Below are 288,358 nucleotides of genomic sequence, written 5' to 3'. Positions count from 1 at the left end.
CTTCCAAAGGTTGCCAGTCTGAGCTCTTTTCCAATGGTGTGCCTTTAGTTAATGCATCTTTCAGGTTTTTCTCAAGGTATACTAGGTCCAATTCAGTTGGCCCTTGGATGTATGGCTGGCCATTTTTCATAAGTTTACCTTCTAATCAATGCTGGGATGGAAGTGTCACATCATCATGAGTGACATGTGACTTCACCAATGGATTCTTTGCCCATGAATGAGCATTCAGCCACATCAAAACCCAGGTTGATAAACTATGTCAGCTCAGCAGGAAGCTGAACACTAAATGAGCTCGTGAAGATTTATCTCATCCTTGTAGTTGCTACATCACTTTTAAATTTCAAATCATACATTTTCAGCGTTACCTGTAGCGCTCGTCATTGATACCCGATAGCCAGGACTGAGTAGCCCTCTTCAAGTGTGACTTGCATGAAGGGGACAAACATGATGAAAGGGGCTGCAGGGATGTGAATTAAGCTCCATCTCCAAAGTCACACAATTCCTTCTGCCGATTCTATCACTGTTTTGGGTCAGTACATCTGAAGCAGGGAGCCTGCTTGTGCGTGGAGGGTCACTGCACGATTTGGAACCCATTATCCAGATTTCTAAATCATGCATAGAGCAGGCTCCCCACTTCAGAAGTTATGCTCCCACATGTTGACAGCAAGGATGGGAGGAGTCGGTTGACTTTGGGGACAGGGCTTTGTCACCATGCTTCCATCCTTCACAGGAGTTAATGCCTGAAGTGTATGTTTTGCACTGCTGCACGACTCCATAATTTAATTTTGGGTGCAGAGCTCACTGTCATGGGAGCATCAGCATTTATTAGACAGCAAACAAGCAGATGATAGCCCTTATGATCTCCAGTAGTTTGCCAACAGAACCTAGAAGCAGAAAGAGGATGGAAAACAAGCACAGATATATGAAATAGCAACATTTGCATAATTTCTATAGGCTATAAAATTCAGCATTTCAGTACAGAGAGGCCCTGAGTCCTGTTCTTAAATGTAGTATGTGCTCAGGTTTCTTATGTACTTAGCACTGCTGATAAAGGTAGGTGGATTGACGGAAAACCTATCCAAGGAGGTATAATATACCTATAAGAGATGAAATATGCTTCCTTGTCTTCTCAATGATAAAAAATTGGTCTTACAAGTAAAAACAAAATGTAGTTTAGTGGCCTGATTGATCCTTGGATTCTGCACTGACACTTCCAACAATAGAAAGAACTATTTGTTCTTTCCGTTACCTTTTTCTTACTTGACTGTATATCCTGTAAATATTTCTCCTTCCAGAGAATCTTCAGGGACAAAAGAGTTTGGTCACTTATCCTTCTGAACTGAGTTTGGGCAGGTGTTCTAAATATTAAATGCTTTAGATCCTGTTAGGAATCCTTTAAACAACGGATGAGAAATCTGTGGCCCTCGAGATGCTATTGGACTCCAGTTCCCATCAATTCCATCCAGCATGGCCAATGGTCAGGGAGGATGGGAGTTGTAGTTCAACCATATCCGGAGGGCCACAGGATCCCCATCCCTGTCTTGTTCTGTCTTGTGACAAGATTTCCGGGGAATTCTAAAGTCAATGGAGGACGTGCAAAAAGAAGGAAATACAGGACAAAATCAATAATTCCCCCAAATGGTGTTAGTGAAGAGTTAAATCCAAATTTCATTTGGCTTCTGTTCCAAGGCTAAAATGCTCAAGCAGATTTAGAACACTGTTTGTTTAAAGATCTATGGCTTTACCATTCACACTCTAATATAAACTCCAGATAAAAGTTGTTCAGTGGCAGGATGCTTAAGATGACTCGGTGCTAAGCAAATTATTCCCTTTAAATTAGAAAGGTAACAGAACATCACCTCCGTTAACAGAGAGCAGTCACCTCATCAAGGCAAATACATAGCATGTGACTGCAAGATTGCAGATCTGCAGGGTAGGTTTAAAATGAAAGAGAATCTCTTGTTCATTGCTAATGTCTCTTATTCCTCCCAGTTTACCCATGTAATTAAAAATTAAAAATAAATTTCTGCCAGGAGCAAAAGGCAGCAACAGTTTTTAGCTCAAAACAGGTTTATTTTCAAACCTCTGCTACAGAACCCTTCATTCAGTTTACATCCACATATATATATTTCTTGCTGGCAAATATTAGTGAACAGTGAAACCTTTCCTTGAGGCTGTAGCCTTTGTCTCACAGATGTAGATGGCAACTCTCTTCAAGTGATTTCATAGAATCATGGAATCACAGAATAGTAGAGCTGGAAGGGGCCTATAAGGCCATCAAGTCCAACCCCCTGCTCAATGCAGGAATCCAAATCAAAGCATTCCCGACAGATGGCTGTCCAGCTGACTCTTGAATGCCTCCAGGGTCGGAGAGCCCACTCCCTCTCTAGGTAATTGATTCCATTGTCGTATGGCTCTAACAGTTAGGAAGTTTTTCCTGATGTCCAGTCGAAATCTGGCTTCCTGCAACTTGAGCCCATTATTCCGTGTCCTGCAGTCTGGGATGATTGAGAAGAGATGCCGGCCCTCCTCTATGTGACAACCTATCATGTACTTGAAGAGTGCTATCCTATCTCCCCTCAGCTTTCTCTTCTCCAGGCTAAACATGCCCAGTTCTTTCAGTCTCTCCTCATAGGGTTTTGTTTCCAGTCCCCTGAATTTCAACAGAACAGGAGAAGTTACAGTTCAGCCTAGCTGCAGAATTGCAGTGCATTGCGTGTGGGCTTCCATTGACTCTGTTGGGTTTGCAGTCCGGTCAGCTTTCTGTCCTATTGCATCCTCCTAAGGCAGGGATGCAGAACCTTTTTCAGTCCAAGGGTCAATTCCCTGATGGCCGACCTTCCTCATCTCTTGTGTACGCATTTGACTGCTGACTGGACAGCAGCAGGTTTTTAGACTAGGGATGAGTGGATTTTGTCAATGTTGATTTTCCAATTTCTCATTTTTCCCCCATCTAAATTCCATTCTCCACATTTCCACATCAGTCTGCAATTTAGAAAAAAAGTCCTCATGCAAATTTATCAGTGAATTTCTCCCAATATACACATTTGTATGCAGTTTTGCCTCTTAGGTACATTTTTGCAAAGCAATTTTCCCTAAAAGAATGCATGTTATGTTCACTAATATACAGGGGTGTAGTCATCCAGGGTCTCAGGGAGTCATAGACCTCTTACTGTTTTTGGAGCAGGATCTCAGCAGGGTCCCTATGTTTCCAGCATCCTACGAGCCAATCAATATCCCTAGGAGCCAATCAGCATGAAAGGGGAGTGTGTTAGTCACTGAGAAGAGTCTTCTAACATGTTTCCTTGGCTTTCTGATTGGAGCCAATCAGAGTGAAAGGAGATGAGTCAGCCACTGAGAAGACTGTTCTCAGCAGCTAACACTCTCTCCTTTCTTGCTGATTGGCTCCTAGGGATATTTGTTGTTGTGGGAGAAGGTTTAAAAAGGATCTCATTCTTATTCATTTTCATTGGTGATCACTCGTGGCCAAGTAAGATTGTCTTCCAAGATAAGGTCTTTAACAGTGGGTCCGTAAGTGACTGTGGAGGCCAATTCTGGATCCACACAGCCTCCCACAGTGAGGACATAGGTTTCCAGATGGAAGATGGTCGCGATGAGGATTTGTCTGACATGCCTGCCGCTTAGCTCGTTTGTCCCATTCACCCTGTATTCGTGCTTCTTCAAAGTCCACAGCACCTTTGATAATAGCCGAGCTCCATTTGGGACATTCATAAGCCAAGACTTCCCAGTTGTCAATGTTCATGTTACATTTTTTTAGATTCACTTTAAGAACATCTTTAAACCTCTTTTGCTGTCCACCAATGTTCCATTTTCCATCCTTAAGTTAGGAGTAAAGTAGCTGCTTTGGAAGACGTTGATCAGGCATTCGAATAACAAGTTGATGTTGAACCTCTTAACCCAGCAGTAAAAAGGGGGGGCATGGCTGTGACTAACATGAAGGAACCCTGCATTTCTGAATTTGCCACTATACTGTTGCTGATATATGCACATTTTGCCCTAGTATATGCATGTTTCTACACATTACTTGGCTGAAGTGTGAATTTTTAAGGATGGCTGTGTTTCAGTTCACAAATTGTTTCAGAAAGTGCAAATTAGGTAGGTTCACCTTTAAATGTGAACTCAATCAAATTTCACCCCATCCCTAGAACTTCAGACCAATGCAACTACCATAGTTACTTTTATCTCATTCTGCCCTTCCTTTCTACATGGTATTCAAAGTGGCCTACAACAATAAAAATAATACAGTAAATTCATAGTAACAATTAAAATAACAGAATAACAAATTATAACCAAATCTCGAAACACAAAAACAGACTAAACCTGTAATGCTCACCACGTAAGTCCACTGAATCTAATGGGGCTTCCTTAGGATTGTTCTGTAAAACAGTAGGAGCAGAAGGGAAATCCTGATCAACAGCACCATAGGAGTCTTAACATCCTGCTAGAATTGAGCTACCTTTGCTCCTTGTTAAAAAGAAAAAAAAGGTCATCAATGTGTGGCTGTTATCTGGGGTTGGTGAGGAGGATCACATTGCCCTCAAATAATCCTCACGTCCTTAAACTGGTTGTGAACCTCTGGGCCTGATTCAGGGTGTTGCTGTTAATACAGAAAGCCTTAATGTCTTGGGACCCATGTATCTGAGAGAACACTTTCTCCATTACTGCCCGACCCATCTATTAAGATCTGTTGGAAATGCTCTGCTTGTTAGCTTCTGCCAGGCAGGTGAAAACTAAACAGGGCATTCTCAGTGGTTCCCATACCCTCAATTATAGAACTCCCAAACAATGTTTGGCCGTCCCCCATATAGGCCTCATTTAGGTGCAAGGTGAAAACCTGTTTGTTTACCCAGGCCTTTTGGAATGATGCCAGCGTCCTTGCTGATACTGCTACTTTGTATATGTTGCTGTTAACATAATTTTTTTGTTTCTTGTTGTGCTGTTTTGTTAGCTGCTGTGTGCTCCCACCGGGCGGAAGGGTGGGATATAAGCACGAGAAAATAAATACATCAATAAATAAAGGGCTTTCGAAGGATGATGGAAATTGTTTTCCAGCAACATCCAGGGGACCACACGTTTCCCATTGTGACTTCGCTTCTCATGAGGCCAGATTTTGCAGAAAAATCAAGATCTGTTCTTTGATCTTTGAAGGCATTCCGGCAGGATCAGCAGAACACAAATTGAGCTAGCATGCCTGGTGACATAGACTTTGCTTCGGTTTAGTGAAGGCAAGCATTCCTGAGCTTGCTTTAAGCATAGTCCCCTAAAGTGCTCCTGGCCTAATTTATCACTCTCATTTTGAGAGGGGCCATAAGCCACACATTTATCCTGGAGCCCGTCATTCAGCTAATGGCAGGTCTTATATCTCTTACAAGCTCCTAAACATCCCCAGGATTTAAAGGTTAAGACATGCACAGTTATGGCGTTTGCTAATTAAATGTTGTTTTATTAAGACGTGGTATTTAATGTAAATGTCTCTGTGTATGGGTTCTCATTATAATGTTTTTGCTTCCTCTGCACAATCACCTTGAGCCTTCTACTTTTTTTTATGCTATTCAAGTGAAGCATATGGTTGATAATTCCTCTTCCTCTCTCCTAACCCCAGCCTGATGCCAGCAATATAGAGTCTGAAATACATTTTCAATTAGGGAGATATCCTTGAAGCAGCATGCATTTCTCCACAGCTGTTTCTGCTCTGCAGCAGATCCGGGGCACTAAACACAAGATATGGTTCTTATAGCACTTACTAAGGCCCTGTCAATGATTTGCTTCTAAAGCCACCCAGTTCAGAGCAGCTCATGCTGCAGGATCAATCCTTCTGGTGACAAAAGCTGCTGGTAGGTGGTTCTAGAGAACAAGACTGCGCTATCCTAAGTATGTTTATTCAGCACAATGCCCTACTGTCTCCAATGGGACTTTGGTTACTCTGCTTAGGGGCACAGAGACAGAGAGAAAGAGACAACAGCTAAGGGTGCTGGGAGTTGTGAAATGTAAATATACTGCCTTCAAGTCGATTCCAACTTATGGCCAGAGCTTGGAAAAGTTACTTTTTTGAACTACTACTCCCATCAGCCCAATCCAGTGGCTACGCTGGCTGGGGCTGATGGGAGTTGTAGTTTAAAAAAGTAACTTTTCCAAGCTCTGCTTATGGCAACCTTATGAACAGGGTTTTCATGGTAAGCGGTATTCAGAGGGGGTTTACCATTGCCAAGTTCCTCTGAGGCTGAGAGGCAGTGACTGGCCCAAGGTCACCCAGTGAGCTTCATGGCTGTGTGGGGATTCGAACCCTGGTCTCCCAGGTCATAGTCCAACACCTTAATCAGATTATATTATTTATTTATTACTTATCAACTCAATCTCCATAGCCACCCATAGTGTAGGTTCTCTGGATGCCTCACAAAACAAATACAAACAAACAAAAAAGAAAACTGTAGCATGAGGCAATAAAAGCAATTAGAAACTAAATACACATTAAAAAAAAAAAGAAACTAAGAGGACCAGACCATAAGTTACTTAAAAGGCCTGGGTGAACCAAGAGGTCTTAATCTGGCACTAAAAAGACCACAAAATTGGTGCCAGGTGAACCTCAGTGGGACAGCTGTTAAGTTAACCAGCGTGCTGCTACTGAAAAGACCTTTACCTCGGAAAGGGATAGAAAATCAAATTGCCAACATTATGCTGTTATACAAATCTATGGTGCAACCACACCTGGAATACTGTATACAGTAGGGCCCCGCTTTACGGCGTTCCGTTTTCCGGCGTTCTGCTGATGCGGCAGCTTTCAATTAGTGGAAATTCCCCATTTTAAAGCCGATTTTGCGCTTTTGCGGCATTTTGTGGCATTTTCGCGTCATTTTCACGCGACGTGACCCATTATAGTCATTGGGTTCCGCTTTATGATGATTTCCACTTTACGGTGGGGGCCTGGGCCTTAACCTGCCGTATAAGCAGGGCCCTACTGTACTGTGCTGGTTGCCTCACCTCAAAAAGGATATGGTAGAGCAGGAAAAGGTTCAGAAAAGGGCAACCAAAATGATGAAGGGACTGGAGCAACTCCCTATTAGGAAACATCTGGTCCATTTAGTTTAGAGAAAAGGTGAGTAACAAGGGACATGACAGAGGTGTACAAAATTATTATTGCTCCTTATCACGTGGCCTTTAGGGCAACAGACTGGGGGGGTGCTTATAAGTCCCTCCCATGAATCTCCCTTCTTTATTGGCATTCTGCCCTCCCACCATTAAGCAGTGTGGGCTTAGCCATGTGCCATAACTGGGGCTGAGTAGGAATTTTTTGAGAGCACCCTGATTTTTGGATGCTCCTTTTTCCCCCCAGCCACACTGCTGTCAATTTGATTGGCTTATGGTGGTTTAGGACTTGATTTGGCTGTTTGGGTTGTTTGGCATTTAGTGTGGGCAGGTAATAGGCTGAGATAATGGCCAGCACCCTGAGGTACGTTGGGTGGAAGGCATTCAACTAACCATCCCTTATCATCAAGTGACTTGGGAGGGGCTGCTTGGTTTGATGCGGTAAAGGCCTGGCAGGTGCCACCTGCTGAATGCTGAACCACACACCTATGGTTCCCTTTGTGGGAAGATAGTTTGGCCTTCCTTCACGACAGCTTGGGTAGGAGGAGTCGCTCTGGGATGGTTTGGCCCTTGGCACCAAACAGGAAAGTTTCTGCCTGCAAGCATAGATTATGCCTGCCGACACTTCTGTTTGGTTTGGCACAAGTCTCCCTTGTGTTATATTTTAATAAATATAATATTCACTAAAAGGCAACCCCCCCTTGAGGTTTAAGAACATCCATATAGCCAACAGATATTTCTATCAAACTTTAAAATGAGGGAAATTGGGCTGCTATAGTGAATGCACCAGGGGAGCAGGAGACCTGACCTCCTCTCTGAGGTATTGTACTGCCCTACAAATTTCTCAAAATGCAAATGCAATCTGGGTTGGTCTTTCACAGTCCAATCCACTTCCTGTGTAGCTTGGAAGAATTTGGTAACATGCCTCCAAGCATATGATGAGTGGTGGCAACACCTGCTATCAGGACTACATCTCCTAATTACATTTTTGTATGTTTGTTGGTGTTCTTATTTTGCTTCTTTTCTGTATTACTACTGTTTCTACAGAGAATCTAACCTATAAAATTATATTTCACTCATTATTCATCCTAGAAATCTTTGTCATATTTATTTATATTAATTTCAAAGCCTTTTCATTGCTGAATGTCATATGATGGTGAAGACAGCCTTTTGAGTTTCAAACTGGAGGTTATGGTCCTTTTTTATTTTGGGTGCATGCTCTTGGAGGTCACTGATTCATAGGGTCACCATAAGTCATAATCAACTTGAAGGCACATAACAACAACAGTTGAATCTGAAACTGTCATTTGAAGTAAAATTAGACTGATTACAGTATGTTGCTACTTAAGCAATGACTCTAGCTGTTGGAAAAAACAAACTTGGCTTGCCCAAGATGGATGTTTTCAGCCTGCTATGCTTAAATCATCCCACTTAAGGAAGGGTGGGCATGGTCAATTAAAAACATAGAGCACACCTAGAAATTTTCTAGAATATATTTCACCTCCCATTGTTTTATCTTGTGCAAACTGAGACACTCCTCAAGTCCATTGTAGACTATTCTGCAGAATAGTCAGTGCCATTATTCCACAATTGCTTTGGAGGGTTTTTTTAGTGTAGATTATGCAAAGTGTTGCTGTACTTCACATATTCACAGAAACAAGAAACAAAAGAAAATGATTTACTATAGGAAACTTCACTGAAATTGCAAAGTAAATCAAACATATTTAAAGTTAGTATCTGAACTGTATCAACTGTCTTAATATTGTTGCTTCCTCCCTGCTAAAATAAGATCAGCACAGCACATGTCTTGTTTCTGTTATTTGAGCTGATTGCAGGTGTTGCCACCACTCACCATATGCTCAGAGGCACATGTTACCAAATTTTTCCAAGGTACACAGGAAGTGGATTGGACTGTGAAAGATCAACCCAAATGGTGTTTGCATTTTTTCAAATTTGTAGGGCAGTACAAAATTTCATAGAGGAGGTCAGGACTCTTGCTCCCCTGGTGCATTGGCTATAGTTGGCCAATTTCCCTGCTTTTTAAAGTTTGATAAAAAAAAATATCTGTGGGCTATAGGTACATTCTTAAACTGCAAGGTTTTTTTTTAACCTATTAGTGAATATCTCTGCTTTTTAATCTGGGAAGTAAGAAGTGGGATCCTGTGTAAGTTTGCTGAGAATGGACTGATCATTTGCATGCTTATTGAGTTAAATGGGATTTATTTAATTTTATTTATTAATTGATTTATATCCCACACTTCCTCCCAGTAGGAATTATGTGCAATCATGTTTAGTGCAATCATGCTTAGGATAGGTGAAACTGACTGAGGGGGAGGGGGAGAAGGAAGGGCAAGGGGAGGGGAGGAAGAGGGAGGGGAGGAGGAAAGGCATAGGGTAGGAGGGGTGTTTGCAGGAAGGGGAGGGAGAGGTGAGGTTTGATCATTTGCATGCTTTTTGAGTTCAGTGGGATTTACTCCCATGCAATCATACTTAGGATAGGTGAAACTGACCTGGGGGGAGGGACAGGGAGGGAGAAGGGGAGGAAGAGTAGGGGTAGGGAGCAAGGGGTAGGGGAGAGGGAGGACAAGGAGATTGGATGGGTAGGCACTGGGCAGAGGGAAAGCTCCTTTCCTTTCCAAAAGGAAAACATTGTGAACAGTATCATTCAGCTTTCCCCACAACTTTTTATTCTACAGCAGGCACATGGAGTCTCCCACCCAAATTTAACCAAAAGTTGTTACTGGCCACATCCACACCAGACCTTTATTTCACTTTAGACAGTCATGGCTTCCACCAAAGAATCCTGGAAAGTTTAGTTTGTGAAGGGTGCTGAGAGTTGCTAGGAGAGGCCCTATTCCTCTCACAGAGCTATAATCCCCAGAAGAGGGGCTGACTCTTAAGCCACTCTGGCCATTGGAGCTCTGGCAGGGGAATAGGAGTCTCCTAACAACTCTCAGCACCCTTCACAAAGTACACTTCCCAGGATTCCTTGGGGGAAGCCATGACTGTCTAAATGTCTGGCATGGGTGTGGGCCCCTGATTAGCCAATCCAAACAGCTGTGAGTCTGGCTTTTAGAACACTTACAGTTGGATCTTACTGAGCATGCCCGAGCTTATCATAGACTTCAATGTTAAATTTCTTAAATGAATTAAAAATCAGCCAGACTTTTTTTTTAACTTTTAAACTGTAGAAGATGAAGGCCAGAGTATGGGGCAAGGTCTCTTGCAGGAACTCTGTGAACATGACTGATTTTTAATTAATTTCAACATATTATGACCACTGACAGAAAAAAGTCCAACAGGGGTCTGATTTTTTTTCCTCTTGTGTTACACTTTGAACTCTCTGGGTGTTCTGTGTATCACCACAAAAATTTAGAGGCTTGTTAAGCAAGCGCTTCTGAGTTCAGAACATTTGTAAGGTTTTGTTTTGAAATGAGCTTATGGGATGCAGCAGAATGGCATGGGGGTATTTTCAATTTAACATTGCAGAATGCGAAAAATCCATGCTGGCTATAGTATACAGCCACTCTCGTGGTTGTATAATAAACCTTTAACCAATCCGTGTCTTGAGACTTCATTCTGGGTATGGGGCAAAATGGACAGAGAGAAGTCTTTCTCATAATAGTAGAACTCAGGGGCATCCAATGACAGTTAATGTAGGACAACTCAGGACAGGGGAAAGGAAGTACTTCTTCACACAGCACAGGGAATTCACTGTGAAAGCTATGGAATTTGCCCCCACAAGGTGTAGTGATGGCCACCAACTTGAATGGCTTTGGAAGAGGATTAGACAAAGATATCAAAGGCTACTAGCCATAATGGCTATGTTCTACCTCCGCTGTCAGAAGCAGTATGCCTTTGATCACCAAATGGTGGGTATCGCAGGTGGGGAGAGTGCTGTTGTGCTCAGGTTCTGCTTGCAGGCTTCCCTTGGCCATCTGATTGGCCACTAAGTAGAAGATGCTGAACTAGACGGATCTTTGACCTGACCCAGTAGGGTTCTTCTTATGTTCCTATATTCTTTGTTGTGTGGGGTGCTTGGAGCAGGGCTCCTGAAGAAGATCTTAAGGTTCAGGTGGGTACCTAAGGAGAAAGTGCCCTTTCAGATAGTTGGGTTCAGGGCTTTAAATATTAAAACCAGAACTTTATATTGGGCCTGGAAATCAAATGGAAGTCAGTGCAGCTGACAAACAACAGCTCATACAGACAATATTAAAAGGGCCCTGATCAAAAGCATCTGTACATAAGAATGGTTGTCCCAAACTTGTTAATTTATCAGGAACAATTTATACATCACCTTCTATCCTGTTAGATTTCAGGGCAGTGAACAACATAAAAAACACATTCAATACAACACAAAGATCAATGTAGCACAGAATGGAACAATGTATCTTGCATGTCGAAAAGAAATCCCACTTTGTAATGGGGACGGCACTCCCATCCCTGATGTCACCACTTTGGTGCACCACCAAAGGCAAAGCAAGCTGTGGAGGCCAATAGCTGGGATGCAGACCACTTGCTGTCACCTGAGAATTCCTCTAGTGACACCACTGCAGAGAGAGAGAGAGAGAGAGAGAGAGAGAGAGAGAGAGAGAGAGCAGGAAGGAGCTGATTGGCTGGATCCCAGAAAAAAAGTTTGATCTAATTAATCTGGAAGGATGGGATTTGTACAGTCCTCTGAATTGTCTGCAGGAGGATATAAATGAGAAGACGCTGAAGAAGGCAAGAGGCAAGTTCAGGATAGACAACCCGGACTCAAGACACTGCAATTTCCTTTTGGCAAGAGAGTCGAGTGACCCAAAAGGGATCTGTGAAGTAGGCCACCAAATACATTGACATCTTAATGGAGTGGAACAACCAACTGGGAGAGGACAGACCCACTGGGAAACTGCACTAATCCCCAAGATATTCATTCTGGGTTTGCCCCTAATATTTTTCTTAGTGACTGCATACAATTTAGGGGCTGAGGTAGGAGATAATTACGTCTGGGTTAGGGGATCACAGGTTTCTCTTTTCCTCATTAATATTTATACAACAAACAAGCAATAAACATCATAAACTCCAGTCCAACTTCCATTGTAAGTAGGAGCTATAAGCATTGATAAGAGCTGAGGATAAACTTGGAAAATCCAATAAGCCAGTCTTAGGATAAGTTGTTTTCTGGCATTAGAGGCATGTACTGCTTTCAAATGTCACATCTAACAAAGCAACAGTGCAAGTATCCTAGGCTTTCCATGTAGGTAGCCAATTTACAAAGGTTCTTGTTCAAATGAGTACACTGCCACTGTATTGAGGAGGTAATGAGAATAGTAGGGAAATGTGCCAATGCTTATGGCATGGGAAAAGAAGAAGGCTGAAACCAGAATATGATTTCTCAGTGTCCAAAGCAATTGCAAAAAATATCTATGATCTAACAGGGCTAGCTTTCCAGATGGTTTGGCTGTCCCCCATATTTACATTTGAGTGCAAACTAAAAACTTATTTATTTCACCAGACTTTTTGAATACAAATAGATTGGATCCTAACAATTCTTGTTTGTTGTCCACTTTGGTGGTTGTCCACACCAGTTTATTGCCACTGTGTTCTCTTTTAATTGATAGGGATTTAATTGATATTTTAACTATTTTACAGCATTTGCATTTTTTTGGTTGTTAGCTGCTCTGGACTGCTGCAGGAGAAAGGGTGAGATATAAGAAGGAACAATAAATAAATAAATATTACATAAATTTTGAATGGTGAACTCCAGGCAGTCTGGTCAATTATTTTATTTTAATATAGAGCATTTCAGTCTATTATGTGTAACTGCAATTTTGAAAACCACACCCCGAATTAAAGTGCAAACAATTTTATAACATTTTGCCTTTAGATTTGTACCCAAGCCTCCCTCGAAGGATCTCAAGGGATGGGGGAGCACAGCATTGTCTCATTTGTATTTTAAGCACCAATGCTCTTTATGTCAGTGACACTGAGAGATGATGTCTCGTACCAGCAGTGAGTGATATAGTTGAGTGAGCTTTCCCACATTAAAATCTTACATTCTGGCCACTCAGAATACTGATGCCCTGCAGTAACTTTGCAGCATCTGGCTTGGACCCAGTTTTTGCCTTCCGTGAACAGAAGGGTACCTTCTGCCCACAAAAGGCTTTTGATCCAGTTGAGAAACTCCACTAGCAAAATAGGCGTGGATGCAATTTTCACCAGTTTCCCCCCTCTCCCTGCAGTCTCCTGTGACCCCTCAAAATATAGTCTAGAGGGCTGGAGACCCTCTAGACCAGCATGGGAGGTGGTGTTGCAGGCTGCAAGGGGAAGGGAAAATCAGAGAAAATCGCCTTCCCCACTGTTCCACCAATGGGGAGCACTGTGAGGGGAACTCCAGAAGACTCTACCACCAGCAGGGGGAAGGATCCAATCCTCTGTGTTTGCTGGTGACAAACATTCTATCCACCTGTACGTCTACTTCTGAAGTGCCAGGAGGGGTTAAATTGTGAGGTCTTTATTAGGTTAATTGGGAAGGAATACAGCATCCCAGACTGCTATTCAGCCACAAAGATTTCTAGTCACTTGCCATGTAGTGCGGTATAAAAAAACAAATTTTCAGAATTCTGTTCAAATGAGTGTTACCTTACCACACACTGCTACATTCAATTTGCAGTGTTCCTCATTCATTAAGAATGTCAAAAATGAACTGTGAAGCCTGAAAGAAATCTGATTAATATTTGTAAATTGAGTGTATATAAGGGGTGGTTTATTTCAAGCCTCTAAGAACAAGCTTGTTTCCCTTAGGGACAAGATGCCATGCGCTGGAAATGTGGGGAGAAAAAGGAGCCAAATGGTTCTAAACACAGAAATGCTGCTCAAGGCTTTTTTTTTTTTTTTTACTGGGGGAAAACTCTGGCTTTGAAATGAACAGGAGCTTCATCAAGCAATGTGTAGCTTTTATCTATGGCATATTTTGTCATCCTTGGGATAGTATTTTACCAGTGATCGCTTATACATTTCTGTAAGATTGCAGCTATTTATAAGTTGGATGAATACACTAACATAGTTTAAGACAGGCATATCTGATTCATGATCAATGTTTCCCACACCCACCTATCACAGAAACACAAAAAAGAGATCAATACAATAGATGCAACAACTGTTTGCTGGAAACACTGTGTTGTATTCAACAAAGCCGTACTCACATCAGACCCATTAATGAACCAAAGTTAGTCATTTCTATTAACTTTAATGGGTCCACTCTGAGTAGAACTAGCATTGAATACCACCCACAGTATCTTAAAATGGATGCCATCAAAAATGACTAGAAGAGAGGGCCCTATGACAAGACAAGATGAAGTGGCTGCCCAAAGTAGAGTATTTGGGGTGCTATCACAGGTGGCATAGTGGGGGACGCATCATTAGACAGGTCCAACTCCCTGTTCTCCTATGTAAACCCCAATAAAATCAATGGGGGTGATTGAGCAAGAGGTTCGTAGATCATTTTAAGAGGGGCTCATGCAGAATGTTCTAATGGATTGTGCCCCGTGTTAATTAGTAGGAGGGGTTTCCATTTGGATTTTCTTCTACAGGCACGAAAACATTGAGGACATGCTCTGACGACTGCTTATTTATTTTTGTAAATTCCACCCAGAAGGAGGGAGGGAGTGATCAGAGCATGTCCTCAATGTTTTCGTGCCTGTAGAGAGGGGGAAGAAGGACTTTATAAAAGGTATATCCCAGGGGTAGCCAGCAGGGCTTCCTGTAGGTGTCGTTGGACTACAGCTCCCATCAGCCTCAGCTAGTATGGCCAATGGTCAGGAATAATGAGAGTTGTAGTGCAGCAACTTTTAGAGGATACCGCATGGCTACTCCTGGTATAACCATTTACTCACTACCATCCCCAAACCTAAAAATACTTTTTTCTGTTCTTCCATGAAGGAATCCAAAGGGGTTCTCTGTAGCAAACTGCTGGTCAGAAGCTGACAACATTAAGTCACTAGAATTATTACACTTTTAAACACAAAGAGCATAACTCCTAGCAAATCCTCAGCCATTTTTGAGTATTATTTTTGTGTACAGGAATAGGCAAAGGAATCGGTCTATGAATACTGCTGGCTTTCCATCAATAGCTCTCACTCAGTATGACGCTAACCGCTGCGGGCCAAAAGAAAATATGTTTGGTGATGCTCTCCCTAGTGGATGGTAGTGCATATAATAAAACCACCATACATAATTCAGGTCTAAAAAAATAGTAGATATAAAATTTCAAGTTCTGCAGAGAACAGGAAAGTTTCCTATTGGCTAGGTATCGGGTGTAGATGGGGAAGCAAAAAAAAAAAAAAAGAACAAGATTGCCACCTAGTGGCTAGACTATACATCCATTCTCTTTTCATTTCTAGGAGTTGCCTACCCTATCTTTGTGGTGTGCTGGCAGAGGCTGACTTTTCAGTGGCTCATAGGCAATGCTACACCATTGACATAGCCAAGGGTTGGGATTATGTTTGTGTCCTGTCATAATCCTTTATCATTCTGAAGGTTTTTTTGTAGTACTTTGAACTATACACTGAAAAACTTGAAAGAAGCCTCCCAAAAGCACAGCCAGCAATGGCCATAAGAAGTGTGTGTTAGTTTAGGCATGATTCTCATAGGTTGCTATTATGCAACATCCATTATGAGATACATGCTTACAGAGAACTGTGGGATGGAACAGCCCCCTCCCCCCAAAAATACTGAAATGATAGATGAATATCCAACACATGTGTTGGTGTTGCCATCTGCCAATATGTTGCATGTGTGCAAACTTTCCCTTGAGTAGTATGCCAGTGCTATTATGAAAATTGTCCCTAAGATGCATATTAAAACACTCTTGTGAATGCTAGATATAATGGCAATCAGCAACCCTCTCACGTGCGGCATCAACTATGAAAGCCACTACATCATGCAAATTCTTGAAATGATCTGGTCAAAAACTCACTTTCAAATTGGCAATGAACTTGGAGGCACTGGGCTTATATATATATGCAGGAGTCTTAGGGCTTCTGTTTAATTGCCCTGATGCAGCTGTGGGCAAGATATATATATACTCTGGGTGTGTGTAATTGTGATTAACAAAACAGAGGTTTTTATTGTAATACCAAAATGTTTCGGCTTCCACCTTCATCAGCTGCTAACATACAAATGCTGTTACCAAGGTGGCAGTTATAGAGTTTTGAGGATGGAATGCTCAGAGGGGCTTCATTTGCAGAAGCTAAGTAATGTACTGTCCTCCAGGTTCAGGCCATGTGGTGCCAATGTGTCCAGAGAGTATATCCAAAGGTTCTCCCTTTTAGTCAGTGCTGCTAGATCTGTTAGCATCTCTATAGCTATTAAAGAAAAGTCCAACAGGGTGTGACCCTCAATGTTGAAATGTTTTGCAACTGATTGCTCCACTTTTTTTGTTAAGATTGCCAATTTGTGGTTTCTGAAGCGTGTGCATAGGTCAGTTGTGGTTTTTCCTATGTATTGGATATGACATCCTGGTCTTTTGCATTTGATGACATAAATTATATTGCAGGACCTGCAGGTATAAAACACACACAGAGAGAGAGCAGTACGCTTCTGCATGTGTTTTCTTAGCTAGATGGCAGAGCACATATGCAAATGGTTGCTGCCTACAGGATTTCTTACTCCAATTCAGGATCCAGGGCTCTATGTACACAGACTTCATTTTAAAAGTCTGGAGCCAACTGAGCAGCTGTTCAAGAAGAAAGCAGAAGGAGCCTGGATTCCATCTTGCTCCTCTTTCTCATCAAACAGCATATAAATGCCATTTCTGCTTCTGCTTCTCTTTTTAATGCTAACATATTTTTAATCGTAATCTTTTTTAATGGTAATGTATGTGCAGACCTGACTGATCCATGTGCACCCCTTGAGCTCAGAGCTAAAGGGTCAGTATATGATGCAGTGCAGCTGATCTGTGATCATAATCCCCAAAAATGGGTTCTGGGAGGAATAAGCACGTGGAAGATCAACCAGTCAGATGACACAATTTTACTTTATGTCTGCTTTAACAAAGAATCATAGTGCTCCTTTTTTATTTACTGCTATTCTTGACATGAGACTAGTATATAACCTGGTTCCAAATGTAATCAAAGCCTATTGTTACATATTTCTACTTTTCCAAAGTTTACATCAAGACACTGTTCAAAAGCCTGTGGTTATCAAGAATCATCTTACAGAAAAGAGACGCTGATGAGAAACCAAGCTTTATGATGCAGCTGAAAATAAATACATATTAATGCTGGTATTTCTTCCACAACAACCATGCTGCCTTATGCTCTCTGCACAGATACACATAAATATTGCTGATTGACAAAAGGCTCCCAGAATATAAATCAAACACTTTTCCCCCATTTCCAATGATAATTGAGACAAACTTTGTCATGATATCCTGCTGCATATTTTTCTTCGCTTTTGATTCTGTCCTCACACCACCAGTAATAGGAGAAAAAAGTGGTGTGACTTTCACAGGTCTAATTGCCAGTCTCTGGAGAAAACAGTCCAGGAGAATTTTTAAACATTGTCACCATGCATTGTTTCAAGACCATTTCTCCAAAACTGAGCTGCAGAAGCTGCCCAATGCTGTTTTGTAGGTATAGTTGAAAGATCTTGTGCATTCATGATTCCTCCCACTATGCCAAGCAATGTCACAGTAAGAAAAATCAAATACAATGTGCGGATTACATTGAGTTATAACAAGCAATGCATAGCGCCCTTTATCCTCACAGTTCTGGGAAGGTGAGGAAGCAAAGTCAGGGTAACACAGGATGGAGGAGGGATTCGTTTTCAACAGTGGTGGTTCCAATCCAGTTAAGCTTTGCCCGTATCAGACTGCCTCTAGCATCAAGTGACTGCTTATGGCTGAGCTGCATTGTCATTAAAAACAAGAAGTAATTATATGCAAAATTCTACATAAAAATAACATCGATTACACATACCATATGTATAAAAGAGTGAAAGTACATGAGGTACTATATTTCTGCAGCATAATTTTAGGAAACCTGGAGTGTGTGGATGATATTCAATTAACTTTTTGCATTTGGGGAAAACTGTGATGTCCCTGTATATATATTACTGTAAATATGGTAAGTGCAGGTTTATTAGAGTATATGTGGTAAGTAGACTGAGTGAGAGGGGGGAGTACATGGGCTGGAATGCTGGAGAATGTTGTATTATGATTGGCTGAGCGTTTGAGTGTCTGAAGGTATAAATGAGAGGATAACAGTTGAGAAGGGAGGTGGAGAGAGTTCTGTTGGTGGGAGTTCTGAGGGAGGTTGAAGTTGGTTTTGTGGGTTGGATTGGATTAGGTGGGTAGTGAGGCAGGTTATTGACGGCTAGAAACATAAAGAGTAACGCATCTTATGAAACCACACGCTTGTTAACAATACCTTTAAGTAATCTTGTTATTCCCTGTGTATATAAATAAATATTTCTTGGTTTACCTAATACCTGATCCTTGGCTGGGTTTACAGAGACCAGAAGGGTGGGCAGGGCATATACCAAGGTTGGGAAACAGTATCAATGGTGGCAGCGGTGAAGAGATAGTGTAACACATGAGGTATCCAGATATTCTTTATATAGGTATTCTTTATATAGGCACAAAGATACAGTGGGGTTGTGGCCTGCAAGTGCACCCAGACACAAAGTAGCAATAAGCCAGGAGGAGACTAAGGCACAGTCTCAAGGCAATATTGTTTTACAGGGGGTGTCTGGTGGTGCTACCTAGCAGTGGGATCTTGAGAGATCTTTGCTAGAGCTGGTGAGAACCATTTAAAGACCAGGACCCTGAGGTGGGACCCTGACAAGGCGGTGACCACAGGCGGGATCCTAGCAGGTGGCACCTGAGGTGGGATCCTGACAGGAAGGGTCCAGACAGAAACACCAGAACAGATTTAGGGGGTGTGCAGGAGGAGGAGAGAGGGAGATCTTTGTGCTGACAGAACTTTAGCCATAGCATTACATTGAATACAACTCTATATGCCCATCATATGTATGATATTCTACGTATCCAACACGCCAGTTCTGCTAGGTCAAGCGGAACGGAACTTTCCCCTCCTCTTCCCTGTACTTCCCCTGGTGCACCCTCAAAATCAGCTCTGGAGGGTTGGAGGGTGCTCTGGAGAGATTGGGGGCATGCAGGGGAGGAGAGGAAATTGAATACAACCCATAATAATGCACATCATACTGCAAATGATGTGACAATTGTTTGTATTTTTAACAGAACGTTTTTGGGGTTTTTTAAAGAAAGCTTCTCATCAAGATCAAGGAGCAAAACAGGAGTTAAGAAAAATCCATGCAGGTAAACTCAACATCAATATTTTCAGAAAAATTCTAACCCTATTGATAAAGCCAACCTGTTTTGACAACCACATCACACCCTTCCATCAGAGTTGTTAAGATATTCAGAACCTGTGTAGTACATTCCATTTGTCTTTTTGACAGCCCTGAAATCTCCACTTACCCAATCATATGATGCTGTGCTGGGCAATATTACAATTGCATTCTAGATTAGGAAGTTCACAGCCAGGAATTTCATTATGAAAAAACATTAGACTCTCCATTAGACTCTTTCATTTTTTTAAAGAATGGTGACATAGCTAAGCCCTGTGTGTGTGTGAGAGAGAGAGGCAGACAGACAGAGACAGAGAGATCTTAAACACATGATTGCCCCATCAGTACAATGTAAGAAAAATTATACTGTCCAGGACATGTTTTACCACTTCATCTGTTATCTGTGCAGACCAGGAATGTGTATGTGTTTGAAAGAGAGTATGGAAAGGGATTCTTTCCTGCCCAGCATCCTAATACTCATATTGGCTCTACTATTTGCAGCTTTGCAGTTGAAGCTGATCAAAAAGGTCAGTTTACTGAGCACCTGACACATCACATCAGGGGTGAGGAACTTTTTTCAACCCAAGGATCACAATTCAATCTTGGGCAACCTACCACGGGCCTCATGCTGGTGGGTTGGCCAGAGGCAAAAAATGCATGTGATAGTTTTATACACACACACAAACACAGATTACACATCTCTCCATCCTCGATCCAGGCAAGCATGAAGCATGAACACAGTTCAAGACACATTCCAAGCAGGTAAAAGCATGCAAGGAGGGCACAGAGCAAAGCCTGTGAGGGATGTGGCCTGGGTATGAGCAAGGGCTGGTGAGACTCCCAGGGACAGATACAGAGGCCTGAAGGGCCCTATTCGGCCCTTGGGTCTGAGGTTTCTCACCACTGTTTTACAGCATGACAATGTTACATTTAACAAGAGGCAAACAGTTTGACCATTCTGTCTCAAAAGAACAAGAAATCACAAGATTTTGCATCAGATGTTTCTTTTTGTCTAGTGCTGGCATCTTTTGACATTTCAGTGATCTCAAACGTCTTTGATGATGAGCAGGGATTTGAGCCTATGACTCAATACTTACCTGAGATTATCAGCATCTTGAATTCAATGTGCCAGCCTTAATTTTTTAGTAAGCAGGTGTTTTGGACATGCCTAGGCCATTTGAAAATATGTGATGCCATTTTGTACATTGGCCCTTACTTACACTGAGAAATGGGGGAAAGGCTTTCAAAGTGGCTAGGCCAAACAGGATGGAGAAGAGAGATAAAATGTGTATGCCGTATGACCACATTATGGCAAATATGGGGTGGGAGAGAACCCATGGTATGAGAAAGCCAAGTGGAATCCCACCATCCAAAACATTTATTACACACACTTTGATGAATGTGCGAGTGGTTCTGTAGAGAAGGAAAGAAACTAGAGTTTAATTTTTCCACCCCTGCTAATGTCAAGCAGACTATACAATGGTCCTATCACCAAAATACATTAAATGTACATAATGTTTTGTATTCTAGAGAGAATGCCACACGGTGCTATTATTGTGAGTGGATGAGCAGAACTCTTTAAATGCAAAGAAAAAGGCTTGATGCAGCCATTGGGGCTTTAGTGGTTTCTAGGGGATTCTTCAAAAATCATTGAAGTCTCAGTGAAGATTTCCGAACAAGCCACAAGAGACCCAACAGACTGAGAAAGTATGATTTTATATATTAAATCTTTCTTTCCCCCTTTTTTTACCTACATAAGCCATGCCTGACATTTTATTCTTAACAAAAAGGTCAGCAGCTGTGAGAACTATTGGCTGACCTGGATTGGGAGTTTGAAGTGCAAGCTACTAACCTTATTGACAAAATTGGGGTGATGCTATAGTTACCTGTAAAGTTAGATCATATTCTTGCAGAATTACATATCCCGCATGTTATGTATATAACCTTAATATATCTTACTGGTCCACTTTACAATTGCTGTCTAGTGAGATTGAAGGACCTAGTTTTCTTGAAGTATTGAACAATTACTAGTCTGGAAAGTACATTTTGTGGAGTGTTTTTTTTTAACTACAAGCTGTGTAGATGTTCAGAAATAGAACCATCTTTCTCAGTCTCAATCCAATGGATGCCTGCAAAAGGTTCTCCAGCACCCAGAGGTGTCACTAGGCAGGTGCGGATTGCACCCGGGTAACACCATGAGAGGGGTGACACCCAGAGCCGCCGTGGGGACTCCCATCTGGCTGGTGCAGAACCCAGGAGTGTGCAAAACCCTCGCAAAGGTGCCTGAAGCCCAGACCGGAGAGGAAGCGAGGGATGTGTGAAGGGGAAGTGGTCCCAGGAGGAGGAGGACATCTGTTGGGAGGAGGCTCCCCCCCCGGCAGATGGCTGCCTGCCAGCTCCCTTGGCGCCCCGACGTGGCGGGCCAAAGGCAGGCTCCGGGTGAGTGGGTGGGCAAGCACCTCCCTGCGGTGGGCTGGGGCTGGGCAGGGCTCGGGGGAACGTCTTTGCCGGCCTGCCGCCAGCTCAGAGCTGCCAATCGGGGCGTCCCAGCAGCCAGTCGGTGCGGCCGTCAGGCCCCGCACTGGGTGACACCAACCCTAGTGATGCCACTGCCAGCACCATCACTTGAAACAATGCAAACTAATCAACATCCTATTCAAAGTAAAAGATAGGCAAGTCTGTGGTCTTTGTTGAGGTGACATGCACAGTATGAGCATTTCACTTCCCACTCACCTCCTTCCCTCCTTCCTCTTTATTTTCCGGTCAACGGATAAGTATGTATTAAGGGGGTAGAGCTTGCAGCAATGCCTGATCATGTTTACTCATGTGGAAAAATCTCTAAACCACTCAATATTAAAAAAAAATCGCATAAAATCAAAATAACCATGGCACAGTGAAAATGAGAAAACATGCAGGTTCCCAGAGTGAATATTGCTGCTGCAGCACTCCTCTACCAGTCCTGCTACTACTGAACATTACATCCAAACCTGGGCTCATGCCTTTTCTCCTGCAGACAAACCATAAGCAGTAAGCCAGTTTCCTATGGCTCGTGGTTTGTCTGGAATGAGAGAAAACATAAACCCAGGTTGGGACCTAACACTAAGCCTAACCATGACTTAGCCCCAGATAACACAGCAGCAGAATTGGGGGAGACACACTGCAATTCTGATCTTCACTTAGTAAAACCATGTTTGCTCATTTGTGCTAAACTGTTGCTTGGTTGAGGATTACAAGTGAACTGGGTCAGTTTCTGTGTGTTGCACGGTCATCGTGTGGCATATCTTCACCATGTTGTGAGTATCACAGTTCTGTTCCTTGACACTTGGCATTCTTTGTGTGTGTGATTGCAACATTACCCTGATGCAAAAAGGGGGGGGGGTCCTTTTAACATGGATTAGATTGCACTTATTGTCATCACTTCCCTATGGTGTCCCTGCCATGCCTTCTTTCTGCCCATGTCTGATTGCTGAAACCTTGTACAGTTTATTCACACATCTTACAGCTCACAGTATGGAAGTGATACAACAGCACAAATCTTTTAAGTCCTTCCAGATCTATGTTGTATAGACTTCTGATTTTGCCATGGAAATGAGTTCGGTCAATGCCCACTTTGTATTATATTTCCTTCTGAAGTCAGCGAGACTATACCATGAATTAATGTGTTAAACAATATAGAGAGACTTATTCTAAAACCATGTGTTCAGCCCAACACCTCTCTGATCTATATGCTTTTTAGTACTCTGCTTATATACATCCAGGATGATCTAAAGAGCAAAACTTTGCCCTATGGCAATCCAACATCTGTAATCTACAATGATACAAGTACAATCACTGCAGGATAGGCCATCAGTTAATTAATGTATTTCTTTCTGTCAACAGAGAACACACCTTAATTGTTCCAGTATGTTCTGAACCAACCCCAAGGTATGTAGTCACTGGATATCTTTTTCTGAACTTGAAAAATCAGACAAATTGCTTTAATGGGGAAAAGTGCACCATCGTGAGGAATGTTCAAAAAGACATTGACAGCAATCCCAAAAGATGAGATATGCAGTATAATATAATGTGCGAGGGGGGACAACATTGAACCTGGATTGTGCCTTGTCTCTTCAGCAGTGGAAATTGCTGCATCAGAAACACCAGACAAAGCTCACAATAATGCATGTGGTTCTCTGTGTGTGCATACCCCTTCTTTGGATCTCAGGCAAATATACCACAGGAAGGTTAATGCCACTGAAATCAGTTCACTTTCAAATGCTATGAGGCTGTATAGTCACTGATTAATACTTTCAGGTTTGTTGTTTTTCTGTATAGCTCCACAACATACATATTTCAATTTCCAGTTACATTAGGAGGGAGGGAGGCAAAGGGAGGATCTGGGTTGATGGTAATTATCTTTATTGTTTATGAATTCAATGCCCTTATTCTATCCTTAGGCTTCTTTGCCAGTTAGGAGAGAGGAAGTCAGATGCCTGTTTCACTTCACTCAAAGACTGTAGGAAAAAAGATGAATCGCTGGCACTAAAAAGAAAATCCATCAGTCTGCTTTATCCTCTCCAAGGTTTCCCTACCCTTATTCAGAATACGACAGCCTCAGGATCTGTCTAAGGACTAATAAATACTGTGCTAGTAGTAGCACGATCGAAAGAAAAGAAATAAGGGGAAACATTCTTCCTTCCTTGAAATGTGTGATAGCAAAAGGCAGGGAAGTCATTACCATGTCATCATTCTCTGTCATCATACATGCATAGATATATTGGAGCTTAAAATGAATACAGGGGCTGATTTCCCCAACATAACTGCTCAGTAAGTAGGCCTTCATCATATAATGGGTTTGGATCCAAATTAAGTTAGTTAGACTTCATTCCCATTGGAATTTTATGCAGAAAGTTAGTCATGACTAAGTTAAATCCCATTTATGTTGATTTGATTTAACTTGAATTAACTTACTCTGGATCCAGCCCAATGTCATTATAACATCAATAAGGTACATCATTGTAGTTGACAGAAAATAATATAATCTCACCATAACCAACTGAAACTGAGATGGTGATTTTCCCAAGACTATTCAGTAAGCTTATAACTGATCTGGGATTTGAATCTGTTAGCAGAAATGGCTGAATAAAGCAGACTGAATCAAGGAGGTAAAGAGAACTTGACAAACTTTACTGAGTCATAAAGAGGTAAGGTGAACAAAACAGATCAGGCCAGGCCTCTGGCACACACATACTAGCCTCTTTATATACAAGGAAACCCAGGCAGAAGGAATCGTCTGAGATTCCACCTGGTTGCTAAGAAGCAAACCACCACCATCACCACCTTATGAACCCACTTTTCAGTCAGAATTCCCAGGATGCAACCAGAATTGTTACTTAACTCTGCACTCTGAGTGGCCCCTGATGTTACACCCAATAAATGCTTTAAAAACCCTACATACAAATTAACCATTAGCTTACATAGAGATGTGATTCCTTGCCATCTCTATTCCAGCAGAATCCAGGTCTTTCAGGTACCACGTTCAAACACCGCGCACTTGATTACAGCACTCAAGTAATGATTTCCACTTAATTTGATCAGTAGTTAATTTTATCCACTCCCTGTTATTTGATCTCATCTCCAGGAAACAAATCATTTGCATCGATTTGTATTGTGTTTTCCCATCACCTCCTTCCCTGCTGTCCCCTTCACTTAGTGCCGGATAATTCAATTGAGATTGATTGAAGACTCCACTGAAAAGGAAAGAGTAATCATGCTGTTTATTTACACTATGCAAAAAGCATCACTGAATTGTGGGTCTTCAGTCCTTGGATACAGTGGCCCCTGATGATGAGATATTAGCGGTTATTTGAAGATTAACATTTACAGGGTCAACTGCATCATGCAACAAGAGCAGCAAATCAGAATGCTGCCATAGTGCAAGACAGCAAGGTTGTCTCTACTGAAGGGAACTGTGCTAGAATGAAGCTTGTCAGTTCCAAAGAAATGTCTTACCTTGCAAAGCTTATAGTTAAAGTATGGTCACTCTGCTGTGCACTGCTTTTAATTGCCCATGGACTTTTAAGTGTTCTTTCCCCCAAGACTTCCCTGATGGGCAAACCGACCAGTTAATATGACCAAACTTAAAGGAACTCAGAAAGTTCAGCATATGAATTCACAGTCAACTCCTGGAGGGAGAAAAAGGTCAAAGCTGCCAGATAACAGAGGAGGAAATAAGAAACCTATTTACACAACTGTTTCAGCAGAAGGGGGAGGGAAATGAAATGCCAGCCCAAGATGAATTCCATCGACACAGACTTATGCTGAGGTGCTTGTATGCATGGCACAACCGTGGGCTGAATTTAGCCTACATCAGCTGGAGGGTATGTCATCACAAAAACTCAGAAAGCCATACACATTTGTTCTGTGGTGGTCTGCCAAAAGATGCACTGATTTATGCTCATGTCAGCGGCATGCTGTCCTGTTCCCATCACTGTAACTCAGATTCCTGTCATGCCAGTGAGGTCACGGAGCTGTCCAGGGCCATGTGCTGAATCATCAACTGCAGTGCTAGGCAGTTCTCTAGCTGCCCCTCCTATTTCTTCCAGAAGTGTCAGCAGGGCCCTCAACCGGAGCACAGGTTGGATCCATCTTCTTGCTCTGAAGTAGAGATCAGGGAGTAGAACCCTTGCTCTGCCAGAGAGGCATTGTGCCTTTGGTACTGGGCTTCCTCTTGAACTCTCCAGCACCTCTGCTGTTGGGGAACCAAGGGGGGTAACCCTCAAGGTGTACCTGGTCTCATGAAACTGAAGCCCTCTGAGTGGTGATCTTTGGGGCTTGGTTACTGATTGTCTACTGGCCCCCCTTGTAGGTGCCAGGACTAACAGCAGGGTCTTCCTTCTCTAAGAAGGTCTCATTTAGGCCCAGGGTGGCCCTGGCAGGTGGGAGATGGGGCATGACCACCTGAACACATTCAGCTCAATTCAGGCTAGTGTGCAGCTTGAAGGCATTTCCACATGCTCTTTAAAAATAGCTAGCATCTGTTTTGTTATCCCCTTCATTTTCCCGGGGGGGGGGGGCAAAAGTTCTTTTAAACAGATCCAGGTAAGCAATGCAAATTAACACCAGCTGTGCTAATTAACATGCTTTTTAGTTACTTAACACCACAGCATAACACTGCAGATATACTTCAACACTACATAGACTTAACCCTACAGAGTAGATATTATACAACCTGAGTCAGCTACTGGGAGACCCTTATAGATGTTATCAGTAGCAGTTGCTGGGTCATCAACAGGTGCAAACCAGTCCCTCTGTAGCACCATCAATCCAGCTTAATGGTGTGATGCTGGAGAACGTTGATTGAATGTTGATCACTTCCCCTATCTTGGTAGCCATCTCTCTGTAAAAGCTGACATCGACGCTTACATTCAATATCGTCTGAACTCTGCGAGTGCTGCATTCTCCCAAATGAAGAGTAGAGTGTTTGAGGATCGGGATATTCGCAGGGAGACCAAAATGCTTATTTACAAAGCCATTGTACTGCCGACCTTACTGTACACCTGTGAAACATGGACCATTTATTAACACCACTCCCAACTTCTTGAAAGATTCTACCAACTCTGCCTCCAGAAAATTCTGCAAATTACTTGGGAAGACAGACGGACTAATGTTAGCGTTTTGGAAGAAGCAAAGACTACCAGTGTTGAAACAATGATCCTTCAACATCAACTTCGCTGGACCCGCCATGTTGTTCTAATGCCTGATCACCATCTTCCAAAGCAGCTACTTTACTCCCAGCTTAAGGATGGGAAACAGTATATTGGTGGACAGCAAAAGAGGTTTAAAGATGTTCTTAAAGTGAATCTAAAAAAATATGAGCATCGAGAACTGGGAAGTCTTGGCCCATGAACATCCCAAATGGAGGTCGGCTATTATCAAAGGTGCTATGGACTTCAAAGAAGCACAAATACAGGGCGAATGGGACAAATGAACTAAACGGAAGGCACACGAAACAAATCCTCACTGTGACCATCTTCCATCTGGCAACCTATGTCCTCACTGTGGGAGGCTGTGTGAATCCAGAATTGGCCTCCACAGTCACTTACAGACCCACTGTTAAAGACCTTATCTTGGAAGACAATCTTACTCGGCCACGAGTGATCGCCAATGATTACTTCTCCCAAATAATCCGGGGAACTGTTGTATGTAGTGCTGGGTATTATAGCTCTGTGAGTGGGTAAAATACAGTTCCCAGGATTATTTGGGGGAAGTTTTAAATGAGATTTAAATATATGGTGTGTATGCAGCCTTGGTTGGAAGTCTTGTATTGTAGTTCTGCTCTCAGTGTTCCTTCTTGAAGATAGCTTTGGTTTCAGTTGATTGGAGACCAAACATATTTTAACCATATAGCTGAGCAGGTTTAATAACATACATTCCCTATACCAATATTAACAGCATAAACATATATTTGTTCCTAATTTAAATTACTCATTTACATTTTTGTTAAAAATCACCTAATTAACAATTACTCATATTCACCAGAATATCCTGCTTTGTCTTCATGCATCCAGCAGTTTTATTGGGATGCAATCTGATTGACTTTGGCTTTGATATCCCAGAGGTTTGAAGGTTACAGTTGTTAGTTATTTGATATGAGACAGATGAAATATGGCAAGTGGACCAATTAAATTTATGTTCTGGAATGGAATTAACTGGAAGTTTTACCAGCAACAAGAGAGAAAAGGAAACATGACTTTTAGTACCATAACACTAGAGCTTGTCTATCCACATAAAGCAGAACAGCTTAATAAAGAGATTTTTATGGCTTAATAAAGTTAAGATCTTTCTTACAAGCCTGACTGCATGCAGCCTCACTTAACTGCTAAAGAAATATGACTCTGCAATTAGAACAGTTAATTTATGAGTAATTGTGAATAGAATCTGGCATTCTATGACCGTAGGGGGTTGTATCTAGTGCAGCATGGAGTATCCGGGCTTTGCAATAATTGAGGAATCATCGTTCCTTGCAGTGTGAACATGAATTATTGTTGTGTATTTGCCACTGCCACCACCAGTTCTGCTGCCTGAAATGACTATAATGATAGATTCCACATACAAAACCTGAGCCCCTGCGCATTCAAAGCATTTGAATGCAGTTGTGGCTGGTGCCCATTGGGATTGGTGGGGTGGCAAACAAGGAGCCCAAACAGTAGGTAGAGCCAGAGCCAATGACCAGCAGAGCCAACTCATTTTTGTTGTGTCCCCAATCTCTTCCATGCTGAGTTCTACAAGGGCAACACTGAGACTAAGGTGGGGGAGGAGGCAGATGACTGCTGGTTGTAAGTAGGACAGGCAGACAGGTGGAGGCTGGCTGAGGGAAGACAGATGTTGCCCTAAGGAAGAAGCTTCCACTGTCTGAACAGATGTGGCAAACGTGGAGGAAACATTCTGCCACCAAAATATGTATGCCCTAGGAAAGGGGGCAGGGAAGCCTTTTTGTGTCATTGGCTGCGTTTCCTTGGATGTAATCTGGGGGGGGATGCATGCTGGCAATGCATACAGCTAGGACAATTGACAGGTGGGACCACACCCAAAGGGAGGTGGAGGACCTATTTCTCTCCAACCACACACATACACTTTTACATCTGTTTTTTCCCCTCCTTGCCATGAACATTAAATTAGACTGCGGGCTGCATGAAATAGGTGGAGAGCCACAGGTTCCCCACTTCTGCCTCTGCAGAATTATTTCCTTTTAGAATGTTGCAAGGGCCAGAACTTAAAAATTTACCTGGAAGGTCTCTTCATAGACAGAGGCAGTATGCTTCCAAATACCAGTTGCTGGAAACCACAGTAGGGGAGAGTGCAGTCTCTCTTTTAAAAAATATCCTCTCATTAGTTACTACAGATATAAAATGTGCAGTCACAGCCTAAACTCAGAGGAGAGTGATGACCCACATGCAGAACAACCCACCTCTCCACTTTCTTTCCTCTCAAGTTCTGGGTGTTTCCCCAGTCAGCTTGCTTTCATTTCTCAAACAAAAAAGAAGGGGAGGTTGTGCGTTTTAAATTTTGGAGTTAAAACGAGGCCACAGAGCTACTCAGAAAGCTATGGATTCCCTGATTTGCCTCAACACACCTTGATCTGACTTGGGAACATGAGAGTCTGCCCCGAATCACCCTGATACACCTCATTATTTGGGGTACACTCACAGCTGATGTGCACGACCAGCACTCTGCATTGCATCCAAAAATGGCCCAGCAGCTAGTGAAGATGATGTTACAATAGAGTGTAATGCTCCCCAAAACTGGTGCTGGTGATAAATCTTAACGCAGGATTTTAAGCCAGAAGAACTCTCTGGATAGTCTTCAGCAGTGGAGGCTGGTGGCTCCAATGTCAGTGGGGCAATAAATCCAGGTTTTAGTCTGAATTTAGCTAAGCACCCTGGACATCTCCTGAAAGTTCAGACTAAAACCCAGAGCAGATTCACTGCCCCGCTGACATTGGAGCTACCAGCCTCCACTGGTCTTCAGAGACCTTCGTTACACACTACAGTAGTCAAGTCTGACCAAGCCTGGTTGACTGCAGCTAGATCTATAGTTTTAAGAAATGGGCACAGCTGGGCCACCAGCATAACTTGAGCAAAAGTGCTCCTGACCACAGCCACCACCTGGGTATCTTGGAAAAGAGCCATGTGCAGAGTATGAACTTGTTTTTCAAGGGCAATGCAACCTCCATCCCAAACAGACTGGAACTTTGCCACTGATTCTGTCATCTTCCCTGGCAAGAAATAAGTGCTGTGATGGAACCTTCCCAGCCTAAAGAGACCAAGTGATCTCTTTCTTTGGTGGGAGAGGAGGAGGAACGCCTGGAATGTTGAAACTGAGGGTGGCTTTGTATGTTACCCAAAAGCACTGCAAGAGGTAGAGCAGGTGAAGTGTGTGTTATTTTTGATTGTGCTTCTGGTGATAACATGCAAAGCAGGAATTTGCATGTCTTGCCCCAGGGGAGATGCTTGGCAGTCCCCACACCAGGAGCACACACACACCCTCCCTATGGATAAGGGATGCAGTAAAGCCAGTATAGTATTACTAACTATGAAACAGGCATTTTTTTTAAAAGTCACTGCATCTCCTGCTGGTTTTTATTATTTTCATCTTGTTGTTTGTTTTGTAAATGCATATTATTCACTCCGTGTGTACGTATATACATACACACGTGCACCCTCATATACATACATGCATACAATATAAATGAAGCCCTCTCTTTAAAGTATTTAAAGTACTCTAAGAGCTAAAAGAATTCACCTCAAATCTGCATTTCAAACAGGGCTACAGATATCCTTTAAAAGCCTCTCTTCTATTAAAGTAACAGTGCCAGCATAACCCTTTTTATACCATTTTAACACCGGAAATGAACAAATACATTTTAAAAACCCCATTAAAATTAGCCCATTGTATTTAAACACCACATTTACAAATCTTGTGTAATGCTAATCAGAATGGCAAGCAGCTACCAAATGGTGCCATGTCTGCCTGAGGTAAAATTTATTTTCATAGGAAGTATAACATTTTATATTCAAATGTGCCATCTGTTCAAGCCTTCTCTAACAAAACCAGATCTAAAGGATGGTGCTATTTCATCCTGTTCTTCGTTAGGTTTAATCCTTGCCACAAAATGAAAAGTTTTCATGTCTTTAAAGTCCAGTGTCTGGCCAGGCTGCACTATCTTCCAATCCAAAGCTGAAAGAAATAAAGTAGTTGTATTTGCCGGCATCAGCAAATGCCATCATTGGCACAGCAGTAGCCAAAGCCAAGATCAATAAAATGAAATGTTAAAAAGAACAAGAAACACAAGGCCACAAGTGTTCAGAACACATAAAAGGTAAAGTTCAAAAGTTGTCAGAGTATTCAGCAGAGTGCCTGTACTCTCAATTCCCCAAACTGTACCAAGGGTAACAATTTTAATATGATTTCATTAAAAGTTTTTTTTAAAAAAAGAATGGCCAAGTCTGTGTCATTTCTCCCAACATTGTTTTTCCACATAATCCTATGCCTATGTACTCAAACAAGTCCCATTTTATCCAATAGGGCTTACCGTAGGTAATTATGTATAATATTAGAGCCTTAAGGTAACAAGATATCCATTATATCTCTGTGGTTTTACAAAAATAATTGCTCATTAAAAAGATTGTGGGCAGTAGGGGGGGGGGAAGGCCCAGCCAAGGAGACAATTATACCTTTGGTCACCATGTCCCACACAGTAGTGTAGTGGCAAATCTAGAAGTGCAGGGTCCCTTCATGATAGTCACTCCACACCTCCTTCTAATGTTAGAGAATTCTTCTTCTCCTTGGGTTCTTTTGCTGGGGGGTCCCTTAAATAATAATCTCTGACGCAGGCTTGAAGCAAAAATGTAGGCCTTTATTAAAAAAAAAAAACAAGCATTTGCAAGGTCAGTCCCACCAGAACACACCCAAAAAGTATCCAAGAGGGACTGCAAAGAGACACAGTGTGCAAGCTCCTTTTATCAAGTACAATTTCAGCATGTGACAATCATTTAACCAATCCCCCAAATTCCTTTCTACGTAACATAACAGTTTCTTCCCTCTTGAAATATTTCCAACCAACCAGATAACTTTATTAAAATGAATACATGTATATTCATACCTCCCATCTCCCATTGTGTTCATTGATGTCAACCTGTCCCCTTTTTCAGATCTCACCATTCTACTGTCATATATTACTGATGATTTTGTATTATTTTGTACTATGCATTTCATTCCCATCATGGCTTTCTGATCAGCCAAGCTGGGAAGGAACATCCCCAGGACACAACGGTATCTCTAGGACATAATGGCATGTTCCTCTAGACAATACCATGATGCAGGGCCAATTTTGGTTCACATAGAGTGACTGGAAATTCCATGTGAGAATTCCTCTTACTACCTTGCTATAGAGAAAGATTAATTTTAATCACCATATTATAACCAAAAGCCACATAATATAAAGAATATAATACAAAGAATGATTAGGGAACACAGTGAAGGAAAAGGGGTAGATCTGAGCCAGCCACTTCTCCATAAAACACAGAGAAATGCAGAAAGGCAGCCCATCTCAAAATACCCCTTACCTCAAGAACACACTTAATGATTTTATGGAATACATCATGCCATTATAAAATCAGTTTCAAGCTAAAATTTCTACTTAGATTTTCCTTTATAAAGATTTCTTTTTAGCTGAAGCCTTTTGCTTTTAATAGGAGAGCTCAGAAACCCCGGTTTCCAAGATCAAATAGTAAAAGTATATTAATCTTAAACAATACTAAATTAATGATCTTCTGTCACACTTCTAGCCCTCCTTGGGCTGGAAGGGTGCTCAGGAATTTTGCAGAGAGGTAAGCTTGACCTCTCTGCTTTTCCCTACACACAGGCTTTTGCTTTTAATGCCTGCTGTATGTGAATAAGGGGAAAGAAATCCATTTTTCCTTAATCAATTTTCAGGGGCCCTAATTGCTTGGGGGCCAGGGTGCTTGGGGGTTTCCCCGTCACTAAGATTATGCAATAAAAATAAGCTTTCAGCCTCTGTGATTGATAAGTGAGTTGTTTGGATACCAGGAAGCCCCAGGGTCCTAAAGAGCTGCTGTTTCCCCTCTCCTAACACTTGTCTAGTGGTTCCTGACTCCTTGTATCTCCATTTGAGATCAGGTACTCCTTGTAACTTATTTTCTGCAGATTCTACTACATAGTAGTGGGTGGATGTTTAAAAAAATCTCATGGTATACATGTCTGCTCAGAAATAAGTCTCTTTGTGTTTAATGGGGCTTACTCCCAGGAAAGTGGGTACAGGATTATAGCCTAGACTTTTCTGTGAAGAAGGGGCAGAGACAGGTTCATGGTGAGAGGGCCCCTTGTACACACCAACCTAGGGGTAAATGCACGTGAATACAATTGGGATGTATGCATGCATCTAAACACATAATAACCAAGCCAGATTGATCAAAGCATGGAGGTGTAATAAGGGGGAGGGGGGAGAAAAAATAATGTCCCTTTATAACGAAGCATCACTTTGGTGAAAGGAAGCAAAATTTAATGCCCATGGTACAAGTACTAAGTCCCCCTTTGCAAGTTTGTTATATTTCCTCCTATATCTTCACAACAAGCTTGTGAGGTAGGTTAGGCTAAGGGATAGTGACTAACGCAAGGGCACCAACTGAGCTTCAAAAGAGCTTCATGGCTGAGTGGGATTTCCAATCCTTTTTGCTCAAAAATGGAAAAGAAAAAAACCCACTGTAGTTATTGGAGGTATTATTGGTATTAATAACCACAACGATGCTTGATTCTTAACAATTTAAATCATGAATTTATCCCAGCATGAGCATCTGAACAGAATTGCTCTAAAGCTTAAATCACTTTTGACTCCATCCATCTGAAATAAAATGCCTGGTCATTCACTGAGTGTAGCATTGCCCGCCTAAGATAAACAAGTGAAAGACCAACAGTAGCATAACTCCACCCTAGGGTTGCCAGGTTCATGGGCTGAGACTGATCCTGTATCTTTAGGAGAAGAGAAAGTCAGCCAAGTGCAGGTGTTCTTGCTACACTGTAATGGGAAAAACCACAAGGTGGAATTCTCCCTCCCCCCCTGCACAACTTTTAAAGATACAGAAGACCTCTTGGAGGCCGGGCCAGGCAACCAAGAGGTCTTCTGTATCTTTAAAAGTTGTGCAGGGAGAAGGGAGAAATCCACCTTGTGGTTTTTCCCATTACAGGGTTGCAAGAACACCTGCACTTGGCTGACTTTCTCTTCTCCTAAAGATACAGGATCAGTCTCAGCCCATGAACCTGGCAACCCTACTTCACCTCCTAACAGAAACATCCGGATTCACACCCAGCTAGACTGAACTTCTCACTCACACACACACTTCCCTCCCTTATTTTTTCTCTGTTTCCCTCCCTAACTCCTGGTTTGGGGCTGGGACAGAGCTACACATCTCCTGCCCCCCTTTTTACTGCTAGGTTGGGATCTGTGTTAACAAGAGAAAGAGTTAACTATGCTCTCTCTCTCTCTCTCTCTCTCTCTCTCTCTCTCTCACACACACACACACACACACACACATTTTGTGTATGTTTGCCCATACAGGGCAGATTTCATTGGTCTGCCACACCTGGTCTTACCAGGAGTGAGGTGCACTAAACTCAGTGGGACTTACTGCTGAGTATACATGTAAAAAGATTGCACTGCCAGTGATGTTAAGAATGTTTTAAAGGCTAAGAAGATATTGATTCATTTTTTAAAAGAATGTTGTTGAAACTCAAGAGCTGTGAACTGATGAATGAATGTTGCACTTCAACATGATAGGAATGATTGCTTCAAAAGAGTAAAGTACTAATCCAAGAAGGTTTCTAGTTACTGCTTTAGAGTGGAACCCCCTCTCTCCCCCCAAAAAGTTCAGTTGTATGGGATTTTATTTGCATTGTCAGAGTTTTCTGACATCTTCCTCCAGTTGTTACTGAGGACCACACTTATCTGGTAGAAAATGCAGTGGGACTTAATTCTGAGTAACCATGCGTAGGAATGAGCTATAAGGCTGCAATTCAATGGACATTTACTTTATTTATTTATTTATTTATTTTATTATTAAATTTGTTAGTCGCTCATCTGGCTGGTTGGCCAGCCACTCTGAGTGACGTACACAATAAAATAGAAACATAACAGTTAAAATTTTAAAAACAGTAAAAACTTAATCTGTCTTAAAAGCCTGCCCAAAAAGCCAGGTCTTCAGAGTCCGACGGAAGTTGATCATAGATGGGGCATGGCGTAAGTCATTTGGGACAGAGTTCCACAGGGTGGGGGCCATTACTGAAAAGGCCCTCTCTCTGGTCCTCACCAGCTTAGCTGTTTTAACCGGTGAGATCCAGAGAAGGTCCTCCGAGGTTGATCTTGTTGAGCGGCATCCTTGTCGACGCTGGAGGCGCTCCTTCAGATAAGCTGGGCCACAACCGTTCAGGGTTTTAAAGGTTAAAACCAACACCTTGAATTGGGTTCGGTAAACAACCGGTAACCAATGCAACTCCTTCAATACAGGAGTAATATGATCTCGACGGCGGCTGCCTGTAATCAGACGCGCCGCCACATTTTGTACCAGTTGTAACTTCCGGACCGTTTTCAAGGGTAACCCCACGTACAGTGCATTACAGTAGTCAAGGCGAGTGGTGATCAGGGCATGTACCACTGGTGGGAGCAGATGATTGGGAAGGTAGGGGCGTAGCCTCCGTATCAGATGGAGTTGATACAGAGCTGCCCGGCTCACAGCCGAAACCTGAGCTTCCATAGACAGCTGGGAGTCAAGAATGACCCCCAGGCTACGGACCTGGTCTTTCAGGGGTAATCGTACTCCATTAAGCACCAGGTCTATGTCCCCCAACCGTCCCTTGTCACCCACCAACAGCACCTTGGTTTAATCAGGATTTAGCTTCAGCTTATTCCTTCCCATCCAGCCACTCACCGACTCCAGACACTTGGACAGGGGTTCCACAGCCAGCCTTGGTGAAGATTTAAAGGAGAGATAGAGCTGCGTGTCATCCGCATACTGATGACACTGCAGCCCATGTCTCCTGATGATTGCTCCCAGCGGCTTTATATAGATGTTAGAAGCTTCCTGACTCCTAACAGAGCAGAGCAGAGGGAGCTGTCTCTGTTGGTCTACAGATGAGGACATATAAGCCAGCCAGCTTTCAGAGAGAGAGAGAACAGAGCGAGCGAACAAGGAGAGCAAACAGGAGTTTGACAAAGGAGCTGTAGCAAGGAAAGGAAAAAGGCCAAGGGGCTCTGAAGCTATGTGCTCTAAGCCGTGTACTCTGAAGGGCTTCATAGCAGCTAGATTGGAAGAGGTGTGGCCTGATAGCTATTGGCTGAAGGGCATGGCCTGAGAACTGCTGAGGGCAACAAGCAGCAGCTGTGTGTGCTGGGACTCTCATTCTGCTTCCTGACTCCTAACAGAGCAGAGCAGAGCAGAAGGAGCTGTCTCAGTCGGTCTGCAGGTGAGGACATATAAGCAAGCCAGATTTCAGAGAGCGAGCAAACAGGGAGAGCAAACAGGAGTTTGACAAAGGAGGTCAACAGGGGAGGTCAAGGGGGAGGTCCCTAAAACAACAACAACAAACAAATTACTAATTCTCCTTGTACAGCGCACCACATACCAGTGGGACTCTCAAGTTCACCCTGAAGTAGGACAGGACAAAGCACAGGCCACTTCAAAACAAGTAGTCAGAAAGAAACAAAAGGTAGAAGACAGTATGAATGGGAAGGATGCTCCAGTGGTTGTGACCTGCAAGGTATGTGCCATGTTTGTTTTCTTGCCTGAGAACAACATGGCATACACGTGCAACAAGTGCAAGCTCGTGGCACTGTTGGAAGAAAAAGTGAGATGCCTGGAATGGCGAGTGGCCACTCTGAGGACTATAAAAGAAGATGAAGACTTCTTAGACAGAACGCTGGAACAGTAGCAGTGAAGAGAAGTGGAGGTGGAAGAGCAAGAGCATGTTGGAGCAGAAGAGGAGACTGCTTTGGAAAGGAACAATGAAGTGGAGTAAACTCCGTGGGAAAGGGTGACAGTTAGGAGCAGAAGAGCTAGAACCTTCACCAGTGGAGCTATGGAACTGCTTTCAAACAGTCGAGGCTGAGACTGGAGGACAGCCTGTGGCGAAAGAATTACAGGAGACCTGGTGCGACAATGAGCAAGAAGCTGAAGCTCAGTCAAGCAGGGACAATGGAACCACACTCCACAAGAAGAGAAGAGTACTAGTAGTGGGAGACTCCCCACTGTGAAGGATCAAAACCCAAGTATGGCAAGAAGATCCATGGACTCGCCAGGTATGCTGTCTACCAGGAGGATGGATTAGAGATGTGACAGAAGGGTTGCCATCACTCATCAAGCCCACCGACAGGTATCCCTTTCCATGTGCGAACAAATGATACTGCCAAACAGAGCTATGAAGAAATCACATCAGCCAAGATGGCAGCAGAGGCTTCAGCCCCTTAAGGAAACCTCGGCCACCATCTTTATTGATGGCAAATCTGCATGCCACAAAAAACAACTGAAAGGTAGGTAAAGCGGGGGGATAGCGGGCGGATGGTGGTCCGCGGATGCTTCCACAGATTGTGGAAGGAGAGCGGAGGGCCCCCTGTAGCTCCAGGGACCCTCGGGCCAGTGCCCCACAGGCCCCCAAGAGCTCCAGGCCGCTAGGCTTCAACCTACTAAGCCTAATGGATAATCCGGCCCTGGCTCAGGGGGAGGAGCCAATTACCTATAACACTGGAATGACCTGCATACACAAGTACAAATCTATATCTGTTCAGGGTCTTTAACAACATAACTTGGGGCGGGGGAGTCAGAATCCTTTTTGCTGCTGCTGCTGTTGTTAAACAACTGGGAACTGGGAATCCTTGTTGATTACTGCAGATCCACCAGTAGATCTTGAACTACTTTCTGCTCAACCCTGTATTTTAAGAAGTTTCATTTTAGGCTGATTTAAATTGTCACCCCATTTTACCATGAAACCCATTTTGAGACCTTTTTGTTCAAAAGTGGTATATAAATATTTATTTATTTATTTATTTATTTATTATTTTATTTATATCCCATCCTTCCTCCGAACAGGAGCCCAGGGCAACAAACAAAAGCGCTAAAAACACATCAAAACATCATAAAAACAGACCTTAAAACACACCAAAACAAAACAACTTTTAAAACATTTTTTAAAAAGCTTTAAAAACATCTTTTAAAAATGGTTAAAAAACATATTGTTTAAAAATATATATTAAAAGCAATTCCAACACAGACACAGACTAAATCAACAAATGCACAAGGATTAGAAAGGCATTCTCAGATCATGACGCTGGAATAAGCATACTAATGGACAAGCACTGATACAAATTTTTCCCCTCTAGGTACACACCATTGTTTAAATGTCCCTCATAGTGCATCTAACTAGATTTACAGGTAGGGTTGCCAGGTTCAATCCCTGAGACTGATCCTGTATCTTTAGGAGAAAAGAAAGTCAGCCAAGTGCAGGTGTTCTTGCAACCCTGTAATGGGAAAAACCACAAGGTGGAATTCTCCCTCCTCCCTGCACAACTTTTAAAGATACAAAAAACCTCTTGGAGGCTGGGCTCGGCAACCAAAGAGGTCTTTTGTATCTTTAAAAGTTGTGCAGGAGGAAGGGAGAATTCCACCTTGTGGTTTTTTTCATTACAGGGTTGCAAGAACACCTGCACTTGGCTGACTTTCTTTTCTCCTAAAGATACAGGATCAGTCTCAGGGATTAAACCTGGCAACCCTATTTACAGGTGACACAAACATTCATTCACTTCCACAATCTACAGGCTATTAAAGTATAGGGATTGATTTGTGATGTCTATCTAGAACTGACACCTAAACATTCTTTGTGATGACTCACACAACCACATAGCTTGGTTTCAGCACTAGACAATGGCCATTTTTGATTTGCATAATTTAAATGAGTTGATATATTCAAGGAAAAATAAAGCATGATCCATACTTTCCTAGCTCAATGGATCCCTTGAAGTTCACCTTCCCTCCAGCCATTGGCCAGGCATATATACGGTAGGACCCCGCTTTACAGTGCTTTGCTTTACAGCGTTCCGCTAATACAGCGGTTGTCAATTGCAGAAAGGCCCCACTCCTATGGCACTTGTTCCGCTTTTATGGTGGGTTTTGCTCATCGTGCGCCATTTTTGCATCATTTTCACGCAACACGCACCATTATCTTCAATGCGTTCTGCTTTACAGCGGTTTTCGCTTTACAGCGGGGGTCCGGAACATAACCCACTGTATGAGTGGGGCCCTAATGTAGTGCTATTTTTGTAGTGCACCTCACTCTTCCTACATATGTCCTTATACCAGGAGACTAAGAGGCAAAGTTTCAGAAATGTAACTTCAAATGTTGTGGGTGGGAAAGAATTGACTGAGTTTTTGAAATCAACATATATCATCTCCACTGACTTGATGGTGTTTGTTCAGACAACAGACTGAAAGAAAATGAAAAGCATAATATTAAAACAAGAAAGATGACCTTAATTTTCAAAAGACACAAGAAAATATATCTTTCCAGGGGAAGAAAATGAGCATAACGTGGGAGAGGGGAAAATTTAATTAGAGTTCAACAAGGGGATGGGAAAGATATTTTCAATTTTATTCACAGTCACTGAATCTGAAGAGCCAAATGTTAGATTTACCTTATCTAAAGCATGGAAAGAACTGCCATGCTATAAAACGTTAGTGGAGATACTCATAATGCAGCTGGTGGTAGAAAATAACTAGAAGCACAGAACTGTGTAACCAAAGCTCAAGCTATACATGACATTAACCATGAAAAGGCTCAGTTCAGACATAATGGGAAACCCTGTTTTCCCATTATGGAAAGCACTGCAGTGAGCTTTAGGTTTGTACACTTCCTCCTTCTCTTCCTTCCTTCCTCTTTCACATGAAAGAGGAAGAAGTTTAAAGTTTTCGTTTGTGGTTTGGAAGAAATTGCTGCTTCCTACTACACCCAAATACAGAAAACTATGGTTTGTTCAAACCACAGGAGGTTAACAGAGTATGATCTGAAACTATGGTTTGTTGTAATTAATTGTGTTCTGAGGAAAAAAACAGTTTCTGATATTTGGACATAATGAGAAACTGGTTTGTTCAAAACTAAAAACTTTGTTTCAGATTTACCTTTGGACAGTGTTATTGGGGAAACAGTTGAAGCTTTTGTGACCTAAATGAAAGAACTTATAATTTAGTTTTTGTATTGTAGTAGTTTTATTTTATTGCTGTGTTATGACTTTAGCAGAGTACTAAAGAGCTTCCCTCTATGAGTGGGCAAGGTGGTAACTGATATAGGTGCCTTTTTCACCATTGATAGGGATGGCTGATGGGGGACTTGTCTGTCTCATTTTGTGGCCGTCTCTTTCTAGTCTTTTTGATATGGCAGCCATCTTGTGCTCTGCCATACACCCCATGGCAGCCATTTTGTTTCTGGCACCCAAAGCACTTTCTCAAAATTCCAAATGTGCCCAGTGGCACAAAAAAGTTGGCGACCCTGGTTTTAGTTTTTCTCGCCCTAATTGAGCAGAAGAGGCAGAAAATAACCCATTAAATACATACATTACACTAAAAAAGTATATACAAGTAGAAGACTTTACTAAACTTGAAAACAGGCACCTAAGCTAGAGGCACACATTCCCTGGCCTCTTTCCTTTCCTGTATCTCCTTTCCTGTAGACCTTCCTTTCCCCACTTTTATCTTTTTCATTTGTTGTGTTCTTAGTCCATGGATTATGTTTCCTTGGATTATGAAAAAGAATGTTGCATAATAAACTTGTTTTACTTATTTATCTCATTTATATCCCACCCTACTTCTAAGGAGCTCAGGGTGGCACAGGTGGTTCTCTCTCTCTCTCTCTCTCTCTCTCTCTCTCTCTCTCTCACACACACACACACACACACACACACACACACACACACACCTCTGTTTTATCTTCACAACAACTCTGTGAGGTAGGTAATGCTGAGTGTGTGACTTGCTGAAGATAACCCAGTGAACTTCATGGCTAAATGGGGATTTGAACCCAGGTCTCACCAGTTCTAGTTCAGCACTCTGGCCACTGACTATATTACATCACATCATACTATACTAGATATAGTGCACTATATCAGTAGAGTTTGAGATATTGCAAACGTGTATTTAACCTCATGACTGGATGTGGGATAGATAGGGTCTGGGGAATTGGATCAGAGGAGAGGTGGGTTGGGAATGGTTTCACCACACAAGCTGTCAGTGCTTTTCTGCTCCAAAACCCCTTCACTCTCCCTACATATCACTTTCTTAAAAAAAAAATGCTTATTGAGACTTTGTCTACATGTATGTGACACTTACTGTGTGAATGCAAGGAAGGTGCACTTTTACAAAAATAATTAAAGAACTACTGCAAGGACCCATGAGAAGCAGCGGAGGCAAAGGGGGCTGGGAGGAAGGGTTTAACCCATTCTCCCTGCCATGATTCTGAGGAAAATCAGCCCCCCGAAGTTGTGGTTTGCATTGGTAAGAAAGCCTCTATTGGCAGCAACAGAGCTTCAGGGAGGTCATTTTCCTTAGGACCACAGCAGCAGGGGAAAGGGTTAAACTGCCCCTCCCCACTGCACTCCAGTACCATTGTTGCTTCACACACACGCTGCTACATTCAACATTTTTTTAAAATCCTGCACACAGTTAATATCACACTTAGTTTGGCCCTCAGTCCCTGAAAGACAAATGAAGAGTGCTATTACCGGATGAATGAGCAAGGGCAGGGGGAAGAAAGGCAGAAATGTGATTAATCTTAACTTTAGAGTCAGTATGAGTGGAAAACAATATTGAAGGTGACAGGAAGTCAACAGCAGCATAAGGCTATCAACCCTACTCAGGTTCTACTGAGGAAGCAGTGCTAATTGCATGGAGGATAAGAATACTAGTCATGATGTCTATGTTCTACCTCCTCTGTTGGTGACAGTATGCCTCTGACTACCATTTTCTTGGAACCACAAGAAAGAGCACTTTTCCACTCAGGTTCTGCTTGCACGCTTCCCACAAGCCATTGTGGGAACAGGATGCTGAACTAGATAGGCCACTGGCCTGATCCAGCAGGGCTCTTCTAATATTCTCAGAAGAGTTGCTGTGGCAATGAAGAAAACTGTGACTTTAATAGAAACTTTTGCCACAGGATGGAGAGAGTCAATCTAATGTAGCAGGACAAAGGAAGGACTGACTCAGAGCTGACCCTAGCACTGCATGCCTGGATAGCTAGAAGAATAACAATGTGCCCATCACAGAGGTGTGAAAGGCTATCTGCTACCTTACCTTACTTCAAAGAGAAGCCACAGCTTCAAGTAGTCAGAACAGTCCAGGAAAAACTAGAGCTGCCAGTGGAAGTGGGAAATAAAATGTTATCTGGAGAGCTGACAAATGAACATTTGTATTTTAAAGACAACTATTATGGGATATGATCCATTATCCCACTTCCAAAGCTGAGCATTGCCTAGGGAAGAAGCAAGCTTGCTGGATCAATGCATGGATAGGACACAACAGAGAATACCTAGAACATCTCAGGGGAAAGGGTTCAACTGAGCCCTATGGAAATCCTCTCCTGCATGGATCCTGCCCATAGTATTTAAGCCAGCCTTCCCCTACCTCATGCTCTCCAGATGCTCCCATCAGCCCCAGCCAGCATAATTAATGTTCATGGATGATGGGAGTTGTAGCTCAGCAACCTCCGAAAGGGATTGGGTTTCGAAGGCTGATTTAAGCACTAAATTACTAGGGACCAACATATCTATGCTCTCTAACGTTAAAGCTACATTTTATTAATAGTCATGGGATGATGCCATATTAAACAGAAGGATGATTTGGCCTTGGGTGGGATGAAGTTGCTTAATCCATTCCCTTCTATCCATTTTTTCATTAAAAATTGCCACTCAGCTGATTTTTACGCTGCGGGGGTGGGCCGATATAGTTATACCTGTGTCTTTTCCCTTATGAATGAAAAAGAAACTGCAGGTATGTTGAGCATTAAAATGGCTGGAATGGAAAGGATTAAGCCTTGTTCCCAACTTCCATCTCACACACATAGAGGGACACCAGTCCTCTGCTCAAGTATGCAATCAAAGTGGGATGAAGCCACTAGGCTAGCTACCTGGGAGGTGGATCACTGTTGCTTACTGGGAGAGAGGGGTGAGTCAGGGAGGATATCAGCACAGTAAAAATGCACCAATGGGAGCACCAGATTGGTTCCATCAGGGTATTTGCACTGTGCCAGCCTCTTCACTGCCCCTCCCCCTCCCAGTAAGCAACAGCAAAACACCTGCCAGGAAGTTAGTGTAGCAGCTCCACCCCATCCAATGAGGCGGCACTTCTGCAGCCAAGTAAACACATCCATAATGACATACCATGTGTGATTTCAGCCCATGGCCCAACTTCTTACCATGAGAAATATTGGAGGAAGGCAATGATTCAATAAATCAGCCAAGTTAAATCCAGTACAATGTTATCTAATGCTTCATATGTATACTTTTAATCTGTTATCTGCCCTGACCCTCAGGATAAGCTAAACCAAGGCTACATCCACAGCATACATTTAAAGCAGTAACATACAAATTTAAACAGTCATGGCTTCCCACAAAGAATCATGAGAACTGTAATCTGTTAAGGGTGCTGAGAGTTGTTGTTGTTGTTATGTGCCTCCAAGTTGACTACGACTTATGGAGACCCTATGAATCAGCGACCTCCAAGAGCATCTGTCATGAACCACCCTGTTCAGATCCTGTAAGTTCAGGTCTGTGGCTTCCTTTATGGAATCAACCCATCTCTTGTTTGGCCTTCCTCTTTTTCCACTTCCTTCTGTTTTTCCAAGCATTATTATCTTTTCTAATGAATCATGTCTTCTCATTATGTGTCCAAAGTATGATAATCTCAGTTTCATCATTTTAGCTTCTAGTGATAGTTCTGGTTTAATTTGTTCTAACACCCAATTATTTGTCTTTTTTGCTGTCCATAGTGTCTGCAAAGCTCTTCTTCAACACCACATTTCAAATGAGTTGATTTTTCTCTTATCAGCTTTTCTTCCCTCATGGTGCTACAATTCCCAGAGTGGTTTAACAATCAATTCCTCTTCCCAGAGAACTCTAGGAATTGTAGCTATGTGACAGGAATAAGGGGATCTTCTAATAATTCTCAGCACCCTTAACAAACTAAAGTTCCCAGGTTCTTTGAGGGAAGTCATGATTGTTTAAAGTGATATAATAGTGCTTTAAACGTATGGTGTGAATGTGGCCTAGTAATCCCAACCAGGCTGGTACAATCTGTGACCCACCAAGCTGACCCACCAGTTTTCTATTGTGGCCTTTCAAATGCTTGTCAAACCTCTCTGTATGGAAGCAGCAAAAACGAGAGGTTTATTAAGCCCCCCGTGGGCTGCATTTAGCATGACCTAAACATAAAGAAATGGCAGTGCATAATGCTCCTAGCAATGGCTTGGCAATGTACTATGTGACACACCACATAGTATGCTTAGCATTTATTTAAAAGGTCATTTTAAGCCTTCCAAGTCAATCACAGCAAGTCAGTTGCATTAGTGAAAAACAAAATAGTTCTCTGCGAGTCATTTATCGTAAAGGATTCACCTTTTACCAGAGTTTCTGATCTAATTCCATGTTCTGCTATTTTATTAATTTCAGACAGACAAAACAGATTTATTTTATTTTGCTGCTCTGAGAAATAAAGCAATATGTTCGGAAGTTAAAGATGACAGAAATCAGCAGAAGAGTGTTTTTTTCCTCCTCTTTTTTGTTAGCCATAAATTAGTTAGCCTAGTGCAGAACAAAACATCCCTGCAGGCAAAACAGTGTCAACCCATTTCCTCAGCTATACATTCCTTTCATCTCTTGCAGCATCCCAATGATGATTCCATGCTGTGCAATCATACGACTGGCCCAATGATATTCATACCTCTGAGTGAAAAACATATCATCTTCTCAGCACAAGATAGTCTCGATAAAATGGAAGGGCAAATACTGTGAGACGGCGGACAGACATTTTAACCCAACTTGAGCAATCCAGGTGACTGGCTTTGGAAAAGGTGTGAAGTTTTCTGTTGCCCTTTAGGGCAGAAGGAAGAGAGTCGATACTCCTCAAGAAAGAGCGGGTTTTCCATTTGGAACACTCCCCTTAGGGCTGCTTTAAATGTTACACCAAAGAGCTGACAATAGATGTGTAAGAGGGCGACAAGGATGATAGCCGGTATGGAGAACAAGTCTTATGAGGAAAGGTTGAAGGAACTTGGCACGTTCAGTCTGGTGAAGAGAAGGCTGAGGGGTGACATGATTGCACTCTTTAAGTACCTGAAGGGCTGTCAGATTTGTTCTCTGCTGCCCCAGAGGGTAGGGCTAGGTCTAATGGTTTTAAGTTGCAGGAGCGTAGATTCAGATTGGACATTAGAAGGAACTTCTTGACAGTAAGGGCAGTTCGGCAATGGAACCGACTGCCTAGGGAGGTGGTGGGATCCCCTTCGCTGGATGTCTTCAAGCAGAGGCTGGACAGCTGTCTGCGGGAGATGCTCTAGCTGTGGATTTCCTGCTGTGAGCAGGGGGTTGGACTCGATGGCCTACAAGGCCCCTTCCAACTCTATGATTCTATGATTCTTACACAGACATCCAACTTGCCAACTAATCAGAAGGAGAGTGCACTCCTATTTATGCTTCCATTTCCCCTTCATTGCCAAGTTCCTATGCCCAGTTACATTTCAATTTTCCCTTAATTTCTAGGTCCCTAGGGTGGTCCTCTTATGCAGAACTTCCTGAGCAAAAATCCCCTTAAACTTTTAAACTTTCTTTGAACTTTTGACCCTTCTTCCTTGAGAGCCTTTAAAGCAAAAAAGCAACCATTTTACAACCCAAGTTTAAAAACCAAACACAAAACAGCTGAAAGTCATATTCCTACCTTTTATTGTGACATCACACTGTGTCTGTTCACCAGCAACCAATGATATTGAGTAGGAAACTACACATCATGGCATTGCAACATGGAGTTGTTCACCATGATGGAACAGAGTTTGTAACAATCTTAAAATAGAATGTAGAAGGTATTTTAAAGACTTTAGGTTGTATCCAACTAAGTCATATTCAGAGTAGATCCATTGAAATCAAAAGACTGAAGTTAATTGTGTCCATTGATTTGAATGGGTCTACTTTGAATACAACCTAGTTAGATATTGGGTTAGACTGTGCCTCGACACAGAATGATCTCTGGATATAGCAAGACAGCTGGAACAAAAAAGCAATGGCCGTTCTCCCTTTGAAAAATACCAGAAAAAGCTGTTATTGAAACCTTTCAGAACACAACTTTATAGTAAGGCAGAAAGAAAAGTAAATTAAAAATGTGGCAGCCTTAAGCAAAGCTAGAGATTAATTTTAGATAACATAGTTGTAGAATCAATAGAAGCCAAATGGGGTTATTTTACCTACTGTCTGGAGGACATTCCACCCCCACCCCCAGTAGACATAGTCTGGATGGCAGAGTCTTGCCTTTCTCAGTTCTAGGATTCACCTCTTGGGCAGCCAAATACAGTATTATCCAAAGCAGACAAAAAAGGAAAAGGAAAAAAAGAAAGAAACCCATGTTGGTTGATACTGGGATAGTGAGATAATTAATTTTACTAATTAATTTATTGATTTCATTGTCATTAATTAAATGAATTTGTTCATTAGGATGCCCAAGCACCTATGCTATTAAGAATGGAAACCAAGTAAATTGTAGCGTTCCATAATCAATTTAAAATTATCCCTCCCCTTCACAATTATATATAACTAGGATTCAAGCCACCCAAAGTTAAGCATGTTTTTATTTCAGTAGTACACTTATGCATATGCTTTGTTTACTTGTTTTTCATTAAAATCAATATATGTTCAAAATGGGTAGCGTTGGGTTGTGATGTGCCCGTGTGGATGTGTGGCTGGCTGGCTGGCTGGCTGTGATTTAGTAAGCCCCACTTTATGGTAAGAGTTCTGTTTCTAATGACTTAGACATTTGTACCTTCTGATTAATTAAGTAATATAATCAGTGTCAATGAGATAGTTAATTAAAATGTAAAATTAGCAGAAACAGACTGATGTAAAGATTCCATCCAAATGCTCAACAATGATTTTATTCAACTTAAGACTTTCAAATGGGTTGTTGTATAAGTCATAGACTGTCAGAGCTCCAGCATACAGACAGATCAACTATGATTTTGTCATGGAACGGCTGAACCAAATATTAACCTCTTTGTATAAACCATGCTGTTGTAAGCCTCCTCTTTCCTGTAATAACAATATTAGATGCCCACCAAAGGTGGCGACATTGAATCATGGTCAAGAGACTCAGCATCGGCTTTTTAAAAAATCTAAATTTAAAAAGTGAGTTTGGCTATTGCAGCAAATCACGGTGTTGGCATAGGCATTTTCCTAGTTTCCTTACCAAGAATACCTCGCTATGAAGAAGGATCGCTTTGGCCCTTTTTCTAAACCCAGGTGCCAAGGACATGCTAGCACTGTTGATGCTATTGCAGCAGTGAAGAATGTTTTTAAAAAGTAAGAGAGCAAGTGGGAGAGCAGGAGGAATGGGGAGCAGCAGGGGGCAAGAGGAGAATGGCTAAGCTGCCACCACAAAGAGGAAGATTGTGGTAGAGTCCAGCAAGAGGGTGCAGTGGGGGGCAGCATCAGCCAGAGCATGCTGAGGGACCCATGAAGTCTTGGTGCTGGCCCTGATGACAAAGCTTGTGATTTAGAGCTTGAAATTTTCAAATATGCAAATTGGGGAGATGTCAGACCAGAGTATTAGACCACTGGCTGCAGATATCACAATGGCCTGTTATTCTGTGTTGACATTGCATTTCCCTTACTGCTATTTCTAGGGTTTCTTTCCCAGGAAAAAGTGATTCCCAGGTCCCTAAAAATAAAAGGGGGTTAACACATGAGATGGGTTAGGTAAATCCTCCTATAGGCTATTAGTTTCCCATCCTCTCAGCTTTCCAATGGTACAATCGCTGGGGCATTAGACCGGGTGGCTCCAAAACGCCCTCTCCCCCGGAATAGAGCTCAGATGGCACCGTGGTTCACCCCACGGCTGCGAGTTCTGAAGCAGGAGGTGAGACGACTAGAGCGCCGGTGGTGGAAATTTTCTCTGAAGATGACCGAACACATGTTAGAGCGGCTGCAACAGCCTATCATTTGGCAATAAGGGCAACAAAGAAAGATTTTTTTGCTGCCTCTATTGCCTCTGCAGAGTGCTGTCCCAGGAGACTGTTCCAAGTGGTCCGAAGCCTGGTCGGTCCAGTTGCTCTGGAACCAATGGAACATGATAAGGTCTCCTGTGACGAGTTTGCTAAGCACTTTGTGGAGAAAATCGATCGTATTAAGAGTGCTATACCGTACACTGTGGACACAGTGAGTGAGCCAGAGGTGACCAATGGGGCTCCGGTGCTGTGGGATCGGTTCCAGCTTCTTCCATCCGATGAAGTGGACAAGATGCTTTCAACCTTAAAGCCAACCACCTGCTTACTCGATCCCTGCCCATCATGGCTCATTATGAGCTGTAAAGATAGACTGGGTGAGAGGATCAAGATGGTGGTAAATACATCACTTCAAGAGGGAGTAATGCCATCATCACTCAAGGAGGCAATAATAAAACCAATCTTAAAAAAGCCCTCCTTGGATCCTCAAGATTTGAACAACTTTCGCCCAGTCTCAAATTTACCATTCTTAGGCAAGGCGGTTGAACGGGTGGTGGCAAAACAGTTGCAGGCACACTTGGAGGAAGCGGATTATCTAGATCCATTTCAATCGGGCTTCAGGCCTGGACATGGGACTGAAACAGCCTTGGTCACCTTGGTGGATGATATAAGGAGGGCATGGGATAGGGGCGAATGCACCTTCCTTGTCCTCCTTGATTTCTCAGCGGCCTTTGATACCATTGACCACGCTATCCTCTTGGACCACCTAAAAGGGTTGGGTATAGGGGGCACTGTATGGCAGTGGTTCCATTCCTTCCTCCTTGGTAGGTACCAAAGAGTAGCATTGGAGGAGGAGGTTTCGGATCCTTGGCCTCTCACTTGTGGGGTGCCACAGGGTTCTATCCTCTCCCCGATGATGTTTAACATCTATATAAAGCCGCTGGGGGCAATCATCAGGAGTTTTGGGCTGCAGTGTCATCAGTATGCGGATGACACGCAGCTCTATCTCTCATTTAAATCTTCACCAAGGTTGGCTGTAGAAACCCTGCCCAAGTGTCTGGAGTCGGTGAGTGGCTGGATGGGAAGGAATAAGCTGAAGCTGAATCCGGATAAGACCGAGGTACTGTTTGTGGGAGACAAGGGAAGGTTGGGGGATGTGGACCTGGTGCTCAATGGGGTACGTTTGCCCCTGAAAGACCAGGTCTGCAGCCTGGGGGTCATTTTGGACTCCCAGCTGTCCATGTAGGCTCAAGTCTCAGCTGTGAGCCGGAGGGCGCTGTATCAACTCCATCTGATACGGAGGCTGCGCCCCTACCTTCCCAACCATCTGCTCCCAGCGGTGGTACATGCCTTGGTCACCTCTCGCCTAGACTACTGTAATGTGCTCTACGTGGGGTTACCCTTGACAACGGTCCGGAAGCTGCAGCTGGTACAGAATGCGGCAGCTCGTCTGATTAAGGGCAACCGCCGGCAAGATCACATCACTCCTGTGTTGGAGTTGCACTGGTTACCGGTTGTTTACCGAACCCAATTCAAGGTGTTGGTTTTGACCTTTAAAACCCTATACGGTTTTGGCCCAGTCTATCTGAAGGAGCGCCTCCAGCATCATCAGGGATGCCGCTCAACAAGATCAGCCTCAGAGGACCTTGTCTCGATCCCACCGGTAAAAACAGCGAGACTGGTGAGGACTAGAGAGAGGGCTTTCTCAATAGTGGCCCCCACCCTGTGGAACTCTCTCCCAAATGATCTCCGCCATGCCCCTTCTGAGATGACCTTCCGCCGGACTTTGAAGACCTGGCTCTTCAGGAAAGCTTTTAGGATGGATTAGGCTTTTATTGTTATGTTTTAAATTTTACTGCTTAATGTACTGTTTTTATCTTGTACGTCGCCCAGAGTGGCTGGCCAACCAGCCAGATGGGCGACTAATAAATTGAATAATAATAATAATACTTCTCCAGCCTGCTCCAATGAAGTGAGTTCAAGAGAAGTAGGTTGACAGACTCACTCATCTGCAGATTATCTGGAACATTATTATAGACTGAGGGACAAAATGATATAATCAACAATAACATCATTTTGAAATGCTTTAGAGCAGGTGTGGCTAACCTGTTGTTGCAAGTATTGCCGTCCGTTCCCCTTGGTAGGCTTTCTCTGATATACCACCAAGAACGAGAAGTCAGTCAGTCGAGGGTTCAACCCAAATTTATACTGCAGAATAGAGACACGCTCATGCGTAAAAGGAAGCTGCCTGCATGTTACTGAGCAGGCCTTCGTTTTATACCTTATCTCAGTAATGCTATGTGGCAATAAAAAGTTACAAAGCTCAAGCAGTTGAACACAGAAAACGAAACTTAAAGATGTGCCACCGTTTGGCTATCTGCCCATTACATCTGCATAAACAAGATGAACCAGAACTTCCAGCTAGTTTCCTTATCCTTATGTCAGTACATTGTAATCAGTTCCCTGAGGTCTTTTGACCTTCGATGTGGCTGTACTTTATTTCTGTTATAATCATAACACACTCTCTATTTTCTCAACACTGTGGCTCTCCAAATGTTGCTGGCTCCAATTCCCCATCAGCCTTACTCAGCATGGCCAACAGTTTGGGACAATGGGAATTGTAGTTCAGTAGCATTTGGAGGGCCAGAAGTTAGCCACCCCTGCCTTAGAATGTGCAGACAGCATACATGATCTGAGTACCTTATTTATTTATTGCATTTATATACCGCCTCATAGCCAAAGCTCTCTGGGTGGTTTACAAGAATTAAGAACATTAAAAACAAGTATACAAATTTAAACCATACCAAATTAAAATCCATAAAAATCGATAGGCAAGTTAAAACACATGCTGTCTTTACAGCCGGTATGTAACTTGCTGCTTAATCCTTACAACAGGCATGGGGGATCTTTTTCAGCTTGAAGGCCACATTCCCTTCTAGGCAACCTTCTGGAGACCACATGCCAGTCGTGAGCAGGGCCAGAAGCATAAGCTCGCAGAGCAAAGCAGGTTAATTTTACCTTTGTACAGTTGGTTTCCTTCTACACACACTCCTCTCTATCCTCCATTCAGGCCAGCCAGAAGCATTATCAGACTTCAAAGACATATTCTAGCAGGTATGAACACTCAAGGAGGATGCAAATCAGGGCCTGTGTGAGAGAGAGAGAGAGAGAGAGAGAGAGAGAGAGTGTATGTGGCCTGGGGCAGAACAGGGGTGGCCTGGGGAAAATTCTGAGGGCCAGATAGAGAGGTCTGGGAGGTCATCTTGAGCTCTGGGCCTGAGGTTCCCCATTACCGCTTTACAACAAGCAGTCGTTATTGTCCTCTGCGTGGCACAATGGGGGTTATCTGGAAGACTTCAGAAGTAAACAGAACTCACTGCAAGATTCATAGCAGTCTGGGAAAGATATTGAAGGAGAGCCCAGTCAAACCTAAATCCCCAAAAGGAATGTTATATGTCCCAAATAGAGAACATAGCACACTCCCTAGAAAGTAGCGTCTAGAGAGCTCAAGTAGATGTATGACAATATGCCTCAGTGTGCTTTTGAAAAAGTATAGCTCTGTGTATCCTTTTCTCAAACATGCAACTCAAAGTGAATGCATCAGGGGGAGGGGGAAAAGAGTCAGAATAGCGGGTGGTAAACAAGCCTCACTGAACATTTCTTCTATCTGAAAGTCACACATATTTACATAATCTTTTTTTCTCCCTCTATTAGGCTATTGAGTGGGTTGCAATCGTTTATTTCTCAAGTCAAATTACTTTTGAAGTGGGTGTAAGAAGCTTTTCCTAGGAGCAGACTTAAATCAAAATGCTGTTCAGTGCAGCGGAATCAACATTGCAGACAAGAGAAAAATCAGAGGCAAGCCACTCCAAACCACCCAGCAATGTTGTTTTTTTATAAAAATAAACAACCAGCAGATACATTCTTCAGGAGCAAAATGGTGCAGTGACAGTTTCCTTAACTTCACTTGTAGTGCGTCTGTTGTGTGTGTGTATATTCTCAGCAGCTTTCATGGTGCTGTGAAGCGTCTAATGGATCTAATTATTTGTATTATTTATTTAAAATTCCTGTTTGGCACCCTTCAATTCAAAATGTCCAGGGTGGTTTACAAGAATAAATAAAACCAGTTTAACAACACAGTATATCATGTATTTGCAGTGGCCCTGCAAAACATTCACGTCGCATCAATGTGTGAATGAGGCAGTGCTAACTACAGATGGGGGTAGGAATTCATTCAGTTTGCATTGCGACATAAATGTACCTAACTGGTACTTCCAAACCAATACGTGAACTGAAATACAGCTATCACCCTTCTTTGAATTTTGTAATGCAGTTCTCCAATCAAAACATGTGTACAAAACAAGGATATAGTGAGGTAAAGTGTGCAAAAATGTATGTATTAGCAAAAATGACATTAAAATCATTATATTAGGGGAAACTGTTTGCAAAATCGAATATATAAGGAGAAACACAAACAAAAATGTGTATGAATTTTCATGTGAACTTTCACAAACTGGTGCAGAAATGTGGCAACCTGAACATAAAACTGGGAGAAACTGAGAAACTGGAAGAAACTGAAATCGACAGATTCGTCCATCCCTTGTGCTGACTAGTTCCACCCCTGATGCCATGGATGCTGGCATGCCTGCCTCCTGATGTCCTTGCATACAGCACTAACATTTGCAGGGAAGAAGGCTTACTGTGCGCAGCTGTATGTGTGAAAGCATCCACATGGTAGGGGTTCCAGGTAATGTGGATGCCTTCTTGCTATATGATCAGATGCTTTCTATGGTAAATGTTTGAACTGTACACAAAGGCATCAGGGGCAGAGTAGAGCATGAGGCAGGGCAAGCCAACCACGGCATCAGTTTCCTTGTGACGCCCTTCCCTGGCTCTCCCTGTCAGGTTCCTACCTGATCGTGGCTACTGCCTTTCACTAGGCACCACCAGGGACTCCACCAGTCTGGACTGTCCTTTTTTATGGTTTCTCTCTCCGCTCTAGCACAGATCTCAATAGATCCCCCTGCTAGGCAGCACCACCAGTCACGTTCTACAACCAATGTTCCCAGAGACCTTGCCTGAGTCTCTCTATCCGGTTACATTAGTGACTGCGTGCCTATGCTGTTCCCAACCCCCTTGTATCAATGCAGATAACTCATAACTCGGGGTTGCTCTGGATACTTATAATGTTATCTTCTCCTCTTCACCGCTGCCACCATTTGTTACTGTTTCCCTTCAGCCTTGGTCATTACCTTACCCTCCCTTCTGGTCTGTGAAACCCCAGCCAAGGATCAGGCCTTCGGTAAACCAAAATAGTATTTATTAAATAACATTAATAACAAGATAACTTTGATAATGATCTACAAGCTTATGGTTTCATCTATACTGTGATATTTGACTTATTACTAATCCGAACTCCACCTCCCTCTTTCTCCACACTCTCCTGACATACACCAACTCACACCCACCTCCAGACTCCACCAAAACAACCCACTCACGTCCACCCAGATTCAACTGTCATCCTTCCATTTATACTCTCAGCCATCCAAACACTCAGCCAATCATCCAGCATTCTACTGCTCATTTACTCCCCCCTCCTCTTTCATTCCACTTACCACATATCTTCTATACAAACAGCACTTACCATATATACATTAATACAGGAACATCACATTCCTCCCCTTTTTTCATAGAATAGTAGAGTTGGAAGGGGCCTATAAGGCCATCACGTCCAACCCCCTGCTCAATGCAGGAATCCAAATCAAAGCATTCCCGACAGATGGCTGTCCAGCTGCCTCTTGAATGCCTTCAGTGTCGGAGAGCCCACTACCTCTCTAGGTAATTGATTGCATTGTTGTATGGCTCTAACAGTTAGGAAGTTTTTCCTGATGTCCAGTCGAAATCTGGCTTCCTGCTGCTTGAGCCCATTATTCCGTGTCCTGCACTCTGGGACGATCGATAAGAGATCCCGGCCCTCCTCTATGTGACAACCTTTCATGTACTTGAAGAGTGCTATCGTATCTCCCCTCAGTCTTCTCTTCTCCAGGCTAAACATGCCCAGTTCTTTCAGTCTCTCCTCATAGGGCTTTGTTTCCAGTCCCCTGATCATCTTTGTTGCCTTCCTCTGAACCCGTTCCAGTTTGTCTGCATCCTTCTTGAAGTGCGGAGACCAGAACTGGACGCAGTATTCAAGATGAGGCCTAACCAGTGCTGAATAGAGGGGAACTAGTACTTCACGCCATTTGAAAGCTATACTTCTGTTAATGCAGCCTAATATAGCATTTGCCTTTTTTGCAGCCACATCACTCTGTTGGCTCATATTCAGCTTGAGATCAACGACAATTCCAAGATCCTTCTCACATGTCGTATTGCTGAGCCAAGTATCCCCCATCTTATAACTGTGCATTTGGTTTCTTTTTCCTAAGTGTAGAACTTTGCATTTATCCCTGTTGAATTTCATTCTGTTGTTTTCAGCCCAATACTCCAGCTTAGCAAGGTCCCTTTGAATTTTAAATTCATACTCCTTAAATTTCAGCAGACATGAAGACAAAATCCACAGATTTTGCAGGATTAATATGGGAAAACAGGTTGTTTTAAAATTCCTTTGATGTTAAGCTCTCGTTTTGAGCCTGCTTGACATTTCATACAAAACATGACCTTAGCTTTTTGATGTCATAGATCTGTAGAGTAGTATGCATGAGGACAAAAACAAGAGCATCGTTTCCAACACAGCTGGGATCAGCCTTTATGAAAAATCCTTTGCTAAAGTCCCAGAATAAAAACCAACTTACAATATAATATATGCACAGCTTTCTGCCAGTGTATCTCCATGGTAGCTGAAATGCCCAAAGGGTGACTTGCAGATGAGTTGGGCATTACTATTCTCAAGAAAAACTGAAGATCATCCACTTAAATTGAGAGGCAGCAGCTTTAAGACAAACAAAAGGAAACACGTCTTCATGAGGCACAGAATTAACTCATAATGCTCAATGTCACAGTGTGATTTTCTATAAACAAAGCATTAGATATATACATAGACAATATCACCAACCCAGAGTTCCATGTGCAGTCTAATGCATATCAAGACTTTCTCCATACATAGGAGTCTCTCTCTCTCTCTTACTCTGCTTTTCAACATACGTTTCAAAGGGGCTTACAAAAAAATCAGAAAATAGAACATCAGAGTGACATCTATGATGTAAAAGACTCCTATTATAAAATCTTTTTAACCTGGTGACTGGAACTTAGCAGGGACAGTGCCTGCCTGGTTTCTAATAGGAACGAGTTCCATTGACTTGTACCAACTACACTGAAAGCATTACTCCTCACTGACAAGAATCATTCTTCTGGTCCATGGGGGACCACTAATAGCCCTCCCTCAGATGATCTCAGCAATCAGCTTGGAACATATGGGGTAAGACCATGTAGCAGATTGGAAGCCAGCTTAGTTCTTTTAACAGTGTGTCATTTGTGGGTGGTAGTCTGTTCCCATCACTGGTCTTAGCTGCAGCATTCTGCATTAGCTGAAGCTTCTGGACCACACCTAAAGGTAGCCCCAACTGGACGGTTCATTTCAGCAGAAGATGGTTCATATGCATTTCTTTTGCACCCATGCAGTAACTCTTCCTACAGAAATGAATGGAGTTGTCCATGCAACTGGCTGCAGTGCCCGCCTAACCTATTAGACTATTAAGGCTGCAATTCTATACAAGTTTACCTGGTAGAAGGTCCCACTGAACTCAATGGGGCTTACATCTGATTAGGCATGAATAGGACAACATTGTCAATAAGCTAGCCAGAACCATAATCTCCATTTTCAGACACTTGTGTATGTATCAGCAACATTAACATCTATGCAGCTGTTGGTTCATGTACTTTACAGCTCAAGAAATGTATTTAAGATTTGGGATACAATCTATGTTCATGTAAATGTCTATACTTGATGAATTATGTGATACTATTTAGGACATTTTTGTTCATATTACAGGCTGCTGGTATCTTATTCGGTAGCTAAGGCTACTGGAATATTTTAGTAAAAGAGTGATATTTACCGTATACGTTAGTTATAAAAGACATGTCAGGGGCTGTCCCTGATATCTATCGTAATTTACCCCAAAGAGCCCTCATCTATATGTAAAGTGATTAACAAAGTAAGAGCTTATGAGCTTTCTCCGTCTCTGTCCTTAGAAACCGTGCGTCCAGTATTTCGAGGCAGTCTGCCACCTCAAATGTCAACAATAAGTTAATGATAACTGGGAACGAAGCCGGAAGCTGCTAAGTTAGCACAGTTGATTTTTGTTGCATCACTGGAGAGATGGTTAGAATGATACCTCACCAGAACACACTAGGAGTTGTATCGTCTCAAAGCCATCTTCAAGGAAGGCAATTGCCAGATAACAGAGGGTAATAAATATACGAGGAACTCAATGCCATTCACCAGGTCTTCCAGACTGGTCAGAGGTATGCCAGCGCTTGCTGCTGGGGGCTGAGGGCTGACTCATGCATTGGGTGAGGCTGTATTCATTTCTTTCCTGAGCTTTTAAGATACTAGATTAGGGAATAACAGTCAAAAACATAAATAAGGCACTGACTGATAGCATCTGTATATTGCAATGTCATATGAATAATTCTGATATTGGCTAAGGCTCACTATATGCACTAATTGTAGGAATGTTTAAGAAATAAATATTACAAAGATAATCCGCTGTAGAACTCCCATGTCTTTTTCCTGATATTTCCCAAGTCCCAAGATGCATTGGGAGAGATTTCCTACCGTTAGCCTCCCTATCCAGACTATTGCTGTCAGCAGCCGTGCACACCTAGGTACGCACAATGGCAGACAAATAAGGAATCTGAATACCCATCGGGCAAAGGGGACAATGCGAGAACCCTCAATCCTACACATTCAGAGGAAAGAGGCTGTCTCAATGGTTTCAGACACTTCTCCTTATACTTTGACTTTTTGTTTTTTGTGCTTCTGTTTAGTAGTCACAGAAGAGGTACACAAACAGGAGTTCATCTATTTTTCAGAACACATGTGGCTTTAAAATAAAGAAAATAGATCAACAAGGATTGTTGTTATATTTCAGGGACTTCCAGTTCCAAAATCAACTTAATGCTGAGCGAAAACCACTTCTTCCCCACCCCCAAAAAAGACTGGTGCCCGATACAGAGACAGCAAATTGGGGCAGGGGTCATTCTGATGATTTTTTCCATGGGGGGAACAGGGAGCTTACTGGGGAAATGATGGTAGTGGAAGCATTTCTTCTTTTTGGACATAGTTTTAACAGTACCACAAGTGACAGCCATGCACCAGCCACCTTTTTTCTTCACAATCCCTCCCTGGAATGTTGCTATGTCCTGAGACATTCTGGAGGCATTGTGGAAGAGAGTGGCCCCTGCTGATGACCAATGTGGATTGCCATCTCCCCACCTCCCCAAACTACATTACCCAGGTGGAAAGTGTGGATCATTTTTCCCCCCTCACACAATGCCCTTAGAATTTTCATCCATCGTTTCTGGGGTGGAAATGGCAGCTCCTAGACTACCAAAACCAAAACTTAAAGTAAGCTAAAGAAGGAAAAAACACAACTGCTGCTGCTATTGCTTTCTCTGGAATGCCTACAGCCTTTGAAAACAATATAGATTTTCTTCCACCCTCTAGACAGATTTTTGTTTTCCATTTTTCCCCTTCATCCACCCCCAACCCCTCAATTCTTGCAAAAAAAGTTCCATTCATATATTTCACTCAGTGCTATCACACATCCTTTGTTAAAACTGTTTAGTATACGATTCATATAACCTGGCAAAGTTCCAGTACTTGACCATCTTAGATATCATTATAAAAGCACTCCACATTATATTCTGGTTTCTTTTATAAATAGCAGGTCAAAAATCAGTTTGGCCCATTTGTTTATTAATTGAGAAAACACAAGTGGAAGGAAACTGCAACCAAATGTTGCAGTGTACAGGGCCATCAAATTGTAGAGTTGGAAGAAACATCAAAGATGATCAGTCCAATCTTCTGCCAATGCAGGGAATCCACTATTACAGTATCCCCGATGGGTGGCAACCCATCTTCTGCTTAAAACCCTGTAACGAAGGACAGCCCACCACCTTTCTTAGATATTCATTCTGTTCCACTGTCAAACACCTGGTATCATCAGGAAGTTCTTCGTGATGTTTAGTAAAAATCCTTTTCCTTGTAATCTGAGTTCAGGTCCTATCCTCTGGAGCAACAGAAAGAAAATTTGCTCCATCATGTGACAACCCTCCAAATATTTGAAGATGGTTAACATATTGTCTCTCACACATCTATTCTCCCAATAAACATATTGGGCTTAAATGACATAAAACATACCCACCTTATTCAGCCTTTCTCCATAGGACTAGGTTTCCAGGTCCCTCACCGTCGTCGTCACGCTCATCTGGACATATTCCAGTTTGTCAATACCCTACTTTGAACTGCAGTGCCCAGATATGGTGAGGTCTGGCCAAAGCATAATAGAATGGTACTACTATTTCTCACAATCTGGAGACAACCTAGAATTGCATGATCCTTTTTAGCTACTGCATCACACTGCTGACTCATGTTTTGATTGTAGTCTACTAAAACTCCAAGCCAGACATCACTCATCTTGTGTTTGTGCAGCTGATCCTGCCTACATTAATGCAGAACTTTACATTTGTCACTGCTGAAGTTCATTTTGTTAGTTTTAGCTTAGTTTTCCATCCCATCAAGATAATCTTGAATCCTGTTTCTGCCTCCTATGGTGTTAGTTACCCCAACCAGTTTGGTGTCACCTGCAAATATGAGTTAGCATCTCCTCCACTCCTTCATTCAAATCATTTATAAAGATGTTAAACAACACTGGGCTCAGACTCTAACATAACGGCTGCATGAGCCTTGCAGTGTGATTGGGGCTCACAGAGAACAACTTTTTTTTGTTCCCATCCACCTGAAATCTTCCACCACCGTGCTATATAAGAGGTCTCAGGTTCTCGGCTGGTCTCTCTCTGTTTTCTGTTCCCCCATCCCATTCAGCTGATACTTTAAACATTGTGGCTCATCTTTCTTCAACCATATGCTGAATTGCTGGTCTCACTCCGTCTTCTGGGTTTTCCACCATGAAGTTCACTTGGCTGAGACAGAGACTTACCATACCATAACTCCTGGACTAAGACTATGAAGATAGGCAGCAACAACAATATCCCCACCTTCTATTTATTTAGCCACATTATATTACCTTCTTCATCTCATAGACTAAAGGCAGAAAATATTTGCAAAGTAAGAGAATATAAAAACCTTTGTGGAAGCCTCCACCACACCACCAGGGTTAGAAGATGTGTGTCTTCCTCGGCTGTGTGTCCATCTCCAGTTCATACAAAGCCTTATTTAATTAATTCATTAATTGCATCTATATCGCACCTTTCATCATAGAAACCAAGGCAGCATACATGTGCTTCTCCCATCCCAGCACAGACCAGGCTGAGACCTGTTTAGCTTCAGCAAGGTGGATGGCCTCACATGCCTTCAGACCATACCCCGGGCCTTATAACATGATATATTGGGAAATTGAAAGGCAGTTGCACAGTGTCTAGGATGACCGTGTATCAGTTGTCTGTTTGAAGAGATTTCCAGGCCAAGTATGGCTTAAAAATAAAGAACCATAAGAATGAAGAGCAGGGCCCTTGAAGTTACCATTAACATTTAGAGTTCCGGTGGAAGATGGCATCGCCTATGGACGTGCTTTCAAACACCCTCTGGTTACTGCCAAGTTTTGCCTTCAGCGGGTAAGCTTCACCTTTGTTTTAGGCAGCGAATTCAAACGATAAACAATCTACAGAGGCTGGAAATACCTCTGAAGGACAGTGGAGGAAATTTGCTGCCAGCTCATGTACGGAAAACAGATCTCAGAGAGACGCCAGAGCCTCTTCCCTTCCCCCACTGTGATAAGGAGCCAAGTACAGAGACAAGAAGAGCTGATATACCTCCCCCACTTGAACAAACGGGTTTTTGCTAACTAAATAGTAAACCGGCTGGTGCTGTAAGCTTGGAAGATTTACGAGCGGAGACAATCCTATCCCGGACGAAGCACCAAGGCAGGAATGTAGAGACTTTAACTCTAAATATAACACTGAGCTCCTAATGTCTAGCAGTTTGACTGTCTCCATTCTTGTACATTTCAAGATTTATAACTCTCTTGTTTGCCCTCTATTCTATTGCCACCGAGTTCTTACTCTTTCGCTACCTGACTGACCCGCTGAACTCATGGTGTTTACCAGGAAAAGATATAGAGAGTTGGGAATTACGCCCTGTACTACTGAGGCTCCTTTAAATGTGGGGGATTATCAGACTAAAATTACCCAGTTCTTTTCACTCCCCGAGGGAGACCTTGATACAGAGACAAAAAAGGCGCCGACAACTATACTATCTCCCCCAAATGTCAACTTAGACTGGTCCTTGGACCTTAATTACAATCTTGTTGACCTAAAGGAGGACCCTGCTTTGACGGATTTAGCCACGGAATTGGCAGCGGCTGGTTTTTCTACTCCCCGGCAACTCGGAAATGAGCTCAATTTGAAGGATCGCTTGGGCAGCCGACCTAATGAACTGACAACTTGCAGTGGACTCCAGCAGCCACTTACAGACCCTTCTGACCTCCCACCTAAACCCCCAAGCACCAAAATACCTCTCGAGGGATGGCTTCTCTCGCTATCGGAAGACCTTGTCTGTGTAAAATCTTTTCTTATGGAGTGCAACAGTCTCCTGACTACCCTGGTGGGATTTTTCCAAAAGCCCACTGGGGATGTGGCTGCCAGCTATAGTCAGCGTAATGCAGGCTCTCAAACCATGCCTAATCCATTCCCCAAAATGATGCCCACCAAAACTCAATCCAGTCATCTAACAACTAGCAAGACAGCGAGTAGCCGATGTGGAAATATTGCTAAGAAAAGTAAAAACGTTAAAAACTCTAAACCTCCTCGCTACAAGATGAGGTTCAACCGGTTGTTTCGGCTACTGGATGGGCCACAGGCACGGAGGCCTATCCTAAATCCCACCAAGAGAACCAGGCAGAGGGAAATCGCCAGCGCCCCTTCGCCATTTCTTCAGGATACAAGTACTTCCCCTACACCCTTTTCTTCACCGCAACCAGCCCAAGAGCCATTCCAAGTCATGACAGCGCAAGCCTCAGGAGCTCCACCCCCCGGTAAGAAGCCTCCCTCGCAGGGCCATAACACAGCTGCCAGGGGGCGGAAAGACAATACTTAGTCCTGGAACTTAGTCCTGAATCGGTGCAAGCTGGTATTGACAAACTATCCTCAGGGTTTGCGTCACAATTTAAGCGCAAACTCCATCTCCTAGACATTGTGAATCCAGTCCTCCTGAGTCAGCTTCGTTCGTCGGACATTGTCTCTGTCAAATATCTGTATTACAATGACAGAAATGCGTGGGCAGTGGTCACCTTTGGGGACCCGAGCTTTTCTAGCATGATCTATTCCTGCAGAGACCATCTTGTATCAAGCGGGATTACGGTTCATAGACTATTTGAGAGCACGATGCCTCCTTGGCCTTTAAGGTTTCCATACCCCCAGGAATGTGAGCAGGGCTTTGTGCCCTTTGTATTGCCTGTCCAGGCAGACGGGGCCACTGCCCCTGGGCTAGGGTCCCCTCCTCATTAACATTTAGACAGCAGACTGAGCAGGCACACAGGTCACCTGGTTACAGTCTTCTCCACTAGGTTTTATTTATTATTATTATTATTATTATATTTTATTATTTTATTTTATTTTATTTTTTAATTATTTTTATTAATAAGAATAAGAATAGCAGCAGCAGCAGCATTTGTATACTGCCCCATAGCCAAAGCTCTCTGGGCGGTTTAAAACAATTAAAAACAAATATACAAATATACAAATTTAAAACACTTAAAAAAAACAATTTAAAAACACAATGTTGAGATGTATTCTATGTCTACTTAAATCATAGTGTATTATTTCATAATTTGTACAGGGTTGCCATAAGTCAGAATCGACTTGAGGGCATATAAGAAAACCTATACCTATAATTAAGCATATGCACATTTTATGCAAATCTATGCCCACTTTTGTCCTCTTTTTGGTAATGCATTTCCTCTTATGGGGTGATGCACAAGTGGCCTCTCTACCACTATGTAGGTTGTGAGTGGCAAAAAGAATAACGAAAAGAGAGATGATGCCATTAGGCACAGACTGTGTTGTATGGTAAAAAAAAAATCAGAAGCTTACCTTAGTTGTAGTATTTATGACAACCATGTGTTGTATACAGCTAAGTCACACTCAGAGTAGACCCATTATAATCAATGTACTTAAGGCAGCAATATTCATTGATTTCTGTAGGCCTACTCCGAGCAGGATTCAACATGAACTGGCAAAAAGGAGAAGGTACTACACAACAAATGCTAAAAATGCAAAAAAAAGCGTGCAAATAGCCAAAATACAATGCAAATCACAGCAGACAGTAAATAACACTACAGATAATGCATTATTGCTCACTGCTTGTGGTTATTGTAACATTATCATAGTGTTTTATTCCATTGCTTTTGGCTTTGGTAGCGTATTTTACTTTTGTTGTGAACTGTACTGTATTTAGGCTACTTGTAACATTTGTCTGCATTGCATCATTGTGATTACAGTATTACACTGTTGCACACCACCCCAATCTCTGAGCGGTGAGAGATCTCCAAGGGTCCCTGCACTTGCCCAGGGTTTGGTTTCCTTGGAAAGAAGATCAGCGGAGACTGTGGTGTCTTTTAGGAAATATGGTGTTTATATACACACATTCCAACCTGAGCTTAAGATGGAGGGGTTTAAAGCATTAGCAGTCCAATAGGTCTTGCTGTTCCATTGGGCATACAGGAGGCATCCTAAAGCCATAGCAAAGGAAGCCAGCCTCTCTGCCTGTCTCCAGTTCCCAGCCTATCCTCAGACTCATCTAAAAAACACAAGCCTCTCTTTTGGCCCCAGGAGTTTCTTCCAGAGTTTCAATAACAATAGGATCTCCCAGGCCCATTCATCAGTTAATGGGCACTTGATAGACCCATTAGCCAACCTGGCCATTCTACTACACTAACAAAAGGGACTCATCTGACCAGCAGAGCAGGTTTCTCAGATGCAGAGCCCTCCTCCAGGTGCAGGGTTCCAAATCAGTGTCTGGAAGGAAACTCATAGAAATCATCTATCTCAGCCCCCAAACCCATAACACTACCCCCTTCCCTGACAAAGGTCTATCCCAGACCTGCAAACAAACAGCAGAATAACAACTTTTCCTATAAAGAAATAACAGATACGGGTTAATAAGACATTGAAATATACATCATCAAAAGCATAGTCCTAGCACAGTCACATTTCCACCCAACACAAGTACAAAAACAGTTCATTCCTTTACAGCAAGTTTTCAGTTAGTTACTCTCTTTTTAGGCTTCCTCTCCTTTCTTGGAGCTCCCAGTCACAGTTCTGTATCCAAACGGCATACCCAGTCCTCATACTTGGTAGTGGCCAAGATTGTGAGTTCCTGACATGTTTAAACCAGATTACAGCCTCAGTACTGGAGCTCCTTTGTCCTGCCTTGTGCCACTACAGCACAGCAGCCCTCAAAAACAACAACATTTTTCCTTTGCTCTCCCAAACAGTTGCACACACACAACATATAACAGGCATAGCATAGTAAATCTTAAACATTAAGACCTTACTGCAAAAACCTATCAGCATAATTCCTAAAAAATCATTAAACAGCTCATATCCCCACAAGCATGCAAAAAGCACAAATCAAAAGCATTTCAAAAGGTAAAGGTGTCCCCGCACTTGTAGTGTGAGTCGTTTCCGACTCTTAGGGTGACATCTTGCGATGTTTACTAGGCAGGCCGTATATATGGGGTGGGATTGCCAGTTCCTTCCCCAGCCTTTCTTTACCCCCCAGCATATGCCGGGTACTCATTTTACCGGCCACGGATGGATGGAAGGCTGAGTGGACCTCGACCCCTTTTACCGGAGATTCGACTTTCTCCTTCCGTTGGAATCGAACTCTGGCCGTGAGCAGAGCTCCGGCTGCGTTACCGCCACTTACCACTCTGCACCACGGAGGATCTTAGCATTTCAAAAGGCAATACTAAAAACATCTGGGAGAATTCCTGCAGCAAATCAGTACACAGTCCCATAAGCACAACCCCCAAACCCAACCTATGCAGTTGGCCATATGGCCCTTTGTCTTGGGGCTTCACGGAGTACCCAGTCCAAGTTGATCCCTCCTGCTGCCTGCAGGATCTTGGGACACATCTCCAGAGATACATTTGTTTTCTCATCAGCACACAGGAGACTGTAGCCATCTTCCTCCCACTCTCTGCCCTGGGAAAAGTCTTTAAGCCAGGCCACTTCATTTCCTGCCCCAAACTCCAAATCAAAGTCCTACCACAAGTCTTTATCTAGGGGCATCTTCTTCAGGACTAGCTGGCCTAGCCAACCCAGCTTGACAGAAAGAAATGTTCCTCTGTGCTCTCCCTTGCAACCTCCAGTCTAAATCATGGGCCCAAAAGCAGGCAGGCAACCCTCCCAGTGTCTCTTCCCCTCCAAACTCACAGGACCCTGGATATCTCTCACTACTAGAATTTGCTCAGAGACTGCACCCATCATAGGAGCTGGATCCCAACTTATAAGGCCATTATGGGGCACCCAAGGAGCAAAGTCACTTGGGGATTTTACCTCGCCTATCTCTCCTGGCACTGGGAGCTCTTCTTGGACTTGCAGTCCCACTTCAGGCTTCTCCTCCTGCACTTTTTCTTGCACAGCCATTTCTCCAGGCACTGGGGGTTTCTCTTGCACACACACCTCCAACTTTTCCTCCTACACTTTCACAGCTGGCACACACAGAGTGAAGAAATCTATCAACAGCTGCTCTTCTCCAGCCTGTAGCTCACCTTTCTCCAAGGCCCTTTCTTACCCCTGCACTATTTCTTCAACAGCAGGCTTACCTACAGCGGAGAAGTCTAAGAGCAGCATCTTTTCTCCAGCCTACTTTCTTCCAAAGCATCTTCCTTTTTATTTTCCAGATGAAGACCAAACAAGAGATGGATTGATTCCATAAAGGAAGCCACAGACCTGAATTTACAAGATTTATACTATTGGATGTCACTGATTCATAGGGTTGCCATAAGTCGTAATTGACTTGAAGGCACATAACAACAACAAATACTAGGTAGTGACTCCTTTTTTGTGGTAGTTGGATTCAACCCTTATATCAATTAATAGTGGGTATTCAGTTAACTTACAGTGATGTTTATGACCCAATTCAGGCTGCCAGAAAAGTGAATAGCTATTCTTCAGTAAATATTATCACTCTACCTAGTTTAATTAGTACAGAAATCTGTTGGCTAGTATCAAATAAGCAAGCACTCAGCTAATGTAACTTAAAATGAGTGTAATTTGCATTGATTTTTATCTACCATTAGGTAAAACCTGCACAATGCTGCTGTAATTACTGAATGGTCCCATAGTTCTTTCCTTCCTCCCCTGATGAAGTCTCTTCCAAAATGATGGATTTGTGGTAATCTGCTGTGCATTGCAGGTGTGGTCTTACCAAAGCTTACACATTTTTCTCTGATTAAAGTGAAGTTAGAGGTGTGATGGCAAGTGAATTAGAAACCTAATCCAAAAGCAAAGAAGATAATAGGAGCTTTTCATCTGACTTTCAAGGTTCATTAAAGTACAGTTTATCAATTGCAACAGTTCTCCTAATCACCTTATTCTCATTTGTTCCTAAGTAGCTCTATCAGTACTGATTGGTCAGTTTTCGGTGGAGAATTTCAGGTCCTTGAATGTTATCTTCTTCCTTAAGAAGCCAGTTTTTATAAGTTCTTAGGACTTCTTATCCTTGTTACATGAAACCCAAACTTTTTTTTTCTTCAAAGAAAAATCTGTTTCAATGATATTACATTGTGATCGGGAATGCCATCTGGAATATATTTCATTTTGTAAATACCATTGACAATATCTCCCTGACATCATTGATGATGATCAATACAATTCCATGCCTACTTGCAGGGATAGAGGGGTTTAAGCAGAGTTTCCAACTGCACAAATTCCCTGTCAGACACAGCATACTAAAAAAAAAAGTGAACAAAAAGTGCGGTTTGCTCCTTGCTTACACCCTGTATCAGTAGCAGTTTCACCATAGGAGTTAGTAGTTCATATCTACTACACAGCAATGATTAATGTATGAATCTGTCTTCGTTCAGTAACTAACAAGTGCAGAAAAAAAAGGTCTATTTTAAGGGTATTTGCAAGAATGCATCAAAGCATTACCTACCCAAAGATGAAGATGAAGAACAGGAGCTTCTGGCCAAAATGGAAGGCGTTTAATATAGTTTGGGCAGTTTGTTTTAAGTATAGAGACTGAGCACATTCTACCATTTTTTAACTTGTACACATGCTGTCCCTGGTATTTTCTGGCATTTAATTGCTTAATAAATACATATGCTTAAAGTATCTAATCCTCCCATTTTTTCAAACTGCACATTATCAGCATTCCAACTGCACAATTTTTTCTAACTCCACATGTTGTGTCCAACTGCACACTAAAAAAAACCCCTCTCGCCTACTTGATATTGTGACCTTAACACCAGCACTCTGCTCACAAACAGAAGACTCTCATGCAAGGTGATAATAGCTAGTCTTAAAGTAAAGGCTGGAGAAGCCCCGTCCCCTTCAGCTTTCCGCCTGAAACCCTATAGTGCAATTGCCAGTCAGTGTAGACCAAAGATAGTGACATGAATTAAAGTATATTTGCTGTATATTTTCCTCCTTCCTATGTATATTAATGCCTGAACACCTCTATGTACTTATATATTCATGCCATTTATTATTGATACTGCTATTGGAATATTTCTATATGCTTCTGCACTGCTGTGCATTTACTATAAATATTATTCTATCACTATATTCACATTTATAATTGTATCTTGAAAAAAATGCTCTGAAATGCTCTTAATATTGACAATGTCAGAAACACAGTGCTTGAGATAAAGTCAGGAATGTTTATAACTTTCTCCATCTTGTCTGTAAAACAAAGCACAGTGTTGGTTGCACTGATTTTTGTACTACAGAACCAGCTAGTTACCCAAGGCCACCAATGACAGAGTGGTCTATGTTATGATAACATGTAGAGGATGTGTGGGTATGAATGAATTTCTCTTTCAATGGTTTATGGCTGAAACTGGTGGCTTGGAGGCACTGAAAGTTATCAAGATGATGACCATTGGGGTGTCTGTAATACATCAAACATAAACAAAGGTAATTCTAATTCTAATGTAAGTCTGAGCACCCTAAAAGAGATCCCTTGATAGGCATCAAGCTGGTATGAGAAAGAGGAGATGCAGTCCTAACACAGATGTGCCAAGAGCCTGACATCACTACAAGTGCCAGGTGACTGACTGATGGATGAGATTCCGGGGCTCAGTGATGATATCAAAAGAACATCAACATTATCTGACTATAAAGACACCCAGTGTCACCAGAAGGTTGAGAAGTTTTCTGCCACAGCCTACCACCCAAGCCTCCTGTGAGCGCACTACCTGCCTCTCCAAGCCTCTTCTCCCTCACTACAGTAACTGTCTGCCCCTCAGTTACTTACGTGATTGTGTGTGAGTATGAAAGATCAGCATATTTAATTTTGCATTTTACCATTTCTGCAATGGGTGACTCACAAGAGCACCTCTGGTTGTGTCAACTGGACATTTTTCAATAAATGTTTTAAAACCTTTTATGTAAGTGTGGTCATAGAATCATAGAATAGTAGAGTTGGAAGGGGCCTACAAGGCCATCAAGTCCAACCCCCTGCTCAATGCAGAAATCCAAATCAAAGCATTCCTGACAGATGGCTGTCCAGCTGCCTCTTGGTCCCAACACTCTTTCTGCTTGTTCCCTCTATCTCCTGGCTTGATCACCTAGGAGAAGCTTTGGGTTCATTGGTAAGATCTAATTCCCTGACACTATGTGTCATGGTAGTCTTTGGGCTTCCAGATGTATAGCCCCAGCCAGTATGGCCAATAGTCAGGGATAATGAGTGCTGAGTCCAACAACATCTAGAGGCCCACAAGCCTACCCCTAGTGCAAACAATACTGAACTAAATTATTTGGTTTCAGGCGAGTCACTATATTCCTTTCTCCATCTTGCCTGTATTGAGCTTGGGTTTATTAGCCCCATAAACAATCCCCTGCTCTCTCATCTCTTTGTTTATTATGGTGCAAAAATGGATAGCACTGAGGAGATAAATTGAATGACTTGGTAATGACAATAGAAAGAATTTAACAAGAGCAACAATTTTGAAGTTGTTTTCTCTTTCAAATGCAGGGAAGTCAACTTCCTTTGGGGCAATGACATGTACATATGCAGACAAATCCACAGAAGTGTACTCAGCGGCATCACTAGCAGGAGTGCGGGGGGGTGCGGACCTCTGGCGCGCACCCTCCCAGGTGCATGGACAGGGTGGTGGTGTTGCGTGTGCGTACGCGTGTGTGCACACACACACTCACCACGCGCTCCAGGCTGGTGGTGGAAGGCCCATCCCACCTTCACCGCCAGCGAGCGGGTGCCTGCTGTCGGTCTCGCCCGCCCGCCTCCAAGGAGGAGTTGGCTGCGCCGACCTGGAGTGCTTCTCGGCTCCTTTGCCGGCCAACAGCGTGGGGCGGGGCGGCTCTGGGTGTCACCCCCCTCAGGGTGTCACCCGGGTGCAGTCCACACCCTCCACACCCCGGTAGTGACACCCCTGAGTGTGCTGCACTCCGCCTTACAAAACAGGTTCACAGATGCCGACTGGTGGGGAATCAGGCACCCATGAATGCACCCCCAGCTAGATGAAGAATCACATGAGAACACTGCTGTGGGAGCACCATTCCTGACCTCATTCAGAAGAGGGCTGCTGCAGGAATGTAGCCCAGTGTTCAAACTGTGAGGGGAAAGGCAAGAGATCCTTAATAAAATCCACACGCCCTGCCTTCCTCTAATTTTAAGTTCCCCTCCCCTAGGTTAAAAAAAACCTCCAGTAGCTAAGAATGTCAGCCCAAAAGATAAAGGTGCTGATAGGGCCAATGCTACCATTAGGCAGAATGACATGGCTACCTCAGGTGGTGGACAGCCAGACAGAAAAGTAAGGGAGCAGCAACAAAGTGTTTGATAAGAGAACTGAGTGTATTATATGGCCTGCCCTGCACAACCTAATGCTAGCCTGCTGCCTTCAGGTGTGGTAGAAGACACTGTCCTGTTGTCACTATTGCAGGAAGATTCAGTTGCCTTTCTAGTTGGCCTCTGTATTTGGGGTCTTGTCTCTAATCAGAGGCAGCAAAATTCTTGGGCTGACCATCATGCAATTCAAGCATCACAGCCCTGGGCAGCAATGGCACCAATTCTGCAGATGGAAGACCAGCCTTGCTTGCTGTCCTTACTCCCATGGAACATGTGATTGGGGCCAGAGCTTGGAAAAGTTACTTTTTTAAAACTACAACTCCCATCAGCCCAAGCCAGCATGGCCACTGGATTGGGCTGATGGGAGTTGTAGTTCAAAAAAAGTAACTTTTCCAAGCTCTGATTGGGGCTATCCACTATGATCTGAATGGATCCATGCACCAGCAGCACAGTGCTTTGTGAGTGTTCAGTTGCATCTGAGTCATTGTTCTTTGCACCTTTACCACACATGGCCTGAAGTAGACATATTTATTTTACTAGCCTCCTTCCTCAAGAGTAAAAAGCAGATTCCTGGGAATGAGCAACAAGTTGGAAAGGGAGGAAAGAGAAAATGTAGAGGGATAATAAGCAGAGAAAGGATGGTGCAAAGTGAGGGTGATAAAAAGATAAAACTGAAGTGTGCACTCAAGGTGGAAATGAGCTTAATAAGAGATTAAATTTGGATTTATGGAGGCTAATAAAGGAGGAAGTAAGATTGTTAATACAGGGTTATTAAAGTGCTTACATCCAACTGTAAGATTCTTAGCAAAGAAATAAGAAATCTCAACTCAAACTGTAGCATAGCTTGCAAAAGTTACTTTTTTGAACTACAACTCCCATCAGCCCTAGGCAACATGGCCACTGGATTAGGCTGATGGGAGCTGTAGTTCAAAAAAGTAACTTTTCCAAGCTCTGAACCTAACTGGCAGTTTGCTGGGAGATAACTATAAAAATGTATTAATACCAAGAGATTATAAATTGTTTTAGAAGGGGCAAGCAATCTAATGATCCCTTGGCAATTAAGACACAGTGAAAGGGCACTTTAAGAATGAACTAAGAGGGCCTGAACTGGCTGATTCCTCCTTGGGATTCTTCTGGAATTCAAGAAGAGTTGGCAGGCCAGCTTTGTGAAAGACAGAGGAGGATCTGGGACTCTCTAGCCAGCATTCTTTTCTGCTGCGTAGCTACAGATCAAGGGCCAGGTTTTGCCAAGCAAAAAGAGAGGGTGCGACAATCCATTTGACCATCCTGCCCATGGTCTCAGAGTTACTTAAATACGTGGATTTTGATAGTATGGCCCAAGTACTTCAGCTTGTCATATCAATCATACTGCAGACATTTATGATAATAGGGTCTTCAATTTCTGCCATTTCTAGCCTTCCCACTATAGAGTAGAACAGAACAGAAAAAATCCAGAAAAATTACTATCTTAGCTGCTCACTACTATAGGGATGAATTATCCTTATCATTTTAGGGAGGTTCACTTGAAGCTCCATTACAGGAGCTTCAAGGACACATGGAGGGTGGACACATGGAGGGAAAGCAGTGACTGACCTTCCAATCACCCCCCCCAAATTGCAATCTCCACTAGCCCCACCACTGGTACCAATGCCCCCCAGCTGACCACACACTCAGCACCAGTGTGAAGGGGGTCTACACACATACATATGTATACAAGTAGGCCCTTTCATACTGATGTCAGGCAGCCACCAGGAAGCATGGCCAGCATACTTGTTAGTGTGGAAGAGGACATGGCTACTGAGTATATTCCTGTCACCCTCACATGTTCATTCACTGAACACTCCTTTCTCATTTTTCAGGCTCATCGGTGGTCTCAGAGAAAGAAAGAAAGAAAGAAAGAAAGAAAGAAAGAAAGAAAGAAAGAAAGAAAGAAAGAAAGAAAGAAAGAAAGAAAGAAAGAAAGAAAGAAAGAAAGAAAACACTATCTTAGAATTCACAAAGCTTTCCTACCTGACATTTTTTACTATAGGTTATCAGGCAGGTCACTTTTTACAGATCTATTCCAGCTCTCTTTCTTTTTACTTTGAGTTGTAAGATAGAAAAAACTGGCCTTGTATTTACCTGTTAACAGTGACCTGATTATCTCTATATTTCAGTTCTAGGCTGCATTCCCCATGTTCTCCCTCTTACCCAGCTTAGCACAATTGGCTTCACATGTGACAGCAGGTGCCCAGTGCAACAGCCTCCATGTGGGGGATCTCCATGTGGATCAGGTCACAGAGAATCCCTTCCCACAATCTGTGTGATAACGGGCCACACTATGCGTAGCATGTCATGTGGAACAGCTACTGTGGATAGCAATTTCCAACCTTTATGCCACTGTTGTTTTAGGACTCCCGCTCCTAACGTTCTTATCCTCCTTCCTACTTAACCTCAAGGAAGTTTAAATGAACATATAACATTCATGGGGTATATTTTACACAATTGTACAGGGAATTGCATGATCTCTCTCCTCCCTTTCCGTCAAGATATGGACTTGGCCAGAAGAATGCTCATATGCTAATCCACATGGAGGTTCAATCTGTCGATGGCTGATAACCATGACAGCTGTGTGAAACCTCTACATTTGAGGCACTATGTCTCTATCAGTTGCTTGGAAGCAATAATAGGAGAGACATGTTGCCTTCATGCCCTGATTGTGAGCTTTCCATTAGTATCTGGTTAGCCACTGTGTAAAACTGCTGGAGTAGATGGACATTTAGTCTGATCCAGCAGGGCTCTTCTTATGTTCTTACATAAGCCACTTTCAATGTAGCTGCTACTTTACAGTGAAGAGGAAACATCAACCTTCTTGTCATAGTTCTTTATGTACAAGGGATTTTACTCCTTTTCTCTATAGGGCCTTTTCAGTTGTGGCTCCCCATTTATGGAATGGTTTCCCCAGTGAGGTCCACCTGACACCTTCACTGACATCTTTTCAGTGCCATGCTTGCTTCTACTGTAGGTCAGATATGGGAACTTGTGGCAGTCCAGATGCTGTTGGACTACAACTGCCATCATCCCTGACCTTTGGCAATGCTGGCTGAGGCTAATGGGAGTTGGAGTCCAACAACATCTGAAAGGTCACAGATGTTGCCCACTCTTGCAGTAGATACTGCCATGGGAAGTACTAATACTACTACAGGGTCACACATGTCTAATTTTAGGAGTTCAGGAGTAAGATGAGCCCTCCAGCAGGAAAAGTAGTCCCTGTCCAGTGTCACTGCACATTTCTCTGAAGCGGCACCCACAGATGGGGTAGACCCCATTCATTTGAACTGAAAGAACTGAGTCACATATGCATTCCTCTGCTTCAACAGATCAGGTACCATCACTTAAGTGAATTCTTATTGGTCCTGGTATTCCACACCTGTAAGCAATCTCTAAATCAAGAACTGTGTCTGTAACTGCCAATCAAGTCAATGTTTTGCACATAAATAAACACAAGAGACATTAAAAATAAGACCAGGTGTTCCCTAATGGTGCTTCATTTAAAGAACTGCTTTTGAAAGTCAGTTTTTGATGAAAGACAAATAAATACAAAAATAGAAACACATTCCCAGACTCAATAAAATCAAACTGGATCAAGCACTTAAAAGGACAGACAAATTAGAATCATTAAAGAAGAGCTGCTTATAAACGCAAACAGGCAATTTGCCACCTGCAAAAGCAACTACAAAGAATCTGGAAGACTGCAAAAGACTGCATTTGCTTGCAGTGATGTTCATGCATATATACTTCCTCAGTCTTAAAAAAAAGTGAATAGAATCCACATGCAGGAAATGTTTGGCTTAAAGCTAGGAAATATATGATGAATATCAGTTAAGGCCAGGATAAAATCTGAAACACACGTTTCCTATATCAATTTATTGAGGAGGCTTTAGAACAGATTTATAAAGGAAATGCACTCTGTTAAACCTGCTTGTATCCTTTGAGTGCATTTCTGATGCTCAAACTACATATGATTGGAACAAACTCATTCACTGAAACCTGAATCTGTCCCAATCACATATAAAGCAGGAGGTCTGATGGTTCCAGTTCGAGTGTGTAGGCAAGGAGAGCTGACCTGTCCCTGTGTGTACCATTTACTTCCTCATAGCCTCTCCCCAGCCACTTTTCTCTCAGCAGGGCTCTCTCCCAATACTGAAGTCCAGATGATGGGAAAGTGACATTAGAAGAGATGGTGAGTAGGTAAGCTGTAGGCAGAACTGAGCCTTGGGCCCTACCTTTCCTCTCTCCTCTCCTCCCTCCCTTTTTCTACTGCTGTTGTGTCTTGTTTGATTGTAAGTCTGAAAGCAGGGACTGTGTTAATCTTTTTTATTGATTTTTATTTACAAGCTGTTCTGGGCTCTTTTCCAGCTCAAGATCAGGGTATCAATGCTTTGAATTATTAATAATAATTATAATAATAGTTTGAGCCTGGGAAAGAACACTTAAGTGAAATGGAATGCATTACTTGCATAGGCAGTGAGAAATTCTACTGGGGGCAGGATAGACAAACATGCATTTGTGACATTACATTCCTCATGACAGTTATACTGAATAATTGTCTGTCATGCGAGGCATCAACGTTTTTTATGCAGTACCTTTTACATGACTAACCCTATATAGGGAAGGAACAGGATTGTGCCCACTGGCCCTCTGTCCTCACCACTGCCAGCTTTTGGATACTGGAGGTCCTATTTGGACAGGTTTCCTACACTTATATGTTTCAATGTGGATACACTCTCTGTGTGTGATCCATAGTGTAGGGAAATCAAGCGTATAGATCCTACACTCAGAGCCTACATGCTCTGACCAATTTGCTTAGGACTCTGTGCTGATAACTTGGGTGTTAGGTGTGGCAAGGAGGCACAGCTAGAGAACAGATTCCAATTCCTCACCACCAGCAACTAGGGATGGAAAGATCCATCAATTCCAGTTCTTTCCAGTTCTCATTTTTTCAAACTTAATTCAGTTCTTCACATTTCTGCAGTAATTTGCAGGGTTTTTTTGTTTTTTTTTAAATCTTCATGAAAATTTTCCAGCATTTTGGTGCCAATTTCTCCCACTAAACTCATTTTTGTAGGCAGTTTTGGCTAATGTACCCATTTTTGAAAGCAATTTCTCGTCAAATAATGAATTTTTGCATGTTATTTTCACTCATATTCATTTTTATGCACACTTTCCCCTAATATGTGCATTTCTGCAAACATTAGTTGGTTGGCGAACTGCATTGCAAAATTCAAGTAAGTGTGAATTTTGACAGATGGTGTGTTTAGGTTCTCATATTGTTTCAGAGATTGCAAATTTGACAAACATGACTTGAAATGCGAACTGAACCGAAATTTTTGCCCATCCTTATCACCAGCCGTTTGTGCTTTGTATGACAATCTCTCCACAGGTTTGTGTAAAAATCTTAGTAGAGATATCAAGATGTTTTATAATGCAATAGTGTATTGTAATATATAACTTGCACAAGATTGCTGGTGGATTGAGCAACAATCCCCCTCCTCCCAATAATCTCCTACTCCATTTACAGGCAGTGAACTGAACTGGCCATTTCAGTGATTTGTAAGGGAACAAAATTCTTAGAAGGTTTAGGGTGAGTTTACCAACTGTTTTTGACCTGCCATCATAGCCAGCAGTGCCAAAACAACCTGGCAATTGCCTTTTTTTAATCCAGAGTGCTCTGGAACATAGCATCGTTCTTGGAGGGGGGAATTGCAGTCACCAGTGGACATCGTGTGGAAGGGTGCTCCACACACACCCAGTGGTAGCCACCACAGACAGTAGTGTGTGTGGCCAAGTGCTGTAGTATAGAATGTTTCTGCTTTTATCATGAGCAATGGAACTAAACAGAGACGCTCAGGGTTGCAGAAGGAAACCCTTTGGGAAAAGGACAGGAAGCCTTGGGCAGGGTCTCAAGGAGGCACCACCCTTGTTTTGGAGCTTGCTGAAGGCAGGCTTATAAGAGCAGAGGAAAAGGACATACCAGAGATTCCCCCCCCCCCTCTAACCAGGAACATGATGGAAACTTAACTGACAAAATGTAAAGAAATGATGCAGGGATGCATGGATCAAGATCTGTGGACTTCCACAAAAATTATTGGCTGTATTACTAATGGGCAAATTGAGTCTGAGATGGGTGAAGCTCGTTTACCTCACTAGAATGGTCCCAAACCAGTAATGTACAAAATGCCTGTGACCTTGGCAGTTGACATAGACTTGATCATAACAATGTTTTGTAAAAGTGACACTGCAGATCTGTATCCTTTAACCAGATTGTGTTGTCGTTTTTTATACTCCACTGGAAGCTCAGTTCTGAAACTGCTTATTTTAATATATATCTCATAAATCAAAGGCTCATATTCAATGAAAGCAACAGAACGCAAAAGGGGGGAAAGCTTTATACGTTATCATAGATATAAATTTTGAATGATAAAAGTGATTTGCCACCAAGCCTTTAATCAAAGGTGTCTTCATACTAGCAAAGGCATAATTTGATTTTGATTTCAATACACGGTACTCCAGTGGCAGGTACCTGACATGTTACAATCCAGATTTGATCTCTGAGGCAATTAAGAGGATATTGTTTTATGAGAGAAATGGGAATTGTTCTCTACTCCATGAGAAATGAGACAGACAAAACACCAACAGGTAGTTTAATGAAGAAACAACTTTTATTAGGATTCAGAATCAATGAATATTTTTTTCAGTGCAAATTCAATTTCTCCAATGAACATATTACTTTTTTCTGCTACAGAGGAAGGTTGTCAGCAGTGACATACCTTACACCTTCTTCTGTTGTTCATTTGGAACCAGCAAAAAGGATATACTATGGTTATTGTGCTCATACCTAAGATGGGGGTGGTGCTTCGATGCACAACTATAATGGTCACCAAACTGTACCTTAAGCCAGATCTGGGGAATCTGTGTGGCGCTGCAGGTGATGTTGGACTACACCTCCCATTATCCCCTGACTGTTGGCAATACTGGCTAGGGCAGATAGGGATTAGAATCCAACAACATCTGCAGGGCTACAGGTTCCCCACCACTGCCTTAAGCAAACTGTCAATGGGAATTTGGAGGAATGACATCAATGGAATCTTGAGAGAAGCAAAAAGAGTTGCAATAAGCCTAGATAAATATCAGAGAAGGGGTTGGATTCCACTGTTCCATAATTTCATGCCCAAGACTCAGAAAATGCTGAGGTAAGATGAACACATATTAGGCATGAGAAAAGCCTACCAGAACTCTATCACTTCAAATGCCTCAAGGCCTAGTCCAGGGGTGAGGAACTTGTGACCCTCCAACTGCTGTTGAAGTCCAACTTCCATCAGCCCCAGCCAGCATGGCCAATGGTCGGGGATGATGGGAGACAGAGTCCAACAACATTTGGAGGGCCACAGATTTCCCACTCCTGGCCTAGTCTCTTTGTTGTTGCTGTTGTTGTTATGTGCCTTGAAGTCGACTACAACTTATGGCGACCCTATGAATCAGCAACCTCCAAGAGCATCTGTCATGAACCACCCTGTTCAGATCTTGTAAGTTCAGGTCTGTGGCTTCCTTTATGGAATCAATCCATCTCTTGTTTGGTCTTCCTCCTTTTCTACTCCCTTCTGTTTTTCCCAGCATTATTGTATTTTCTACTGAATCATGTCTTCTCATGATGTGTCTGAAGTATGATAACCTCAGTTTCATCATTTTAGCTTCTAGTGATGGTTCTGGTTTAATTTGTTCTAACACCCAATTATTTGTCTTTTTAAACTTTGTGTAAAGCCTAAACTGGAACTGCTGGAGACTGATCAACTGGTACACATAAAACACTGACAGGATTCTTTAACACTACAGTTACTATAGGTTGTTAGTACAGTAGGGCCCCGCTTTACAGCGTTCCGTTTTCCGGCGTCCCGCTGATGCGGCAGCTTTCAATTAGGGGAAATTCCCCATTTTAAAGCCAATTTTGCGCTTTTGCGGCATTTTGTGGCATTTTCGCGCGATGCAATCCATTATAGTCAATGGGTTCCGCTTTACGGCAATTTCTGCTTTATGGCGGGGGCCTGGTCCCTAACCCGCCATATAAGCGGGGCCCTACTGTAATATTGTACACTGTGTGGGTGTCTGCTGCCACTCACCAGCCCTGGACATGTCATTAAAGAAAATCTCCATGCACAGTTGATAAGATCAGGATGCTCCTGCTCAAAATAAACAGCTAAAGTGTTTTGAAGAAATTAAAAAGAGTTTCAATAAGACATTTCCTGTAAGGGATACTGATGTGACTTCTTCTAAGGGAAATTATAGTGACCCTGACTTTGGTAATGTCATCTCTTGTCTTTATTCTTCAGCGTTAATTGCCATATTTGGCAAACATCTGACAAATATCTTTCCCACTTTCTGTGGGAGTGCATTTGCCTCCACCCCTCTCTGCTTCAAAGGAGACTCAGGTGGTTCAGACCCAAAGAGAGGAGGGAGGTCACATGAGCCCTAGGGTCAATCAGGATGGGGCAAGGGAGCATAGTTTATATGCCAACTCTGCCCCCACTCTCCCTCTTCTGCATTTTGTTGGTCCTACCCTCCCACCCTTTCAGTATGGGTTTTGCTAGTCTCTGCTTAGGGGCTGAGTATGAATTTGTGGGATGGAGATTCATAGTTAGAATCCCCCCCCCCATTTTGCCTACTCCATACTGCAGGGTTTAATTCATTTGGCTTTGGAGCGGTGTGGTTCTTGCCTTTTGGAGTTGAGTTCAGGAAGGTGAGGAGGCTGGGGTGGTTATCATGAGCTCTACTGGGGCATTATGGGGTTAGGGACACCCTTTGGCGATCTCCCAGTGCTTTATGCCTGGGTGGCACCTGGGGGTGCCCTTGGGTCCTAGCTTGTGCATCAGGGCCCAGAAGTGCAGGATGGGTGCCCACCCACCTAACAAGGAGGGAGGTGTTTCCTCCCCATCCTGGGCTGGGGGACCACTGCCTTTGGCTGCTGACATGCCCAGGGGACTGAGGGGGGAGTGTTTCCCCATCAGATGTAGTTATAACCTCACCTGCCCAAAGAATTTGAATTTGGTTGATTTGGTTTACAGATTCTCCACAATTTTTGCTGCATTTTAATAAATATAACATCTTTCCAATCTTGGTGTCTTGAGTCTTCTGTGGGGGTGTGGAGGCAAAGCCACTACTGCAAGAAATATCAGACATTAACTGGGATGCATAGAACTATCAGGCGATGATTGATAATGCTACTCTTCATTATCATCCCAAATGCCAAACTTGAAGACGTAGGCCAGCCTTCTCCAATCTGGTGCCCCCCAGATGTTTTGGATTACAAATGCCATCAGCCTCAGCCAGCATGACTAATGGCCAGGGATGGTGGATGTTGTAATTTTGTGTCAAAAAGCTTAGTCTCAAGGTGCTATCAAACACAACTCCCAAATTGTTAGTAGCAGAAGCACATGTCTTCCCACCCATTATACCACAGGAAGCGAACATAAAGTCCCATTGGACTTGGCTGTAAAACTGATCTCTCTAATCTCCTAGTTGGTTATCCAGCTGGAACTTCTTGCATTATCCAAACACATTCTTCAAAATCTTAGGACAAATAGCAGTGCTTCTCTGATGTTCTTTCTCTGCTTCCCAACTCTATATTACTTTGTCTCAGGTTCACACCCTGATCATAACAAAAATCTACAGACCGACCAACAAACTTGCCCATATTCTAGAGGTAAGGAACCTCTAGCCTGCAGACCTAACTAGCCCACCAGGGCTCCCATTTAGCCTGCAAGGATGTTTTGGCCAAGCCACACCCACCTGCCACACACCTGAGATCATATATAATATCAGATGACAATTAAAGATATGGCCAAGCTGAAAGGGGGTTTTCAGTCAGTAAAGCCCTGTGCAAAGTGCTGTCCACCTTGCTTCATACACTCCTGCAAAGGTCCTGCAAAGCACTACACAGAGCTTTGCAAACCCCAACAATTTCCTGATTGTTGGGTTTTGACAAGCTGTGCGTGGGTCTTGCAGAGCACTGCGCACATGGCTTCGCAAGCCTTGATGATCAGCTGATTATGGGGTCTTGCTAAGAAGTGCACAGGGCTTTGTAAGCCCCGGCAATTAGCTGATCCTCGAGGCTTTGCAGGCTGTGGCTTTCCCATACGGTTTGATTTCAAACTGGGCAGGCAAAAATGGGTCACCTGATGTCATTGTGATGTCTGGTCACTGACGATTGGGTGCCCATGCCCACCTGTCAAACTTGCCCCATGGGAGATGGGTGGAGGAGAGAAGGATTTGGCCCACCGGGCAGATACAATTCTGCACCTCAACCATATAGCTACAGCTGCCTTCAATGGATGACAGGCAAGGCAGGCGAATGTGCTGCCTGTCCATTCACAATCGTATTTTAAAATGCAGCAGCCCAAATTGCCTTTGGGATGCCACTCAGATGAGTATGCCTCTCCACTTCCCTCTGCACAACAGGCTTGATGCTGCTATGTGACGTTTGGTAACACCCCCTCCCAGACTGGCCTCCAGTCCTGGCTTCACAAATAAAATCACTCATGTCTACACTGAAATTGGGCAAAGCCCCCGGAGAGGATATGCTGCCCCCGGAACTCTTTAAAAATCTTCCGGATTGGTGGGCGCCCGTATTAGCCAAATTATTTACACAAGTTAATAATACTGGCATCTTCCCGGAGGGATGGAAGCAAAGCATTGTCATCCCCATCTATAAGAAAGGGAAATGTGCGAACCAAACTATCGCCCCATTAGACTTCTTGATACAGGGGTCAAATTATACTCTAAATATCTGTTAACCAAAGTTGAAGAGTGGGAAACCACTAACCAGGTTATTTCCCTGCTCAAGCAGGGTTTCGTAAAGGTCAGAGCACTATGGATCACTGCTTAACGTTATACCATATTGCAAGGATGAGTATTCTTGGCCCCTCGAAACACCTATATGCCGCCTTTGTGGATCTGGCGGCGGCATTAGAGCAAGGCTCTGGGCCAAATTAGCCAAAACCAACATAGATAAGCGCCTTCTCTTTCTCATTAGAGAATTACATTCTGACAACACTGCAAGAGTTAGGATGGGCTTTACAGGCTCTCTTACAGAACCCATAGCCATTAATAAGGGAGTAAAGCAGGGCTGTTTATTGGCCCCTTTTCTCTTTAACTTCTATCTCAACGAAATAACCTCTGAATTAATGGGCCCTGAACTTCCTCCCTCCCCCCCGCCCTTGGAACTAGGAAAGTGTCGATACTTCTTTACGCTGACGACATGGTACTATTATCCATTACACGAATTGGGCTGAGGAGATTGCTTAAAAAATGCAGTGCATACTGTGCAAAAGAAAACCTCACAATCAACCACTCTAAAACTAAAATCATGGTCTTTGGCAAGAGGCCCCGGAATCTCTCCTGGTCCCTAGACGGCCAGCCAATTGAGCAATGCTGTGCCTTTAAGTACTTGGGCGTCTATTTCCAGGACAATCTTTCCTGGAAAAAACATATAAATCAAATTAAACTTAGAGCTTTAAGATCATGCGGTGCAATCCTGAGTTTTTATAGAACAGCTGGTGGCAACCTTGTCCTCCCCGTCCTAAATTTTTTTATAAACAAGGTCCTTGCACAGATCCTTTATGGGGCCCCAGTTTGGGGATGGGAAACTTCCATCATGCCCAGCCTTGAGGCAATCCAGAATAGTTTCTTAAGGAAACTTTTGCGCCTTCCTCTGGGCACTCCGGTGGCATTTCTTCGAGTGGAGCTTGGCCTTCCTCAACTCACCATTCATGCTCAAAATTTAATATTTGGGGAGTCTATAAAAAATGCCACTACTAAATTATGCCACGATATGACTCTAAGGGACAATTACTGGAGTGCCAGAATATCGAACCTATACCACCTCTATCATATAACAACTCTGAACCCAATTGTTTCGGACCGAGTCAAGTTGAAGGAAGCAGTTTTTCAACATAGTAACTGGATAGATCGCCTGGCCATCAGAAACTCCAAATTCTCAAGGTGGTATGGAGCAATAAAAACGGACCACCAGAGAGCAAATTATTTGGCCTACCCTATTTCATCAAACCTTAGGCAAGCATTTACTGCCCTAAGATTTCAAACAATGCCATCTGCGGTCTTATCAGGCCGATATAGCCAGGTCCCTAGGGACCAGCGTGTATGTATTTGTGGAGCAGGCGTGATTGAAGACCTCTTCCACTACCTGTTAGAGTGTCCATTATATTTCCATCCGAGACTCAAATTCCTCGATAGTTTGTTGATACGGCCGGGTCCCCTGCAAGAAAATATTGTCTACCTTCTATCAGACCAGGATTACTATGTCACGCACAGGGTAGCCCTTTTTGCCTTGGTGGCACAAAAGCTACGAGGGAAATATGTTGCAGAAGTGCTAAACAAGTCATAAGGGGATTATGGTTATCTACCTCCAAATATATCTGATGTATATGACCCAGGGATATATGATCTTTGTTTTAATGTCTTTCTTTTTTAAAATTGTTTTAAATGTTGGGTGTTCTTTTTGTTTTAAAATTGTATATTGCAAAGGCCTATGGCTAGGCAATAAAGTTTTTGATGATGATGATAACAATGGCTGCTGCCGCTGTAACAACAATAGTCCATGCTGCAGTGGGATGCCAGAGTGAACTCACTATGCTGCTTCATTCCCATCGGATGTGAGCACGTCCTGGTAGAACAGTGCTCGCCCACAACCCTAACAATGAATTACAAGCACAGCAGTCTATCGAACTGGGAAAATAAATCTACCAGAATACACATTTTGTATTCCCATCAGATAGATTCTGTGTCGACACGCTGGGCAATGTCATGGTTTATCAGTAGTTCTCATTATATTTCTTTCCATCTGGTCTAGGTGAAGGTGTGACAATGGACTTTATTTGTTTGAATTAAAAATGTATTTTGCTTAATTGCCTTGTTTGGTTAAAGTAAAAAAATGCTGGGCCTGTTTGGAATTGTAGCACAGTAAACTGACAATCAACTTGCTTGTGTGATAATTTGCTGACAGTTAACTTACTTGTGAGTGTGTAAAGAGAAATGCTAAGTTGCTGACATGCATTATCATTGTTTAAAGCTGCATTTGCACAATAGATAGCTGTGTTTGCAAAAATAAGGTCTCAGGCTTTTAGTTGCAATGTCCACCTGTACTGTAGAAAAGTATCAAATATTGTTGCAACATTCAAGGTGGAATAGTGTGAAAAACAATTTCCTAATATGGATCTAGGAAACAAGGGGACGTTACCAGAAGAAGATGGGCAGGGATTAAAGTGATGTAATTATGATCATAATGATGCATGCATAATTAGTAAAACAAAGCTGATAAAAAGACTAGCAAGGCATAGTTTGCCAGAACTAGCTTGCTATTTCTCCATGTGCACGTGTTAGTAATAAATTTACTCCATCCTCCATTTTGTTTCATTCGTTCTTGAGCTCTATTGGGTGAGTATTTGGGGACGAACTCAAGCCACTAGACCTCAAAAAGGGGCTAGGGCGTATTGTTTGCTGGCATTCCTCTTTGCCTTGGATGTGGCCCACAGGGGATTGGGAAAAGTGCGCACCAGGCTATGTTCAGCCTGCCCAAGCCTGTGAGAGCGGATCGAGGGGATGAGGTATTGCCACAATGACTCCCTTTTAAATTGAAACAAGATTGGAGTGGAGCAGGGGTTTAGCGTTCCAACGTCCTTGGTCAACAGTGGTAAGACTCCCAGTGTGTCGAATAGTGAAGTGAGTGAATGAGAGAGGCTGGGCCGCGAAAACCGGGAAGCGAGTGTTGTGCGTCATTTGTCCGTTGTTTCGTTTTAGACATCTACCCTGGTAGACAGAGAGGCTACCCAAGTGTCGTCTGAACACGGGAGAGGGGAAGGGTGCATCGGAACGTTATCTGTCTGTTGTTTTGTCTCAGACACTCCCCAGGTTAGACAGAGAGGCTACCCCCGGAGTCGTACGTCATCTGCAGAGGGCAGATAGGACTGGACACAGGAACATGGGGCAGAGTGCTTCAAAACAGGAAAAGACAGAGAAGATGGGACAGAGGACAGTTAAGAAAGAATTTGGAAAGAGTCAGAAGAGAAAGGGCGATTGGAAAATGACACCCCTTGAATGTATTTTGCAAAATTTTACTGAGTTTAAGAAAAGTGTTGTTTCTTCTGGAGGGCCGGTCCCGAATGAAGAGCAATTGTCAATGTTTTGTAATGAAGTATGGGTGGAGCTGGGTGTTGATTGGCTGTTGTATGGGATGTTTAACCTCACTAAGGCTCGGCAGTTGGAGCTACCCTCTTTAAGATGCTGCCAGGTGAAACAACTTCGTGGTGGCATGCATAGGGTTAGAAAGAGCCATCTGCCCAGACCCCCCCACAAGAATGTGCGCTGATAAAGGCGCGGGCTCAATGTAAAATTAATGAGGGGAAGAAATTGGAAATTAAGCCCCCAGTCTTTCAGGTAAAGCCACTAGTTTAAACTCCGTCACCTCAAATTCAGCCCCCAACGTTTTGGAACTTTGTCTGTGTAAAATCTAAATACAGACTGTGCCTTCTCATGAAGTATTTAATCTGTTTCTTTAGTAGCTTTAGCAAACTTGTGATTTGCCCTATTTGTCAGGAGCCTTAGTTTCCAGAACACACACACATGCATAACATCACCAGACTTTCTTACCCTCCTTGGGAGGAGGGGGAGAGAGGAAAAAAGTATTTTAAAACCGAGGCTTGAAGAAAGGAAGGGGGGTGAAGAACATCAGAGCTCCCACTCACATGCACGTTTCCCAAGGAATGTACTCAAGGACAGCAGGGACAGAACCGGAGAGATTCTGAATCTCGGTGTAAAACCTTGAGACCAGATTCCTTCCTGGTTTTGGATCAGAGCCCGCATGGCTTCAGCTGTATTCAACTGCCTGCTCTGGGCATAGGAGAGGTAACAGGATCCTTTGATTTTTTAAGTTTAAAGTTATGAATGGGTTAGGAGAGGAATGAATGATAGTGGTTAATCCAGATGTTAAGGTGTATGTCACTTGTCTGTGTTCCTAGGTTTAGTTTCAGACATCTCCGGCAAACAGAGAGGTTGTAGCAACATGGGGGCAGGGTGCTAGGTAGTAAGAAGAAAGGGGATTGTTGTACTGTTGTGTGTTTTGTCTGTCTGTGGTAAAAACAGTATTTTGGTTTTTCTTTTGGAGCTCCTTTTCATTATTCTGGTATAGTGTTAAGAAATTTAGAGTATAAGTATGTTGTGGTATTTATGAATGCAACTTTAATCGTCTCTCTCTCTCTTGTATTTTTTTCTGTGTAAGATTTGATTATATTTATCCATGGTGGGTCATGGTGAGAAGAACGTTTTCACCTAATGTTTTATTTCCTTGGGGGCTTCCTTCTCTATCAAATTTCTTAGAGTTGGAATCTCCAGTCTGTGTGTACAGTGGATTGATTTTTGTTCTATAATGGTTTAGAATTAAGTATGATGAAATATAATATGTTGCAAAAAAAAAAGAGGTGTATGAATCGAGTACTCATGTGTGAATGTGTGAAGGTTTCTTGAAATGTCTATTGCTGTTTAAAGAACCTCTGTTCCTTTAGTGGTCTTTGAAGTCAAGTGTGAAAGAACTTGCTCTGTTTGTTTAAGCAAGTGATTAAGAGAGCTGAGGAAAGTATCTTTCAGTGCTTGATAAACGGGAGGTTTGAGTTACAGTGAAAAGAGAATAATTTCTGTTCTATAATGTCTGAGTTCCCTTTTCTTTGTTTGTTTAATTTCAGCCCGGTATATTTATCTTTCAGTGCTTGATAAATGTTTCTGTGCACATAGATCATGATTAAATTACAGGAATCAGTTCTTGTCTGACCCAAGATGTTTTTGCTGGTACCTGCAAAGGGAATTTATGCATTTTTGTATAAGGTTAAAAGTCTATTGCTAACTCCTTTATTATTTCCTAAGGGAATCTCTTCCTTTTGGCACTTTGACAAGGAGGCATAGTTCTGAAGTATTTTTATGTAAAAGCTTTTTGAAACTCTTTTTGCCACCCAGTTGTAGAGTTAAAGATATTAAGAAGTTTAAGGAATGTTAAAACTTAAGATTAAAAGTTAAAACAGCTCTTATGCTTTTATAATAGGTGTTTTAATTGATGTTTATGCTTTATTTTTTATACTAAGATTGATTGACTGTGTTTTTCTAATTATGCCGATTGATTTCAGCCAGGTCCAATCCCAAGGAGAAGAGGAAGGGCCTCATTAATTATTGTGTTGTCTGTTATGTAATTATTCTCCAGTTTGTGTATATAGTGGACTGATCTTTTGTATTCTACAGCAGTTTAAAATTGTTTTGTGTTGATGTTTGTTGTCTGATGCATGGGCATGGGTTTGCCAAAGGTGATTTAAGTAAGATAGTTTGAAGGCAAGAACATATGCAAGGTGGATAGAGTTACGAAGAAAAGGTGCAAAGTATGTTGGAAATAGTATGTTGCAAAGGAGTTGAGGGAAAAGGTGAAGCAAAGGCTTGAAAGGTTTTATTGACAGCAAACGAATGAATCTGACAGTTTAACCCCTCCTTTCTCTAGTCCTTTTTAAACAATGGTATATAAACTGACAAATGATGACAATGATTTTTGGTAAGTTGGCAACATGAGGCCATTGACTATATGCTAGAAGTCAGCAAAACTGAGTAATACAATGAATAATTCAGAGTTTGCTTATCTATATCAGTGTAAAAGTACAGAGCATGACTAACCCCCACCTTTGGAATTTGTGTTTACTGCCAACTTCTTGTACTCAAAGTGTATATCTGCTGTAGTGATTGGGGCTCTCATCCAACAGGAAACGAACCTGAAATTCTAGTGTAATAGGGCCAGTTGTAAGATTGGGGCATACAGGATGTGAATAGTAGGTTTTGAAACACATAGAAAGACAGTGAACAGGTTCAAGAGTCAGTGGTTATTGGCTTAGTTTTCACACTGAAACTTGTTCTCTTGCATGTGTATGTTTATAACCCCTCCTTCTTCCTCCATTTGGTGGACAAGTAGCCAAGAGAGCAAGGAAGCTCCATGCAGCCTGATATAATTTTGTTATTTTTTATGCATTTGTATATGATTAAAAAGTCTAATTCTTTTTATTTAATTTGCTTTTTTTAATTATAGGATGGAGTGGAAGCATATGCTATGATGGTTGTTCTGATTTTATATAGGTATAGCAGAGAATCGCCTGGATCTCTCTTTAAGTCATTTTGATATAGTGTTAAGAAATTGTAGGAAGTTTTTTTTTTTATTGTCTGATTTAAAGAATTAAGTATTTTCTTTGAGTTTCATTGAAGGTATAAGTTTTGTAGTTAAGCAGTGGAAGGACAAACCACCTGATGTGTTTTCTCCCTCCAGTCTTAGTTGTGTGCATGCATCCTGAATTCAGGACTTTATTGCCTAGGAGGTACAGTAATATGGTATTCTTTAATGAGCCCAGCTTAAAGGGTGTAATATGTTTTGTTTTAATCATGCTAATTCTTTACAGCCGAGTTATGAACAGCTGGAAGAATTTTTTTTTGAAGATACAAAATGCTTTTTTTTTATAACCAATGCCGGCTTTTATTTCTCTCTCTCCTTATATCTGTTACAGATAGAATTGTATTTGTAAAGAGAAATCTAATTTTTCTTTCTGGGGCCCCTTTTCTTTGTTTCTTCTAGTATTTTTGTGTCTCTTTAGCAACCTCTGCATATGATCAGAGGCTAGAGAAATTTGAAGGCCTTTAGAATGTGTAGTTATGTTGTGTGTCTGTCTGTTGCAACACGGTATTTTGGTTTTTTGTGCACTTTTGAGAAGTCTCATTTGTAGCCATGAAGGTATTATTTTTATATTTTCCTTCCTGTGCTGAATGATTTACTAAGGAAGCATTAACACCCAAAGAAACTTTTTTTGTGTGTGTGAGACACAGGAGATTTATTGCAGGTATTTTGATTGGAGCCTCATATGAAGTTGGTACCAACGTATTGGGCCTTTATATAGCTATGCAACAGATGTGCTCTTCCCTAGCATGTGCTAAAAGCATAGAGGCCTGCTTAATTCTTCCACTGCCATGGAACCACTACCAATGGTCTGTGTACAAGGTTGCAAAGGTGCAAATATAAGGGTGTATGAGAGTTTCACCCCTCCTTTTCTTTTAGTAGAGATCTGTTTTCAAATGTTGAAGGTTAAGTTGTATGATATGTACAGATGTGTGTAGAATATTAATGATGTGGAAAAACAACATTATAACTTAGTGTTTGGTTATCTATGTGAGAATATGTATGAATTATACACATGTTTCCATACCTTATTCAAATAATGAGTGATTTTATATTGGGTCTTATAATGTGAGAGAATGTTACAGATGCCATATAAAAGAGTGTTTGAAATAGGGTTTGTCTTTAAAGATATCAAGATTATTTATATAATGCATTATATTATATTTCATGAATTTTATGAATAGCATTGTAAGCAGTTAAAGCAAAGAAACACAGATGCCCTCTCAACTATGGAACCCTGATGCTTTGTTTTCCTCAAAAGGATTGTTTTTAAAGGACCTGATGGATTTGGATTTTTCCAGGAGCAACTAAAGGCTGTTATTGCCTCTGCCTATGTCAGTGGGAGAAAAGGCATTTCTAAAAAGTCACATGGGGGGAGGTGGTTCTGAGAAACACAGTCTTCGTACTTTTTCCTTCCAGAAAGAAAACTGCTGCAATAAACTGTTTTTTTATCATTTGAATTTTTGATTAGCATCAGCAACCCACAGACTGATCGATTAACGATTTGATCTTTTGAAGATGAACTTTGTACAAACCTGCAGTGTGTTTCAAGACTATATTTGTTTTACTTCAATTATAATGTTGAATGTAACTATTTATGCATTATGTTTTATGTGATGATTTAACCATTGGCTGTTTTCTTTACATAGCTTAAGTGTTAAGAATGTTTTGCTTTTGGGATGTTTTTGGCCTTTTAGATCCCTTGTGATGGGGTCTACAGAATTTGGCTATGGATGTCAACACCATAAGAATCTAGGAAGATGATAGTTTGGAATCCCATCAAAATTGCTTTTCTCTTAAAATGATTGTTGTATTTTATTGCTCTTTTACGCTAAGTATTGAATCAAGTATATGGGTGCGTGCATTTTGTGATTATATTGTTATTGATGAGTAATATGTGATTTTTCATTCAAAGTCCCTGTATGAACCATCCAGAGAATAGACCTGTTTCAACACCTCAAACTCATTATATTAAGCTATGGCCTAGCTAATTTTCAGAAGTTACTTTTTCATTCTATGTACAGAAACAATTGGAAGCAATTAAAAATGGGAGAGCAAGTTACACTCTAGATAGCACATGATTGTCATACAGTCACTTACATTATAGATAAGCACTCACAGATATAGGCACATTGAAGATTTTAAATTTTGAATTCCCTGTTTGGTTGGGGAGAAGGCGCCAAAAGAGGTCTAACCTTTATAATGCACCCCATTGTGGTGATTTTGGTATCTGGCCCTTGTAATATGGATCTATCTCATATGGCACAGTTATACCCTGGAAGTCAGCATTGGAGCCTGGGGGCAGAACTGTGAAAGGACTATACGTCTACATTTCAAAGAGGGGGGAGTGATATGGCTTGGCTAACCCCAGTTTGGTTCAAGTGGAATCTAGGAGGTGCAAAAGCCAAGAGCTATAACTCCCACCCCATTCTCACATACCCTTAACTGTTGGTATGGCTGGTAATGCGTTCTAGAGGTTTGTGCGCAGGAAAAGCAAGGGCAAAGTTAAACATTGTTGCATAAATGTTATTCCTTGGTGTGTATACTCCCTACATACAGTGAATCCCATTATTCGTTAGAAAGACCCTTAGTTGTTTTTAGTACCAATTAAAAGTATACGTGTAGATATACTAGCACGAAAATGAAGTTTTCTGCCTTGAGCTAAAAGGTAGTTCAAGCATTTAGTGTAGCAAAGCTCTCCACAGGAGGAAGAAGCCATATGAAAGTAAACTTTCAAGGGCTTCTTGAGGGGGGAATTGTGACAATGGACTTTATTTGTTTGAATTAAAAATGTATTTTGCTTAATTGCCTTGTTTGGTTAAAGTAAAAAAATGCTGGGCCTGTTTGGAATTGTAGCACAGTAAACTGACAATCAACTTGCTTGTGAGATAATTTGCTGACAGTTAACTTACTTGTGAGTGTGTAAAGAGAAATGCTAAGTTGCTCATGCATTATCATTGTTTAAAGCTGCATTTGCACAATAGATAGCTGTGTTTGCAAAAATAAGGTCTCAGGCTTTTAGTTGCAATGTCCACCTGTACTGTAGAAAAGTATCAAATATTGTTGCAACATTCAAGGTGGAATAGTGTGAAAAACAATTTCCTAATATGGATCTAGGAAACAAGGGGACGTTACCAGAAGAAGATGGGCAGGGATTAAAGTGATGTAATTATGATCATAATGATGCATGCATAATTAGTAAAACAAAGCTGATAAAAGGACTAGCAAGGCACAGTTTGCCAGAACTAGCTTGCTATTTCTCCATGTGCACGTGTTAGTAATAAATTTACTGCATCCTCCATTTTGTTTCATTCGTTCTTGAGCTCTATTGGGTGAGTATTTGGGGACGAACCCAAGCCACTAGACCTCAAAAAGGGGCTAGGGTGTATTGTTTGTAACAAAGGGAGGCAGAATGAAATAAAAATCCCTAGTAATTTGGAAGGGGTATGTGAATTCATAAATTTAGGCAGCCTTTCAGTATCAAAGCTCCCTACTATGCCTGCAATTGCACTTCTGCATAGTTTCAGCTTATTCAGCTAAACATCAGCTGTGCTCTGATGTCAGGAATCCAGTCCACACCAAGCTGTTTTACATTTTGCACATTATGTGGATGTACATCCAGATTCATGGCAGTCAGTGCTACAACCTTCCAGAGCCTCCACTGAGCTCTCCAGTGCCACCTCATTATTAGTTTTTGAGACACAAACATTTGTAGAGCCAGCAACAATATGCTGAGATACTGTGCTTCCACTAATATTGTAAACAGGTTGTTAAAATATTACATATGGGTTGTTGGCAACCATTTTTTAGAAAACTTATTAGATCTCCCCCGGTAAAGGTAAATCTGCATTAAATGAAGGGAATATGGGCTGGCATTTTGACACTAGAAGCATCCACAGAGCCAAAAATCACCTCCAGACTGTTCCTATTTTGCAGAAGGGATTCAATCGCATTCTGAAATTTAGTGTTGCACAATTAAAATAGATTAAACCACTCTTGTCATTCTGTTGCAACAAATCCACTTAAAAAAAAAAAACCAGACTTTTTGTGGTAGGGAAAGTGATGCTGAAATGTGGGATAACAAGCAATTGACTTGAAGACATGTAGCCTCACTGCAAACAAATCAGGATGAATGTTCATTATCATATAACCTCCCCACAAACAAATCAGAACGAATGCTCAATAAAGAGTTGACACGTGTATAACCTCCTTGCAGGCAAATAAAGATGAATGTTCAATCATCTGGAAGAGCCCAAAGAATGTTTCACAAGAAAAATATGTTAAAAAGAAAAATGGTCCAAAGAGAGCATCCCATTTGATTTCTTCAGATAATAGATATCTGACATTCGCTTGCATTCATTACTGTATCTCTGGTATTTCCTATGGGCTCAGCCCAATCCATTTCCACACAGGTTAACAGTACTGGAGATCACCATGGAGCTCAATGATGCCTTTTTCCGTCTTCCTTCCCACTCCTGGCTGGCACACTAGCATGTTGGCCATCATTTTCAGTGACTGCCCTTTGCTCATTTTCCTTATACCTTTCTAGCCATCATTCTACTCTTCCTGCCCACCTACCTCCGTGCCCTGGCCTGCAAGTTAATCATGAGAGCCAGTGTGATGCAACGATCAGAGTGTTGGACCACGACCAGGCACACCTGGTTTCATAGCCCCACCACTCACGAACCTCACAGGGAGCCAGTCATCATCATGCAGCCTAGCTACCTTACAGGGCTGTTGCATGGAAAATGAGAGGAATCATGTAGGTTGCCTTGAGTCCCTTGAAGCACTTCAGCTTTGGGTCCCCAGATTTTGTTGAACTACAACTCCCATGTTCCTGTCACCAGTGGCTAAGCTGACTGGGGATGGTGGGAGTCCCCACGAACATCTGGGGACCCAAGGTTAAAGAACAGCACCTTGGAGGAAATGGCATGAAATGTAAACAAATGCCCAATAAAACGTAAATAAAATGTCCAATGGCCAAAGGGGTCACTATTGAGCCGTACTTTGAACCCCTCCCACCAAGACAGCCCAAGACATTTTGCTACCTGAGCCAAAGGACAAGATGGCACCCCCTCCCTATTTCATGTATGGAAGCCAACAGGACCGATGTTAACACTGGTAATGGGACAGCATCCTCCACTGCACTCACAGGCCACAGCTATGTTGTCCAACAGAGGAACATGGCCCCAGGGCTTAGGATGAACAACCATGGGGCTGGTATCACCGCCCCCCCTGCCAGTATGTGCCCCCTGGGGTAGTTCCTTCACTTTGCCTAATGGCAGGGCTGGGCCAGCACTCAGCTATTCTTTGCTCTCTAAACAGACCGTGCCATTAGCACCAGGGATGAACTTTCTGTTTACTGTGATGCCTATTATTCAGCCACCAAACTACATTTTAGTGAACTCCTTGATAAGTGAGATAAACCACAGGATACTGGGGCATGATTTAATGTACCCATGGGGGTTGGTCTCCGCCTGACACAAGTCAGCCAGCCTCATTTCATTTTTGCCTGAAGAGCTAGTATACTACTTTTTTTTTTTTTACATATTACACCAAATTAGTGAAGCGTAAGAGTCTCTCATGCAACTAAAATCCATTTTGGAAGCTTGCTAAAGTTATGTGATGTTTCCGTCTTAAAGCCACGCTGTGGGTAATACAAATGGTTAAGTCAGAAGAGAAACTGCGTAGAATATAAAGGGAAAATGTAAGAATGAGAATTTTTGTTACATCACTCCCTTTCTCTAAATTTCTTTGTAGAATTTTCTTTCATAGATGGCACTGTAGGGCTGTGGGATTTGAAGGCTCCAGTATTATAGTTAAGCTATCCAGAGGCCCAGCCTAGGTAGCTAGCTATGATATTTGATGAATTCAGAGAGAATAAAAATATAAGGATTTGGGCTTTATGCAGCTGGTACAGCAGTCCCAATGTAGGTCTGAGTTTTAGCAAAATCACCAGTCTTCCAGTGTACTATCCAATAATGGCAGGAAGGGCTGTAGCTCTCTGGAGTCCCAGGCTCAATCCCTGCTATCTCCATGTAGGACCAAGAAAGACCCCTGTCCAAACCTTGGAGGGCTGTTGTCAGTCAATGTGGACCATTGGTGAGAACCTCTGGCCCTGCAGATGTTGCTGCAGGGCCAGTGCCAGATGTGACTGGACCCTTGGGTGCCAGCCTGCCTTGGGCCCCCTGCCCCCAGCCCCCCTTACAGACCATGCGGGACAGCTCCACCTACCTCTTCTCTCTTTCTGTGAATGAACTGCATGCTGGGCGTGCAGGACGCTGCCATCAACCAAGATGGTGGCGGAGGCTTCTCTAAGGGGCTGATACCTCCACAACCATCTTGGTTGATGGCACACATGTGCGCTACACTGTGTGCGCACACATGCCTGCCATCAGTTAAGATGGCAGTAGGGGCAGTAGCCCCTTAGAGAATGCTCTGCTGCCACCTTGGTTGATGGGAGCTGTGCGCACAGCGTGCAGGGCATTCACAGAAAGGGAGGAGAGGTAGGTGGAGTGGGTGGGCACTGCGGGCCGGCATGGTCTGTAGGGGGAGGCTGGGAGCTCCATCTCTGCAATCTGTGGCAGGGTCGGGAGTTGATCCTACCAAGGATTGTGGAAAGGGAGCTCTACCCCCACACCCTGAGGGGTCCAACCTGGCTGCCCTTTGGCGCAGGCCCTGTGTTGCTGGACTACAACTCCCATCAATCCTGACCATTGGCAGTGGTCACTGGGGCTGATTGGATCTGAAATCCAATCACATCTGGAGAGCTACAAGTTACCTACTTCTTGTGTAGACAATAGTAAGCTGGGCCAGTGGTCTAAATTGGGTGTAAGGCAGCTTCCTACATTCCTGATAAAATGTTAAGAGGAAGTGGGAAGGAGGGATTATCTTGTATGAAAACCCAGAGAACCTTCTATTAGTCCTGGTAGGATCATCAAAGACCCTTCTGCTACAGTTCTGTCAATCGATTTATGTTCCTTGAATTTTCTCTTAATGATTCTGCTTTCGTTTCTAGGACTTCACACCTGGCGTCAACTTTGTTTTCGAGACTTTCCCATTTGGATCAGAAAGCAGCGGTCAGATTTCTTGTGAAATCCTCAATTATTTTCTGAACTGCAATACTGTTTCTGTTTCTGAATATATTAGATGGTACATGCTGTGTTCAGAAGCACAAGCTGGTGAGTCTGTTCCATCCTCCTGAAGTTTCTGCTGTCTTTTTTTAAGTAGAGTTCTGCTGTATTGTGTTATGTAAAATAGTTCCTCAGAAATGATATGCTCATCGTCAAAATCCTGCAGGTTTACTGGGGTTTAATAGGTTCAATTTTTTTTAGCATGTATGAAGTTTGATGTTTCATCTTCCTTGTGGCAGTGGTCCCCTTTCCTCCTACTTTCATATGCTTAGACATACTGAGCTATAGAAGTTTGTTTGGGCTTTCAACAAAATGTCCTCTGTGTATACTGTGACAGAATACATTCTGAATAAAGCAATATTGTGGGCTGTGTTGGTCCATACGAACTTAAACCTGATCTTATCACAGCACTTGTGTACTACTTTAACACATGGCTCCCCCCCAAGAATTCTGGGAACTGTAGTTTGTTAAAGGTGCTGAGAGGTGTTAGAAGACCCCTCACAGCGATACAGTTCTTGGCACCCTTCACAAAGTACAGTTCCCAGGATTCTTTGGTGGAAACCATGACTGTTAATCCACTTTTGAGTGGTATACCACAAGAGTGCTTTAAATGTATTGTGTGGATGTGATCAGTAAAACTAGTGCCCAAGAGCACTTTTAGCATTTTTGCCTCTGCTGTTTGAAAATTTGTCACACAAACACCAGTTGGCCTAAAAATACAAAAAAAGGAAAGTGTGAATCATCTTCGTTCAGAAGACTATGTGCATCTTCCAGAAAACACCTAGCATAGTGTATTAAGGGTTTTAGACAAATGGTAGGCTAGTCAATATTAAACTTCCTTTATACTTGTAATAATGAGTAACCAAACTGTCTCACAGCAGATGAGCTGATAAAATGTGCTTTCAAGTATGAAATAAAATGCTGCAGCATTAACCAAATTAATGCAAATACTTTTTCTTGAGAGACTGAAGGAGAGGCATGGCTGTTTTGTTATATTCTTCTGAGAAAAGTGAGATAGTATTAGCTGGTTGTTTTCATTTTTTAAATTAAACTGGTAAATCACATGGTTCAGAAGAACTCTCTTCAAAATACAATAGCTGAATATTTTATAAAAGTTCACATTTACTACATTAGCAATTGATTCTCCCCCCAATCTATTTTCCCCACTATCAGCCACAGGAATCTCAGCCTTAGGAATGGGCAAGCTCTACAAAACTCCCTGTGGATTAACTCAAGTTATTTTATTTTAGGTAGGATACAGCAAAACTCAGTTAATAAATAAAACCAGTAATAAACACCAGCCCCAAAATGTTTACATCCAGCAACAAAACCATCAAAATGTGTTTTTTGTTTGTTTAAAATACTGGAAGATCACAACTAATTTTTCCAAGCCAATTCAAGGGTATCAGAAAATGGTTTGGTTTGCATGTAACACAAAGCCATGGTTTGGTTAATGAGCCATGGTTAAGCCACTGGCCTCAACCAGTTGTTATGAAATATCTACAGAAACCATAACAAAGAGAAAATATTGGACTTGAGGTGTAGAATATTGGCTGCAGTGAAGGCTGGTCCATTAGGGCCACCAAATTCAATCTGCCCTCAGCCAGCAACTTTTTGCCTGCCTTCTTTAGGATCCTATAGGAAGGCAGACTTCCTTCCCTCTCTGTCCCCTCCCTCACTCTCCGGAAAGATCAGGCAAAGCTTCCTTCCCTATAACTGCACTTTGGAGGGGAGGTGGCCACTCAGCAGGGCCCACTCTTGCACAAAAAAATAGCTGATGGGAGTTCTGATTATACAGCCATGATCACGACTGTATTTACAACCCATATGGAATTTTGGCATTGTTAAACTGTTTGACAATGTTAAACTGAAAATACCCCATCACTACCTTGCCATTCTGGTGCTTCGTATAACCACATTTGAAAACAAAATCTCACAAATTTTATAGTGCTGCACTAAGAAACACTTGCTTTCCTGGTGAAATCTAAAGCTACAATCCTAAGAAGTAGATCCCTTGAACCAAAAAGCATGCATATGATCAAACTATTCTCAGCAAACTTTCTTACCTCTGGTATAAGATTTCTTACCTCTGGTATAAAAAGCAGGGAAATTTACCAACAGACAAAAAAACCTTGCAGTTTAAGAAAGTACCTATTTGTTGTTGTTATGTGCCTTCAAGTCGATTACGACTTATGGCGACCCTATGAATCAGCGACCTCCAAGAGCATCTGTCATGAACCACCCTGTCCAATATTTCTATCAAACTTCTAACAGCAGGGAAACTGGGTGGCCTATAGTGAATGCACCAGCAGAGCAGCAGACCTGCCCTCCTTTCTGAGATATTGTACTGGCATACATATTTGTAAAAATGCCAACACAATTTCTTTCACAGTCCAATCCACTTCCTGCATAGCTTGGAACAATTTGGTAATATGTGCCTCTGAGCATAGGGTGACTTGTGGCAACACTTGCAATCAGCCTAAATAACAGAAATAAGATGTGCTATGCTGTGCTGGTCTCATTTTAGCAGGGACGAAGTCACAATAAAAAGACGGTTGATGTATTTCAGATATTCACTTTCAATCTGTTTGATTTACTTTGTAATTTTAGTAAAGTTTCCTATAGCAAATTCTTTTCTTTTGCTTCAGTTTCTGTGAATATGTGAAGTATGACTTCCTCCTCCAAGTTCATATTCTTTTAATCAGAGCCCACCTGGGCCAAGAATCTTTAAAAATGGAATGTTGCCAATATTCCTTTGTATCATCCTGCAACCAATTCCAGAGGCTACCAGTGAGCTGACCATGACAGTAAGTTTTGCTATTTTAGTTTGCCTTGTTTAGGATCAATTAGACCAATATACTAGTTTAGCGTTCTATTTTCTTTTTGGTGGCACATACTTGCTGTTTCTCGTCCTTTCCCTTTCTAAATTCTCCTCTTAAATAAACTGGTTAAGTGGATTTCTGGGCTGTACTGGTTTTCTGGACACATTCGGAGGCTGCTTGTCCCTCAAAATTGCTTAGACTGTTTGGTCGACTAGTTTAAAGAAGGGATGGGATCCGCATTTTGGTGCCAGTTTTACTTTCTCTCCGTCAAACTTCCTTCCGGTACTGCTTCGTAAGGGATCAGTGTTTGCTATTTGCAATAAATACCAATTCGGTTTTTTTTCTGCAAAAATATTGATATTAATATAAATATGTTTTAAAATATTTTTTCATATATTTTCTTTAAAATGATATTTTCCTCACTTCCGGGAAGGGTGACTTCGCTTGTGCCTGCTTTTGGGACGGGCTCCCGCCTCAAAAGAAGCTTATTCAGTCAGAACATTTTTTTTTTGACTGATGAAATTTCTCCCGGGCAGGGAGAAATGTAGAGATCAACCTCAAAAGCCTGTTTTTGTTGGGAGGTCTGGATTTCATTAATTTATGAGATAAGGTCCAGCCAACAATGCTGGACGGACTTCCTAACAAGCTCTATCTGCTTAAGCGATACGTTTATCTTTTCTTTAAAGAGAGAACGGACTAACAGGCAAGCACCCTTCTTTCTATTATTTTTTTTACTTGGTTTAAATTGTTGCAGCAAAAGGAGATTTGTCAGATTGATCGGCTTTGGACAACTTCTGGGTGAGATATAGCTCTTCTCTGTTATTCACGAAATTAACAGCTTATCTCTGTTTCTGTCGCAAAAAGCTGTCCTGGAAGTGCATTCTAAAGATAATAAACAGAAGAGGGATTTCTATTCCTGATTTCTATTCCGAGGAATATTATATTGTCTGGGACTATTCTCTTTTTGGTCTATTTTATTTTGACGAATCTGCTTCTTCACGACGCCACTAACTGTTTTGATGCTGGGAACTAAATTTGTTTTGCATTCTTGAACATAGAGAGATAAGGCAGGTTGCTCTGTTTATACTGTGATGTCATCAAGCCTGGAATATTAACCCAATTGTTGCTGAAATAAGAAGTGGTTCTTCTTTATTTTTGTTTTGCTTTGTTTTCGTGGTTTTAAAAATGGCAATCAAGAAAGTGGCTGAGAATCTGGAAGTAATTATGTTTCAGAAAATAATGGATGAGATTGAGATAACGAAACAAACCCTGCGACAGGGTAGTAAGGAGCTGAAAATTGAACTGAGCAAAATGATGCAGGAGTTTAAAGAAATAGGGGATCCTGTGAGAGAGGAGAATGAGATCAGAGATGAGAAAAGAAAAAATAAAGGGAAGATACAAGCCCTGGAGATTGGAACAAATGTGGAATTGGAAAAAGATCTGGAGTTTATGGATTTTAGAAATAAAATCTACTGTTTGGAATTTAACGTTATCTCTGAAGAAATTAATGAAGATATTAGAGATAAAGTTATCAATGGCTTGGATAATCTTCTGGACTGGAATGATGTGATGGAGCTTGATATAGAGAAAATCTATGGAATTAACTGCAGCCATGTGACAATGGAAAAACTCTTAAGAGATGCATTTTGTAAAAAAGAAGAACACAGATATGACTTTACAACAGTATTTCAGCAACTTATTCAGAATGGATGGCAAGAAAATATTTGGGATAGAGGAAATTCCCATCAGACTCTTATTATATGACTATGGCTACAACAGCAAGATTATTATGGAATACTGATAATGGAAGATTGGACACTGAAATTACTGGACTTAACAGGACTATTGAAGATGGAAGATGGAACTAATAGGGATAATGGAATAATGGCTATTGAAATTATTGGACCTAACAGATTCTGATGAGATGGATTAATCGAAATGTTTATTTGGACTATGGTTATGACAATAAGATTATTATAATTATTAACGAGATGGATTAATTGACATGTTTATTTGGAGAAAAATTGATAGATATATTTCTTAAAGAATTGAAACCTCTCTTTGACTTTTTGTGGAAAGAATAAAGTAATGTTTATGAGATTTGATGATTAATTAAGATAACTACTGGAGGAAAGTGATTTTATAATATGATTTAAGAGACAGGATTGTTATATATTGTAGACCTATAACTGATTTGATATGTGACAAATGGGAAGTCAACATTTTATTTTTTTTTGTTTAATCATTTTTGTTTTGTTTTGTTTTTTGTCTTTGAATGTTTTATGATTTTGTTTTCTATGTTTTATGAAAATTTGAATAAAAATTATTGTAAAAAAAAAATAAAATGATATTTTCCTCAAAGTATCAATATTTATTTTATTTATTTATTTGTTTCATTTATAGACCGCCCATAGCGAGTGGCTCTCTGGGCGGTGTACAAAAAGGTTAAATTACAAAATATCAACAATAAAATCAGACAACAAACAATAAACACAAGCAGCAACTAAAGAAAAAAATAAAAAATAAAAATATATCAATATTAATATCGATATTTTTGAAGATATATTTTTTTAAAAAAATCTGCTTCAGCCATGGAAAACCACTAGAAAAAATTGAGCACATTCCTAAACTGCCTGGGAAATCAGAAGGGGTGACAGACTGAAGTTGCCAAGCTTTGAATTCAGCTGGCAGTCCCCCTAGGTCCCAGGAGATGGGTGTTCAGAAGGAGCTAGCCTCACCAGGATGCCTCACCACCTCATCAGGCAACATTCAGAGGTTTTCCCCTGCCTTTTCATTGTGAAGCGAGTCAGTACCAGTTCCTGGGAAGCAGGTAAGAGAGATAGTCCAAAGAGTGTGAAAGCCCCAAAGGGAGAAGACCTGATCTCTGTACCTGTACCTTTAACCAATTAAAAGACAACTTGCTTTGCACTTGCTGGACAACCACAAGTCTTCTTTGTACCTCAGAAGGAGGGATACCCACAACATAGAGCCGCCTTCTCCTCCAACTGAGATATGGTGTACATGCAGTGGAAATGCCACTCTCCCAGCCTGCGCAATGCTGTAGACAGTGAGCAGCCAGGCCAGGGGGAGGCTGAGCACGGAGGTTGGCATGAGTGCACATGTACACACACGGCGATGCTTGGAGGGGGCACTGGTCTATTTAAACTCCTGCCATGCCCCTCCCAGTCCTTTGGCTTTATTGGTGCCTGTCCAGTCCACTCTTGGCTGCAGATCAGGAATTTGTTTCAGTTGACAGGAATCAAATTGATTATATAATTGGCAGCAGAAGATGGAGAAGTTCCATACTTTCTGTGAAAACAAGACCAGGAGGAGACTGTGGTACAGATCATGAACTGGTAATATCGAAAATCAGAGTGAAGCTAAAGAAGAAGAACAAAGCAATCATAATGCCAAACTACAATTTAAATAACATCCCAGAAGAATATAAAGATTTGAGGCTTTAAACTTAGTTGACAGAGAACCAGAAGAACTATGGATTGAAGTCAGAGACATTATCAGAGAATAATGCAAAAATACAATACCTGTAGTTAAAAAGAAAGACCTCAATGGATGACTGAAGAAACTCTTAAAATGGTTAAAGAGAGAAGGAAAGCAAAAGCAAAAGGAGATAGAAACACAGTCAGAACCCTAAATGCAACAATACAGCGACTAGTACGTAGGGACAAAGAGAACTATTACAATAGTTATTGAAAAGAAATAGAAGAGGACAACAAAAAGGAAAGAACAAGAGCCTTATTCCAAAAGATTAGAGAAATTAAAGGGAAATTTAAACCAAGAGTAGGGATGTTGAATATTCAATAGGGGAACACACTGACTGACTGAGATGTAATAAAAGGAAAATGGAAGCAATACACTTAAGAACTCTATAAAAGAGATGCAAGGATGACAGATCCATTCATGGAGGAACTGTGTGATGAAGAACCAGAAAGTTTAGAACACCAGGAACAGATGGCATACCAATAGAGTTGCTACAAGCTACTGAAACTGAATCTGTCCAAATTTTGACAAAAATTTGTCAACAAATATGGAAAACTAAACAACGGCCCACAGACTGGAAGCTTTCAAAATACATCCCAATTCCAAAGAAAGGGGATGTCAGGGAATGCAGTAATTATCCAATTATTGCCTTAATATCCCATACAAGTAACGTAATGCTCAAGATTCTACAACAAAGGCTCTTACCATATATGGAGTGAGAAATGCCAGATGTCCAAGTTGGATTTGGAAAGGGAAGAGGCACCAGAGATACGTTGGATAATGGAACGCACCAAGGAATTTCAGAAGGAAATCACCCTGTCATCTCCAGCTCACATACTAAAGCAAACGGCTGTGTCTGCAACTCCAAGGAAGCCGACACAATCTCTTCTGTTTGACAATTATCAATCTTATCTTGGAACATAACGGGGTGGGCTAATAAACATCGGGAGGCGGACTTGGAATTATTTCTACAAGAATTTAAAATCTTGTGTCTGCAAGAAACTTGGGTGACTCAAGATAACCCCTTGTTTCTTAAAGGTTTTCAAGCCTTTTCTACCCCCGCGGTTAAGAGCAACACCAAAGGTCGCGGTAGTGGCGGCCTTAGTATTCTTATCTCAGCGGATCTGCCAGTGGAGATCTACCCTTCGAACACGAATTGTGCACAGTACGTGCAGGGTCTGAGGTTAGAGGGGAATTCCACAGGATCTCTTATTATCATTAATGTTTATTTGCCCCCTGCCATAGCTAGGTCTGTGGGCCCAGGTTGTATTTGGGACCAACTGTCAGAAATTCTGATTCAGTTGGAGTGCCAGTTTCCCTCTTCTAGACTGTGCGGTGACTTTAATGCTAGAATGGGGGGAAATTGGGTTGGATCCGGGGGTCTCTTCGAAGCAGGGCCCCTGTGTACTTGTTCCCCTGATTGATAGGGTGTCCCAGGACCAATTGTCCAATAAACAGGGCTGGAGATTAGTGGAGTTGTTACAATGGCATCAACTGGAATGCTTGCACGGCTCCCCTGTTGATGTGACTAAAGGAGCTTTCACTTATTTAACTAACAGGGGTGCTAGTGTGATCAATTTTGTGTTTGTTTCTTATGCGCTGTTACCGGATGTGACCAGGTTTGATATGGTTAACAGGGTGGAAAGCGATCATTTCCCTCTGGTGACGTGGATGAGGCTTCTGCAACCTATTCCTCCGCCACCCTTGTTCAACTTAGAGGGAATTCAAGTTGCTGAACGGAGAGTATGCTGGTCTATTGCTTTGCATTCCTCTGTCTCGCATAGCCTGGCCAGCATTTCTCTCCAATCCCTTAGGCAAGAAATATTAGAGTTGGAGACAGACGTCCTGATGCCATATCAATCCATTCTTTCGCTCCTTAGACCCATGCTGACCCAAAGAAAACAATTTACGGCCTCTTGGCTATCGGGTAACAGATGGTTTGATTATGAGTGTAAATCTGCTAAGAGACGATTGATGAACTACTCCAGAAGGGCAATTAGAAACCCGGGAAATTTTTCTCATGACCACCTAGTGCTTCTGAGATCTTCATATAAATTACTGATAAAATGGAAAAAGGAATTATATGCTATATCCCTATGGCAACAATTAGGTCAAGCGGTGACAGAAAGAAATAAGCGCCAGTTCTGAGACTTGGTGGCCAAAGGGATGCATACACCCAGACCATTAATCATCGGTCAGATACCTGCTAACGTTTGGCATGTGCATTTTAGCAAACTCTATGCGTCCCCGCCTGTAAATACCGAGATATGCCTTCTCTCTGAGGAGTTTTCCCTGCCTCACTGGCTCCCGGTTACCGCCTCCCAAATTAAATTGCTTATTTCGACCCTGAATTTGGGCAAAGCGCCTGACGAGGACATGTTGCCCCCCGAAATTTATAAAAACTTCCTGGATTGGTGGGCCCCTATTTTGGCCAAGCTGTTTACCCAACTTAATAATACCGGTATTTTTCCGGAGGGATGGAAACAGAATATTGTCATTCCTATATATAAGAAAGGGGAGAGGCATGATGTGAAGTTCCTGTATTAATGTAAATATGGTAAGTGCTGTATATATAGAAGACATATGGTAAGTGGAGTGAAAGAGGAGGGGGGAGTACATGAGCAGTAGAATGCTGGATGATTGGCTGAGCGTTTGAATGGCTGGGAGTATAAATGGAAGAATGACAGTTGAATCGAGGGGGGTGTTAGTTGGTGGATGTGAGAGGAAGAGGGTGTTTGGTGGTGGATGTCAGGAGAGTGTGGAGAAAGAGGGAGTGAGAGTTCGGATTAATAATAAGTCAAGTACCACAGGAATAGATGAAACCATACGCTTATGTAACATTATAAAAGTAATCTTGTTATTTCTGATATTTAATAAATACTATTTTGGTTTACCGAAGGCCTGATCATTGGCTGGGGAATATACAGACCAGAAGGGAGGGCAAGGTAATTACCAAGGCTGAAGGGAAACAGTAATGAATGGTGGCAGCGGTGAAGAGAAGAATAATAACATTACAAGTATCCAGCGCAACCCAGCGTTATATGAGTTATCTATATAGATACAAAGGGGTTGGGAACAGCATAAGCATGCAGTCACAAAAGTAACCAGATAGAGAGAGGCTCAGGCAAAGTCTCTGGGAACATTGGTTATAGGACGTGACTGGTGGTGCTGCCTAGCAGGGGGATCTAGTGAGATCTGTGCTAGAGCGGAGAGAGAAACCATATAAAGGACAGTCCGGAATGGTGGAGTCCCTGGTGGTGCCTAGTGAAAGGCAGTAGCCACGAGCAGGTAGGAACCTGACAGGGAGAGCCAGGGAAGGGCGTCACACATGACCCTAACAACTACCGGCCAGTTAGTCTCCTCGATATAGGCGCAAAACTTTACAGCAAATATCTATTGCTTAAAATAGAAGAATGGGAAGCCACTAACCAAGTCATTTGTCCCGAACAAGCTGGTTTTCGAAAAGGGCAAAGCACCACTGATCACTGCTTAACACTTTATTTTATTGCTAGACAGTGTATGCTCAGCCCCACGAAACATCTTTATGTTGCTTTTGTGGACCTGGCAGCCGCCTTTGATTCCATAGATAGATCAATGATGTGGACCAAATTAGCCAAAATTAACAGCGATAGATGGCTCCTGCTATTATTAAGAGAACTGTATTCTAATACCAACGCTAGAGTAAGGGTAGGAAGTTCCAGCTCTTTAACAGACACCATTGTAGTTAACAAAGGGGTAAAACAGGGGTGCCTCCTTGCTCCAATTCTGTTTAATCTTTATCTCAACGATGTAGTTTCAGAATTAGCGGGCCCAGACTTCTATCCCCCCTCCCTTGGAAACAGGAAAGTATCGATGCTCCTTTATGCGGATGACATGATTCTACTATCCATCACTCGCAACGGCTCAAGGTGAATACTCGCGAGCCTAAATGTTTATTGTGTAAAAGAAAATCTCCAGATTAACTATTCCAAAACAAAAGTTATGGTATTTGGTAAAAGGCACCACAATTTCAAGTGGTCATTTGGAGGGTATCCAATTGATCAATGCCGTGTATTTAAGTATTTGGGCATTCACTTCCAGAACAATCTTTCTTGGAAAACCATAAGGACCTTTCCAAAGTGGCCGCATTAAGATCTTGTGGAGCCATACTTAAATTTTATAGGTCAGCAAGTGGCAACCTCATTGCCCCCGCACTGAAAATCTTCCAAAGTAAAGTCCTCGTACAGATCCTGTATGGAGCAGCAGTCTGAGGCTGGGAGGACTCTCACCTGTCCAGCTTAGAGGCTATTCAAAATAGTTTCCTGAAAAAACTCTTGCGACTACCCGCTGGTACTCCAGCGGCGCTGCTTCGAGCAGAGTTCGGCCTCCCCCGTTAAAGCCTGTGTCCATTGAGCCTTGCTTAAATTTTGGGGATCTATAAAAAATGCCCCAGCTAAGTTAATTTTGAAATCCTGTTATGACATAGCTTCTACGGATAAGTTCTGGTCATCCAGACTATCTAGTTTGTATTACCTGTATCATGTCTCCGCACATATTTCTAACCTCACCAACTCAGCAAGGTTGCGTGAGGCAATCTTTCAGCATTGTGCATGGATAGATAGATTGGCTATTATCAATTCCAAATTTTCCAAGTGGTATGGAGTATTTAAACAGAATCACTTTAGATCGAGGTATCTGGCTTACCCTATATCAATAAATCATAGACAAGCTTTTACTGCAATCAGATTTCAAACAATGCCGAACGCAGTCCTGCTCGGACACTACAATCAGGCCCCATGGTGTCAGTGGTTGTGCATCTGTGGCGCTATGGTAGACTTGCCCCATTACCTGTTGGAGTGTCCTTTGTATATCCCACCCGGATCAAATTTTTGAGTGGCCTGTTAAAGCAGGGATCCTTTTAGGATCCACATACTATTTCTTTTCTCTTATCCGATAAGGATTTCATGATTATGTATAGGGTCGCCCATTTCGCCCTTGCGGCGCAAAAGCTCTGGGCAAGGCATATTGCAGACCAGGCGGGCAATTGTCCGGCGGTCGATCAAGGGTAAATGTCAGGTATTGCCTATGGTTTGACCAGTGCTGGGTTATCGGAGCCTTGTTGGTGCTAACGCTTTGTGTTTTATGTATTTTTTAGTATTATAACATGAAATTTTAAACTGTCTGTAGGTGTTGTTTATGTTTATGTGATGCGATGGCCTATGGCTATGCAATAAAACTGACTGATGATGATGATGATGATAGCAAAGCCTTTGATTGTGTAGATCATAAAAAACTATGGAATGCTTGAAAAGAAATGGGGGTGCCACAGCATCTGATTGTCCTGATGCACAACCTATACTCTGGACAAGAGGCTACTATAAGGACAGAATATGGAGAAACCGATTGGTTCCCAATCAGAAAGGGTGTGAGACAGGGGTGTATCTTATCACCCTACTTGTTTAATCTGTATGCATTTCCCTGTGATCCTTGCAAATATGCAAAAAGTAGTCCATGCATTTTGCAAGCCTGATTAACAGCAGCTTCTCAAGAACCCAGGAAGGAGTCTTTTCTAGCCTATTTAAAACTTCCCACAATGCCCCAGAGCAGTGCTATGTGGGGCACTGTGGAGAATTAAAATAGGGGCTCCTGAGTCAAATCACTGGATTGGACTACTGCCATTGCCTGGTTAGGTCAGAGGAGGTGCCCCAATGTAGAAAGGGACCCTCAGAGGGCATTTTGACAAGGGCTCCCTCCAACCTGGAGTCAGCCTTGAGAGGAGGTATAGCTTCAGATAGGCAAGGATGTTAAGGAACAGCCCACAACATTTTGGGAAAGGAAACAAACAGTAAATCAACCCATCTATTGTTACTAAAGGTGTCGACATTTTTAGGGGAAAACATCAGGCCCCAAAGCTTGCAATTTCAAGAAGCTTTTAACCCAATTGCAACGATGTCAAAAAGTGAAATAGTTATGGCATGAAAGTGAATAAGCAATTGGCTAAATGATAGACCACTTATGCCTGCCTTCTGTTTTTTATTTTCAAAATGGAGAAAAGAGAACGTGGGATGCCACAGAAATGTGCTCTACAACCTGTGGTTTTTGGAAAAGGAAGTGAACAACTACTGTAAACATTGACAGGTTTTTGTTTTTGTTTTTAAAAGATGAATGTAACATCTGACATTTAAGAAAACAAACATGCTTTGCTTCCTGTCTTCCTAGAGAATGAGACTTGTGGCAAGGCAAGTAGTTCCATAACGGCATCTTCAAATTCAAGGTTGAAAAAATATTTTCGTGACCTCCCATAAGATCTCCAATAGCATAACAGGGATTTTTACTTTGGCATCAAAGTAGTGTAAAGCGAGGACAGAGACTTCTCATTCTACAAAGAAATCATGGTCCCCAGCTTGCTGGGAGCCTGGAGTTGCAGCACGGCTGGCATCTGGGGGGAAAGGAGCAGGGTGCTCTAGTGCAGCATTGGGCAAGGAGTAGGGTTACCAGGTTCAGGGCCTGAGAATGATTCTGTATCTTTAAGAGAAGAGAAAATTCAGCCAAGTGCAGGTGTTCTTGCAACACTGTAATGGGAAAAACGACAAGGTGGAATTCTGCCTCCCCCCTGCACAACTTTTAAAGATACAGAGGACCTGTTGGAGGCTGCACCTGGCAACCAAGAGGTCTTCTGTATCCTTAAAAGTTGTGCAGGGGAAAGGGAGAATTCCACCTTGTGGTTTTTCCCATTACAGTGTTGCAAGAAAACCTGAACTTGGCTGAATTTTCTCTTCTCTTAAAGATACAGAATCATTTTCAGGCCCTGCGCCTGGCAATCCTAGCAAGGAGGGTGGGACGTGACCACAGGAGCCAATCAGCTGGCTGGTCGACTCTTGCGAGAGCACCTCATCCAAGAGTGGACTAGGGGTAAAACTTCCCCTCTGACAACTACTCAGGGGCTATTTAAGCAAGCCTGCCCCCACTCACTATAGCTGTCCTCTTAAGGAATGAGAGGTGCATCCTTTATTCCCATTGCCCTGGCTCAGGGCGTGCAATGGTGGAGGCATCACTCAGTTGCTAAAGGGCCGCCTACAATGGTCCACACTGGGGAAGACCCAATTCTGTTCCCATCATCCCCTTCCTATGGGTGGTACCAACTCCCCAGGATACCCCCCCAGCATCTGGAGCCGGGGTGGGGGGGACACTGGGTTCATACATCTCACAGCAGTCAGGCTGTGCTATGGAAGATATTACCCACTGCTAAGCCAAGCTCTCAGGTTTCTGTAATCAATAAAGGGTGGTGGCCTTGTTTTAACCATATCAGTCTCTGGTCTTGTTCTTTGCATTCCTTCCCCTTGGAGGCATATCTGCCTAGGTCCACAGTGACAGGCTTTATTGATGCAACTTGCTATCTCTTGATAAATATCAATGCCCCCTTGAAGCGCAATACTTTTGAACACTGTAAATCACTGCTCATCAACCCCCTTTATTGTACTCTTTAGTGTTTCGTAGGTTACATGTGGGGTTGCCACCCCACTCATAATCAAAATTATGGGTTTCTGGGGATACAGAAGAAAATGACATTCAAGCTCAATGGAAAATAATGCACTAGAGTAATGGGCTAATTAAATGCTTTACAAATTGATTCTTTTATAACCAATCTTTTTAACGACATGTGCTTTTTCTGCTGGCTGATTTATACACTAAAGCACTTTACCCCTCAATATTAAAAGCTGTCAGATATAACTCTAGGTAATAGACAGCTTGAATCTAACCCACTGATCGCTCAAGTGCAGTTCTGCAAGTCACCACAAATGAACAAATTTATCATATCTGGTTAAGGAGGGAAATACTGCTGAATGTAAAAAAAAAAAACCCAGTGTTTCACAATTATTTATCATGGAATCAGGAGGAAAAATCTAGCTTTTGTCAAGGACTTAGCTATTGGCTCCACAAGCCTTACCCTATGCTATTACATGTTCAAATAAATCCTTTTCTGTCTCATTAGCTATCGGTACCTGACACCCTAAGAAATCCGGAATATCTATAAGACCAGGATGCTGGTAAATGTTGGCATTGGTATATATCTCAAAAGAGATTCTATACACATGTGGCATTGTGAAACGGCAGTAAAGTTTTGAGAAATAGTCCTTCTCACACTTCATGAGATTTTCCAATTATAGCTTCCTCCCGACCAGCAGAGGGGTGTGAGGAGGGCAGAGTGGTAGTGATGTCCTTCCAGTGGCAGCGCTGCCATTTGCTGGGATGGAGCAGCGAGAGGCAGTGGCAAGGTCAGGGGAGCTCCACGCTGGCAATGGGGGTGGTGTGGGCACACTTGCAGGGCTACCACCACTAACCCAGAGCTCCTCCAACCTTGCTGCCACCTTGCCTCATCCCAGCAAGCAGCAGCACTGCCACTACCAGGAGGACACTGCTGCTGCTTTGTCCCCACCCCACCCCAAATGCTGCCAACGTATTGTTATGTCTACTGAGTTATACCAAAAACATCTAACTGGTAGATGCTCATTCATAACCTCCTTCTACATATAATAGCCAGAAAAACATATGCGCAACACTGGAAGGCAGCGCCAGATCCGAGTAAAATGAAATGTTTAAACAAAAAATGGAATCTATTTAAATTAGTTTAATTGACTGCTTGTTAAAAAAACACACACCCTGCCATGCTATCACATAATTTGCACCACATGGAGACCAGTCATTCAATACATGACTGAACTTTTATTTGGCACGATAAATGATGCTGTCAAATGTTTTATGAATATAAGTGTTATCTCAGCTTAATTATTGTGCTGTTCCGTCTTCTGCTTGTCTTGTCTTTTTCTCTCTCTCAACTATTGTAACAGGTATGCTTTTATAGAATTGTTTTGTGTCTCTTGTATTTTTCATATTTTGTTAAAATTGGGGGGGAAAGTTCATATACATAAAAAAAACCCTCAAATAAAAGGAGTGTTATCCCATGCAATTGTATGTTTAGAGTTCTCAAGTACTGGAGAGTCCCTACTCACCCAAGTTAGCCATTTCTTCTCAATAATAGGAAGAGCTAAAATACCTCCTTTTTGGACTGGGACTTTGCCTGAGCAATTATTTTTCTGAGGCTCTGAGCTTCTGGCTCTCATGTAATGTCTCAGTTCTGATGACACCTATGTCTTTCCATACCTAACAGTAGGCAAAAGGTCTAAGTCTAGGAAGAATAGTCAGTTACCCACAGCCATACTCACTAGCTGCAGAAGGTATCTCTGTTAAGCTGGTTGCATCAAAAACAAGAAAGAGTTTTGTAATATCTCAAAAACTAACACATTTATTATGGTATGGGGTTTTTTTGTGGGCCATAATGCACTACATTAAGTACATTAAGTGGTCATCTAAGGGGACACTATGAGTACAGTGAGCAGAAAAGGGAGAATTTTTTTTTTGCAAACACCCTCATTAGTTGGCCCTGCATACAGAACAAGTAGCATGTACAAAAAACTCCAGGACCTCTTTCTTGTCATATGAATTTGGTTTCTAGGATCTTTTGATTCCATTTTTCAGTGTCATGGGAACTGATATGCAACACAACCACTGACTGTTTATTCAATAAGATACAATCTAGATATGTTGGGATGACTGAAACATTTGCACCAGGAAAGCACGTTGTCATGTGACAGAGGAGATTATCTTGCTGTTTGAGCAAACAAGTCCATCTATCTAACTATATATAAACAGGGAGCGGAGTGGGCAGGTCAGGTGGGTGGCTGAAGTGAGCAAACTGCAGTGTGAAAGCTTCAGCTGCCCACCTTGGCAGTGGCGGGGGCAATGGCAGCAGCAGACAAGGGGGCAGGAGGTGATGGCGGCAGGCAAGGGGGCAAGCAAGGTGGGAGAGCAAGGCAGCCCAGATGAGCCATGGAAGAATGGTCAGGAGAGACCGAAGTAGTGCCTTGTCAACCGTCCTGCTCTGCTGTTGCACACACACACCCTTACTCACATCCTCAGCAGTGGAAGGCAAGGAGGAGGGAAGTGGTGGGAGAACCAGATGGTTGCTGAGGTGCTGCCCTAGCCATTCTCCACTGTTCCTGTGTTGCTTGCCTTGGCCAGCCGCCTTCCTTCTCCTCACAGAAGAAGGTCTGAAGGGGAGGAGAAAAGGCAGCTTGGTGACCCACTGGCAGCGGGAGAAGAGAGGTCATGATGGAAAAGGAGTCCAAGCACAATAGCAGCCACGCTGGTGAGTCAGAGGAGCTGGATGCATGACCTGGACCAGCTTGCCCTGTCGCAGCTACTCAGCTTGATGGAGAAAGGCAGGTGTGACCAGCTTGAGAGGGAGCAAGAGAGTTGGGATGCAGCAGCCCAGTTCCCTTCCCCAAGTCACAGCAAATGGCTTCAGCTTCTCTTCCCCCCCCCAGAGTCCTCAGACACCCCTTTCTTTATGCCAGGAGGAGTCGTTTTGGAAACAGGAGTGGTATGTTGCAAGGAAGAGTTGAGAAAAGGAGGGAGGATGAGGAGAAGGTAGAAATGGGCATGTGTGCAAAGGGAGAATGCAGAATAGGAAAGGGGGGAAGGTAAAAATTGGGTGTGTGCAAAGGGGGGATGGCGAGCAGAACAAGTGGGGGGGCAGAGCCCCCCCTAGTATTCTCATGTTTTCACAAGTATGCTGGGCCCAAAGATGTTAAAAGTCTATGGAAATAAAAAATAACTTTCAAAACTTATTGACAGCTGTAGATGAGGAAACACTTGCAATAAAACAGCTAGACTTGAGAATATGGCACTAACAAATAATGAATGTGGCATTAAAAGCAAAAAGAAAACATCTAGCCATCTTCAGAAAGGAAGTAAAAATTGCTGTACTTAAAGCCAAGCTTTCATTCTCAGCTGAATATTTTATCATAAGCAGAAAACTTATTTGATTCTTTCTGTAATTAATAGCAAGAATCAAGGTTCATGAAACTATAGCACAAGGACAAAAACACACACACCCGAGAAAAAGGAGCATGCATTGTAGAACTTTGATCAAATACTAATTATAAAGTGGAACTGTGCTGTGCACAGGGGAAATAATGTCTGGTACCTCCTCCCTCCTTAAATCTGTACATATATGCGAGGAAGTAGCATTCTCAAGTATACAATCCTCAGAGCTTGGAAAAGTTACTTTTTTAAACTACAACTCCCATCAGCCCCAGCCAGTATGGCCACTGGATTGGGCTGATGGGAGTTGTAGTTCAAAAAAAGTAACTTTTCCAAGCTCTGACAATCCTATATCTCTTCTTATGTTCTTATAAGAGGATTAGAACAATTCATGGAGGAAACAGTTATTCATGGGTACTAGCCATGACAGCTCTCTTCTGGTTCTATGGCTGGAGGCTGTATGTCTCTGAATACCAGTTGCTGGGAATCACAAGTGTGGGAAGTGCTGTTGCATTCAGATCCTGCATGCAGACTTCCCCTAGGCATCTGATCAATCACTGTGACAATAGAGCGCTGGACTAGGTGGGCCTTGACCTGATCCAGCAGGTCTCTCCAGTGGGGCTTATTTCTAGGGATGGGGGAGAAATTCAACTCAGTTCTCATTTAAAGGCAAATGTACATAATTGTCACTTCCCCAAACAATATGCAAACTGAAACACACCCATCTTTCAAAATTCAACCTTCTCCAAATTTTGCAATGCAGTTCTCCAGCCAAGTAACATCTACAAAAATGCATATACTAGGGGACTTCCGGGAAGGGTTGTTTTGCCTGTGCTGCCTCTGAGCGAGCTCTCGTCTCAGAAGAAGCTTTTTCAGCTCTAAAATCAGTCACAACGTTCTTTTTGACTGATAAAGATTTTCTCCCGGGCAGGGAGAAACGTAGAGATCAACCCCAAAGCCTGTTTTTGTGGGGAGGACTGGATTTCATTTATTTATGAGAGAAAGTTCAAACTGCAATGCCGGACGGACTTTCATCAAGCTCTAGCTGATTATAGCGACATGTTTATCTTTTCTTTAAAGAAAACGGACTCTAACAGGCAGATAAGCATCCTTCTTTCTATCTTCTTTTTTTACTTGGCTTAAATTGGTGCAGCAAAAAAGAGATTTGTCAATGAATCAGCTGTGAAGAACTCTTAGGTGAGTTTTGGCTTTTCTCTTTCACTAATGAAATTAAGGAGGAAAGAAATCGAAAAAGCTTATCTTTGTTTTTATCGCAAAAAGCTGTCCTGGAGGTGCATTCTAAAGATATCAACGGAAGAGGGATTTCTATTTCGAGGAGGGGGGAAAAAAATTCTTTTTGGTCTATTTCATTTTGACGAATCTGCTTGTTCACGACGCCACTAATTGTTTTGATGTTGGGAACTAAGTTTGTTTTGTATTCCTGAACACATAGAGATAAGGCAGGCTGTATTGTCTACACTGATACAAGCAAGCCTGAAATATTAACCCAATTGTGGCTGAAATAATTTTTGTCTCTGTGGTTTTAAGAATGACAACCAGGAAAGTGAATGAGACCATGGAAGAAATTATGTTTCAGAAAATAATGGGTGAGATTGAGATAACGAAACAAACCCTGAGACAGGGTAGACAGGAGATGAAAATTGAACTTAACAAAATGACGCAGGAGCTTAAAGAAATAGTGGATTCTGTGAGAGAGGAGTTTGATGGGATAGGGAAGCTACAAGCCCTGGAGATTGGAACAAATGTGAAATTTGAAAAAGATTTGGATTTTATGGATGTTAGAAATAAAGTTGATTGTTTGGAATTCAACGTTGTCTCTGAAGAAATTAATGAAGATTTTGGTGGTAAAATTATCAATGTCTTGGATAATTTTCTGGACTGGAATGATGTGATGGAGTTTGACATAGAAAAAATCTATGGAGTTGGCTACAGATATGTGACAGTGGAGAAACTCTGAAGAGATGAGCCAGTGCATTTTGTAAAAAAGAAGAACAGAGATATGACTTTGCAGCAATACTTCAGTAACATATTCAGAATTCTTGACTGGAATGATGTGATGGGACCTGACATGGAAAAAATTTATGGAATTAACTACAAATATGTGACAGAGCAGAGATGCACCCAGAACAGAGATGTGACTTTACAACAATATTTCAACAACATATTCAGAATTGATGGCAAAGACGTATTTGTGATGGGGGAAATTCCCATCAGACTCTTGTTATATGACTATGGCTATGACAGCAAGATCATCATGGGATACTGATAATGGATGAATGGATACTGAAACCACTGGATTTAACAGGACTATTGAAGATGGAAGATGGAATTAATATTGATAATGGAAGAATGGTTATGGAAATTAGTGGACTTAACAGATTTGACGAGATGGATTAATTGATATGTTTATTTGGACTATGGCTATGACAACAAGATTATTATGGGATATTGATAACGGAAGAATGGCTACTGAAATTACTGGACTTAACAGGATTATTAAAGATGGAAGATGGAGTTAATATAGATAATGGAAGAATGGCTATTGAAATTATTGGGCCTAACAGATTTGAATTAGATGGATTAAGTGACATGTTTATTTGGAGAAAAATTGAAAGATATGTCTTTCAAGAAATTGAAACCTCTCTTTGACTTTTTGTGGAAAGAATAAAATAATGTTTATGAGATTTGATGATTAATTAAGATAATTACTGGAGGAAAGTGATTTTATAATATAATTTTAGAGATAGGATTGTTATATATTCTAGAACTATAACTGATCTGCGACAAATCGGAAGTCGATATTTTATTTTATTGTTTAATTGTTTTTGTTTTGTTTTTTCGTCTTTGAAAATTTGAATAAAAATTAATGATTAAAAAATGCATATACTTGGGTAAAATGAGCATAAAAATGCCTATGTTAGTGAAAATGGCATACAAAAATACACCACATTAGGGAAAATTGCTTTGAAAAAAAGTGTATTTTAGGGGGAAATGCATACAAAATTGTGCATCTTTCACATTAAAATGTTGATGAATTTTCATGAAGACTTTTTTAAAAAAAATACAAACTGATGTGGAAATGTGGAGAACTGAACTTAAGATTGGGAAAATGAGAGAGAAACCAAAAAGGACAGATTCAACCATCCTTGCTTATTTCCAGATGTTGAACAGACATGTTTAGGATTGTACTCTAAGTCAATGATTTAACCAGAAAGGGTAAAACAATTCAGGGAGACAGATCTGCTCCAAGAAATGAGGCTGGATTACAGAGAAACATCCAATTTTCTAGCTGAATAAGGGGAAAGAGGATAAGCTCTATCCTGTTGGGCACCATACCAGAATTTTCACTTCATCGAACCTATCTCTGCAAAGATTGATTCACATAACCATTCTGTTTATGACTGATGGCATAGACTATTGGTGGCAAATGGATTATTTTCCCCAAAAAAACACCAAATATAATTTTGATACATTTGCAAAACAATGTGGTTTACACTTGTGATCAGTGATTCTTCTGGCCCATTCTCCATGGGCACTAGGGTTGCCAAGTCAGAAGCATTCCAAACCCTGAGATTTCAGGGGCGGGCCCTAGTGAGATTTTCAGATAAGCAGGAAAAAACATCAGTTTTCCGGCCTTGCAATGGGATCTAGGTACCGCGTGGAGGTCAACAAATTCCTTGTCAATCACAACCCTGACTTCACCTATTGGCTACAAACCTGAAAGGATGGGATTAGAACAGCTAGCTACAGCTCATTTAACAGAAATTGTGGGGGGTGGCTGACATTTTGGTGTATATCTCTTGAACTAGACCACCTAGAAACTTATTTTTTTTATAAAATAAAAGCTGGGAGTCTGGAGATTAAGGTGACTCCCCCAGAGACCTGGAGAGGTCCCCAATGATCTGGAGTCTCTGGGCAAACACTCAAGACCTGGCAACCCTAATGGGCAAAAGGCATGCCAGACTTAAAAGAGCCCAGAAATACACATAGGGTTGGATTCTTTTGTGGAGATTGCCTGAACGAGTCCAGTGCCCAGCAAATTCAAAATGCCCAAACTCATGTTACTCCACTGAAAAAGTACATTCCATTTATTCTCCCTCAATATAATTCTGGGGATTTATGGAAAATGATGAAGATTCTACTGCATAGAATTAGTCTTAGTCGATCCCTCCAGTCTTCTTTGCTAGAGCTCTTAATAAGGCTATTAACATGCCCGTTTAATCTTACAAACTCAGTGCTTACTGTATGTCCTAGAAATAAGCATATTTCTGTGACAAATTAGATTTAACTGTTTCAAATCAGTTACCCAATTGCTTTTTGTAAAAAAAAAATACTGTCAATAGCTTGACTAAAACTAAACAAATCAGCTAAGCATAGCTGAACCTGAATCAAATCAAAATAATTAACAGACTGGTTTACAGATATAGGTTTATTTTTAGATTGATCTGTTAGCATAGGCAAAAGTCCACACCTGCAATTAATTCCTGTAACAAACAATAATATACAATTCTAAAGTTAATGGATACAGCTCTACCACAAAAACTTGGACAAACCACCCACACATACATGCATCACCACACAGGCTTAAGAATGGATCCAGGGTTCATTTCAACACTATCAATTAGCTGCAGGGGCTAATGGATCCTTTGTACAGCTGACACTGATGCATAAACTCAAATTAAACTCCAGCTATGAATTCCCTTGACCACTTCAGGCTATGCAGCCAACAAATCTATAATCCAGTAAAAGGCAAAGGAATTAGCTTTCTGTGAGAAAGGGCAGGAGGTGATGATAGGAAACAGATGCTTTATTTAACAAACACACTTCTCCAAAACAACAAGATGAGGTGTTCATGCTCGACACCTGCAAATAATTTTCTATGCTCCTTTTGTAGCCAATCACTGGTGTTGCCCAAATACCCAGGAAAACAAAAAATGTCTTTGGCTAGCAACAAAATTATGACAAACTGGGCACTAGACAGGCTGTCAGGCCCAGGATGGGACTCAGGAATCAGACTGGTGGTTGAAAGCAATTCAGTTTTTATTAAGGTAATATCCAAACAGAGACTGCGCTTTCTCATGAAGCAACACAGAGTTACAGGTCCTGCGACGTAGAAAGAGAGTTGACAGAGCAAGGAACTGCTTTCCCGCCTGTCTCTTAAGAAGGGGGCAAACGGGCGGAAAGTCTTTCACTCCTCCTTAACGGACCCTCAGTCACCACCCTCCTTTCCCCCCTCCTTTCTTGTCTTTTCAACTGTCTTCGAGTATGTGGCGACGGAGGAAGCACGGGCCCCTCCTCTTCTGAAATCTCCGACTCCGGTATGGGGGAAAGGGGGGCAGTTTTAAAACTGTCTTGCGGCTTTTCTGTCTTGGGCAGCCCTCCCTCTTCCCCCGCCTGTTCTGAAACTCGGAGCAGAGGAGGCATGGGAACTTCAAGGGAAGACTCTGAAACTGTAAAGCCTTCAAGGTCCCCGTTGCTAGGTAACTCTATCTCTGGAATTTCCTCTGCTTCATCTTCACTCCACTCTGGCGAAGTGACCCCCTCCCTTCTCTCCAGTTCTTCTGAATCCAGTTCTCCTGAATCCCCGGGACCCCAACCCTGCACCTGGACATCATCCCCTCTCCCAGGCTGTGCTCCCCCCCCCCCGACTGGCTTGGGGCGATGGGGAAAACGTTGGTGAAAAAGTTTTACCAAATCTGGAGCATGCACGTCAGTTTCAGCTTCCCAAGATCTATCTGCTGGCCCATAGCCCTTCCAGTGAATCAAATACTGCAATTTGTTACGCCTTATTCTGGAGTCCAGGATTTCCTCAACTTCAAACTCAGTCTGCTCATTTACCAGGAGCGGAGCCCCTGGAGGCTCCTCTGGCTGTAAATCACTGGGAGGGGCTGCTTTCGTTAGCAGAGATCGATGAAACACAGGGTGCATTTTAAACGTGTCTGGTAACTTCAGTCGGTACGCCACGGGATTGATTTGAGCCTCTATTTCAAAAGGCCCCACCCTCTTGTCTTGTAATTTCCTACATTTGCCCGGCATCTGAAGGAAACGGGTGGACAGCCATACCTGGTCTCCTGGTTGGAGGGGGGGGGCTCTCTCCTGTGCAGATCAGCAACTCTCTTGTACTCCATCTTGGCTTCGTTTAGCTGCTGTTTCAACGTCTGTTGCGCAGCCTGTAATTCCTTCAGAAAGTCTCCTGCAGCTGGCACCAACACCCCTTCTGAGCTGCTTGGGAAGGCTTTAGGATGAAATCCATAATTAGCGAAGAACGGGGTTTGCTTAGTGCTGGAGTGTAAGGAGTTGTTATAGGCAAACTCTGCAAAATGCAAATATGACACCCAGTCAGTCTGTTGGTAGGACACATAACAACGTAAATATCTTTCCAAAACAGCGTTCAGTCGTTCCGTCTGACCGTCTGTCTGGGGATGATGAGCTGAAGAGAGTTTTAGCTCCGTCTGCAGCTGTTTCCACATTGCTGTCCAAAACTTAGCTGTGAACTGAGTTCCTCGATCCGAGACTATACTGTTTGGCAATCCATGCAACCGGTAGATTTCCTTGATGAATAACTTGGCTGTCTCTTTTGCCTCTAAGGCCCCTGAACAAGGAAGAAAATGTGCCATTTTGGTGAGTAAATCTACCACTACTAGGATGGCCGTCATTCCTTGTGACTTTGGTAGATCAGTTATAAAATCCATGGAAAGGTCCTTCCAGGGTTCGTTTGGGACAGGTAGCGGTTGTAACAGCCCTTCTGGTTTTCCTGTTTGTGTTTTCGCTCGCATACAGACAGAACAGGATTTTACGTAGTCTTCAATATCCCGACGCATTTTAGGCCACCAAAAGTCCTTGGCCACGTTCTGAATGGTTTTGTAAATACCAAAGTGCCCCGCGGTGATGGAGTCATGGCATTGACGTAGGACTCTGAGTCTTAATTCCCCTTCTGGCACATACCTGGCTGCTTTAAACCATAACAGTCCATCTCGCCAGTGGAAACTTACTTCAGGGTCTTGATCCTGTCCCGCCTCCTGAATATATCGTTGCATGCCTGCATCTTCCTGTTGGGCCCTTTTGAGTTCTTCTTCCCATGAAGGCTGACATGATCCCAACGTTAATTTCTCTGGTGGGATCACGTACTGAGGCTGGTCCTTGGACTCGCTTCCTTTGAATTGTGGCTGTCTGGATAAGGCATCTGCTCTCTGGTTTTTGGCTTGGGCATGATAAGTAATCTTGAAGTTGAACCTAGTGAAGAACTGGGACCATCTTATCTGTCTCTGGTTCAGCTTTCTGGCTGTTTGTAGGCTTTCTAGGTTCTTGTGGTCGGAGTGCACTTCTATCTGATGAGAGGCCCCCTCCAAATATTGTCTCCAGTTCTCAAAAGAATCCTTGATGGCTAGTAGTTCCTTCTCCCATACTGTATAGTTCTTCTCTGCAGGCTTTAACTTTCTAGAGAAGTACGCACAGGGGTGCAGTTCCTTCCCTTCTTGGTCTAATTGAAGAAGGACCCCCCCAATGGCAAAATCCGAAGCATCTGCTTCCACGACGAAAGGGCGGGTTGGATCGGCAAAGCGCAGAATGGGCTCAGTAGCGAATCTTCTTTTCAGCTCCTCAAAGGCATTTGTAGCATTCTCTGTCCATTGAAATTTCTTCTTTCCCCTTAAACAGTCAGTCAGAGGAGCTGTTAATTTGGAAAACCCTGGGATGAACTTTCTGTAATAATTGGTAAACCCTAGAAAATGTTTTACATCCTTTTTGGTAACAGGTTGGCCCCAGTCCAATATACAACTCACTTTCCCTGAGTCCATCTCCACTCCCCCCTCTGAGATTCGGTACCCAAGGAAGTCCAAAGACTTGAGGTCAAATACACATTTCTCTAGCTTAGCATACAGATGATTCTCTCTCAGTCTCTTCAACACAGTTTTCACATGCTGATCATGGTGTTCTTGATTCTTTGAGAACACCAGGATATCATCTAAGTAACAAATTACATACGTGTCCAACAGGTCTCTAAACACATCGTTCATGAACTTTTGGAACACGCCTGGGCTCCCCGAAAGTCCGAATGGCATGACCAAATATTCAAACTGTCCGTAAGAAGTCAGAAATCTTGTTTTCCATTCATGTCCCTCCTTCATCCTGATCAGATTGTACGCTCCTCTTAAGTCTAGCTTCGTGAAGACTTTTGCTGAGCGCAGTCGGTCTAGCAGCTCTGAAATCAGGGGCAGTGGGTAACTGTTAGGGATGGTGATCTGATTCAATGCACGGTAGTCGTTACAAGGCCTGAGCTCCCCCCCTTCTTCTTCACAAACAACAGGGGCGCTCCAGCGGGGGACTGTGAGGGACGTATGAATCCTGGCTTCAGGTTCTTTTCCAGAAATTCCTTCAGGGCCTCCCTCTCAATCTCTGTGAGAGAGTAAATTCTTCCCGATGGAATGCTGGCTCCTGGCACGAGATCAATCACACAGTCATAAGGGCAGTGGGGGGGTAAAGTCTCTGCCTCTTTTTCATCGAATACATCTTTGAATTCCTTGTACTTCAAGGGGAGGATCACTTGCTCGATCTCTTGCACCGCCCCCGCTAAGGTGTTCTTGATTCCTTCTGGTTGACAGTTTTCCTGACAATACTGAGAGGTGAACCACACCACCACCTCCTTCCAACTTATTTTGGGTTCGTGCTTGGCTAGACAGGGCATTCCTAGAATCACCTCAAAGTTCAAGAGATCTGACACGTACAGCGAAATGAACTCTTCATGCCCAGGAATTTGAAGTTTCAATTCCTCCGTGGCTTGTGTCACTCCTCCTGACTTCAAGGGTCTCCCATCGATGGTCTCCACAGATAGGGGAGCGTCCAGTTTCCACCTAGAAATTCCGTAACGCTTGGCTAACTTTGCATCAATAAAAATTGTGGAGGCCCCAGTGTCAATTAATGCAGTAGAATTAAACACCACTCCTTGGGAAGTTGTAATCCGAATAGGTAGGACCAACACTCCTTTAGAGGGAGGTTGGATCATTGGAGGGCCTTTATACAACGCTGCCCCCAGTCCACCGGCCTGCACGTGAACTGGGTGTTTTAGTTTCCTGACGGCTCTGCTTTCCCCCCTTTCAGTCCACAGTCTCTGGCCACATGGCCCAGTTTCGAACAATAAAAGCATAGACGTTCTCGACGTCATCTCTCCTTTTCTTCTTCTGACAGTCTTGGCCTAGCCCCTCCCTGTCCCTCGGTTGCATTACCTGCCATTGAAGTGGAAAGGGCCTTGCTGCGGGATGCCGAGGCTGAATATCTCGGGACCTCCTGTTTCTTTTCCAGGCGCCTTCCTTCCAGCCGGTGATCAATCTGCAGGCACAGCCGGATTAGCCCTGGCAGGTCAGTGGGGGGGTGGTGGTCCTGGCCAGCTCATCCAGGATTTCAGCATTTAGTCCACTCCGGTACATAAACATCAAGGCTGCATCATTATAACCAGTTTCCTGGGACAAAATTTTAAAAGCATTAGTGTACTCGGAAACAGTCCCTTTTGCTTGTTTCAGAGCGCCTAGCTGCCGCGCTACTGTTTCAGCTCTTTGCGGGTCTTGAAACATCTCGGTCATTTCTTGTATAAATCCTCTGTATCTTCCTAGGAGGGCATCCTTTCTCACCAGATACGGAGTCACCCATTTTGCAGCTTCTCCCTCCAGGAGGCTGATCACGAAAGCCACTTTAGCCCCATCACCTGGAAATTCTGCATTCCTGACATCCAAGTATAACTCACATTGAGCCACGAAAGTTGCCAACTGATCACTCTGTCCCGTATACTTTGGGGGTAGTCCAATGGGAACCTTTACCGCAGCGGCTGGAGGGGCTGCCCGCATCCGATCGATCATGACGTTCAAGGCCTGATTATCCATTTTCAGTGCCTTGACTGCTGCCAGCAAGGTTTGAACGTCCATCTGCAAATCAGCCACATTAGTCCTCAAAGTCTCACTTCTTCCGTCTCAGAAGTGGGATTCGTTCCCCCCGCCGCTCCCTTTGACATCTTGTCACAGTCAAGTGGAGAGAGCGTTGAGGGTGATTTAGGTGGCTCTGTCAAGCTGTCAGGCCCAGGATGGGACTCAGGAATCAGACTGGTGGTTGAAAGCAATTCAGTTTTTATTAAGGTAATATCCAAACAGAGACTGCGCCTTCTCATGAAGCAACACAGAGTTACAGGTCCTGCGACGTAGAAAGAGAGTTGACAGAGCAAGGAACTGCTTTCCCGCCTGTCTCTTAAGAAGGGGGCAAACGGGCGCAAAGCCTTTCATTCCTCCTTAACGGACCCTCAGTCACCACCCTCCTTCCCCCCCTCCTTTCTTGTCTTTTCGACTGTCTTCGAGTACGCGGCGACGGGGGAAGCACGGGCCCCTCCTCTTCTGAAATCTCCGACTCCGGTATGGGGGAAAGGGGGGCAGTTTTAAAACTGTCTTGCGGCTTTTCTGTCTTGGGCAGCCCTCCCTCTTCCCCTGCCTGTTCTGAAACTCGGAGCAGAGGAGGCATGGGAACTTCAAGGGAAGACTCTGAAACTGTAAAGCCTTCAAGGTCCCCGTTGCTAGGTAACTCTATCTCTGGAATTTCCTCTGCTTCATCTTCACTCCACTCTGGTGAAGTGACCCCCTCCCTTCTCTCCAGTTCTTCTGAATCCAGTTCTCCTGAATCCCCGGGACCCCAACCCTGCACCTGGACAGCCTCCTTGGGAAGAATATTCCATAGACAGGGAGCTACTACAGAAAGGGGCAGTTCTGTCTTCACCACCCTCTGGACTAGGGTTGCCAGGCTCAGGGCCTGAGAATGATTCTGTACCTTTAAGAGAAGAGAAAATTCAACCAAGTGCAGGTTTTCTTGCAACACTGTAATGGGAAAAACTACAAGGTGAAATTCTCCCTTTCCCCTGAACAACTTTTAAAGATAAAGAAGACCTCTTGGTTGCCAGGCCCAGCCTCCAAGAGGTCTTCTGTATCTTTAAAAGTTGTGCAGGGGGAAGGGAGAATTCCACCTTGTGGTTTTTCCCCCCATTACAGTGTTGCAAGAACACCTGCACTTGGCCAAATTTTCTCTTCTCTTAAAGATACAGAATCATTCTCAGGCCCTGAGCCTGGCAACCCTACTCTGGACCAGAGGTGGCATGTAGAGAAAGACCTCAGATAACAATCTCAGGGTTCAGGCAGGTTCATATAGGAGAAAGATGGTCCTATAGGTATAAAGGTCCTGAGCCATATAAGGCTTTAAAGGTTGAAATCAGCACTTTAAATTAGGCTGAGAAACAAAATGTATAAGCATTTCATGCCTTAAATGGTTTGGGCCAGAATTAAGTGAAGGATTGCATGCACCTATATCAGTCTGCCAGTGCTTTTAAGATCAGCAAGGGAGGCTCTTTTCCTGACTGTGACAGGAGTTAGATTGGTGAGCGCTAAAAAAAGGGCCTTGTTTTCAGTGGCCTCTTAGAATCTACATTTGGCAGTTCCCGCCGTTGCAAGCCTTTTAGAAAGTTCTGAAGACATATCTTTCTTTGGCCTCCTCTTAAAGGGAGTTTTTTACATAAATGGATTTAGACATGTCAGTTATTGGATTAGGGTTGCCAGGTCTCTGGTTTTTGCTCAGAGACTCTGGATTTTTGGGGTGCTCTCTGGGTTTCCAGGTGAGTAACCTTAATCTCTGGACTCTCAGCTTTCATTTAAAAAAAAAAAAGTTTCTAGGTGGTCTGGTTCACGAGGTATACACAAAAACATCAGCCCCTTCTTCAACTTCAGTTAAATGAGCTGTTAGCTGCCTGCTGTAATCCCGCCCATTCAGGTTTGTAGCCAATAAGTGAAATCACGGTTGTGATTAACAAGGCAGTAGCTAATTGCAGGGCTTACTTAGGTATCACTGCTTTTATTATGTAGGAAAACTAATACTGATTTTTTTTAAAGTTCTGCAATTACCAACTGGTTTTGACCAACTATAATACGGTGTGTATGTGTTTTTACATCTCCAGTGTGTGTGTGTAGTCTTTCCAACAACCCTATGAGATAGGGTTGCAGACTGGAAACCAAGGCAGCTCATAATAAGAAATAAATCCCTTTAAAATTCAATAATCATAAAAACAAGTATAAACAGTTGTAAAACAGCTTAAAGTGTCATGATTCTGTATTTTGGGTTGGGTGAATGAAGTTCCTTATCACTTGAGGTGCCAGTTCTGTGCACATTTACCTGTTTGAGTAAGTCCCATTGAATACATTGGGACTTGCTTCTGAGTAAACAAACATAGGATCGCACTATAAATATCTTTACAGGTTGAGTAAAAAATAAACATTGATAGTTGATAGTCATGCTTATATAAATATTTCTTCATACTATGTCCTGATAAGTATCTGATATCATACTGTGTTTGTACATGATTATTTCCTCTACATTTTAAGTGTGCCCTTCTTCCTTGGGGTGGTCATGGTTCCCTTCTGTTGTTTTCATCCTGAGGGGCAAATTAGGCTGAGAGATGATGAGTAGCCTATGGTCACCCAATAAACTTTATACATCATTTCCATTTTAAGATATTAATTAAAATGATTTACATGTAGGCAACGTTTATTAAGTAAAAAGGTAAAGGTGTCCCCGCACTTATAGTGCGAGTCGTTTCCAACTCTTAGGGTGACATCTTGCGACGTTTACTAGGCAGACCGTATATATGGGGTGGGATTGCCAGTTCCTTCCCCGGCCTTTCTTTACCCTCCAGCATATGCCGGGTACTCATTTTACCGACCACGGATGGATGAAAGGCTGAGTGGACCTCGACCCCTTTTACCAGAGATTCGACTTCCTCCTTCCGTTGGAATCGAACTCCGGCCGTGAGCAGAGCTTTGGCTGAGTTACCGCCGCTTACCTCTCTGCGCCACGGAGCAGATCCACACAATACCTTTAAAGCACATCCAACCTACATTTAAAGCACATGACTTCCCATAAAGAATCCTGAGAAGTGTAGTTTCCCCCTCATAGTTATAGTTCCTACCACTCTTAACAAACTACAGTTCTCATTATTCTGTGGTGTGATTCATGTGCTTTAAATGTGTGTTGAATGTGCTTTAAATTAATGGTGTGGATCTGCATTAGGTATGGTTTGTGTTCATTAGTGAATTGAAAAGAACAATTTTAAGAGATTTTTTTAAAACATGGGAGGGGCTGTAGCTCAGTGGTAGGGCATACGCTTTGCATGCAAAGGTCCAAAATTCAATTTCTGGAAAAGACTATTGCCTGGAATCCTGGAGAGCCAATGCTAGCCCATGTCATCCGTACTCAGCTAGATGGCACCAAATGGCCTGAGTCAATATAAGGCAGATTCCTTTATTCCTAAAAATGGCAAGAGACCCAAGGGCCACAGTGACTCTAACATTTATTTTGGGTTTTCTGCCTTACTTATGGGAATCTTATTCTAGTCGCTATGGTATTACATTTAGGAAATCATCACTGTCTTTTCTTTTTCTTTTATTTGCATTTCATTCATCTTTAACCTCACTTCCTTTCATCCATAGAAACAACAACAGTGGTTCCATGCACTCAGCTCAACCCCCTTAAACCCACTGATGATGCACCTTGTTGGGTTCATGATGGTTTATTTCTTGCCCAACAGTGGTAAAAGAAAATTCACAGTGTGGCGGCAATTGTTGTTCCCAAGCTGGTGCCTGTGAAGGTAGACCAAACCATGTGTGTTTTCTCTCTGTCAATTATTATTCACTGGAATTGGGTTGGCTGTCAAAGTGAGTGTATAGCAGTCCACAGGGTAGGCAAAAAGGGTAGAGAATCTTCTTACTGTTACTCATTTCTCAGACCTCTTTTTGCAGTGAAGGGTCAAATCTGTAAAGGAGTTTGGAGCAGCCATGTTGAAAGGTAGGGGCAGGGCATTCCAGCCAGGGAGTTGCCAACCCTGCTTTGATATGGACATATTTGCAGAGGATCCCTAATCAAGCTTTACCAATAGCACAATCCAAACCATATCTGCTCAGAATTAAGTCCTATTGAGTTCTATGGGGCTTAGTCCCTTCGTGTGTTTAGAATTGCAGCCTTCAGGAGCATCCATCTTTACTTCTGAGTGCACCCATCTAACATCTCCACAACACTAGGCTCCTTCCTTCCTACAATGGCCTTCTGGTGACTGGCCTGGCCTGAGGGCACTTAAACTCTTCTTACCAGAAGCAAGTAAACTAGATTAAATGTTGCGTCCCCAGGCGCCATCTTTTAGCTAAGATTTCTATCTTAATTTCCAATCAGATAAATGTTTTTGTTTGAATTGTATGCTCCAAGCAACTGTGGTTGATGCTTAATGTATCATGCTTAATGACATCACTCAGACCCGCCCCGTGATGTCACTTTACTGTAATGTTTGTGTTTTTATTGTGTATTTTATTATATATGTGTGCTATTTTATTGTAGCCACTCTGAGTGAAGGGTAGAAGGGTAGGATAGAAATATTTTAAATAAATAAATAAATGCTTAATGACATCACTAGGGTCTGCCCCTGTGAAATCATTCAAGCTTGTCCCATGACATCACTAGGGCCCACCCCTGAAATGTCAGGGTTTGGGATGCTTCTGACCTGGCAAACTTATATTGGATTGTAAGATCAGAAGAGGAGCCTTCTGGGGATCAGGCCAGCGGCCCATCTAGTCCAGCATCCTGCTCTCATAGTGGCCAACCAGATGCCTATGGGAAGCCTCAAGCAGAACATGAGCACAACAGCACTTCCCCTTCCTCCTGTTTCCAGCAACTAGTATTGAGAAGCATAGTGCCTCTGACTGTGGAGGTACAATAGACAGTGACTGTAACGTTTTTAAGATGATTGTTCCTTTATTGTTCATTGCTGGGTTTGTGTGTGTGTGGGGGGCATTTTGCTGTATTCTGATTTATCATGCAGACCTCTTGAAGGGCTTTCAAATCTTTTAAATGTATTTATTTCATTTATATCCTGTCTTTCCTCCAAAGAGCTTGAGGCAGAATACAATCTTCCCACCCCTTGCTTCATTCTCACAACAACCCTGTGCAATATGTTAGGCTCCAGGGTCTCCAAGAGAGCTTCCTGAACAAATGGGGATTTGAACTCGTCCTAGTCCACAATGCTGCACTGGTTAATGGCTGCAGATGCAACTGGTGTGAAAGTCACAGGAGCAAGAGCCAGTCAAAAACTTGGCAATCTGTTATCAAGACTTTCTGCCAAGTTTATGTTGGCCCAGACACAATGGCTGGCGCTATCTGCCTATATAGCCATTTATAGCAATCCTACAGACAGCATACTTTCTTCACCTAATTTCCTCAAGTCTACCTGTGATGTTCCTGTGTGTCTGGGATGACCACCTCCTGATTCCCAAATGCCTGGATCAGGCGATCCCCAGGACTTCTGCCTCAGCTTGGGTCAGATATGCCCTCTGAACCACACATTTCAGACCCATCACCTTTTCCCCAAAAGGTGATCACTGGTGTAATTTGTCTGTAAAATTGGTATAGGTGTAGGTACAGGTACAGAACAGGACCTTAGTATGGTAGCACTCTTGACCAAGCTGACATGTGGAATTTGAATCAAATAAATAAACTCATATACAAGATATTAAATGAATAAGTTATTGTCCCTATCCTGCACTTACCTATGCTACTCGACTAATCCCAATGAAATCCTCCCCCAAAACCCCAGCCCTTCTAACTAGATGTTCTCATCTTGATCCCTAGTCCTATCTGTCAAACCCCAATGGTTTTTCTCTTTAAAACTCCCCACGGAATTCTCACTCTCACCCCTCCCACCTGTCAGTCAGACCTCATCTGCACCTACTAACATTTTATTAACACTTTCTTACCTGCACATAACTTCAAAACAGTTTTAAACATATAAATTATTCTGATTTCTTTACACTACCCAATCCTGCTTCAATGGTTTTCTTTAGATGTAGTAGTTGCCACGCATTTTCAAAGTCACTAGCCTTGTCATCTGACACATTATATTAAACAGGTATCAGAATGCATAAACCAAGAAGCAGGCTCAAAGTTGAAACAAACCCACATTTAATGAAAGGAAAATAGAAGGAGAAGGCAACGACTCAGCTGGGCTGAATCCATTCAAAATACAATTTACAAGATAAGGCTTATTATCTGATACATGTTTACTGTATTACATTTGCAACACTGAGACATTAGTGCCAAACCATGAGGTTCAAGCACTATCAGCACAATAATAGGATGGTCTAAAGGGCCATAGCTCAGTGGCAGAGCATCTGCTTGGCATGCAGAAGGTTCCAAGTTCAATCTCCGGCATCTCCAGGTAGGACTGGGAGAGCTGTTGCCAGTCAGTGTGGACAATTCTGAGCTAGATAGACCAATGGTCTGACTCTGTATAAGACAGTTTCCTATGTTCCTATGTAAAGGCACATAAGGCTACAATCATGCTAAAGCTGAGCAGGTCTGGGAGTGGTCAGGGCTTAGATGGGTCACTGTCTGGAAACAATATGTATGCTGCCTCAGCTTCTGTAATGGATGAAAGGGGGTGTATAAATGTCAAGGGGAAATACAATGAGATTAGGGTTGCCAGGCTCGGGGCCTGAGAATGATTCTGTATCTTTAAGAGAAGAGAAAATTCAGCCAAATGCAGGCTTTCTTTCAACACTGTAATGGGAAAAACCACAAGGTGAAATTCTCCCTTCCCCCTGCATAACTTTTAAAGATACAGAAGACCTCTAGAGGGTGGGCCTGGCAACCAAGAGGTCTTCTGTATCTTTAATAGTTGTGTAGGGGGAAGGGAAAATTTCACCTTGTGGTTTTTCCCATTACGGTGTTACAAGAAAACCTGCACTTGGCTGAATTTTCTCTTCTCTTAAAGATAAAGAATCATTTTCAGGCCCTGAGCCTGGCAACCCTATCTTAGAGGGGTTTTTTCCTTCACTTCTGGTTCTATCATGGAAGACAAACCCTAGTGTACATTTGATTCCTCTTGCTTTCTGTCTTATATTTAAGACATTCATGCATCCTCACTTCCAGCAAGAAAACATTCAAAGAACTTTTAATGCCATGAGTGAATGCCCACAGACCAGTTAAGTTAGCAAAATTCAGAATCTTAGCATCTGTTCTAAATAAGTGTGGACCATGAAATGAGGACAATTTACTTATATTTTATCCCATACTGGCACCACTAAATTAATGTTTATTAATAACAGAAGGTCCCAGAATGATGTTGTATGATGATGATTTCAGGATGATTTGAGAGCCTTGTGTGTGGCTGGTTGGATTTAGTGATAAACAGAGTTAGAATATTCTATTTCTGCAGTGAGTATTTAACACATCCTTCTTTTCTCATTTTATCATCGTTGTCTGATGAAAGCAAAGCTGGCTCTGGAACATTCTGATTGCTCCTCAAAACAGTGACCTTTCTCTCTCACACACACACACATTGGTGGGTATCCCCTTTGCTCCCCCTATTTATTTCCACACAGACTCTGGAAAGGGATCAGTGGGCAGGGTTGCCACCAGAGAAGAGCAATAATGGCAGAGTCAGTAGCAGCACATCTCCCAAAAACACCGGGTGACTGCCATTGTACTTGCCCACAATGACTTGCAGTAGCATAGCATGGCCACAGGATGTTGTAGGCAATTACGATAGCATCTGCCTGGTGCTCATCAGACCACCAAAAAAGGGGGCCAGGAATGGTGGCATCCACAGTGGTGGGCTGCTGGGAGCTGCTCAAGGATGCTGCCTTCTGGCGCTGGCCTTGACTGAAAGAGCAAACCTATCCTATCCCTACATCTGAGGAACATTAGCTATTTATGATAGAGCTTGAGAGTAGGCTTGTTCCCATGTTATACTGAACACAGTGTGTTTAATCACCTCTAAATATTGGCCATGTTGGCAGGGGCTGATGGGAGCTGTAATCTAACAACATCTAGAAGGACACAAATTCCTCATTCCTGCTGTAAAGAACACTCCGTCTATGCTACATGTGGTTTGTATGTTTAAAGCCAAGCTCTACCAAATAAATTATCTTGAGTACAACTTAAGTTATGAACTGGACTTAAACTAATTGGTCCCCTTGCCTTTTGTAAAATAAACAGCCACCACCTCTTTTTGTTTCTCTCCAAATGGTAAAAAAAATGTACAGCTCAGTTTTAATGGCATTTCCATTTGAGAAAACATATCCGTTTAGTGTAGCTGCTTCCAAGGAAGCAAAAACGCGGCAGACTGTAATTTTCAAAGCTCTTCAATTCTTTTATTATCTATACATTGCAAAATAAATAGTGAACTTCAATATGATGCTGGGTTTGAACCAGATGAACAAACTGTGGCTCTATACATTATAATTCCTTTATAATAGGTCAAGTGAGCATAAATTATCCATTGTAATGTCTCTGCTTAATGTCTTTTGTTTGGCACGATATTCCTGAGTCAGAATATCAATAATCATGAACAAGAAAGAACAGCTTGCCTTAGGAAGTGGAGTGTTTGAATGAAAGGTAGATTGTCTTGACATAAAGAGTTGCCCCCAAATATTTTATTAAAGGAACTACAGAAATGTTGGCCACAATCCCATTATGATCACAGGCAACTGATCACACAGAACAACTGGTATTTCTGGATGGGGATGTTAGTCTTCTTGTGCATCCAAACAATTCATTTCAATCAGTTCAGTGGGGCCCAAATGAGTCTCTTGCACCTCTTCTTTCCCCATTTCTTCATAATGTCTATGCTTGTTCTGAAGTATGTAAAGACTTGGGACATGGATGGGATTTGAATGTACCTGGCTAAGCCGGCAAAATTAGAACACAGAGTGTTATTGTCGGAAAAATGCAAGTTTGACATTCCTGAATGTTGTATCAGAAACCAGTCATTATCAATTAGACTAGCCTCTAAGGAGATATCTGCAGTATGAGTACAAATCACATGGGTTCAACAGATGCAGAGTCTGTATATTTCAGAGCCTGGGAAACTCAATGTGAACATTCAGAGGTCTTTTGGCTTATCAAGTGAAGCCTATTTAAACTCAGCATTACAGCAATCGTACAAAACTAGTAACTTAACAGACGCATAAGCAGGTGGGGAAAATTGATGTTTCAATAACATTTAGAAGGAAACTTAATACTAGCCGGCCTTGAAACAATTGCAACATTCCCAAATTGCTTTTGGTAACACAAAGTGAATGCAGCAGAGGAGCAGAAAAGGTAAGGAAAGGTAAGACATGCCATCAGATATTCTTTAAAGGGATTTTTAAAAAATAAATAAATCAGATTATATACTCCTCCCCCCCCCCCAATCCTATGGAATAATTAAGAGTGATTTTTCCACATCTCATCCAATGGAGTGAAAGACTGCAGTGACGTTTCTTCCAGATAACAAACCTCCTTGGTTTACACCACCAGAATAAACATGAATCAGTGGGATCCTACTCATTCTGCATACCAGCTATTGTCTAGAGCAGAAGTTCTTAACCTTTTTTGAATCATGGACCCCTTTGACAATCTGATGAAAGCTATGGGCCTCCATAAATAAATGAATACAGTTCATTTTATTGCACTAGAAATGTATTTATTTTGTGCCTGGTTCACTGACCCTCTGAAGCCCATCCATGGACCCCCTAAGTGTCCATAGACCACAGATTAAGAATTTGCTCTAGAGAATAAGAAACATCACCATCGCCATTTTGCGGTACATGCTATTTTGACTGTCTGACAGAATTTGACCAGTATGGTGTGTTGGGATCAAGAGGAAGGCATTCTCATTCACAATGGAGTTGTTTCAGCAGCATCACTGCAAAAAAAAAAAGATGAGAGCCAGGGATTCTTTTGGAGAACATACAGCCTTTTCCATTCTCTCAGATGCAGGAGTTTTGTCCATGGCTCTGATTACAGGGAGCCCATGCAATGGAGGCCCTCAACCATTTGAGATGCCCCCATGCTACTTTTTTACAATGGGGCACTATTTGAGCCCCTACTTTTAATCAAGGGCTCCCCTATCTGAGTCTCTCTGTGGCTGTGCACCTGGTTGTAGAGGGCAGATTGATCTCCAGCTCTGCATTGCTTTGCTTGTTCCTGTGGGCTATCCTTGTCCACCCAGATTATGACCTCAGGATGGATTTCTCTTCAACATGCTGACGGGCTTCCTGTTTCTTCCCACCCCTCATTCCCCCATGCACTTGGTTTAATGAGATGCTCCCCCAGTCAATCAGTGTCTCCTACCAGACCCAAAGGTTCCAGCTGCCTGGTACACTGGTTGAAGGAACTTTCAAGCCAAGTCTAACAGCCTTACTAACCATTTTAAAACTTGTCTTAAACTGAAGCAAAGTCAGGATCCAAAAGAAGAGAGGCCCCATGGTGAATAAGCACAGAGCAGGACTGGATTATTTCTTCTTGGGCTGGAGACGCTCTGGCAGAGGGCAGAATGTATTCTGCAGAATAAATACTTAGGCCTAGCTGATCTATTTGCTTTCTTAAAGTTCAGAATGGGGATGTAAAATAACAAACCAATTTCTTAAAATACTTTTCTGGAATTAATGTGATAGCAATGGGAGAAGTTCCAATCCAGAACAACCTAAGACCCCTGTGGATATTATTTTGCATAAGACCAGAGCTTGGAAAAGTTACTTTTTTGAACTACAACTCCCATCAGCCCAATCCAGTGGCCATGCTGGCTGGAGCTGATGGGAGTTGTAGTTTTAAAAAGTAACTTTTCCAAGCTCTGCGTAAGACTGCATACACACAGGGCCGGTTCTAAACGGCGGGCAAGTGGGGCTGGCCCGAGGGCCCCAGAGGGGCCCCTGAGGGGCCCTCAGCTCCCCTTCCACGATCCACCTGAGCCACCCACCATCCCCCCGCTTCACCTACTTTCTCTGTGTTGTTCTTTGCAGTGCGTGCAGGGTTGCCATCAATAAAGATGGTGGCTGAGGTTTCCATAAGGAGCTGAAGCCTCTGCCACCATCTTGGTTGATGGCAGCAATGCGTGCGCTGCGTGCCATCAACCAAGATGGCAGCAGAGGCTTCAGCCCCTTATGGAAACCTTGGCCGCCATCTTTATTGATGGTAACCCTGCGCACACAGTGCACGCAGCCACAGAAAGCAGCAGAGAAAGGTAGGTGAAGCGGGGGGATGGCGGGCAGCTCGGAAGCTCCTGTCTGGTGATCCGTGGCACAGCTCCTGCCATGGATCACAGAAGGGGAGAGAAGGGGAGCGGAGGGGCCTGGGGCAGGCTGATGCCCAAGGGCCCCAGCATGCCTGGAGCTGTCCCTGCATACACATCATACATTTAAAGCACATTACTTCCCCCTAAGAATGCTGAGAACTGTAGTTTGTTAGGGGCACTGGGAATTGTAGCTCTGTGGGGAGTGAACTACAATTCCCAGGATTCTTTGGAGGAAGTCATGTGCTTTAAATGTAAGGTGTGTACGCAGATTAAGAATGAAGGAAATTTTTTAAGCAAACCAAACTAATTTGCAATTCCCTGACTTGTATATAGATCTGAACACAGTTAACAATTGTATTGCATAGATTTCCAAATTTTGTAATGTAATTTTGGTTCAAAAATGCATCTTTTAGGCAGAAATGCATAGAAAGCATACAAAAAAAAAGCTGTTGGTGGATGGTTATAAACTACTTGTATATTTTAGGTAAATGTGCACACAAAAATGGGTTAAGTTTAAAATGTACATTTTTCAGACAGTTTTATATATATATACATACATACATTTATATATATATATATATATATACATACATACATACATACATATTTTTGCTGCCACTATTAAATCATCTCTTTGCCGCCCAGTGGAGCTCTTTCGAGTTGTCTGGGGGCTTCTTCATTCAAACCCTCCAGACTCGGTGGAATCATCGCTGGCCCGCTGCAATCAGTTTGCTGATCACTTCCTGAATAAGATCGCATGTATCCACCGGGACTTAGACTCTCAAGTTATAGCAGTTGATCCTAGTGAGGTGTCCGGAGCACAGTCTTGTCATGTTTTGTCGGATGAGTTCCAGTTGGTTCAGCTCGAGGACGTGGACAAGGTGCTTGGACAGGTACGTGCAACCACTTTGGTACTGGATCCTTGCCCCTCTTGGCTAATAAAAACTAGCAGGGATGGAACAGTTAGCTGGGCCAAGGAAGTGATAAATGCCTCTTTACAAGAGGGAGTGGTCCCTGGCTGTCTGAAAGAGGCAGTGGTGAGACCACTTCTGAAAAAGCCTTCCTTGGACCCAGACAATTTTAACAGCTACAGGCCAGTAGCGAATGTTCCATTCCTGGGCAAGGTCTTGGAACGAGTGGTTGCTGGCCAGCTCCAGGCGCTATTGGATGAAACCGATTATCTAGATCCATTTCAATCAGGTTTTAGGCCCGGTTTTGGCACCGAGACAGCCTTGGTCGCCCTGTATGATGACCTATGTCGGGAAAGAGACAGAGGGAGTGTAACTCTGTTGATCCTACTTGATCTCTCAGCGGCTTTTGATACCATCGACCATGGTATCCTTCTGGAGAGGCTCGCGGAGTTGGGAGTTGGAGGTACTGCTTGGCAGTGGTTCCGTTCCTACTTGGCGGGTCGTCTTCACAAGGTAGTGCTTGGGGAACATTGCTCGACACCGTGGGTTCTCCAATATGGAGTCCCGCAGGGGTCAGTTTTGTCCCCCCTCCTTTTTAATATCTACATGAAGCCGTTGGGGGAGGTCATCAGGAGTATTGGAGTGCGTTGTCATCAGTATGCTGATGACACGCAGCTCTACTTCTCCTTTTCATTTTCTTCAGGTGAGGCTGTCAATGTGCTGAACTGTTGCCTGGCCGCGACAATGGACTGGATGAGAGTTAACAAACTGAGGCTCAATCCAGACAAGACTGAGATGCTGTTGGTGGACGGTTTCTCTGATCGGATGGTGGACATATACCCTGTCCTGGATGGGGTTACACTCCCCCTAAAGGAGCGGGTTCGTAGTCTGGGAGACTTTTTAGACTCTTCCCTCTCACTTGAGGCTCAAGTAGCCTCGGTGGCAAGGAATGCGTTCTACCAACTTCGGTTGGTGGCCCAGCTACGTCCCTATTTGAGTAAAGAGGACCGTACATCAGTGGTACATGCTCTGGTAACCTCGCGTTTGGATTACTGCAATGCGCTCTACATAGGGCTACCTCTGAAGACAGTTCGGAGGCTACAGCTAGTACAAAATGCGGCAGCCAGACTGCTAACAAGGACCAAGCGGTCTGAGCATATAACACCTGGCCCGCTTGCACTGGCTGCCAATATGCTTCCGGGCTAGATTCAAAGTGTTGGTATTAACCTATAAAGCCTTATACGGTGCGGGACCACGATATCTGTCGGAACGCCTCTCCCGATATGAACCAGCCCGTACACTACGTTCTGCTACGAAGGCCCTCCTCCGGGTTCCAACTCATAGGGAGGCCCGGAGGGTGGTGACAAGATCTAGGGCCTTCTCAGTGGTGGCTCCCGAACTATGGAACAGTCTCCCCGAGGAAGTGCGCTTCGCGTCATCACTGTTTTCTTTTTGGCGCCAAGTTAAAACCTTCCTATTCTCTGAAGCATTTTAATTTAAGTTAATTTAATCCTAAAATTTTGTTGTATTGATTTTAGACTGTTTTTATGTTTTATTGTTCATATTGTGTCATTTATTGTATTTCCTATGTTTACCGCCCAGAGAGCTATTGCTAGTCGGGCGGTATATAAGTTTAATAAATAATAATAATAAAATAATATATATATATATATATACACACACACACACACACACACACACACACACACACACACACACACACATATATATATATATATATAAGTGAAATGGAATGGGCTTATGATTTAACATATGCAAAACTGACATCGAAAGGAAATTGGCTGATGTGTCAACCCTTAGTGACACAGAAGCAAAGATTTCACTGATCAAAGAGAGTTTGAATAGTGAAAGGAAAAATCCTCAGTGGATCATATTCCTATGCCACCCACAGATTTAGACTGCAGCCTAACCCCCCTTTGCCTACAACCTTTGTCCCTCTGGCCAGCCCTGCTGCACAGAGCTCCCCATTCCACCTACGGAATGTATGGGTTGACAGATGTGCCACTGGTGGAATCCCCACTGGCGGTAGCCCATAGGAAGCTCCAAAGCAGAGTGTTCTGGGGATGGACTAAGATGGTGTGGGATCAGCTGAATCCTGAGCTGGCCCCACTGCTGTCACTTGATGGTATTGGGGCCAACACAGTCCTGACTGTGGCACATCCATTTCCCTCCCCCCACACACACACATATTGCCCTTTCCAGCACAAGCCACAGGGCTGCAAATGTGGTGGCAGCCTTGCTGCTCCATTAAGCCCTGCAGCTGCCCAGCCGGGCTTTGGAGTGCAGTATAAATTCTCCCATTTCAGTACAGTTAAGCAGGAGTAGAAATTGTGGGTGTGGCTTATGAGCACCAGTGGGAGGAGCTTAATTGTTATGGGTGGGGATTGTGGATTTCACAATCTGAGCCAAATTAAAGGGCTCTGACAGATTCCACCCATCATCCCACCCCATCCACTAGACTAGAAACTTTGCCATAATGCAATCCCTTAAGGTTTTCTGCTCTCGGAATTTCATAGACACACCCCTGGAGTGGGATGCTAGATAACCTCTTTCTAGCTGAAAATGGAACCTTCGAAACTTTCTGTGTAAAAGAACTATTTAACAAGTTTTAAGTCAAACCTATCAAGTTTTAAGGAGAGATAGGTATAAATTTTCACAGACTGGTGAGCTGTGGTTCTGCCAGGCCATAAGAGGTTTACATTTATGCCCTTAAACGGCATTGGTTTCATTTACCCAAATGACAATGTTTCCTGTTAGGATTGCCCTATTTCCTTCCAGTTTACTGCAGACCTTTTCCACACTGGTGTCCCTGGCTGCAGATGTTGCTTACGGTTCTTTCACTAGATTAATTTCAGTAAGTTTGTTGCAGCAATTATCTTCAGATGATAAAAGCCCAGAGTTAAGATCTTGAAATATACCTGGAAAGCAGCAAAAACATACACCACTCTGACAGATAACTGTGCACTACAATAGATAATACTTATCAACTGAAAGCAGACTCCCAAGCAGGCAGTCAGCTTCTGCAGGTGATAATGTGATCATGCTGAGACGACTGAAGGGAGGATGTTGTTGTGCTGAAGGATAATTTTTGTAATAACATTGGTTTTCTGTAAAAACATTTCTCCCAGATGAATAGTCCTTTGATACTGCTAAAGGGGCTTTCTTGGATCTGGGCTTCGCAATTAAAACAAAATTAGCTCTTGTGCTTAACCAGGCAAAGTGGAATCTAAAACAGAAATAAGATTCAAAGAAATGGGGAAAAGCTGTTGGCCAATATTCTTACCCTGACATGTAGATTATTTGCACTGTGTTGCAAGCAAAATCTCTCAAAGGAATGGATGCAACCAGATAACTTACAGCGAGAACTAGTTCCATCATTTTCACAGGCAGATATAATAAGAGAACATAGTCTTCTCGATCAGACTGTCTGCCTACTAAGGGTGAAACTGCCTATTATGTACTGGGTCTTTAAGTGCAGAGAGTTTTTATGTTTCTGTCTTTAGACACAGTGTGAGCACAAGGCACCCTGGGGAGAGGGGCTCTTTCACCTTTTGCCCTCCCCAAGGTCCTGATTCAGGGCCTAGGGCCTAGGCCATACAAGGAAGGAAGGCTCTAATCAACATGCGTTAACAGTGGGACTGCTATAAGCTGTCAGTAAGAGCCAAGAGCACTTTTGTCAAGTCTTCTATAGTCCATTGGATGGAATGGTTCATTCACTTCTCCAGTGTATGGTGGTAACTTACCAGCATGTAGGGGTGGATTTGAAACTTACTTACATTATATACTCTGTGTGTGTGGCTCTGCTGCAAATGGGCATCTGTGGTCTGCACATTGTGGGGTGTCTATGGGAGATGGATGAAGGATCTTCAGGAGTCCTGCTTTGCAGCAGAGAGACACCTTCCATTGCATACCAGTTTTGGGATGCCTTGTCCTTCCAGTTCCATTCACAGCAATATAAATTCCAGGTGGGTCCTTAGGTCTGGAGACGTTCTGAGGCAGAGTACCTATATGGAACCTGGAAAGATAAGCAATACTCACCTAACCTTCCTCCTTTTTTGTTGACTGATGTTTGTTGGTGGTATAAAGTTTCCCATCAGGTACCAGTTGCTGTCTTCTGATTTGTGGATCATAGAGTCTTCCTGGGAGTGTACTTGTGTACTGTGTATTGGAGGGCATGTGTGTTGAGTGACACCACTGTGGGATGCCTGTCAATACCCTGTAATGAATGTCGCCTTCCCATCATGGATCCTGTGATAGCATCATAGGTGAACTATGTTGGGTCATATTCAGCTAAATTGTTATGCTAGCAGAAACCAGCACAAGGATTCCCACTAGCACAATGGAACATCCCCCTCATCCCCCTGCGCTCCCCCCCCAACTATATCTGCTCTGGAGAGTCAGGAGAAACCCCAAAACAGCACACAGGGGGAGGAGAGGGGAGATCATTCTGTGAATGCTTGCCCTGATGGAACAATCTCCTTAAAGCGACTTTGAATACAACCCATTGTGATTAGCAAGTAGCAGAGTTGACAGGAAGACTGTGCGAATACCCATCAGCATTGCTACATTATTCATTGCTGCTACTGATATGCTTTGCTTTTGGCTTTACTGTTGGAAATGCATAGGGTCATCAATATGTTATACTGGAATAAAGCATAATGGTCACTGATGTAATACCACCACAGGATTAGCCTGCCCATCCAATTACTAGATTTAAGTCTTTCAAGTAGCAATGGGGAATCTGTGGCCCTCCAGCTGTTGTTTGACTCCGACTCACATAATCCCTGGCCTTTGGCCATGCTAGTTTGGACTGTTGGAGTCCAGGAACATCTGGAGGGTCAAAGGTTCTCCATCCCTGCTTTAATGAGTATACTCTAAATCAGCGGTAACAAATGTGATGCTCTCCAGACGTTTTATTTAATTAATTATTAAATTCCTATCCCACCCTTCCTCTCAAAGGAGCCCATGTTGCTGGGCCACAATTCCCATCATCCCTCTCCATAGGCCATGCTAGCTGGGGCTGCTGTTATGGTCCAACAACATCTGCTGGGGGGCACCATAATGGCTGTCCCTGCTCTATATAAAGGCTATAAGCATCTGTTTGCCAAGTGGCTTCTCTGAAAAAGGATGAGCTTCAGCTATGTTTATCCTTGTTACTACGAGGTGGAAGGATTTTCATTTATACTGACGTGAAAAAAAGGCAGCTTTGATCAGATGTTTTTGAATTCAAGATGTCTGACACAAAAAGTTGATAATTATGCTAATTAGTACAAAGTAATTTGTTTTGCAGTCACACCAACAAATTCTGGAAGAATAGAAAGGGCAGCACATTTGTCTAGATAAAGAGGGCTTATTTATGAGTTTTCGTCCTAAAGATAAAAGCATGTCATTAAAGCTGTACATCACAGTATTGTATTGTCTGGAGTGTTGTAGCAAGTAAACGGTTCGACGAATATAATCAAAAGGCTTCCTTGTGCAGATAAGATGTTTTTGTGCCCAGACAAGAGATATGGGTATAAGTGAACACTTTATTATTAGGATTTATTTTCTTTAATAAATTGTTTTTCTGGCATAAATGTAATTAAAGGCCATTTAATAGTAACTTGGAGGTATTGTGTTATTTTCAGATTTACCACTGGACTAAAAAAAAGCATGTGTTCCTAATAAACTCCCATGCATGTAGAGGCATGTAGGTTTGCAGGATAAGGGCCTTTATTTTTACAACTCCAGAATACAGATGCCACCAGGAGCGGTTCGCTTGGTATGGTGGAGCCACAGCAATAGCCTCCTGGCAGGGGTGTCACTGCCACTTACCGAGAGGGAGAGTGGCAAGGTGGTGGCAAGGTCAGGGCTATGCAGGTGCACTGGCAGAGTCAATTTGGTGCTCCCACACAGCCCCAACCTCACCCTCCCAGTAAATGGCAATGACACCCCTGCTGCCCTACTACAACTCCACCCCATTGGGCAAGACACTCCTAGATGTCACCAATGCTGAAGTCTTCTATAGATGCAAGAGTCATTATGAGAAGACTGCTATTAAATGGGATGGTTCAGATATCTGCTTTTCTACAATATCTCCTTAGTTGTGGGAAGGCTAACTAATTGGGCAGGTCTCTCTATCTCTGCAGTCCAACATATGGCAACGGGAAGACAAAGTGCAGCAGTAGAGCAATGGAAGTACACTTACGATTAAAATGGTGTCAGAACTACCATAGAAAATGGAACCATAACAAGGGCCACAAGGGCTGTTATCCACCCTTGCATAAGCAACAGGCAGCTCACGCATTGATCTTTCCCTTCCCTTCGCCCTGCTGCAGCCCTCTGAAACGCCTCTCTAGAGGGTCAGGGGGACCTACCAAACTTTGTGGACCATATCTTATGGGATTGCAGTGGGAAGGGGATAATCACCTGAACTCAGACAGAGGAATCCTACACCATTCCACTTCTTTTCAGGTAGGCATAACGGAGTCTGGCCTAACACTTTTTACTCCCACTTTGAAACCTACTTCCTTCCTTGATCCCGCTTTGGGCACTGGTAGAGAGCAATTTCCTACCTGCACAGAGTAGTCATGCAGGACATCAGTCACCATGCTCTAGCTACAGAAACACTAAACTGAACTCTTAATTTTTTCTTAAACTTCCCTGCTGAAAGGTGAATACTAAGCAGGCAACATCAGGACAGTTTTCCTCCTTTCCACAAAGAGCTTACAATGAGCTAAACAATTAAGATTCTGTTGCAAAGATGTTTTCAATTTAAGACAAAATGGGAACCACATGTTGACAGCTCATCATAAAAATACAGTAATAACAATTTTATCTTTAATAATAGTTAATCCCTCAAGAAACGTATCCCCCAAAGCACACAAGGGAAGTATCACTGAGGCTCCAAACTGTTATATTCAATGACTTGGCAAAACCCTGTGCATTTTAATTTCTGCTACAGGCACAAGTGATTGCACAGAGTGGATTCTTGGCAAATTGGAAACTGAGTGGGAGTGCCCAGCAGCCACTCAGTGCTACTGTGGCTGGTTGGAGTAGTTTCAGTAGCACCCATCCAGACTGAAAGCCTTTTTCTTCTGTAACTAGACAAAGGCCCTGCCCAGGAATTGTTGTTGTAGTCCTGACGAAGCATCACAGACTCCATGGTTGTAAAATGTATTAATCTTGACAGCACTAGACCTTGCAACTAAATAGTTACAGCTCAGATTCTGGCATCTGCAATTCCGAACTGTGGGGTCTTGGAAGAAAAGATACGAAGCAATAAGATCCATCAATGAAAATGTCTATTTCTCTTTATAATGACCATTTGCAACGGGTGTGTTGCATGCTACATTTATGCCATCTTAGTGGTATCCTCTAACATCTCTCAGAGCGCATTTTGGTTTCACCTAACGTATCATGCAAAGATGAATAGGCTGCATTCTTGCAAAAACAAAAATCACTATTTTTCTGGCAACTAATTTGCTGGACCTGTCCTTGTCCCTGGCAGAAGTATAAGGCTTTTAATAATCTCCTATTCCCTAAGTGATGTATTTGCATCAAAACGACTGATATTAAAAGAATTGGAAAATTATTTTTAAAGCCTCATTTTATTTTGTTCTTTTGGTGCCACCTAGAGGCTTCATCATTATACTCAAGTATTTTGGAAAGAACGTGCTTTATTTTCTCCCCCCACATTTCCTTTGAGGGCAGTCTTACATTGCAGCCATTTAGGGTACAATTACCTTAGCATTACTTCCCTCCAGGACTAACTCAAGATATTTTGCTGCCTGAGGCAGAAGACATGATGACCCCTTCCCGCTCAGTTTCATATATACAGAAGCCAATCAGACCAGCAGTTGAATCTTACTTCAGCATTGGAGATGAAGCATGACTGAGGCAATGTCCTCCGCTGAGGACAGGAAGCTAGCTTAGGGGGTGCAGGGCCCCTATTTTGTACTCATACATCTGTCCTCTAACAAGTGTTGCTCTCCAGCATCTGGGACCTGAGGCAGCCACCTCACTGTGCTTAATAATAGGGCTGGTCCTATTTCCTCCCCCCCCTTGACTGCATCATACATGGATAGCTTATATTATGGGTTACCAACACAGTGCCCACAGGCATCGGTACTTTACGGCACCCACAAAAGATCTCAGTAAATATCCCCTCAAAAAATCCACAATGTAAGAAACTGTGTTCTTGCTGCTCAGGTCATGTTTGCACTCTCCCCACAATGAACACACCTGCTTAAATATGGCCACATTTCATTGGGTGCTAGGACTACACATCCCCCCTCCTTTCTGTTCTGCAAAGAGGTGCAAAGAGCTTTTTCTCTGTGACCAAGCATGACAACGCCTGATTTAGGTGCTCTTTCCCCATGGATGGGGGACCGATGGGAGGGGATGTCTGCATCTTTTTATGGTTATGTCTCTTTTTCTGCCCTTTAAGCTGTAGCAGCCATTTTGTATTACTCAGCCATTTATTGACCGGCACCCACGGCACTTTCTCAACATTCCCAATGTGCCCACTGGCCCAAAAAGGTTGGTGTACTTTGGCTTGTATTAAACGTGCATTTCCATTGGGTTAGAAGGAACAGTGTGCACTAAAAGTCAGTCAAAAACAACCTGTAAATTGTCCTCCTGGGAAAAATGGCTTTGGACTTATTTTGAGCATATCATCTGTGTACAAATCAGAAATGAGAGACAAGAAGCAGGTGCTTGGAGGCAAAGAAGCTTCACAATAGTCTGCCAACATAACAGAGCCAACCTCACACTCATTGGCATAACTGGCTGACATCTTATCTGCCTCCTGTGACAAGCCAACTATGCTCCATTTCATGCTGTGACTGCATAAAAGGGTACAACAGGAAAGTTGCCCAACATGTAGCTGATTTGACAGAAAATCAGTCTAATAAGAAACAGTCTCCATTAGGAGCTGTGTGTAATGGGCTCCTGGGTGAGGAGAGGAAAGGCTGAAATCCCCAGCTGCTGTAATTGTTTACCACAACTTCATTGCCTTCACTAAGGCGACACTGATCGGCACTGGCTAGCAAGCCCAGCTGATAACAAAATGCTGCAGCCTCTTGCTCTGCCTTAGCACATGCATTTTAATTAAATAATGTATGAAAATTGTGTCAAAGGCCTGTATATGCAAAACCTGACTGCAGTCGGAGGTTTATATCTTGAAACCACACCTGGCTATACGTCCTAAACCTGGTCCTTTTCTGGCAGGCTGCTTTCTTGCCAATGGTGGCTGGTGTCCATTGAGACCTATAGTGTAGAAGGCAGGGAGGTCAGCAGTAGGTGGAGGCAGAGCCAACAAACTAAGTCTAGTTTTGTCCTTCTCCTTCTCCCTGTTGAGTTCCTCAAAGGAAACATTGAGACTGAGGAGGAGGAAGCTGGCAGATCCCCTGGACTGGTTGTCAGTAAGAAAGCAGGCAGACTGGAGATGGCTGAGGGCAATGGGACAGTGCCACATTTGCCCAAATGGACCACCCTCCACTGTACTTAAGCCTACAAGATGCCGCTGCTGCAGGCTAGTCAGAAAGTTTCCTTCAGCTCCCCCTTGTGCCTTCCTAATAGCCCTAACATTAGGATGTGGGGAGGATTGGATCTGACTTGTGGGCTGGATCTCTAATTCCCCCAGCCCCCATGGGCCAATTTTAACACATAGCCAGGATCACCCATCTGACAAAGTTCAAAGGAGACTGCTATAACCTCCGATCAACTGATCAGCAGTTACAGTGAGCCCCCTTGAAGTTTGGTTGGAGGAAGCAGAATCCAAACTGCTTCCCCTCAATGGAGCATTTATTCCTCTGCAGAAATCTGCAGAAGGAAAAATCCTCCATTTGTTGGAAGCAGCTTGAATCCAAACAGCTTCTCCAAACAGAGAAAGCCCCACCCAGGGCCCTTTGGCACCAGCCTGCCTGGGCCCTAGCACACACATGCACGTTCCACCTACCTACCTTTCCCTTGGTGAATGCTGCCTGCGCTGTGCGCACATGCCTGCCATCAACCAAGATGGCAGCCGAGGCTTCCCTAAGGGGCTGATGCTTCTGCCGCCATTTTGGTTGATGGCACACATGCATGCTACGCACGCGCATCCCTGTCATCAACCAAGATGGCAGCAGGGGCATCAGCCCCTAAGGGAAAACTCTGCCGCCATCTTGGTTGATAGCAGGCTTGCATCCGCAGCGCATCCAACATTTACATCAAGTGAGAGGAGGTAGGTGGAGCATGCAAGCAGGCATCATGGGCCTGTGCGACAGTAGGGGGGATGCCTGGGAACTCCCTCTCACCATCCGTGGCAGGGTCAGAGGTGATGCTGCTGATTGCTGAAGGAGCGGTACCCACCCACCCTAAGGAGGGGCCCTTCAGGGGGCCCTTGAGATCCAGGGGCCCTCAGCCAGGGCCTGATCTGGCCTCCCTCTGGCGCCAGCCCTGGCCCCACCCCCCAGCTACCCTTGGGAATTCCTGCTGTGTCTGACATTATATGTGACATCAGGTATGGGGCAGGTGGGCAAGGTTTGTGGATAACGGCCTTACAGGCCAAATTGGGACTTATGCAGGGCAGAGGCATTAGAAAGAGTGAGGCAAGTGCTGCAGGCAGCCAGTCCTGGGGGCCTTGGAGCAGTGGTGTGGTGTCAAAGGACAGGGCTGTGTGCGCCATGAGGCCTGTCTTATGCCACCTAAGCTAGCCTGCTGCCCTCCGGTGTAGTGGAGGATACTATTCCATCACCAGAAGGAAGAAATTTCTGCCAGTCTGGTCAGCTTTTGTACATGGAATGGGAGGGGGCATCATGTTGTCCTTTGCAGCAAAATATCTTGGGCCAGCCTTGCTTGTGCTAGGAATATCATATATTATTCTCCTGCAGGAGCTCAGACATGGTCCAACCTCGCAGCGCCTTATCTTTTTCTTCATGTGTACTTGCCTGGCCTTTATCTCAGCCTCTTTGTTAGAGAACAAGGGTGGCAGTTTTTTTAATTTCAAACGTTCAGGTAACAGTGAGGTGGAATGCTTTGCCCGAGTGTGGAAACACCCTCACTGTTCTGCTGGTTCCAATGCATCTCCAGCTCTCTTCTGACAACATGGGAATGTCAGCTCAGATTAAAATCCAAGCTGGAAAAACAGTGAGGCCATCATGCTCTGCTTCAGGAGAGGGGAACCTTTGGTGCTCCTGATGTCAGTCCTAGCAATAGCCAGGAATGATTGGAGTAGTTCAGCAACATCTGGAGGCCAAATGTTTCCCAAACCTGCTCTACTTTGATCGAAGGCAAGCATTATGAGCTGCTGGTGTTCATGTCCTGCTTATGGGCTTCCCATAGGCACCTGGTTGGCCACTGTGATAACAGAATGCTGGACTAGATGGGCCTTTGATCTGATCCAGCAAGGTTCTTCTTATGTCAAGCCTGAAAATTAGAAATTTCTGCTGCATCACTAATTTTAACAGGTCAACATATATTACAATACTAAACTGGACAAATGAGAGACGGGTTATTTTATTTATAGCCTACCCTCCACCAAATCTGGCTTGAGGCTGGTTTATAAAATCAAAAATATCAAAATACAGTCTACCACATTGCAAAAACAGCCAAGTAAAGCAAATTATTTGCATATGAAGAGAGTGGTTAAATGACCATGTGATCTTAAATCAGGGGTGGTAAAGCTGTGGTTCTCCAGATGTTGCTGGACGTCTCACATCAGCCCCATCCAACACAGCCAATGGTCAGGGATGATGAAGGCTGCAGTGCAACAACTGCTGGAGAACTACAGGTCCCCCATCCTTGCCTTACATAGCCACACTGATGCTAATGGAACTGAGCAAATGAAAGTGATTACCCACTCAAAAGATTTATTTTATGTTTTGTCATGGTGTGCTTAACCATGCAGTTGGTCTCAGCTTATATATTTGTAAACTAGTCACGCAACACTTGAGAAGTGAAAGTATTCTCTACTCAGACATAATCTCCTTGTAGGGAAAAAAAAGCATGTCTTAAGGATGTGCCCCATATATAATTAGTTCCAGATTGTTTCTGGAGTACTCTAATTGTCATTATTGGCATAAGTAATAATCCAAATCTAAATGAGGCCATATATGTTCAATCCAATATACTTCCAATCTTCCCTAAACTAGGCAGGGTCTGCAAACACAGGCCAAATTCTGGGACTCAACAGCTGCAAGGCAATTCTCTCGTGGCGACATAACAACATATTATAGTTTCAGGGTTGCACATGAAAGAATACTATTTCAGGCCCTCACCCTATCTCCACAAAACACATGAGTAATCCCACTGAAATGAAACCCTTGCAAGTAGTAAAACATTTGCCGAATTGTGCTCAGGCCATTATTTTGGTCATGAATACATAAAAAAGAGTTTTTACTTTGACTTCCTAGGATCAAACCCAAGCTGGAAATATTATTATCCTAGGATGCTACCAAATAGCATAGGTGTCTCCTGATACTAGTTCTTAACTGCTTGCTGACCACATCATAAAGAGTAAAATTAATGTAGTAAGTGCCATGGAGAGACTATGATTAACCATAATTTGTTTTCTTTATTGTTAAAGTCATTGTCTGCATGCTACCAGCTGTGAAATTGTGCAATAAGCCATAATTAAACAGTGAAAGAGAATAAACAACTAGTTAAGTGTAAATTGGTGCAAAGAGAAACACAAGGTGACTTTTAAAGTTTTTATTAGCACAAAGCAGGGGGAAAACAAACAAACAACTGTGAAACTTATGGTTTACACAAATCCACAATGATTATAAAATACTACTAACAGATCAGCTTGCACTACAAAACAGCAATGCTGCTAAGGATAACTCAGAAGGTCATTTTTCAACTCTTCTGCTTCATTTGAGGCTGCAATCCTGAATGTGTTTACATCTCTGCAGCTCATTTGGCTTCTGTGGGGTTTTACAAAAGCACCATGGGTCACAGTCCAGATTAAGAAGTGAGATTCAGTTCCCAAATTATATAACACTAATAGAAGTCTGCAGTGTCTGTTGCCATAAGCAGAGTTACATCCCACAGATATCATAATGATTTGCATATAAGTTAATAACAGCTGCCACTGCAATGGCCTTTTTTTGTTGGCAAGCCACATAACATTTCTATTCATAATAATGCAATTGCCAATGCGGATGGTACAGTTAGACAACTGAGAATGTGATGCACACTTCAAAAAGCGTAACTGTTCCTTAGATATTGCCTGTTATCTATTGCAGAAACTCTATAGGAAATAAACCCTACAGCCTCTCTCTAGCCCCCCCTTTTTTCAAACACACTCCTTTCAAATCTTCTACTTGCCACTTTTCCCATCCTTATCTTGGTTAGCAGATTAGTGAACTGCTTCTGGAGGTATTGGCCTTGCTTTACCCATTGTACCAGGTTTGACATCAGGCATCTGTTCACCATGTTTGTATACACTTACAGTAACATCTACTATCTCACCACCATACTTGTTCTTGACATGGATGCTGTACTTTCCTGAGTCTTCTGAAGTCACCCCCTTGATTACCAAACTGGCTTTCTTTCCTTGCTCCAGTGCAACTACATAGTGTTCATTCATTTCAAACTCCTTGTCATTCTTAAACCAGACCACCTCAGGGTCAGGATTACCAAACACAATGCAGGTCAGATTCAGGGTCTATAATGAACAGGGAGAAGAAGAAAAAGAAACCCCAAATTTGTTACTGGCTCACTGTGTAAAGTTTACGACCAAAAGCTCAGCCACCATAAGATTTGGCTCTAATCCTAAAATAAGCAAACAGAAGGAAGTTAATAATGGAGGGAAAGTTTACTGCCTCCTCTTCCCCTCTGCAGTTGCATTTGCCCTATGAAAAGCCTCTGGGTGGTGGTGGTTAGGGGACTCTCCTGCACAACATAGGATGTGGCTCAGCAGGACTGTTGGGAAAGTGGAGAATTGTCCAGAAGTGTTAGGTGCCTCCATCTCATTTTGAGAGATTTCCCCAGCAGCCTCCTGTGCACCACCCTACATTGTTGAAGAGTACCCCCTAATTCTCTGGCAGTGGGGTGAGGGCTCTTTAGAGGTTGCAGGCAGCTGTAGGGGAAAGATGGGATGGTAAACTTCCCTTCACTTGTTGTAAGATCCAAGCCATTGTAAAATAGTTAAAGACACTTAAGAATGCCTGACATCGATTTAAGAAATGGGGAGGGGGGGGATGCACTTTCAATAACCACGTTGTGCTTTATTAATATTGCACATTATACCTCAGTCATAGTTTGTATATTGCAAGGATAGCACAATGATGAAGACAATAAGCTGGATGGCCATTGCAGACTTGCTTGAAGCAGGATCCGTAACAAACTATTAGCAAGACACAATGGTCAGATAGTCATACATTTTAACATGTCTGATGTTTCCCCCTTGCATAGTTGCTTGGGATTACTGAACAAACCAATTCATCAGATACAGAAACCTCAGGGGTGCCTAGGGCTATTTGGATCTTATTGTTGCATTACTTGTGGTTTTGCTTTGCCCCTAGTGTTAGTAATCAACAGCCTAGACGTATTTAGCTGCGACGACTTGTGTTGTGCAGAATTTTCATAATGCTCCATATATTTCTTTTTTAAAAGTGAAAAGTGCTGTTTGGAAAGATGCAAAAAGGTCAGTGAAAAGCTCTCCTGTTACCCTCTCTTGCATTTTTTTTACACGTTTACATTTTGAACTACTGCTGCTTTTATTGCTCTGTTGCCTTTTTTTTATTTGAAAGGGCACAGCCTGCGTTCTTTTTTCAGCCCTGTTACTGTGAAGTGATGTGTATGTTAGGCATATTAAAAGAAGCTTTAAAACAATATGCTTTCAATGGGCTAATGTACAAAAATGTCTGGCTTTAAAAACAACTATGGAATTAAAAGACTCCATCTGTAAGACTGTTGTTGTGCACTAATTTGTATACTCAAAATAAATAAATACTCGTGTACATAAAAAAAGTATCTTTTTAGTGTCACTGTGTGCTAATTAGGGATGGGATCTGTTGGCTGGTACCAGTTCAAAAGCATTCCGTCGACCGACAGGCTGGCATCAATTCGAGTTCATTCTGTATCCACTAGTTGCTGATTTTACCGATCCATTTTTTTTCACTCGGAAAAAATATTGATATTAGTATCGATATTTTTAAAGGAAATATTGATAAATTATCATTCTTATAATGTTTTAGAGGCAGGTTTGTTTTTTAAGAAGTCTATTTTCAAAAATAGCCACGGAAATTTGCTATGTTAAAATCCGATCCTCAGCTATTGAGAATAAGCGAATTAATGGAAAATTTGGTACCAATTGGGTGGAATTCTAGCACATCCCTAGTGTGATATTAGGTGCTTGTCCTGGAATAATAACACATGCCTGGATTAACAACATAAATAAATCTGGAAATGTCCACTTTCCTCTACCCACAGCCAGATTGCCATGCCTTTCAGGTGCTTCCAGAGGTGGAAGAGAATAACCAAAAACGGGGAATGATTTTCAACTATCACAAGAAATGTCTGTAAAATATATCCCAGCACACATACCCCAGCTCAACTCAGCAAAAGACCCAAGGGGTTTTATCTAATTGTGCCCCACCCCCAGTCATGGAAAACATCTTGATCCTGTGGAGGCTTCCTTGAACAGAAAAAGGGTAAACATGATTTTCACTGATACCCCCTCCCATCTGTGCCCCCCATCTGCCCCAGAGAGTTGGGGGACACTTCAGAACACACAGAAGTTGGTGCAAGGAAAAGGAAGAATTCCAAAAGTTGCCTCCTTCCATTCACAGAATACTGGATACAACCCAATGTCTTAATTCTAAAATGCCTGACAGATTATTCCCTTGTTAGGGACACACCCAATCCTTTTCCATGAGGAGGTAAGGTGGATCCACAGTTGGCTACATAATTGTACTCAGAATGCTTTTCAATGGCTTCTTCTCAAACTGGGGGGAGGTAACAAGCGGGGTACCGCAGGACCTTGGCCCAGTGCCCTCCAACATTTTTATTAATGACTTGGATGAGGAGGTGCAGGGAATGCTTTATCAGATTTGCAGATTATACAAAATTAGGAGGGATAGCTAATACCCTGGAAGACGGAAACAAAATTCAAAGGGATCTTTATAGGCTGGAGCATTGGGCTGAAAACAACAGAATGATATTTAACAGGGATAAGTGCAAAGTTCTACACCTAGGAAGAAGAAACCAAATGCAACGTTATAATTTGGGGGATACTTGGCTCAGCAATGCTACATGAGAGAAGGATCTTGGGATTGTTGTTGATCACAAGCTGAATATGACCCAACAGTGTAATGTGGCTACAAAAAAGGCAAATGTTATTTTAGGCTGCATTAACAGAAGTATAGTTTCCAAATCACGTGAAGTATTAGTTCCCCTCTATTTGGCACTGGTTACACCTCATCTTGAGTACTGCATCCCGTTCTGGGCACTGCACTTTAAGAAGGATGCAGACATACTAAAACAGGTTCAGAGGAAGGCAACAAGGATGATCAAGGGACTGGAAACAAAGCCCTATGAAGAGAGACTGAAAGAACTGGGTATGTTTAGCTGTGAGACAAAAAGACTGAGGAGAAACATGATAGCACTCTTCAAATACTTGAAAGTTTGCCACACAGAGGAGGGCCAGGATATCTTTTCAATCGTCCCAGAGTGCAGGACATGAAACAATGGGCTCAAGTTGCAGGAAACCAGATTTCGACTAAACGTCAGGGACCAATTACCAAAGGAGGTGGTGGGCTCTCCAACACTGCAGACATTCAGGAAGCAGCTGGACAGCCACCTGTCCAGTATGCTTTAATTTGGATTCCTGCATTGAGCAGGGGGTTGGACTCAGGGCCTTATAGGCCCCTTCCAACTCTACTATTCTGTGATTCTATGAGGTGAAAGGCCACAGCATTTTCCCTCTTTAAACACTGGGCTAATGGCACTGTTGCAACTCCAGTAGTGATGCCACTGCAATGCCTCCAGTGTGGCACCCTGGCATAATTTGTTCACAGCCTGAACTTATGCACTGCTTTGCCTGCAGAATATTGTATGGGATGAGGCCAGGGGGCTATATATTTATAGGTGTATTATAAATACAGGTCAAATCTTACTCTCTGAAGAGGTTTTCTTAGTCTTTTATCCTTACCTTGCCTTCCATTATCGTCACGACATCAGGCAATCCACCAATCACTTTACCACGATCTATGAATTTAAAACAATGAAGTCATCATTCAAGTACCAATGCATATTACCTACAGGAGAGTAGGGTAATCAAGGTGTTCTCCAGTTTACCGCAAGTTGGATTTAAATGCTGAGACAAAAAAAAATTCTGGGTCAGCAGCAGCTACTCAAGTGCCGATTTTTAAGGAATATGCAAAATGTGAAATCTCTGCATGCAACATTAGCTAGCAAGTAGATGCTGCAGATTGCTAAATGATATCACCCATTCTGTGTTCTTTCATACTCAATTTATTTCTTGCTTTCTCAGAGGTTTTGATTTAGTGCACTCCAAACTCTAAAAAAGCAAGATTTCTGGGAGACTCTAAAAGCAGCAAGGTTCTTAGTGCACCACAGTGCAAAGGGGTATTGTGATAGGGCTATGTACTTTTATTTTGTATTTATTAATAACATTTTATACATCAATCAATAACAAATTTCTCTGTAAAGCTTACAGTAACAACTTTTTTGTTGTTAAGAAGAGCATAATTCCCAGCATCTCCAGGTAGGGCTGGGAGAGATTCCTGCTGCTCTTTGACTTGGTATAAGGCAGCTTCTTACATTCCTATCGTCAGTATTTCTAGTTTTCTCCTATAAATGGTAAGTCCATTTCAGTATGTTCAGACACTTTGAAATGAAAGTATCCTACCTCATCTGGTTCAACAGTATCAGGGCAGTTTGGAAGTTGTTTCCAACGTCGTGCTATATGGATGCTCCACTGGTGCAAGGATCTGTGCTTCTGCAATGACTGTTCTCCCTCTCTTCTCCCCCCCCATGCCCCTTGAATCTGTTGGGTTAGGTTCCCCTAACCCTCTGGAGCAGATCTGGAGATAGAGCAAGGTGTGCACAGGGGGAGGAGAGGGGGAGTCCCATGTTGGAAGCAGAAATCCTTGCACTGATGGGGCATGCCTGTCAAATGCCATCCTCTGTTAATATACACAGAGCTGACCTAAGGTGCTGGTTTTGGTTTAATGAAGATTGGGATGAATTAAAAGTTGTCCCCTACCCTGTGTTTTACATATGCTAAACAGCATAACAATAGCAAATTGAATTATTAAGAGTTGAGCAGAATATTATTTTCCTATTTTAATTTTTTTCAGCACCACACTGATTTTAATTTTTAACTATTACACTATTGTATTCCACAATTTATCTTTATTTATTATTAAATTTATATCCTGCCCTTCCTCCCAAAAGGACTTGGACTCCAGATTCCTGGGCACTATCACTAACATAAAGTAGAGTCCCCGTTTCACCTCTAAGCAGGCATTGAAAAAGTGGGTAAATCTAAAAGTGTAGGCAGTTGCCCTTTCTGCAAGACATTTAAATAACTAAAGCAGACACCCTGACATTTTATCACACCAGGAGATTGCCTAGTTTGCTTCTATGGGTTTGGGAGGCCCTGCCTATACAACAGAGAAAAACATGAGCTGACCATTTAATGACTGCCATGGGAAATGGAAAATGACTAGCTTCTGTCATCATAACGGTTCAGAAATCATAGAAAAATATGATGAAATAAGACACATCCCTGGAAGCTATGATTTTAGGCTAAAAATTGAAGCATATTACAGGGAAGTAATAAATAAGCATGCTTAGGGTCAGAGTGCCTGACTGATTACCTATGCTGGTGAGTAACAGACTATCCTAAGCACATTATCTATCACTCAGATTACTTGCCTCCATCAACGTCCAGGCTGTCATCCTTGGTTTCCAGTCATGACTGCATATGCTTACAGGCAGCATGTTGTCACTGTCAGCTCTGAAGACCTAACTTAGGATAGTTTCTTAAGGTGGGAGGTTTAGGCTGGACACCCATTCTCCCCCACTTTTCTGTTTTCACCTGCCAACTCCATTCCCAAGAGTAAACAAACACTTAGGTCCTCTGCCTAAGACAGACCTGCTTGACAACCCTCCACCAGGCAGGCAGAAAGAGCAGGAGGTTTATCAAGCCCAAAGGGTCATCAGAGATGCCATGCAGGCCACATTAAGCTTGGTGGGTCACAGGTTTTCCAGCCCTTCCCTAAGGCAGCAACTGTCTATTCACTTTGAAAGTGCACTTGCATTTGTTCTCAGCCTTATTCTCAAAATACATTGATGGGAAGCACCATTGTGAATACCTTATACCTTCACTTCTGCTGAACTCCATAAATGTAAGTAATTGGAACAAGGTCCATCTAGCATTCACTAGAATGATATATCCTGCTCTTACATGATGATAATGATAATTAACATGCTTCCTCCACACAGAATGTACGTACTCTTCTCAGCAACAGCAGTTGCCCTAAAGTGGGACAAGAAAAAAAGAAAAGAAAAAAATAAGTATCACAATAATATTCATTTTATTTTTGTTATTACATTTCTATCCCACCATTCATGTAAGGAGATCAAGGTGGTATACATGGTTCTCCCCTGACCCCCACTTTATCCTCACAACAACCCTATGAAGTAGGTTAGGCTTGAGAAATGGTGACTGGTCCACAGTCACCCAGTGACTGATGGCTGAGTAGAGATTTGAACCCTGGTCTCCTTGATAATTGAGTCCATTACTCTAACCACTATATCACACTGGCTCTCATGATATGCATTTTTGTATCCTAGCATGTTAGGGTGACACTGAGAGCCAGCCATGGTAATTGTCATAAGTCTAAATGAAAAAATTGTAAGGCTTACTTGAGTCGCTGGCATTCTGCATAAGCATCATCAAACTCTGCAAAGAAATATTTTAGAGTATTAAAAACCTTGCCTTTTGAATCAGCACAAATACTCTCATGTGTACTTGTGTTTCTTTCTTTTTTTAACTTATAAAAATGGTAAAGAAACATCAAATGAATTCTAAGAAGAGAGATCAAAGTCAGCCCTGATGAGAAGAGGCATAGCATGAATGAAGTTGGCACTGTGCCTTGAACACTGTTGGCACAAAATAAATGCTTAATAATAAACAACTAAGGTTAATTCCCAACTGTGATATGGCCCAAAACTACAGCAGGATGAATCCTGTAGCATAGCTAAAAGTTCCTACCTTGTCCAGATAGATCAAGAGTCCGCTTATGAGACTCTTTACCATCAAACAGCTCAAAGGTGTATTTCCCTTTATCCTTTTCCGTGGGCTCACATATCTGTATCCAGGCAACTTCATCACTGCCTCCAATCCTCATCTTTTCACCAGAAGAAATCTTAGATTCCCTATGAAAATAAACAGAGGGAGTTTTCAAAATACAACCGTGGAGAGGTTTGATGTGTAAGCATAAAAAAGCAACATATTGACTATTTTCCAAGGACTTTTACAACTAGTTTCAAATGCCTAGGTGGGCTTTGGGCTTTCTCAAGCAACAGTCCCCATTGCTTTGTAGCAAATGACTTTTGAAGCCAATAGAATATTTCAAAGCAAATATGGCATGGGGGGGACTGCTGTTCAAAGGGGGGGGACCAATAAAAAAATCCACTGGCTATGTCCTAGCCCTTGAACTGGGTATGCCTTAAGCAAATTGGGTATTGGTTTATACGTTGGAGTTAAGGCTACAAATGTAAACGCAAGATTCTAATGAGGCTGCTGGCCAGGGTTAGTGGGAGAGAAAACTTCTCATTTGACAGATGCATGATAAGTTCTGGCTTAAAGAAACACAAGATGAAGTTTACAGGCTAGCCAAAGAACCATCAATGTCTTTGACATAAAATCATGCTCTGGACCTACAAGGGGTAGCTTCATAACTTCTGGAAGATTCTTTTTTGGAGGGTGAAGCCTCCACCATTGTTGGTTTACTTTACTTCAAAGCCTATAACTCCTTCCCATTTCATTTTAAATTTATTTTATACTTATTTTTGGCCTATTCATATTTCAATTTAATAATCTACATGAAGCTTGAAGGGATTTTTTTTTAAGGAAGAACATCTGTCACCCAGGGAGGGTTCTATTACTTCTGCTATTTATCATTTATAGTGCTTTCGAGGTGTGCATTGCATTTTCAGAATAAAATAAGAGTCATATGCAAAGTGACAGGAAAAGGAGGAATGACAGCAAGGAGAAGGGGAAAGAGAAGGAGATGAAAGAGGAGCCAAGAGGAGAGCAAGCAAAAGCAGGTACATGTATGATTAGATTAGTCTAAGGTTTGTGAACAGAAGCAGGAAGGGAATAGAGGAAGAGGAGTAAAAGACTTATTAAGCAAGGGGACACTTTTTGCTTTGCATGCAAAAAGTCCCAGGTTCAACCCCTGGCATCTCCAGGTCGGGATGGGAAAGACCCCTGCCTAAAACCCTAGGGAGCCTGCCAGTCAGTACAGAGACAATACTGCCCTAGATGGACCTATGGTCTGACTCAGTAGAAGGCACCTTCCTATTTTAACGGTGAGAGGCATGTCTTAAGGAGGGGCTTTGGGGCATACAGGGCAGCATGGAAAAAGGCACTTTGCTAAAAGTGTATGACTTGAATAAAATCCTATACGTCAGTGTGAGATGTTGAAGGCTCTAGAACTGGTAACATTTCAATATTTATCTGGGTCACTACTGCGTTTTAACCAGGAATTTTAGATGCACAGTACTTCAAACTATTTTATACTTGACATTTTAGGACCAAGCAATGGGGAAGACTACTGAGTGAGTGACAGTGAATAACTGGTCAATAACTCTGGCACAGAATTAGCCCTATGGACTGAGGTTGTTGACCATGTTGATTGCTTCCATCAAAGTACCAAAAGAGGGGCTGCAGGTAACTGGTTCTTCTCATGAGAATCCCATCACCTCTTTACCTGGAGAAGACCTCCTAGAGCCAAAGCCAAATGTTCAAAATCCAAGAGCAAGGCTCCAATGCCATGTGACAAAGAACCATGAATATTCAAAGCAAAAATAGTGGGAGATTCCTCCTTGTCACCCATCTGCTACTTTCTTTTCTGGTGTTTGGTGTATTGGACAATTAAATTTTCAATGTTTTAATCTTTGCTGGTCTTAAAATAAGAATGTTTTAATCAAATCCTTGAGATTCAGAAGCACTTCTATTTTATTCCCATTGTTTTATGTTTCAAGGCTACACTGCCATGTATGAAGCTACGTTCTAAAAACCAAAATTGCATACTTCTAGATTATAAACTAGAGATCTACAGAATCAGGTGTTTTTATCTGGAGAAACACAGAACACAGGAAGCTGCCTTATACCAGGTCAGATTGTCCACTTGTCCTAGTAGTATTTGCTCTGACAGGCAGCAGCAACTGTCCAAGGTTTCCAGCAAAGGTTTTACCTATGACCTAATCCTCTTAACTGGAGATGGCGGGGACTGAACCTGGGGCCTGCTGCATGCACACAAATAGCCCTTTCTGAAACTCTACACTGTGCACCCCAGTCTAGAGGCCATATGCATGCAGAAGCAGGCTTTCACACAGTAACAAAGGTAAATGAGGAATTGTGCATGTTGGTGGGCAGCCAAAGCCAGTAGCCCATTTGATTACTGAAAACAGCAGCAATCAATTGGTAGGGTGAGTAGGTTTTAGTGCCCCCTTCCCAGTCACACAGCTGAGTGGCACAACAGCTGGGGCTATGTGGGAACAGCCTTGATAACTTAGAGCCTGGGGAGTTTAGAACATGGCTTGTTTTCTTGGAAGATCAGGCAGCTGGAGAGAAAACGTAAAGGAAAACACTTTGGCTTGTGTGTACAGTCTGTATCATGTGTGATTAGATTTCCCAGGATCATAGTTACAGTTTGTAAAAAGGAATGTCAAGTTCTTGAAATTTTCCTCCATCATTAGGACCACTTGCTCCCCCGAGAGGCTCCTTTCTGAATTTTCCCACCCGCTGAGGTTAGCTGGGTAGCAACTGTGGGGTTATATGCTTCTAACAATCAACAGTGCCTTTTCCATAGTGGCATCCCATTTGTAGAATGCTCCTCTCCCCAATCTACACAATCAGATAAATATAATTTTATTTGCCCAGGCATTATAATTCAGTATACTGTTGTTTTATCATTGATGTTTTCAGATTTGAACATTTAATCAGACTGTTCTCTTGGCTGCTACTTTTTTAGTTAGCCCTGTTGTTTGGTTTTATCTCACTGTTTAATCTTGCCATTGATTTTTGTACAGCTTTATTTCTTTTTGTTCATAAGCTGCCTCAAAAATGTTTGGATGAGGCAGGCTGCTACATAAATTGCCCATTTATCCTCTTGTCATTCTTTTTCATATTTTAGAGCTGTTGGTGATACCTACCAATGGACTAGGAAACTACTGAGTGAGGCTGCGGATTGAAGAATTGGTTTGCAAACAGGGATTGGCCCACAGGCACATTAGAAATCTAATCCAGGCTTTGAAATGATGCATCTGGAGCTGAGCAAATATCCATCCATCATACTGAGGTCTCAAAGAGTTGAGAGCAACGGATTCCATTTGTGGTAGATTTCCATCCAGCATCTCCTAACTATCACCGAGCAATCAGGGAGAGCTACCCATTGCTGGCAAACTCTGAACATCTTACTAGAGCCATCAGCAGGCCTCCTGTTATAGCATTTTGCCAGCCTCCTAATTTGCACAGACTGTTAGTGAGAGCTGTGCTTAAGCCACCTGTCACCAATCCTGGGTGTCATCCTTGACACTCCAAATGTTGTATCACCTGTGTGTACCTCAGGGAGACAGCTACTTTTACAAGCACTAGGACAGGCAGGACATATTACATCAAACAGAACATTACCTGCAGGTCCTGCAATATAATTTATGTCATCGAATGCAAAAGACCAGGATGTCATATCCAATACGTAGAAAAAACCACAACTGACCTACGCACACGCTTCAGAAACCACAAATTGGCAATCTTAACAAAAAAAGTGGAGCAATCAGTTGCAAAACATTTCAACACTGAGGGCCACAGCCTGTTGGACTTTTCTATAACAGCTATAGAGATGCCATTAGATCCGGCAGCACTGACTGAGAGGGAGAACTTTTGGATTTACTCTCTGGAGACATTGGCACCACATGGCCTGAACCTGGAGGACAGTACCACCACTACTTAGCTTCTGCAAATGAAGCCCCTCTGAGCATTCCATCCTCAACGCTCTATAACTGCCACCTTGGTAACAGCATTTGTGTGTTAGCAGCTGATGAAGGTGGAAGCCGAAACATTTTGGTATTACAATAAAAACCTTTGTTTTGTTAAACACAATTACGTGCATATATTTTTAGGTGATTAACAGAATCCTTATAGGGATCCAGAGCAAGCTTGAGTGAAGTTCTGTTTGTTGCTTTCAAAACTGTCTGTCTGTCTATCATAATTTCCACAAACCATCCATAACTAGAATATTGATAACTCCAGCTTAACTTTTCCCTGCAGTCTCACTTAACTCCACAATACATAGGCTAGATTGTGTTTGATCAGTTAAAAAATAAAATTTGCCCAAATGGAAGTAATTTGGCCTAATGATGACAAAGGCCTAATATGAATTGAATGAAATAATGTTAGTTAGCTCATTTGACTAAGCAGGACTCTACATGGGAAATCGGTTAGATTCCCTGGAGTGCAATGAGTGGATGATTGCATGCTGGCTATAGGATTTGTTTTTTGCTCCCTGCTATGCAAAGTGTTGGGATGATTCAGGGCTGACTGGAAATTTGCATGCAATGCAGCCAGCTGTCTTAATGACAACAGCATGAAAAACGGAGATTGGCTCGTTTCTTATGAAAATGTTGCCGCCTGAAAATTTCATTTATCCATTATTTATTTATTAAATTTATATCCCGCCCTTCATCCCAGTAGGAGCCCAGGGCAGCAAACAAAAACACTAACAGCACTCTAAAATGTCATAAAGATAGACTTTAAAATATATTAAACAAAACATTTTTTTAAAAATTAAAGATGTATTGGAGGTTTGTCTTCCCATCCAAATATTAGTATCAATACCAACATGTTTATTTGCAAGTCACTGAATGCCAGGCAACACTCATCCAGTATTCAGGATTCTCACTTACTTGTGATACCAATTTGCTTTCATGTCCTCTGTGTAGTACTTCAGGAAACATTGTAGTCTTATGCCTTCCGGAGTACAATGGACCTTCAGGTTAGAAGCGGATTTACCTGCAGATATAAACATTATTCAGATTCAATGTTTGGGTTTTGAAATTTCAAATCAGGATTAGTAAAAAAAACCACCAACAACCAGAGATTCTTAATATAATTCATTCCACCTATGAACGCTATATTTCAGTAACAACAGTGAATGGACAAATCTCCAGAAACACTTCTTTTAAAGGACTACCTTGAAGAAAGCTCTGTATAATAAGCCTGTAGAAGTGGATTTGTTTTTCCTATTGCCATGTGTTAAGCAGGTTTTTTAAAAAAACTTTTCTAAATTACTGTTATGTCCTCTTCATATGTTGTTGTGTCATACTAAATGTCAGAAATCTGGAGATTGTTGACATTTACTGAAAATATTTTAACACACTAGAAGGATGTGCCAAAACCTCTGATTTACCAGTAAATCAGAAAGCCAAGTCAGTGCCCTCAGTAAATGTCCAAATATTATCATCATTTCCAAACTTAATATTTACCATGGTAAGGGTGGCAAATGTCAATTGCGAGCCTCTTAACACAAACATTCCTATTGTTTTCTTCTGGGCTTCTTACATTCTTAGAATTTACCAATAAAGGCCAATTTTCCCTAATTTTCTGGTGTGTACTGCAAAATGTTTCTCTATAGTGTAATAGTTCAGCGCAAAGGGCTACATTAATATTAACATATTCAATACAGATCTGGATTCAAGGTGATTTGGATTTTACAATGATGCAATCTTTCAGAAATGTTCTTCTGAGTTGGATCAGGGGTTAACACTGTGATCAGAAGCATACTTACATGGGGGTAAGCCCCACTGAATATAGTGGGACTTATTTCTCAATAAGCATGCATAGGATTGTGCTGTAAGAGAATAAAGACCTGGTCTCATGGGGTAACTTCTTATCACAAAGCTAACAAGCTGCATTGCCCTAAGCTTCTTCAATAAATGTCACAAAAACAAACAGATGGTAAAATATTTCCTGCCTGTTTAATAATGTCAATTAACAAAAACCTCTTCAGAATGTTAACTATACACCTGTAAGAGGATAGGGATCACTCAAGATTTCCTTCTTTCAATGATAACTTGTTCCCTCAGTTTCTGACAGCTTTAATATATTTTTGAAATGAAGTGGAAATAACATTTACTCACCACTGACTTTACTCAATCCCAGGATCATATCGTCATATACTGAGGAGAGGAGGTGAAGACAATGTATTGTCAGCATGGGAAATATATCTATGTAGTATTCACATGAGAAAGCTTTATGTAGATAAACAATGATATTGTAATATTTCAGCTATAATTATTGTTGCTTTATGCTCTTGCATTTAGCAATCTAGGTCTCCATGAGACGGGGCACATAGCTTTGGTTAACTTCAAATTAGACCAGTTCAGACTTTGGATCTCTGGAGATTCACATCAATTTGGTAATTTGGATGGGTGTTGTTTACCATTTGTTACTCCACCACCATCATTGCAATTTTATACATCTGTGTATATTTAAAATGACAGCAAATGCAGCGGCACCTATAGTGGCATACAGCAATGGTGGGTGACAATGGTGGACGCATGCAAAATCACACAGCAGTAAAGAGAAGAAGGAGCTATCTGGAGATTCTGACACCAAAGAACAATATCTATGAATCAACCAAATCCTCAAAACAACCAAGACCCAAAGTAACTTTAGCCGTATTAGAAAGCAATAGACTGAGACATGACTCACCTTTTTGTTTTGCATTTACAAAGTCCACCAGGCAGGGTAAGCCTTGAAAACAGCAGTGTGCCTTAACAGCTACTGCTGCTACTATGATTATTGCTGTGGTAATAAATGCTGCTTCCTCTAGGATGCACACCTTAATGTGGTGAGGGGGGTTGAGAGTGTCAAAGAAGCTGAGAGCAATGCCATCACGTGTCTAGACCAAGTGACTCCTAGCAGGGTCACCCAAGGCAGAATGGTCAAAGCTGAGACACCACACTAAGATGCATCCAGACTCAGAGGAAGGCTATGGTAAACCACCTCTGAATACTTCTTACCATGAAAACCCTATGAATAAAAGCTAAAGAAGAACAACAAAGCAATCATAATGCCAAAATACAATTTAAATAACATCCCAGAAGAATATAAAGATCAAATAAGGAACAGATTTGAGGCTTTAAACTTAGTTGACAGAGAACCAGAAGAACTATGGATTGAAGTCAGACACATTATCAGGGAAGAATGCAACAAGACAATACCTCTAGTTAAAGAGAGAGAAAGACCTCAGTGGATGACTGAAGAAACTCTTCAAATGATTAAAAAGAGAAGGAAAGCAAAAACAAAAGGAGAAAGAAACACAGTTAGAACCCTAAATGCAACAGTACAGCGACTAGTACGTAGGGACAAAGAAAACTATTACAATAGTTATTGTATAAAAATAGAAGAGGATAATAAAAACGTAAAACAAGAGCCCTATTCCAAAAGATTAGAGAAATTAAAGGGAATTTTAAACCAAGAGTAGGGATGTTGAATAATCCACAGGGAAACACACTGACTGACCGAGATAAAATAAAAGGAAGATGGAAGCAATACATTGAAGAAGTATATAAAAGAGATGCAAGGATAACAGATTCATTCATGGAAGAACCATATGAAGAAGAACCAGAATTTTTAGAATGTGAGGTGGAAGCTGCTCTTAAAATACTTGGAAGAAACACCAGGAACAGATGGCATACCAATAGAGTTGCTACAAGTTACTGAGATGGAATCTGTCCAAATTTTGAGAAGAATTTGTCAACAAATATGGAAAATAAAACAATGGCCCACAGACTGGAAGCATTCAATATACATCCCAGTTCCAAAAAAGTGGATCCCAGGGAATGCAGTGATTATCAAACTATTGACTTAATATCCCATGCAAGTAAAGTAATGCTCAAAATTCTACAACAAAGGCTCTTACCATATATGGAGCAAGAAATGCCAGATGTCCAAGCTGGATTTAGAAAGGGAAGAGGTACCAGAGATCATATCGCAAACATATGTTGGATAATGGAACCGACCAAGGAATTTCAGAAGAAAATCACCCAGTGCTTTATAGATTATAGCAAAGCCTTTGATTGTGCAGATCATGAAAAACTATAGAATGCTTTAAAAGAAATGGAGGTGCCACAGCATCTGATTGTTCTGATGTGCAACCTATACTCTGGACAAGAGGCTACTGTGAGGACAGAATATGGAAAAACTGACTGGTTCCTCATTGGAAAAGGTGTGAGACAGGGGTGTATTTTATCACCCTATTTGTTTAATCTATATGCAGAACATATCATACGGAAAGCGGGATTGGACCAAGATGGAGGTGTGAAAATTGGAGGGAGAAATATCTATAAGTTAAGATATGCAGATGATACCATACTACTAGCAGAAACCAGTAATGATCTGAAACTAATGCTGTTGAAAGTTAAAGAGGAAAGCACAAAAACAGGACTACAGCTGAATGCCAAAAATACTAAAGTAATGACAACAGAAGATTTATGTAACTTTAAAGTTGACAATGAGGACACTGAACTTGTCGATTATCAATACCTTGGCACGGTCATTAACCAAAAGAAAACAGAAGAAGGCTAGGATTGGGGAAAGTAGCTATGAGAGAACTAGAAAAGGTCCTTAAATGCAAAGATGTATCATTGAACACTAAAGACAGGATCATTCATAGTATTCCCAATCTCTATGTAAGGATGTGAAAGTTGGACAGTGAAAAATCAACTCATTTGAAATGTGGTGTTGGAGGAGAGCTTTGTGCATACCATGGACTGTGAAAAAGAGAAATAATTGGGTGTTAGAACAAATGAAACCACAACTATCATTAGAAGCTAAAGTGATGAAACTGAGGTGATCATACTTTGGACACATAATGAGAAGACATGATTCACTAGAAAAGACAACAATGCTGGGAAAAACAGAAGGGAGTAGAAGAAGAGGAAGGCCAAACAAGAGATGGATTGATTCCATAAAGGAAGCCACAGACCTGAACTTACAAGATCTGAACAGGGTAGTTTTTAACAAATGCTGTTGGAGGTTGGTGATCATAGGGTCACCATAAGTCATAATCGACTTGAAGGCACATAACACACACACAATAAATGCTGGTCAAAACAATGGCACCACAGTTTGTCTCAGGGAATATAGCTGTTTCTTTGGGACACAGAACAGCTTGGAAATAAAATGAAATGGACAGATACAGACTGCTCTGTGTTTGGACACTGAAATACAAGTTCACAGATTTACAAAACTCAGTGATGCTAAGAGTGTGTTCACGCCAGTTTGTTGTCTGGGATTAGTACTCTGGAAACAACTGATGCAATATGTAGTTCCTGACCAGAGTCACTGATCAGTACTGTTTTTAAAAAGAGCAATCTTTCTCCAGTGTTTTGTGCAAAGTCTGACATTGTGTGGACCATTAGTTTCTTCAGACCAGGTGGGCTCCAGCCTCCTCCTTGAAATAGAGCCTTCTTTAGCTGGCAGATCTGACACAGCCCTTTGGGGAGAGTACCCCACACACACAAAGCAGCAGAAGAAGAGTTTGCCACTTGCCACTGAGCTCCTTACTCCCCACCACCACCACAGCAGGTTTCCAAGCACATCTGCCAGCTGGAGGGTTCTCTGTTAAAAGAGCAAGCGAGTCTACTCATTAAAACCTTCCAGCCGGTTTATTCATGAGTATTTTCCTAACGTGTGTTGTGATTGTGAACCCCATAAAGGGCAACAGCAAAACACTCTGAGGAGTGTCACAGAAGGATGCCTTATGCCCACGTCTTCTCAGAAAGGATTGGTGTGGCATGCACATACCGTATTTACTGCTCAGGCATTTCTCTGCCTCACTTGTTCACCTCTAGAACATGCTGATTAAGGTCTGTTTCAAAGGAAATGGCTGCCAGGAAGAGGTTGCTTGAAAATACTTCTATACGTTGCCTTTTTCTGTGCAGTGAACTGTTTGCACCACATGTATCAGCAGTCACCATCTGGGATGTCTACACTGCTGTGAAACAGTTTCATGGGCTTGCCAGGAGCAGCAGTAACAATTCCTCTCTTCAGGAATTGTCAAACACATGATCACTAATAACCATGAGCACTTCCAGACAATATGTGTATTGAGTATTCTTCCCGATTTGTTTGTCAGCGGCATATACACCATACATTCAAAGCACATGGATTTCCCTCAAAGAATGCTGGGAACTTTAGTTTGTTAAAGGTGCTAGGAATAGCAGCTCTGTGAGGTGCACATTACAGCTTCTCGGATTCCTTGGGAGAAGCCACATGCTTTAAATATATGGTATGTATGCAGCCAGATGTTACATCAAGCAAGTTTTATCTCACAATTTCCAGTGCCTCATTTCCTTGTTGCAAAAAAAAGGCTGATCTTTTGGGGAACCAGATTTTTTGCACAAGATCTATTAATCAAGTGCAAATTCTGAACCTGAATTTGCCAGTATGTGATTGAATCCCTTGAAAATAGTGACAGTCTGGAAGCGCCAAGTCTGAGGGAGAAGAGTGGAGCCATGCTCACCTTGCTCCCGCAATCACACCCCATCCCTGAGGTTCTCCATGGTTTGGCAGAATGTGTGCAGTGGGGCAACTTGCCAAAAGTCCCTAGGCTGTTCCCAGGAGCTAGAGTCTTGCACTCAAGTTTGCAGCTCATGGGGAGAACCTCTGCACATATTGCAGGCTGCCTATTGAGGAGTAGACATGCCCTCAACCCACTGAGAGCCTTCAGGAGGAAAACTGCAAGGTACAAGGTGAATGTGTGCAGCCCCAGTCTCCACACTCACAGAATCATTGCCACATGTTTGACCATGCCAGAAGAGGGCTTATGTGAAAGCAGTATCAAATAGCCACCTCATGCGGTTGTTTTCTGTGAAGCAAGTCTAAGCAGTTTCCTGAGGGAAGAACTGAACTTATTTAAAGGACATTCTATATAAAAAAAAGTGTGACCAGAAAAAAACCTATCTGAGGGAATGATTTTTTCTAAGCATCATACTAGAGAGCAAGTAGAGGTTTGTGGGGCCTGGGCTATAGGCAGGGATGGGTGAATATGTCAATTTTGATTTATTCCAGTTTCTCATTTTTCCCCATCTTCAGTTCTCTACATTTCTACATCAGTTTGCAATATATATATATATATATATATATATATATATATATATATATATATATATAAAAGTCCTCCTGAAAATTCATCAGCATTTTAGTGTGAACTTCTAGCACACATATTTTTGTGTGCTATTTTGCCAAATATATATATTTCTGCAAAGCAATTTCCCCTGTAATGCAATTTTATACATTATTTTCACTAATATATGCATTTTTTCTGTACATTTTACCCCAGTATATGTATTTTTGTACGCATATCTTGGCTGGAGATCTGCATTGCAAAATGTGGAGAAGTGCTAACTTCTGCGTTTCACTCTGCATATTGTTTCAGAAAGTTCTGATTAGGAAAGTGCACCTTTAAACTGCAAACCAAATTGAATTTCTCCCCCATCCCTATCTATAGGAGAAGGGGTGGATGAACAGCGTGACTTTAAAAAGAGGAGAAAACATGCTTCAGAACCTCTGACAGCTTCCATTCCAGAGTTGCTGCAGTTAAAGGAAATACTTCCCCCTGGTCTGGAAGAAAGATTAACCATTCATGACCAATACAGGGAAAAATTGAGCTTTACCTTTCCCTGATACATCAAGAGATGAGACATCTTGACCTCTGTCATCTGACAGTGTAGTCTTATATTCGCCCTGGTTCTTTTTAGACAGCTAGAAATGAAGTACAACAGTTATTGTGCGACTTATATTAATGAAGCCCCACTGACCTGTGCAGCATGGATAAGCGGGGCATAGTTGCGAGGAGGGAGCGATGCTGCCGCGGCCATCTTCGTTAAGGGCAACGTCGTGTGTCGCAGCGTTATGTGTGCGTGACGTGCGGCAGGGAGGGGAGGGGCCATGGGCCTATTTAAGGCCAGGCCGCCCCTCCTACCTCCTCTTTCAGCGAGCGACGAGAGGACGATGAGGGACATAGCAGAGAAAGCTGCAGGACAGTTGGCGTTGGTTGGGCCTATTAGGCCTAATTTGTTACCCCCAGAGGGGGTTTTGGGAGCCCCAACAGCTGTGGGTGGTAGCGTTGCGGCGTGGCTGCGACTGGGGCAGGCCTCGTAAAGGGGCCTGACCAGTGGGCCTCATAGTGGGGCCTAGCAGCGGCACGTCCGATATCCCCCCCCACCTAGCAGTTGCGGAGGGGTTGATTCAGGCTTTTTATTGAGCAGCGCGACGTTAGTGCTGCTGCTGGTTAAAAGAAAGACACAGGAAGTTTAAAAATAAAAGACTATACTGGATATACAAACAAAATTAAATATAGTCATGCTAATACACTGGTTAAAGACAGACTCATGCACATAATGGGAAATTAAAAATAAATCAGAATAAAAGGGACAAACAAAAGAAATTGTATCTAATCCTTCTAGTTTAAGTTCCCTCTGAGCGCTCTCCCCCCAACAGGTTCAGCTTAGCACCCCCTGATGATATACACAGGTTGGTTCTTTATTATATTATTACAGGGTGGATGCATGATGTGATGGCAGAGCCCTTTTGTGAGGCTTATGACTTCTTGCTAGGCCCAGGCATAGGTACAACTTCTTGCTAGGCCCAGGCATGTATGAGGTTTGAAGTACTTAATTATATGATTATTATACTACATACTAGTATATTGGTGGGGCCTAGTGAGCCTTTTTAGCCTTTGGGCCTTTCATAGTTATATGATAATAAGGGTGGAGATAACAGTTTGCTAGAAAATGTCTAAATCGCTGTATCTTAAGTGAACGATCCTTTTGCATTCCAAGTGTTAATTTCAGGCTATTTGTTCACTCTGAGACAGAAGAGGCATTTACCTGAATTTAGTTAGGAATGGAAAGTTTAGCAGATGGTAATCATATTGATTGGGGAATAGGAACAAAGAGGAAAGCCCGGTTTGCCTAATAGAGATCCCTCATATTACAGGATCTTAGACTCTTATTGACATAGGGCTGCCTTTTAAGGTCCAGGCAGACTCTTCCCTCCTTTACTGAGGATTGTGACACCAACAACGAAACATCATTACCTGAAATTACGTTTTAGTTAGGACTTCTGATATCATTACCTGGAATTACATATAGCGTGCAACTGTTGCATTGGCTCATCTATTTAGATATGTGTTGGAAAACCTGCTATAGTGCAGCCACATATTGGTGACAGCAACACATCCTCAGCATCTGCTGCTCTTGGATTTATGATATCATTTACTAGAAAGGGATATAGGATGTTAATTTTGCATTTTGGACATCTATTATGATAGGTGTTTGGAAGCCTACAAGGGGGAGGCCGCTGCAGTCGGCCAAATATGGGTGGCAGCGCCATATCTCCAGTATCTGTGCTTTGGGGAACTGGGTTAGCTGCACTAAAATGGTGGCTGGGAAAGTGTGCTTACTCATAAATTATTTCCTTTCTTTATGTGAAACAGTGAAATATGAGGCCAGTGGCCCTCACAGCAGTGAGGAGAAGCACCCAGCAGTAGCTGCTCAAGGAAAGCGTTCCTCCCTGTTAAGCTCGAGGTACTGGGACCTTGCTTGCAGACTGCCCAGTTCCTGGGGAGGTTTGTTTTGTTATGGGGTTTTCTTTCAGTTTCTGGATCCCATATTGTAGTCTCAGGGCTTGCCTTAAGGGCCTGCACTCTTAAATTTGTCTTGGGCATAGACGCAATGGCAATCAGTAATGGCTTCCTACCAGTTAGTTAATGCACTGCCTATGGGAAAGTATGACATCTAATCTGTTTTTTCATCTACTGTGGGGATACAAGGGGATTTATAGCTGCTGGGTTTTTGCCTTTTCAGTCAATTCTATGAGGTAGAGCATTACATATAGGCTGCTCTATTCTCGCACGGAGCGCTTCAGCTCCTTCCTTGAAGGGGCTGTCGGGACAAGAGGGTAAAAAATTTGGATGCATGTTAACACCTGATGTCACAGATTATGGAATGGCTATGTAACTGGTTCATCTTAATGGCTGTGTCAATGGACCATCCTGCCCGGTGTTAACCTTCCTGGGCATACCACCTAATTCACCACCAATCATACTCATGTGGTCAGTCAGTAAGGGCTTCATGCCAGTTAGGCCAAGAAAGTGTTTCTTGTCTGCCCTCCAGGTATTAGAGGTCTTTTCCGGTGGTTTATGAGGTCATAGCAGGGCTTTCACAGCCTTACTACAGGTTCAGGTTTGTGGCTGTATAATAATTTAATGCTTGTTGTGATCAAATATTGATCAAGAAATTAGAGCCAAACTGCAGGTTACATTTTATATTCTGGCCCAAATCATTTGGTCTAGTTTTCCCACACTCCTGGGGAAGAACTAACTAACTTGCTGTAGAATTACATGACATAGCTCAGGGCTAGAGCCTCTGAACTGCAGGCTGAAGGTCCATAGCATCTCTAGGTAGGGCTGGGATGTAGAACTGGAAGTCCGTGGATGCATTGGGGTTTTTGTGCTGGCTGCAGGCTTGGCCTTATAGGCAGTGAGGCTTGGGAACTCTCCCGTCCATTTTAGTGGGATAACATGGTCATGGGACAGGCCTGTGACTTCCTTCTATTTTGGAACGGTAGGGTTATGGCCCTTGTCTGTTCCTTTGTTCTCTAGTGCCCAGATTTTAATGTTTTCTTTTGGGGCATGGTAAGGTAGAGTATTGACACTGTTTTATTGAGGTGCTGTCATGGACTCAGGTGGAGCGGTTCAGCTGTGCTGTGCAACCGCACATTGGGAGATTGGGGAGCAGAGTCAAAGATGGCCATAAGCCGGTCTGTCGCCCCAGCATGCTCAACAGCTATCAGAATGCAGGAAGGGGTTTTCCCAGGACTTCTGGGCCGGCAAGGGCTATGTGCCGGAGTGGCCTATTCAGTGAGTCACCTGCTGGGATTGCCTAGTGAATGGCTGGAGACTGGGCCTCTCAGTCCAAGCACTTCGAGGTAAAGGCTGATGATTTCCCCACTTATTCCAGGGACTTTAGAGTCTGCCGTATGTTAGCTGGGTAGGCTAGAGAACACCCTGCCACTCTCGATCCCCGTTGCCCTTTCTCACGGGACATTTTATTGAGTATGGTGGGCCAGTGAAAAACAGTATGCTCCTCAAGCTATGAAGCCAGACTATTCCAGGCAGCAGCCCTTATGCTGGTTTTTGGAGCGTTTAGGATAGGTGAGGTGGTGGCCAGATCCAAGGGAGATTTGTCTCGACGGGCCCTCCAGCAATCAGATGTCTCCATGGAAGGGAGTTGTACCTGTATAACATTGATGGACCGGCAATGTTGCTGGACAGGGATGGAGCAGCTGCGCACCCTATCCTGGGCTTACAGTTAGGCCTCAGTCAATGGGCTGCAGTGTGGTGGCTTGGCTGGCGAGGAATACTTTGGGACGGGCTCCTACCCACTTTGTTCCAGCTTGGTTCAGTGCGGACATCTCCGCATGTGGTGGTCATTCCCCGAGTTGGGAATGACCTCAGTATTTGAGGCAAGGCCCTCAGGTGGCGGGCATGTGCAGACATGCAGTTCGGGATGCAACAATGGCCTCGGTTACCTAAGGGAATGTTCCTCAGTTTGGCAGGCATGTGCAGACATGCAGTTGGCGAGGCAACGGAAGGGCATGGCCCTCAGTTTGGCAGGCATGTGCGGACATGCAGTTCCGGAGGCAACGGAAGGGCATGGCCCTCAGTTTGGCAGGCATGTGCGGACATGCAGTTCCAGAGGCAACGGAAGGGCATGGACCTCAGTTTGGCAGGCATGTGCGGACATGCAGTTCAGGAGGCAACGGAAGGGCATGGCCCTCAGTTTGGCAGGCATGTGCAGACATGCAGTTCAGGAGGCAACAATGGCCTCGGTTACTAAAGGGCATGGCCCTCAGTTGCAACGAAAGGGCATGGCCCTCAGTTTGGCAGGCATGCATGGCATGCAGTTAATAAGGCAACGTCAGCCTTGGGTACGTCTGCTTTGGTCAGACATACTCCCGCGAAGGGTTTGGCGTGGTGTTTGGAGCCCGATAGGGATGGACCAAGTGCGAAAGAAGGTCAACCGGCAAATTCGGTTGGCTATTCTGGGGCATGGGGGGTTGGCTATTTCACACCCTGCATTCAGCACTGGATGGGTGAACTGTACAGGGCCGATGGCGTTCACCTGTCTGACGCAGGTAATGTCTTTTGGCAGACCTGCAGAGGTGTCTGCGAGAGGTGCTTCTCGGCAGTGGGTAAAAGGGGACTAAATAGAGATTTGTCCCCTTTTTGTGGTGGGAAGGTGTGGAAAGGGAAATAGGTAAGGACAGCTCGGTGGCCCCCTTAGGCACCTTTGGAGGTGATTGGCGGTTCCAGAGGCCTGTCTGTCAGAGCTTTGCAGCTTGAGGGCAGGATATGGGCTGCTTTTGGGGCCAACTTAACTCATCCACCCGAGGGTTGTGCGGCCCCGGGGGTGGTGACCTAAGAAGGCCCCCCTACTCACCTACTGGGTGTGGCTGGCGGAAGGGGTAAGCAGATGGGGCTTGCCGTTGTCCCAAGCAGGGGCTGGTCGCCCGTGAGCTGTATGGCAAGATGCTTGCTTATAGATAGTTCCGCACCTAGGTTTCCCTCTGCAGGTCACTTTAAAAGGTGTTTTTGTATAGTTTAATAAAGTGGCCCTTGTTCAACCCAAGCTGATGTGTCCTCGTCTTATTTCGCCCCTTCACTCGCAAATGACAGTCAGTTACATCTTTGCTACATTTTTGAGTTAGAGGTAGCAACGTAGGGCATTTAACAAGACCTGTACCCACCTATAAGGGGGTTAAACAGGGTTATATATTGGCCCCTCTTCTGTTTAACCTCTATATTAATTCTCTTGTGGACAGTTTACAGCAGGTTTGTACTTATTTGCCTAGAATAGCGGAAAGGCCTGTATCAATCCTTATGTATGCGGATGATATAGCCTTGATATCACGTTCTTGTATTGGCTTGAGACGTCTATTAATAGCACTTACAAACTACTGTAATACTGAGTCCCTATTAATGAATCATGATAAGACGAAAGTCTTGGTGTTTACTAATAAAAGATCTAAACATCTATGGAGGATAAACAATTACCCAATTGAACAAGTGGAATCCTTTAGATACTTAGGACTGATATTTCATAGAAAGGGCTCTTGGGGTCCCCAAGTAAAAGCAGCTGTGAGTAACGCCCAAAGAACTATGAAGGCGCTCCTTTCCTTCTACTATAATAGAGGAGGGCAATATCTTCCGGCAGCCATACAAGTCTTTGCGTCAAAGATCATTCCACAGCTATTGTATGGGGCTCAGACTAGCACTTACGAGAACTACTCTCCTTTGGAAATAATTCAAAATAGCTTTCTTCGATCTGTACTGGCTGTGCCCCGTTGCGTCCCCAGTTATATCCTTCATTTAGAAGTCGGACTCCCTACTATAGAAGCTCGGGTCTGGACTTGCAGAATTAAGGCATGGCTGAAATTGATTTTTGCGCCTGTGGGTCTGGCTCCATATGTCCTAATGGATGCCTTTCAATCTAAGTGGAAGAAGATGATTGATACTAAAAAAAATTTTTGATATCAGTAAGAAAATCTACATTGAACTTTGCTTGAACAGAAATGACATGAGAGGAAGCTGAGGTGAGAGCCTGGTTAATGAGGTAATTATCGCATGCATACGGTTACATGTGCCACTTAAGATTAATTAAGCTACCTACCAAGCTTTTTGGTTCTGAGGACATTGTTTTCAATCCAGCTTAAACTACAACTAGCTTTGTAAGGTTCAATGAACTATTCATTTTGACAGAGAGAGAGACAAAACAAGTTAAATACTAAGGTAAAATATATAAGTTTTTGCTTATATTGATGTGGGAGATGATTCAAGAGACCGTCATAGCAGAATACGTTTATGTAGTGATGTCAACCCTTAAGACATAAGACTGAACCATATGCACAGTTACTTGGGAGTAAGTCTCACTGAAGTGAATGAGACTTGCAGCACATTCCTATGTATGTCACTCAGAAGTAACTCCCACTGTGTTTAGTGGGCCTTACTCCCAGGTACATATATTGTGAATGGGTTTGCAGCATTACTTCTGATTAAATATTGGGCATGATGTGAAATTTAAACCCTTCTTAAGTCCCACTGATCTCAGCACAAGAGAGCTGGGTACATGCTTCACTTTTCCATTGAAATGGATAGGATTTACACTTTGCTTTGGCCAGGCCACCCTTCCTGCACCTGGTGCCCTTCAGATGTTGGATTGCAACTCCCATAATCCCTGGCCATAAGTCATGGTGGCTGGGCTGATAAGTACAAAACATCTGGAGGGCACCAGGATGGGGACAGCTGCTCTAGATCATGTCTGAAGTTAGGAGCGGGCTGAGAGTCTAAATTCTCCTTATTATAAGCAGTAGTGGCAGTTTCTTTTTTTAAAAAAATCTTTTTCTTAAGAAAAGGCATGCTCTAAAATTAACAGCAACTAGTCAAAAGATCAAATGTCTCAAGTGAGGTAATTAAAACATAGAAGTGCCATGTGGGAATTACAACATATTATAATAGACTCACAGCACATAGGATATATGCATATATTGAGCAAAAATAGAATCAGAAAGGTTAGGGCATAACAGGAGGGCTGCTCAGTTGTGCAAAGGATCTCATTCCATTCTGTTACAGGCATCTTTTATAAAGCTGAAATAAAAAGTCAAACTGGAGGTGGGGGGAGCTTCCATGCAGCCAATAGGATAAGTTCAATAAGAAATTGTGAAATAGAAGTAAATATTCAATCCCTCTTGATATGAATTGCACTTTGAAGGAATTGGGTTTTTTGTTTCGTTTGAAGACTACTAAGGAACACAGTAGAAAAGCTAAGGCTAAAGACAGTGCATGACTCTTTTGGAGAGCTGAAAGTGCCTCAAAGGACATAGTGCCACTCTTTTGCCTCTGTTAAACAGGTTCTCAGAGTTTTGTATCCTTTCAAAGAGCTGCCACTGGTCTGACTCAGGGCTGGCTTCAGGTGGCAGATGCTGGGGGTCAGGGAGGAGCAGTGAGGTGTTGGAGGACAGATCTGTGTATGCCACACAGCCTCTGCTGCACTCCCTAAACTACCCTGCTGCCCTGAGGTGTGGTGGACACTCTCCTGTCACAGGTGTTGAAATAAGATTTAATTACCACTCTGATTGGCTGGTGTACATGGAATGGGGGGGGAGATCTTGTCCTTCAACTTAGGCAGCAAAATGTCTAGGACCACCCCTGTGTTTGACCAAAGGTGACAGTGAGACAAAATAAATGTGTATGCACATACTAGTTCTAGGGGAAGTGATGCCTCTCTGAAACCACTTTCAACTGTCTTTTTAAAAAGCCATTGCATCTCTTAAACCTAACTGTGGCTAGCAGTCAAATGTACAATAGTGCTCAAAGGCCAATTTAGACAAATCCGCTCTTTGTAAGTTCCAAAAAAAATATTGTTTGTTCATTGTTTGGCAAATGGCTGCTGTTTTATTGACTGGTTTTTTCTGGTCAAGTTTTATAGTGGGGCAGCCCGCTTGTGCAATAGAAATCTGCTTCTAGTTTTTCTTATCCCCCTTCAGCAGATACCCACACACTCCCCAAATCTGTACCAGAGGATCTCCTAACCCTCCTGTGCAGATTACGTGGAGGGCTGTTGTAGGAGAAGCCTTGTTGTGCAAGCAGATGCCTGCTTGTGCTACACTGGATCTCACCCATTTAATTGCTTTTTGTGTATATTGTATTGTTGGTAGCTGTCTTGGGCATATTCTTGTGGAAAAGCAAGATATAAACAAAGTAAATATACAGAATGTTCATTCTTTACGTCCTGAGCTAAGAGTTTGTTTACTTTAGTATCTCATCCAGGCTAATAGAATATTAGATGTATATATGTCTGTTTTCATTTCATCCCACCAAGCCCAAGAATTCAAGGAGGGTTTCAAAAGGTTAAGACCAAGCAAAATCAGAATCCATAAAAAAAAACTCCAAAATGTAACAGACAGGAAAGCCAATGCAAACTCACAACATTTTAGAAATAATAATCTGCACAAACAAAGTTTAATACCCCCTCCACTAACAGGAAACTCAAATATGGTTTCTTGGTATTGGAGCATCAGCAAAAACCACACAAGAATAGGGGTTCTAAGTTTATGGAACAGACAAGCACAGCAAGTACAAGCCTGTATCATCTTAAATTTCTCAATAAGACATTAGAAAGGAAGAGTCTATTAAGTGTGTCACTCAGGCATCATTGCACCATACCTTTGGAATAGTCAGACAGCACACTCCTGTCTGCAGATCAGGTGCCTCTTTAACATCAAGTCCAGCTCCATCTTTGTACCACTTGAAAAAGGTCTCCTTCTTGGTATTTGCCACCTGAACACAACACAAAAGTCAATGAAGGATAGCATCTTGCTAACAAGGTGTCTTGATGGTTTGTTTGCCTTACCAGTTACAGCATATTTTGAAGCAGGGGCGTCACTAGGGCGGTGCGCCAGGTGCGGGCCGCAACGGGTGACACCACCAGATGGGGGTGACACCCAGAGCCACCCCCCCAGGCACCGCCTAGGCACCGAGAGTCTTCACGTAGCGCGCCGGCTGCCTTCCTCGGCTGTTAGAAGGTGGAAGTGGCGGCAGACAACGAGGCGGCGGCGTGCTCCGGGGCTCTGTTGTTCAGCCGCGCGTGCGCTCCGTTGCACAGATGATCGCTCAGAGTCTGAGAGAAGGCGCTGCGGGCCGCACTGGGTGACGCCAACCCTAGTGACGCCACTGTTTTGAAGGACCACCAGCTCTCATATGAGTCTGCCCAAACTTTAACATTTTTGAAGGCCAAACGTTTACATTTTTGAAGGCCCTGTCCACTTATTGAGATGCAACATGGAGCAAGCCTTCATCAGTCTGACCACTTACTTTTGAAATGCCCTATGTATTTCAATTCATCGGACATTCACCCTTACAGCTTTCATGTGAAAGATGAAGACCTTTATTTTCTCTAGCATTTACTGGATTTTGTTTTAATCATTATTTTGAATTGTTGTTAGATGCCTCAAAAGTCACTTCATTTGGAAGATGCACAGAAATATTTCAATAATTATAGAAGTATTTCACAATGTTGAACATAGTTTCTACTGGAAATGATCAGTAGTAAAACATTCTGCATTTGAGGTGATTTAAGACTACAAATCTAATCATTATTGTTTGGAAATGTTACTTTGAAATCAATGGGATTGAATGCCATTTCACATTAACATTTGTGGAAAAAATGGAACATTCCAGTCACTCACACAGTAGGCCAGAGATCATAGGATGCTGCCTTACACTGAGTCAGTTGTCCGTCTATTAATCCATCTCCATATGTACACTGACTCCAGAGTTTCAGATCAATCTTTCCCACCCCTAGCTAGAGATGTCAGGAACTAAACCTGGGACCCTTTTGTATATAAAGTATTTGCTCTGCCATTGAGCCAAGCCCTTCCTCTAAAGTTAAAACAGGAACTTAGGAAAATGCCTTATACCAAGTCATACCATTGGTCCATCTAACTCAGTCTACTCTAGGGATGGAATCTTCTTCTTTTTTTACGTTTCATTTTTAAGTGTGGCCTCCTAGTGGTCATTAACAGTCCAATTCCTTTCCCCCCCCCAATATCTTTTCATTTTTCTGATCTCCTCTGGGTTTTGTTTTGTTTTTTTGCTTTGCAGAGAATTGTCAATATTATAATCACTATTTATTCAGGAGTCTCCACTGGTATTGATCTTTATTCTGAACTCTGTAATTATTGCCTGTTTACATACCTTTTCAAGTGCACTGCAGAGCAAATTAAGGCAGATAATCAAGGCAGTGTCTTCCCCCCTGCTGTTTACAATTAACACTCCATTCCCCCCCTACTGCTTACAATCAACACCTCATTCCCTCCTGCTGCTTTCTGTCTTTCTGATGTCAATACTTCATTGACATCAGTGAAAAGGAATACACATTTGAAGAGCTCACATAGAAAGCAGATTGATAATATCACTCACACTATTAGTGATTTCAAAGCAATTTAAAAAAAAAAAAAGAATCAGAAAAAAATGAATCAGCAACCAGGCTCAGAGAGCTGCTACTTCAAAATTCTCTCTGCAAAGATAGAAAATATCAGAAATAACAATTAATCCAGTGGCAAATCCGATTACTGCAGAAATGGAGCCCATCACTAGTCTACAGCAGAGGAAGCCAAGGTGGTCCACTCCTGACAGTGTTGGACTCTAGTTCCCATTAGTTCCTACCAACATGGCCAGTCATCAGGGTGATGGGAGCTGTAGTCCAGCTACAACTGGAGACATTGACTACCCCTGGTCTATCTTGATTGGCAGTGGCTCTTCAGAATTTCAGACAGAAGACTTTGCCAGCCCTATCTGGAGATGCTGGGGTTTGAATTTGGGTTTTTTTGCATGGAAAGTATATGCTTTACCATTGAGCTACAGCCCTTCTGCTTTTTTTAAGGTTTCTTCTGGACTGCAACTTCCCACAATGTTTTCTGTGACTCCGAAGTAAAACAGGATTCATCACAATTATAGAGCACTTTCTCAGGTCTGTTTCAAAGGTGCCTATGGCAGCTGCTATCTGAAATTGTTTCAGCTGGATCATAAAATAATTCAATTTTGCAATTCTGCCAAAAGTTTCACTCGTGGGGACAAATGATAGTCCAAGATCTGGACTGTAGGTCTCCTCGTAAAGAGTGCAGCACCCCACATTAGGCATGAACTGCTTGAAGGCAGTCCTTCTGAAGCACAAGTGGAAATTCAACTCAGAAGAATGGCAAGGGGAAAATACTATGTTGTTTTATGCTTGAAACATAGCTGCATATTGGCTGACATGAAATATTGCTGGATGAGTGAATTTAAACGGTAACTTGAAAGAAGCAATTTTAGCAAGAGTTTTTGAGAAGAACAGAAGATGATTACTTTTCAGAGACACTGTTCCATGCTGCTAAATAGGTCTGTCCATCATGGAGCCACTGTTTGTTCTGTGGCTGTGGTTTTTGTCACACTCGCATAACAAGGATCACAGCAATACCAAAACTAAAAGCAGATATAGCAAAATAGTTTCCTGGCCCATAACATTTTTAGAAATGTGCCTCTGGAATGTCTGGAAGAAATGCACATAGAAGCAAAATATTCTGCATGTGAAGCTTAAAAAGGCAAACAGTGGAATATAATCCACTTGTGAAACTGAAGAGATACCCCAAAGCAATTTGTGGCAGAGCATCGTGTCGTACTGGTCAAAGAAAAGAAGTCCAGAATCACAGTGGGCACATCCAAGCTCTTGGGCACTCAGATACTATAAGTTATATAAATATATGAGGGTCCATAATATGGTTTGGCACAGAACCCTTATCTTGTCGTCCAGCAGGTGACCACCATTATTTTGGTGTTGTACCATCATTGTAAGTTTGGGGATTTGAACAGGAGAGAGTAAATGAGGCCACTATGAGTGTAAATGCTCTCTGATAGTGCCATGGTAGACACATCCTTTTGTTAGGAAAACTGTCAGCCATGCGTTTCCCTGGGAACTAACTGTTAGGCATCTTCTAAAGGGGACAAAGGCAGACCTCCCACTATGCAGCTAAAGATTATGTAATCTAGGTGTCTATGTAAAGAAAGAATAGACTACAGTTTGAACTGGAGAAGGAACAGTAATTAAGAGAGAAATGGATAGCTGAGTTTGGGCTCTGTAAGCTAACATTTGATAGTGCTGGCTCTCTTGCAACACTTTGGCTGCTGCTGGAGTGTTTAAACTGTGCCTCCACCTATATTCAACTATATATCTGTAAATAAACACAAACACTACAAAAACACCATAAACCTTCAGTGACCTCCTTCCCAAGGAAACCAAATATAGGTAAGCATTGCGGAGCTGCAATTTTTCACAGGTTGGAGAAGTGAGGTATGTATAACAGCATGTTTCTGGGAGCAAGTACTGCTAAAAGGAGGAAAAAAATTACAACAAAACAAAAAACAGGTGGGGAGTGGGGTACTCCGTGCCCTGTTACTGGGGAAAAGTAGAGCCACAGGCATTGTATACCATTAGTTCAAAAGACACAAAGGAAGTAGCCTGAACCTTTTCTCATAAATTATCATCAAAAGCTGTTTGTGAATGGTCTGGCTGTCAATGAGGAACTCAGCTTGGCTAGTATTTGGGTACCCCCCACCCCTGCCCTAACAGTTAGTTCCCAGGGAAATGCATGGCTGACAGTTTTCCTAACAAAAGGATTTGTCTACCATGGCACACTGCCCAGCACACTGACTCCAGAAAATCCCTATATTGCCTTTAAGGGGGATATCAAGTAGGGGCTTGAGACACCAAGGGCAAAGTTGTAGCTCGGATTTACTGACGTCAATTTAGATTGATCATTGAGGGACTCTCACTGGCTATTCATAATAGTGTGAGACCTCCAGAATGCAAATTCTCTTTCTGCCTGGCCTCCAGCCTAATCAGACCACCTTGGGCACATCCTGATTTGACCTACTTGGTGTCCCAAGGGGGAGGGACTTTCCATGCCTAGGCACTGTCACTACCAGTGGCTGCATTAGCACATGTTAGCATGACTTCAGTTATGCATAGAACTCTCTATCAGATATTTGAACACGGTAGTGTATTTGCACACACCATCTGTGGCAGAAAATTTGGATCCCATTGGTATGAACACTTGGATTTTCTTTAAGTACTCTAGAACATTCTTCCCCTTTATTCTAGACAAACTCCTCCTATTGGGCAGCCAAACTTGTAAAACTTCTCTTCCCTAAACCTCATTGTTCATTCTTCATGAGCTCTGTGCTAGCTGAGATTATGCAAACTCTGGTAAAGCAGTTCTCCTGCCTCCTCTTCCCTTTCGTCTTTGCTATTTTTATGCTCAATTTTTGGTCACATCCATATCACACATTTAAAGCACATGGCTCCCCCCAAAGAATCCTGGGAACTGCAATTTGTTAAGAGTGCCAGGTAGGACTCTACCTAAGGAAGCCTGGTGCTGTATAAAGTTCCATGGGCCTAGTTCCCGATCAAAGTCTGCCCAACAAACCCTGGTGGCTTGGCCCCTAAGACAATCTACAAGCATCTCTTCCTGAAGGAGAAGTACCTGCAGGGCCATAGCTCTATGGCAGAGCATCTGCTGTGCATGTAGAAGGTCCCAAGTGTAATCCCTGGCATCTTCAACCAGGGTTAGGCATGTCCCCTGCCTGAAGCCCTGGACAGCCGCTGCCAGTCAGTTTAGGTGCTACTGAGCTAGATGGACCAATGGTCCGGTTTGGCAGATCATTTACGGTATGTTTATTTATTTATTTTATAAAACAGATTTCTATGTTGCTAAGTAATATTTGTGCTCTTATTTTCTCTTTGCTACTCTGCTTCTGTCTTTTTGCCTGTCTGATTTCCTTCAGCAAGTTAGGCACGGTGTTCCTCACCAGTGCTGTTTTATATTCTAACTTTCCTCTCTAACCCAGTGAAGCTACACTCATGCCCATCTGGTGTCTACCACCTTCCACTCACCACATTTGGCAGCAGAATCCTCTTACCTCTACCACCCCTTAGATTTAATGCCATGGCAGCTGGTCCAATTTGGCTTGATCCAGCAGCCACTTCTTACATTCTTAGGAAACCTACATATTACTCTCCTGTTATAATTTTTTAAATTATTTTATTCTGAGATTTAGCCTCTTGTTTGGTTGCTTATTCCCTCAATAAGTGTAATGCAATAAGTGTAATGATGCCCTGGGCTCCCACTGGGAGGAAGGACGGGATATAAATCAAATAATATAAATGTGATTTGCTCCATTGTGCACCATGACCCTGAGCTGAAAGCTCAATATGTGTTCCTCCTGCATGCTGGCAGTTCCTCAAAATGCGTAGGTGAGGACATGCAGCAACATAATAATGAACATTTTTACAAAAATCTTATTTGAAAAATGTTTGCTTTATGTATTGGTGTTCTTGACTATAAAAGTCAAAGGGACATAACTCAGTGGTAGGAAGCTTAAGAATATATCCAGTTAATTTCCCAGAAACTCTAGTTTAAAAAGAATCACAGTCCTTGTGGCTGGGGAGGACACTTGCCTTAAGCCAATAGTTATTTGATAAGCTTTAAAATAAAGTAATATATGACATGATCTTGTGCATGCTTACTCTCAAACAAGTTTCAGTGAATGCCATTGGGCTTACTCAACAGTAAGTAGACAAAAAAACTGCTACCTTAAATAAGTTTGTCTAAGTACAAACAGAATGATTTTTTTAATTTGTTATTTCTACAAAAAGAATGAAAATGCAAAATGTTTCAGAAACATAGAACTTAATTTGTCAAAAAAAACTATTTGAAAATATAGCTAACACAACCCCATTCAAGATCCCTGCTCACTGTAACTGCTTACATTTATGCCTATTTAGAACGGGCACATTTTTATTAAAAGGTAACAAAATATGATTGTTCACCTTACAGAGCAGCTGCACTTCACAGTTTTCTGTAACGTTCCAATGCAAATACTCCAGAAAATGAGGACCTTGAAGGAGGAGGAGGAAGAGGAGAGATAGACATGTTATTTACGGACCTTCTGTCCCTATAGAGAATGAACAAACATGGAGAGAAACATAAAACTGGAACTAAATCACAATTCAAGTCATTATCTCTGGAAAGCCTTTCCTCTTTTGGTCAATGGATCTAGTCATGTAAGGAAAGAGATATGCTCACATCCAAGGAGCACAGCTAAATGCCCCAGGTGCACACATGAACAAGAATGTGCCATAACTCTCTGCTGCTTGTACACAGGGTAGTAAACATGTTTTTACCACCATACAGTGTGTGTGTGTGTGTGTGTAAATGTATCTTAGGGAAGCTATACACATTTGTTGTGTTCATCACATGACCAGTCCACCATCAAATGGCAACTTTCATATCTCATTCTGTCAAGCGCAATGCTTTTTAACAGAGTCAGCTGGCACATTCAGTGGAAAATCATTAAATGCTGAACAATGAAGGGTTACAAAATTAAGTAATGTGCATTCACAGGTGATAATAGCTACTCCCTACAAGTGATGGCACCAAATTTCAGAACGAAGTGAGGGAGCTTAGGATATGAATGTGCATATACTCCCCTCCCTCCCTGAGCATATTCTGAATTGGGCCCAAGCCCCCTCTGAACTTCAATCTGGTGCCATCCCTCCCTCTCATTCACTGCTACAGCTATCTTCCTCACTTTTCCATCTGACAGGCAGCACCAACACAGAGACTTTGCTGTGAGATCTCCCTTGTGTCAGAGAACCTGAAGCAGCAGCATGCCAAGTACCCTGGCTTCTGATTTCCTGAGAACTACATGTTCCAGCATTTGTGATGCATGAGACATTATTGCAAGGATGCAGAACAGAATCCTGGGTGCCAGAAACCCTGGGCAAAGTAGTTTCCCATGATGCTGAGATTCTTACTAGGAATAGCAAGAACCATGGCAATAACATTTCCCAGGGTTCCTAAAGTTCAAACATATGACCTAAACTAAAACAACTTACTGTTTTTTTCCTTTTTTCTGGAAAACAAGTCATCTTAGCCAAGCTGGAAGGTACATACATACCACTAATCTCTACAAAAATGATGGATGTTTTAAGTCATAATTTACAAAGGTTCCCCTAATTAGATAGTGTAGGGAAATAAAATGTATTTGTAAAAGAGGCCTAAAAATAAATTAGCTCAAAGAAAATACAACTTTTACTTTTCAAGGCATGGCAGTAATACGTATTTATATTTTGGGCCACATTTTCCATATTCTGTATGAGTTCCTGGAAGGATTGTGGGAGTAGAATATAATAATTAGCAATATTACCCTAAAGAGAACAATGGTAAATATTTTGAAAAGAAAACTCAAACTTATTTAAGCTGTTGTTTTACCTTACTTCAGCTTGATTATATATACCGCAAATTAACCTTAAGGGATTTTACAGAAAAAGTACATTCCAACTATCTTGGAAGCAGCACATGAGGATGTTGTGCATTATGACTTTTTCATGGGAAATAAAAGGCCCAGCCATACAAAGATCTAGGGTGGCCTTGCAAAAGTTCCTACAGGTGGGAGAGCACTCCCCTCACCCATCACTATGGGGACACGTTCCGCCTCACAAAGGTTGCCTTGTGCACAGATGCACGATATGGAACTTCCATCACATAAGGAAAAAAATGTGGTTAATCATTCCCATTTTACCTTGTTTTCTCAGGAAATCCTTTCTCTGCACCTCAGCCTCAGCCAATACATTCTTAAATGCTAAAACAAAATGGGGGGAGAGAGTGAGTTGATTGCTCAGGTATTCAGAAATATTTAAAATACACTGCAACCCAGCCTTTCCCAATCTAGATCAGAGAAGGAGAGCCTCTGACCTTCCAGATGTTGTCTGAATCCAGCTTCCATCAGCTCCCAGCCAGCAAGGCCAATGATCAGGGGTGATAGGGTTTGTGGTCCAAAACATCTGGAGGGCACCAAGATGGGGAAGGCTGTTGTTACTTACGCCAAATAGGCTAGGGAACTCACCATCACCAATAAGAACTAATGAAGATTGGCTCTTGGCTTTTCCATCTTGAAGCTGGACGGTGTAGGTGCCTTCATTTTCAATAGTAAAGCGGTCCATAGTCATCTCAATGATACCAGTTGAATAGTCACATTTAATCTTATGTGTCTGAAAATCAGATAGGTTAAATAAATTATCTCCAGGGTAGGTATACTGCAGATAAGAATTCTTACATTCTGTAACCCATGAGTGATTTTAATTTTGGAAACCAAAATCAAATAAATGGGAACTACTGCCGCAAACCATGTTGAGGATTAGAACAGGGGTGGGGAATCTATGGCCATCCAGTTGTTGTTGGGCCACTAATCCAATCATCCCTGACTGCTGGCCATGCTGGCTGGGACTGATGGGAGATGAAGTCTAACAGCATCTGGAGGGCCACAGGTGGTCTATCCCTGGTTTAGAATATAAGAAAATACTATAAAAATAATAGTGTAATTCTTAGCTGTAAGGCTGTTGCATTATCTAAGCATATAACACAGGATGAAGAGACGAACCAGAGCTTTCCTGCTCAGTTCCACATGTAACATAAAAGATCTGAAGAGACACCTATAGTAGGGAAGGACAGTTTATGCAATTACATAGAGGACCACCCAAAGAGCAACAGTTCTACATGAGGCAAGTTCTTCCCTTCACTGTCACTACACAGTCTGAAAATACTTTCTCACCTCACTACAGGGTGTGATGATCAAGGTTTGCAATGACATAGCTACTGGCCTTTTCCAGTGCCCCAGACTGCAAAGCAGGTCACTGATATGCATATGGGTATACTGCATTTTATTTGTTTAATCCTGTCACACACCCAGGAAATAGTTTTTTTTCCTGTAGTGATGCCTCCTAAGTGGAACGCTATGCTCTCAAGAAGTGAGACCGTCTTCCTCTTTATTTGTGCTCCAAAAGCAATTCAAAACTTTCTTTTTTAAAACAAGCTTTTGATTCTGTTGCTACCGAATGTATTGACTGAGAGTGTAGCTCTTGGTGCTGCTGCCGTCTTTAATTTTGTCAATGACTGAATTTTTAGTGTTGCTTTTGCATTGCTTGTATTTGGTGAGCCGTTTTGACCAACTCCTTTGTGGAGAGAAGGAGCAGACCATAATTCTTAAATCAATCAATCAATAAATGTGCATTTTGCACCCATATTCCCAGAATGAAGAGGAGAAAGAGGCAGCTTCATGGAGGGAGCTGTGCTTTGAATTCAGTTGTTCCAGTCCTTCTGCGCCAAACACACTGATTTTGCAGCTGGCCCACTGTTGTCTCTCTCCATGGGCTGGATGCAAAAAGGTTGACTCCAAAGCTGTAGGCAGGCAAATTGCTGGCATTCACTTGAATCTGCCAGCCCTCCTCTGATTTTCAATTTAAATATGAATTTGCTAGCTTATTATGTAGCAGAGGGATGGTGATTCAGTTGTGGTACATACATGACATAATTCCAGTACAATCCTATACCTATCCACTCAGAAGTTTGTTGTTGTTATGTGCCTCCAAGTTGACTACGACTTATGGCGACCCTATGAATCAGTGACCTCCAGTAGCATCTGTCATGAACCACCCTGTTCAGATCTTGCAAGTTCAGGTCTGTGGCTTCCTTTATGGAATTCATCCATCTCTTGTTTGGCCTTCCTCTTTTTCTACTCCCTTTTGTTTTTCCCAACATTATGATCTTTTCTAATGAATCATGTCTTCCTATTATGTGTCCAAAGTATGATAGCCTCAGTTTCATCATTTTAGCTTCTAGTGATAGTTCTGGTTTAGTTTGTTCTAACACCCAATTATTTGTTTTTTGCAGTCCATGGTATGCGCAAAGCTCTCCTCCAGCACCACATTTCAAATGAGTTGATTTTTCTCTTATCCACTTTTTTCGCTGTCCAACTTTCACATCCATACACAGAGATCGGAAATACCATGGTCTGAATTATCCTGACTGTTCAGTGATACATCTTTGCATTTGAGGACCTTTTCTAGTTCTCTAACAGCTGCCCTCCCCAGTCCTAGCCTTCTTCTGATTTCTTGACTATTGTCTCCATTTTGGTTAATGACTGTGCCAAGGTATTGATAATCCTTGACAAGTTCAGTGTCCTCATTGTCAACTGTAAAGTTACATAAATCTTCTTTTGTCATTACTTTAGTCTTTTTGACGTTCAGCTGTAGTCCTACTTTTGTGCTTTCCTCCACTCAGAAGTAGGGATGGAAAGATCTGTTAATTTTGGTTCTCTCAATTTTTCATTTTTCCATTCTTAAATTCAGTTCTCCACATTTCTGCAGCAATTTGCGATTTTTTAAAAGAAGAATCCTCATAAAAATTATCAAGTATTTTCATGCAAATTTCTCCTAATAAACACATTTTTCTAGGCAGTTTTGACTAATTTACTCATTTTTGCAAGCCATTCCTCATCATATAATGCATTTTTGCATGATATTTTCACTCATGTATTCATTTTTATGCACAATTCCCTCCAATATATGCATTTTTCTAAACGCTGCTTGTTGGCAAACTGAACTGCAAAATTTAAATAAGTGCAAACTTTAAAGGATGGCTGTGTTTCAGTTTTCATATTTTTTCAGAAAGTGCAGATTTGATGAATTCAGCTTGAAATGCAAATTGAATCAAAATTCTCATCCATCCCTACTCAGAAGTAAATCCCATTAGATTCAATGTGCCTTACTCCGAGGTGAGTGAGTGCACTGCATCCTAACAGAGCAATCCCTCCATCCTTGATGCCAGGCTGGGGGAGGGAATGTTGGATTAGGCAGAGGTGTTCCTCTGCCCAGCTCGCCCAGCACAATTAGCCTCCCCCCACCCACACCTGCCAGCTGCCAAATGTGTGTGGGCAGAAAGAAGACATTCCAAAGGCTGGGAGAGAGTGAGGAAGACCCAGCCTGGGATCCACTGGATCCCAAGCTGGTCTGCTATCATGCAAGAGAATTGACCCTTTACGTGGCCGCTGTGAGCAGCAGGGCTGCAACTGCAGTGGTGCCTCCTACACTCTGCAAAGCAGGAGGCATGGATTCTGGATTGCACCTTAAATCTCTACTTAAGATTGTCTGAAGCATTTTATTTCCACATAAGCACAATTAGAAGCTTAAAGGCAGTACAAAATAGAGGTAAAAATTATTCTAGAGGGCATAAGAATATTCACTAATAGGCAAAAAACCTTGCAGTTTAAGAATGTACCTATAGCCAAGAGATATTTCTATCAAACTTTAAAAAGCAGGGAAATTGGGCAGCTATAGTTAATGCACCAGGGGAGCAGGAGACCTGACCTCCTCTCTGAGATATTGGACTGCCCTACAAATTGGTCAAAATGCAAACACAATTTGGGTTCGTCTTTCACAGTCCAATCCACTTCCTGTGTAGCTTGGAAGAATTTGATAGCATGCCTCCAAGCATGTGGTGAGTGGTGGCAACACCGGCAAATCTCCAAAGATGGAGAATTACATTTCTGTATGTTTATTGGTGTTCTTCTTTCTTTACTTCTTTTCTGTTACTAATGTTTCTACAGAGAATCTAACCTAGAAAAAATTATTTCCCTCATTATTCATCACAGAAACCTGTGACAAATTTATTTTTATTAATTTCAAAGCCTTTTTATTGGTCAGTGTCATATGATGGTGAAGATAGCCTTTTGTGTTTCAAATTGGAGGTTATGTTCTATTTCTATTTCGGGTGCATTAACAGTTGAATCTGAAACTGCAGTTTGATGTAAAATCAGACAGATTACAATATGTTGCTACTTAAGCAATGACTCTAGCTGTTGGAAAAAATAAACCTAGCCTGCCCAAGATGCATGTTTTCAGCCTGCTATGCTTAAATTACTTCACTTAAGGAAAGGTGGGCATGACCAATTAAAAACATAGAGCATACCTAGAATTTTGCTAGAATTTCACCTTCCACTTTTTTATCTTCTGCAAACTGAGACACTCCTCATGTCCATTGGAAACTATTCTGCAGAACAGTCAGTGCCATTATTCCACAACTGTTTTGGAGTTGTTGTTTTTTTAGTGTTGCAAAGTGTTGTTGTACTTCACATATTCACAGAAACAGAAGCAAAAAAGAATAATTTACTATAGGAAACTTCACTAAAATTGCAAAGTAACTATTTAAAGTGACCATGTAAACTATATCAACTATTTCAATATAGTTGCTTCCTCCCTGCTTAAACAAAATCAGCACAGCATATGTCTTGTTTCTGTTATTTGGGCTGATTGCAGGTGTTGCCACCACTCATATGCCCAGAGGCACATGGTACCAAATTCTTCCAAGCTACACAGGGAGTGGATTGAACTGTGAAAGACCAACCCAAAGTGTCTTTGCATCTTGACAAATTTGTAGGGCAGTCCAATATCTCAGAGAGGAGGTCAGGTCTCCTGCTCCCCTGGTGCATTCACTATAGCTGCCCAATTTTCCTGCTGCTTAAAGTTTGATAGAAGTATCTGTTGGCTATAGGTATGTTCTTAAACCACAAGGTTTTTGGCCTATTCGTGAATTTCGCTGCTCTTTAATCTGGGAGGTAAGAAATGGGATCCTGTGTAAGTTTGCTGAGAATGGATTGATCATTTGCATGCTTATTGAGTTCAGTGGGATTTACTCCCCTGCAATCATGCTTAGGATAGGCGAAACTGACCATAGGGGATGGGGAAGGGAGGAGGGGGATGGGATCAGGCAGGAAGAGGAGGAGGGTAGGTTTGATCATTTGCATGTTTACTGACTTCAGTGGGATTTAACCCCATGCAGTCATGCTTAGGATAGGTAAAAGTTACCATGGGGAGGAAAGCCTGGAGTGGTCAGGGGAGGAAGAAGAAGGGAGGGGGAGGAAGGGAGAGGAGAGGGGAAGGAGGAGAAAGCCAGGTCTGATCATTTGCATGCTTATTGAGTTCAATGGGATTGAATCCTGTGCAATTATGGCTAGGATAAGTAAAACTGATTGTTGGGGAGGAAGAGGGGGAGGGGAGACTAGAGGGAAGGAAGAAGGGGGAGAGGGGAGCAGAAAGAGTGGGAGTTGGTAGGGGATGGGGCGGGGGAGGGAAGGGGCAAAAGGGAGGTGATGGAAGAAGGAGGGGAGGGCAGGTTTGATCATTTTCATGCTTATTGGGTTCAATGAGATTTATTCCCGTGCAATCATGCTTAAAAATGAAATGGACTGCCTTCAAGTCAATTCCGACTTATGACGACCCTATGAATAGGGTTTTCATGGTAAGCGGTATTCAGAGGTGGTTTACCATTGCCTTCCTCTGAGGCTGAGAGGCAGTGATTGGCCCAAGGTCACCCAGTGAGCTTCATGGCTGTGTGGAGATTTGAACCCTGGTCTCCCAGGTTGTAGTCCTAGGATAGTTAAAACTGACAATGGGGAAAGAGGAGGGGGAGGGGAGGGGAAAGAGGAGGAGAGGGAAGGAGGGGATTGGAAGGGGGAGAGAAGGGGCAAGAGGGAGGGCATTGGAGAGAGAAGGGAGGCAGGTTTAATCATTTGCATGCTTTTTGACTTCAGTGGGATTTACTCCTGTGCAATCATGCTTAGGATAGGTGAAACTGACCTCAGGGAGGGTCGGTAGGAGGAGGAGGGCAGGAAGGGGAGGGGGAGGGAGGAAAGGGGAGGAGAAGAGATGGAGTGGGTGGGTATTGTGCAGAGGGGAAGCCATTTTCCTTTCCAAAAGGAAAACACTGTGAACAGTATCATGCTTTTTCAGGGTTTCCCCCACCTTTTTATTCTACAGCAGCCACATGTAGCCTCCCACCCAAATTTAAACCAAAGCTGTCCCTCGCCACATCCACACCAGACCTTTATTTCACTTTAGACAGTCATGGCTTCTCCTAAAGAATCCTGGGAAGTGCAGTTAGTGAAGGGTGCTGAGAGTTGCTAGGATATGCCCTGCTCCCCTCACAGACCTTCAGTCAGAGTGGCTGACTGTCAAACCACTCTGGCCACTGGAGCTCTGTCAGGGGAATAAGAGTCTCCTCTCAGCACCCTTCACAAACTACAATTCCCAGGATTCCCAGGATGGTGTGGGTGTGGCTCCCGATTAGGCAAGCCCAGCAGCTGGGAGTCTGGCTTTTAGAACACTGACAGTTGGTTCTTACTGAGCATGCCCGATGTTATCATTAAGTTCAATGCTAAATTTATTAAATTAATTAAAAATCAGCCAGTCATTTTTTTTAACTTTTAAACTGCAGAAGATGAAGGTCAGAGTATGGGGCAAGGTCAGTAATAGGATTACAGGTACTCTGTGAACATGGATGATTTTTAATGAATTTCAACAGATTATGAGAACTTTCAGAGAAAAAAGTCCAAAAGGGCTCTGGGGTTTTTTTCTCTCTTTTTAGACTTTGAACTCTCTATCCTCTCAGACTGTTTTGTGTATCACCATGAAAATTGAGAGGGTTGTTAAGCAAGCGTTTCTGAGTTCAGGACTGTAAGTTTGGTAAGGTTTTATTTTGAAATGAGGTTATGAGAAGCCTCAGAATGGCATGGGGTGTATTTTCAATTTAACATTGCGGAATGTGAAAAATCCATGCTGACTATAGTATACCGCCACTCTTGTCGCTGTATAATCAAGCGAGAAGGGCTCTGTACAACATTTTTCTTCTCCCTGTTTTATCTTTCCACAACTGGGTGTCTCCAGCATAATGTCTTGAAAGCCTTGTTTGTTTCAGGAGATTGGATTCTTTTAATGTTAGATTTATAATAATAATAATAAATATTTGCATAGCACTTAAAGTGTCCAAAGCACCTATTGTAGTCCTTGCAGCAAACCTATAAAATAAGTCAATATTATTATCCCCCATATTGCAGATAGGGAAACTGAGGCAGAGAGAGGGGCTTGCGTAACGCCACCTAGTGAGTTCATCACAGAGGCAAGATTTGAACTAGAGACTTGCTCATTCATAGTTTAGTATCATAACTGCTAAGCTTCACCAAGTGGTATTATTGTAATTTTTTTTCTTTTTATGGATTGGTTATTTGAGATGTGTGGGTGTGAAACAGAGTGTGTGTGTGTGTTTAGTTTCATATATAATATTGAAGAAATTGTTATCTTTTAAAAATGATTTACAGTGCAGTCCTATATGTCTGCTTAGAAGTAAGTTTCATTGAGATCAGTGGGGCTTACTCCCAGTTAAGTGATATAGGACTGTAGTCTTAATTAGGATTTAATAATTTTCTCTCTCTCTGAAAAAGGACTACTTGACAGTCTGGAAAGCTAATCTTCTATCCATCATTTTTTGTGACATTACCTTCTTTGTGGCTTTCCACAACACATACTGAACATCTACTATACAAGCCCCATTGAGATTAATACAAAGAGTCCAAGAGCACAGCTTTAATATTAATGCAGCTTTTGAAGGCAATACGCCTGCTGATTCTGCCACATTCTGTTCCCACAACCAATAGGAAAAACAAAAAAAAGTTACATTGGCAATAGATCACTATTCAAAACAGAAAACTTAACTATGTCTTCACTAGACAAAAGAACATAATGGTTCAATCTTCTGCTTTATACTTCATTGTAACATATATATATATATATATATATATATATATATATATATATATATATATATATATATATATATATATCATCTCCTCTCTTTTAAAACCACAGGGTGTGGGATTAAAACTGCCAGTTAGAACAGCAAATGGATTTAGCCCTCTTTTTATGTTGCTTCATTTAAAAAAAAAATCCTTTGAAAGAAAGGCCAGAGGAAGTTGTTCCAATTAGGGCCTCATCGGAAATTATCTATTTTTGGCCAGTGTCAAGAACAAAACTATATTCCTGCTAGTTCAATGGTCTATTGAACATGATCAGCGGTTGCAGTGCCTGTCTCTGGGCAGGTTTTAGAATATAATTAAGTTTCTAGCTATTGCCATTATGCGGCAAGATGAAGTTCAATGGTTTTATGGCAGCTATAAATATGAGGCTTTTATGTGAATTTCCACAAAAATATCATCAATCTTCAAATGCAAACGTCACCTGTGGCTTGCTAATTAAAGAGGTGAAATAATACTACAGTTCCAAAAAATAGAAGTCACTCTGATGCCAGTGCTTTCGTAGCATTGCTAAAAATACAAAAGGCAGGGTAGGAGGGGGTGATGACTCAGATCTGGAAACAGCCAAAAGAAAAAGGGGGTGAGGAGGGAAAAAAAGCAGCAGCAGCAATAGTACCTGGAAATTTCTGCTAAATAAGGAAATGAAAAGTAGGTAAAATATAAGATTCTAAATAGAGAATATTTCCGATTTAGAACTGTCTATATATAACACAGTGAAATTATCTTTGCTTTTAAAGAATTTACCAAAATGGAAGGGGTTCATACAAATGCTATTACATAAAGTCTTGGAACACTTTTTTTTTAGTGTAAGTAGCACTATAAAGCTTCCCCAGTGCAGATAAATGGAGGGATTGTGTGTGCGTGTGTGTGTTAATATACTGCTGCTTCCTCAACTACGACCACAAATTTGTTTTGATTTAGTGGTGTGTTGGTTGCCGCACACCATAGATATGATGCAGGCACTATTCTGAAGATTGTAAATCTGCATTTCACTCTAAACAGTCTGGGTTGGAGCAGGGGTAAAAGTGGGCAACATAGGAGTGCTTGTCATATAATTGATAACGGAGAAGATGAACTTGTTAAAAATCTGGCTGGCTGCTGAGTCCACTGCTTATATAATGCAGGAAGTAGGTGGGGCCCACTTCCTGCATCAGCCTTCTGTAAGTGGTAAAGAATTGCAGAGGGGGTTGGTGGGTCCTTCAGAAGCAAGAATGAGTTCTTTGTATTAAGTTGGTGGTTAGCATTTTAACAAAACTGCCAAAACTGCCAAGAGGCTGGATGCTGATTTTCTACAACGTTCCAAATGTAGCATAGCTCTGAAGCATCAGAGCACTTCTGATGCCTGCCATGGCTAGGAAAGTCCAGAGGGCTACCACAGTAAGAGAGGGCCCACTACAGAACATTTTTCCAAGGGTCCCCTCAAACTTAGGAGTGGGCTTCCTGCAGAGGCAAGGTTTGATGCTGCTTAACAAATGCCAGTTGATCATCCCATTGATGCTTTATAATAATAAAGTAAACCAAGGGCAGGGAACCTTTGAACGGTAGGCCTAGTCCACCCTGCCAGGCCTCTCCATTTGGCCCATGAGGCTGTTTCGGCCAAGCCACACCCACCTTATTACACCTGATGTCATATTTGGCACAGCTAGGCCAAAGGGGGTTTGGAGGTGCCGCCTATCAGCTGACTGTCTGCATGGGCAAAAACAGGTCACCTGACTTATCATGACATCAGATGGTTGACAGATGGATGGCTCCATTCACTCCTCAGACTTGGCCCACAGGGGTAGAGGTGGTAAGAGAGATAAGGATCTAGTCCACCAGCCAGAACTAGTTCCCCACACTTGAATTAAACATTTCCTTTATTTATTCACAATCAACTATCTCACTTTTAGCAGTGGGCACATGCCACATGAACTGGTTTATTAGGCTATTCTTACTGTCTACACTCCACATTCTGTACATATGGAGAGATGCCATTTTTAAAAAAATGTTCCTTCACTGCCAGGTCTGAGTACTTCTCCTACAAAGAATCTGGTACTACATCTTCCTAGGCATGTACTTACATCACTGTTGACAACTTCGGTGTCATTGATTACAAATCTGTAGCTGGCATTAGGTGAAAGGCTCTCAGCCTGAAGCCAGAAATGAACTTGTCCTCTGTCCAAAAGCTCATAGGCTAATTCAGACTTCAGAGGGATTGCTGCAGGCAAAGAGCAGAGCACAAAGGAAACACGTGAAGGCTTCTTCTTTTTTCTCTCTCCCCCCCCCCCACGTTGGAATAACTTAGCAAAAGATAAGTCCCAGCAGTTTAAAGCTTTTGAGAATCTTAAGCAACAAACAAGTGAAATGTTATGAAAGCTAAATGAGAACCCTCAAGTGTATTTGCACAGATGTGTATCAAAGCTGGTTTTGCATGAGTCAGAGCACAAACTGAAGTACGTATTTATTGCACTATTTAGGGCTTTTAAATACGTAATCCAGCAAATATTAGACATATCCAAGCTGAATCCATTCATCCAAATATATTTGCAGTGGTGAAGAAGATCTCTCTTAAACAGAAACTAATATTTGCATTTAATTAATAGACGGATAACCAGCTGCTCTACAAAAAAAACCCTTTTCATTACTTTACTCCAATCAACGGTGTGTAAATATATTCCTTTTGGGACTGAATATTAGATTCAGAAATCCTACTTACTTGGATTCCGGATTTCCTGGCTTAGTGTCATCAGACGTTGAAGCTCTGAAATTAAGGACAATTTTCATGTTTTAATTTATTCTGACAGACTAAATAAATGTTAAAAACAGCATATGAGTCCATAAAGCACCAATAATCTTCCATTTCAATGAAGAAAATATCTGAAAAGTCAGCTTTTGAAAATGAAATAATATGGGAAGAGACACAACATTTTTAAAAGGGTGATCTGTAGATTCAATAAGGGCTATATTGCCCAGTGATTTCTGCTTTGCATGCAGAAGATCCCAGGTTCAATCCCCTCCATCTCCAAGTAGGGCTGGGAGAGGTCCCTGTCTGAAATCCTGAAGAACTGTTGCCAGTCAGTGTAGACAATACTGAGTTAGATAAACCAATGGGCTGACACACTTTAAGGCACCTTCCTATTCCCCTAAGCATTCAGAATTAAATACTCAAAAAAGCAAGAGGTAAAAGCAAGCAGGGCTGGAGTAGAGTGAGGCTGCCACCTTAGGCAGCTGATTTGGGCCACATCACACCATATGTTTAAAGCAGTATTATACTACTTTGAACAGTCATGACTTCCCCAACCCCAAAGAATCCAGGGAACTGTAATCTATTGAAGTTGCTGAGAGTTGTTAGGAGATCCCTGTTCCCACTACAGAGGTACAATTCCCAGAGTTCCCTGCAAAGAGGGATTGACTGCTAAACCACTCTGGGAATTGCTGCTCTGTGAGGGCAATGGGCCCTCCTAACAATTCACAGTCCTCTTAACAAACTACAGTTCCCAGGATTCTTGGGGGGGAAGCCATGACAGTATGAGACTGCTTTAAACAAAAGGCGCAGATGTGGCCTTGGAGTGTCATGAAAGGGCAATGTATTGGTGATTATTTAATTTATTTTTTGTTGTATTTTCTGCTAGGGAGGGGGAGAGGCACTTTTGGGATGTGCCAAAATAACATGGCAGTGATGCACCTTGGGTACAATGCAGGAGGAGCATTTGCAGTTCTCCCTCAGGCAGTGACATGTCTTGGGCCAGCCCAGAGCCCTTCAGTTACATCTGCCTTTTCACTCTGCTGACCCTGCTCCCTGGTGTCTCCCTTTGCAAGGGTTGCCCTTCATTGTTTGCAAAAGAGAATGAAAGCTGGTGGACAGGAAATGTTTACAGATATGTTTTGTACATGTCAGTAAATCCTCATAGAAATTGTGCAAAAAGCTAGGTTCTACATAGCTGGATACAGAGATTAGCCCTACTTAACATATTAGAATTGCTAATAAGGGCTCAGAAAATGAAACTAACTGTACAATGTGCAAATTTGCAAGTGACAAAGAGAAGACAAAACTAGCAAGTGAAACATGGAGGAAATCCAATAGATATTTCTATCTCATTTCTAAATACGTTATGAGCATGTAAGGCCCATTCATTTCAAACGTTTGCTAATTTGTGGAAATGGGCGGACCCTACAGCATGTGAGAATTAAATATGATCTGTAAATACTCTGGATGCCATACAATTTATATAATAAATAAATAATGTAGTTGGAAAACTATATATAAAATACAATGAGCTTTATCAGTATAACATTTTGATTGTTTTATCAGCCTTTAATTTTAGCAAAATTTCTTGGAGGAAAAAAACGCCAAATTCTAGGATCTAATTATTCAAAAGACGTCTTCCCTAAAGATTATTTTTAATGGCTATAAAAGCTCCTATTTTGCATAGAAACAAAGATAAATTGCATATATTTTGGGATTAACAAAGTTATCTATTTAGCTTTACATAACTCTGCCATGCCTTCCAAGAAAACAAGGTTTTGTTCTTACCTTCTTTATCCATGGTAAAACTGGAAGAAACACCATCGGTATCGCTAACAGCAACAGCGTAGGTTCCCAAATCATCAGTATCGGGTTTCTTAAAATAGAGTCTAGAACTAAAAAAGTAAGTTAAAAAAGTGTAATTAGTGGTTAACTAAAAGTATCCAGACTTTCAAACACTTCTATAAACAACTATAGAACTTACTTTTCTCCATCTGTTTCAACTTTAAACTTATCAGGATCGTTTATCTCTTCATAGAATTTACTCCAAGTAAAATGGGAAGCATCTGAAATTTCTTTGCAGTCAAAGGCAAGGTAAATATTGCCTCCTTCATCCACACCTGCAGCGATTTCCTTGGTGTCTACAAAGTATTATTGCAATTAGAAGTGTAATTATTAAGAGGATATATCAGTTCTTCCAAATTTTGATTCAGTTAGAATGATTTAAGTATTTGCTTAAAGTCTAGAATGTTCCTTTAATTAGTTTAATTTTCTGCTGCAGCCAGAAGACATGGCTTGCAAATGGAGAAAAAACCTTTATTTTATTTTAATGGGGGCATTGCAGGAGGTATATTGTTATATCATCCAGTATCCGCATACAATGAAATGCCAAAAACAGGGCAAGTTGCAAAAAACTGGGAGGTCAGTGGGCATACTGCAACATGCACTCCCCCTCCCTTCCAGAAGCTACTCATTAGTGGACCCAGCTGGGCAGCATTCGATACAAAACACAGGGCTTCAATGGGAAGCAAAAAGTGGCTTTAGACATGCGCTTTGGCCTCTTTGGGTCCCAGCCACAGGCTATATAGTCAGATAGCATAAAATGTATTCTTATGTATGCATGTATTCCAGGTTGTAATTATTTTGGCATTTTAGAAATAAAGGGATCAACGCCATATATTTGTACCTGGTTTAGCCTGGACCAGCACAGCTTCAGAAACATCTGACGACTTGCCTATACCAGCATCATTCACTGGACGAACTCGAAATAAGTAGCATTTGCCCTCATGTAATCCAGTAACCTTAAAAAAGATACACAATGAAGATATTTAACTATTAACCCAATAGGGAAAAAACTAGTTAGACGTAACAAAACTCCAAACTTAAAACAAAAATTAAACCACCACATCAGATGACTTTCTACCTTTAGATAACGGTGTGATGTTGGCTTCTCACTGAACGTGATCCATTCTTCCCCTTCTTCCTCCTTGTAGTCCACATAATATCCTGTAACAGGGCTGCTGCCCATGTAAATAGGTGCTTTCCAGAAAATCACAAGGGACGTATTCCTAACCTCACAAAACGTAAGATCATGGGGAGGACCTAAAGCAGATAGGTAACAAAAGGATACTAACAATTTTCCTCAAAACACATACCATAAAGGTTTGTTTATAACATTACACTGAACACAGATACAAGCTGTCTCTACACATGCACAAGTGTTTGCATGAGTGTACAGCTCAACTATTGTGTACACAGATACACAAACTATACACTCATTTAATGTTACATGTGAATAACTATATGAGTGTACAATTCAACTGTTTGTGTACACAGCCACAGAGATTGTACACTCATTGAATGGATTATGTGGACACCCCTAGAACAAGTCACTTTTGAGGAACTGGACAATTTTATATTTGTGCCATTCTTTTGTAGAAGTGGTTATTCTCCTGTCACCACAGTGCTCGTGCCTGTTTCCTGTCATGGGTTGATTTGATACTTGGAAAATATAGGTGACTGTTTGACTAAGCAGTAACTTCCCAAAGCAGCGATCATGGGTAGAGGAAGATATAGCCATGGGGAGGTGATGGGCTACCATGGAAGACAAGGGCAAGGCTATCTATTGTCTTGTTCCTCTTTCCCACCCCTCCCATGGATGGGTTTCTGGCTGCTCATCTGCTGTGCCCACTGGTCTGTGTGTGCTGTTGTTTAATGCCAGATTGGCACACAATAAGACCACATCCTTCCATGATTTCATCATGGATGAGACTACTGATTTGGTGTGCATTGCCAAAACCTGGGTAGGTGAGCTGGGAGGAGTTGACCTGACCCAGCTTTGCCCACCTGGATACTTGGTACAACATTAGCACAAGCTTCAGGGGCGGGGGGGAGGGGTTGCTATGGTCTACAGAACTTCCATCTCTTTCATTAGGAAACCACTGTGTCTCAGAGCTGGCTGTGAGGGCCTGTACCTGGTGTCGAGCCAAGAAGACAGTAAATTAGGGATGTTGCTGGTGTACCATCCACACTGCTGCCCAGCAACTTCTCTGCCCAACCTCCTCTTGCAGACGCTGTCTCGGCAGTGGCATTGGAGGAACCCAGAACAATAGTCCTGTGTGATTTCAACGTCCATGCTGAGGTTGCCTCTAGTGTTCTGACTAGGGACTTCATGGCCTCCATGACGACAATGGGACTGTCTCAAGTTGTTACCGGTCCAACACATAGGGCAGGGCACACCCTCAATTTGGGTTTTGGTCCAGATGGAGGAAAGGGTGGTCTGGAGATATGTCATGGTCAGACCACTTCCTGGTGAAGTTTAGACTTATGGTTCTATTTCTCCCTTGCAGGGCTGGTGGACAGTTTAAGATGGTAGTTGTCCTTGGAGACTAATGGAATCCTCTGGATTCCTGAACTGGATTCAAGTAAATGGAGCAGCTTACCACATTGAAGCCCTTGTTACCGTTATTGGCAAGACTAGATTCTTTGCTAGTGAATGCATAGGGTCGAGGGTTCTTGCTTTCTCCCTTCCTCCATGTCTTGTATGTCGAACATTAGTTCACCTAAGCTCACAGGTTATCAACAGCAATCGTCTAGTGTAAGTGGAGAATAGAGGAGACCCCACTCAAGAATTCTTGAGTCTTGAGAGGTACCAGAAATTTTCTGTTTGGGAGTCAGACTTCACACAGCAGAACAGTCTTTATGATATATGCTATTTATTAATATCTTGCACACTACAACTAATAAAATGCATTCTAGGTGGCCTTAGCCATCACTGCAGAAATAGAAAAATAGAAATATATATCAGCATGAAAAGTTGCTGGATATCCATTTAACATCAAAGTATAAGACTCTGAAGGCACATCTTAATTAAAACAAGTTACAACAGTAGAAGGACTGAGTTAAACTCATATCATAGTCATATCACAGAGCCAAAGTACAAGGTACATGGAAATACCCATCAGATATAAAGGATGGAATAGGTGGATGGTTCTCCTGCTTTCTTTGACAGCCCCCCACTCCAGAAGAGCTGAGGGGCCCTGAGTGCTACAAAACCTGGCCTTTTATACACTTTTTTATCTAAAGGAAGGTATGTTCCCATGTTCTTATCTGCTTTTTGCTACTTCTCATCAGGCTCTCATCAGATGCTCCTGATGAGTCTTTCTTTCTCAACTAGTCAGCTTAACTTCACCATATAAAGATTTCCTCTTACTTCATATTGACAATTTACATGACACATTGGCTGTCTGCCCAGACCTGTTATTTCTATATCTGTTCCGGTTGTTTCTCAGGAACATTACAGCTTTAGTCAGGAGATAGAGGGGGGAAAGGGGGGGGCAGTTTCACACTACTCTGGTTTTACTATTTCGCTCTTACGCATAAAGCAGACTTTATAAACTATTTCAATAAATCTAAAGCATCTTCTAAGTAAATTTAAACATATATAAATGATTTCAGTACATTATATGCATATTTTGCATATGCATATTTTAAGCCACTATCTAGGCTTCCATATTACACTGTGGAACAATGAGACACATCGGGCTCTTCATAAGGTGCCATTTCTGGCATTGTGGAGCCTGGTTTGCACCTTGGCACACCAATGAACTAAGGGCAATGAAACAGGCTGGATGACAGCTAGAGCACAAGTGGTGAAAGATGTGCTGTAAGGTTGATCGGGCATCAGTAACCATGCCTAATGTGTGGCGGTGAGGGCAGTGAAGAAGACCCACTTCTCTGCCTCCATCTTATCTTCAATTAGCCATCCAGTCATATTGTCAGGGGTCTGTTAACATCAACTCCAGGAGTTTTAGACTGTGAATTGTTTGCAAGGCACTTGGAGGGTAAAGTTGCTCGCTTCCATAGCAACCTTGATGCCCCATCTACATCTACTGTAGTCCCTAGTGAGGTGTCCAGTTCAGATTCAGTGATGCAGCCTGATGACATGGACAAGGTGCTTGTGATGATATGGTCAGCAACATGTCCTCTCAACCCTTATTTATTTATTTATTTATTTATTTATTTATTAAATGTATATCCCACCCTTCCTCCCAAAAGGAGCCCAAGGCCTTCCCCTTCTTCATTCATTAAAGCTTGCTGAGGAGGTATGACTGAGTGGATCCAGGGTACGGTCAATGCATCTTTGCAAGAGGGAGTGGTTCCAGCCACCCTGAAAGAGGTGGTGATCCGACCACTTCTGAAAAAGTCTGCCCTGGACCCATTGGTTTGTGACAACTACCACCCAGTCGCAAATACTCCCTTTTTAGGAAAGGTGATTGAAGGGGTTGTGGCGCAGCAATTGCAAGTACTCTTGGATGAAACAGATTATCCTGACATTCCAATCTGGGTTCAGGCCTGGTTGTGGGACTGAATCAGCCTTGGTTGCCCTAATGGATTACCTTTATCGGGAGAAGGCCAGGAGGAATATGACCCTGCTATTCTTACTTGATCTCTCGGCGACTTTTCAGATCATTGGCCATGGTATCCATCTGAGCTGACTTGGTGAGGTAGGTATTAGAGCACTGTTTTACAGTGGTTCTAATCCTATCTCCAGGGTCATTTTCAGAGAATAGCATTGGGTGATTGTCTTTCAGCCCCCTGGCAGTTGTGCCATGGGGTGGCACAGGGTACCATCTTGTCCCCCATGCTGTTTAACATCTATATGAAGCCCTTGGGAGTGGTCATCGGGAGATTTGGGGTGAGGTGTCAGCAGTACACTGATCATACGCAGCTCCATTTCTCTGTAACATCTGAATTGGGAGAGGCCATGCAAGCCCTGAACCAGTGCCTGCACTCTGGGCTGGTGCTGGATGAGGGCCAATAAACTAAGTTTGAATCCTAGCAAAATGGTGGCACTGTGGTAGTTCTGGAGTTTGGATTATTGGTCAATTGCCTACTTTGAATGGGGTTGTAGTCCCTCTGAAAGAGAAGGTTCAGGGTCTGTGGGTACTCCTGGATCCATCTTTGTCACTAAAGCCCAGGTGACCTCAGTGGCTAGGAGTGCCTTTTACCAGCTTTGGCTGGTAAGATAGTTGTGGCAGTTTCTGGACCGGGATAGCCTGTTGTCCATGGTAACCTCTAGGCTGGATTACTGTAATGCACACTATATGGGGCTGCCCTTGAGGTTGGTCTGGAAGCTGCAGCTGTATGCAGCAGTGTGGCTGCTCACTGGGGCAGGATATCACCAACGTGTTACCCCACTGTTGAAAGAATTGCACTTGCTGCCCATTAGCTACCGGGCCAAGTTCAAGCTTCTGGTTTTGGTGTACAAAGCCCTACACAGCTTCAGACCAGGATACCTGAAGGATTGTCTTATTCCTTATACACCAAGTCATTCACTGCACTCTACAGGTGAGGGCCTCCTGCAGATATCATCTTATCAGGATGTCTGTTCTGCACAACATAGGAAGCAGACCTTTAGTGTTGTGGCACCAACCCTTTGGAATTCCCTCCCCTTAAATATTAAACAGGCACCATCTCTGTTATCTTTTCGGTGCCTTTTGAAGACCCTTCTCTTTCAACAAACCTTTTAAGTAGAGACCTTATCCCAGTCTGTGTTGGAAATGTTTTTTAAGATGTTTTTAAAGTTTTTTTTAAAGTTTTTTTTTAAGACTTTTTAATATGTTTTAAAGATGTTTTGTTTTAATATGTTTTAATAGTTGTTGTGCTGTAATATGTTTTAAAGTCTGTTTTTAATAATGTTTTAAAGCGGTTTTAGTGGTTTTGTTTATCTCCCTGGGCTCCTACTGGGAGAAAGGGCGGGATATAAAGCAAATAAATAAATAAATAAATAATATAAATTTAATAAATTAATTAATTAAATGTCACATCTATGTAGCCATGATGTAAGCTGGGATGCCTGTAGCTTTCTGCAAAGTTCTGAAGACAATTCTAGCACACGCTTGTAGTCAGTCAGAAATTTGGGGAAATGGCTTTTTTGCCTTCACCGTTTGGCAGCTCGACACAAATGATCAACCTACCAGTGGGTTATATGCACACTGGGTTATAAGCACTATTACCAAAAGGTCTGAGAGAAAAATGGCCTTCCAAAATTCTCCACACTATTTGGAGGTTAGCAAAATTGCATGGAGAGGGCATTTTATCATCTGTTTGGCATGGTAGTGAAATACTCCTAACTGTCCCCACCCACCCACGAAAATTGATCTTCTGGGAAATTTCAGCTTACTTAATGTTGAATAAAACTCTAGTTAGTTCATATTATTGGATGAAGAAAGTAACAGGCTAAGACAGAAGGGCTGGAAACAGTAGGGGCCAAGCCCATTGCTTCCTTTAACAATATTAAAATAATATTGAACAATGTTAAAACTGGATTCACAGTTGCAGCCAAAATCCACAGAGGCCATTGTGCTGAATGTTCTCCAGGGGGAAGCCTGAAATTTTCCCACCATTCAGGAGGAACTCAAAAAAGAACATTTTCAAGAATTTGTCCAAAAACTCTTCTGAGAAATTTCAGTCCAGTCCTAATTACCATCTGGCAAACAGTATGTATTCACCTAATGTCTTCCTTCTGCAAGAGTTATAAATTAGTATTCAAGAGCATAAATCGCTAACTGGAACATAGTAGTTTCAATCTGAGGTAACAGGTGTTTCAGTGGGAAAATCCATGAGTTCAAACAATATTGTGTGTGTGTGCATGCATGCACAAATGCTTCCTTTAAATACAGTTTTAATTCATTACTGCTCTAATGCATCAACCTGTGTCACTGAGTTTAGAACTAACTTTGTCAATGAATACAAATGGTTTCATTAACACTTATATTGATTTTTCTGTTTCCACATGAATAGTATGCATGAAACGGAAACCAGTAGTCTCCATCAAAGTTCTTCAAGATAGCCAGTAGTCTTTGAATTTCTGTTGCTTTGTATCAATCTGCTTATATTTTGTGAGAAAATACTTTCCATGTTAACTGGGGAAAAATGACATGAAGTAGAAGGCTAGAAAGAAAATCAAAGAATTTAATGATATTTCCCTTCAATCCAGCTAGTAGCAGGTGCCTCATTCATTTGTTTCTACGTTGAGAGGCTGAATTTACACTTCATGATTATTTTTCTATAGCCATCATTGATAGTTCCAGTGCAACACAGCTTACCACATTAATATTTATACCCAACTATTAAAATACTCTCATATGAAAAGAACCACAGCAGGTTTGTGCCACAGTTTTCCAGCTTAATTCAAATTGCTTTATTCAAACAATATAGGGCAAGATATTTTCCCTCTTCCAGATGCATACTAGTCTGAAGTTCAGCAAACATCCTAAAAACAAAATGTGCAAAGGCAATAATCTGAAGTGAAAGGTTAGAGAAAGGATTCGAAGAAGTAAACAGTGATTCCCTTTTTCTATCAGCATAAGTATTGCTGCTTTCTTGAGATCTGAATTTGTTTAGGATCAAAAATTTGAGGTTAAAGACATATTCCAAAAACATGAAACTGACAAGCAACATTACCCAGAAGCTTCTATTTACTTTGATTAATAAAAGAGATGGGTGAGCTATCTGATGCTCGCTTTACATGAACTCAGAAATTATCTAAGTTTTGGGAGGGGGCAGGATAGGAAAATATGATTTTTTAAAAGCTTTTTGAGGTGAGGCAAGTGCAAAAGCCCTTAGAAGAACTATATCTTCCATGATCCCCTGGGCTTTTGTACCCTGATGCTCTGTTACAGAAAGAGTCAGAGGAATAAAGGAGAAAGGAAGGAAACCCTGGATCCTCTCATTGTGTGCTGCCACTGCTGCTGCCTCCTCCATTGCTTCAAAGGTATGGGAAGGAGTAATTGTATTTCAATGATAGGAGGACTGGGGGGGGAGGACTTTGGGGGGGAGGCAAGGGCTGGCAGGAATAATGGGGGGGCATTTTTCCAAGTTCTCAGAATGGCTTTTGATTAATCTTTTTAAGGTCATTTTTGAGTTAATGAACGGACGTGGGACCACTCACACCCATCGGTTATCTGGCGCACTTGTGGCAAACGTGTTTTTTTCCACAGAATAACAAACCACAACTGATTCATCAAATGGAGGGGAAAGGAGTCTTGACTAGCTGTTGGAGCCCTGACAAACTGTCCACTCTTTCTGATGGCAGAACTAGGAACTGTGGTTACAACTCAAGCATATTAAATTACTACCACTATTATCACGTGATAGATTTGCATTCACTTTAGGAATAAATCAACCTACTCACCAGGTTGTGGCATCGTCCAAGCCTCACATTTGAAATGCTCGCTGGGTTCAGATGACTGACCTATGCCAGCTATATTTGCAGCTGCAATTTTGAATTCATAGTAGGCATTTTCTGTCAGATCCTCTACCTTTGTAGGACAGTTGACATTAAAAACAAATTTAATGTGGGTAGCATTCATATGACCTTCTTAACAAAAGAAAAACATTCAAAATCTATTCATTTATTCCAAGTTAAGTTTTGAAGTGCTTTAGGCTGAATAGACAAGTTTAAAAAATAGGGAGAGGAGCTGTTGTTCTAAATGTTTTGCTATATAAATACAACCAGGTTCCAGAAGTGTAGCTGGTCTCTTGTAATTAAAAAAACCCTGACCTGTGGAATTGTAATGGTTGGCTTTTTATGACATGAGGTTTTGGTGTCAATAGCCTAAAAATGAAATAAGCTCTGGTCCAGAAACATGCATCATACACTGAATTGATTGGTCTATAAAGTTCCACTCATACACAGGCCTCATTCACACAAAACAATAATTCCTGGTCAGAAATAAACCAAGGCTTAACCATGAATAAGCAGTGTTCTGATGCACAATGGTTAATTGCTCCTGCTCCACCATACTCCATCCTGCCTCCAGGAAAAACAAAGCACAAGGCTTGGCTTAGGAATACATGCAAACCGGTACTCACGGTTTGTTTCTCCAAGACAAACCATGAGTGGTGAGTCAATAACAAACCTTGGCTCTTGCTTGTGGTTTCTTTGAAGAGAAACAATCCTTGAGCACAGGTTCACATGCACCACTAAGTCAACACTTGTACTTTGTTTCTCCCAGAGTAGGCACAAAGTGAAGCAGGAGTGATTGACCAGCATATACCAGCATATTGCTTGTTCACAGAAAGCCATGGTTTATTTCTCACCATGGCTTACTGTTACATGCATTTTGGCCCACAGTCTTATCCTGTTACAAACCAGCAGAATAAAGGTACATGCATAACTTTTTCTTACCTATACCAGCACAAATATACTACAGCACTGTCCCAATGTGAGAGGAGCAGATATTGTTGCACGGTATTCAGCTCTTAATTAAGTCTATTTTAGGGTGACTAAATGCCCAAGAGCACAGAGCTCTTTGCCTTCAATAATTGCATAGAAGAGGAAAATTTCAGCAGCGTAGTTAATAGAGCTGGGTTGAGAAAGGCTGTACCAGCTGAAATTTTCTCTTGTGCGCAGCATCTGGCTAGCATGGCTTATTCTGAACTCTACCACATCTTCTGTAGCCAGCTACTTACAGCAGGGATGGGGACCTTCTGGCCCTACAAACATTGTGAGATTACATCCCTGACCATTGGCCATGCTGACTGGGGCTGAAGGAACTTGTAGTCCTGGAACATTGGGAGGGCCATGGGTTCTACCACTCCTGACTTATACAGAGGGACAAATGGCTGCATACTGAGTTGACCAAAGAACCACACAGATTTTACTGGTGAGGTTGGCATTTTTGAAGGTGGATACAAGAGAGGCAGGTTCAATAACCTGCCCAGCTGTAGATGTCACTGTCTTTTGATCTAGCCTAATTCATAGGGTTGTTTTGAGTTAAAAATAAGACAAGGATCTATAATGGTTCTCTCTGAGTCTTTCAGATAGGGAGGGGGGGATAAACAACTATGTCTTCTAATTGTTACTTGTTCTTATTTGTGTGTTTGTTATAGCACCAGCTTTGGATAAGATAAAATGGGAAATCATTAAATAAAATTATTAAATAAATAAAAGATGTGCAAAGTGAAAGAAACAGAAGACAGGATTTTGCCCATAAAGGCTTACAATCCAAATTTCCTGACTCTGTGAGTGTGTGTTTAGGGGTCAGGAGAAAATTCAAGACAAAGAAGGGTAACACAAATAGGCTTTCTTTGAGTTTGTGATAAGGACTAAAGAGTTAAGCCAAAGGATTTACCAAAGACATGGATGTTGGGGAGGGGAGGAAGAGAGAGGTGGTACCATATAGGTGTTCTAAGAGGTTGCTAAGTAACAGCAAGAGGGAAGGAAAGAAATCTTTTAAGAGATCAGGAAACTTTTGGATTGCTGACAGCAGTAGAGCGGAAGGAACAAAAATCAACAGGAATTGGGGACAGAAAGGTAAGGGAGTGCGAAAGTGGAATATTGCCATTATGGGAAAAGATGATGAAAGCATATGACAGAGAAAGCAATATTACTAAAGTTTTCAGGCATGCTTGTGTGTGTGCTTTCTGGTTTATTTAACTTTGTAGGCCTTACAATGTAGGGTCTGATTTATCTTGTTCGGATTTCTAAATATGATCATTAGGCTAAGGTCCATTTTATAGCTAGTACATTCTAAAAGTCTGTACAGTGATACATCTTTGCATTCTTCCCTTTACAGTTTACTAACACTAAGTTCCATACAGCACACAGGAATTATACAATCTTAATATGTATTTTTTGTTAAGCTTTGTATCAAAAGGTTGTTATTTGACACCAAAAAAGCAAGAGAAGCAAAAATGCATTATTAAAACTATTCAATTAAAGAACCAATTATTGTATTTAGCTTTCATTCCAAATTAATTACCTTACATTGTGTGGTGGAATGTCTGCTTTAACTGTGAACCAGCTTTGCCCACTGTACATGATATACTGATGTCCAGCATTAGCCAATGCAATGGTATGTCACACACTATGACATACTTGCATGGGGCAAACCATCATGTATGTATGCAAATCAGACTGACAACATAGGGCCCTCCAGATGTTTTGGACTACAATTCCCATAATCCCTGCCCAGTGGTTAGAGCTGAAGGGATTTGTAGTACAAAATATCTGGAGGGCACTACATTGGCTACCACTGATGTAAATCATACTACGCAACATATTATTATGGGTTTGGGGTTGACATATATTATTTCTATGAGTCCCCTTCCAGCCTCTGATTTAGAACTCTGCACCTGGGAGTGAGAAATCCAGGGCTGGTTCACATGGTGATTTAATATGAGATGGGTTCTACTTGCATGTCCCTTCAATTCGCAGTGATCACATGATGTAGGAGGCAAAGTTTTTAATCTGCAGCAAATCAATCCAATTTTAATCCGAAAAGGGAAGGAAAAACCATCTGTACTTTGCATCTCTAGGGGCTTGTAGATGCTTAGCTCCAATACTTTTGTGAGTCCATGCCCACTCCCTCCTCCTCCCTTTGTTATGTCATTTCCTGCTGGCTCCCGTTCTGCAAGCCTGCTGCAAATTGTGCTTTTTTTTCTTTCCCCCCTAACTTGTGCAAAAAAGCATAACATTGTTCAAACAAATATTTGTATTTCTGCTGGATTCTGAAGATACAAATAATCAAACATGAGGATTTTTTCTTTTTTTTAATGAAACTTACTTTGGAACAAACTGAGCACGTTTGGTTGCCAAGGTAACCAGAGGAAGTGATAGTTTGACCTTATGAGGGTGTGGTCATTAGGAAGCTGTGTGATTGACCCTCCTTTCAGTATGAACGGAAAACAGTGATCGGAAGGTAGGAAGTGTGATCTTTAAACTCCCATCGCGATGGGAAAAGATTAACCATTTAAACGGAGTTCAGCTTCCTTGTAAATGAGCCCCCACTCTGCTGGTCAGATGAGTTTCCTTTGTTATTCTAACAGAGTGGCCAGGTGAGTTAATGGGCCTATGAAGTGCCCATTAACTGAGCCAGGGAGATCCTATTGTTATTGAAACTCTTCAGGAGAGCCCCCCCCACTTCCTGAGGCCGAGGAGATATTTGAGTCTTGAGTTGAGTGGGAGGAAAGGCTGGGGACTGGAGGCAGGCAGGGAGGCTGGCTCTCTGCACCATGGCTTTAGGGTGCCTCCTGTAAGCTTGATGGAAAATGCAAGATCTGTTGGACTGCTGATGCCTTGAACCCCTCTATCCTAAGCTCAGGTTGGAATGTGTGTAAATAAACCATATTTCATAAAGACACCACAGTCTGCGCTGACCTTCTTTCCAAGAAAACCGAACCCCTTGGCGAGAACAGGGACCCCTGGAAATCTCTCACCACTTGGAGATTGGGGTGGTACGCAACACTGGTTTCAGGAGTGGGGTTGAGTTTCCTGTAAGAAGCATTGGGAGCAAGGTGTGCCTGAGTTAAAATGGAGGGAGAAATAGCAACCCTCCTGGAACAGATAAAATTGATGTTCCAGCAGCAAGCAGAACGGATTGAGAAAAATCAGCAACAAAGGCAACGACAGTGCCAGGAGGACCAGCAGCAAAGGCAACGAGAGCACCAAGAGGACCAGCAGCAAAGGCAATGAGAGTGCCAGGAGCACTGGCAACGAATGGAGGAGATATTTGAAAGCATCTTTGGAGAGATGTATCCCTCCTGCCAGATTGGCCGCTACAAGGGGTTGAGAGTGACCCAGGAGTCCAGGTGCAGAGCACCCAGAGTGGGGTGGCTAAAGAGATCCAGAAAGTGGATGGGCAGCTGGAGGGCTTGGACTGTGAGGAGTTGCAGTCAGTAGTAGAGGAGGAAGAAAAGAGGCCTTGATTGTCCAGGAGCCTGCTGGGGGGAAGACACCAGAAAACTGGAACTGAAGCCCAAAGATTTGAAGGAGGACAGGCTGGAAAATGAAGAGGATCGGAAGAAAGTGGCGCAGATGGCGGAGAAGAGATACTGCTCTTAGATTTCTCTGCTCCATGTGAGCCTGCTGTTGAAGAAGCAGTGCAGGAGGTAGAAGGGGCTTTGGAGAAAGGTGAACCATAAGCTGGACAAATGGCTGTGCAAGAAAAAGTGCAGGAGGAGAAGTCTGAGGTGGAAGTCCAAGTCCAAGAGGAGCTCCCAGCGCCAGGAGAGATGGGTGAGATAAAATCCCCAAGTGACTTTGCCCCTTGAGTGCCCTGTGATGGTGTTACAGTGTGGGATCTGTTGGATGCAGTCTCTGAGCAAATTCCAGCAGTGAGAGGCACCCAGCACCCTGTGAGTTTGGAGGGCAAGAGACAATGGGAGGGTTACCTGGCTCTGTTTGGGCCCATGATTCACACTGGAGACAGGGAGGGAGAACAGAGAAGATTCCTTTCTGCCAACCTGGGTGGACTAGGCCAGCTAGTCCTGAAGAAGATGCCCCCAGACAAAGACTTGTGGCAGGACTTTGATTTGGAGTTTGGGGCAGGAGATGAAGTGGACTGGCTTAAAGACTTTTCCCAGAGCAGAGAGTGGGAGGAAAATGGCTACAGTCTGCCGTGTGCTGATGAGAAAACAAATCTGTTCCAGGAGATGAGTCCCACAACCCTGCAGGCAGCAGCAGGGATCAGCTTGGACGGGGAACTCCATAAAGCCCCAAGACAAAAGGCCATGTGGGCAACTGCATGGGTTGGGGTTGGGGGTTGTGCTTATGGGACTGTGTACTGATTTGCTGTAGGAATTCTTCCTGATGGTTTCAGTATTGCTTTTTGGATTTTGATTTGTGCTTTTTTGCATGCTTGTGAGGATATGAGCTGGTTTAATGATTTTGGGGGGGAAATTAAGCTGATAGGTTTTTGCCAGGTTTTAATGTTTAAGATTTATTACATTGTGTCTGTTAAATTGTGGGTGTGTGTACAACTGTTTGGGGGAGCAAGGGAAAAATGTGACCTTTCCAAGGAAACCAAACCCCTGGGCAAGTGCAGGGACCCTTGGAAATCTCTAACCGCTCAGAGATTGGGGTGGCATGCAACAATTCTTCTGCTCTTTGTTGTAAACACTTCTGCTCTTTGTTGTAAAATTCTGTATATGCACCTTAAACATATTGGGAGCAATCCATCCTCTTGTGCACAACTTTTTCTGGTCAGAACACAAATCACTTGATCCACAGGCGGATCTTCTCCAATGCATGCACTTACACGCATGGAGGATAGAACAAGCCCAACTTTAATATTTCAGGCAATATTTTGGAATCTGATCTATATGGTTTTATCACAGCCAAAATGAAATCATAAAAATAAATTAAGTCTAAATATCAAAAGTGTGAAAGCAATACTGACCGTATAAATTCTTTCTTTAACAGCAGAAGAGTTAACTTCATGCCAGTTGTGGTGGTTGACCTCTCGTTTGTCTATGTAGTAGCCCAGAATATTTGATCCACCACTGTATCTTGGAAGTTTCCAGCCAATGGTCATTGAGTGGCCATCACAGTTGAGAAGTGTGAGACCATAAGGATAGGATGGACAAGCTTTAAGAAATCAAGCACATGAAATGTTAATGTCACATAATTGACAGCATCAAATTACCAGGGTGGTAGTTAATGCTTGTCCTATTCAGAAACGATCCACTGAAGTTAATAAACAGGACTAACTTAAGTTTATCAATTTCAGCGGGTTTATTCCAAGTAGGATTAGTTGAATATAAACCCTTCTCTTCTACATTCCAATTGCCTTATGGTGAAATAATGGTTTTAGAGAAAACTCTACACTTACAGTGCAATCCTATGCATGTCTATTTGGAAGCAAGTCTCATGTGCTCAAGGGGGCTTAGCCCTAGTAAGTATTTAGGGTTGCAGCTTAAAGTCTAGAGTCAGAGAAAAAATTAACCAAGGCACTATTGCCCATCAGCCCTCATCAGTACTCTTCCATGTTATCTGGCTAAGGCATTTAACAGAAAATAGCTAGGATAATCATTTCCCTAAAGTCCTAAACACAGAAAAGATGAGATTGTTAAGAACTTCTTCTATAAACGTATTTTTCTTCTCGGGCAATCTACTAAATTCCTTTAATGAGCCAAGCTAGAAGGGTGGGCCTACATCACCTTTTCTCCAGCGTGGTTCCCCACATCCTGCTGTAATCTATCATATCACTTCTCAAGTGGAAACTCCTGATAATGTGAAAAGCTCCCATGCTATTGGGACAAGAAGCAGTACTACATGTTACAGTATGAGACAGAGTCACTGTGTGGAATTGGCTCACCACATGGTATATAATGCATATACTGGCCCTTTTACGTATGTGAGTACTGAGGAATTCTGAAAGTGTTTTTTTGTTGAAGCTTGATCCATACAGAATGTCACTTACTGAGGGCTGCCTGTACTGATACAGGTTCAGACTCCTGAGAATTTTCACTCAGTCCCACTGCATTTGCAGCTTTCGCACGGAAGATGTATTTCTCTCCTGTCGTTAAGCCATGCATAGCAAATCTGAAATTAACAGAGATGTGGATTGTTGTAGCTTTTCACTTTAAAGATGAGAATTCCTGCCCTACATTTGCATCAAAAGTGCATTCAATGTGAGTAACTTCAAACTTAGTATAATTTCAGCAATATCTCAGTTCAAAACAGTTGTGGAACATGTAATGATACACATGAAGTTGCCCTCTTGGTAGTTCCATTGCCCTTGGAAGTTCAGGGGATTTCAGTACAAGGGAGGGTATTCTATGTGGCAGCCCCTAAGCTGTAGAATTCCCTCACCACAGAGGTGCATCTGGCACCTTATTTGCATAGTTTTATCATAAGCTAAAAACACACCTCTTCACCTTGGCCTTTGGCACCTGAGATATGTATTTTTAGAACCCGCTCTATTCTTCTGGTTGTAAATTGTTTCATAGAATCATAGGGTTGGAAGGGGCCTACAAGGCCATCAAGTCCAACCCCCTGCTCAATGCAGGAATCCAAATTAAAGCATACCTGACAAGTGGCTGTCCAGCTGTCTCTTGAATGCCTCCAGTGTTGGAGAGCCCACTACCTCCTTAGGTAATTGGTTCCACTGTCGTACCGCTCTAACAGTTAGGAAGATTTTCCTGATGTTCAGTTGAAATCTGGCTTCCTGTGAGTCCATTATTCCATGTCCTGCGCTCTGGGATGATCGAGAAGAGATCCTGGCTCTCCTCTGCGTGGCACACTTTCAAGTACTTAAAGAGTGCTATCATATCTCCCCTCAGTCCTTTCTTCTCAAGGCTAAACATGCCCAGTTCTTTCAGTCTCTCCTTGGAGGGCTTTGTTTCTAGTCCCTTGATCAACCTCGTTGCCCTCCTCTGAACCTGTTCCAGTTTGTCTGCATCCTTCTTAAAGTGTGGTGTCCAGAACTGGACACAGTACTCAAGATGAGGCCTAACAAGTGCCAAATAGCAATACTTCATGTGATTGGAAACTATACTTCTGTTAATGCAGCCTAAAATAGCATTTGCCTTTTTTGCAGCAACATCACACTGTTGGCTCATATTCAGCTTGTGATCAACAATCCCAAGATCCTTCTCGCATGTAGTACTGCTGAGTATCCCCCAAATTATAACTGTGCATTTGGTTTGTTTTTCCTAAGTGTAGAACTTTGCACTTATCCCTGTTAAATATCATTCTGTTGTTTTCAGCCCAGTGCTCCAACCTATCAAGATCCCTTTGAATTTTGTTTCTGTCTTCCAAGGTATTAGCTATCCATCCCAATTTTGTATCATCTGCAAGTTTGATAAGCATTGCCTACACCTCCTCATCCAAGTCATTAATAAAAATGTTGAAGAGCACTGGGCCCCTCACCGAGTTCTGTGGTACCCCCTCATTTCCTCCCCCCCAGTTTGAGAAGGAACCATTGATAAGCACTCTTTAAGTACGATTCTGTAGCCAACTGTGGATCCACCTGGTGGTTGTTCCATCCAGCCCACATTTAACTAGCTTGCTAATCCGAATATCATGGGGCACTTTGTCAAAAACTTTGCTGAAGTCAAGATATATTATGTCCACAGCATTCCCACAGTCTATCCGGGAGGGTAAAGGTAAAGGTGTCCCCCCACTTATAGTGCAAGTCGTTTCCGACTCAGGGTGACGTCTTGCGACGTTTACTTGGCAGACTGTATATATGGGTAGGATTGCCAGTTCCTTCCCCGACCTTTCTTTACCCCCCAGCATATGCCGGGTACTCATTTTACCGACCACGGATGGATGGAAGGCTGAGTGGACCTCAACCCCTTTTACCGGAGATTCGACTTCCTCCTTCCATTGGAATCGAACTCCGGCCGTGAGCAGAGCTTCGGCTGTGTTACTGCCGCTTACCACTCTGCACCACGGAGGATCTACCCGGGAGGTTACCCAATCAAAAAATAAGATAAGTCTGGCAGGATTTGTTCTTGATAAATCCATGTTGGCTTCTAGTAATCACTGCATTGTTTTCAAGGTGCTTACAGCCTGACCACTTTATAATCTGCTCCAGAATTTTCCCAGGGATTGATGTCAGGCTGACTGGTCTATAGTTCCCAGGTTCCTACTTTTTACTCTATTTGAAGATTGGGACATTAGCCCTCCTCCAGTCATCTGGCACTTCACCCATCGTCCACGATTTCGCAAAGATAATAGAGAGTGGTTCCAAGAGTTCTTCAGCCAGTTCCTTCAATACTCAAGGATGCAGTTTATCGGGCCCTACAAATTTGAACTCGTTCAAAGTGATTATTCCTTGACCATTTGTCTATCAGTCTCAAGCTGCAATCCTGCCCCTTCAACTTCACGTTTCCCAGGAGGATCATAGACCCTCTTTTGTGAGAAGACTGGGCCAAAGTAGGAATTAAGCACATCTGCCTTTTCTTTGTCATTTGTTGTCATTTTGCCATCCTCATTGAGTAGCTGTACCACCATTTCTTTTCTGTCTTTCACTATGGATGTACTTGAAGAAAGCTTTTTTTATTGCTTTTGGCATCTCTCATTAAGTTCAGCTCATTCTCAGCTTTAGCCTTTCTGACACAATCCCTGCAGTTCTGTGCTATATGTCTGTACTCTTCCTTTGTGGCTTGGCCTTCCTTCCACTTCATGTATGTGTCCTTTTTTGTTTTCAGGTCATCTCTAAGCTTTTTGTGAAGCCACATTGGCTTCTTCTGCTGTCTTCCACATTTTTCTTTGTTGAAATTGTTCGCAACTGTGCCTTTAAAATTTCCTTTTTTACAAACTCCCAGTCATCTTGGATTCCTTTTCTCATTAGGGTTGCTTGCCACAGAACCTTACTCACAAGTGTTCTGAGTTTATTAAATTCAGCTTTCCTGAAGTCCAGGATATGTGCATGGCTACTCTCAGCTTTTGCTTCCTTTACAATCAAGAACTCTAGTATAGTGTAGGCACTTTCCCCCAGATTTCATAGAATCATAAAATCATAGAGTTGGAAGGGGCCTTGTAGGCCATCGAGTCCAACCCCCTGCTCACAGCAGGAAATCCACAGCTAGAGCATCTCCCGCAGATAGCTGTCCAGCCTCTGCTTTCCCATAACTGCCACTTCATCCATCCAAGTTATCTCTGTTGGTTAGAATCAAGTCAAGGATAGCTGATCCTCTAGTTGCTTCCTCCACTTTCTGTAGGACAAAGTTATCTCCAAGTCAGAAAATTCTTGGAGGGGCCATGTTTGGCAGAATTTGTCTCCTAACTGTTATCGGGGTAATTGAAGTCCCCCATTACTCGAAATATTGGCAATTTGCTTTGCAAAAGTTTCATCCTCATCTTCTCCTTGATTGGGTGGTTGGCTGTAGATTCCAATCACCATGTTCCTTTTATTCCTTGCCTCATTTATTTTAATCTAGATACTCTTGTTGGAGCTATGAAGCTCATCCTCCTGTGTTTCTGGGCAGGGATATATACTTTTAACATATAGCTCAATTTCAACTCCCTTTCTATTCCTTCTATTCTTTTTGAACAAGTTATATCCTTCAGTTGCTGTATTCCATTCATGGGAGTCATCCCACCAAGTTTCAGTTATACCTATCAAGTCATATTTACCCTCCTGTATTAAGAGTTCAAGTTCATCCTGTTTGTTTCCCATACTCTGGGCATTAATATACAGACATCAAAGACCATGTGATTTATGGCCTAGTTTCCTTCCTACATTTTTATGAAAACTTACTGGGCCCCATTAAAGCTGTTCCTTCAGTTCCTCTTACTGTGCACAAGCCTTTGTTAGTCATTATTGCCACATTTACGTCTTCCTTCCCCTTAGGATTCAGTTTAAGGCTCTCCTGATGAAGTTCTCCATGCTGTGGCCAAACACATTCCTCCCAGTCCTTGTGAGGTGCAACCCATCACTTGTCAGCAGTCCATCTTCCATGAAGCATAGCCAGAATCCAAGTCTCTCACATTGGCACCACCTTCGGAGTATTTTTCTTTCCCTTTCCACTCCTCTTCTAAGTACCGGAAGGATGGACGAGAAAACTATCTGGGCCACAAAGTCCTTGCATTTCCTTGCCAGAGCTTCAAAGTCTGATGTAATGTCTTCGTAGATCTGCTTGGCGGAATCATTCATTCCCACATGGTTGAGAAGAAAGGGATATCTGTCAGCAGCCCTTATGAGTGATGACAACCCTTCTGTCACATCTCTAATCTGTCCTCCAGGGAGGCAGCATACCTAGCAAGTCCATGGAACTTCTCAGCAAACTTAGGTTTCAATCCCACACAGGAGGGAGTCTCCCACCACTACTACTCTTCTTCTTCTTGTCATGGGGTGTGGTTTCATTGCCTCTGCTTAACTGATCTTCAGCCTCTCACTCTCTGTCACATGGGGTCTCTTGTAATTCTTCCCCTGCAGACTGTCCTCTAGTCTCTTCAAGTACCTTGGTTCCTCAGTTCCACCGGTGATGGGTGTCTTCCCGCTGTTCTGCTCCTAACTGTCACCCTTTTCCATGGAGTTTCCTCCACTTTGTCATTGCTCTCCACAAGTCTCCTATTCTACTTCAACATGCTGTTGTTCTTCCACCTCCTGTACTTCTCTTTGCTGTTGTTGTTCCAGCATTCTATCTAAGAACTCTTCATCTTCTCTTATACTCTTCAGTGCGGCCACCCGCTGTTCCAGGCCCCTCACTTTTTCTTCCAACATGGCCACCAGTTTGCACTTGTTGCATGTATATACCATGTTGTTCTCCGGCAAGAAAACAAACTTTGCACACACCTTGCAGATCACCATCACTGGAGTGTCCTTACCATCCATAGCCTCTACTACCTTTTGTTTCTTTCTACTTTTGTTGAAATGGCCTGTACTTTGTTCTGTTTTCCTTAAGGGTAAATAGGAGAGTCCTACTGGTATGCGGTGCACCGAACAAGGGAGAATTTTTTTTTAGGGAACTCCCCCTTGACCTTCCCTGCCAAACTCCTCTGTCAAACTCCTGTTAGCTCTCCCTGTTCACTTGCTCTGAGAGCTGGCTGGCTTGTATCTCCTCTGGACCAGCTGACACAGCTCCCTCTGCTCTGCTCAGTTAGGAGTCAGGAAACAGAAGGAGTTTCAACTGATCTTAACCTTACATTTTTATATTACTGAAATCTTCCCTGGGACCTAATGGTGAAGGGAGGGTAAGAAATCAAATAAATACAACACAACACAACACAGTAATAAGCTGTACGGCCTATCACTAAGTATCAATATTATTTATTTTATGAATTGCTTCCCACAATATAACAACATATACAAAACAATTACCTAATTGGGAAATGAAAGGTTTGGAGCCTAGATAATGATTGGAAGGTGGCTGAAGCTAAGAAACTCTGACCCTGGTCAATGCCTAAGAAGAGATGACTGATCAAAATCCGCGTATGCATCTGAAGTTATGTGAAAGAAGGGCATTTTTTTAATGTAACACACACACACACACACACAATTTCCTTCACCTGTTATTCTTGATAGGCTTATGGTTACAGGGTTCCCAGTGATTTGACCCTGCCACAGAGTAGTCAATATAGTAGCCAAGCAGGCCTTCTTCATGTTTTGGCTTGTCCCATTGGACAATAACAGAGGTCCTTGTGTTTCTTGTTGCCACTATACGTCCCGGAGCAGATGGAATACCTGTGCCAAGGAGATACGTTTTTATTCTTATTTGTAAGAATGTACTTATCAACATATAACCAACTTACTTTCCAAGTCTAAAGGTTGTTACACCAACAAGTAAGTACTTAGGAGTTAGGACACAATATCCCAACTGATGAACCAGCACAGTACCAATGTAATATGGCCAAAAGCTAATCAATCCTATTGATTTAAATGGGAAAGTGTGATGGAACCAATGTTGGGAAATAATGTGTTCAAGATACCCTCAGCTTATAATGCCTGGGTGTGTTCCAAAGAGAGATTCCTTGCCCTAAAATTTGTACTGTGGTTGGAATTCTAAATGGGACTGTGTGTTTACATGCTGATTTTGTGCCTGTAATGTCTTTGCTAACCAGAGTGGGTGATCAAATCTGGCAGACATTGTTGACAAACACTCAAAAGTTGATTTCTTTAAAACCCCTACCCTCAACAGAATGATCTTTGCTGTGCTTGAATAAAACTTGTTTAAACAGGAAAATCATTTGCAGAGGAGTATCTTAGCTCCTGAGCAATCAATTGCCCCAGGAACTTCCCAGTTCAAAAAAGTGTTCAAGGCCATGCAGCATGTAAATGTGACCTTTAAAGCAATTCACAACCCTGATCTTGCTGGGAAAGACCATGTTAAGCATCCTCATGCTGTCATCTGCTTGGAGCTGGCTCTGCTTCCATGTGAGGAAGACTGTGAGGAAATTGAAGGACCTGCATTAAGTTCCTCTATCTGGTGCATCTGAGTGCCACTGATGCCCCAACTATCATTGGAGCTGCCATCTCTTGACCCACAGTTCCCAATCTGCATTGTGAGAATGTGTATTCATCCCAGAAAGGAAGTTCACATGCAGAAAAATTAAGAGCAATTTTGGCACTCTCAAAATCCAGAGTTTTGTAGTATTTTTTATCTGTTGTTTTTATATTCCACCCTTCCTCCAATCAGCAGCACAAGATGGTAAACACTAACTAAATAAAACACAATAAAAACCCACAAAATCACTATTAATATTCTCCAGTGACTAACTACTGCTAATCTAATTCCAAGTAGAGACAAGGAGAGTTCACTCATCACAAACCATGTGCTTATTTCTTCCATTAAAAACTTAACAGTGCTTAACTTTGGCTGAATCACACCCCAAGACATTACATTACTCTAGCTGTGCCAATAGAAACAATAGTAGTATTTTACAAATGCTAAACAGCACTGCTGATTAAATTAATCTAACATCTTATAACTCTTCATCTAAAAGAGGTGTGAATGATATATCTAAAAAAAGAACCCAAATGCTACTATAAGATAGAAGTCAGCAGAACCCAAGGCATATGTCTCATTAAAGGAATGTATTTGAACAGTCTAGTTGCTAGACAATGTTAGGTCCATGGACATGACTATGGATTTTGGTTGATAGAATGATGAAATACCCCACAGGATCACAATTACCTTTTAAATGTTGTCATATACATGGTATATGCCTACAGAACACTCTACTTTCTAGCATCATCTATACCTCATCATATTTTGTTCAAATTTCAAAATTGCCTCACCTACGGCCTCCTGTGCTTGAATAGGAGGTGTTATTTCAGAAGGATCACTCATCCCATGCTTGTTTGCTGACAAAACTCGGAATACATATGATTTCCCTTCAGCAAGATCAAACACTGCATAGCGGGGAGATCTCACAGCCACTTGAGCATTGACCCTCTGCCAGGTTCCACTGCCAACAACAGACTATTTAAAATAATAATAATAAATGAGAGAGATCATTATTACTTTGCAAGAGTTGTACAAAAGGTCATCAAAATCCTTGAATTAATAAAATACAGGCACAAATCATTGTTTCTGGAAAGTCAGCTGTCTGCAATCTGGTTTGCTGTCTGTCTGATATGGGATCATGAAGCATAGATCCATGCTGCCAACTAGAACATAACATGAACTTTTTCTTTTATCTAAGTAGTTTGTCTAGGTGAAGCTTGACAGTAATCATATAATTTAAAAAGTAGAGGGATTGCATTTGTATGTTAAAAAATAATCTTGAGCCAGTGCTCCTCAAGCAGGGCTTATTGTTTCCAGAGTTTGGAAATTGTTTACAGCAATTTGAGACTGAACCACCTTGTGAGCATTGTTCCATCCTGATAATTGTATTATTATTATTTTACTGTCCTCGTGGTTCTTGAAAATTAAGTAGATTCCTTAGGCTGCCTGTAATCCTATATGTACATTCCTGGAAGTAAGCCCCACTGAACTCAGTATGACTTATTTCTGAGTAGGCATGTGTAGGATGACTTTGCTAGTGACCTGCACTGATTTTTCCTATTGCACCTAGTATTGTGGAGTAAGAGGCTCCTCTTTCTCCTATGTTAACAGAAAATAGGCCAGAAGGCATCAACATTTAGCTAAGGATTGATGGTATCTCAGCACACTCCTTAGTACAATCATGGAAAGGGGCATAACATCACCAAGAAAATGAGTTGGTGAATTTCCATTTGGGAAGCAGAAAAACTCTGGGCTAGATGTTACTCAAGACAACTTCAGTCACAGGTACACAGGAAGCTGCCTTATACCAAGTCATTTCATTAGCCCATCTAACTAAATATTGTGTACACTGACTGGGAGCAGCTCTCCAAGGTTTCAAGCAGGTCACTCCAAGCCCTACCTGGAGATGCTGGGGATTGAATCTAGGACCTTCTGCATGCATGTTGCTCCTTAGAGCAGTCTTCCCCAACTTGGTGTTCTCAGGATGTTGCGGACTACAATTCACATCAGCTCTAGCCATCACACAGTCTTACTGTGCTGGTCCTTAAGCTAATGTAACTAGTTAAGAGCTGATGTTCTCCCAGCAACAGTAGTAATGTGTCAAAAGCACAATGAGGAATGTAGGAAACTCCCTTATACTGAGTCAGGCCCTTGGTCCATCTAGCTCTTTGTAACAGAAAGACTAAGGTATAATAGTTTCTCAGTGGTGCCTACAACTCTGCTTTATTCTCATTTTAGACCAGAGCAACCAAGTGCTGGAAGAGCACTTCCCCCCCCCACATGTCTGCTTTTTCCCAATGCCCACTAAAAAATAAACGTAACAAAACATTCTGTTTCTGTGATCTATTCTATTTTATTGTTTTGCTTGCTGCAGCCAGGAAAATTATTTGAAATGAAATGGTTTTTGGCCATGAAATGCCTTACAGCTGAATGCAACTATACAGCACAGTACCTTCTCAATGAAATATGATAATGGCTCTTTGCCATGGGGAACAGGTGGATCCCAGCTGAGTACAACATATGTTTTGCTGGTTTCTGAAGCGTGTACATTGGTAGGAGGTCCTGGAATCTTAACATCGCCTAGGGGAGCAATCAACTCAGTAAGTGTTAAATGCCAGATTAACCTCCTGGGTCAGCGCTTATGCAAGAGCTTGTCTTTCTGAACTCCCTCACTAAAGTGCATTGCTTGGCTATTAAGGGCTATAATATCAGCTTTACAGTTTATTAAGATTGCTTCATTTCTATTTTGAGACAACCAAGCAAGCCAATTAAAAGTGAAGCATTGATTTTTCACAGCCAATGTAAAAAAAATTGGTAGGGGAAAAAATATGTGTATTTGTCTCACAAGATCTTTGTTTTACTTTGATCATGTCTGAATCACATTAATCTGCTGTACTAAATGGCTTGATAAAGTCTTCATGCTTTACACAGATGTGAGACAGGATTAATCAAAGACAGGAGCCCACCCCTGAAAAATGAGCAAAGAGGAAAATTCGCATAAAAGACAATTTAAATCTAAAGCAGTACAGGTAAAGCACTGAGGGGAAAGCATCATGGAAGAAATATCTCTTCTACGCCAGACAGGACAATGAGAACCAATAACACACACAGCATAGGAATGAAGAATTCCCTTAGTCTCTAGCCACCTTTGCTCTCAAATTGCCACCAAACAACAATTCAAGGTCTTGTAATTTGGGAAATGTCAGAGGTGATAGAGATCTTATTGTCTGCCTGCCTGGCTTAGATTGTCCAATCCATCCTTGGAACTCAGCACAAGTGTCTGGTATGGGTTCCACCTCATGCCGTGTCTTGTCCTAAAGGGTGCAACCAGTTATGGAGGATAAGTGAATGTTGCCAAAAAAAGTAACCACCACCTCATATTTTTCCTATAATGTCTAGTAATAAAGAATTGTGATGTGACATCATCACAATCTATGTTTTGATGCCTCTGCAAGTAGCTGCCAATAAAATGGAGGGGGGAAGGGGGCTCAGGGTACAATGAGATCGCATCACATAATTACTGGATATTACAGGACAGAGCAGATATCTGGGGGGGGGGAAGTCATGAATCCTTCATGGCCTGATTAGTTTTCTACCTGGATACCCCACTGTGAAAATAAAAGCTGCCTCACATTTTATGGAAATTATGCTTGCTGAGGATACCAATGATACCAATGTTATGCCAATGCTTACTGCAGCACACACGTAATGCTAACAGTGAGACCTTAAAGAACCATGAACATGCAGTGAAAAACTGCAGTCACATCAGGTCTCCCAGATACATGCATGGAACAGCATGAAAATGTGTTCCATTCACATTTTACATGTTTTTGCAAGAAACACTGGGATAAAACTACAAATGGCAAACACAATTGCCATGTGAAATGGGTAAGTTTACAGTACCCTATCAAAGTATTATAAAAAATATTTAACATTCTTTGTTAAGAGTTCCACAATATGCAGAAATATCAGCAATGATCCAAAGAAAAAAAGAGAAAGGAAAGGTCATCTGCTGCCTGCTGACCCATATCCATCCCAATTAGCAAATAACTTATGATGGGGGCCAGGGACATGAGTGATAACAAATGGCAAAAAGATGGGAGCAGTTTGCTAGATGTCCCTTCCTTCCCCAGATTGTCTGAAAAATGAAGAGGCTGAGTATAGTGACACTGACAGCTGAACCTAACAATACCTTTTTCCATTGGGTGGGTCATGGGAGTTTTAACTACAACCCCCATGATCCCCAGTGGAAAATGATGGTGGCATTTTTAAAGGAGCCGTCTCCACCACCTGCTAACTCACCTGGTCTCCAAGATGAGTTAGTTCCCCTCTTTGGGAATGGGGTGGTGGAGGGAATCAGACCCCTTCAAGCATCCAAAGGGAATGCTCAAATTATCTCATTCATTGTTAGGGTGAGCACAAGACTGCTTGCCCATCTCTACTGCATTATCCTTTTTTTTCTGGGTAAATGTCTCAAGATGACACCCCTCATTGTGACCATAGCTAGGAAGTCACTGGGGCGGCTGCTTTTACATGGTACGCGGGCATGTCTCACACCCAGTTTCTGGTTCCTTTTGGAACCCAACTCCTGAGACATCTGGCAGAAACAGTGGCTCCACCACATAGTGAAAAGAAGTCTAGAGTGACAGACAGCCTGAACTTCCAGTTCCAGTTCATGATTCTCTATGGGTACAGAAAGGCATTGCTCTGACCTTTAGTATCCCTGATGTGAAAACCCTATGCATTTTGCATTGGAAGTTAAGAGTAGGTAACCACTTCAGTTTTAGAACAGAAGGGCCAATAAGCACTGCAAGGATGTAATTCTAGCTTTTTCCCCATCTCTTTGGGCCCCACATTCAAAGAAGCAGAAAGCAGCTTATATTCAGTATAAACTGACTTGATCTGTAGCTCCCAGAGTAATGTGCATATCAGAATGAAGCTATCCATTGGATTTCACAGTTCTCTGTGCAAGTTCTTCACTCAAAAGCACATGTTGTCATGTATTTAATAATGAATATCCTCAGATAAAATAAATTTAGAAATGTGTATTTTAAGAAAAAATATGTCCAAAAATGTTTTTATATACATTTTGTGTGTGTGTGCGTGCACACACAAAGGATGGAACAGGCTCATGAGTGAACGCATATGAAAGTCACTATAGCATCCCTAGGATTTGAGGATTGCTGCTAAAAACATGCCCCCTAAGACTTTTTTCCCATGAAATGTCTGGAATAAACCATACTTCTAGCCCCTGGAGTTTTTCCCACTCTTTTTTGCTTGTCAATGCTGCTACCCCCATTTATGTCATTGATTTTATGGACCAAAAATAAATTGATCCATCCATTTCCTACTTCTGCTCTGGGAAGACATCTTGACACTGAAGGCATTTTGACACTATAGACTTATTCTAACAGCCTGAAATTATAGTTCAAGTGGAGTGGAGCAGGGAAAAACTACTAAGCACCTCAACAAATTAAAGTTCCCAGGATCCTTTGAGGGCAACCATGACAGCCAAAGTAGTAGTACAGATGTACCTCAATAGTGCTGCAACTGCTCACATACACAAGGCAACAGCAACCTATTTCCCCAGTATTCAAAACTGCAATCTTGCAAGAGCCCTTATTCTCAAGCTCTCTACCCACTTGACATTGTATATGCATATACAGGTGCAGGTGCATATATTAAAAGGCAAAAGGAAGGAGAATGCATGGGCAGAAAACACACAGAAGAAGAGCACAGAAAAACGGAAGGGCAGCCAGGGACAAGGAAATCAGAAGTAAACGCAGCAGAGGAACACTGGTGTAGATGTATGGAGACAAAATTACAGGCAACTAACATACCTTCAAGGTGATCTTGATAGATTACAATTTCTTTGCCTCCATCCAGATGAATAGCTGAAGAACAAAACAAGCTTTTATTCTTTATATTTAGTTCTGTGTGCTACTTGAATGCATTTGTACTTTCTGAAGATTACATTTAATCAAAAGCCACCATCACTTTTATGCACCACTATTCATTGTTGCCACTCAGTAGCATGATTGTTTACATATATGTTACAGTTGTAATTGCCATCATTCTAGTTTTATTAATCCAGATGCAGGCTGAGAGGACTAGATATTTTTGCCAAAAGTTCACAAGGAAATAAAGAACCTATTTTTAAAATGATGAAATTAATGGTCTGACTAAAAGTCATAATCTTATTCTGTCTTAAAACATGAGACGGTGGGATCATCCAATTAAACTGATAATTCAGAACAAACAAAAATGAAGTACCTCTTTAGAACCCATGGAATTGGTGCTGGTGGTTGCTGCTTAGACAAATGTCTTTTTATAAAGACTTAGAGGAACAAATGGAAGGTAGTTCTATCAGTGACTGGCTATTAAACATAATAGCTAAGAATGAAATTTCCGTGATTAGGAAAGTATACATACTATTACCGGATTTTAGGTGACAAGAATGAGAAAATATCCACCATGTCCTGTTTGTTAGTTGCTGTTAAAAACAGATGTGTGCTTGGTCTTAATTAGGCATTTTTTATGTCATCAGGACAGAACTAAAGAACAGCCTGCTGGATCAAGCCAATGGCCCATCTAGTCCAGCATCCTGTTCCCACAGTGGCCAACCAGATGCCTATAGAAAGCCTGCAAGCAGGTCCTCAGCTCAAGAGCACTCTCCCCACCTATGGTTTCCCAAGTACCTACTTAAATAGCTTGCATAGGTTGCAAGATGAAGAAGATGAATTAGACTGCTACAGAAAACCTTTTTTAATAAGGACATCAACTTTCCCAAGTGGATTAAAGTAATCACTGTGCAATGGGCCAACTTAATATGGAACTCTGATAGTGCATGGTGATAATTGCAACTACTAATTTATACAAAGCTGAAATTCTTCAAAATTAAATGTCTCTGTGTGGTGTAGTGGTTAAATTGTTGGACTACGAGCTGGGAGACCAGGGTTCGAATCCCCACACAGCCATGAAGCTCACTGGGTGACCTTGGGCCAGTCACTGCCTCTTAGCCTCAAAGGGAGGCAATGGTAAACCCCCTCTGAATACCGCTTACCATGAAAACCCCATTCATAGGGTCGCCCATAAGTCGGAATCGACTTGAAGGCAGTCCATTCCCAGTTGGTTATTGCTTTGCTGTATGTTAGATATAAACAAAACAAAGCAAAACCTCTTTAAAAACTCTAGAGAAATGAAAGCCACTCCAAACTGTCTGAGCAAGAATTTGATACCTCTTCATACTAAACAAATAAGGATCGTCCACAAAGAAATCTACAAACAATGCCAAATTGGCTATATTTTTAAGATGAAATAATCAGAGGGGTTTTAAAGGCTTTTAAGATGCAGTACAGGAGGGGAAGGCAGAAGAGAGTCCTGCTGATTATAGAAAACTACTCTGTCATATGCATAAGATATAATAGTTATTATATCTTAAAAGTGAATTCTAATATTGAAATAATACAAGTGAATACATGCAGCCCTTGAGCACAAATAAAATGGAGCCAACTTGAATTATAGTCTTCAACTTTTAATTCTAACAGCAAGAAAGTCAGGTATATCAGAACTAACACAAGGCCCATGTCCCCTTGTGTTATCATTAGCAAGTAAATATATTATCAGGGGGAAAAGAATACTAGACCCCTTTCTCCCCCCTGCCTGCCAAAAAGGAAATAAAATACTTCTTTCAAATATTAACTGGCAATGCAATTCACAGTATTTTTACTCAAGCAGAATGCAACTTACTCGTTAGTAAGAGTGTGTAGGGTTGCAGCTTGAATAAATACTGAATAATTCCTTCATTCACATGTTACTTACACTGTAACCTCTCCAAGTCAACAGGGTCAAGAGCTGCCACTGCATCAGAGATTCTAGATGGCCTGCTGATGCCAGCCTGGTTGACTGCCCTCACACGGAATACATAGGAACGTCCTTCAAACAATCCAGTCACTGGATATTTGCAGATTTTGACAGGAGCATCATTGCACTGAACCCAGTTTTGGGTACCCACTTCACATCTGGTTTTTAGAAAATGACAAAAAGATGAGGGAACAAAGCTTTCCAACATTTCACAACAAGCAGTTTATGCTGAAGATGAGATACTTCCCTGTGACTTGATCCCACATGGCTCCAGGACCATTTGACTAATATGGAATCACATGGAATTGGAAAATCCTCATATATGTTCTGGGGTTTTATGAGGATTGTTGTATACACACATGTTATTTATTGCCATACACATCTACACCTGAATGTGGATTGCCGTCAATTACTTTCGGAACACTGGGTGGCAAACAAGGTCCTACTGTAACTTATGGTACAAAGGGAGTGTAATGGTAACCTACTCTTGAGTAGGGTTTGGGGAGAAATTCGATTCACTTCACATTTAAAGGTGAATCTACCTAATTCACACTTTATGAAATAATATGTGAACCAAACTACAGGCATGCTTTAAAATTAGCATTTCCCCAAATTTTGCATTGTAGTTCTCCAGTCAAGTAATGTATACAAAAATGAATATACTGGAGTAAAGTGTGCATAAAAATGCTTCTATTAGGAAAAGCATACAATAATGCATTATATTAGGGAAAAGTGATTTGCAAAAATATGTGCATTAGGGAAAATTGCATACAAATGTGTATATTAGGATAACTTCGCACTAAAACGCTGATGATTTTCATGAAGACTTTAAAAGATTACAACTGATGTGGAAATCTGAAGAACTGAACTTAAGACTGGAAAAATGAGAAACTGAGAAAAACCAATATTGACAGAGTTGCTCATCGCTTCTTTTGAGAGTCACATATTATATAGATTGATTGAACATATCCTGCTGCACAAAGCAAAATGATTCACAAATCTATGTTGATTACCTGGTGCATGAAGCGTTATGTGGCAGCATCCCTGCATGTATGAATAAACTTTTCACAGATGATATTCCACAACAGAATTTTCAGGTCCCTCAGACATAGTGCTGTTCAATGGAGCTGGCACACATTCAGGTGTGAGTTACCAAGTACTGGGTATGTACATGTGTGAACCAGCTCAAACAGCCTTGGAACTGAGCCTAGAAACTTATTGTTTGGGGAGAAACCATCAACACCACACAGAAACATGAACAATAAAAGGGACCTGAATTATATTGCTCTAATTCACCATAGAAGGTAAAAACAATGTAACACTCCTTAACTGTTATTTGTGGATTTGATAAACAAAAGAAACAAAGACTAATTCCTGCTGGCACATACCTGTCCACAAAATAGCCAATAACTGGAGCTTCATGGGTTGTATTTGGTGGTTTCCAAGTAACAATAACATAATCTCTGTTAGCATCATAGCATTTTGCATCCATTGGTGCACCTGGTGCCCCCATTACCAGTGCATCAGCATCTAAAATCAAGGAAAAGTCCAGATTTAATGACATATGGGACATAATTCAGCTGATATTCTTAATTGGTGCCTACTTATGCAACCCTGAGCAATGTTTTTGTTAGTTTGCTGATGTGGATATAACACTCCATTTTGGTATATTTGTGTTTGCTGTATTTTTGACTATGTTATACCTATATCATGATTTCTTTCCTATTCTTGTGAGTTGCTTTGAGCATTATTTGGAAAATACACTTGTTGCTGGGTTTCACTTAAACTAGGGGTAAATTCAGCTGCATTAAAAAGAAGTTAAACCTCAAATCTGAAGAACTGATACTGCAATAGTAAGCCGTGTATCAATTCACGTAAAAAAGGAAGTTGTCTTTCACACTAAAATAGATCAAATTGTAATCTCATAGGGACTTCATATACAGAAAAAAGATGCCGTTCCAGAATATACATTGTGCATACAATGTGGAAAGTGTATGAAACAAAAAAATGGCATCACCATTTGGCTTTAAAGAATTCTCTGGATGACATCTAATCTGTTCAGCTATTGGTTCTTTGAAAATATTTTGTCTCATGATTCCTTTTCCCCAAAACTCCTGGGCTGGCCAAACAAAACATGGATTGGCTTTCCTTCACAAATGTCATAACTTCAATACCAAATGTTCACTTCTCCTTGGGGATTTTTTTTAATGAAAGCAAATATCACATTTTCAGCACCCATGTTGTCCTGAAGTCCCACCAGTTCAGAGATTCATTCATTGGTGAGTATGTATTAGAGCAGGTATGGAGAATCTGTGGCCCTCCAGATGTTGTTTGTCTCCAACTCCCATCAGTCTCAGTATGGCCCATAGTCAGGGAGTTATAGCCCAACAACATCTGGAGGGCCACAGGTCCCCTGCCCCTGTATTAAAGCCAGCCACTGTGAACATTCAGCTTTCCCCTTGCTGTGTCCTCCTTCTGCCATCATAATGGTTCTGAGGTAGAATTCTCCATTTATGTTTATGAGCAAAGAGTGAATAAATTGGAGAAGCAATAACAGCATGGCTCCAGCAAAGGGAGAAACAACCGAAAATCAAAGAGGTAGGAGGCTTTATGGGATAACATTAGTGCTTGTTTCACAGAGAGAAATTAAAAGGCTTTGCCCTCTCTTCCACACCCCAAACAATGGCATAGGAGTTTTCATGAATAAATCTCTGTATTTCTAAGGTTGTGATTCTGAGTGAACTTCCTAGGAAGTAAATTCAACTGAAATCAGTTATATTTTCAAGTAAATAAGTTTATCATTAGGAATAGAATGTCACAGAGTATGAATCAGCACAGTTCCATTGCTTTCAGTGGAGCACACTATGGATTTGTTCTGAAGTGTTTAACAGAATCTAAAAGGCTACATATACAGAAATGTGCTCTTTTAAAAGAAGGAATGTAAAATGGAGTTTCTGCCCCTATGGACATGTAACATATTCTGACTTGCAGGGGGAATTGTGAATTCAAATATGAGGTCGAATTGTGACCTTCATTCTATCTGAATGTATTAGTCTTCTTTTCATTTACACATGTGAATATCTTTGGCAAACCTTTTACTTTTCTCACTCAGGCATTATACAGACAGAGCTAAATTCTGTTAGGTGTGAACACTGTGGTGTGACCACGCAAGTGTTTCACCCAGTCTCTGTACAACAGCCACAACAACCATAACCACGGAAACTTAAGTGCCTCCAAGGGACATGTCTACTAACTACCATGGTGATGGCATCTGGTAAAAAGCAGACTACTGAGGTCTAATTTTTTCCCTGGATGATCAGACACAAAGAACAAAGCAGAATCATCCCATAAACAAAAGAACACCATACCTCTCACAAACAGAAATGCACTGTATTCACTCACTCCTCCTTTTGAAACTATACGTAAGGTATATAAGCCTTCATCATCCTTGTTCAGGTGGGTGAAGGACAGTGATGCTTCACCATCTCCAAAGAATGGCTTCGTCCATTTGGATTCTTTTATTAGTACATCTAGAAGAGATTGGCAATTAAGTACATGTTATCAGGTTAGCAATAATGATTGACTCCGATCCTTTTCTGTCCTGTATGAATCACTGAAACAGTTATTTTAGGACAAATGTATTCAGGAGTTCTACTTTTAAAGGACCACACTGTCAACCTTTACATTTATGCCACCTCCAATTATATAAAGTGTGTGCTCTATTTTTGTACTTCTCAAGACTGCCCCTTGGAGACCTAATGATTGCATGTCTCAATGCTGCCATTTTTAACTAATCAATTCACCTGGACACCCCCACCAACCCTTTTGAGGTGATTTCATAAAAACATAATCTAGAGAACGATTCAGTCAAAGTTAAGTATTATAAGATCTATTGATTTCAACAGCAATGAGTTAAGCACAGACTTTGCTCTCCCACAGAAATCAATAGGATTTAAATATGCTTAATTTAGCTGGATTGCACTCTACCCCCACCCCTCAAATTAAGAGTTATCACTCTATGTATGCACTTTTGATGCTTTTAGATAAACTTTTCTATCCAAGGTATGTGTCAGATTAAATTGGAGGAGGGAAAAATGACTTAAAGCCAGATTTCAGTTTAATCTGAAGTCTGCTATAAATACACACTTAATTTAAAATCTTATGGGCATTCCTGCTGAGCAGTGAATCAAATTAAGTTTGAGTTTCTCACAGGTAGAGGTTGTGACTCAAAATTAATGTAAATTAATCAGATTGACTAGTGCAATTAATGCAATGAAATGCATCGAATATTTTATCTTGGCTAAAGGAGTTACTACCTATTCTGGTTCCTGCCTCTTATCTTAGTAATTGATTTGTTACTTTTATTGGGACAGGGGAGGTGTTTAACTCCCTGAGAAATGTTCTGTGCAGATATATTCTAATCAATACAGTCTTGTTACAATGAAGATTCAAGTTCAGAGCTGTATATGAGTATTTCAGTATTAGTGAGTGAAAAAATACAAGATCTGTTTTAAAAAATTGTAAGCATAGTAGTTTGGAGAGTGACTATATCTACTAAACCAGTGTTTCCCAACTTGTGGGCCACCAGATGTTGTTGGACCACAATTCCCATCTTTCCTGACCACTGGCAATGCTGGCTGAGGCTGATGGGAGTTATGGTCCAACAAAACCTGGTGGCCCACTAGTTGGGAAAGGCTGTACTAAACAATCAAGTGGTCATAATGTCATTTGTTCCTGGTGCTGGGCCAGAGAGACAGAATGGGAATGTTGCTGATATACTGCCTGCCCCAGAGGCAGACGTGGTCTCAAAGGTGGTGGTGGAGAACTCCCATACCATAGTATTGGTGTAAAACTTTCACACCAAGGCCACCTTGAGGGGCCCAGCTCGGGACTTCATGATCTCTCTGACAAGCATGTGGCCATCTCAGTATATCATGTTGCAGGTCATACCCTTAATCTTCTTTTTCCAATAAAGCTAATAGTAGGTGGGTCCATCAGTAGAGGGGCTTCCAATAAGCCCTGTGTACAATGCATTGCAGTAATCCAAACCTCATACATCTGGGTAAGTATTCATATGGACACAAATGGGTGTTTTGCACTCAACTCTTCAACCTAATTCAGCTGCCAGGGCTGCACAAATGTAAACCCATCAAATAATCAGCAATATCACAGGCCAACACTGTTCAAGAGGAAAAGCAGCAGGAGGATTTAATATTGTGCTTCCTGTGTCCCTTTCCCAGCTGAACAGCTGATCATTGTGATTGCCAGTTGTCTGATTCCTGGCAGAGTTAGATCAGGCCCTTTTACCAATTATTTTGGAATGAAAATCTTGCTGTTTTAATTAGCAGCAAAAATTGGAAATGTGTTTCTTGTATTTCCAAAATATGTGAACCATACTGCAGGATCTGATTTTATTTATTTAATTAATTAATTTATATCCCGCCCTTCCTCCCAGAAGGAAACCAGATTTTTAATGCACACTGTATCCTCCAGAGTTTAAAAGACAATAAATGCTTTAAACTAGAGTAATTTGGAGCAAGCAGACAATTCCCATGGGTCTAATTAGGAAAAGTAAACTGCAGAAATCCACCTTATCATTCATATAATTAATTTTTAAAAGACGAAGGGGGAAAATTTAATACCAAGAAAAATGAAGCATGTACAAGAGAGTAAATGCAAACCCAGTGTTATCTATATTGAGAATGCAAAATCAGTGTTTGGGGGTTTTTTTTAGAAAAAAGTCATCAGTCCTTTAGTAGCATCCTTACCAAAACGGGTTTCTGTGTTGACTTTCTAGACTAATGCTATTAATAATACAATGTAGAGCCACTGAAATTTTGCAGGGGGACAGCAGTCACTTTCTGTGTCTGATGATCTTCAGGAAGTGAGGGATCTACCCAAGGACACCCACAGAGTACACTTCTGACTGATATCACAATACTATACCTCTTGACAAAATCAAAATCAATTTAAAGGCAGCCACATATTTCACCTAAAAAACTTACCATCTCTGTACCACTCAGCACGAGGTCGGAGACGATTCAGCTCTGGGGTGACCAGGAGACCACATCTGAGGACAAGTGTTTCCCCCTCCACACCAAAAGTGACACCAAACCGCTCCAAAAACTGAACATCAAAATGGGTATAGCACATGTCCAGGGGCAGAGGCACTGTACACAAAGCAAGAATGAAACTAGTGTGAAAGTATTGTGGTACAGGGATAAATAACAAGAAAGATAGATAAATCCTAGAAGCCCCATTGAATTCAATCGGGCTTACTCCCGGGTAAATGGAGATAGGACAGCAGCTTTAACATGAAACAGAAAGAACAGGAACTAGTTCTAAATTTGAAGTTAGACTCTGTTTTTCATCCACAGAGTTGGGTGGTGTGATAGTTGCATCACTGCCTGTTGCATGCAAGGTTTTTCAAGTTTTCAAAAACCTCCAAAACATATTTAACCACAGTTTAACCACAGTTGACTGAGATACAAAAATAAAAACAGAGCCTGGCTAGGAGTCCAGAGTCTGTGAGTTCAAATCCTTGCTCATGTCTCCTGGGTGTAAAGGGCCAGCTAAAGATCACCCCCACAGTGAGTGGCTCAGGGGTTACGTGCCCTGCCACCTGTGCAGCCATAGGCAAGCTGCGTAGTCCCAAGGAGCCCAGTGGCTCCCCAGCTGGCAGTTGCGGACCAGGAAGGGGCTGGCTTGTGCAGCTGTGGCAAGCTGAGCAGGCCCTAGCCAGCTGGGGAGGACTAGCCTCAGAGGGAGGCAATGGTAAACCTCCTCTGAATACCGCTTACCACGAACACCCTATTCATAGGGTCGCCATAAGTCGGGATCGACTTGAAGGCAGTCCATTTTTCCTTGTCCATACACCAAGAGCAATGACATCACATTCAGCTCTTCAGTTCATTGCATTCTACATGCTGCTGAAGATACTGACTATATTTTGTAGACTATTAAAATCATGCTGGGTTTCATGTGGGGGGGTGTTGTATGATTTTGGTTGGCTCAAATAATTTGATAAAAATTTAGGAATAATAATAATTTTTAAATAGGAATTGAGAATTCACAAAAGTCTATATTGTATCCATCCATCTTTTAATCCTCATGGCAACCCTCAGTCTACATTTGATATATCCTTGATTTTTTTGCCTATCTTCAGTCCACCCTCAAGAAGGGCTATAGTTCACTGGTGGAACACCACATGCTTTCCATGCAGAAGGTCCTGGATTCAATCCTCAGCATCTCCAAGTAGGGCTGGGAAAGACTCCTAGCAGAAGCCCTGGAGAATTGCTGCCAGTCAATGGCAACAATACTAAACTAGATGGACAAGTGGTCTGACTAAGGGCCCACCCATACCTAATCGCAAAATCCACATTTTCCATATTTGGTTGGTGGCCTTGAGATCCATACATATCCTGTTTGTGATCACATTATTGTAAAAACCTGATTATCAAGCATCCATACATGTGGGGGGTTGTCTAAATTCTTTAGCATTGGCCAGTCGCCTAAGTCCACCCCTTTCAGGGATTGGTCCAAAACAGTCATTTGCTTTTTGCATGCTATTCCAGAAGAGCACTAAAACGTGTATCTTTTTTTTCCATTCCCAAGCATATGCAGGTTTGTGGGTGTGCTATTGGGTGGGAGATGGGGGCTTGGCATATTAAAGAGGAACGCCCATGTACCTCCTATTGCAGGAAAGCCTGTTGCACAGCATCCAAGTGCACGGACATTAATCTGATTGATTATCAATACAGGAAAGCATATTGGTTTTTCAGTGGTATTTCTAATGCAGATTTGTGAACGCGAAAATCCGTACTACCCTGAAACGTCATATGGATGATAGTGAATTCTCAAACTGGGCAGAAGTAACAAGTGGGGTACCACAGGGCTCGGTCCTGGGCCCAGTGCTCTTCAACACTTTTATTTACGACTTGGATGAGGAGGTACAGAGCATGCTTATCAAATTTGCAGATGATACAAAATTGGAGGGGCATAGCTAATACCGTGGAAGACAGAAACAAAATTCAAAGGGACCTTGATAGGCTGGAGCATTGGGCTGAAAACAACAGAATGAAATTCAACAGGGATAAATGTAAAGTTCTACACTTAGGAAAAAGAAACCAAATGCAACGTTATAAGATGGGGGATACTTGGCTCAGCAATACGACATATGAGAAGGATTTTGGAATTGCCATTGATCACAAGCTGAATATGAGCCAACAGTGTGATGTGGCTGCAAAAAAGGCAAATGCTATATTAGGCTGCATTAACAGAAGTATAGTTTCCAAATCGCGTGAAGTATTAGTTCCCCTCTATTCAGCACTAGTTAGGCCTCATCTTGAATACTGCGTCCAGTTTTTTTTTATCATTAATTTTATTCAAATTTTCAAACACAAAACAAAACAAAACAAAAAAGAAACAAATCAAACAATAAAATAAAATGTTGACTTCCGATTTGTCACAGATCAGCCATAGGTCTATGATATATAACAAACCTGTCTCTTAACATATTACAAAATCACTTTCCTCCAGTAGTTATCTTAATTAATCATCAAATCTCATTAACATCGCTTTATTCTTTCCGCAAAAAGTCAAAGAGAGGTTTCCACTCCTTGAGAAATATATCCCTCAATTTTTCTCCAAATAAACATGTCAATTAATCCATCTCATCAAGTCTGCTAGGTCCAATAATTTCAATAGCCATTTTTCCATTATCAGTGTTAATTCCATCTTCCAACTTCCATCCTTGCACCCATAATAATCTTGCTGTCATAGTCATATAGTAAGAGTCTGATGGGAATTTCCTTCATCACAAATATTTCCTTGCCATCAATTCTGAATGTGTTGCTGAAATATTGTTGTAAGCTCATATCTCTGTTCCTCTTTTTTACGAAATGCACTAGCACATCTCTTGAGAGTTTTTCCATTGTCACATATCTGGAATTAATTCTATAAATTTTCTCTATTTCAAGTTCCATCAAATCACTCCAGTCCAGAAATTCCATCAAAACATTGATAGCTTTATCTCTGATATCTTCATCAATTTCTCCAGAGACAACGCCAAATTCCAAACAGTAATCTTTATCTCCAGGATCCACAAACTCCAAATATTTTTCCAGTTCCACACTTGATATATCTGTTCCAATCTCCAGGACTTGCATCCTCCCTTCAATTTTTGCCATAAAGTCCAAATCTTTTTCCAATTCCACATTTGATATATCTGACCAATCTCCAGAATTTGCTCCTTCCCTTTAATTTCTTTTTCATCTTCTATTGCTTGTCCATCTGCTTTTTTTCTCATATAATCCTTTATTTCTTTCAGCTCCTGTTTCACTTTACCAAATTCAGTTGCCATCTCTTGTCTACTCTGTCCCAGTTCTTGTTTCGTTATCTTAATCTCATCCATTATCTTCTGAAACATATCCAGAGGGGAAAACCCTTCCAGGGGTATATCCAGGGTCTCTGCCACTTCTTTGATTGTCATTCTTAAAGCCAAAAAAAAAAACCCTTCAAATTTCCAATATAGCCACAATTCCCAAGCAAAGAGTAATTTGCTTCTTTTTCCAGCAATAAGGGAGTTAATATTCCAGGCCTGTTGACATCATCTGGCCAGCACAGTTCTTATCTCCCGCACGTCCAAGAATGCAAAACAAATTTGGTTCACAGCGCCGAACAATTAGTAACATACACGAACAGCAGATTCGTCTAAAGAAAGTAGTCCAAGAAAAAGTAGTCCCAGACATATATCAATCAAATAATCATCTAAATCAGATTTTCTCTTCAGGTAAATTGCCCCTCATCCGTTTTAATCTTTATAGTTTCCAAATTCAGGCCAGCTTTTTGCCATAAAAAATAAGATAAGCTTTTTAAATTTTCTTTCCTCCTCCTTAATTCCTTGCATAAAAGAGAGAAGTGTAACTCACCCAGGTATCTTAATTGCTGATTCTTAAACAAATCTCTTTTACTGTAGTAATTTAAGCCAAATGATAAGATTAGACAGAAGAAAGCTCGCCCGTTGTGGATCGTTTAAAAGAAAAAACATCTCGCTTTTTTTCAGCCCAGCTTGTTGGAAGTCCTAACTCCGTCCTCGGCTGCTAGGTATGCCTTCTTATCCCAGGGAATTCCTGATCAATTCCAGCCACCGACAGCCCAACGAAGTTTCTGTGGATAATCTTCGATTCACCCTTGCCTGGGAGAACATTTATACCAGTCAAAGTTCCCTTTTGACTGATTTTAAACTGAAAAAAGCTTCCTCTGAGACAGAGCTCATCTCAGAGGCAGCCACAGGCGGAGCCATCCTTCCGGGAAGTCAATACTGCGTCCAGTTTTGGTCTCTGCACTTCAAGAAGGATGCAGACAAACTGGAACAGGTTCAGAGGAGGGCAACAAGGGTGAGCAGGGGACTGGAAACAAAGCCCTATGAGGAGAGACTGAAAGAACTGGGCATGTTTAGCCTGGAGAAGAGAAGACTGAGGGGAGATATGATAGCTGCATTGGATTCCTGCATTGTGCAGGGGGTTGGACTTGATGGCCTTATAGGCCCCTTCCAACTCTACTATTCTATGATTCTATGAATTAATGAGGATACAAAGTAATAACACTGCAGATTATACAGTAGTATGGGCCCTAAGGCAGCTTTCTATGTTACTCTGTAGGCCTTGTCAGTTCTGTGTCAGTTTCAAAGGAATATGAGCAATGCCTGGTTCAAAGCAATTTTCTTCAGGAAGCTAAAAGCAGTGTGGAAAAGAAGGGATGCATGTGGATAGTGTGACCTATCAGCCACTTTTTAAATAGTGTTGATAGCAAACAGAAATTGTTAGCCATCCCTTTTGTCCAAGAATGAAATCAAAGATTAACATATGCTTTGGGTATCCCATTATTGTCATCATCTGAGGTTCCATTCCACCTTTCTGGGAGGAAAATCAAGACAACAAAAACCACTAAATATATCCATCTGTATAGAAGCATAGCCCCAGTAAAACATTAAACAGAATACAGTTTCGACTTTTCCCCAAAAGGCTAAATGAGTTGACCATTTGGTAAGCTTGTTTGGGGAGAAAGTTCTACAAGGCCAGGGTACTGGTCAGAAGTTCCTGCTATTAGCCCCAGCAGATGTAATCTGGCATCCAAAACGAATCCCCTCCTAAAGTTCAAAGAGCTCATACTTATAGATGGGCACCTGAGGTATGCAGGCCCCAGTCTGTTTACAGCTCTGTAGGATAAAACTTACACTTTACATTGGCCCCAGTGGCACACCTGCAGCAAATTTTATAAAGATTTTTTTTGTGGGGCGAACATACTACTGAGGCTTCTGACACCCAAATAACTGCATCAAATTGTCAAGCGCACTTACAGTGATAAGGCAGAATTTCAGCTGGGTATGGCTCTTCGTCCCCTCGGTATCCTGGAAGAAAGTGACAAACAGTTGTGACACAAGCAGCTTAAGCATCATTGTATGTATTTCTGTTTGAAATGTCTCAATGACATACTTACTCCTTACAATAACAGCAGCATTGGTCGATGCCTGTCCGTGCACATTAGTTGCCACTGCAGTATAGGTAGCGGTGTCATCATAGTAAGCTCTAAATGGGGTAAGAGGGAGAGATGCAGCAACCTTGAACATAAGCCCACAAAAGTTATTAGCCTGAAAAAAACATTACTAGACTGCTGGGGGCTGGTAGAGGAGGAAGAGAAAGCTCAGTCCCTTCTCCACCAGCCTGCTGCATTTCCATGTGGGGAACAAAGAGGATGCTTTCCTCCTCTGGCACCCCTCTTGGTTTCTATGCTGAGCAAAGAGGGATGGAGTACTCCATCCTTGCTCCATTAGCCCACTCACTCACCTGTATGCAACAAAAAATGTAAATGTACTGCCTTCAAGTCGATACCAACTTATGGCGACCCTATGAATAGGGTGTTCATGAGGCTGAGAGGCAGTGACTGGTCCAAGGTCACCCAGTGTGCTTCATGGCTGTGTGGGGATTCAAACCCTGGTCTCCCAGGTCCTAGTCCAACACCTTAACCACTACAACCACCTGGTTGATTATGGCCACCAGGCAAGTTCTTAAATGCAAGCTGAGATACATTAATATAAAAATGTAGTGATTTACATTACATGAGGGAGGATAGTCTAGATGGCCTGCACAACTCATGACTCCCAAGCCAAGCTTACCAGCCATGGATCTTGAGCCAAGCACAGGCCCAGTGGATCTGTTTCTGTTGCCTGCCTGGGACAGCAAAAACAAGGATTTTGTCAAGCACCTGGCAGACCACAGTGGCTGTGTTTTGCTGCATGAGTCATGCTGTGCAGATCTTCTAGAGGTTATGTTTTCTTTTCTGACAGGTTGATCTCACTAGTGGCAGTTATAAAACAAAAAAATAATGTGAATTGCATGTTAGGGATGATTAGGAAAGGGATTGAAAATGAAACTGCCAATATTACAAAGCTGATATGCAAGTCCATGGTGAGATGACACTTGGAATACTGTGTACCTTTCTGGGTGCAGACAGAATCAAACTCTTTGGAATGTGTTTTGAAATTGCACTTCTGGTGAGCCTTAATGTCCTGTAAGAAACTTTTTTAAGAACGGTGATTGTGATACGCTTGAGAATATGTACTTGCATACTTTTGCGTAAAATCTAGTTATGTCCTAACCTAACATGAGGCAAACTTCCTCCTCAGTGTCAAGAGGGCACTACTTTGTAATTTCTGCTTCTTTAATGGTAAAGTATTAGATTTCCTCTCCAAAGATTAATGTTTGCTTTTACAGTTGCATCTGATTTGACAGACAAGAACTGATGTTGAGAGTTAGGATACCCAATGAGCTTTTTTGGTGTGCAGCATACCTTTTGCAAAAGAGACAAAAATGTCACATTTCTGCTTTGCATGACATAAATAGGAGGAGGAGGAGGAGGCAAGAAGAAAAAGAAAAGAAGACCTGTAATCAGGGCATTTACTTTGGTGTATGACATCACTGAAAGGTGGAATATTCACTACTTCATTTTGATAACTCACTTATGAGTGACAGTAAACCTTGGAATCACTTTAGTGATATGTAAGGATTATAGCTCCTCCTAGAGGCTGATCATCATTCATGCATTGCAAAAACTGAAGGCAAAGCCTTTGAATTAATAGTCACAGTGACCTGGAAATTGTGTTATATTACAAAAGTGCATTATAGTCATCATGACAACAGTGTGGTGGATGCAATAAATACTATTTATTTTATTATCCCAGTTTTTTTCCTAAGGAAACTCAAAGCAGCTAACAAGATTTCTTTTATTTGAGATTCATGCTCACTTCTGCTAAATGAGTGTGGCTTGCAAAGGGTAAACTATTCAAAACTGTTCTCAAAAAGACAAAACTGTTCTTTGATTCTTTGACTTCTATAAAGTTAAAATGACTGCCTTAAATACATATGGGTTGGATCCAAAGGTGGCTAATAACAGCCTAATTTAGAAGTGGGGAGGGAAACATTTTTACTGTTGCTATTGGTGGTTTTTTTTAATATAATAATAAATTTATTTATTGTTTAAGCCAATGGCCATAACAATGTGAATATCAGTATGAAACATCTGGTAAAACATACATATAAAACATATATGGGACATTAGAAATCTATCCCATGGTGCATAAATAAAACCCTAAGTTTTCAAGAACTAGTTAAAATAATTATAAAATGTTGGAGTTTATTTCGTTTTCCCATATATTTAGATTAAAAAGTGCTCAGGTGAATCCCCCTTTGTTGGTGGAGCTCATGTGTTTTAGGAAGGCCATTCTTATCTTCGCTGCGACTAATGCGAACAGGGCTACTTTGTAGGTGAGGAGTTTATCTTTGTCTGCCAGTAGCCATCTTACCTTCAGTTCATCTGACTGGCCTTCTAATAAAGACTGGAAGGGAGAGATGAACTTCAGCCTTGGTGATTCGTATAGAGTGCAGTGTAATATATAGTGCTCCATGCCTTCTATTTGTCCAGACAAAAACAACGCTCAGGGATAAGGAATAACTACTCCCTCAGCGGTGAAAATGGGAAAACTTAAAAGAGCTGGAAGTCCCGATAAGGGTGATAATTCGCTGCCCCCAAACACTAAACAAAGCAGAGTGGACAAATATTTTTGACCGAGGGAAACCTCCAATACTGGTATGGGAAATCATACAGTTGCAGTCTGGAACCGCTTTGACCCTTTGCTTATGGAAATGCTGGACCATAAACCCGAGTCAGGAGACAGAAAGGCAAGCAGCGTACTCTCGCCCCCCCTTCCACCATATGGGCAGAATCAGAAACAGAAGCTGACATCTGGGAAAGCCGACCTGTTGGCAGAGCAGGTACTATTGATCAGCCGGACAGTCCACTCCATATACAAATGGCTGAACAATATCATGGAAAAGTTGGACTGTCTCATTTCCCCACATCTGCATCTCACAATGCCTATCACCAGGAACAACAGGGGGAGTCCTCGTGCACAGTTCTCAAGAACTTACCAAAAGACAAGGAAACAAGCACTCCTCCGCCTTCAACCAGTTTGATACTAAGATCATGTGAAATCATTATCCACTTATTCCCCTACAAGGGACTTCTACCTAACTGGGACACAGGTGCCTGGGCTAAACAACACTTGTCACTTCTATTGAGGCTCCCCCCAGACTGATAAATCTAACCTCTATAAGGAGCCTTTTTAACAACGGACATATCCAGAAAATTCTTTTAATTTTTAACTCACGGAGAATCCCTGCATTGATTATGAGGAAGAAAAACCTGTTGCTATTGTTAAGCAGTTGGGTGCCAGAAACTTGCAGTGCTAAAGCATCATCACCACTATCTACATTTTCCACACCTCCATCCCAGATAGATCTCTGATCTCTCTGTGGAAATAGTAATACCCTTGCTAGTAATGGAAAAGCAGCTCACCAACTGACTATACCTATACTGTAACAGTTTGCTGATGCTGTTTTTCATATGACATAGAAAAGAAATATGGGTTATCTTGTTGGAGGACTATTTACAGATAAACCCTATTCAGGCATTAGCACTCTGCATGAAAGGATAACAAAGGGATGAGAAGGGGAGCCACACCCCCTACCAATCTCACCTCCATTGTCCATGTGTTGAGCATGGATGTCTGAGGGGAAGCATTCATGTATAGAAGTGTTGGGGCTCCCAACTGCATAGGTGCCTATGTGTGTAAACCTCTGTGTGCAACAGCATCTGTCTGGAGTTATGTAGCAAATGGTGTGCCATAGCACTCTGCCTTGGGTCCAGCAGCGCTACTGAATTATCCATTTATTACTTTGGGAAGGTGTGGTGCACTTATAAAACATTTAAACCTTTTTAAAAAAAACACAGTATGTTTTTAACCTTTTTTAAAGACGTCTTGGAAGTTTTAAAAAATGTTTTTAAAGATGTTTTGGTTTAATGTATTTCAAAGTCTGTTTTCATGATATTTAAAGTGTTTTTGGTGCTTTTGTTTGCCACCCTGGGCTCCTGCTGGGAGGAAGGGCAGGATATAAATCAAATAATAAATAATATAACATGTAAATGATATCAAAGGAGAGGCTGCAAGTAATTTAGAGGACAGGAACAATTCCAACCACCTTGGCAGAAGTAAATCAGATGAAATTCTATTTGTTGAAGAAATTCAATAAAGATTTGGACAATCTTTATTTACCATGGTGACATCTGATGGCTGAGGTTCTAGTTTGGGCAAGGGTAGAGAATCTTTTTAAGTCAACAAGGGCTACGTTCCCTCAGTGGAATGTGGTCTGGGGCAAACATACAAGTGGTGGGCAGGGTCAGGGCTGGTGACAGAACCTAAGCCAAAGATGGGTGGACACCCCCCTTTTTTTCTCTGCCACACCTATCTCACTCTCCCCCCACTTCTGTTTCCACATATACACACACTCATTGGGATTATGGGGGAAGGGGAGATTCAGCCCTTCCCTCCCAGCCAATCCCAATGAAGATAGCCAACTGACCCAAAATTAACCAGGCCGGGTTTTTTCTACTCAGTTAGCAAGTCTCCCAGCCATAGAAACATGTCAGTCACAACATATTCATTGTTGGGGAGTATAACTTTGAGGCTTCTGAGGGAAAGTTGGATACAATGACTCATAAGGTGCCTTACAGCTCTGAGGTTCTATGCATCTGTGATTATATAGACAGAGTGTCTCTGTCAGGGTTCAGCCCTGCCCAGACCTCAGGCATGAGGCCTCCGATAAGGACAGGGCCCTCCAGCAGATCCTGAGGAGCCATTGGATCTGGCCATCCCTCCCCCAGGACTGGAGGACCTTAGACCAGCTGGGTTCCTGGATGGCTCTCAGACCCTGGAGCAGAGGTATCTGTGAGCCAGGCAGGAACTTCAGAGCTGCCATCAAAATGCCAGGCTTGCTGATTGGGAGGGAGAAGCACTGAAAGCCAGGAAGGCTCCTTTATAAGCTGCCAGTCTGAGCTGAGCTCCCCTCCTAGCTTGAGTCTTCCTGACCTGAGGAAACTGACAGTATCTTCCTCAATTAATCAAAACAGAAAAGGAAAAGCTCTTCCGAAACAATCCATTCCCCTTGGAAAGAAGCTTCTGAGGTTTTTTTCTTCTCACATGACAGAGATGCAGCTATATGATGATTTTTTAAAACCATCTATACTGGGCCTCCACTATTTATGGCCCACCAACTAAATGGCTTCCCATCAGGGGCTTGTTAAACTTCCTGTTCTTACTGCCTGCCTGGAACTTTTAAGCAATGGGGACTGGCTGTAGATCACCTGGCTGTAGAGATGGGATCCAAGGTTGTTGCCATTTTAAATACATTAAAACAAAACAACTTTAAAAACATTGTTTTAAAAAAAGCTTTGAAGACATCTTAAAATAAACGGTTAAAAAATAGGCTGTGTTTTTTTTTTAAAAAAAGGGTTAAAAACATATTGAAAAGCAATTCCAACATAGATTCAACTTAAAAGGCTTGTTGAAAGAGGAAGGTCTTCAACAGGCACTGAAAAAATAATGGAGATAGTGCATGTCTAATATTTAAGGGTAGGGAGTTCCACAGGGTAGGTGTTGCCACACTAAAGGTTCATTTCCTTTGTTGTGCAGAAAGGACCTCCTGATAAGATGGTATTTTCAGGAGGCCCTCACCTGCAGAGCACAGTGATCAACTGGGTATATGATAAGACAGTCTTTCAGGTATCCTGGTCCCAAGTTGTATAGGGCTTTGTGCACCAAAACTAGAACCTTGAATTGGTAGCAAATGGGCAGCCAGTGCAATTCTTTCAGCAGCAGTGTGACATGTTGGCGATATCCTGCCCCAGTGACAGCAATCTCACCGCCGCATTTTGCACCAGCTGCAGCTTCCAAACCAACCTCAAGGCAGCCCCACATAGAGCGCATTGGAGGTTACCAGTGCATGGACAACAGTGGTCAGGCTATCCCCATCCAGAAATGGCCACAGCTGTCTTACCTGCTGAAGCTGGTAAAAGGCACTCCTATTATTTCTAACACAGGCAGGCAAAGCAGCTGCCTGCCTGTACCCACTCAATCCCCTTTCACCTTCTCCTCCTTTGATTGAGAGCACTTTTATGCACACACAGAGAAGGGGAAAGAGAACAGGGGGAGAGAGGCTACCTCCGTGGCTTGCAATTATGCACAATTACTTGGAAGTTAGCCCCACTGAACTCAGTAGGACTTACTTCTGAGTAGGCATGCCATGGCTAGATAGGGTTGCACTGTAAAATGCTCTGGGGATTCATTCATTCATTCATTCTCTCTCTCCTCCTCCTCCTCCTCACTCCCACCCACTCAATATCCCCCTCCATATTTGATCTTCCACCAGAACTTGGAAAAGTTACTTTTTTTGAACTACAACTCCCATCAGCCCCAGTCAGCATGGCCACTGGATTGGGCTGGTGGGAGTTGTAGTTCAAAAAAGTAACTTTTCCAAACTCTGTCCTCCACCATACAGAGAATGCAAAGAGCAGGCTAGTCAGTTCCACAGGCTGTTAGTAAACAGGGAAGCAAAGAGAGGCTGAAAGACAGGTTTGCCCTTTTCATTTTATATTTTATGTTATATTCTATGCAGGGGCTTTGGGGGGGGAGGATCCAGTGTTGGGATTCAACCGTGGACACCTGTAGTATTCAGGATCAGTCCACCAGGGATAGTGAACATGTGAACTATTGGGTGGAATCCTCACCTATCACTGCCTGGCAGGCCACAATTTGTGGTCAGTGGTTCAGCTTGGAGGTTCAAAGTTTGCTATAGATTTTATGTGCATTATGAATAATTGCTGAAGCTCTTCATATCCATATAGCTGAATTATGAACCTACTGTTTGTTTGTTTAAGACCGTGCTCGTCAACACAACGTTCCCAAACAGCTCCCAATGCAACAGCTTCCAACATCAAGTAAAATTCAGATGAAAAACAAAGATCTAAAAAGCCTGGGAAAATAAAAAGGTGTTAACCCGGCACCAAAAACAACAACAAATTTTGTGCCAGGTAAACTTCACAGGAGAGAAAATCCCAACACTGGGGCACCATCATGGAGAAGGCCCTGAAGTGACCACCCATGTCACCTATGATGGTGATGGGACCCAGAGAAGGGCCTCCAGTGCAGATCTAAATATATGGACAGGTTCATGTGAGAGGAGGCAGTCCACGAGGAACCTGGGTCTCAAGCACTCATTGAGGGTATTACCATGATAGATGATACAGTGGAAACTACAGAGTAATATGCAGGAGAAATCTGACAGCAACTAATATTATGGATTCATAGGTAGAGCACAATAAACCATACTTCAGGGATAGGGAACCTATGACTCTCCAAATAGTATTGGACTGCAGCTCCCATCACACCTGACCACTGGTCATGCTGGCTGAGGCTGGTGGGAGTTGGAGTACAGCTGATCTGGAGTATCATGAAAGGACAACAAATGGTTAGTTATTTAATTTAGTGGGATGGGGTTTTCTGCCTCAGATGACAAAATAATTTGATCAGCTTTTGGTACTACGTACCTTGGGTATAATTGGGAGGGGGTGCCATTTGCTCTTCCACCTCTGGCCGAACAATGTCTTGGCTCTGCCCTGCCAACAATATCTGCAAGATTACAGGTTCCCAATCATTGATGTATGGGAATGATGATACCTATAGAAATGCTGAGCATAGGTGAAATCTCACATGTGATGCAACATTTAACAAATTAGGGTCTCATTTGCCAATTTCAAAAGCCAGTGAATGGCAAAGAGATACCATTTTGTCTTGCTGCCCATTTTGTCTTGCTGCTTATATTCAATAAAAAGGAATATAGAAAGCAACAGTAAATGAAAATATATATACTGCATCATTTGGCTGTTTAAAACCCCCCACCAACCATCAGTACACAAAGCGAATGGATCAATCCTAAATGAAATACTTCTATATTTTTGTGCAGATGTCAGAGTCTTCTGAGACAGGCAAATGGACAGATGAAAGAGTATCCAATTGCAACTTAAAAATGATGGGGTGATGCCACATCTTTGGCTCCTCAAGAATTTTTCCACTGGAGCCAGGGAGGACCCAGTATATTCATAGGAATAAATCTCACACTTGCATCAGAAGGAAAAGTTCTCTGCATAAGCTTCAGAGAACCACTAAGATGACAGCCAAGAAATTCCTAAGCTGCTTTAAGTGGCCACGTATCAGATGACTTGAAGCTCAGCATATTGGCATGAACAGCTGAGAAGAATACTGAAATAGGCAGAGAATCCTAACTGTCCTATATCCCCCCCAAAAATTAACACTAAAGATGTTTGAATCTTTCCAATATTTTCAACTTCAAAAGGACTAACCAAACATTGTTTTGCCCCAAACCCACGTTTCCAGGCCTCATGGTGGTTCAGATTTTCAAATTCTAATAGTCCACTTCTGTTGAGAACTTGGCTTCATCTGCAAATTAATCTTGCCTAAAAGATCCAATAATAATCTATGATTCATTTAGAAATTGCTGTTCAGCTAAATCATAGAGATCTGATCTGGATGCCATCTAATTTCATTGTGATCTGCTTGATTAACAGTTTTTGGAGAAGAAGCAGTATAGACATAATAAGCAGGGAGGAGGGGTGTCATTGTGACACCGTCACTCTTCCCAGGTATCCTGCCCAATTATCTGCTGGATTTGAACATCTGCATCTGATGTTTGGAGTCCAGGACAGTATAGAGATTCTGTTGGTATACTGCCTGCCCACCTGCCTCACTGTCACAGCTTCTCTCCCTGAGCTGATGGAGGTGGATCTGTCAGGTCCTGACATTCTATTGTTTTAGACCGGTTGTAAAAATATGGCCATTCAGAAAGGCTTTGGGCTAAACTTTTCCTTGTTTTTTTTAATGTTGTTTCCACTTTCACTGCTGATCCCCAAAATTGTTACTGTTATTCGTTTATTATGTTAAGGAATGGTGGGTATATGTTTTTAGATGCTATACATTTTTTTTGTTTGTTTGTTTCATTAGTCGCCTTGAGTTCCTCTTTGGATAAAGCAAGGGAGATATAACTATTTTAAAAAATTAAAACTAAGTGAGGGCCAAAGTAGTCTAGATGTCAGAAATCCACAAACTGAATCACTCTTCCCTTTATATTGTTGCAGAAAGTAGCTGTGGGGGCTCAGTTCCTTACATGTACCCATAGGAAGGGATGGAAGGATCTGTTAGTTTCGGTTCTGTTTGTTTTTCATTTTTAGTCTTCAGTCCTCCACACTTCCACATCATTTCGAAGTTTTTTAATTTAAAAAATCCTCATGAAAACCCTTCTGCATTTTAGTGCAACTTTTTCCTAATATGCACATTTTTGTATGCAATTTTGTCTTCAATATACACATTTTTGCAAAACAATTTCTCTAATATAATGGAATTTTGTATGTTATTTTCACTCATATATATATTTTCACTCATATATATATATTACACTTTACCCTAGTATATGCATTTTTATACGCATTACTTGACAAGAGAAGTGCACTACAAAACTTGGAGAAGTGCAAATTTTGAAGGATGGCTGTGTTTTAGTACATGTATTGATTCAGAAAGTACAAATTAGATAAGTTTGCCTTTAAATGCAAACTGAATCAAATTTCTCCTCCATCTCTACCCATAGATTTTCCCTAAAGGGCAAATAGCCACTTCGGAGGGGAATGTTCATTAAGAAAACAGTACAGAGAAAAAAGAACCCAAAGTGAATCAACTTTTTGCAAAAACATAAACAGGTGGGAGATCAGTTCACGAATTTCTTCCCTCATCTAGTTTGGCTGTCACCGTCACAAATTATGAAATTTTCAAAATAAAAGTTTTAAATAAAAACTGAGAAAGGTGGTGAAAATCCATCATCAGTTTTCCCTTATTTGTCAAGGATGCTAGACAGTAGGGCTATGCATGGACCCCCTGATTCAATTTGTGGCTCCAATATGTAAATACGGATCAGACCTGATCCTGTCTGGACAAAATCACGCCCAATCCAATCTGATCCAGATCCAAATCATGATCCAGACATTACACATCTCTGGAAAACCTATTACCTAGCATTGCAAAACAAAAACAGCAATAACCTTTCTTGTTTTTTGTCATAGACACATGAAATTTGGGGACATGGTAGCCCTCATATTGAGGATGGCCCCTGCCAGATTTCAGGTGGGTAACTCCAGGGGATTCCATATTAGCCACTTTTAAAGTTTGCTTTTTCAAAAAATATATATTGTTAAAAAATACTTTGAGCGTTCAGACATACCAGTTCCCATGTTCCTGTATTTGCCTTGTTCCTTCCTTTCAGATTTAAAAAAATACCCTGTCTGGCTTTATTAGAGACTGTTTTGAGTTACAGATCGGTATAAATCTCTACAAATAGATTCAGAACAAGTTGATCTGCTCTGTAGAGATCTGTGGCTGCTTCAGCCTGATCCAGACAGTATATAAATCGGCCCAAATTGGACCAATTTGGTTTGTGACTTGTGATTGGCCAAATCCGGTGCACAGCCTTACCAGATACTAAGGTTCATCACAGTGAATGCAAATTCGTGGCTTTGTGAATGGTAGCATGGGGTAAACTGTGGGATAACATTTGTGACTGGGCATCATAATTCAAGAGTACAGTAAGGCCCCGCTTTTCAGCAGCCCGCTTTTCGGCATTCCGCTAATATGGCAGCTTTCAATTAGAGTAAGGCCCCACTCATAAGGCGCTTGTTCCGCTTTTACGGCATTTTTTGAGTGTTGGGGGCCATTTTATTGACGGAGTTCCACTTTTCAGCGGGGGTCTGGAATGTAACTCGCTGTATGAGTGGGGCCCTACTGTATACATAAATACCAGCAAATACAGATTGCATTGTGCAAAGCACAGATATGCTCCTGATTGCCACACTAAAACCCCTTCTTCTCCCCTTCCAGAGATTGTTAAAGTGTTTGAGAAGGAAGCTCCCAAACCACTCCGTCTTGTCATATGAGCAGCTTTTCCTATCCTCAGACTCACTTTTCTTGTCTGCCACCAAATATTTCCCCCCTTCTCTGTAATGAGTGGATAATAATATTAGCCTGCCTTACAGGAACGATGCATAAATGTCTACTTCACAAAGCACTTTTTTGGGGGGGGGGACACTAAATAGCAGCAGTAATAGAAGACATTGTAGCAGATGCCTCTCTGGATGTCATAATATGACACAGTTAATTAATTTAATTATCTTCCATAATCTATAGTGAGAGGCAGTCTGGCATGCAGGTGAAAAGTTTTATTCCAGAACTGGGGAAGCCTATATTTAAAACCCACTTGACAATGAAGCTCAGTGGTTGAACTTGGACCAGTCACACTCTTAGGCTTACCTGCTCCAAAAGGTTGTTGTGAGGGGGAAAGGGGGATTAAAAGCACATTATATGTCACATTGGGCTCACTGGAGAAAGGACGGATAAATAAATGTAAAAAAACCCATTTTCATCTCACTGCAAGGAGAGGTTTAGGAGACTGTGACTGAAGCATGTCCACGTGGATAATGATATGTAAATAACGTGCGAGGGGCACAGAATCAGTGGGACATTTTTACTAGGTAGGTGTGCGAGAGAGAAAAAGAGATGGACTTGACAAGAAAGTGGAACAAAAGCCCTCAGGTATGCTAAAAGAGATCAAAGCCTCCACTATTCAACCCAGCTGCTCATTGGAACCGATTAATTTATCCACATTAATAGATTCACATTAAGTAATAACTAACGGTCCCAGGCTATGGTCTGAAGGCACATAAGGCCAGCTCCCTGCTGAAGCTAAGCAGGGTCAGGTCTGGTCAGTGCCTGGATGGGAGACTGCCTGGAAACCATATGTAAGCCGCCTTGGGTTTCAATCATGAAAAGAAAGGCGAGGTAGAAATGTAATAAATAATAAATAAATAATGTTCAAACCTGAATGCATTCACTCAACACGTTTCTCAGCTATATACTAGCTTAGTATATTTCCCATTAGCACCACCAAATACATCCACTCCCCCTCCATCAGCTTCTCAACAATCAAAGGCAGCAAAAAACCCTCAAGACACATCCAAATTAAGGACTGGATCCATTGGCCAGTGCTGTTTCAAAAGCATTCTGTAGACCTAACAGGCTGGCATCGATTCGAGTTCATCCTGTATCCACTAGCTGCTGCTTTTATCAATCCTTTCCCCCCTTTTTTTAATATCGATATTTTGAAGGAAATACTGATATTTTAAAAGGCAATATCAATAAATTATCAATCTTACCATCAACGTTTTAGAGGCAGATTTTTTTTTTAAAGTCCATTTTCAAAAATAGCCACGGAAATTTGCTACATTAAAATCTGATCCTCAGTGATTGAGAATAAACAAATTAATGGAAAATTCAGTACCAAATCTGATTTGGGCAGAATTCTAGCACATCCCTAGTCCACTTGGGCATGCCTTCAATCAAACAGACAAAGACAGAAGAAAACCCTTTCATCCAAATACATCCAGACAACCTTCATTCATTGGCTTTTTCCAGAGATTATGGGGATATTTTCCAATTGTCCTTTTAAGGGGCAAACTAGATGTGATGTTATTCACATCTTTAGTCCTTGCTTATAAACCACTGGCACTGAGTGAGGGAGATCCAGATTGGGACTATAAAATTCCTTGGTCCTGATTGGAATGGGCCCCACCCACACCTGCTCTTTGCAGGATCAAAAGCCCCTTCTCCCCATACCACATTCAATGTGGCTTTCCCTCCCACACTATCTATTCATGTATTTTTTGAAAAATCAGCCATGCAGGAGCTAAAGACATCACATCAAATCTCGTTTGGCCCCAAGCCTGAAGAAATGATAACTCCATCTGCTCCCTGAATAGAAAGGCACAGAAAACCATCAACCTTTCTACTATTGCTTCTTAGAGGTGTTTTTTTTTACATTCAAGCGGTATATATATTTTGTTAAATAAATAAATAAATTACATTGGGGATGAGCCCAAGTAAAGCTGCTGTTAGAGAGGTTTCTCAAGAAGGTAAGTGACAAATTTCTAGGAGAACAAAGAACTTCAATTTTTCCTATCCCTCCTATGGAAAGTGAATATGAGATCATGAAAAATTAGCCTTTTCTTGAATTTTCCACAGAAGTAAGAGTTGGTTTTTGTTCAGTTTCTTTAGTGTTTTTGTTTCTTAAATTAGCTTATGGCTGCTTAAATTCCTGCCAGCATCTGCTACTGACCACTGAGGATAGCAGCCTGATCGATTTGTAATTATCTGACTGGCCAAACAATCATTTGTGTGGTCTGATTACAGCAGGTTTTTCTGCACTTTGTAAAATATTTATTTGATCCATTTTCATTAGATCAGGGAAAGTGACATAAGAGTCACAAATTAAGTGGTTTGTGGCCTCAAGTGGAGTCCAAATGTCACCTCCAGCCACTTAGGGCCGGTGCTCTTTAAAATCTGGCTGCAGAATTGACTTCCGGGAAGGGTGACTTAGCCTGTGCCTGCTTTTGAGACGGGCTCCTGCCTCAAAAGAAGCTTATTCAGATATATCAGTCAGTTTTTTCTTTTTTTTTTGACTGATTAAACTTCTCCCGGGTAGGGAGAAACGAAGAGATTAACCTCAAAGCCTATTTTTGTTGGGACGACCAGATCTCATTAATTTATGGGACGAGGTCCAGCCGACGAAGGTGGGACGGATTTTTAACAGCAAGCTCTATCTGATAAAGCGAACGTTCACCTTATCTTCTAAGAGAGAACGCACTAACAGGCAAGCACCCTTCTTTCTATATTTTTCTTTTACTTGACTTAAATTGTTGCTGTTTAAAAGAGATTTGCCAGATTGATCAGTTTTTGACATCTCACTGGGGAGCCATAACTTCTCTCTGCTACGCACTAATTAATAGCTTATCTCTGTTTTTGTTGCAAAAAGCTGTCCTGGATTTGCATTCTAAAGATATACACAGAAGAGGGATTTCTATTCCAGATTTTTATTTTGAAAAATATTATACTGTTTTGAGACTACTCTCTTTTTGGTCTATTTTATTTTGACGAATCTGTTTCTTGACGATTGCCATTAATTGTTTCGATCCTGGGAACTGCATTTTGTTTACTTAACTATTGGAGAGATAAGGCTGTCTGCTCTGTTTATACTGTGATGTCACCAAGTTTGGAGTATTAACCCAATTGTTGCTGAAATAAGAAGTGGTTTTCCTATATTTTTCTTTTAAAATGGCAATTAAGAAAGTGGCTGAAAATCTGGAAATAACTATGTTTCAGAAAATAATGGATGAGATTGAGATAATGAAAATTGAATTGAGTAAAATGAAGCAGGAGATTAAAGATATAAGGGTCCCTGTGAGAGAGGTGACCCTGGAAGGGGTCCCTGTGAGAGAGGAGACCCCGGAGATTGGAACAGGGGTCCCTGTGAGAGAGGTGACCCTGGAGACTGGAATAGGGGTCCCTGTGAGAGAGGAGATCCCGGAGATTGGAACCAACGTGGAACAGGAACAAGATTTGGAGTCTATGGACTTTAGAAATAAAATCTATTGTTTGGAACTCAATGTTATCTCTGAAGAAATGAATGAAGATTCTAGAGATAAAGTTATCAATGGCATGGATAATCTTCTGGACTGGAATGATGTGATGGAGCCCAATATAGAGAAAATCTATGGAATTAACTGCAGCCATGTGACAATGGAAAAACTTTTAAGAGATGACCCAGTGTATTTTGAAAAAAAGAACAGAGATATGATTTTACAGCAGTATTTCAGCAACCTATTCAGAATGGATGGCAAGAAAATATTTGGGATAGAGGTAATCCCCATCAGACTCTTACTATATGACTATGGCTTTGACAGCAAGATTATTATGGAATACTGATAATGGAAGATTGGATATTGAAATTACTGGACTTAACAAGACTACTGAAGATGGAAGATGGAAAATGGAACTAATAGAGATAATAGAACAATGGCTACTGAAATTATTGAACCTAACAGATTCTGATGTGATGGATTAATTGAAATGTTTATTTTGACTATGGTTATGACAATAAGATTATCATAATTAGTAATGAGATGGATTAATCGATATGCTTATCTGGAAAAAAAAATTGATAGATATATTTCTTAAAGAATTGAAACCTCTCTTTGACTTTTTGTGGAAAGAATAAAGTAATGTTTATGAGATTTGATGATTAAGTAAGATAACTACTGGAGGAAAGTGATTTTATAATATGACTTAAGAGACAGGATTGTTATATATTATAGACTTATAACTGATTTGATCTTTGACAAATGGGAAGTCAATATTTTACTCTTTATTTTTTATTTTTGTTTTTTTTTTCTCTTTTTTTCTTTTTGTTTAACTATTTTTGATTTTGTTTTTTGTCTTTGAATGTTTTATGATTTTGTCTTGTATGTTTTATGAAAATCTGAATAAAAATTATTGAAAAAAAAAAAAAAAAATCTGGCTGCAGAATTCCTGCTTTCCTCTATCATCCTCACATGGTGCTGCCTGAAGCAAGTTGCTTCATCCTGCTGCACGGCAGGGCCTCCCAACCCCAAGAAAAAAGTTTTCCCTACTTTTCCTTCAAACAATTAACTTTCAGGTAATGAAAGCAGCAGCAGCAGCATTGGATATTGAAAAAAAGCCATGACACACTAAAAGCTTATCACTGCAATAGACATTTTTCTCTCTCCTAGTAACAGGACCATATGATTTATGTAACACATTAGGGGGTTCAGATGACCACCACCATCCCATTGTCCCCCATGCACACAGTGATCACACATCCCTGCTATCCACGTGTTTGGTGCTCAGTGCACATACAAATGTACATACGCAGAGCTCATAGACACGAAGGGGATCCTAGTCTAATCAGGATCCCTCATGTAGAGCCCTCTTTCATACGGGTCAAACATGCAGACGGCAGAGGGTATGGCTGCTGGGCATGAAGGGGGTGGGGCTATTATTATTATTATTACTAATCACCCAAAGGTCCCAGGGCAGGATACAACAATTTTAAAATACAGCATGCTAGCCCACATAGCCCCTTCACCTATTTTCTGAATTCCCCTACTGTCATTGTTGCACAGTACATTATATTTATAGACAACATTTAACTATTTACATAACAATCTGTGTCTCCAAAAAGGAAAACCCCTTACCGGTTTATTTCCAAGACATGCACTCCATATTTGCTTTCAATCGTGTACTTTCCAGGCTCACTTGCAGGAGTAATCAGTTCTTCATTTTTATACCTGACAAACGGGGGAGAAAAAAGCAAATTGTACTGATAAACAAATTGTAACAGTAAATAAGGAGGAATTTGATGCAGTTTTGGAGACAAAAGGGTAAGGACATAAGCTGTTTGCTCAGTTTTTAATGACCTGCACAAATGTAGAACTGATACCATAGGAAAAATGCAGCAACTATGTGCAGTATACATGGATCTCCATCATCTCATTTAGTTAGGCTAACATCTCAGTCTAACTAGGATGACTGAGCACACAGGAGGATAGACCTTCTGTCCCTTTAATAGTTGCTTAACAGGGAATCGCACCAGGTGCGGCCTCTCAAAACTTTAATTGGTTATGTTAATAGTCACATAAGAAGGCAGGTTATTCTCTGCTTAATGGCTCAATTGACATTCCAATGGCTGGGAGCCATTCAAAAAGCTTACTGAATGAATACTATAACCTCATTAGATACTCATCCGTGACCTCCAGCTCTATGAGCTCCAGAGATTGCGTAAGATTGTTTCTCCAATGGATTACAGATACCATGCAGTAAATTTCTCATTCCCCACAATGACATCCTCCCTGAAATTTCTGAAAACATTAAGATGCAGTAATGGCCACCAGCTTGGATGGCTTTAAAAGAAGATTAGACAAATTCATGGAGGACAGGGCTATCAATGGCTACTAGCCGTGATGGCTGTGCTCTGCCACCCTAGTCAGAGGCAGCATGCTTCTGAAAACCAGTTGCCGGAAGCCTCAGGAGGGCAGAGTGTTCTTGCACTCGGGTCCTGCTTGCGGGCTTCCCCCAGGCACCTGGTTGGCCACTGTGAGAACAGGATGCTGGACTAGATGGGCCACTGGCCTGATCCAGCAGGCTCTTCTTATGTTCTTATGTTCTTAAAGAGCATGACCTTCCTGTTTGCTTTATGCTAGTGTTGGTCTTTGTCCATCACCTGTCTTTATTCAGTCTTAAGCCTGTCTTACTCAGTCTTAAGCATGATAGGAAAAAAGAAAGGCAGAAACTGAGTGGTAGAGCACATGTGTAGATTGCAGAAGGTTCCAGGTACAGAAGAGAAAGACCTGCTGAAATCCTGGAGAGCTGCTTCCATGTCAGTCAGTGTAGACAATACTAAGCTAGACAGACCAATGGTCTTGATGGAAGGCAACTTCCTATAACAGGTGGGAAGGGGTAAAGGGTGCCATTCCCATGCATGCAAATTTACAGAATAGCAACAATGGGCAGCTAGTGGGAGGCAGCGTATTTGCTACTGTGAAGCACAATGGAAGTACATCACTCACACATCACTAAGATTGCTCCAAAGACTTAATTACTTTATATAAAAACAAAGATAGATATAATATTAAGCCATAAAAGCCACAAACAGTCCATGACTGAAATAATGAAACAGAGAATAGGTTTCACAGGAAACAGATGACTACCAAATATTCTGAAGAGAAATCAAGTCAAGAGTCAAAGGAAATGAGGGTTAACTTCATATGGCATTCACACATGTGGATACATTGCTGGTGCCTCTTCAGTCAATGTCTTATTACTGGATGATTCTCAGCTGAATATGTGAATGTCTTCAGATGAAAAGTGATCCAAGATTATATCACATGAAAGCTCTGTGGTGTTTGATCTGTGAAGGCTGTTGCACATATGCATATTATCATTTGATTTTTGAGCTGTTGCTGAACATGCTCAGAAAGAATGAGTTATAGTTATTTCTTCTTATTAAGATATGTTTCTCTGGAGGAAACACCAGACAATTCATTCATAGCTTACAGAATGTTTACAGCAGGACTGGGCAGAAGGTAGAGCAGGATCTACTGGCAGATCTTTGAGTGATTTGCAGTAGATCAGCAAAGATTCCTAGCTCCCAACTGTTTAACAATGGCAACAACAAATTATCACCCCTTCCCAAATTATACTGCTGAGATAAAGAGAGTTTTGGATGATTAGCCATTAGTGCGGAAGGACTGTGAACACAGTTTAGTTCTGGTCGGCAAAATAATTTCCTGGGCTCAGAATTCTATAATTCAAATGTATGTCTTTGGCACCAGGTTCTAGCTGGTGGATCTTAGGGTTTCAGTTTTAAAAAAAACCAAGTCTAAACCTACCCTGGTTTAGATCACTCCAGCGGTCACATTTCTCTACTGCTCCTTCCCTACCACTTACACCAGTGGTTTTAGTGATTATTTTCTTAGGTGATTTTGCAACATTTAACTCTTATTGTACCCCAGAAACAGTGGTCTTTGACTGCTATGTTGCTCCATTAAAATCAATGGGAGTTTTACAGCACTAAGAACATAAGAACATAAGAAGAGCCTGCTGGATCAGGCCAGTGGCCCATCTAGTCCAGCATCCTGTTCTCACAGTGGCCAACCAGGTGCCTGGGGGAAGCCCGCAAGCAGGACCCGAGTGCAAGAACACTCTGCCCTCCTGAGGCTTCCGGCAACTGGTTTTCAGAAGCATGCTGCCTCTGACTAGGGTGGCAGAGCACAGCCATCATGGCTAGTAGCCATTGATAGCCCTGTCCTCCATGAATTTGTCTAATCTTCTTTTAAAGCCACCCAAGCTGGTGGCCATTACTGCATCTTGTGGGAGCAAATTCCATAGTTTGACTATGCACTGTTTTGTAGAGTAACACAAGCCAGCTAAAGAGCACAAAGTACACCTTCCCTTCCTCTTTTCTAAACCATTAGATCAGAGTGCCACAGATCTTGTGCTCTGAAATCTCTATTGAGTATGTCTGCGATATAAAGCCTGGACCTTCTATTCTTTTAACTGCAGTGTCAACAGTGCCTATCGAGCATGTCTTTGAGGATTACAAAGCATTTTTAACATAGCCATTATGTATGTGACATTTAATACTGGGCTGAAGTTACCAAATGAGAAAAGCTTCACACCATGTTAAGATTCCTGGAAAGGTCAAAGCCTTACCATCGTACAATAGGAGTGGGAAATCCCTGGATGGTGCAGTAAAGCCTGACAGACATCTTTTCCCAAATAGTGTGGGACCGGAGCCGTACCAAAATTTCAGGGGCTCTGCTAATAGACTCTTCAACTGTATACCTTTCCAAAGCCATCTTTTCTTCTACCTGTAACAGAAGAGGACAAAAATTAAAATAAATAGGAGGAGAGAACTAGATAGTCCTGATGTCTGCAGCAAAGAAGAACTTTGAGCATGCCCACAAACTAAGAAAGGAGCAAAGACCCTCTTACAGTACCATCCTCTGTATGGTGATTTTATCCAGTTGTTCTCTAGCAAGATGCCTGGCTGCGTGCACCTCATCTTCCAAAGCAGCCAAATCAGTGACAAACCGGGCCCTCCTCAGTTCACTCCAGTGCTGAGACTTTTGCTCATGACTCCTGCATGATCGGGGGGGGGGAAGGGGAGAGAATTATATAGGATTAACCCAGCATCAAAGCCTTCATATGGTTACTGCAACTCTACAGCAGGCAAATGAGGGTTATGATGTCTCATTAGTGGCATTAAGGAGATGCAGATTCGGTACTCTGAACTATAATAATGCAAGAAGACCTTGAAGGACAGATGCACAGGCATTCCAATTTCTTCTTCGTTCATAGTAAGTCACTCTCCTAATCAGACCTTAACTGGTACTGGCTGGAATGACTCCATCAATGTTAATGGGAACTTGTTTGTGTACGGCTTAGCCAAAACTTTTCATGCAATCTATCTAAGATTATTGAAAGCTAACTGGCAGGGGAGTCAGGTCATGGTGGCAGGCCCCACAGCAGCTTACCCATATTCAGTAAGTATCTAATTACATTTATATCCCACCTTTCCTCCAAGGAACTTGTTCATGTGGAGTATAACACGCACTTTATTCTTACAAAATGCCTGTGAGGCTGGTTAAACTGAGGAATAGTGACTGGCCCAAGGCCACCCAATGAGCTCCATTGCTAAATGGGGATTTGAACCTCGTTCTTTCCAATCCGACACTCAAGCCACTGCACCACATGAGCTCGCAGATCCTTGGTGATGGGTGCCCAATCATACAGGCATGTTTACACATGCACAGTTTGTACACCCATGAGGCCTGCTCATGCAGTATATTGAATGCATGTAGGTCAAGAGCAGAGCCTACTGTCACTGTTCTACTTTTCCTGCCATGCCCCAACACTTCATAGATTGTGTGAAAAAAGCATTTCAAGGAGGACACTGCCAAGCATGGCTTTCCAGTAACATGCCTTATGCTTTAGCCTTCAAGTATAAGTGGAGTGTTCACCAGTGCTTTCAAGAACAACACAGAGTGCCCTATGATTTCCATCATGTCTACCAAATTGCTCATACACATCATTTTGCTTAGACCTATTTCCAAAAAAGGGGGAGGGGAAATCTGTTGATACAGCTTTTATCAATGCTGCTAAAAGAAAATTAAACATTAAGACTGCAATCCTATACCCACTTACCTGGAAGTAAGCCCCACTGAAGTCAATTGAATTTCCTTCCAAGTAGGCATGTGTAGGATTGCAGGGTAAATGTGGGTTGTTATTGATAATTTGATTGTTGTCCGACTTTTTTGCTGTTTTACAGAGTTCAGTGATGTATTGGGTGGTATTCAATGCTGGACTTACTCAGAGCAGACCCAATGAAGTTAACAAACATGACTTAGGTTCTTTTGTTTATATATTGGAGCCACCTTGTAAGGTCATGGCCCTAAAGAATCTCTTAAATAAGTAAGTCCATGGGTTTTAAACAAAGAGGTGCTTTTTTCTTTTCTTTTCTTGCCTTTACAGACTCCTATCCAATAGCTCTGTACCAATCTCATGCCATTACTTTGGGCCTTGCAAAAATGCAGTTGCCTTGCCCAGCAACAGAGAATAAGGTAATTGTTAGTGAGCCAGAGTCCCTTTCATTGAATCTGAAGCAAGCCAGGTCTGGGGCAGTATGCATCTGAATAGCAGTTACTGAGAAGCACAAGCAGAGTGTTGTACTCACATCCTGCTTTCAGGCTTCCCATAGGCATCTGCTTGGCCACTGTGAAAACAGGATGCTGGACTAGATGGGCCTTTGGCCTGATCTAGCTGGACTCTTCTTTGGTTTATGTGTACTTATATTAAGTCAGACTGTGGTTGAGGGCTTGGTGAGATTAAAAAATGGGATTTGAGCAACTCGGCTTAGATTTTTATTATTTTTCTGCCAGAACTGCTTTATATACCCAAACTTCATACTGTGTTTTAAGGCACATCTAGATGTGTCATGGGAGATCCATAATCAAGATCTCCCAAGTTCACACAATAGTGGCCAGGAAGAAGGATACAAATCAGAGCTCAGACCACAGTCCTGGGGAAGGCCTTAATCCTTTCACTCATGTTGTTTACTTGATTTAAATAGTTCTCTGCCCTGTCCCCACCCCCCAAAAAGCTGCCATTTCCCTGCAGAGGAAATATACAGATAGTCTAAGTCTAACGTTTTGTTCAAGTACTCTAAATGGATACAGAACTAATTAACATGAAGCAAAATCTACCATGAAGTTGTACTGCACAAGCTTAATTGAAGTAAACATTTCAATGGGGCTTATATGAGATAACTTTTCAGGGAGACAGATTCCCAGTATGCCAGCACCCAAACCCATTGCCTGAGTTGCCCCACACCTCACTTCATGGTAAGGCCATCTCCACTGGAAAACAATTTACCAAAAATTATTGGAACATCTATAAAGTACTCCTATTCTGAGAGGAATGAATTACCGCATGAAGCCCCTGAAGAAGCCAGATCACTAAGAAGCATGGTGACAAGCCTGCACAAACAGCCTAGAATCAATTTAAGCACCAGAGGTTGGTATTTCAGACACTGAAAATACCATTTCAGATTTCTGAAATATCAAGACTTAGTTCAGATATCTGGGTAAATAGCCAGGCATATCCAACCTATTTCTGAATCACACTGGGGGCAGGAGAGGGGTGTACAACCCCCATCTTTAAGATGAACTTCAGTTTAAATACTCAACAAATTATGCAGTATACTGAATAAGGGAACATTCCACAATGAGACTGCAAACTCACACTTTCTGTTGTTCAGTTATGGCATAGTCAGAACAGATCTCCTTCTCAGCCTGTGGAGAAAGAGGTGTGCCCTCAAAGGTCTCCTCATGGTGGCTACAAAAACCTCTGTGGTCTTTCTCCTTCAGCCTTTGGTGCTATGATAGTGCAAGGGAGAAAAAAGAGATGTTCTGGGGATGGACTGAGGGAGGACTTGGATCTACAGGATCCAATGCCCCCTTGTCTCTTAGAACAGTCCCACCATGACAAGAAAATGATGCCAGTCCTGGAACTGGCATGCTTAATTTCCCTCCCATTATGGTGAATTATTCTCACCCATAATTCTGGTGAGAGCATCAGAATAATCTGGGTAAAACCTTCCCCCCACACACAAGCACATACACTCATCTTCCATCCTCGGTGCTACAATATGTCTGTACTTGAACCAAAGACTCTCCACTGACCACTGCAGTTAGATTGCTCTGCCCATTGTTTATCCTTCTTTCAGTCACTGTTCAGATTCCTATTGTGTGGTTAGTCTAAAATTTGTTTATGTCACACCAAATCCTATGGATACGCCTATCCCTTCTCCATTGAGGCCACTGATTTAAGGTTGGGAAGTACCCTTCTGACTCAGCCTGTCTATGTGATGCTAAACTTTCTCATGTTACTAATGCATCGTAAGAGCTAATTACAGAAGGTTAGCACAGTAATGGCAACCAGTTTGGAATAGTACCGTATGAAATCATGTCCTGGTTTTTACAGTCAGTATTTATTTCCTTATAATAGAATAGACTAGATCTTCAAATTTAGATTTATTATTTAAACCAAGATCAGTGTCCATCTTCCACCCACCGCAATGTCAAGAGGCCACCAACAGGTAGCTTGAGGACCCTTATCTTGTCTGAAGGGAAGAGTGGCGATATCTCCATAACTGTACCTTTCATAATACATGTCCATGTCTCTGGTGTATTTGTTGTACAGTACGTCAGTGGGTGTTCAGCCACTCACACAAAACAGGAATTGGGTTGTCAGCATATTTTATTACAGGAGTACATCTCTTGGCTGAAATTGAGTTGTCACCTTAAAATCCCCCTGATGATAAATAGGATGCGATATCTATATTATGAGTAAGTTGTCTAAACATATAGTTTCGGCATTTAGCAAGGACAGTTGCTTAAAACACACACACACATTTCAGTGCAGATTCACACTTAATTCAATGTTTAAGTCTATTTTCAGTACTGGCATATGTCAACCATAAGATTTACGAGACATTCAATGCTTTAGGTTTCCAGAGCTAATAAATTAATGGAAGAAAAAAGGACACTACAAGTGTCTTGTCATGTTGATAGCTCTGCCAGTAAACCTTCTCTTGAGCACTGAAGAGGTTCTTAAGGTAGGAAGCCATTTCCTTTCTTGTCTCTTTGATGGGGAAGTGGGGAGGATCCTTTAGCTGGCTGTTATAAAAATGCCCCAAGGCACATTTAGTGGTGTGCATGACACAACATGATTCTTTCGCACTAGAGAAACACAAAAGCACTCTAGATGAAAACTGGAAGGAAAAAAGGAGATTGCAGGCAAAGATCTAAATGGGTATTTAAATTAAAAAAGAGAGTTTCACCCCTCCTTCACTTCTGCAGTTCTCTTCTCTGCCCATTCTCTCTCTTGATGATCCTCTCAGATTCCTTCCTGCCCTTCTCCTCATTCATCTTGACCAACCTCTTTCCTCTCCAACAGTCCTTTCTTCTCTAGCCCTTTCTCTTGGTCTCCTGCCTTCTTAGACTCTACCTCCTTTCCCCCCTAAGCCCCTAGTTTCTTCTACTCTTTATTTATTTATTTCTGCTAGCCTACCTCTCTCTAGGACAGGAACGGGGAATCTTTTCCATCCTGAGGGCCACATTCCCTTCTAGGCAATCTTCCAGGGCCCATGTGTCAGTGGTGGGTAGGTCCAGAGGCAAAAGTAGACAAAGCAACAAGTGTGCGTGGGTGGGTGGGGGTTAACAGTAGGCCAGTCTAGATGGACAAATAGTCTGACCTGGTGCAAGGCAGCTTCCTATGCATTACTAGAATCTTTTTCGCCCCAACTTCCATCACTGCATTATACAACGATAAACTGTCTTAAGAAAGCTTTACCTGGCCACCTTGGATTCTTGCAACTCCTCTTCAGATGAAGTATGATAAAGTCTCCTGGCACAGATTCTACATATTGTCCTTCCCAGGCTGGAAGATATATGATAGGAAGCAGCCTGTCTAGATGCAGCCCTTCAAATGCAAAGTAATGAGAATAACTTTTAAAAGTACAGTGTTTAGATTTTTATGTCTCGCTAGGCAAAGCAAATACTAGTTATCTTTATTTATTTCTTTATATACTGCTTATGTGCCAAAATGGCTCTAACTGCTTTTATGGCTTTTCGTCATGGCTCACTTATATAAATATACGTGTATGTTTTGGATTTTCTTTTGCCCATCATTAAAGTGGAGGAGGAGAGGCTATCCAAGCAGCTATATAGGTCACCACTAGTTCAGACTAGATAGGCAGTGATCCCAGTCACCTTAGAGGTACAAAGGGCTGGGGCTTCTTCAGTACAAATCTGAGCAGTAGGCCAGTCTAGATGGACAAATAGTCTGACCTGGTGCAAGGCAGCTTCCCGTGCATTACTAGAATCTTTTTCACCACCACTTCCATCAATGTATTATACAGCGATAAACTGACTAAAGAAAGCTTTACCTTGCCTCCCTGGGTTCTTCCTCCTCTTCAAATGAGGTACGATAAGGTCTCCTGGCACAGAGTCTACATGTTGTCCTTCCCAGGTTAGAAGATATATGATAGGAAGCAGCCTGTCTAGACGCAGCCCTTCAAATGCAAAGTAATGAGAATAACTTTTTAAAATGCAGGGTTAAGATTTTCATGTCTTGCTGGGCAAACCAAATACCAGTTACCTTTATTTATTTCTTTATATACTGCTTATGTGCCAAAATGGCTCTAAGTGGCTCACTTGCATACATGAAATGTACATGTAAGTTTTGAATTTTCTTTTGCCCATCATTAAAGTGGAGGAGAGGCTATCCAAGCCGCTATAAAAGTCACCACTATTTCAGACTAGATAGGCAGTGATCCCAGTCAACTTAGAGGTACAAAGGGGCTGGGGCTTCTTCAGTACAAATCTGAATTTGAACTGACAACCTAACAAACCACCCTTTACCAGTAGAAGCATTAAGACTTCAATAGTGTAGTGATGGGGAACCAGGGGGGCACAGCTTAGGGACCTTTTCCAGAGCAGAAACAATGATGTCATCTGCCAGCACACAAGGGGAACTGAATGGAACCTCCTTGTTCCGGCAAGTGAATGAAGTGATAATGAGGCTTTTAACTTGATTTTATGACAGTTTGGCCTAGAGGAAGTCAGAGAATGAGGAAAATAATCAAGCAAAGGCTGTATATTTCTTTTTGTTTCTTTGATGGGGTTCCCGCTTCATGCTAGCAATGGTAAAAGTAAGCACATGGAGTTTAATGGAGTTTACTGAGGTTCTGCACTTCAAATATTTATCACTACATCTCTGCTGGTACTGCAGTATGTCTCGAAGGTCACAACATTTCCATTCACCTTTCTTAACTATTTGAACAAGGAGGAGTCAAACTTCTCATATAACTGGTATGACACTAATATTTCCAGTTAACACCCAGAAAATGAGGCCGTGCTACAAGAAAGCATGACCCCACCAAAACCTATGACAGAAGATTTTGGATGGAAGAGCCCTCAGTGTCCATAGCTGTCCACTGCAAGGCAGTTAAATTGCCAAAAACATAAATTTGAGGTGGGGGGGGAAGGGGAGGCAAATCTAAACTTCAAAAGCATCTACAGGAATCTACTATATATTTTGGAAAGCTGTTTGTTTATTCACTTTGTATTTGGATATCTCTTAAGACACTATAACCAAATTTTGCATGATGGTTCTTGAGATCAATAAGCAGGCTTTTTTCAGTGCATTGATACAATTGGATGCCATTTTGAACCAAGGTGGCAGAATGAACCTTTCAAACCTGCACTAATTTTTTGATTTCTTTGATTCCCAAGCAATGTTGGGTATGAGGATGTTAGTAATCAATAAACATCAAGTTTATCTGAAAATCCCACTAACAGGCCACGTTCTGTCTGAAGTGATAAATCTGTGTTGATTATGAAAGGAATCCTTCTCCCTGATGCTTAGTTTTCTAAGAGCCAGACTGCATGTGATGCCATTTATGCAATAAGCAATGGCATGAATGGCTTTTTAAAAGTAAATTACAGGCATGGTGGCCCTGATCTGAATCAACCAACTTCGCTGGACCGGCCATGTTGTTCGAATGCCTAATCACTGTCTTCCAAAGCAACTACTTTACTCCCAACTTAAGGATGGAAAACGGTCTTAACCTTTAAAACCCTATACGGTTGTGGCCCAGCTAATCTGAAGGAGCGCCTCCAGCATCGACAGGGATGCCGCTCAACAAGATCAGCCTCAGAAGACCTTCTCTGGATCCCACCTGTCAAAACAGCTAGACTGGTGAGGACTCGAGAGAGGGCCTTCTCAATTGTGGCCCCCACCCTATGGAATTCTCTCCCAACTGATCTACACCATGCCCCGTCTATAATGAGCTTCCGCCGGACCCTGAAGAACTGGTTTTTTAGGCAGGCTTTTGGAACGGGCTAGTTTTACTGTGTTTTTAAATTTTTATCTGTTTTATATACTGTTTTATTGTGTACGTCGCCCAGAGTGGCTGGCTTGCCAGCCAGATGGGCGACTAACAAGTCCCACAATAAATAAATAAATAAATAAATATTGGTGGACAGCAAGAGGTTTAAAGATGTTCTCAAAGCTAATCTAAAAAAATGTAACATGAGCATCGAGAACTGGGAAGCCTTGGCCCATGAGCGTCCCAATTGGAGGTCGGCCATTATCAAAGGTGCTATGGACTTTGAAGAAGCACGAGTACAGGGTGAAAGGGACAAACCAGCTAAGGGGAAGCCACGTCAAGCAAATCCTCATAGTGACCATCTTCCATCTGGCAACCTATGTCCTCACTGTGGGAGGCTATGTGGATCCAGAATTGGCCTCCACAGTCACTTACGGACCCCCTGTTAAAGACCTTACCCTGGAAGACAATCTTACTCGGCCACGAGTGATCACCAATGTTGTGAGTCTTAGGGAGGCTTTAATCCAGAGGAACGGACTAAAGTCTTCCTATGTGGCACTCCTCAGAAGTTGGACTCCAATGCCTATTAGCCTCAGCCAGGATGGCTCATGGTCAGGGATGATGGAAGATATAGTCCAATAACATCTGGAGGGTACACATTGGCTACATCTGCTTTAAGCCTTTGCCTCCCACTGTGGTTCCAGTCAGGATTGGGATCTCCATACCTGCTCTTTGCATTGGAATAAAAGCTCCTACTGGAGGGAATGGGAACGGGAACTTTTTCCCAATGCAAATAGCAGGCACAGAGTGCCCAATCTGAATCTGGAACATAGTGGGGAGGCAAAAGGTTAAAGTCTCCTACCCCCACACATCAAGGTCCCAATCCAGATTGAGCAATGCTCCTGCAATTTACTTTTTTAAAAAAAAACTCATCTAGTTTGGTCCAAAGTGCAGGGTTTTTATATGGAGAAGTATTCAATTACATGAGTTCCCTCCTGAAGCCAAAGTGTACACTCAAGACATAAGTAATAAGAACTCGGTCCCTATTGAAGATGTAAATGTGGACACAATGATAAGGAAATTCACAAGCAATTGGAACAATTTATTTCTATATTCAATGTTATTAAAAAGCCAGATTTTTATGTCAAACAGTGATATGAATTGGATATGTCTCTGAGAGGTTAGAAAAGTCAAATGTTATGTTCCATCAAATAAAAGTTGAGTTTCATCTTCCAGAAAAACTGTTTCACTACTCAAACTTTTTTTTTAAAAAAAACCTGAAAACAGAAGCTGCAAGGAGTCATGTGGCTTCTTGAAGCCTAAAACCTTTATTATGGCATTGCATGCCATGCATAAGCACCTTTGCATAGAGTTTAGTTTTTGTCTTCATTGCTTTATGGAGATATTGGTATTGTTTTTGTTATCATCGGTAGCCATATTGAAGATCATGTTTAGGACAGGAAGATGGGATAGGAATATCTAAATAAATCCTTGTACCATATAAGTGGCAAGGGGCAGGTTGTAGCACAACTCGGGAGCCCTTAAAATCAGTCCTATGAGCTGTCATATTGGCTCAAAGGACTGAGTCATTAGGCCACGTGTGCACAACGTGTGCTGACCCACCAAGCCAAATCTAACCTACCAGTCATATATTGCAGCCTACCACATGTTTAACAGGCCTGTTTAACAGTCCCAAACAATTAGCAAAAATTAGCAAAAATAAGATGCTTATTGCAAATCCTCCATTTGGTTTAGTGTCATGGGTCAAAAGTTGTGTAGGCCTACATTATTGTCATATGGGAGTGAAAAGTACGGTACTTACCTTCTTGCTGAATATTCCTGGAGCAAATATCTAGTCTGAACGTTGCGATAGGACTGGTCAAAGTGTTTGTGTCTCTTTTGGTAGAATGGCATTCTCTTAGATGACATCTTGGAATTCACTACTGCTCCTGTAAATTAAACAATGACAGTCATGTTTAACTGGGTCTTTCAGCACATTTTATTGTTTACATTAATACCTGGCACTGGAATGGGCTGCACCACCAAAGAAATAGGTAGAGAGTGCCAACTGCTGCATCAGTTAATATGATGGCAGATACCATCAAACACAGTTGACTAAATATTTAGGATCACATGCAAGGAGACATACAGTCAAACCCTATGCATGTTTCATTGCAAGTAAGTCCCACTGCATTCAGTGGGGTGTACTACAACTTAAGTTGCAGCAAGCAATCTCCAATGGATCATTCCCATGTGCATATTACAATATTATAATCCAGATGGCTAACCTTTTCTGATCCATGGTCAACTCTCGGGGGCCACATGTAAAAGTGGGGGTGGCAAGAAGTACAGTTCTCAAAGCTACCTTCCTAAAGGGTTCCCCATCAACTATTCCATGCTTTTTAAAATCCTTTCTTCACTCATTATTCAATTTTGTTTTTAAAAATATTATTTTTAATATTATTAAATTAATAAATAATTTAATTATTATGACAGACTGGGAGGGGGCACAAAAAAAGTTTTGGCATCACAGTGGGGGACCTATAGTAAAAAAATGCATTTTTAAAAAATATTTTGAAGGAAATTAAAATGGAAGATGGAGGGCATAAAAAACGTTTTGGTATCATGGCGTTACAGCAGGGGACCTTCAGCAGCAATCAATTATTTTATTATTTTATTGTATAATTAAACTTTTCAATTAGACAGAAATTAAGTTGTGAGGGACTGGGGGGGCTACGCATACCTGGCGGGGCCTGGATATAAGCCATAGGCCAACCATCCCTGCTACAGTCAGTGACTACAATCCACCTACAGACTTCGAATCCTATGCACCCTTACTTGAGAGTTGAGAATAATCCTCACTGAACATTATTCAGTAAACATACATAGAATGGGACTGTATGTTCCACTAATGCAACAGAATTTAAGATTAGTTGTTTCAGAGTCATCCCATGGGTTTCAATAGGTCTTTAGTCACAACTGTCTAGATGGACCAGTCCCACTGAATAATGAAGATGCATGTAAGACACCCACCCTTCATGGCATGATTTCAAATGCTGACCCAAGTTTCTTTAGGGTTCAACCTTCATTGAAACAGACACACACAGAGAGAGACCAGACAGACAGACACAGAACCTGTAAAGGTAACTGCATGGGTCCAGAAGGGCCAGAGTTAATTCAGAGAGTGGCACTGGCATCAACCCGAGATGTAAAATGCAGTTCCAAACAAACCATATTTATCTCCTGGTGGAGGCATTGCTTGATTAGCACATTATAACTTCGCTCTATGCAGCATATGTCAGAAAGAGGCTGGGCCTCCTCATGGGTGTCTCTTTCTGCTTAGACAGATAAATTACCTTCTGCTCACCCAAGAGGCCCATATTACACAGAACTTGTGTGTGTAACTTTTGGTTAAATTTATTATTTTTTTATTTGCTGTTGAGACAGGATTAGCTGAACAGTTTTCATCTCTGAAAAACACTCAAGAGTTGTCAGGGCCAGTGCCAAAGGGCAGCCAGGTTGGGCCCTGGCCATGAGCCCTTGCAGCCCAGAGGGCCCCCTAAAGGACCCTTTCTTAGGGCAGGAGAGTGGTGCTCCTCTTGCATGATCTGTGGCAGTGTCGGGTTCTGCAACCCGACCCTGCCGTGGATCGCAGAGAAGGAGCTCACAGCCACACAGCCCCAATACAGACAATGTAGGCTTCAATAATAATAAGCCTGCCCACACACACCACCTACCTCTCCCATCAATGTGAATGCCATGCACACATGCCTGCCATCACCCAAGATGGTGGCTGGGGCTTCCCTAAAGGGCTAATGCCCCCACTGCCATCTTGGTTGATGGCAGGCATGCACACTATGCATGTCATTCACATGACACGAGAGGTAGGTGGGGCGTGTGGGAAGGCTTATTAGCCCCGCACAGCCTGTATGGGAGGTGTTGAGCTATGGCACCACAGGCCCAGGCAGGCTGATGCCCAAGGGCCCAGTAATGCCTAGAGCCAGCACTGAATGTTGTTGTTTACCCTATAACAGCCAATTCTGAATCACAGAGGCTCATTTTGCCAAAGCCTTTTCATTTATGCCATCTCTGGTCTATAATGGATAGGACAAAAGAATATTAATACTGGTTCACCCTCCACAAGTTTCATGCTTTTTCCGACTGTGAAGTATTTCCCATGCAAGAAATATATAACATTTTAGTGGCACTTACAGTATTTAAAAGGGCAGAATTTTGCCTCTGATGAGTTTTTACTGACTGCTAACTAATAGTTCTGTAGGATTAAATTTGAATCCAAATAGAAAAAGTGAGGCATCATTTGCTTTTCTTCCCAATCAGTTTATACACACACACACACACTTTGATATTTTAGTAACATATTTGGATGAGAGCTAGTGTGGTGTAGTGGTTAGAGTATTGGACTACGACCTGAGAGACCAGGGTTCGAATCCCCACACAGCCATGAAGCTCACTGGGTGGCTGTGGGCAAGTCACTGCCTCTCAGCCTCAGAGGAAAGCAATGGTAAACCCCCTCTGAATACCGCTTACCTTGAAAACCTTAGTCATAGGGTCACCATAAGTCAGAATCAACTTGAAGGTAGTCCATTTCTATCTATATCTGGATACTGTTGGCCATTCTCTGTCATTCACCCACATCACCTTGTACTCTTACTGCCTTCCCATGACTAAATACCTATTCTCCACAGACACTGTTTCTTTACCTTATCAAGCACTGAACTGATCCACTGTTCTCCCTTCAGGAGACAGGCACAGAAGGGGCATTAAGGAGACAAACCACCTCAGAGCCTATCCCAGCTAGACTTTCCCATCCCTCTCCCACAGGGCAATCTACCATTAGTTGTCCTGTGGGAAGGATTTTAGCAGAGGGGGATGCAGATGAAGCCTACCTCTAGGCCATACCAACTGGACTTTCCCCTCCTGGCCCCACAGGGCCATCTACCATCAATGACTCGATGGAAAGTATTCCTGGAGAGAAAAGGATGCTGGCAAATGCCATCTCAGAGTCTGCTCTAGTCAGATTTTCCCTCACCACCACCAACAAGGTCACTTGGCATCAACTGCCCTGTGCAAAGGATGCTCATGAATTTTTATATCTCAGTTTTGTTTATTGTGGTTTTTAAAAATGTAATTTAATCCCACTTGTAAACCACCTTGATTTGTAACCTGAGAGGTGGGATATAAATCACTGAAGTTAATACAGTACTCTTTCCTCTGTCGCCACATCCCTTCAGCCACCTCAAGATAACTTTGTGTTCCAAAGGAATATGTGCTTGTTAGGTTGTGTTCCTCCACACCTCTTGCCATACAGAAGTTTTCTAACATCCACATACTCCCAATCTCTTTGAAACATTCTCAAATTGCAACGACAAGCAGGTCTCAATAAAATATTGCTTCATTTTACTCAGTACAGAAAAATGTTCTGTCATCAGCTAATCTGAATCCACCCACAGCTTCGTCTGCCCAGTGGAGCTGGGGACCTGGACTTGGAACAACTGCCAAGGGTCAGAGAATACTGCAGGTCCACTAAAGGACTACTCCTTCCAATTGCCATCTGACATAAACCAGGCCCTGGATCCACTCTTTTTTTAAAATAAAATAAAAAAGGAAAGAAAATTCAATTAAGTTGGAATGATAGCTCACTCTTATGAAAACTCCATGCTTTATAAATGATGCATTATTTCACATATTCGGTTCTCCTTTCTATCACCCCTTCCCTCGTGTCTCATTTGTCCTTACAAGCCTTCAGGAAGGGGCTTTTCTGTAAAGCACTCAGCTTATTTTAACCACTGTTTCAATCATCGTCATCCTATTGCATGGTTGGGTTTGGTCATAAGTGAGACTGCAAAGTTGCTGGAAACAACATAACTCCTTTCTGTTGGTAACAGACTTCCCACTGAATTAGCATTAAGCTAATTCCCAGGCATTAAAATAATCCACTGTGCTAGCACAGCCACTGTCAATCTGTGCTTAGTCAAAATCTAATGTGACTTCTTTTTTGCAATTGTGAGGATGTGGTGTCCCGGCCAAACCTCAGTGCATATAATTGCATCATGCCCATCCAGATTCCACCTGAAATTTTAATTGGATGGAGGACTTCCTCACTTCCTGTCCTAAGTGGCTAGGTTGCACTGCCATAAGGAGCTGAACAAATGTCACATTCCCCACCAGAGGTGATTGAGTTACAGCAGTGGCCAAAGTCATTTCTAAGTCTGAAAAGAACCCTGGGCCAGAACTTCAAGATCTAACTTAGGTCAGCTTCCACAGGGATACTACATCTTAGTCTTGCTCTCAGTAAAAAAAAAAAAAAAATGGTGTACAGCAGGAACTTGATAGTTAGTTTACTCTTTATGAGGGATAGAGTGCCAAAGTGCATTTGTCAGACTGCTGCAGGAGGAGGAGATGCTGCAAGGTCATTCAAGAAACAGAAGAGACCCGCTGCTTTCCTTAACTCTTCTGCAGCCACAGACAGAAGGAAGACGAAGCAAGCAGAATCCTTTACCACCATCCCCCAACTCTGTGAACATCAAGGGCCCAATAAAATCTAGGTAGAGACTCAAACTTTTTCACATTATCAGTCTTCTGGCCAGCGTGAGCAAATATAATTAGGCTGCAATCCTAACCTCACTTACCTAGGAGTAAACTCCATTGTATTCAGTGGGACTTACTTACTTACTTCTAAGTAGACATGGTTAGATCGCAGCCATAGATACCATTTTGTTGCACACAAACAAGGGTTTCAGTTCAGAAGGAAGATAGGTCTGACATAGTTACTTAAATATTTATATCTAAAAGATATTCTTAGATATATCTTGTTTCAAATAAATGTTTGTGGCATGTAGGCATTCTATGTAGTAGGTCTATGAATATATTACATATTTTGGAAGTCTTTAAACTCAGTCAGTTGCATGCAACACTCTAGTATTTCTTGTGCAACACCACAGCACAAGTTGTAGCATTTATTTGCTGATTTAGCATGCCTTAGATGTATACTGTTAATTCCTAATGATGTTCCTAAGAACTCCTATGCCTATTTCTAAACAAGTTACATGAAGGTATGCTCCTTTGAAATTGTTCATATTTACGCTAATCAATTGGGTGGAAAAAAGGTGCCGTGAGGTAGGTCTGCCCCCATCATTTTGCCATGATGATGCTTTCATGAAAATTCCATTGCCACAATGTAAGCAAATCTAATTCCATTATAGAAAAAGTGCTATTCTCAGCATTTGTTTAAAATGCAGATCTGACCACATGGACATGTTTCACATTGGTGAAATGCAGACCAACTCATCCATGAATACAGCCCAGCTGGCAGACTGGAGAGAATGGGCATGAGATCAGACCATATAATTGCACAGGACTGTGATTTAAAATTTGTACACAATTAAAAATCACCATATTGTATAAAAAATACTATATGGTGATTTAAATTAGAAGCCAGATAAAATAAACATTCATATGTAACAAATGTTTACTTTAAATTTTAAAGAAAAGTCACACACAGGCCTCCCCCCCCCACATAGTCAGTTCTCAGATAAAGTTTATGCCATTACATCAAATCCTTACCCAGCACACAGAGTGTCTGTGGAAGTTTCTACACATGGAAATGCAGACTGAGGACTGGTGTACAGTGCTGCTTGCACCCACGTCCCCAGTGGAGCCCTCCTTACCACACTATGGCCGTGCCAAGTGTGTACTGATCGAGCAGACTGTGATGTTGTAATGCTTAGACCTCTTTACATGCAAGCAGGGAATCCCTGAAGCCATGACCTTGGATAGTCCTCATGTGTAAATTCCTCCTACCCTGCTTGGTTTACTTCTGCTTGTGATAATATTCCCTGCTCACAGGCTGGGGCTGTGCAAGGAAAAGTATTCTATACTTCTACTTGTGAAATTGCATCCTGGGAGGCCTGGGAAGGATCAGACCCAAATCTAGATCTATTGTAACAATGATGGCTGTTGGAAAAAATAGCTCTTATGGAATAAAAATGTCAATGGATTTTGAATGTGTTAAAATTCAAATAATGGCCTTTAAAGTTAATATTCCCAGTCCATTTCCAGACCCAGTTCAAAGCAGTGATTAACTTGGTTTTGATCTTTAAAGTCCTTCATGGCCTTGGGCCATAGTATCTGAAGGATTGCCTCTCCTTTTATGTACCTGCCTGTACCATGAGGCCATCACTGGACGCTATTCTTGGAGTGTCCCCACCAGCTGAGGTACAGCAAGTGACTACAAGAGAAAGGGCCTTCTCAGCAGTGGCCCCTCATCTCTGGTACACTCTCACCAGAGAGGCTTGCCTGGCACCTAATTTGATGTCTTTTCAGTGCCAGGCCGACCCTTTTTTGTTCCCCCAGCTTTTTCAAATTGTTACTTTAATTCTGTAATTGTCTGTTTTGTATTCAGTGCTTCTACTTCTGCTTTAGTATTTTGACTCTTTTTTTTAATGTTTCTTTTATATTGTGTTTTGGGTTTTTTTGTGATTTTATCTTGTTTCGCTACTTTATTATATGATGCCCAGACAGCATTAGATATTAGGTGTCTAATAGATTTAGAAAATGAATCAATATAATTATTCAGCTGGTGAATTTTGTAGAGAGCAACAGTATCTTGTTGCTTCAAAGAAAAAAACTCATGGTTGTCCACATTGCAAGTGGCCAGTTTCGAGTTTTCCTTCACATTCATAGGAACATAGATCCCTCTGGGTCCTAGCCCTACCTAGAGATGCCAGGGATTGAACATGGGACTTTCTGCATGCAAAGCAGATGCTCTACCATTGAGCTATGGCCTTAACACCCAGCTTTTCCATTATGCTCAGTGACTGTGGAAGGACCAGAAGTACTAGGGGGAAATTCTGTGAATAATCTGGCAATGTCCAGGATGCCTGTACTGAAAAATAATGGATCAATGCATTCAGCCAAATGGAAAGAATCAGAGCTCCAGTTTCCTCATCCCAGCATTGTTGCCACCCATGAAGTTGATTATAAATGCCACATCTGAAACTGGCTTTGTCCAGAATTTTAATCCAAAATACAAGGGGCACAGGAATCCCCACTTCTATAAAATGGAAGGCTTCCCTGTATTTAACCAAACTCTCTAACACTTAAGAAGTTATTAATTCATTTACTAGTTGATTGTTTCCCAAGACCCAAAACGCTACCTCAAACAAAATGTATGGACACATTTGGATGGCTTCAGCCTTTTTTTTTAATCCTATCAAAAGAAATATACTCGAACCCATCTTTGATGGGGGATTTTCCGGCTGATAGGACTGGCGCTCCTGTCGAAGCCCTGGCTAATCTGTGGAATGCAGAGATGACCCGGGCAGTGGACACGATCGCTCCTGCGCGCCCTCTCCTTTGTAGAGCTCATACAGCTCCTTGGTATACTCCGGAGCTAAGAGCGATGAAGCAAGATAGGAGACGGCTTGAGCGGAGTTGGAGACGAACTCCTGACGAATGCAATTATGCGCTGGTTTGTGCTTCTACCAAGCAGTATGTAGGTGCGGTGAGGGCGGCGAAGAAACAACATTTCGCCGCCACTATTAAGTCATCTCTCTCCCGCCCAGTGGAGCTTTTTAGAGTTGTCCGAGGGCTACTCCACCCTGGCCCACAGGACATGGTAGATACATCGGTAGCCTGCTGTAATGAGTTTGCTAAGCACTTCCAGCATAAGATCTTATGCATCCGTTGGGACCTAGATTCCCATTTTATGACAGTTAGTCCTAATGAGGTGTCTGGAACACAGTCTAGTCATGTTTTGTTGGATGAGTTTCAGTCAGTTCAGTTTGAGGACGTGGACAAGGTGCTCGGACAGGTACGTGCAACCACTTCGGTACTTGATCCTTGCCCCTCTTGGCTTATATAAACTAGCAAGGATGGAACAGCTGGCTGGGCCAAGGAAGTGATAAATGCCTCTTTACGAGAGGGAGTGGTCCCTGGCTGTCTGAAAGAAGCGGCGGTGAGACCACTCCTGAAAAAACCTTCCTTGGACCCAGAGGACTTTAACTATAGACCAGTGGCAAATGTTCCATTCTTGGGCAAGGTCTTGGAACGAGTGGTTGCTGACCAGCTCCAGGCGCTATTGGATGAAACCGATTATCTAGATCCATTTCAGTCGGGTTTCAGACCTGGTTTTGGCACTGAGACGGCCTTGGTCGCCCTGTGTGATGACCTATATCGGGAGAGAGACAGAGGGAGTGTAACTCTGTTGATTCTCCTTGATCTCTCAGCGGCTTTTGATACCATCGACCATGGTATCCTTCTGGAGAGACTTGCGGAGTTGGGAGTCGGAGGCACTGCTTGGCAGTGGTTCCACTCCTACTTGGCGGGCCATCTCCAGAAGATAATACTTGGGGAACATTGCTCGACCCCGTGGGTTCTCCAATATGGGGTCCCGCAGGGTTCGGTCTTGTCTCCCATGCTCTTTAATATCTATATGAAGCCGTTGGGTGCAGTCATCCGGAGTTTTGGAGTGCATTGTCATCAGTACGCTGATGACACGCAGCTCTACTTCTCCTTTTCATCTTCTTCAGGTGAGGTGGTCGATGTGCTGAACCGTTGTCTGGACGCGACAATGGACTGGATGAGAACTAACAAACTGAGACTCAATCCGGATAAGACTGAGATGCTGCTGGTGGATGGTTTCTCTGGTCAGATGGTGGATACATATCCTGTCCTGGACAGAGTTACACTCCCCCTAAAGGATCAGGTTCGTAGTTTGGGAGTCGTTTTAGACTCTTCCCTATCACTCGAGGCCCATGTAGCCTCAGTGGCACGGAATGCGTTTTACCAACTTCGGTTGGTAGCCCAGCTACGTCCCTATCTGAGTAAGGAGGACCTTACATCAGTGGTTCATGCTCTGGTAACCTCACGTTTGGACTACTGCAACGCGCTCTACTTAGGGCTACCTCTGAAGACGGTTCGGAAGCTACAGCTAGTGCAAAATACAGCGGCCAGACTGCTAACAAGAACTAAGCGGTCTGAGCATATAACACCTGTTCTGGCTCGCCTGCACTGGCTTCCAATATGCTACCGGGCCAGATTCAAAGTGTTGGTATTAACCTATAAAGCCTTATATGGCGCGGGACCACGATACCTGCAGGAACGCCTCTCCCGTTATGAACCGGCTCGTACACTACGGTCTACTACGAAGGCCCTCCTCCGGGTCCCGACCCATAGGGAGGCCCGGAGGGTAGTAACAAGATCTAGGGCCTTCTCAGTGGTGGCCCCCGAATTGTGGAATAGTCTCCCCGAGGAGGTACGCCTGGCGCCGACACTATTATCTTCTTGGCGCCAGGTTAAAACCTTTCTCTTCTCTGAGGCATTTTAATCTAAGTTATTTATGTAAATGTTGTAATTGGTATTTTAGATGATGTACTTTTATATTTGTTATATTGATCTTGTAATTTTATTATTGTATATGTTTCTATGTTTGCCACCCAGAGAGCTGTTTGCTAGTCGGGCGGGATATAAGCTGAATAAAATAAATAAAATAAATAAATAAATAAGTTCAGTGAGGATCTTATTTTAAAAGAGTGGTATACAGTTTGGTGTAGTGGTTAAGGCAGCCTTTCCCAACCAGTGTGCCTCCGGATGTTGTTGGACCACAACTCCCATCAGCCTCAGCCAGCATTGCCAATGGTCAGGAAAGATGGGAATTGTGGTCCAACAACATCTGGAGGCACACTGGTTGGGAAAGGCTGGGTTAAGGTGTTGGACTATGACCTGGGAGACCAGGGTTTGAATACCCACGTAGCCATGAAGCTCACTGGGTAACCTTGGGCCTGTCACTGCCTCTCAGCCTCATGAAAACCCTATTCATAGGGTCGCCATAAGTCGGAATCGACTTGAAGGCAGAACATATACATTTTATAAAAATATATAATAGGAGACTGCAGTACTATGCAGTGCTGGGGAGTGGGAAGGAAATGAAGGAGCGGCTCATCCAGTGATGGTGGCGGCAGGGAGCTGCAGTAATGGCCTCTTGGCAGCAATGTTATTTATTTGTTTGTTTGTTTATTATTTGATTTATATCCCGCCCTTACTGTTGCTGCTGCTGCTTATCAGAAGGAAGAGAAGGGGCAAGAGGATCTTGAGATTGGGGCTGCATGGGTGCACTAGCACAGCCCAGTCCTGACCTTGCTGCCACCTCACCCTTCCCCCTCCCAGTAAGCAGCAGCAATGCTGCTGCTGGGAGGCCATACCCGCATCTCCACTGGGCAAGCCGCTCCTGGAGAAATAAATCTGCACCTAGCTACTCCACCTATCCTGAGAATGTACACATTCACAGGCTAAAAAAACATGAAAACATAACATATACACCATGTATACACACACCATGAATTACACTCACATAGGGAGGGGAAGGAACTAACAGATGGAAACCTTTTTGCCTTCCTCTTTCAACCTAATGTGTAGACACATACACTCATAAATATATAAGTGTACACACTTACACACAGGCATACACATCCGACATTACACATTACATTCAAGTAAATGAGGATGGACAGAAGAAGGTATGTACATGCATATACCATTGTTTTTACCAAATACAAACTTGATGAAGGAAGCAAAGCAGAGGGAAACCTTCTCTCTATCCCACCTCCCCTGTCTCACACAAACCTCCCCCCTCCCCAATACACAACAGTAATTTGCCCTGAACTTGGTGAATCATGAAATGAAGAGTAAGGTAGCCAGGGAGGGAGCTGACAGCAGTATCTAGGATTTGGGGTGGGCTACCATTCTGCCCTTCTGTTCACTTCCCACCAGAACCTCCCTCTGCTTAGCGTGTGAGCAGGGATTGGCTGAGCATGGAGAGTTGTCATGGGAACCTCATGCATCACTTGCTGAATGCTGATCAAACCATACACAAACAGTCCATGGGCTACCCTATATCTTTTTCATTTTGGTGAGCATGGGGGGTAGGTTGACATCCACACTCACACACTTCTTTAAACTCAGCAACCGCTTTGGCTAGCCATACTTACACAGAACAATTTGGCAAATAGTATATAAATGGTCATAAGTTACACATGTTGGGAAATAATTGCTCAGGAACACAGCGCTTTCCTCAGGGGTGGATAATCTGTGGTCCTATCCTATTGTTGGACTTCCATCAGAGGCAGCCAGCATGGCCAGTAGTCAAGGGTGATGAGAACTGTTGTTCAGCAGCATCTGGAGGACCAAAGTTTAGCTACCCTTGCCTTACCTGTTGAACTTGTACTTTACAGATATTTTTCTTTATTCCCTTTTTAAAATCAGTCATTCAGTTGATCAACACAGAGGCCCTCACGATCTACTTGCAATTATATTCGCAGAATGGTATGGTGAGATGAGATGTATGCTGATATCATATACTCGTGGGAGGGGTATTGTGGAGCAATGTCATTTGAGATGCACCACTTGGGGCCATGATATCACAAGTTCACAAAACCACAGGGTTGTACCTAACTAAGTTATACTCAGAGTAGACCTGTGGGAAAGAATGGTCCTTAGTTAGTTATATCCATTCATTTTAATGGGTCTACTCAGAGTATGACTAATGGTAGAATCAACCCACAGTATCCCATTAATGGATGTATATTCTCTTCTTTCACACAATACTGTTTGATCACACATAGGGAAGCGAAGTCATGGACCTACATTTTCTTTTTAGTATAAAAACAAAGAAAGAAAGGAATGACATTTCACCTGGTGGTTTATATGCCTTGTGCAGGGCTCCCCACCCCCTTCATCTAGTTTGCCGGGTTCCAGTTCTAAGAATGAGATGCTTTATTTGAACTGACTAGGCTAAATACAGGAAAGATTTTTCTCTGACATGCTTTAATGGCTTACCCTCAAAACCTTTAGAGTACCATTATAGTAAAGTTCCAGTAAAGATCTGATACTCCCCTTGTAATAACAAATAAGTGTAGCCAGTATCACAAGTTCTTTTTAAATGCAGTTTTTGTTAGGGGACAAGAGAACCTCTGTTATTTATCTCACTACACAGTTCTTCCAAGGACAACTTTCAGAGTCTCTGTTGACTATTTAATTGGAATTTTGTAATTACCAAGCAAGTGGCAAAATTTCTAAATATTGCAATTTCCCTTCGTTGTGATTGCTCTTTGATTTCTCTCTCTTTTAATAATCTTGTTATTTTACATTCTGTAACTTTTTATGAACTGTAAGTAAAGTATATTCATATTCACTGTGCAAAAATGATCTCTCTCTCTCTCTCTTTAATCTTATGGTTACACACACAGATACACACACACAAAAACCCAACACCCAAGTTTAACTCCAACCATGCTAACAAAATACTGCAAATCATTACCATTTGGGGCCCACAACTTGATTTGGTTGCATCTGAAAGTTTTATCACCTAGAGTGTAGTGCTATAGTCCCTGGGAGGATACCTCAGGCGCCAGAGGAATTTTCATATCTCCTTGTCTGAGGAAGGAGGGAGGGAGATGCCTGCCCTGAGTGAGTGAGTGAGTGAGTGAGAGAGAGAGAGCTGGGCTACCTTTATCAGCTTGCTACCTATGGTTGCAGAAAAGATCACAGCTGGTGCTTCTCTGACATTGGGACTCCAGTGGAGAAAACAAAAACGTGCAGGACCTTCCCAATATTTTTTTCTGCCGGGGAGGAAGAGGAAATGTTGCCCCACCACCTCCACCAAGTCAGGGTATATAGTACACCAAGGCCTGCCAGCTTATTTTGGCACCTGGAAATCCTCTCCCCCTTCCTGGAGTAAAGTACAATAACAAACAAAATATGAACACTGTCTTGCCCTCTCATGACACCCAAATTCCACTGCCTGAGGTGGACACCTTACTCTGCCTAATGGTAGGGCCAGCCAGGAAAAGAAGACATAACGAAGGTGTGCCTGAAGAAGCAGTGGATCAATAGCCCTCTCTTTCTCCCAACACACCCCTGGAACGGGGGGAGGACAGTAACTATGCCACAGAGAGGAAGGGAAGGGAAAGGTTTTTTGAACAACAATTTGCCATAAAAGGCCAAATAAAAGGGGGGGGAGTTGTCATCATCCCTTGCCAGTAGGGCATAGGGAAAGATGGCCCTTCTAAACTTGGCTTCTCCACCCTCATAGGATTGCTCTGCCAACTCCCTGCACAAAAGGGGAACTTGCAGCATACACCCTGTTAAGTCTGAAGATCCAAAATGCACTTTGAATATACCCTGTCCTTTTCATTGGATGACTAAGAACATGGAACAAGCAAGATCGTGAAAGGGAGTCAATTTTAACCAGAGCTTGGAAAAGTTACTTTTTTTGAACTACAACTCCCATCAGCCCAATCCAGCGGCCATGCTGGTTGGGGCTGATGGGAGCTGTAGTTTAAAAAAGTAACTTTTCCAAGCTCTGATTTTAACCACCCAAACCACTATTATCCCTCATTACAGCTCCTGGCTCCTGTGATGGTGTTCATCCAATGTCACTCCTGCTTTCAAACAGGCATCATTTCAAGAGCCAAAATAGTATTTCCAAACTCCTTCCCTTCTGCTCTCTCTCGCTCTCTCTACTTCTCTCTCTCTCTCTCTCACTGGACATGCAGAGGGGACTGTCAAAAGGAACAAAAAGAAATCAAGCAGTAAATGCCAGACAATATCACCAATCAGAATTCTGACCTTTAAAAGGTAGTACTTGAAAATATGTGACCGGCAATATCTATTTAAAAAAAAAATCCAAGTGTTTGGATATTTTCTACCAACATCTTTTCCTTTCCTTTCCTTTGATGGTTACTTGAAAATGATTTCTAAACAAATACAGTTACATCTTCTGCCCATTTCCCTCTAATATCTGCAAGCTAAATGAAGCAAATATGGATGCATCATTAAAAATTAATTAATAAATATGAATGCAATTTCATATATTGAGCTCATGTGAAGCATCTGTTCTTTGGAGCAAAGATCCAGAATCCAGTATTCCTTTCGCTGATGATGTACATGTTAAACTCCCATTTATGGGTTGGACCACAAGGCTGTAATTCTTAGGTTGCTTAAATCCCATTGACTTCACTGGGATTTAAGCAGCCTCTGCGCAAGATTGTGGCATTAGAGGAGGCAAAATGGGTTTTTAAAAATTGCCCTCATTTTTCTGTTCTTAGACTGAGAGGTCATTACTTTCACAGAGAAGGGAGGAAGGAAGGAAACATATATTTTCTTCTAATCTGAATAACGCATATCATTTTTGAAAAAATGAGCACATACTTACCTAATGAGATGTCAAAATAGCAAAGTGGAGAGGAAGGACAGCCTTACCCCGCGTACCAAGCTCTAGGCTGAGGAAAACAAAAATAATGCCTAACTCGAAAGGAAGGCTACCGCCCCCTTCCCTCCCATTTAAGGGCAGCTAGGATGCTATATATAGAATGAATTGAGTTGCTCTCACACACCAGAGATGTGTCTAATAAGCATTAAAGTATGATTTAAGAACATGAACATTCCCAAGTGATCATATTTTGAAGCCTTTCTGTTATGGTGGGATGAGTCTTATACATGAAAATTAATTATTGACATATGATAAAAGTTTGCATTTTGTATTATTTGCAACAAAAAAAGTCATAAGGAAGAACTAAAGAAAAATGTTTTTTAAAATAATAACCAACAGGTGGATTTGCACCAATAACAGTTAAAAAGACCAATGAAGGGTCATTAAGTTTTAAAATCTTATTAGTGCCAACATGAGATCTTCCCTGGTGCCCTGAGCTGTAAATTGATCCTCCCCAAAGTCTCTTTAAGGGCTGCCTGGATTATAAAAAACATTTTTGCCATATGTTAAGCCATATCATCTAAGTTAAAAAAAGCTTGTTAACATGGGAAGAAATCAAGGCCAGCTCCAGCGATCGCTGCTTCGTCCTGCCTCCTGGGTCAGCTGCCAGGTCTTCAATATAGCTCACTTGCTTGAAGTACTTCTACCTGCTATTTAAATCTGCATAGAAAACACAGGGTTGTATCCAGCTAAGTGATACTCAGAGTAGACCCACTGAAATGAATGGATCCAAATCAGGCATATCTGTTTACTTCAATGGGTCTATTCCATGTAGGATTAACCTTGGCTGTAACCTATAACATATATAATGCATTATAAAGAGTGTGGCATGTGAGAAAACACAAAGGAAAGACCCAGGGCATTAGCTACTTTATACAATGGGTTGCATGTATCTGATAGTGTTACTCAGCTGACGTAATGGTAAGGCTTCCATCAGTAGAACAGGGAGGGAAGAAATTTTCAGCCATTCCCCCAGCAGCCTCTGCCCCTCCCCAACAAAATCCTGTCAGGAAGGTCCCCCACCTCTGGAAGATATTTAGAGGGGGTGGAGCCTGCAGGAGGGAGAGAAAATTGTCAGAAATTGTTTCCCTCTCTGTTCCACTGATGGAACAGCTGAGTGGCACTGTTGGATGCAACCCAACAGACATAATGGTTCAGTCAAAGTCAAACACTGAGATGCCCTACTGATTTCACAGGTGGAGATTTAAATCACATTCTTAAAATGGCAATGGTAAACTGATATTCAGAATTAAGTCCAGTTAAAATCATTAGGCCTTACTTCTGAGTAGACTTGGCTAGGTTTAAGCTGCTAACTCTCCTATTTAAATCAATGAGACTAAAAGTGCGTAACTCTGGCTGGACTGGGCCCAGCGGTAGCTCAACAGTATGAAAGGGGGCAGAAAGAGGCAAAAACAATGGCAATTTGTGTACATACAGTTTTTAATACTTGATTTCAAGGCAACAAGATACTATCACTTCACAAGTGATGTATGAAGGAGTGTAGACAAATTAGAAGTGGGTGTATGTCAGGGATATAAATATACTTTGTTGTATCTAGCATACAAGTTCATGCCCCTTGAAAATAGAAATGAATGTTCTATCCAATTGCATACTTAGATAAGTATAAGCCAGGGCTGAAAATGTATGACATTTTCTGTGCCTTATCACCATTTCAGGATTGAGATAATGTGCCTCACAGCACGCATACATGCCAGCAAGCGTAACAAAATACATGGGCACATCTTTTTATCCACAGGGGGAGTTCAGCTCTGTATGAACAACAGCATACAGCATATCATGCACAATAGGATGGTATCATCATAGCTGCTATGGGTGGAATCAAAACAGTGACAAAGACCCCAAGAATACTGCAGGGAGCTCCATGCATGCAGCAGAGCTTCTGGGGTCTCTTTTCTGAAAGCTGTTTGCCTCGCTTCCCAATCAAATCAAGGGAACTTCAGGAGAAGTGCACATACAATGCAAGACATTGCGGTCATGGAAGCCTAGTAGTGTGCACACTGAAGTGATCTTGTGGCCTAATAAAAAAACTCCTTTGACCACAGCTCTGAAAGTTCTGCACATTGCTGTTTGCTTCTGAAAGCATGAGTGCAGTACCACATCTATGGTGAGTTTTGGTTTGGTTTTTGATACCATGATGCAAGTAAGCCCAGGCAGTAGGGTGGCCAGGTCTCTGGTTTTCACCCGGAGACTGAAGATTTATTTGGTCCCCTCCGGGTCTCTGGGTGAGAAACATTAATCTCTGTACTCTCAGCTTTCATTAAAAAAAAATTAAGTTTCTAGATGGTCTGATTCACAAGATATACACCAAAATATCACCCCCAACTTCTGTTAAATGAGCTGGAAGCTGGCTGCTCTAACCCTGCCCTTTCAGGTATGTAGCCAATAAGTGAAGTCAGGGTTGTGATTGACAAGGGATATGCTGGCCTCCATGCTGGCCTCCATGCTGGCCTCCATGCAGTAGTGAGCAGGAGCCAAACAAGTTTAAATTTTCCTAGGCTGTTGAAGAAGGCAGCGTTTTGAAAACGTATGAAGCTTTAATCCAATACTCACTTTTCTGGAAGTAAAGCTGCAATGCTAGTCTCACATACCCAGAGCGGACCCCATCGAATTCAATAGGACTTGAGTAGACAGAGGATTTTGCTGTAAATTCATGGGACCTTTGGGTGAAGATAGGAAAGGATTGTGTTTGTGTTGTAAATCTTTCTCTCCCTCTCCAATCCTATTTTTTAAGCAATTGAAAAATGGAAATGGACTGCCTTCAAGTCCATCCTGACTTATGGCGACCCTATGAATAGGGTGTTTGGTAAGCGGTATTCAGAGGGGGGTTACCATTGTCTCCCTCTGAGGCTAGTCCTCCCCAGCTGGCTAGGGCTGCTCAGCCTGCCACAGCTGCACAAGCCAGCCCCTTCCTTGTCTGCAACTGCCAGCTAGTGGCAATTGGACTCCTTGGGACTATGCAGCTTGCCCACGGCTGCACAGGTGGCAGGGCACATAACCCCTGAGCCACTCACTGTGGGATGATCTTTAGTTGGCCTTTGACACCCAGGAGACACGAGTGGGGATTTGAACTCCCAGCCAGGCTCTCCTCCCCACTGTGATATACCAGCTGCTTTTAAGCAATTAGGCAGGGCTTACTTAGGTATCACTGCTTTTATTCTGTAGAAAACTAATACTGATTTTATTCATTTATTTTTAAAGTTCTGTGGTGACCAACTGGTTTTGACAATAAACTATTATATGTGGTGTATGTATTTTTACATCTCCAGTGTGTGTATATGGAGTCTTTCCAACAACCCTGCGAGGTAGGGTTGCAGACTGGAAACCAAGGCAGCTTACAATAATAAATAAATCCCTTTAAAATCCCTTTAAAATCCCTTTAAAATCCAATAACCATAAAAACAAGTATAAACAGTTGCAAAGTGGCATGATTCTGAATTTTGGGTTGGGTGAGTGAAGTTCCTTATGATTTGTGGTTGCAGTTCTGTGCATGCTTCCCTGTTTGAATAAGCCCCATTGAATACATTGGGACTTGCTTCTGAGTAAACATGCATAGGACTGCACTATAAATATCTTTACACGTTGTGTAAATAATAAACATCTTTGACAGTCATGCTTATATAAATATTTCTTCATATGATGTCCTGATAAGTATCTGATTTCACATTATGGTCGTACATTATTATTTCCTCTACATTTTAAGTATGCCCTTCTTTCTTGGGGTGGTCATGGTTCCCTTCTGTTGTCAGATTAGACTGAGAGATGGTGAGTAGCCCATGGTCACCAAGTAAACATTATAGCTCATTTCCATTTTAAACAATTAATTAAAACGATTTACATGCAGGCAAAGTTTAAGTAGATCCACACAATATGTTTAACGCATGTCCAACTCGCATTTAAAGCACATGGGTTCCCCTAAAGAATACTGGGAAGTGGAGTTTCCCCCTCACAGTTATAGCTCCCACCACCCTTAACAAACTACAGTTCCCATGATTCTGTGGTGGGATTCATGTGCTTTAAAAGTGTTTAATGTGCTTTAAATGAATGATGTAGATCTGCCCTAGGTATGCTGTGCATTAATTAGTGAATTGAAAGGAACAATTTTAAAAGATACTTTTTTAACAGAGCAAGGATTGTAGCTCATTGGTAGGGCATATGCTTTGCATGCAAAGGTCTAAAATTCAATTTTTGAAAAATATTATTGCCTGGAATCCTGGAGAGCCAATACTAGTCCATGTCATCAGTACTGATCTAGATGGTACCAAATGGCCTGAGTCGGCATAAGGCAGATTCCTTTGTTCCTAAAAATGGAAGGAGACCCAAGGGACACAGTGACTCCAAAATTTATTTATGAATTTTATTTACAACATTTATATACTGCTTTATTGTAAAAAAAAATCAAAGCGGTTTACAGAAGGAATAGAAAATAAAATTATTGGCAAAAAGTTCAAGACAGGTATTTAAAAAACATTTAAAATAATAAAACCAACAATGAGTTAAAAACAGATAAAAAACACGGTAGCTTCTACCTGCCTGGGTAGGCTTCCCTAAACAAAAATGTTTTTAGTAGGTGCTGAAAAGAGTACAATGAAGGCATCTGTCTAGTGTCAATAGGCAGGGAGTTCCAAAGTGTAAGTGCTGCCACACTCAAGGACTGATTTTTTACAAGAGCAGAACAAGTACTATGTGGCACCTGTAACATGGAAAGCACACCTTGAACTTGGCCTGGTAGCAAATCAGCAACCAGTGCAGATTTCAGAGCGAAGGTATTATGTGCTGAGGGTCTCACTCATGTCAGTAATCATGCCACACAGCATTCTGCTCTAACTGCAGCCCCCAGGTCAGGTTGCGCTGCACGGGGATTTCTGTGACCTTGGCTGACCGGCTGCCAGGATTTTTTTAGTTTTGGTTTTTTGGTTAGGAACCCTGACTGGTTGTGGGATGCTGAGTTTTCTGCCTTATTCATAGGAATCTTGTTGTGGTTATTATAGTATTGCATTCAGGAAATAATCACTGTCTTTTCTTTTTCTTATTCTATTTGCATTTCATTTACCTCTGACCTCACTCCTTTACATCCATAGAAGTAACAACAGTGGTTCCATGCGCTCAGGTCAATCCCCTTAAACCCACTGATGATGTGCCTTGTTGGTTGCATGACGGTTTGTTTCTTCACCAATAGTGGTAAAAGAGAATTCACATACTGGGAAGTGTGGCTGCAATTGTTGTTGTTTCCAAGCTGATGCCTGTGAACCATGTTATGTAAATTTATATAGATATTAGCAGAGATCGTCAACAGTCTGAGATGGGTGTGTGCCACTGTGTGTGTTTACCTAAGAAAGCAGGCATTGAGATCACCGTGACTTAAGATTTAGTAAAATAAGAAAAGCAACTTTATTTATAGAAATACATAGTGGATAGGAAAGGCATACCTAGTTCTAACTAACTAAGTTGGAGGCGCAAAGCTCAGGTTTGGGAGTTGCCCTCATGGCTCAGGGGGGAGAGAACAGAGACAAAGGTGTCTCTCTCAGACAGTCAAAAAAGAGAAGAAGGAAAGGGCGGAAGGAGGAGGGGCAGATAAGCTTCCCTAAGCATATCAGTCTGTGGTGGAAGGAAGTCAGTCAGAGCATCACAGGTAAAGGTAGTCAAGCCTAGCCATCTGGAGGACCCTAACTCTATCTCCCTTCTGGAACATAAACAAAAGAACAAAACAGGAGTTGCTCTTGCCCCACTTCCAACACCCCTTCTCAACGAGTGTTTGGTTCAGCCCACGAGGTTCATCTTGTCTCGCAGCTTCCAGTGTCTGACTGTCTTCTGTTGGACAGTACTCCATATTGAGTAGTCCTCTGCAGTAGGCATCTCTAATGAAATGGTGCTTCACAGCTATGTGCTTGGTCAGTGAACTGACCCCTTCTGACCACGGCCAGATTATCCATTAGGCTTAGTAGGCTGAAGCCTAGACGCCCGGAGCTCTTGGGGGCCCACGATCCACGGAAGCAGGACAGGAGCTGCGGATCATGGGACAAGAGCTTCTGAACTGCCCACCATCCCCCCGCTTCACTTACCTTTTTCTCCGCTATTTTTTTGCGGTTTGCCATCAATGAAGATGACGGCCAAGGTTTCCCTAGGGGCTGAAGCCTCTGCCGCCATCTTGGTTGATGGCACACATGCGTGCTACACGCACGCATTGCTGCCATCAACCAAGATGGCGGCAGAGGCTTCAGCCCCTTAGGGAAACCTCGGCTGCCATCTTCATTGATGGCAAACCTGCGTGCGCAGTGCACGCAGCCACAAAAAAAGCAGAAAGGTAGGTGAAGCAGCGGGGATGGGATGGGATGGGACGGGATGGCGGGCAGCTCAGAATCAGCCTAGGGGCCCTCCTCAGCTTAATCCGGCCCTGCTTCTGACTCCATGAGTCTGCTGCATCCTTGGTTGTCCTCATGCATCATGACAGGCCCATGTACAGAGATGCCTAAATATTTGAACAGTTCAAGTAGCCACATCGACTGTCTGGTTGCTTCAGAAGCTAACACATACTCTGCTTCTGTGGAAGAGGATGCTACAGTTTCTTGTTTCTTACTTGCCCAGCTGATCACTGAATTTCCATAGTAGAAGGTGTTTCCACTGGTGGATTTTCGATCTGTAGTGTCTTCAGCCCAATCAGCATCTGCATATCCCACTAGTTTGGGACCTTGGGTAGCTGCTAGCTTTAGTTTCATGGTTGCAGTGCCCTTTGATATCTCGCCACTCTCTTGATTGCTTCCCAGTCCTTTTTGGTTGGCGAGCTGGTTTTTCGGCACAAGTATCCCACTCTTAACACCACATCTGGCCTGCTAACAGTGCTGTTATACAGAAGTTTTCCAATGGCTTGTCTGTAGCTCTCATGGTCTTCTCTTCCCATGGTTGTTTGTTCTGATCTGGTTTCAGGTATCCTACTTCCTTTGGAGTAGGTGCCCGGATATGCATCCTTCAGTCCTAGACTCTTGAGAAAGTCTTGGATCTTTTGTTTTTGATTCAGCAAGAAGGATCTATCACCTTCTCTTTCAATTTGTATTCCAAGGTAGTGAGTGACATCACCTAGGCACTTCACTTCAACCTCCTTGTTGAGATGATTCACTAGTTGTTGCTTGTCCAGTGGGTCTTGATAAGCCAACAGTAGATCATCAACAAAAATCAATAAGTAAGTCCATCTGTTGTTCTTGAATCTGCTGTACAAGCATGGCTCTGCTCTCCCTTGTACAAAGCCTTCCTTCAAGAGCATTTTGCTCAGTTTCTCATTCCAGGTCTGGCAGCCTGTTTAAGTCCATAGATGGATTTTTGAAGTTTACACACTAGGGTTTCTGTTCCTGGAACTTCAAACCCTGGTGGTTGTTGCATGTAGATTTCCTCTTTTAATTCTCCATGCAAGAAGGCTGTTTTTATATCCATGTGCTCCACCTGCATTTTCTTGTTAACAGCAACACTCAGAAGTGTCCTGATAGTCACATATTTGACTACGGGAGCAAATGTTTCATGGTAGTCTTGTCCATATGTTTGAAAGTATCCTTTGGCTACTAGCAGCCTTTCCCAACCAGTGTGCCTCCAGATGTTGTTGGACCACAACTCCCATCAGCCTCAGCCACCATTGCCAATGGCTGAGGCTGATGGGAGTTGTGGTCCAACAACATCTGGAGGCACACAGGTTGGGAAAGGCTGGCTACTAATCTTGCCTTGCATCTCTCAATTTTTCCTTCAGCATCTGACTTCTTTTTGAATACCCACTTGCAGCCTACAGCTTTCCTTCCTTGAGGAAGCTTGGTCAGTGTCCAAGTTTTATTCTTGTGTAGAGCTCCCAGCTCTTCCTTGGCTGCCTGCCTCCACCTCTCAGCTTCAGCTTTGGGTAAGGCTTCAATCTCTTTCCAGGTCTCTGGCTCTGGAAGTTCATCTCACGAGGTAAGCAAGTCTCTCTGGTGGTACACCTCTGTTGGTGCGTTCAGAGTGTCTGGTGCTGGCGCTTCGGCTGTCCCTTCTGGCTCTGTTGCCTTTTCTGGCTCAGATTCCTCACCTTCCTCTGCAAGTGTATTATACCTTCCATTGTGGAAGAATAACTCAATTTCTTCTTCCATTTTGCTGTCATCTGTTTGGTGTGATGCCCCTTCTGGTTGATGTGCACACTTTTCTTCATCAAAGTGGACAACTGTATACTCCAACTTCGCCAGTTTTGGGATCTATTACTTGATATCCCTTCTGTGTTGAAGAATATCCAATGAATATTACTTCTCTGGCAGTGTTGTCAAGTTTTGACCTCTTTTGTTTCCGGATGTGCACAAAGGCCTTGCATCCAAATACACGGTGAAACACGCTTGGTGTCCTAACATGCCATAGTTCAAATGGTGTTTTTTTGGTTGCAGATGCAGGAAGTCGGTTCTGCAGGTAGGTGGCAGTAACCACTGCTTCTCCCCAGTACTTCTGTGGTAACTGTGCATCTTCCAACAAGGAACAAATCATCTGTCCAAGAGTCCAGTTCATGTGTCCCGCAACCCCATTTTGTTTTGGGTTGTAGACAACTGTAGTCTGGTGCTCTATGCCTTCCTCACAGAGAAAGTCTTGCATAGCCCTAGACACATATTCTCCTCCATTGTCAGATCTTATGATCTGTGGCTTTCTGCCAAATTTGTTGGACATAATTCTGACATAGTCCTTCAATTTTTGAAATACTTGACTTTTCTCTTTTAGCAGGTACATTGTAGTATACCTTGAGTAGTCATCTATATAAGCTTCCCTAAGCATATCAGTCTACGGCGGAAGGAAATCAGTCAGAGCATCACAGGTAAAGGTAGTCAAGCCTAGCCATCTGGAGGACCCTAACTCTATCTCCCTTCTGGAACATAAACAAAACAAAACAAAACAGGAGTTGCTATTGCCCCACTTCCAACAGACCAAACCATTGGGTTGGCTGTCAAAGTGAGTTTATAGCAGCCCACAGGGTAGACAGAAAAGGGTAGAGAATCTTCTTACTCTTACTCATTTCTCAGATCTCTTTCTGAAGTGAAGGCTCAAATCTGTAAAGAAGTTTGGAGCAGCCATGTTAAAAGGTAGGGGCAGGGCATTCCAGCCAGGGGGTTCGCAACCCTGCTTGGATATGGATAGCTTTGCAGAGGATCCCTAGTCAAGCTTTACCAACAGCACAATCCAAACTATATCTACTCAAACAACTATGTGGAATGCTGTCATTTACATAAGTATCTATGAAAACAATTACATAATTTTTGCAACCTGAAAAAAACCTGCGGATTGAATCACCCAAAACAAGTAAGGCAGATCAAACTGGCAAGCACCAGAGAAAGCAAAACAAAAAAAAAGGACAGACCAGGAAAGAAATGAAGGACTATCGAAATGCATGCAGATTGGCACCATGCAGCAAATCCCATCCCTATAATATCAACATACATTAGGGGACAGAGTAAAACCACTGCTGATCAAATGTGACCTGTCTGCTCACACGTATTGGTGACATCCATCACCAACATCATATGTGAGCAGGATCAGACCGTCAGGCAGGATCAGGTGGGAAAGGTCATTGAGAGGGTTGTGGTGGAACAGCTGCAGGCATTTCTAGATGAGTCTGATTATCTGGATCCATTGCAGTCTGAGTTCAGGCTTGGGTTTAGGACTGAATCAGCCTTGGTCACCATGATGGATAACTTTTACAGAGAGAAAGACGGGGGGAGTGCAACCCTGCTCTTCTTGCTCGCTCTCTCAGCGGCATTTGATACCACTGACCATTGTATCCTTCTGGACTGGCTGTACGGGATGGGCATTGGTGGTACGGTGCTGCGGTGGCTCCATTCATACCTTCAGGGTCATGTCCAGAGAATAGCATTGGAAGAAAGTTCCTCACACACACACCCGGTGTTTACACTGGGGAGTG

General features: G+C 42.2%; 1 protein-coding gene and 1 long non-coding RNA gene across 2 annotated transcripts; one reads left to right on the top strand and one right to left on the bottom strand.

The window, feature by feature from the left end:
• The first annotated feature begins 56,540 nt into the window (after positions 1 to 56,540).
• On the top strand, positions 56,541 to 78,745 carry LOC133383033 (uncharacterized). The gene is made up of 3 exons (XR_009762152.1): positions 56,541 to 56,697; positions 67,614 to 67,910; positions 71,311 to 78,745. It is a non-coding gene; the product is annotated as an uncharacterized LOC133383033 (long non-coding RNA).
• A 67,037-nt stretch (positions 78,746 to 145,782) lies between these two features.
• MYOM2 (myomesin 2) lies at positions 145,783 to 278,466 on the bottom strand. The gene is made up of 38 exons (XM_061622899.1): positions 278,377 to 278,466; positions 263,968 to 264,094; positions 260,202 to 260,327; positions 259,607 to 259,735; positions 254,692 to 254,833; positions 254,405 to 254,562; positions 251,389 to 251,481; positions 235,273 to 235,361; positions 235,133 to 235,183; positions 229,779 to 229,943; positions 227,142 to 227,303; positions 225,162 to 225,303; positions 223,732 to 223,931; positions 221,751 to 221,804; positions 218,363 to 218,490; positions 216,702 to 216,885; positions 214,973 to 215,147; positions 209,433 to 209,554; positions 208,410 to 208,597; positions 202,421 to 202,547; positions 195,146 to 195,324; positions 194,909 to 195,023; positions 194,207 to 194,363; positions 194,011 to 194,117; positions 192,193 to 192,237; positions 191,558 to 191,694; positions 181,923 to 182,067; positions 181,599 to 181,658; positions 179,845 to 179,912; positions 173,646 to 173,759; positions 165,034 to 165,121; positions 159,490 to 159,528; positions 158,257 to 158,362; positions 153,338 to 153,501; positions 152,989 to 153,025; positions 152,577 to 152,599; positions 150,245 to 150,300; positions 145,783 to 146,755 (listed from the first exon to the last, which is right to left on the bottom strand). Exons 2-38 carry the CDS (start codon positions 264,072 to 264,074, stop codon positions 146,447 to 146,449), a joined length of 4,491 nt encoding a protein of 1,496 aa, XP_061478883.1. The 5' UTR covers positions 264,075 to 264,094; positions 278,377 to 278,466; the 3' UTR covers positions 145,783 to 146,446.
• Positions 278,467 to 288,358: the final 9,892 nt, after the last annotated feature.

The sequence above is a fragment of the Rhineura floridana genome, chromosome 4 (genome assembly GCF_030035675.1).
Source record: "Rhineura floridana isolate rRhiFlo1 chromosome 4, rRhiFlo1.hap2, whole genome shotgun sequence".
Lineage (NCBI taxonomy): Eukaryota > Metazoa > Chordata > Lepidosauria > Squamata > Rhineuridae > Rhineura > Rhineura floridana.
The sequence above is the reverse complement of the archived record's forward strand: the minus strand, read 5'-3'. Positions and strand labels throughout refer to the sequence as shown.

Coding starts and splice junctions, on each gene's coding strand:
- MYOM2 (XM_061622899.1), bottom strand. CDS start 264,074: ATGTCATCTAAGAGAATGCCATTCTACCAAAAGAGACACAAACACTTT. Junction 218,491..221,750: donor CTATCAAGATCACCTTGAAG/GTATGTTAGTTG, acceptor TTGCTCCCCTAG/GCGATGTTAAGATTCCAGGA. Junction 159,529..165,033: donor TCTTGATGTATCAGGGAAAG/GTAAAGCTCAAT, acceptor TCCTCTCCTCAG/TATATGACGATATGATCCTG.